We start from the raw sequence: 288,358 nt of genomic DNA, 5'->3' as shown, positions 1-288,358 counted from the left end.
GCAAGGCTAGGTTGCGGACGAGGCAAGGCAAGGCTAAGCTCCGGGCAAGGCGAGGCGAGGCTAGGCTCCGGGCGAGGCAAGGCGAGGCGAGGCAAGGCTAGGCTCCGGCCGAGGTGAGGCAAGGGAAGGCTAGGCTCTGTGCGAGGCGAGGCGAGGCGAGGCAAGGCTAGGCTCCGGGCGAGGCGAGGCGAGGCAAGGCTAGGCGAGGCTAGGCTCCGGGAGAAGCGTGGCAAGGCTAGGGTCCGGGCGAGGCGAGGCGATGCAAGGCTAGGCTCCGGGCAAGGTGAGGCGAGTCTAGGGTCCGGGCGAGGCAAGGCTAGGCTCTGGGCGAGGCTCCGGGCGAGGCGAGGCGAGGCAAGGCTAGTCTCCGGGTGAGGCGAGGCTTGGCTCTGTGCGAGGCGAGGCAAGGCTGGGCTCCGGGCGAGGCGAGGCGAGACAAGGCTAGGGTCCGGGCGAGGCAAGGCTAGGCTCTGGGTGAGGCGAGGCGAGGCGAGGCAAGGCTAGGATCTGGGCGAGGCGAGGCGAGGCAAGGCTAGGCTCCGGGAGAGGTGAGGCGAGGCAAGGCTAGGCTCCAGGAGAGGGGAGGCGAGGCAAGGCTAGGCTCCGGGCAAGGTGAGGCGAGGCTAGGGTCCGGGCGAGGCAAGGCTAGGCTCCGGGTGAGGCGAGGCAAGGCTAGGCTCCGGGAGAGGTGAGGCGAGGCAAGGCTAGGCTCCGCGAGAGGCGAGGCGTGGCAAGGCTAGGCTCCGGGCAAGGTGAGGTGAGGCTAGGGTCCGGGCGAGGCAAGGCTAGGCTCTGGGCGAGGCGAGGCAAGGCTAGGCTCCGGGCGAGGCGAGGCGAGACAAGGCTAGGGTCCGGGCGAGGCAAGGCTAGGCTCTGGGTGAGGCGAGCGAGGCGAGGCAAGGCTAGGATCCGGGCGAGGCGAGGCGAGGCAAGGCTAGGCTCCGGGAGAGGCGAGGCGAGGCAAGGCTAGGCTCCGGGTGAGGCGAGGCAAGGCTAGGCTCCGGGAGAGGTGAGGCGAGGCAAGGCTAGGCTCCGGGAGTGGTGAGGCAAGGCAAGGCTAGGCTCCGGCTGACGCGAGGCGAGGCGACGCTAGGCTCCGGACGAGGCGAGGCAAGGCTAGGCTCCGGCCGAGGTGAGGCAAGGGAAGGCTAGGCTCTGTGCGAGGCGAGGCGAGGCGAGGCAAGGCTAGGCTCCGGGCGAGGCGAGGCGAGGCAAGGCTAGGCGAGGCCAGGCTCCGGGAGAAGCGTGGCAAGGCTAGGGTCCGGGCGAGGCGAGGCGATGCAAGGCTAGGCTCCGGGCAAGGTGAGGCGAGTCTAGGGTCCGGGCGAGGCAAGGCTAGGCTCTGGGCGAGGCTCCGGGCGAGGCGAGGCGAGGCAAGGCTAGGCTCCGGGTGAGGCGAGGCAAGGCTAGGCTCCGGGAGAGGTGAGGCGAGGCAAGGCTAGGCTCCGCGAGAGGCGAGGCGTGGCAAGGCTAGGCTCCGGGCGAGGCGAGGCGAGACAAGGCTAGGGTCCGGGCGAGGCAAGGCTTGGCTCTGGGCGAGGCGAGGCAAGGCTGGGCTCCGGGCGAGGCGAGGCGAGACAAGGCTAGGGTCCGGGCGAGGCAAGGCTAGGCTCTGGGTGAGGCGAGGCGAGGCGAGGCAAGGCTAGGATCTGGGCGAGGCGAGGCGAGGCAAGGCTAGGCTCCGGGTGAGGCGAGGCAAGGCTAGGCTCCAGGAGAGGGGAGGCGAGGCAAGGCTAGGCTCCGGGCAAGGTGAGGCGAGGCTAGGGTCCGGGCGAGGCAAGGCTAGGCTCCGGGTGAGGCGAGGCAAGGCTAGGCTCCGGGAGAGGTGAGGCGAGGCAAGGCTAGGCTCCGCGAGAGGCGAGGCGTGGCAAGGCTAGGCTCCGGGCAAGGTGAGGTGAGGCTAGGGTCCGGGCAAGGCAAGGCTAGGCTCTGGGCGAGGCGAGGCAAGGCTAGGCTCCGGGCGAGGCGAGGCGAGACAAGGCTAGGGTCCGGGCGAGGCAAGGCTAGGCTCTGGGTGAGGCGAGCGAGGCGAGGCAAGGCTAGGATCCGGGCGAGGCGAGGCGAGGCAAGGCTAGGCTCCGGGAGAGGCGAGGCGAGGCAAGGCTAGGCTCCGGGTGAGGCGAGGCAAGGCTAGGCTCCGGGAGAGGTGAGGCGAGGCAAGGCTAGGCTCCGGGAGTGGTGAGGCAAGGCAAGGCTAGGCTCCGGCTGACGCGAGGCGAGGCGACGCTAGGCTCCGGACGAGGCGAGGCAAGGCAAGGCTAGGTTCCGGGCGAGACGAGGCGAGGCAAGGCTAGGCTCCTGGAGAGGCGAGACGAGGCGAGGCTAGGGTCCGGGCGAGGCATGGCTAGGCTCTGGGTGAGGCGAGGCGATGCGAGGCAAGGCTAGGATCCGGGCGAGGCGAGGCGAGGCAAGGCTTGGCACCGGGAGAGGTGAGGCGAGGCAAGGCTAGGTTGCGGACGAGGCAAGGCAAGGCTAAGCTCCGGGCAAGGCGAGGCGAGGCTAGGCTCCGGGCGAGGCAAGGCGAGGCGAGGCAAGGCTAGGCTCCGGCCGAGGTGAGGCAAGGGAAGGCTAGGCTCTGTGCGAGGCGAGGCGAGGCGAGGCAAGGCTAGGCTCCGGGCGAGGCGAGGCGAGGCAAGGCTAGGCTCCGGGTGAGGCGAGGCAAGGCTAGGCTCCGGGAGAGGTGAGGCGAGGCAAGGCTAGGCTCCGCGAGAGGCGAGGCGTGGCAAGGCTAGGCTCCGGGCAAGGTGAGGCGAGGCTAGGGTCCGGGCGAGGCAAGGCTTGGCTCTGGGCGAGGCGAGGCAAGGCTGGGCTCCGGGCGAGGCGAGGCGAGACAAGGCTAGGGTCCGGGCGAGGCAAGGCTAGGCTCTGGGTGAGGCGAGGCGAGGCGAGGCAAGGCTAGGATCTGGGCGAGGCGAGGCGAGGCAAGGCTAGGCTCCGGGAGAGGTGAGGCGAGGCAAGGCTAGGCTCCAGGAGAGGGGAGGCGAGGCAAGGCTAGGCTCCGGGAGAGGCGAGGCAAGGCTAGGCTCCGGGAGAGGTGAGGCGAGGCAAGGCTAGGCTCCGCGAGAGGCGAGGCGTGGCAAGGCTAGGCTCCGGGCAAGGTGAGGTGAGGCTAGGGTCCGGGCGAGGCAAGGCTAGGCTCTGGGCGAGGCGAGGCAAGGCTAGGCTCCGGGCGAGGCGAGGCGAGACAAGGCTAGGGTCCGGGCGAGGCAAGGCTAGGCTCTGGGTGAGGCGAGCGAGGCGAGGCAAGGCTAGGATCCGGGAGAGGTGAGGCGAGGCAAGGCTAGGCTCCGGGAGTGGTGAGGCAAGGCAAGGCTAGGCTCCGGCTGACGCGAGGCGAGGCGACGCAAGGCTCCGGACGAGGCGAGGCAAGGCAAGGCTAGGTTCCGGGCGAGACGAGGCGAGGCAAGGCTAGGCTCCTGGAGAGGCGAGACGAGGCGAGGCTAGGGTCCGGGCGAGGCATGGCTAGGCTCTGGGTGAGGCGAGGCGAGGCGAGGCAAGGCTAGGATCCGGGCGAGGCAAGGCTAGGATCCGGGCGAGGCGAGGCGAGGCAAGGCTTGGCACCGGGAGAGGTGAGGCGAGGCAAGGCTAGGTTGCGGACGAGGCAAGGCAAGGCTAAGCTCCGGGCAAGGCGAGGCGAGGCTAGGCTCCGGGCGAGGCAAGGCGAGGCGAGGCAAGGCTAGGCTCCGGCCGAGGTGAGGCAAGGGAAGGCTAGGCTCTGTGCGAGGCGAGGCGAGGCGAGGCAAGGCTAGGCTCCGGGCGAGGCGAGGCGAGGCAAGGCTAGGCGAGGCTAGGCTCCGGGAGAAGCGTGGCAAGGCTAGGGTCCGGGCGAGGCGAGGCGATGCAAGGCTAGGCTCCGGGCAAGGTGAGGCGAGTCTAGGGTCCGGGCGAGGCAAGGCTAGGCTCTGGGCGAGGCTCCGGGCGAGGCGAGGCGAGGCAAGGCTAGGCTCCGGGTGAGGCAAGGCAAGGCTAGGCTCCGGGAGAGGTGAGGCGAGGCAAGGCTAGGCTCCGCGAGAGGCGAGGCGTGGCAAGGCTAGGCTCCGGGCAAGGTGAGGTGAGGCTAGGGTCCGGGCGAGGCAAGGCTAGGCTCTGGGCGAGGCGAGGCAAGGCTAGGCTCCGGGCGAGGCGAGGCGAGACAAGGCTAGGGTCCGGGCGAGGCAAGGCTAGGCTCTGGGTGAGGCGAGCGAGGCGAGGCAAGGCTAGGATCCGGGAGAGGTGAGGCGAGGCAAGGCTAGGCTCCGGGAGTGGTGAGGCGAGGCAAGGCTAGGCTCCAGGAGAGGGGAGGCGAGGCAAGGCTAGGCTCCGGGCAAGGTGAGGCGAGGCTAGGGTCTGGGCGAGGCAAGGCTAGGGTCCGGGCGAGGCAAGGCTAGGCTCCGGGTGAGGCGAGGCAAGGCTAGGCTCCGGGAGAGGTGAGGCGAGGCAATGCTAGGCTCCGCGAGAGGCGAGGCGTGGCAAGGCTAGGCTCCGGGCAAGGTGAGGTGAGGCTAGGGTCCGGGCGAGGCAAGGCTAGGCTCTGGGCGAGGCGAGGCAAGGCTAGGCTCCGGGCGAGGCGAGGCGAGACAAGGCTAGGGTCCGGGCGAGGCAAGGCTAGGCTCTGGGTGAGGCGAGCGAGGCGAGGCAAGGCTAGGATCCGGGCGAGGCGAGGCGAGGCAAGGCTAGGCTCCGGGAGAGGCGAGGCGAGGCAAGGCTAGGCTCCGGGAGAGGCGAGGCGAGGCAAGGCTAGGCTCCGGGTGAGGCGAGGCAAGGCTAGGCTCCGGGAGTGGTGAGGCAAGGCAAGGCTAGGCTCCGGCTGACGCGAGGCGAGGCGACGCTAGGCTCCGGACGAGGCGAGGCAAGGCAAGGCTAGGTTCCGGGCGAGACGAGGCGAGGCAAGGCTAGGCTCCTGGAGAGGCGAGACGAGGCGAGGCTAGGGTCCGGGCGAGGCATGGCTAGGCTCTGGGTGAGGCGAGGCGAGGCGAGGCAAGGCTAGGATCCGGGCGAGGCGAGGCGAGGCAAGGCTTGGCACCGGGAGAGGTGAGGCGAGGCAAGGCTAGGTTGCGGACGAGGCAAGGCAAGGCTAAGCTCCGGGCAAGGCGAGGCGAGGCTAGGCTCCGGGCGAGGCAAGGCGAGGCGAGGCAAGGCTAGGCTCCGGCCGAGGTGAGGCAAGGGAAGGCTAGGCTCTGTGCGAGGCGAGGCGAGGCGAGGCAAGGCTAGGCTCCGGGCGAGGCGAGGCGAGGCAAGGCTAGGCGAGGCTAGGCTCCGGGAGAAGCGTGGCAAGGCTAGGGTCCGGGCGAGGCGAGGCGATGCAAGGCTAGGCTCCGGGCAAGGTGAGGCGAGTCTAGGGTCCGGGCGAGGCAAGGCTAGGCTCTGGGCGAGGCTCCGGGCGAGGCGAGGCGAGGCAAGGCTAGGCTCCGGGTGAGGCGAGGCTTGGCTCTGGGCGAGGCGAGGCAAGGCTGGGCTCCGGGCGAGGCGAGGCGAGACAAGGCTAGGGTCCGGGCGAGGCAAGGCTAGGCTCTGGGTGAGGCGAGGCGAGGCGAGGCAAGGCTAGGATCTGGGCGAGGCGAGGCGAGGCAAGGCTAGGCTCCGGGAGAGGTGAGGCGAGGCAAGGCTAGGCTCCAGGAGAGGGGAGGCGAGGCAAGGCTAGGCTCCGGGCAAGGTGAGGCGAGGCTAGGGTCCGGGCGAGGCAAGGCTAGGCTCCGGGTGAGGCGAGGCAAGGCTAGGCTCCGGGAGAGGTGAGGCGAGGCAAGGCTAGGCTCCGCGAGAGGCGAGGCGTGGCAAGGCTAGGCTCCGGGCAAGGTGAGGTGAGGCTAGGGTCCGGGCGAGGCAAGGCTAGGCTCTGGGCGAGGCGAGGCAAGGCTAGGCTCCGGGCGAGGCGAGGCGAGACAAGGCTAGGGTCCGGGCGAGGCAAGGCTAGGCTCTGGGTGAGGCGAGCGAGGCGAGGCAAGGCTAGGATCCGGGCGAGGCGAGACGAGGCAAGGCTAGGCTCCGGGAGAGGCGAGGCAAGGCAAGGCTAGGCTCCGGGTGAGGCGAGGCAAGGCTAGGCTCCGGGAGAGGTGAGGCGAGGCAAGGCTAGGCTCCGGGAGTGGTGAGGCAAGGCAAGGCTAGGCTCCGGCTGACGCGAGGCGAGGCGACGCTAGGCTCCGGACGAGGCGAGGCAAGGCTAGGCTCCGGCCGAGGTGAGGCAAGGGAAGGCTAGGCTCTGTGCGAGGCGAGGCGAGGCGAGGCAAGGCTAGGCTCCGGGCGAGGCGAGGCAAGGCAAGGCTAGGTTCCGGGCGAGACGAGGCGAGGCAAGGCTAGGCTCCTGGAGAGGCGAGACGAGGCGAGGCTAGGGTCCGGGCGAGGCATGGCTAGGCTCTGGGTGAGGCGAGGCGAGGCGAGGCAAGGCTAGGATCCGGGCGAGGCGAGGCGAGGCAAGGCTTGGCACCGGGAGAGGTGAGGCGAGGCAAGGCTAGGTTGCGGACGAGGCAAGGCAAGGCTAAGCTCCGGGCAAGGCGAGGCGAGGCAAGGCTAGGCTCCGGGAGAGGCGAGGCGAGGCAAAGCTAGGCTCCTGGCAAGGTGAGGCGAGGCTAGGCTCCGGCCGAGGTGAGGCGATGCAAGGCTAGGCTCCGGGCAAGGTGAGGCGAGGCGAGGTGAAGCGAGGCGAGGCTAGGCTCCGGGCAAGGTGAGGCGAGGCAAGGCTAGGCTCCGGGCAAGGTGAGGCAAGGCTAGTCTCCGGGAGAGGTGAGGCGAGGCAAGGCTAGGCTCCGCGAGAGGCGAGGCGTGGCAAGGCTAGGCTCCGGGCAAGGTGAGGCGAGGCTAGGGTCCGGGCGAGGCAAGGCTAGGCTCTGGGCGAGGCGAGGCAAGACTAGGCTCCGGGCGAGGCGAGGCGAGGCAAGGCTAGTCTCCGGGAGAGGCGAGGTGAGGCAAGGCTAGGCTCCGGGCGAGGCAAGGCTAGGTTCCGGGCGAGACGAGGCGAGGCAAGGCTAGGCTCCGGACGAGGCGAGGCGAGGCAAGGCTAGGTTCCGGGAGAGGCAAGGCGAGGCAAGGCTAGGCTCCGGGAGTGGTGAGGCAAGGCAAGGCTAGGCTCCGGCTGACGCGAGGCGAGGCGACGCTAGGCTCCGGACGAGGCGAGGCAAGGCAAGGCTAGGTTCCGGGCGAGACGAGGCGAGGCAAGGCTAGGCTCCTGGAGAGGCGAGACGAGGCGAGGCTAGGGTCCGGGCGAGGCATGGCTAGGCTCTGGGTGAGGCGAGGCGAGGCGAGGCAAGGCTAGGATCCGGGCGAGGCGAGGCGAGGCAAGGCTTGGCACCGGGAGAGGTGAGGCGAGGCAAGGCTAGGTTGCGGACGAGGCAAGGCAAGGCTAAGCTCCGGGCAAGGCGAGGCGAGGCTAGGCTCCGGGCGAGGCAAGGCGAGGCGAGGCAAGGCTAGGCTCCGGCCGAGGTGAGGCAAGGGAAGGCTAGGCTCTGTGCGAGGCGAGGCGAGGCGAGGCAAGGCTAGGCTCCGGGCGAGGCGAGGCGAGGCAAGGCTAGGCGAGGCTAGGCTCCGGGAGAAGCGTGGCAAGGCTAGGGTCCGGGCGAGGCGAGGCGATGCAAGGCTAGGCTCCGGGCAAGGTGAGGCGAGTCTAGGGTCCGGGCGAGGCAAGGCTAGGCTCTGGGCGAGGCTCCGGGCGAGGCGAGGCGAGGCAAGGCTAGGCTCCGGGTGAGGCGAGGCTTGGCTCTGGGCGAGGCGAGGCAAGGCTGGGCTCCGGGCGAGGCGAGGCGAGACAAGGCTAGGGTCCGGGCGAGGCAAGGCTAGGCTCTGGGTGAGGCGAGGCGAGGCGAGGCAAGGCTAGGATCTGGGCGAGGCGAGGCGAGGCAAGGCTAGGCTCCGGGAGAGGTGAGGCGAGGCAAGGCTAGGCTCCAGGAGAGGGGAGGCGAGGCAAGGCTAGGCTCCGGGCAAGGTGAGGCGAGGCTAGGGTCCGGGCGAGGCAAGGCTAGGCTCCGGGTGAGGCGAGGCAAGGCTAGGCTCCGGGAGAGGTGAGGCGAGGCAAGGCTAGGCTCCGCGAGAGGCGAGGCGTGGCAAGGCTAGGCTCCGGGCAAGGTGAGGTGAGGCTAGGGTCCGGGCGAGGCAAGGCTAGGCTCCGGGCGAGGCGAGGCGAGACAAGGCTAGGGTCCGGGCGAGGCAAGGCTAGGCTCTGGGTGAGGCGAGCGAGGCGAGGCAAGGCTAGGATCCGGGCGAGGCGAGGCGAGGCAAGGCTAGGCTCCGGGAGAGGTGAGGCGAGGCAAGGCTAGGCTCCGGGAGAGGCGAGGCAAGGCAAGGCTAGGCTCCGGGTGAGGCGAGGCAAGGCTAGGCTCCGGGAGAGGTGAGGCGAGGCAAGGCTAGGCTCCGGGAGTGGTGAGGCAAGGCAAGGCTAGGCTCCGGCTGACGCGAGGCGAGGCGACGCTAGGCTCCGGACGAGGCGAGGCAAGGCTAGGCTCCGGCCGAGGTGAGGCAAGGGAAGGCTAGGCTCTGTGCGAGGCGAGGCGAGGCGAGGCAAGGCTAGGCTCCGGGCGAGGCGAGGCAAGGCAAGGCTAGGTTCCGGGCGAGACGAGGCGAGGCAAGGCTAGGCTCCTGGAGAGGCGAGACGAGGCGAGGCTAGGGTCCGGGCGAGGCATGGCTAGGCTCTGGGTGAGGCGAGGCGAGGCGAGGCAAGGCTAGGATCCGGGCGAGGCGAGGCGAGGCAAGGCTTGGCACCGGGAGAGGTGAGGCGAGGCAAGGCTAGGTTGCGGACGAGGCAAGGCAAGGCTAAGCTCCGGGCAAGGCGAGGCGAGGCAAGGCTAGGCTCCGGGAGAGGCGAGGCGAGGCAAAGCTAGGCTCCTGGCAAGGTGAGGCGAGGCTAGGCTCCGGCCGAGGTGAGGCGATGCAAGGCTAGGCTCCGGGCAAGGTGAGGCGAGGCGAGGTGAAGCGAGGCGAGGCTAGGCTCCGGGCAAGGTGAGGCGAGGCAAGGCTAGGCTCCGGGCAAGGTGAGGCAAGGCTAGTCTCCGGGAGAGGTGAGGCGAGGCAAGGCTAGGCTCCGCGAGAGGCGAGGCGTGGCAAGGCTAGGCTCCGGGCAAGGTGAGGCGAGGCTAGGGTCCGGGCGAGGCAAGGCTAGGCTCTGGGCGAGGCGAGGCAAGACTAGGCTCCGGGCGAGGCGAGGCGAGGCAAGGCTAGTCTCCGGGAGAGGCGAGGTGAGGCAAGGCTAGGCTCCGGGCGAGGCAAGGCTAGGTTCCGGGCGAGACGAGGCGAGGCAAGGCTAGGCTCCGGACGAGGCGAGGCGAGGCAAGGCTAGGTTCCGGGAGAGGCAAGGCGAGGCAAGGCTAGGTTGCCGACGAGGCAAGGCAAGGCTAAGCTCCGGGCGAGGCGAGGCGAGGCAAAGCTAGGCTCCGGGCAAGGTGAGGCGAGGCAAGGCTAGGCTCCGGGAGAGGCGAGGCGAGGCGACGCTAGGCTCCGGACGAGGCGAGGCAAGGCAAGGCTAGGTTCCGGGCGAGACGAGGCGAGGCAAGGCTAGGCTCCTGGAGAGGCGAGACGAGGCGAGGCTAGGGTCCGGGCGAGGCATGGCTAGGCTCTGGGTGAGGCGAGGCGAGGCGAGGCAAGGCTAGGATCCGGGCGAGGCGAGGCGAGGCAAGGCTTGGCACCGGGAGAGGTGAGGCGAGGCAAGGCTAGGTTGCGGACGAGGCAAGGCAAGGCTAAGCTCCGGGCAAGGCGAGGCGAGGCAAGGCTAGGCTCCGGGAGAGGCGAGGCGAGGCAAAGCTAGGCTCCTGGCAAGGTGAGGCGAGGCTAGGCTAGGCTACGGGCAAGGTGAGGCGAGGCAAGGGTCCGGGCGAGGCAAGGCTAGGCTCCGGGTGAGGCGAGGCAAGGCAAGGCTAGGTTGCCGACGAGGCAAGGCTAGGCTCCGGGCGAGGCGAGGCAAGGCAAAGCTAGGCTCCGGGCAAGGTGAGGCGAGGCAAGGCTAGGCTCCGGGAGAGGCGAGGCGAGGCGACGCTAGGCTCCGGACGAGGCGAGGCAAGGCAAGGCTAGGTTCCGGGCGAGACGAGGCGAGGCAAGGCTAGGCTCCTGGAGAGGCGAGACGAGGCGAGGCTAGGGTCCGGGCGAGGCATGGCTAGGCTCTGGGTGAGGCGAGGCGAGGCGAGGCAAGGCTAGGATCCGGGCGAGGCAAGGCTAGGATCCGGGCGAGGCGAGGCGAGGCAAGGCTTGGCACCGGGAGAGGTGAGGCGAGGCAAGGCTAGGTTGCGGACGAGGCAAGGCAAGGCTAAGCTCCGGGCAAGGCGAGGCGAGGCTAGGCTCCGGGCGAGGCAAGGCGAGGCGAGGCAAGGCTAGGCTCCGGCCGAGGTGAGGCAAGGGAAGGCTAGGCTCTGTGCGAGGCGAGGCGAGGCGAGGCAAGGCTAGGCTCCGGGCGAGGCGAGGCGAGGCAAGGCTAGGCGAGGCTAGGCTCCGGGAGAAGCGTGGCAAGGCTAGGGTCCGGGCGAGGCGAGGCGATGCAAGGCTAGGCTCCGGGCAAGGTGAGGCGAGTCTAGGGTCCGGGCGAGGCAAGGCTAGGCTCTGGGCGAGGCTCCGGGCGAGGCGAGGCGAGGCAAAGCTAGGCTCCTGGCAAGGTGAGGCGAGGCTAGGCTAGGCTACGGGCAAGGTGAGGCGAGGCAAGGGTCCGGGCGAGGCAAGGCTAGGCTCCGGGTGAGGCGAGGCAAGGCAAGGCTAGGTTGCCGACGAGGCAAGGCTAGGCTCCGGGCGAGGCGAGGCAAGGCAAAGCTAGGCTCCGGGCAAGGTGAGGCGAGGCAAGTCTAGGCTCCGGGCGAGGCGAGGCGAGGCAAGTCTAGGCTCTGGCCGAGGTGAGGCAAGGGTAGGCTCTGGTCGAGACGAGGCGAGGCGAAGCAAGGGTAGGCTCCGGGCGAGGCGAGGCGAGGCAAGGCTAGGCTCCGGGAGAGGCGAGGCAAGGCAAGGCGAGGCTCCGGCTGAGGCGAGGCGAGGCAAGGCTAGGCTCCGGGCGAGGAGAGGTGAGGCTAGGCTCTGGGAGAGGCGAGGCGAGGCGAGGCTAGGGTCCGGGCAAGGTGAGGCGAGGCTAGGCTCCGGCCGAGGTGAGGCGAGGCAAGGCTAGGCTCCGGGAGAGGTGAGGCGAGGCAAGGCTAGGCTCCGGGCAAGGCGAGGCGAGACAAGGCAAGGCTAGGCTCTGGGAGAGGCGAGGCGAGGCGAGGCTAGGGTCCGGGCAAGGCGAGGCGAGACAAGGCAAGGCTAGGCTCTGGGTGAGGTGAGGCGAGGCAAGGCAAGGCTAGGCTCCGGCGAGGCGAGGCTAGGCTCTGGGTGAGGTGAGGCGAGGCGAGGCAAGGCTATGCTCCGCGAGAGGCGAGGCGAGGCAAGGCTAAGCTCCGGGCGAGGCAAGGCTAGGCTCCGGGCGAGGCGAGGCAAGGCAAGGCTAGGCTCCGGGAGAGTCGAGGCGAGGCAAGGCTAAGCTCCGGGCGAGGCTAGGCTAGGCTCCGGGCGAGGCAAGGCTAGGCACTGGTCGATGCGAGGCGAGGCGAGGCAAGGCTAGGCTCTGGCTGAGGCGAGGCGAGGCAAGGCTAGGCTCCGGGAGAGGCGAGGCGAGGCAAGGCTAGGCTCTGGCTGAGACAAGGCGAGGCAAGGGTAGGCTCTGGTCGAGGCGAGGCGAGGCGAGGCAAGGCTAGGCTCCAGCTGAGGCGAGGCGAGGCAAGGCAAGGCTCCGGGCGAGGCAAGGCGAGGCGAGGCAAGTCTTGGCTCCGGGCGAGGCGAGGCGAGGCAAGGCTAGGCTCTGGCCGAGGTGAGGCAAGGGTAGGCTCTGGTCGAGGCGAGGCGAGGCGAGGCAAGGCTAGGCTCCGGGCGAGGAGAGGCGAGGCGAGGCAAGTCTAGGGTCCGGGCAAGGTGAGGCGAGGCTAGGCTCCGGCCGAGGTGAGGCGAGGCAAGGCTAGTCTCCGGGAGAGGTGAGGCAAGGCAAGGCTAGGCTCCGGCTGAGGCGAGGCGAGGCGAGGCGAGGCTAGGCTCCGGGCGAGGCGAGGCAAGGCAAGGCTAGGCTCCGGGAGAAGCGTGGCAAGGCTAGGCTCCGGGCAAGGTGAGGCGAGGCTAGGGTCCGGGCGAGGCAAGGCTAGGCTCTGGGCGAGGCTCCGGGCGAGGCGAGGCGAGGCAAGGCTAGGCTCCGGGAGAGGCGAGGCGAGGCAAGGCTAGGCTCCGGGAGAGGCGAGGCGAGGCAAGGCTAGGCTCCGGGCGAGGCAAGGCGAGGCGAGGCAAGGCTAGGCTCCGGGCGAGGCGAGGCGAGGCGAGGCTAGGCTCCGGGCGAGGCAAGGCGAGGCGAGGCAAGGCTAGGCTCCGGCCGAGGTGAGGCAAGGGAAGGCTAGGCTCTGTGCGAGGCGAGGCGAGGCGAGGCAAGGCTAGGCTCCGGGCGAGGCGAGGCGAGGCAAGTCTAGGCGAGCCTAGGCTCCGGGAGAAGCGTGGCAAGGCTAGGGTCCGGGCGAGGCGAGGCGATGCAAGGCTAGGCTCCGGGCAAGGTGAGGCGAGTCTAGGGTCCGGGCGAGGCAAGGCTAGGCTCTGGGCGAGGCTCCGGGCGAGGCGAGGCGAGGCAAGGCTAGGCTCCGGGTGAGGCGAGGCAAGGCTAGGCTCCGGGAGAGGTGAGGCGAGGCAAGGCTAGGCTCCGCGAGAGGCGAGGCGTGGCAAGGCTAGGCTCCGGGCAAGGTGAGGCGAGGCTAGGGTCCGGGCGAGGCAAGGCTTGGCTCTGGGCGAGGCGAGGCAAGGCTGGGCTCCGGGCGAGGCGAGGCGAGACAAGGCTAGGGTCCGGGCGAGGCAAGGCTAGGCTCTGGGTGAGGCGAGGCGAGGCGAGGCAAGGCTAGGATCTGGGCGAGGCGAGGCGAGGCAAGGCTAGGCTCCGGGAGAGGTGAGGCGAGGCAAGGCTAGGCTCCAGGAGAGGGGAGGCGAGGCAGGGCTAGGCTCCGGGCAAGGTGAGGCGAGGCAAGGGTCCGGGCGAGGCAAGGCTAGGCTCCGGGTGAGGCGAGGCAAGGCTAGGCTCCGGGAGAGGTGAGGCGAGGCAAGGCTAGGCTCCGCGAGAGGCGAGGCGTGGCAAGGCTAGGCTCCGGGCAAGGTGAGGTGAGGCTAGGGTCCGGGCAAGGCAAGGCTAGGCTCTGGGCGAGGCGAGGCAAGGCTAGGCTCCGGGCGAGGCGAGGCGAGACAAGGCTAGGGTCCGGGCGAGGCAAGGCTAGGCTCTGGGTGAGGCGAGCGAGGCGAGGCAAGGCTAGGATCCGGGCGAGGCGAGGCGAGGCAAGGCTAGGCTCCGGGAGAGGCGAGGCGAGGCAAGGCTAGGCTCCGGGTGAGGCAAGGCAAGGCTAGGCTCCGGGAGAGGTGAGGCGAGGCAAGGCTAGGCTCCGGGAGTGGTGAGGCAAGGCAAGGCTAGGCTCCGGCTGACGCGAGGCGAGGCGACGCTAGGCTCCGGACGAGGCGAGGCAAGGCAAGGCTAGGTTCCGGGCGAGACGAGGCGAGGCAAGGCTAGGCTCCTGGAGAGGCGAGACGAGGCGAGGCTAGGGTCCGGGCGAGGCATGGCTAGCCTCTGGGTGAGGCGAGGCGAGGCGAGGCAAGGCTAGGATCCGGGCGAGGCGAGGCGAGGCAAGGCTTGGCACCGGGAGAGGTGAGGCGAGGCAAGGCTAGGTTGCGGACGAGGCAAGGCAAGGCTAAGCTCCGGGCAAGGCGAGGCGAGGCAAGGCTAGGCTCCGGGAGAGGCGAGGCGAGGCAAAGCTAGGCTCCTGGCAAGGTGAGGCGAGGCTAGGCTCCGGCCGAGGTGAGGCGATGCAAGGCTAGGCTCCGGGCAAGGTGAGGCGAGGCGAGGTGAAGCGAGGCGAGGCTAGGCTCCGGGCAAGGTGAGGCGAGGCAAGGCTAGGCTCCGGGCAAGGTGAGGCAAGGCTAGTCTCCGGGAGAGGTGAGGCGAGGCAAGGCTAGACTCCGCGAGAGGCGAGGCGTGGCAAGGCTAGGCTCCGGGCAAGGTGAGGCGAGGCTAGGGTCCGGGCGAGGCAAGGCTAGGCTCTGGGCGAGGCGAGGCAAGGCTAGGCTCCGGGCGAGGCGAGGCGAGGCAAGGCTAGTCTCCGGGCAACACGAGGCGAGGCAAGGCTAGTCTCCGGGCAACACGAGGCGAGGCAAGGCTAGGCTCTGGGTGAGGCGAGGCGAGGCGAGGCAAGGCTAGGCTCCGGGCGAGACGAGGCGAGGCAAGGCTAGGCTCTGGCTGAATGGAGGCGAGGCAAGGCTAGGCACTGGTCGAGGCGAGGCGAGGCGAGGCAAGGCTAGGCTCTGGCTGAGGCGAGGCGAGGCAAGGCTAGGCTCCGGGAGAGGCGAGGCGAGGCAAGGCTAGGCTCTGGCTGAGACAAGGCGAGGCAAGGGTAGGCTCTGGTCGAGGCGAGGCGAGGCGAGGCAAGGCTAGGCTCCAGCTGAGGCGAGGCGAGGCAAGGCAAGGCTCCGGGCGAGGCAAGGCGAGGCGAGGCAAGTCTTGGCTCCGGGCGAGGCGAGGCGAGGCAAGGCTAGGCTCTGGCCGAGGTGAGGCAAGGGTAGGCTCTGGTCGAGGCGAGGCGAGGCGAGGCAAGGCTAGGCTCCGGGCGAGGAGAGGCGAGGCGAGGCAAGTCTAGGGTCCGGGCAAGGTGAGGCGAGGCTAGGCTCCGGCCGAGGTGAGGCGAGGCAAGGCTAGTCTCCGGGAGAGGTGAGGCAAGGCAAGGCTAGGCTCCGGCTGAGGCGAGGCGAGGCGAGGCGAGGCTAGGCTCCGGGCGAGGCGAGGCAAGGCAAGGCTAGGCTCCGGGAGAAGCGTGGCAAGGCTAGGCTCCGGGCAAGGTGAGGCGAGGCTAGGGTCCGGGCGAGGCAAGGCTAGGCTCTGGGCGAGGCTCCGGGCGAGGCGAGGCGAGGCAAGGCTAGGCTCCGGGAGAGGCGAGGCGAGGCAAGGCTAGGCTCCGGGAGAGGCGAGGCGAGGCAAGGCTAGGCTCCGGGCGAGGCTAGGCGAGGCGAGGCAAGGCTAGGCTCCGGGCGAGGCGAGGCGAGGCGAGGCTAGGCTCCGGGCGAGGCAAGGCGAGGCGAGGCAAGGCTAGGCTCCGGCCGAGGTGAGGCAAGGGAAGGCTAGGCTCTGTGCGAGGCGAGGCGAGGCGAGGCAAGGCTAGGCTCCGGGCGAGGCGAGGCGAGGCAAGTCTAGGCGAGGCTAGGCTCCGGGAGAAGCGTGGCAAGGCTAGGGTCCGGGCGAGGCGAGGCGATGCAAGGCTAGGCTCCGGGCAAGGTGAGGCGAGTCTAGGGTCCGGGCGAGGCAAGGCTAGGCTCTGGGCGAGGCTCCGGGCGAGGCGAGGCGAGGCAAGGCTAGGCTCCGGGTGAGGCGAGGCAAGGCTAGGCTCCGGGAGAGGTGAGGCGAGGCAAGGCTAGGCTCCGCGAGAGGCGAGGCGTGGCAAGGCTAGGCTCCGGGCAAGGTGAGGCGAGGCTAGGGTCCGGGCGAGGCAAGGCTTGGCTCTGGGCGAGGCGAGGCAAGGCTGGGCTCCGGGCGAGGCGAGGCGAGACAAGGCTAGGGTCCGGGCGAGGCAAGGCTAGGCTCTGGGTGAGGCGAGGCGAGGCGAGGCAAGGCTAGGATCTGGGCGAGGCGAGGCGAGGCAAGGCTAGGCTCCGGGAGAGGTGAGGCGAGGCAAGGCTAGGCTCCAGGAGAGGGGAGGCGAGGCAAGGCTAGGCTCCGGGCAAGGTGAGGCGAGGCAAGGGTCCGGGCGAGGCAAGGCTAGGCTCCGGGTGAGGCGAGGCAAGGCTAGGCTCCGGGAGAGGTGAGGCGAGGCAAGGCTAGGCTCCGCGAGAGGCGAGGCGTGGCAAGGCTAGGCTCCGGGCAAGGTGAGGTGAGGCTAGGGTCCGGGCGAGGCAAGGCTAGGCTCTGGGCGAGGCGAGGCAAGGCTAGGCTCCGGGCGAGTCGAGGCGAGACAAGGCTAGGGTCCGGGCGAGGCAAGGCTAGGCTCTGGGTGAGGCGAGCGAGGCGAGGCAAGGCTAGGATCCGGGCGAGGCGAGGCGAGGCAAGGCTAGGCTCCGGGAGAGGCGAGGCGAGGCAAGGCTAGGCTCCGGGTGAGGCAAGGCAAGGCTAGGCTCCGGGAGAGGTGAGGCGAGGCAAGGCTAGGCTCCGGGAGTGGTGAGGCAAGGCAAGGCTAGGCTCCGGCTGACGCGAGGCGAGGCGACGCTAGGCTCCGGACGAGGCGAGGCAAGGCAAGGCTAGGTTCCGGGCGAGACGAGGCGAGGCAAGGCTAGGCTCCTGGAGAGGCGAGACGAGGCGAGGCTAGGGTCCGGGCGAGGCATGGCTAGCCTCTGGGTGAGGCGAGGCGAGGCGAGGCAAGGCTAGGATCCGGGCGAGGCGAGGCGAGGCAAGGCTTGGCACCGGGAGAGGTGAGGCGAGGCAAGGCTAGGTTGCGGACGAGGCAAGGCAAGGCTAAGCTCCGGGCAAGGCGAGGCGAGGCAAGGCTAGGCTCCGGGAGAGGCGAGGCGAGGCAAAGCTAGGCTCCTGGCAAGGTGAGGCGAGGCTAGGCTCCGGCCGAGGTGAGGCGATGCAAGGCTAGGCTCCGGGCAAGGTGAGGCGAGGCGAGGTGAAGCGAGGCGAGGCTAGGCTCCGGGCAAGGTGAGGCGAGGCAAGGCTAGGCTCCGGGCAAGGTGAGGCAAGGCTAGTCTCCGGGAGAGGTGAGGCGAGGCAAGGCTAGACTCCGCGAGAGGCGAGGCGTGGCAAGGCTAGGCTCCGGGCAAGGTGAGGCGAGGCTAGGGTCCGGGCGAGGCAAGGCTAGGCTCTGGGCGAGGCGAGGCAAGGCTAGGCTCCGGGCGAGGCGAGGCGAGGCAAGGCTAGTCTCCGGGCAACACGAGGCGAGGCAAGGCTAGTCTCCGGGCAACACGAGGCGAGGCAAGGCTAGGCTCTGGGTGAGGCGAGGCGAGGCGAGGCAAGGCTAGGCTCCGGGCGAGACGAGGCGAGGCAAGGCTAGGCTCCGGGCAAGGCGAGGCAAGGGTAGGCTCTGGTCGAGGCAAGGCGAGGCTAGGCGAGGCTAGGCTCCGGGAGAGGCGAGGCGAGGCTAGGTTCCGGGCGAGGCGAGGCGAGGCGAGGCGAGGCAAGGCTAGGCTCCGGGCGAGGCAAGGCGAGGCGAGGCAAGTCTAGGCTCCGGGTGAGGCGAGGCGAGGCAAGGCTAGGCTCTGGCCGAGGTGAGGCAAGGGTAGGCTCTGGTCGAGACGAGGTGAGGCGAGGCGAGGCAAGGGTAGGCTCCGGGCGAGGCGAGGCGAGGCAAGGCTAGGCTCCGGGTGAGGCGAGGCAAGGCAAGGCGAGGCTCCGGCTGAGGCGAGGCGAGGCAAGGCTAGGCTCCGGGCGAGGAGAGGCGAGGCGAGGCAAGTCTAGGCTCCGGGCAAGGTGAGGCAAGGCAAGGCTAGGCTCCGGCTGAGGCGAGGCGAGGCAAGGCTAGGCTCCGGGCGAGACGAGGCGAGGCAAGGCTAGGCTCCGGGCAAGGCGAGGCAAGGGTAGGCTCTGGTCGAGGCAAGGCGAGGCTAGGCGAGGCTAGGCTCCGGGAGAGGCGAGGCGAGGCTAGGTTCCGGGCGAGGCGAGGCGAGGCAAGGCTAGGCTCCGGCCGAGGCGAGGCGAGGCAAGGCTAGGCTCCGGGCGAGGCAAGGCGAGGCGAGGCAAGTCTAGGCTCCGGGCGAGGCGAGACGAGGCAAGTCTAGGCTCTGGCCGAGGTGAGGCAAGGGTAGGCTCTGGTCGAGACGAGGCGAGGCGAGGCAAGGGTAGGCTCCGGGCGAGGCGAGGCGAGGCAAGGCTAGGCTCCGGGAGAGGCGAGGCAAGGCAAGGCGAGGCTCCGGCTGAGGCGAGGCGAGGCAAGGCTAGGCTCCGGGCGAGGAGAGGCGAGGCGAGGCAAGTCTAGGCTCCGGGCAAGGTGAGGCAAGGCAAGGCTAGGCTCCGGCTGAGGCGAGGTGAGGCTAGGCTCTGGGAGAGGCGAGGCGAGGCGAGGCTAGGGTCCGGGCAAGGTGAGGCGAGGCTAGGCTCCGGCCGAGGTGAGGCGAGGCAAGGCTAGGCTCCGGGAGAGGTGAGGCGAGGCAAGGCTAGGCTCCGGGCAAGGCGAGGCGAGACAAGGCAAGGCTAGGCTCCGGGAGAGGCGAGGCGAGGCGAGGCTAGGGTCCGGGCAAGGCGAGGCGAGACAAGGCAAGGCTAGGCTCTGGGTGAGGTGAGGCGAGGCAAGGCAAGGCTAGGCTCCGGCGAGGCGAGGCTAGGCTCTGGGTGAGGTGAGGCGAGGCGAGGCAATGCTATGCTCCGCGAGAGGCGAGGCGAGGCAAGGCTAAGCTCCGGGCGAGGCAAGGCTAGGCTCCGGGCGAGGCGAGGCAAGGCAAGGCTAGGCTCCGGGAGAGGCGAGGCGAGGCAAGGCTAAGCTCCGGGCGAGGCTAGGCTAGGCTCCGGGCGAGGCAAGGCTAGGCACTGGTCGAGGCGAGGCGAGGCGAGGCAAGGCTAGGCTCTGGCTGAGGCGAGGCGAGGCAAGGCTAGGCTCCTGGAGAGGCGAGGCGAGGCAAGGCTAGGCTCTGGCTGAGACAAGGCGAGGCAAGGGTAGGCTCTGGTCGAGGCGAGGCGAGGCGAGGCAAGGCTAGGCTCCAGCTGAGGCGAGGCGAGGCAAGGCAAGGCTCCGGGCGAGGCAAGGCGAGGCGAGGCAAGTCTTGGCTCCGGGCGAGGCGAGGCGAGGCAAGGCTAGGCTCTGGCCGAGGTGAGGCAAGGGTAGGCTCTGGTCGAGGCGAGGCGAGGCGAGGCAAGGCTAGGCTCCGGGCGAGGAGAGGCGAGGCGAGGCAAGTCTAGGGTCCGGGCAAGGTGAGGCGAGGCTAGGCTCCGGCCGAGGTGAGGCGAGGCAAGGCTAGTCTCCGGGAGAGGTGAGGCAAGGCAAGGCTAGGCTCCGGCTGAGGCGAGGCGAGGCGAGGCGAGGCTAGGCTCCGGGCGAGGCGAGGCAAGGCAAGGCTAGGCTCCGGGAGAAGCGTGGCAAGGCTAGGCTCCGGGCAAGGTGAGGCGAGGCTAGGGTCCGGGCGAGGCAAGGCTAGGCTCTGGGCGAGGCTCCGGGCGAGGCGAGGCGAGGCAAGGCTAGGCTCCGGGAGAGGCGAGGCGAGGCAAGGCTAGGCTCCGGGAGAGGCGAGGCGAGGCAAGGCTAGGCTCCGGGCGAGGCAAGGCGAGGCGAGGCAAGGCTAGGCTCCGGGCGAGGCGAGGCGAGGCGAGGCTAGGCTCCGGGCGAGGCAAGGCGAGGCGAGGCAAGGCTAGGCTCCGGCCGAGGTGAGGCAAGGGAAGGCTAGGCTCTGTGCGAGGCGAGGCGAGGCGAGGCAAGGCTAGGCTCCGGGCGAGGCGAGGCGATGCAAGGCTAGGCTCCGGGCAAGGTGAGGCGAGTCTAGGGTCCGGGCGAGGCAAGGCTAGGCTCTGGGCGAGGCTCCGGGCGAGGCGAGGCGAGGCAAGGCTAGGCTCCGGGTGAGGCGAGGCAAGGCTAGGCTCCGGGAGAGGTGAGGCGAGGCAAGGCTAGGCTCCGCGAGAGGCGAGGCGTGGCAAGGCTAGGCTCCGGGCGAGGCGAGGCGAGACAAGGCTAGGGTCCGGGCGAGGCAAGGCTTGGCTCTGGGCGAGGCGAGGCAAGGCTGGGCTCCGGGCGAGGCGAGGCGAGACAAGGCTAGGGTCCGGGCGAGGCAAGGCTAGGCTCTGGGTGAGGCGAGGCGAGGCGAGGCAAGGCTAGGATCTGGGCGAGGCGAGGCGAGGCAAGGCTAGGCTCCGGGAGAGGTGAGGCGAGGCAAGGCTAGGCTCCAGGAGAGGGGAGGCGAGGCAAGGCTAGGCTCCGGGCAAGGTGAGGCGAGGCTAGGGTCCGGGCGAGGCAAGGCTAGGCTCCGGGTGAGGCGAGGCAAGGCTAGGCTCCGGGAGAGGTGAGGCGAGGCAAGGCTAGGCTCCGCGAGAGGCGAGGCGTGGCAAGGCTAGGCTCCGGGCAAGGTGAGGTGAGGCTAGGGTCCGGGCAAGGCAAGGCTAGGCTCTGGGCGAGGCGAGGCAAGGCTAGGCTCCGGGCGAGGCGAGGCGAGACAAGGCTAGGGTCCGGGCGAGGCAAGGCTAGGCTCTGGGTGAGGCGAGCGAGGCGAGGCAAGGCTAGGATCCGGGCGAGGCGAGGCGAGGCAAGGCTAGGCTCCGGGAGAGGCGAGGCGAGGCAAGGCTAGGCTCCGGGTGAGGCGAGGCAAGGCTAGGCTCCGGGAGAGGTGAGGCGAGGCAAGGCTAGGCTCCGGGAGTGGTGAGGCAAGGCAAGGCTAGGCTCCGGCTGACGCGAGGCGAGGCGACGCTAGGCTCCGGACGAGGCGAGGCAAGGCAAGGCTAGGTTCCGGGCGAGACGAGGCGAGGCAAGGCTAGGCTCCTGGAGAGGCGAGACGAGGCGAGGCTAGGGTCCGGGCGAGGCATGGCTAGGCTCTGGGTGAGGCGAGGCGAGGCGAGGCAAGGCTAGGATCCGGGCGAGGCGAGGCGAGGCAAGGCTTGGCACCGGGAGAGGTGAGGCGAGGCAAGGCTAGGTTGCGGACGAGGCAAGGCAAGGCTAAGCTCCGGGCAAGGCGAGGCGAGGCTAGGCTCCGGGCGAGGCAAGGCGAGGCGAGGCAAGGCTAGGCTCCGGCCGAGGTGAGGCAAGGGAAGGCTAGGCTCTGTGCGAGGCGAGGCGAGGCGAGGCAAGGCTAGGCTCCGGGCGAGGCGAGGCGAGGCAAGGCTAGGCGAGGCTAGGCTCCGGGAGAAGCGTGGCAAGGCTAGGGTCCGGGCGAGGCGAGGCGATGCAAGGCTAGGCTCCGGGCAAGGTGAGGCGAGTCTAGGGTCCGGGCGAGGCAAGGCTAGGCTCTGGGCGAGGCTCCGGGCGAGGCGAGGCGAGGCAAGGCTAGGCTCCGGGTGAGGCGAGGCTTGGCTCTGGGCGAGGCGAGGCAAGGCTGGGCTCCGGGCGAGGCGAGGCGAGACAAGGCTAGGGTCCGGGCGAGGCAAGGCTAGGCTCTGGGTGAGGCGAGGCGAGGCGAGGCAAGGCTAGGATCTGGGCGAGGCGAGGCGAGGCAAGGCTAGGCTCCGGGAGAGGTGAGGCGAGGCAAGGCTAGGCTCCAGGAGAGGGGAGGCGAGGCAAGGCTAGGCTCCGGGCAAGGTGAGGCGAGGCTAGGGTCCGGGCGAGGCAAGGCTAGGCTCCGGGTGAGGCGAGGCAAGGCTAGGCTCCGGGAGAGGTGAGGCGAGGCAATGCTAGGCTCCGCGAGAGGCGAGGCGTGGCAAGGCTAGGCTCCGGGCAAGGTGAGGTGAGGCTAGGGTCCGGGCGAGGCAAGGCTAGGCTCTGGGCGAGGCGAGGCAAGGCTAGGCTCCGGGCGAGGCGAGGCGAGGCAAGGCTAGGCTCCGGGCGAGGCGAGGCGAGGCAAGGCTATGCTCCGCGAGAGGCGAGGCGAGGCAAGGCTAAGCTCCGGGCGAGGCAAGGCTAGGCTCCGGGCGAGGCGAGGCAAGGCAAGGCTAGGCTCCGGGAGAGGCGAGGCGAGGCAAGGCTAAGCTCCGGGCGAGGCTAGGCTAGGCTCCGGGCGAGGCAAGGCTAGGCACTGGTCGAGGCGAGGCGAGGCGAGGCAAGGCTAGGCTCTGGCTGAGGCGAGGCGAGGCAAGGCTAGGCTCCGGGAGAGGCGAGGCGAGGCAAGGCTAGGCTCTGGCTGAGACAAGGCGAGGCAAGGGTAGGCTCTGGTCGAGGCGAGGCGAGGCGAGGCAAGGCTAGGCTCCAGCTGAGGCGAGGCGAGGCAAGGCAAGGCTCCGGGCGAGGCAAGGCGAGGCGAGGCAAGTCTTGGCTCCGGGCGAGGCGAGGCGAGGCAAGGCTAGGCTCTGGCCGAGGTGAGGCAAGGGTAGGCTCTGGTCGAGGCGAGGCGAGGCGAGGCAAGGCTAGGCTCCGGGCGAGGAGAGGCGAGGCGAGGCAAGTCTAGGGTCCGGGCAAGGTGAGGCGAGGCTAGGCTCCGGCCGAGGTGAGGCGAGGCAAGGCTAGTCTCCGGGAGAGGTGAGGCAAGGCAAGGCTAGGCTCCGGCTGAGGCGAGGCGAGGCGAGGCGAGGCTAGGCTCCGGGCGAGGCGAGGCAAGGCAAGGCTAGGCTCCGGGAGAAGCGTGGCAAGGCTAGGCTCCGGGCAAGGTGAGGCGAGGCTAGGGTCCGGGCGAGGCAAGGCTAGGCTCTGTGCGAGGCTCCGGGCGAGGCGAGGCGAGGCAAGGCTAGGCTCCGGGAGAGGCGAGGCGAGGCAAGGCTAGGCTCCGGGAGAGGCGAGGCGAGGCAAGGCTAGGCTCCGGGCGAGGCAAGGCGAGGCGAGGCAAGGCTAGGCTCCGGGCGAGGCGAGGCGAGGCGAGGCTAGGCTCCGGGCGAGGCAAGGCGAGGCGAGGCAAGGCTAGGCTCCGGCCGAGGTGAGGCAAGGGAAGGCTAGGCTCTGTGCGAGGCGAGGCGAGGCTAGGCTCCGGGAGAGGTGAGGCGAGGCAAGGCTAGGCTCCAGGAGAGGGGAGGCGAGGCGAGGCAAGGCTATGCTCCGCGAGAGGCGAGGCGAGGCAAGGCTAAGCTCCGGGCGAGGCAAGGGTAGGCTCCGGGCGAGGCGAGGCGAGGCAAGGCTAGGCTCCGGGTGAGGCGAGGCAAGGCAAGGCGAGGCTCCGGCTGAGGCGAGGCGAGGCAAGGCTAGGCTCCGGGCGAGGAGAGGCGAGGCGAGGCAAGTCTAGGCTCCGGGCAAGGTGAGGCAAGGCAAGGCTAGGCTCCGGCTGAGGCGAGGCGAGGCAAGGCTAGGCTCCGGGCGAGACGAGGCGAGGCAAGGCTAGGCTCCGGGCAAGGCGAGGCAAGGGTAGGCTCTGGTCGAGGCAAGGCGAGGCTAGGCGAGGCTAGGCTCCGGGAGAGGCGAGGCGAGGCTAGGTTCCGGGCGAGGCGAGGCGAGGCAAGGCTAGGCTCCGGCCGAGGCGAGGCGAGGCAAGGCTAGGCTCCGGGCGAGGCAAGGCGAGGCGAGGCAAGTCTAGGCTCCGGGCGAGGCGAGACGAGGCAAGTCTAGGCTCTGGCCGAGGTGAGGCAAGGGTAGGCTCTGGTCGAGACGAGGCGAGGCGAGGCAAGGGTAGGCTCCGGGCGAGGCGAGGCGAGGCAAGGCTAGGCTCCGGGAGAGGCGAGGCAAGGCAAGGCGAGGCTCCGGCTGAGGCGAGGCGAGGCAAGGCTAGGCTCCGGGCGAGGAGAGGCGAGGCGAGGCAAGTCTAGGCTCCGGGCAAGGTGAGGCAAGGCAAGGCTAGGCTCCGGCTGAGGCGAGGTGAGGCTAGGCTCTGGGAGAGGCGAGGCGAGGCGAGGCTAGGGTCCGGGCAAGGTGAGGCGAGGCTAGGCTCCGGCCGAGGTGAGGCGAGGCAAGGCTAGGCTCCGGGAGAGGTGAGGCGAGGCAAGGCTAGGCTCCGGGCAAGGCGAGGCGAGACAAGGCAAGGCTAGGCTCCGGGAGAGGCGAGGCGAGGCGAGGCTAGGGTCCGGGCAAGGCGAGGCGAGACAAGGCAAGGCTAGGCTCTGGGTGAGGTGAGGCGAGGCAAGGCAAGGCTAGGCTCCGGCGAGGCGAGGCTAGGCTCTGGGTGAGGTGAGGCGAGGCGAGGCAATGCTATGCTCCGCGAGAGGCGAGGCGAGGCAAGGCTAAGCTCCGGGCGAGGCAAGGCTAGGCTCCGGGCGAGGCGAGGCAAGGCAAGGCTAGGCTCCGGGAGAGGCGAGGCGAGGCAAGGCTAAGCTCCGGGCGAGGCTAGGCTAGGCTCCGGGCGAGGCAAGGCTAGGCACTGGTCGAGGCGAGGCGAGGCGAGGCAAGGCTAGGCTCTGGCTGAGGCGAGGCGAGGCAAGGCTAGGCTCCTGGAGAGGCGAGGCGAGGCAAGGCTAGGCTCTGGCTGAGACAAGGCGAGGCAAGGGTAGGCTCTGGTCGAGGCGAGGCGAGGCGAGGCAAGGCTAGGCTCCAGCTGAGGCGAGGCGAGGCAAGGCAAGGCTCCGGGCGAGGCAAGGCGAGGCGAGGCAAGTCTTGGCTCCGGGCGAGGCGAGGCGAGGCAAGGCTAGGCTCTGGCCGAGGTGAGGCAAGGGTAGGCTCTGGTCGAGGCGAGGCGAGGCGAGGCAAGGCTAGGCTCCGGGCGAGGAGAGGCGAGGCGAGGCAAGTCTAGGGTCCGGGCAAGGTGAGGCGAGGCTAGGCTCCGGCCGAGGTGAGGCGAGGCAAGGCTAGTCTCCGGGAGAGGTGAGGCAAGGCAAGGCTAGGCTCCGGCTGAGGCGAGGCGAGGCGAGGCGAGGCTAGGCTCCGGGCGAGGCGAGGCAAGGCAAGGCTAGGCTCCGGGAGAAGCGTGGCAAGGCTAGGCTCCGGGCAAGGTGAGGCGAGGCTAGGGTCCGGGCGAGGCAAGGCTAGGCTCTGGGCGAGGCTCCGGGCGAGGCGAGGCGAGGCAAGGCTAGGCTCCGGGAGAGGCGAGGCGAGGCAAGGCTAGGCTCCGGGAGAGGCGAGGCGAGGCAAGGCTAGGCTCCGGGCGAGGCAAGGCGAGGCGAGGCAAGGCTAGGCTCCGGGCGAGGCGAGGCGAGGCGAGGCTAGGCTCCGGGCGAGGCAAGGCGAGGCGAGGCAAGGCTAGGCTCCGGCCGAGGTGAGGCAAGGGAAGGCTAGGCTCTGTGCGAGGCGAGGCGAGGCGAGGCAAGGCTAGGCTCCGGGCGAGGCGAGGCGATGCAAGGCTAGGCTCCGGGCAAGGTGAGGCGAGTCTAGGGTCCGGGCGAGGCAAGGCTAGGCTCTGGGCGAGGCTCCGGGCGAGGCGAGGCGAGGCAAGGCTAGGCTCCGGGTGAGGCGAGGCAAGGCTAGGCTCCGGGAGAGGTGAGGCGAGGCAAGGCTAGGCTCCGCGAGAGGCGAGGCGTGGCAAGGCTAGGCTCCGGGCGAGGCGAGGCGAGACAAGGCTAGGGTCCGGGCGAGGCAAGGCTTGGCTCTGGGCGAGGCGAGGCAAGGCTGGGCTCCGGGCGAGGCGAGGCGAGACAAGGCTAGGGTCCGGGCGAGGCAAGGCTAGGCTCTGGGTGAGGCGAGGCGAGGCGAGGCAAGGCTAGGATCTGGGCGAGGCGAGGCGAGGCAAGGCTAGGCTCCGGGAGAGGTGAGGCGAGGCAAGGCTAGGCTCCAGGAGAGGGGAGGCGAGGCAAGGCTAGGCTCCGGGCAAGGTGAGGCGAGGCTAGGGTCCGGGCGAGGCAAGGCTAGGCTCCGGGTGAGGCGAGGCAAGGCTAGGCTCCGGGAGAGGTGAGGCGAGGCAAGGCTAGGCTCCGCAAGAGGCGAGGCGTGGCAAGGCTAGGCTCCGGGCAAGGTGAGGTGAGGCTAGGGTCCGGGCAAGGCAAGGCTAGGCTCTGGGCGAGGCGAGGCAAGGCTAGGCTCCGGGCGAGGCGAGGCGAGACAAGGCTAGGGTCCGGGCGAGGCAAGGCTAGGCTCTGGGTGAGGCGAGCGAGGCGAGGCAAGGCTAGGATCCGGGCGAGGCGAGGCGAGGCAAGGCTAGGCTCCGGGAGAGGCGAGGCGAGGCAAGGCTAGGCTCCGGGTGAGGCGAGGCAAGGCTAGGCTCCGGGAGAGGTGAGGCGAGGCAAGGCTAGGCTCCGGGAGTGGTGAGGCAAGGCAAGGCTAGGCTCCGGCTGACGCGAGGCGAGGCGACGCTAGGCTCCGGACGAGGCGAGGCAAGGCAAGGCTAGGTTCCGGGCGAGACGAGGCGAGGCAAGGCTAGGCTCCTGGAGAGGCGAGACGAGGCGAGGCTAGGGTCCGGGCGAGGCATGGCTAGGCTCTGGGTGAGGCGAGGCGAGGCGAGGCAAGGCTAGGATCCGGGCGAGGCGAGGCGAGGCAAGGCTTGGCACCGGGAGAGGTGAGGCGAGGCAAGGCTAGGTTGCGGACGAGGCAAGGCAAGGCTAAGCTCCGGGCAAGGCGAGGCGAGGCTAGGCTCCGGGCGAGGCAAGGCGAGGCGAGGCAAGGCTAGGCTCCGGCCGAGGTGAGGCAAGGGAAGGCTAGGCTCTGTGCGAGGCGAGGCGAGGCGAGGCAAGGCTAGGCTCCGGGCGAGGCGAGGCGAGGCAAGGCTAGGCGAGGCTAGGCTCCGGGAGAAGCGTGGCAAGGCTAGGGTCCGGGCGAGGCGAGGCGATGCAAGGCTAGGCTCCGGGCAAGGTGAGGCGAGTCTAGGGTCCGGGCGAGGCAAGGCTAGGCTCTGGGCGAGGCTCCGGGCGAGGCGAGGCGAGGCAAGGCTAGGCTCCGGGTGAGGCGAGGCTTGGCTCTGGGCGAGGCGAGGCAAGGCTGGGCTCCGGGCGAGGCGAGGCGAGACAAGGCTAGGGTCCGGGCGAGGCAAGGCTAGGCTCTGGGTGAGGCGAGGCGAGGCGAGGCAAGGCTAGGATCTGGGCGAGGCGAGGCGAGGCAAGGCTAGGCTCCGGGAGAGGTGAGGCGAGGCAAGGCTAGGCTCCAGGAGAGGGGAGGCGAGGCAAGGCTAGGCTCCAGGAGAGGGGAGGCGAGGCTAGGGTCCGGGCGAGGCAAGGCTAGGCTCCGGGTGAGGCGAGGCAAGGCTAGGCTCCGGGAGAGGTGAGGCGAGGCAAGGCTAGGCTCCGCGAGAGGCGAGGCGTGGCAAGGCTAGGCTCCGGGCAAGGTGAGGTGAGGCTAGGGTCCGGGCGAGGCAAGGCTAGGCTCTGGGCGAGGCGAGGCAAGGCTAGGCTCCGGGCGAGGCGAGGCGAGACAAGGCTAGGGTCCGGGCGAGGCAAGGCTAGGCTCTGGGTGAGGCGAGCGAGGCGAGGCAAGGCTAGGATCCGGGCGAGGCGAGGCGAGGCAAGGCTAGGCTCCGGGAGAGGCGAGGCGAGGCAAGGCTAGGCTCCGGGTGAGGCGAGGCAAGGCTAGGCTCCGGGAGAGGTGAGGCGAGGCAAGGCTAGGCTCCGGGAGTGGTGAGGCGAGGCAAGGCTAGGCTCCGGGAGTGGTGAGGCGAGGCAAGGCTAGGCTCCGGGAGTGGTGAGGCAAGGCAAGGCTAGGCTCCGGCTGACGCGAGGCGAGGCGACGCAAGGCTCCGGACGAGGCGAGGCAAGGCAAGGCTAGGTTCCGGGCGAGACGAGGCGAGGCAAGGCTAGGCTCCTGGAGAGGCGAGACGAGGCGAGGCTAGGGTCCGGGCGAGGCATGGCTAGGCTCTGGGTGAGGCGAGGCGAGGCGAGGCAAGGCTAGGATCCGGGCGAGGCAAGGCTAGGATCCGGGCGAGGCGAGGCGAGGCAAGGCTTGGCACCGGGAGAGGTGAGGCGAGGCAAGGCTAGGTTGCGGACGAGGCAAGGCAAGGCTAAGCTCCGGGCAAGGCGAGGCGAGGCTAGGCTCCGGGCGAGGCAAGGCGAGGCGAGGCAAGGCTAGGCTCCGGCCGAGGTGAGGCAAGGGAAGGCTAGGCTCTGTGCGAGGCAAGGCGAGGCGAGGCAAGGCTAGGCTCCGGGCGAGGCGAGGCGAGGCAAGGCTAGGCGAGGCTAGGCTCCGGGAGAAGCGTGGCAAGGCTAGGGTCCGGGCGAGGCGAGGCGATGCAAGGCTAGGCTCCGGGCAAGGTGAGGCGAGTCTAGGGTCCGGGCGAGGCAAGGCTAGGCTCTGGGCGAGGCTCCGGGCGAGGCGAGGCGAGGCAAGGCTAGGCTCCGGGTGAGGCGAGGCAAGGCTAGGCTCCGGGAGAGGTGAGGCGAGGCAAGGCTAGGCTCCGCGAGAGGCGAGGCGTGGCAAGGCTAGGCTCCGGGCAAGGTGAGGCGAGGCTAGGGTCCGGGCGAGGCAAGGCTTGGCTCTGGGCGAGGCGAGGCAAGGCTGGGCTCCGGGCGAGGCGAGGCGAGACAAGGCTAGGGTCCGGGCGAGGCAAGGCTAGGCTCTGGGTGAGGCGAGGCGAGGCGAGGCAAGGCTAGGATCTGGGCGAAGCGAGGCGAGGCAAGGCTAGGCTCCGGGAGAGGTGAGGCGAGGCAAGGCTAGGCTCCAGGAGAGGGGAGGCGAGGCGAGGCAAGGCTATGCTCCGCGAGAGGCGAGGCGAGGCAAGGCTAAGCTCCGGGCGAGGCAAGGCTAGGCTCCGGGCGAGGCGAGGCAAGGCAAGGCTAGGCTCCGGGAGAGGCGAGGCGAGGCAAGGCTAAGCTCCGGGCGAGGCTAGGCTAGGCTCCGGGCGAGGCAAGGCTAGGCACTGGTCGAGGCGAGGCGAGGCGAGGCAAGGCTAGGCTCTGGCTGAGGCGAGGCGAGGCAAGGCTAGGCTCCGGGAGAGGCGAGGCGAGGCAAGGCTAGGCTCTGGCTGAGACAAGGCGAGGCAAGGGTAGGCTCTGGTCGAGGCGAGGCGAGGCGAGGCAAGGCTAGGCTCCAGCTGAGGCGAGGCGAGGCAAGGCAAGGCTCCGGGCGAGGCAAGGCGAGGCGAGGCAAGTCTTGGCTCCGGGCGAGGCGAGGCGAGGCAAGGCTAGGCTCTGGCCGAGGTGAGGCAAGGGTAGGCTCTGGTCGAGGCGAGGCGAGGCGAGGCAAGGCTAGGCTCCGGGCGAGGAGAGGCGAGGCGAGGCAAGTCTAGGGTCCGGGCAAGGTGAGGCGAGGCTAGGCTCCGGCCGAGGTGAGGCGAGGCAAGGCTAGTCTCCGGGAGAGGTGAGGCAAGGCAAGGCTAGGCTCCGGCTGAGGCGAGGCGAGGCGAGGCGAGGCTAGGCTCCGGGCGAGGCGAGGCAAGGCAAGGCTAGGCTCCGGGAGAAGCGTGGCAAGGCTAGGCTCCGGGCAAGGTGAGGCGAGGCTAGGGTCCGGGCGAGGCAAGGCTAGGCTCTGTGCGAGGCTCCGGGCGAGGCGAGGCGAGGCAAGGCTAGGCTCCGGGAGAGGCGAGGCGAGGCAAGGCTAGGCTCCGGGAGAGGCGAGGCGAGGCAAGGCTAGGCTCCGGGCGAGGCAAGGCGAGGCGAGGCAAGGCTAGGCTCCGGGCGAGGCGAGGCGAGGCGAGGCTAGGCTCCGGGCGAGGCAAGGCGAGGCGAGGCAAGGCTAGGCTCCGGCCGAGGTGAGGCAAGGGAAGGCTAGGCTCTGTGCGAGGCGAGGCGAGGCGAGGCAAGGCTAGGCTCCGGGCGAGGCGAGGCGAGGCAAGGCTAGGCGAGGCTAGGCTCCGGGAGAAGCGTGGCAAGGCTAGGGTCCGGGCGAGGCGAGGCGATGCAAGGCTAGGCTCCGGGCAAGGTGAGGCGAGTCTAGGGTCCGGGCGAGGCAAGGCTAGGCTCTGGGCGAGGCTCCGGGCGAGGCGAGGCGAGGCAAGGCTAGGCTCCGGGTGAGGCGAGGCAAGGCTAGGCTCCGGGAGAGGTGAGGCGAGGCAAGGCTAGGCTCCGCGAGAGGCGAGGCGTGGCAAGGCTAGGCTCCGGGCGAGGCGAGGCGAGGCAAGACTAGGCTCCGGGTGAGGCGAGGCGAGGCAAGGCTCTGGCCGAGGCGAGGCGAGGCAAGGCTAGGCTCCTGGAGAGGCGAGGCGAGGCAAGGCTCTGGCCGAGGCGAGGCGAGGCAAGGCTAGGCTCCGGCGAGGCGAGGCGAGGCTATGCTCCGGCCGAGGCGAGGCGAGTCTATGCTCCGGGAGAGGCAAGGCGAGGCGAGGCTAGGCTCTGGCCAAGGCGAGGTGAGGCAAGGCTAGTCTCCGGGAGAGGCGAGGTGAGGCAAGGCTAGGCTCTGGCCGAGGCAAGGCGAGTCTATGCTCCGGGAGAGGCAAGGCGAGGCGAGGCTAGGCTCTGGCCGAGGCGAGGTGAGGCAAGGCTAGTCTCCGGGAGAGGCGAGGTGAGGCAAGGCTAGGCTCTGGCCGAGGCGAGGCAAGGCTAGGCTCCGGCCGAGACGAGTCAAGGCTAGTCTCCAGGCGAGGAGAGGCAGAACAAGGCGAGGCAAGACGAGGCACGGTGAGGCTCCAGCTGAGGCAAGGATCCAGGAGGAAGGTGAAGGGAAGGGATACAGACAGGGGGTTTGGACAGGAACAATCCAGCAGCCAGAGGCTGAATCCTGAAGCTATTTATGAAGCCAGACTGAACGAGAATCAGCTGCCTCAACAGTAACTGGGGAGAACTGGAAAACCTGGAGTAAGGAACCTGGACCAGACCGTGAACCGGAATGTGGATTTCACAGACGGGACCATGACATGTTCTTCATAATGCAAACCTGAAGACATGGTTTGAACTGGATCCTTGGACAGCAGCGGGCTGAGCACACAGCCGTGGGGAGTTACTTTGCTCAGCGTAACAGGACGAGAGAGGTTGCTGCCCACACGGACTGATTGTGTCCTTTCTGTTAAGAAGTCGAGTATCCAATTGCATAGAGTGGTTTTGAGACCCAGCGAGGACAGTTTACCATCCAGTTTCTGGGGAATAATGGCGTTGAACGCCAAAATGAAGTCCATAAACAGTCTGGCATATGACAGGTGGGACAGGACTGAGTAGAGGGTATAGGCTATAGCATTGTCAGTGGATCGATTTGAGTGATTAGCGCACTGTAAGGGTTCTGGTGCAACCGTGAGAAAGACCTTAATGTGCTACATGACCAGCCACTCAAAGCATGATATGGGATTGTGTGGGATCCGAGATCAGTCATAATGTAATGGTGGAACGGACTCGATGGGCTGAATGGCCTGATTCTGCTCCTATGTCTTTTGGTCTTATGCACAATGGTTGATATTCATACCACTGAGCGATGGTCATTTAGGCAGGGTACTGACAACATCTTTGACATTGGAATGATGGCAGCCGCTTTGAGAAAAGAGGGGACAACGGATTGTTCTCAAGAGATGTTAAATAAATCTGCCAGCACCTCCGTCTGCTGGGCTGCGCAGTCTGTTAGAAACCGACATGATACATTAACGGGCTCCGCAGCCCTAGCCAGGGTCTTCCTCACCTCAGCTTCAGCCAGTCGGAGTGTCTGCTCCCCTGGGGAGAGGGTGCCTTCCTCACCAGCACTTCGTTCTGTGCTTCAAATCGGGCGTAGAAAACAATCAGCGTCTCAGGGAGTGAAACATCCTGGTCACTGACGTGCATGGTAGAGTTGTGGTTTGAATTCCACTGATTTCCCTGCCACATGCGCAATCCACAACTCTCTGCTGTTTTTATGCAGTCATCTGCAGTCTGACTGCATTTTGACACAGTTTGTGAGGTAATCTGCTGGCCCTATATTTAATGTGAACTTATGAATGAAAGTCACCTTCTCCCTAATCGCAAGCTGAAAGCTCAAAGTTTGTGGGGCGGAGCGCATCAATGGAACATATTTGCCATTGGGCCAAAAAACCACTTGATGGCAGTATTTCCGAAAACTCCACCTCATTAAATATCTGAAGATATAAAGAAGCAATTAAGTTTTCATCATTTCTTGTTGCAAAAGTGATATTAATCGCTGATTATTTCACAGTTAACTGTCGATAGATGGAGCTTTCTGCCAGAGAGTGGGGCTTCAATACTCGCTTGTGCAACCGGATCCTGGATTTCCTCACTTGCTGACCCCAGTCAGCTTGGATTGTCAAAAACAAGTCCTTTGTAATCTCCATCAGCACAGGTGCACCACAGGCTGTCTACTTCGCCCCGTTCTACACACTTTACACCTGTGACTGTGTGGCTAAGCACAGATCCTACATCATAGGGCTCCAACAGCATATTCAAGTTTGCTGATGACACCTCAGTTGTGGGCGGTGATGAATCAGCATACAGGAGGGAGTGAACATTTGGCTGAATGGTGTCAAAACAATCTCTCACTTAATGTCAGTGAGAAACCAAGGAACTTGTTGCAGACTTCAGGAGGGGAAAACCAGAGGTCCGTGAGCCAGTGCATCGAAGGATCAGAGGACAAGAGGGTCAGTAACTTTAATTTCCTGGATGTCACTATCTCATAGGACGTGTCCTGGAACCATCATATAAATGTAATTACAAAGAATGCACAACAGTGCCTCTACTTCCTTCGGAGTCTGTGGAGATTCAGCATGATATCAGAAACTTTGACAAATATCCTGCAGAAGGGTCTCGGCCCGAAACGTCGACAGTGCTTTTTTCCATGGATACTGCCTGGCCTGCTGAGTTCCTCCAGCATTTTGTGTGTGTTGTTTGGATTTCCGGCATCTGCAGATTTTTCTTGTTTGTGATTTGACAAACTTCTATAGATGTGTAGTGGAAAGAGTATTGACTGGTTGCCTCACAGGCTGGGGTAGAAACACCATTGCCATTGAACAGAAAAATCCAGCAAATTGTAGTGGATTTGGCCCAGCACATTATGGGTAAAGCCCTCCCAATCATTGAGCACATCTACATGAGACACTTTTGTAGGAAAACAGCATCCATCATTAAAGACCCTCACCACACGGGCCGTGCGGTTTTCTTGCTGCTGCCATCAGGAGAAGGTACGAGAGACTCAGGACTTGCACCACCAGCTTCAAGAACAGTTACTACCCCTCAACCATCAGGCTCTTGAACAAAAGAGGATAACTACACTCATTATTTTTCTGGTATTCCCATAACCAATGGTCTCACTTTAATTACTCTTAATCTTGTTATTTCATGCTCTTGTTATTTATTGCCATTTATATTTGCTTTTGCACAGTTTGTATTCTTCAATGCTCCACTTACTCTTTCATTGATCCTGTTTATCATTATTATTCTAGAGATTCACTGAGTATGCCTGCAGGAAAAAGAATCTCAGGGTTGTATGTGGTGACAGGTATGTACTCTGATAATAAATTTTACTTTGATCTTTAAGATTTACTGTTCAACAGCACAACAATGGTAATACATCATTAGGAGTTTGAGGAGATTTGGTATGCCACGAAAGACTCCAACAAATTTCGACAGATGTACTGTGGGGAATATTCTGAATGGATGCATCACCATCTGGTAAGGAGGAGCACAGGAGTGAAAGAGGGTCAGAGAGTTATAGACAAAGCCTGCTCTGTCACCAAGACATTTCAACACCTGGTGCCTGAGGAAGGTGGTATCCATTGTGAAGACCCCTCGCCATCACAGACAAGTTGGACAGATGATAAAAAGGCAAAGATAGCATGCTGTCACACTGTCAGCAAGGGCAGGCAGATGATAGAACATAATTGTAGACAGCAGGGAGAGTATCTGGGCATTGGGGATGCAGGATCAAAAATGAGAGCAAATACGGTGAACAAAGTGTTATATCTCAAAGTACAGAGTACAAGAAATAAGGTGGATGATCCTGATGCACTATTACAGATTGTCAGGTATGATGTTGTGACCATCACTGAATTGTGGCTGAAGGATGGTTGTAGTTGGGAGCTGAATGTCAAAGATTACACATTGTATCAGAGGGATGGGAAGGTAGGTAGAAGGGTTAGTGTAGCTCTGCTGGTAAAGAATGGCATCAGATCAGTAGAAAGTTGTGATATTGGAATGGAAGATGTTGAATCCTTGTGGGTTGAATTAAGAAACTGCAATGGTAAAAGAACCCTGGCAGCAGTTACATACAGGCATCCTAACAGTAGCTGGGATGTGGACCACAGATTACAACAGGAAATAGAACAGGATTGTCAAAAGAGCAATGTTATGATAATCAAGGGAGATTTCAACATGCAAGTTCATTGGGAAAATGAGGTTGGAAATGGATCTCAGGAGAGTGAGTTTGTTGAGGGCCTACAAAATAACATTTTAGAGCAGTTTGTTGTTGAGCCTACTAGGGGATCATCTATACTGGAATGGGTGTTATGTAATAAACTAGAGGTGATTAGGGAACTTATGGTAAAAGAACCCTTAGGAAGCAGTGATCACAATATGATTAAGTTCAACTTGAGATATGATAGGGAGAAATTAATATTTGACACAGCAGTATTACAGAGGAGTAAAGGAAATTAAAGTGGTATGAGAGAGGAGTTGGCCAAAGTAAATTGGAAGGAGCTGCTGGCAGGGATGACAGCACAGCAGCAATGGCATGAGTTTCAAGAAAAAATGAGAAGGTGCAGGACATGTTATTCCAAAAACAAAGAAATACTCAAATGGCAAAATAGTACAACTGTGGCTGACAAGGGAAATCAAAGCTACTGTAAAAGCAAAAGAGAGGGCAGACAACAAAGAAAAAATTAGTGGGAAGACAGAGGATTGGGAAAGTTGTGAAAATCTACAGAGAAAAACTAAAGGAATCATTAGGAGGGAAAAGATGAAATATGAAAGCAAGCAAGCAAACAACATCAAATTGGATTGAATCTTCAAGGAGGAGGCTTATGTGTGTGCAGGATCAGTGTGAGAAAAGTTTTCTTTCTACACACTAGGAACATCAGAGAAGCAACACCGTAAGTTCATAGATAATCGATATGTTGAATTAAAAATGTTAATGCTGACTCTGTTAAAAGTAATGACAGTTGATAAAGTTTATGTTTTTTGTTATTTAAAGAGTTGCGGATAGTTTGTGTTGATGTAATTAAAGCCAGTCGATGGCGTGGGTAGATTCTGACTGTATGTTGCACTTCAATGTAATATAGTTGTTGTAGTTTTACTTTTGCAAGTATTGATGATGTAAATGTGATGTCAAGAAGGAGACAAATACTGTGTATATTTTGTATTGTTTTATCAACAGTTTTCACCATACGTTAATGTGGAAGAGTGAACAGTAAACGGTTAATCTTACTGGGACCGCCTCATTGACTTGGTGTTTAGTTCAGCGTTTTTACACCTGTGCGAGAACACTACAGTGAAAAGGCGGCATTACCAGGTGTGTCAAGTGCTACGATGGCATCACGATCCAGCATCAGGTCGTTGCCATCCAGTGCCAGGAGTCAGTAGGGCATCAATGAGTAAGGCTGCCCATGCAAGAGCTAAAGCAGAAGCCGCCAAGCTGTGAGCGCTGTATGCCAAACAGGAAACAAAATTGAAAATGGAAAAGGCTGCCAGAGAAAAGGAAGCGGCTGCCTGAGAAGCCGAAAACCAGTTGAAAAGGTAAGGATAGAGTCAGAGTTAGAAGTGCTGACGCTACACTGAGAAGCAGAAGCTGCCAGGGTGGAAGCAGAGATATTAGAAAGTGCTGAAGAAATGCATGTTCTGGATGACGTAAAATCTACTTCAGGAAGGACCAGATTGGAACACTCAAGCGACTATGTCCGATCTCAAATGGACTTGAAGATTCGTTCAAGATTCCCATTCAACCTTAGAACTTGCTCAGGCAGCGTGGAAACTTATGGAAGGAAGGCAGAAGGCTTCCAGCTCGAGTCCCTGGATGGTAAAGTTGTCATCTGTCTCCCTCCACTCTTAGAGTGCAATGAAATTTTGAATAACTGCACTGAGATCCTGACACCAAGTGTAGTGCTACACCAGCCACATCTCCAGCACATTGCCAAGCACATCCCAGAACTGGATCCAAAAGCAGAAATACTCCTGCTATTAGGAAGAGATGTTCTCCAGGTGCACAAGGTTAGGCAGCAGGTCAATGGACCACACAACGCCCCCTTTGCCCAACGCCTGGATCTGGGCTGGGTGGTGATAGAAGAGGTGTGCCTTGGCAATGTACACAAACCGACAGGTAACACACTCAAGACCAATGTGCTACAGAGTGGCCGCCATTCAATTTTTCAACCCTGCACAAGTTTCATGTGTATCAGGGAAGCACGACAAGGCTTTACCAAATGTAAAGTAACCGACAAGACGCTGGGACAGTCAGTCTTCGCTCAAACTGAGCATGACAATAAACTTGTTCCATCAGCACAAGACGCCATTTTCTTAAAAATAATGGACACCAAGGTCTTCAGAGATGAAGCAAATAATTGGGTCGCCCCACTACCTTTCAGAGAACCACGCCAGTGCTTGCCAAACAACAAAGAGCAGGCAATCAAGCGGTTCACGTCCTTGCAAAAAACCCTGAAAAGGAAACCTGAGATGCGGCAACAATACGTAGCATTTATGGAGAAGATCTTCGCTAATGGACATGCTGAAGTAGCACCGCCACTGAGAGAAGGAGAGGATTGCTGGTACCTCCCAACGTTTGGGGTTTACCACCCACAAAAGCCCAATCAGATCAGGGTGGTCTTTGACTCCAGTGCTCAGTGCGCTGGCATCTCCCTTAATGAAGTGCTCCTTACAGGCCTCAACAATACCCTTCTCGAGGTCCTGATGCGCTTCCGGAAGGAAAAGGTCGCAAGCTTAGCGGACATCCAACAGACGTTCCATTGCTTCGTAGCACAGGAGGACCATCGCAATTTCCTCCGTTTCTTATGGCACAAGGACAATGACATTAACAAGGAAGTCATTGAGTACTGGATGAAAGTCCACATTTTCGGCAATAGTCCATCACCGGCTGTGGCCATCTATGGGCTGCGAAGAGCCATTAGAGAGGGTGCACAGGAGCACGGCAATGACACCGTTAAGTTTGTAGAAAGGCAATTCTATGTCGACGACGGCTTGATATCACTACAGAAAGAAGACGAAGCAATCGATCTGCTCGGATGTACACAAGCCTCACTCGCTGAGTCAAACTTCCGCTTGCACAAGTTCGCATCAAACTGTCAGGCAGTAATGGAGGCCTTTCCACACGATGACTGTGCTCCGGCAATCAAAGACCTAGATTTAGATGGAGAAACCATACCCACACAAAGGAGCTTGGGTCTCCTTTGGGAGATTACGACTGACACATTCACGTTCTCCATGATCAAGCCATTTACCCGACGTGGAGTTCTCTCCACTGTTAACAGTGTTTTCGATCCCTTGGGTCTACTGGCACCAGTTACGATCCAGGGAAGAGTCCTTCTCAGAGAACTTACCTCTGAGCTCTCCGACTGGGATACTCCCCTACCAGAAGACAAGCTAAGCAAATGGGAGGCTTGGAGAGATTCACTTCAAGATCTAAAACAGCTTCATATCCGACGTAAATACACTGCGACCTCACCCACCGAGGCAGCGCACACAGAATTGTGTGCTTTTTCAGATGCATCTACCAAGGCCATTGGTGCTGTGGCTTACTTGAAAGTAGTCGGGAAGGATGGTCAAGTCGAAGTAGGATTTGTAACTGGTAAGGCGAAGCTCACTGCTCAGTCTGAGCCGACAATTCCAAGGCTTGAACTGTGCGCAGCTGTCCTGGCTGTGGAAATGGCGGATCTTATCCAGGACAAGCTAGACCTAGAGCTGGACGATATCAAGTTCTACACGGATAGCAAAGTAGTGCTTGGTTATATTTATAACGAATCAAAACGTTTCTATGTGTACATTCATAATAGAGTTGAACGTATCCGCCTGTCATCAAAGCCTGAACAATGGCATTATGTACATACCGAGGATAACCCTGCAGACCATGCATCGAGATCCTTACCTGCATCTCGTCTGGTGCAGACATCCTGGTTCACCGGACCCCCCTTTCTGTATCAGCCACCAACAGAAAAAATTCAAACAAGCAAGACATTTGAGCTGATCGAACCCGAAAGAGACTCGGAAATTTGGCCGCAAATACAAATAGGAGTCACCTACCTCGAAGAATCAATACGTACTGATGAACGCTTTCAGCGGTTCTCCACTTTGAATTCTTTAGTGATAGGACTTGCGTTCCTCATTCACATGGCCAGGATCACTGCCACATTCCCTAGTAGGGATGGACATGTCAGGAAGGTTGAGTTGAAAACTTCTGACCAAGGTGATGTGAAAAGTGACCAAAGGCCAGTTGCAGAAGTCATTCTACTTCTACCTAAGGACTGATTTAGAGACTGAAGTTTTGTATTATGTTCATAGTGACCTTAAGAAGGTCAGGCGGGGAGTGTGTTGCCTTTAAGGCATTTGTTTAGTTTATTATATTTTCGCTTTAGTAATTCATTTGTAGTCGTTTTCTAGTTAAAGTTAAGGTTGTTTAAAGTAAATTCGTTGTCTGTGATATATCGCGGCATGCGATGACGGTTTTGCCGCGAGAAACGGGAAGGAGGGAGTTGTGTGTGCAGGATCAGCGCGAGAAAAGTTTTCTTTCTACGCACTAGAAACATCAGAGAAGCAACGCCGTAAGTTCATAGATAATCGATATGTTGAATTAAAAGTGTTAATGCTGATTCTGTTAAAAGTAATGACGGTTGATAAAGTTTATGTTTTTTGTTATTTAAAGAGTTGCGGATAGTTTGTGTTGATGTATTTAAAGCCAGTCGATGGCGTGGGTAGATTCTGACTGTATGTTGCTCTTTAATGTAATATAGTTGTTGTAGTTTTACTTTTGCAAGTATTTATGATGTAAATGTGATGTCAAGAAGAAAACAAATACTGTATATATTTTGAATTGTTTTATCAACAGTTTTCACCATACGTTAATGTGGAAGAGTGAACAGTAAACAGTTAATCTTACTGGGACCGCCTCATTGACTGGTTTATGCTTGGTGTTTAGTTCAGAGTTCTTTTACTCCTGTGCGAGAACACAACATGGATAGTAAAAAGATAGTAAAAAATAACAGAGAAATGAGAGTGGATATGGGACTGCTAGAAAATGAGGCCGGAGAAATAATAATGGGGGACAAGGAGATGGCAGATGAACTAAGTGAGTATCTTGCATCGACCTTCCCTGTTAAAGACATTAGCAGTGTGCCACATGTTGAAGGTTGTGAGGGAAGAGGATCGAGTGCAGTACTATTACAAGAGAGAAGGTGCTGAGAAAGCTGAATGATGTAAGAGTACATAAGTCACCCAAACCAGACGAACTGCACCGTAGAATTCTGAAAGTTGTAGTGTTTGAGATTGTAGAGGTATTAGTAATGATCTTTCAAAAATCATTGGACTCTGGCATGGTGCCAGAGGACTGGAAAATTGCAAATGTCACTCAGCTCTTTGGAAAAGGAAGAAGGCAGCAGAAAGGAAACTATAGTTCAGTTAGCCTGAACTCAGTGGTTGGGAAGATGTTGGAGTCAATTGTTAAGGATCAGGTTATGGAGTACTTGGTGACACAGGACAGGATAGGACAATGCCAGCATGGTTTCCATAAGGGAAAATCTTTCCTGATGAACCTGTTGGAATTCTTTGAGGAGAGTACAAGTAGGATAGATAAAGGGGATACAGTGGATGCTGTATATTTGGACTTTCAGAAGACGTTTGACCAGGCGTCACACAAGAAGCTACTTACTAAGTTAAGAGCCCATGGTACTACAGGAAGGTTACTGGTATGGTTACAGCATTGGCTAATTGGTAGGAGGCAGTGAGTGGGAATAAAAGGGTCCTTTCGTTGTTGGCTGCCAGTGTCTTGTGGTGTTCTGCAGGGGTCGGTGTTGGGACTGCTTCTTTTTATGCTGTATATCAATGATTTAGATGATGGAATAGATGTTATTGCTGACAAATTTGCAGATGATATGAAGAGTAGTGGAGGGGCAGGTAGTGTTGAGGAAACAGATAGGCTGCAGAAGGACTTGGACAGATCAGGAGAATGGTCAAGAGCGTGACAAATGAAATCCAAAGTTGGAAAATGCATGGTCATGCACTTTGGTAGTAGAAATAAATGTGTGGACTATTTTCTAAATGGGAAGAAAATTTAGAAATCTGAGATGCAAAGGGGCATGGGAGTCTTTGTGCAGAACACCCTAAAGGTTAACTTGCGGGCTGAGTCAGTGGTGATGAAGGCAAATGCAATGTTAGTATTCATTTCAAGAGGTCTAGAGTACAAGAGCAGGGATGTGATGCTGAGGCTTCATAAAGCACTGGTGAGGATCATCTTGTGTATTGTGAACAGTTTTGGGCTCCTTATCTAAGAAAAGGTGTGGTGACAATGGAGAGGGGTCAGAGGAGGTTGACAAGGATGATTCTGGGAATGAAAGTCTCATCTTATGAGGAACACATGATATCTCTGGGTCTGTACTCTCTGGAATTTAGAAAGATGAGTGGGGACGTCAGTGAAACATTTTAAATGCTGAAAAGTCGAGAAGTAGATGTTTCCATGGTGGAGGAGTCTAGGACAAGAGGGCACAGTGTCAGGATAGAGGAGAGTCCGTTTAAAACAGAGATATGGAGAAATTTCTTAATTGAGAGGGAGATGAATTTGTGAAATTTATTACCACAGGCAGCTTTGGAGGCTTCGTCATATGACAGAGCTTAATAGGTTCTTGACTGGACACAGCATCAAAGGTTACAGGGAGAAGGCTGGGGAGTGGGGCTGAGGAGGGGAAAATGGTTGAATGGCAGAGCAGACTTGATGGGCCAAATGGCCCAATTCTGCCTCTATGTCTTAAGGTCTTAAGTCCTCTTCACATTAATGCCATCAGGTAGGAGGTATTGAATTCATATATTTTCCTTCATTTGCATGTTGCTTTTTGTGTCAGTCTTTTTTTCTGTATACAGACTTCCTTTGATTCAATCACACTTATTTGTTCTTCTGTGGATGCCTACAAGAAATTGAATCTCAAGGTATTAAATGGTGACATCATTCCTGATGAAGGTGGCAGAACTTGTCCTAAAAATGGCATTTAAACTCGATTCCTGTACCTTGCTAGAACCCCGAGAAGAGTTTATATGTCATATACAGTGGGAAGGCATTAGATCATTTTTCATATATGTACTTAGAAAATAAATTTAATTCAAATTTAATTTTTTTAGTGTTATCATTTCAGAGCCCAGCACAAGTGAAATTATGAAGAAAGCATGACAGCACATCCACTTCCTCAGAGGTTTGCAAAGGTTCAGCATGACATCTAATACTCTGGCAAACTTCTAGAGATGTGTGGTGGGACATATATTGATTGGTTGCATCATGGCCTGGTACGGAAACACCAATGCCCTTGAATGGAAAATCCTACAAAACTTAGTAGATATAGCCCAATCCATCATGGGTCAAATGTTCCCCACCATTAAGCACTCCCACACAGAAGGCTCTCACAGGAAAACAGTGTCTATCATCAAGGACCTCCTATCATCCAGGTCGCAATCTCTTCTCGCTGATATCATCAGGCAGAAGGTACAGGAGCCTCAGAACTCACACCACCAGGTTCAGGAACAGTTACTACCCCTCAAACTTCAGGCTCTTTAACCAGCAGGGATAGCTTCACTTAATTTCATCCACCCCATCACTGAAACATTCCCACACTATGAAGTCACCTTCAAGGACTCCAACTCATGTTCTCGATATTTATTACATTATTATTATTATTATTATTATTATTATTATTATTATTATTATTATTATTATTATTATTATTATTATCTTTTATATTTATAGTTTGTTGCCTTTTGCACATTGTTTGTTGCCTTTCATTGATTCTAATATGGTTCTTAGATTTGAGTATACCTGCAAGAAAAGGAATCTCGGAGTTTGATAATAATTACCAAAATTCATGGTAATAATAATAAAATTATTACTTTGGTAATAATTTTTTTCAATCTTTTTTATTGATTTTCAGATAAAGAATATACAAATTGAAAGAGGAGTTTAACAAGTAGATAATATAAAAGACATATAAACAACAATAGTAAAAACAAAAAGCATATAATATCAAAATCAAATAGGTAATATATTATGCTGTTACATGTACAATGGTCAGAGAGAAACTACAACTCCTCATAGCAATCGTTAAAAAAAATTGGACATTTTATTGATAGAGAAAGAAAAAACCCCACTAACTCAACTGAAGCAACAAAAAAAAGAGAAAGGAAAAAAAAGAAATAAAGAAAAAGAAAGATTGGGCAGTCCAAATGAGGATAAACTTAAAAAAGAGTGAGAAAAAAAAACATCCTTCCAGTCATTTCTGAACCTTCATGGATAAGGATATTCTCCAAAGAGAATAAAGAAAAATAAATAAATAAAGATAAATTAAATCATGTGAAAATATTGAATAAAGGGTCGCCAGACTTGTTCAAAATCAAAGGGTGTATGAAATGTCCGGCTTCCAATTTTCTCCAAACTTAAACATGACATAATGGAGGAGAGCCAATAGAAAACAGTAGGTGAGTTAGATTCTTTCCAGTGTAGCAAAATAGCTCTCCTCACCAGTAAAGTTGAAAAAGCTATCACATGTTGGGCGGAAGCAGACACTTTGCTTGCTTCTTCTGGAAAAATCCCCAAAATTGCTGTAAGTGGATTAGGATGAACATCCATATCTATAACTTTAGATAATATTCCAAACACATCCCTCCAAAAATTATTTAAACTTACAAATGACCAAAACATATGGGTTACAGTAGCCACTTCTGTGTTACATCTGTCACAAATAGGGCATATATTAGGAAAATATATGCGCCAATTCATCTTTGGACATATGGGCCCTTTGTACTATCTTAAACTGATTTAAAATATGGCATGCACAGATAGATGAATTATTAACTAAATAATAAATTTTACTCCATTGATTATCTGAGAGTGAATGTTGACGTTCTACTTCCCAGGAGCATTGAACCCTATCATTAGGCAATGTGCGAGCATTCATTAACTGTTTATAAATGATAGTTATTAATTGTTTTTGAAAAGGTTTAAACTGAAAAATAACATAAGCCAGATTTAAAGAGCAGGCCAAGGGGTAATTTGGTAAAAAATCACATAAGAAATTCCTAACCTGGAAATACCTGAAAAAATGTGCATCAGAGATATTATATTTATCCATTAACTGTGAAAAATACATTAAACAGTCTTGTAAAAACAATACTACAAAAGTTTTTATTCCCTTAATTTTCCATGTTAGAAAAGCCTTATCCAAAGTTGATGGTTTAAAAAAAATTAGAATAAATATTACTAGAAAGTAAAAAATCATTTAATTAAAAAAAATATGAAATTGAAACCAAATTTTTAAGGTATGTTTAACAATAGGGTTAAGAGCTTGACTACCTATTCTGGAGAGTGAAAACGGAAGGGGAGCTCCTAATAAAGAAGCCTACGAAAACCCCACTACTGAATTTTCCTCCATCTGTAACCATGAAGGGTGATCTTGGTCGTCTATATCATAAATCCAAAAAGTAATATAGTGAATATTAACTGCCCAATAATAAAATCTAAAGTTTGGTAAAGCCAGTCCTCCACCTTTTTTTGATTTCTGCAATAAAAGTTTATGCACTCTAAGGCTTCTATTATTCCAAACATAAGACAGAATCAGAGAGTCTATTTCATCAAAAAATGTTTTCGGGACAAAAGAGGGAACTTCTTGAAATATATATAAAAATTTTGGTAAAATAACCATTTTTATAGCATTTATTCGACCTATCAGTGACATCGACGTAGGTGACCATTTGGAAAACACCTGTTGAGTATATCAATTAAAGGAAGGAAATTATACCTATATAGGTCTTTAAAGTTTTTAGTAATTTTGATACCTAGGTAAGTAAAATGGTTTTTGGCAATATTAATAGGTATTTGATCATAATAATCAAAAGAATTATTAATAGGAAATAATTCACATTTATGTAAATTAAGTTTATATCCAGAAAAAGTACCAAATTCCATAAATACAGATAACATAGAAGGAATAGATTTCTTAGGATTTGAAATGTAAACTAATAAATCATCCACCTATAACAAAACTTTATGTAATTTATCCCCTCTCCTAATACCCTGCACAGAATTGGAATCCCTAAGAGCAATAGCAAGTGGTTCTAAAGCCAAATTAAATAATAAAGGGCTAAGGGGACAGCCCTGACAGGTACCTCTATATAATCTAAAGTAAGGAAACTTTTGATATTAGTTAGAACCGCAGCTACTGGGGCATGATAAGTCAATTTAATCCAGGAGATAAATCCTGGAACAAAATTGAACCTCTTTAAAACCTGAAATAAATAAGGCCACTCCACCCTATCAAAGGTTTTCTCTGCATCCAGAAATACAATACATTCAGATTCTTTGGCTGAGGGGGAATAAATGATATTTAATAATCTTTGAATATTAAAGTGTAAGTACCTATTTTAATAAATCCTGTTTGATCATTTGAGATAACATTAGGCAAGATACTCTCAAGCCTATTTGCTAGAATCTTGGAGAGGATTTTAAAATCTACATTCAGTAAAGAAATAGGCCTAAAGGATACACATTCCAGTGGGTCCTTCCCTTTTTTTGGAATCAATAAAATTAATACTTCATAAAAAGTTTTAGGAACGTTCCCAGAAGATGTAGAATTGGTGAACGTTTGATGAAGATGTGGTATAAGCATTTCATGAAAGGTCTTATAAAATTCTACGTATAACCATCAGGTCCCGGAGCTATACCTAATTGCATAGAGGATATAGCCTTGGCTATCTCCTCTTGTTTAATAGGTGCATCTAACAACTCAGCATCTTCAATCGAGATTTGAGGTATGTTTAATCTTTGCAAAAATCTATTCATGGTAATATTATTATCAGAGAATTCAGATTTATAAAGATTAGAATAAAAGTCCATAAATATCTTATTAATTTCATGAGGATCTAAAGTTTCTGTTCTATCTGGTCAGCGAATTTTTAAAATCTGTCTTCTGACCATCCCAGCCTTTAACTAACCCGCTAGAAGTTTAGCAGATTTTTCCCCATGTATATAAAATAAACTTTTAGATTTAAAAATTTGCTGTTCAATGGGAAAGGTCAGAAGTAAATCATACTGTGATTGAAGTTCGACCCTTTCTTTATATACGTCATCAGTAGGTTTAACTGAATACGCTTTATCTATCTGTTTAACTTTATTAATAAGCACTGACAATTCAGCTTTAGTTTTCTTTCTCAAGGATGCTGAATATGAGATTAGCTGTCCCCTAAGAAAAGATTTCAAGGTGTCCCATAGAACCAAATTTGACATTCCTTCAGTTGCATTAAATTCAAAAAATATAGAAATTTGCTCCTTTATAAAATTGACAAAAGCTGGATCCTGTAACAAAAATGGGGTTCAATCTCCACTGAGATTTTCAAAAAACTATCCGGGAGCTTAAGGGTTAACTTTAAAGGCGCGTGATCTGAAAGCGCAATGATGTCATACGCACATTCAAGAACGGAGTTTAACAGACGTGTATCTAAAAAAAGTAATCAATTCGAGAATATTTGTAATGGACGTGTGAAAAAAAGGAAAAATCTTTATCATTAGGGTGTTTATATCTCCAAATATCAACAAGGCCATATTCTAATAAAAAAAGAGTTAATACAAGCTGCCGCTTTGTTAGGAAGCGACGGATTGGTTGATGACCTGTTAATCGCCGGATTCAAGCAACAATTAAAGTCGCCACCCATGATCAGTTTATATTCATTGAGATTCGGTAACTCTGAAAAAAGTTTCTTAAAAAAATTAGAATTATCTACATTAGGTGCGTATACACACACCAGAGCTACCTTTTGCTCGCATAATAAGCCAGTAACAATTAAATATATTCCAATCAAATCAGTAGTAGTATTAAGGTGTACAAAAGGGATTTTGGGACTAATAAATATAGAAACGCCTCTTGATTTACTATCCGAGTGAGTGAAAAAGAGGATCTTCCCAAAAACGAAAAAATCTATCCCCATCCTGTTTTCGTATATGATTTTCTTGCGCAAAAATAATATCAGCATTAAGTGTTTTTAATTTCTTAAAAATCTTTTTACGCTTAATGGGATGATTGACACCGTTCCAATTCCAAGATATTATATTAATTTTATTAACATCCATGTTCAAAATTGAGCTTAATATTATATAAAAGAAATGTTAAGCAAGTACAGATTAAACCAAAAGGCGCGGGAACAACCAGAAGGAGTAACGCATTTACGAAAGAGCAATCCATCAAAAGAACTGCCCAATCAAGAAAAAAACCTACTCTAATAGACCCCACCTCCTCCCGCCACCCAATAGAATGAAAGAAAGGAACCGATAGGCTGGTCCCATGCTAGCTAATAACCGTTAACCCTGTTCTCATCTTGCCCCTCCATATATATAAAAAAGCAAAAATCCCACGGAATATAGCCATAATAAAAGGCACAAACAGAATTCAACTACTATAATGTTGTGTCTAACATTAATAAAAACATAATCAACAACGGCCATCTTAGAATCAGCTAAAGTAGCTTAAACATATATTCAAAAAAGGAATAAATCCGAGCAAATAATGTTACAAAGGATATTCTTTCTCTCGAGAAAGAAAAATAAATGAATATATATATAACAGAACTAAAACTATAAGTATTGGAACAAATAAAAGAAATAAAAAGTTTAGTACACAACAGATCTTACACGGACCGTTAAAGTACAATACTATAAAGGTTCCCTACAAAACAGATATATATGTATTAATTATTAATAAGGTAAAAAAATTTAAATCGACTACGTCCCATACCAGAGAGTGAAAAGGTATAACATGTACTTAACTCAAGAGCTCCATAAACAACTCATACAGCAGATACTTTAAAATTGCCTATTGAATAATCGGTGTAACTTTAATATTTTATTCCGTAGGCTGAACTTTAAGGTTTTTAATATACTCCCATCCCTCCTGAGGAGAGTAGATTCTCAATGATTGAGAATTTTCGGGAAAAGTTATCAGCTTTGCTGGAAAGCGAAGGGAGGGATTTAAATCTAATTTATACATTTCACTCATAACTTCTCGATATTTCTTTCTTTCGGCAAAGATTTCCGGAGGATAGTCTTGAACTATACGAACTTGTGTTGAATTAAAGAGTAATTTCCGTTTCTTTCTGGCTTCTCGAAGAATAGCTTCTTTAGTCGTCTAATAATGCAAAGAAAGTACAACTGCTCGAGGACGTAATCGGCAGAATGCCGAGAAAATGGAATTCTGTGCGCTTTGTCAATTAAGGGTCTAGTTTCGAGGGTGTCATTGAAAAGTGAATACAGCATATCTGAAAAGAATTTTAACAGATCGCCAGCTTCAGTATTTTCCGGCAGTCCCATAATACGCAGATTCCTCCGACGCCCTCTACTATCTAAATCAACCATTCTTTTCTTTGTTTTAGATAGTTCCGAGGTAATTTCATTGATTTTCTTTTCCATCGAAGATATCTTCATTCCTTGATCTTTAATAGTTTGCTTGAATAAATCATGCTCGCTCTCGATTCGGGTTGTAGTCTGCTGAAGTGTTTGAAGTTGAGAATCCAAGTTTTTCAGCGAGTCTTGAATCGTAGAAATAGCTTTTCCCAACTTCGCGTTTGAACTGGTCAGTTTTTCAATTTTAATATTAAGTGATCCGAATTCCGACTTCATGTCTTGTATTGAAGGACATATTCCCGCTAGTGTAACAGATTCCTCCGTTTTCTTGGTTTGTTCTATTTCATGAAAAGTCTTGCCGCTTCTTAATTCAATACCAGAACGACTTTTTTTCGGCCATTCTAATTAAGTCGTGAAATCCTTCAGTAGAAGTAGTAAGTCATCAGAACTAGAAGGGATCTGTTTGTGGGATACAAAATATATTAAAAGAGAGAGAGCCGCGAGAAACGCGACCTACTCCATATGCTGCAGAGATGGAGACCGGTAATAAATTTACTTTGAACTTTGAACAATATTTTTAAAAGTTTCTGCCCCTTTGCCATCAGATTTCTGAATGGTAACTGAGCTCCCCGCTATTTCTCTTTTGCATTACTTATTATTGTCATCGTAACGTACAGGAATTTGTTTGCACCCTGCTGTCGAAAACAAATGCTGCGATTTATATCAGTGAGAATAAACCTAGTTCTGTTTTATACTGATTTATATGTGAGAATAAACCTAGCCTGCAGAGGGTGTGCTGTCACTGCCATTATAGCAGCGATCAAAACTGATCTTCTTGTAACCTCTTGTGTGCCAGTTTCTTTGTTTAAAAACCATTAAAAATAGATCCTTAATAAATAAGGTGGAACTGAGCATTTGATATAATATCATACCAAGTCAAATCATAAACAAGTTTTTGTTTCTAAAGTTTATCTTCACCTTAGTAATTCATTTTTAGAGAATGAAGATTTTTTACTGCCTGACTTCCCCAGCTGAATACTTAAATCAGACAGTAAACATGCTGTGACAGGTCCAGCGGAAAGCCCCACTCAGCAGCTTGCTTCGGGAAAACTGAGCAAACATATAACACCGACTCCTGACGTCGACAATGGGCTTTTGTGGCATCAGATTTCGGTAAGTAAAAGGGAAACTGTTGTCCTGTCTAACATTCGTACACGGGGAGAAAGAACGACAATGAAACAGTAGGATTCAAGGTGAGGCCACACTCAGGTTGGAGGAACAACACCTGATATTCTGTTTGGGTTGCCTCCAACCTGATGGCATGAACATTGATTTCTCTGACTTCCGTTAATGCCCCTCCCCTTCTTACCCCATCCCTTATTTATTTATTTATTCCCCCCCCCCCCCCCACCTTTTTTCCTTCTCTTTCTGTCCCACTGACAATCAATCCTTGCCTGCTCACCTTCTCCCTCTGGTGCTCCCCTCCCCCTTTCTTTCTCCCTAGGCCTCCCGTCACATGATCATCTCCCTTCTCCAGCTGTGTGTCTCTTTTGCCAATCAACTTTCCAGCTCTTAGCTATATCTCTTCCCCTCCTGTCTTCTCCTATCATTTTAGATCTCCCACTTTCAAATCTCTGACAAAGGGTCTCGACCCAAAACATCAACTGTACTTCTTACTATAGATGCTGACTGGCCTGCTGTGTTCCACCAGTATTTTGTGTGTGATGCTTGAATTTCGCACAGTTGCAGATTTTCTCAAGTTTGTGTTTTTAGAAACAGTAGGATTTAATGTTTTTACTGAGTTAGCCACTGCACACGTTGAGCAATTTACAATGCAGGAGCTACAAACTGGGCCTGCCGAAATGAAAACTGTGTGCAGTCAAAGCCCGCACAAAAGAGCCCTCTGCGAATTGGAGGCCCAATCGATTAATGTGTGATCAGTTGGCTGGCATGCACACTTGCCAGATTCTTGCAATCGATCCGATATGATTGACATGGTATGTCGATTACACTGAGGGTCTGTGGAGGAATGGTCAAGACAGCAGAGGAGCACAGTATATAACGCGGCCGTCACACCGTTCCAGCAACCTTGATTCAGGCCTCCAGTACCCACTGCGAAGACCACATTTTTCAAGTTCAAGTAGAAGTTCAAGTTTATTTCATTCATCGGTACACACATATACAGGTAGACGAAACAACGTTCCTCTGGGACCAAGGTGCAAATCACAGTACGTATATCACGTGCAGCCCAAAAAGATAATATTGATACTATATTAACAGATAATAAAATATTTTGTAGATGTGCACGTTGGCATAAAGTGCATATACGGCATATGGTTAAAAATATAACTGCATAATACCACTGCTGCTGTCACAAATAACATGTACTGGGAGGTAACAGGGTGTTCAGAAATCTCACAGCCTGGGGGAAGAAACTTACCCACTCTAACAGTCCTTGTTCTTATATTGGGGTATCTTCTCGTAGCTCGGTTTTCAGCGAGGTTTACTCGTCTCGCTCTGAACCGAGGATGTGGCCAGCACCTAATGGGCTCCTGGATTGGCTGTGACTGGCTTCGTGGCTGTGGACTCACTTTCGGGAACTTTAGTTCTGAATGTTATTTGCTCACTTTCTATTGTTATTACATCCCACACAAAGTACAAAACACTGCCCCGGAGCCATTCTCACTATACTATGCACTAATAGATGAGCATTGAACAAATACAACAAAGAGAGGTCAACTTACAAGACCACGTACCTCACCAAAGCCCAATTTTGCCTAAGGCACTCTAAAGACTGGGACACTCACAAGAACGGAGGCTCATAGAATTCCCGCTTCGCTTGCACTTTTTGTCCCTGTCTAATGAATCCCTCTTACTGATTGGTCACTCCTCAAATCAGAAAAACTGCCACAAAACTCTGCCTTCAAAACCTCAATCACCAGCCTGATTAAAAAGTAGCTCTTTACACGCACGCTCTCCCCCCCACCAGTGTGAATGGTCGAACAAATCTCAAGGTTGTATATGGTTTATGAACTTATATAGTAAAAGTAATTTGAAATACATAGGATTAGTAAGTATGCAGATGATACTAAGGTAGGTGGCGTTGTGGATAATGAAGTAGGTTTTCAAAGCTTGCAGAGAGGTTTAGGCCAGTTAGAAGAGTGGGCTGAAAGATGGCAGATGGAGTTTAATGCTGATAAGTGTGAGGTGCTACATTTTGGTAGGAATAATCCAAATCGGGCATACATGGTAAATGGTAGGGCATTGAAGAATGCAGTAGAACAGAGTGATCTAGGAATAATGGTGCATAGTTCCCTGAAGGTGGAATCTCATGTGGATAGGGTGGTGAAATAATCTTTTGGTATGCTGGCCTTTATAAATCAGAGCATTGAGTATAGGATTTGGGAAGTAATGTTAAAATTGTACAAGGCATTGGTAAGGCCAAATTTGGAGTACTGTGTACAGTTCTGGTCACTGAATTATAGGAAATATGTCAACAAGGTACAGAGAGTACAAAGAAGATTTACTAGAATGTTACCTGGGTTTCAGCACCTAAGTTACAGGGAAAGGTTGAACAAGTTAGGTCTTTATTCTTTGGAGTGTAGCAGGTTGAGGGGAGACTTGATAGAGGTATTTAAAATTATGAGGGGTATAGATTGAGTTGACGTGGATCGGCTTTTTCCATTGAGAGTAGGGGAGATTCAAACAAGAGGACACGATTTGAGAGTTAGGGGGCAAAAGTTAAAGGGTAATACGAGAGGGAATTTCTTTACTCAGAGAGTGGTGGCTGTGTGGAATGAGCTTCCTGTAGAAGTGGTAGAGGCAGGTTCGGTAGTGTCATTTAAAGTAAAATTGGATAGGTATATGGAGAGGAATGGAATGGAGGGTTATGGACTGAGTGCGGGCCAGTGGGACTAGGTGAGAGTAAGCATTCAGCTCGGACTAGAAGGGCCGATATGGCCTGTTTCCGTGCCGTAATTGTTATATGGTTATATGGAAATAAACTTTGAACTTTAATCCCTAATGGTCGAAGATTAAAGAGATTTTCCTTGCGATTGTGTACATTTTCACTCCATGTTCCACGGTTGTCCCACATTTCACAGATGTGCTTCCTGGGTCATTGCTGAACTGGTAACTTGAAGCGGCTTTCCATATATCTGGCTGGTGGCAAGTTTGTACTTATATAGGAGATAATATTATATCAATGATAAATGGCAAATGATGGGGGTGGTCTATAATGAGAGCTTTGCATCAATATTTATCAAGGAGAAGGACATGGAGGATACGGAGATCAGTGTGAAGGCATTTTGAGATATAGGAGAAGCTAGAGTCCCAGAGGCATGGAGAAGTACAGCCCATCTAGTCCATGACAAAAACGTTTAAGTTGCCTACTCCCATCCACATACAGAGGGACCATTGCCCTCCGTATCCCTATTATCCATGTACTTATCCAAACTTCTCTTAAACATTGGAATCAAGCTCAAATGCACCATTTGTGCCGGCAGCTCATTCCACCTTCTCATGACCCTCTAAGTGAAGAAGTTTCCACTCATGTTCCAGTTAAACTTTTCACCTTTCATCCATAACCCATGACCTCTGACTGTAGTCCCAACCACCTCAGTGGAACAAGCCTGATAGGATTTATCTATACCCCTCATAATGTATAAACCTCTATCAAGTCCCCTCTCAGTCTTCTAGGAATACAGTCCTAACCTATTCAATCTTTCCTTATGTCAGGTCCTCCAGACCTAGCAACATCCTCGTGAATTTTCTCTGTACTCTTTCAGTTGCTAGGTGACCAAAACTGCTCACAATACTCCAATCACAAACAAGAGAAAATCAGCAGATGCTGGAAATCCAAGTAACACACACAAAATGCTGGAGAAACTCAGCAGGCCAGGCAGCATCTATGAAGTACAGTCAAATTTCAGGCCGAAACCCTTCGGCAGGACTGGAGAGAAAAAGCTGAGGAGCAGATTTAAAAGGTGGGGTGTGGGTGAAACACGGGTTGATAGGTGAAACCTGGAGGGGGGGATGAAGTAAAGAGCTGGAAAGTTGATTGATTAAAGTGCTAAAAGGCCATGGAAGTAAGAAAAGAGGGGAGGGTCACCAGAGAGAGGCAATGGGCAGGCAAGGAGATAAACTGGGAGAGAGAAAAAGGGAAGGGAAATGGTGAAGGAGAGGGGGGCTGGGGTGCATGACTGGAAGTTTGAGAAATTGGTGTTCATGCCATTAGGTAGGGGGCTTCCCAGACAGAATATAAAGTGTTGTTCTTCCAGCTTAAGTGTGGCCTCTTCACAGAAGTGGAGGAGGCCATGATAGACATATCAGAATGGGAAGTGGAATTAAAATGGTTGCCACTGGGAGAGGCCACTTTTTCTGGCTGATGGAGCGTAGATGCTCAGCAAAGTGGTCTCCCAATCTACATTGGGTCTCATTGATATACAGGAGGCTACACCTGGAACCGGACACAGTGTATGACCCTAACAGACTCACAGGTGAAGTGTTGCCTCAAGTTGCAGGACTGTTTGGGGCCCTGAAAGGTAGTGAGGGAGGATATGTAGGGGTAGTTGTAGCACTTGTTCCACTTACAAGGGTAAGTGCCTGGAGGGAACTCAATGGGGAGGGATGAATGGACAGGGAAGTTGCAGAGGGAGCAATCCCTGCAAGGAGGGAAAGATTTGTTTGGAGGTGCGATCCCTTTGGAGATGGAGGAAGTTGTGGAGAATTATGTGCTGGATGCAGAGGCTGGTGGGGTGATAGGTGAGGACAAGAAAAACCCTATCCCTGGTTGGGTGGTAGGAGAATGGAGTAAGAGCTGACATGTGTGAAATGGGAGAGATACAGTTGATGGTGGAGGAGGGGAAGTCCCTTTCTTTGAAAAAGGAGACATCTCCTTTGTTCTAGAATGAAAAGCCTCCTCCTGAGAGTTGATACGGCGGAGACTGAGGAATTGAGAGAAGAGGTGGCATTTTTACAAGTAACAGGGTGGGAAGGAGTATAGTCCAGGTAGCTGTGAGGATCAGTGGGTTTATAATAGATATCAGTGGATAAGATGTCTCCAGAGATGGAGACAGTGAGATCAAGAAAGGGGAGGGAGGTGTCCCTCTCCTTCACCATTTCCCATCCGCTTTTCCCTTCCGCTTTTCCCTTCCTCACCTTATCTCCTTGCCTGCAGACCAGTTTTGGATCCAAGAATGCAGGTGCTGCATTCAGCAGACACAGGGTTGAAATTGGTGGATGTTGCTTTTGATGACAGTGGCAATTGACTTTTGTGTGATGTGTCAACCCAGGCCAGCTGTACCACTGAGCTGGCAGCAGTGCATTTTTGACTGGCTTTCTCACCCAGGCCAGAGGGCATTGCAAAAGCTGGTGACAGAAAAGTTTGTGTGCCACGGGCTTAAACAGGATGCCAGGGACTGGGCTAGTGCTGGTCTGGTGTGTTAGCGCACGGAGGTGCATTACTTGCCCTGTCCCAGTCCCTAATAGGAGATCTAGCATCACCCTTGTTGGGAATTCAATGTACTGACTAAGGAAACTTTTCTGAACACATTTAGCAAACTCTTTTCTATCCAGCCCATTTACAGCATGGGATTGCCAGTGATTATGTGGAAAGTTAAAGTCAACTACTATCATTACCTTATGTTAATAAGACAATAACACATAGGAGCAGAATTAGAGCATTTGGCTCATCGTGTCTGCTCCGCCATTCAATCATGGCTGATCCTTACTTTCCTTCTCAGCCTAACTCCCTGGTCTTCTCCCATAACCTTTGATGGCATGTCCAATCAAGAGCCTATCAAGCTCTGCCTTAGACTGCGATCCAGCGAATCCCCTTCCACCACAGCTCGTCTCTCCTCCCCCATTCTTTTTTGAGCCACAGAGCCAGAGATGCAACTGCTGTGACGTTCCTATCCATCAGTATCCCAATCAGTATATGTGTTGTTGAGGAAGAAGGCCACAGGGGAACTCTGCCCAGCTCTGTTCCCCGTCCTGACGGTCACACAGTTACCGTCTAATTTAAAAAGAGTAATTTTAAATGAAAGTTGAGAGACAGGTTTGCTTCTCACAGAGAATGGAATGTGCTGCCTTGGGTGGTGGTAGAGACGGATACATTAGGGACTTCCAAGAAACATTTTGATAGGCACATGTCTGTGAGGAAAATGGAGGGATATGTACATTGTGTAGGCACAAGGGATCAGTTTAGTTGGCCATTTAATTACTGATTAATTTGGTTTGGCATGACATTATGAGTGGAAGGGCCTGTTCCTGTGCTGTACTGTTCTCTGTTCTTTGTTCTATGTATTAGGATGTCTTCTGGAGAACATATTTCCCCTCTCATTCTGCTCAACAGTACAACAACTTTGTATAAGTTTAAATATAAGTAGAACAATAAAAGTGTATTTACAGGTTTAATTGCTATAATTACCCATTTATTTTCAATGTTTAAAGGAAATGCCGAAAACTTTGCATATTGATCATATCCCAACTGCTAGAACCACTGCTTTGAATATTCAAACTCCAATGGGCGCTTCAACTGGTTCTGGGCAAAATACATCAGATAACCTAAATATACGTCAAATGTTGCAGCTCAGTGAATATACAAACATCCAGAAAATTGTGTACCAATCCTGACATATCCTGAACTCTGTATGAAGTGGTAGGAAATAGGCATAATGCACTTCTTGACCTTTTCATGAATGTTTCAATCAGAGCCAATTAACATGAGCAATCACCTACTTTCTTCATCTATTTGATTACTGTGGGATAGAATCAGAATGTGCCATATCCAGTGATTGTTTTCCATGGATTAATATGTCAGTGAAAGTTAAATAGATGTAGAAAATTTTTTTGAAGAGTGGTTCTTGTTTAAATTCAAGGCAGCGATCCTCAAAATTTTATTAATCTACGATAATATCTAATAACGACCTATAGACACTGTCATGTGTTCTTTGTGATTGCATCAATATGTTAGTCACAGGCTAGAACCTCTGAGACTTTAAGATACAGGAACTTGAAAGTAGGAACATAAATACACTGGACTAATCTGTAACATTAATGTAACAGTAGTGTTCACGCGTTGGTTCATTGTCCATTCAGAAATTTCATGATGGAAGGGAAGAAGCTGTGTTTAAAACATTGAGTGTGTAGCTTCAGCCTCCCGTAGCTCCTGCGTGATCGTAGCACACTTAAACCTGCCTCTATTCAGCCCTCCTCACCTAGATCCACCTATCACTTACTGCTTTTGCTCCACCACTTCCCAGCGCTCTTTATAATTGCTACCTCCCCTTCTTCAGTTCAGCTGAAGGGTCTCGATCTGAAACATGGACTGTCCCGCGTTTATGTCATGACACCCCACCTGTACTATTTCCATTCACCTCTTCCCTCCCTCACCTTATCTCTTTGCCCACCCATCGCCTCCCTCTGGTGCTCCTCCCCTCTTTTTTCTTTCTGCCATGGCCTTCTGTCACTTTCACCAATCAACTTCCCAGCTTTTTACTTCATTCCTCCCCCTCCATGTTTCCCCTATCACCTTGTGTTTCTCTCCCCTATCACCTTGTGTTTCTCTCCCCATCCCGCCCCAACCTTTTAAATCTACTCCTCAGCCTTTTCTCTCCAGAAGAGTTTCGGCCCGAAATGTCGCCTGTTCTTCTCTCCATAGATACTGCCTGTCCTGCTGAGTTCCTCCTGCATTTTGTGTGTGTAGTCCCTTTCCCTCCACAGAGCTGCCTGTTCTGCTGAGTTCCTCGAGCAGCTTATTTTCTTTTTTGCTTTGAAACAAAATAATGGCAAGTATACATGACCAGTTCTGATCCTGACAAAAAAGGCAAAATATCTAATGTAGAAGAATTCAGTACTGGGCAGTGAAAAACAAAAGAGATGTTAAATCCAAAACAGTTTTTTATTTACTGATCGAAGATCACAGCTTGTCAAGCAGCATTTCAGATTTAAAGTTCATTTACTTATTACATGTACATCCAAAAATACATTGAAATGCATCATTCGTGTTGACACCCCAAGGATGTGCTGGGGGCAGCCAGCAAGTATTGCCACGCATTACAGCGCCAACATAGCATCCCACAAAGTTCAGCACAACAACAGTAATAACACCGGAGCAGTAACGATAAAAACCAGCCAATATCAATGCAAGCAGTAAAAACCTCCCAGGAAAATCTAGGCTGCCAGCAAAGGTATTTGCTGGGTGTATCACATAGACTCTTACACCAGGCATCAGGGCTAAATTAGAGGATGAATAGATTTCTGACACAAACCCACACCTTAAAGGCTATACTATCCCAAGCTATGAGCCACTGAATAGCAGATCCTTTCATCAGAAAGATCAAATCTACTTTGAAACCAGAGGAAAGATCAAGCACTGTGGAAGGGGCTCCCACAGGGGGAGGGAAAGTACGGTTGTCAGAAAGAAACTTCCCCGGTGTAGCAGCGGCGATAGTGGCAAACAGAGATGGCAACACACACTGGGGAAAACCATTTTAAACAGGGAGACACTGACAAATGAGAATATTAATGGTTGTTTTTTGGATAGCAGATAATTTGCTTTGTTTCAGGTTGGATGAGGGCATTGAAATGCATCTGAGCAACAAGATCGGCCTCTATTCAGACAGGGAGTGCTGCCTGGACACGCAGTCATGACACAACTACTATGAAAAAGAGAGACAAGTTCCAACGCAACAACCTCCAGCGAGCTGTGGAATCTGTGATTATCTATTGAGATACAGTATGGAGTATGCAATTCCAGCCCTTACAGCAATCCGCTATCTTTTAATGCTAACCTAATGACAAGATCTTTTACAGTGACCAATCACCTACTAAATGGTACGTCTTTGACTGTGGGAGGAAACCGGTGAATTCGGAGGAAATGCACGAGGTCACGTACAAACTCCTTACAGCCAGCGACTAGAATTAAATCCAAGCCACCTGTATTGTAAAGTGTTGTGCCCTGCATAAATACAGAACCAAAAAAAATATTTAAGATCGCCCGCATCTCTTTTGGCTCCAAACATCGATCACCACTCTGACCTTCCAGAGGACCAATTTTTTCTCTTGCAATCCTATCACTCTTAGGTAATCCGCTGAATCCCTTCGGACTCTCCTTCACCTTGTCTGCCAGAGCAACCTCTTTCTTTCTGTTAGCCCTCCTGATTTCTTTTGTATGTGTTTTCTTACATTTCTTTTATATTCCATAAGCACCCCATTCATTCCTATTTGCCTATACCTGCTATGCACCTCCTTATTATTAACAAATTCTCTTTGCATTATTCAGAATAAAGCATGGGATTACAGAAGGAACTTTTCCTGGCTTAAGATCCTTCCATAAATTGATAGAATTATTAAATGAATTGTTTTTGTAATGCAATTTGTTTTATCTTTTTGCTTTTGTCTCCTGCGTCATCAGCTTTTTTACCTATGTGTAATCTACTCTCAGTGGCCACTTTATTAGGTACATGCCGTGTCTTCATGTCCTTCTGCAGCTGTAACCCATCCTCTTCCAGCTTTGACATGTTGAGCATTCAGAGATGCTCTTCTGCATGCCACTGTTATAACACATGGCTTTTTGAATTACTGTCACCTTCCTATTAGCTTGAACCAGTCTGGCCATTCTCCTCTGACCTCTCTCATTAACAAGGAAGCTTCGCCTACAGAACTGCTGCTCACTGGATGAATTTTGTTGTTCACAGTACTATCTGTAATGTCTGGAGAATGTTTTGCATAAAAGTCCCAGGATATCAACGGTTTCTGAGATACTCAAACCACCCCGTCTGGTAGCAATAATCATTCCATATTCAAAGTAACTTAGATAACATTTCTTCCCCACACTGATGTTTAGTCTGAACCTCCAGAATATTTCTGTATGCTTTCATACAGTGAGTTGCTGTACATAATTGACTGAATAGATATTTGCATTAATGAGCAGGTCTACAGGTGTGCCTAATAAAATAGCCCCTGAACGTACATCATGATAATCCTACTGTTTAATAATTATATTATAGCTACTATAGCCAATTTGCATTCAGTGTTATCAATTGTTTTTGTATTACGTCCGTTTGAGGAATGGGGCAGGGGGAGTGTAAGGAAAGAGCTAAATTAGCCAGAAGTCATATTTGATTTCACAGGAGATCCAGTGGATGTAGTGTACCTTGATTTTCAGAAGGCATTTGATAAGGTCCCACATAGGAGACTGGTGGGTAAAATCAAAGTTCATGGCATTGGGGGAAGACATTGACATGGATAGAAAACTGGTTGGCAGATAGAAAGCAAAGGGTAGCTGTGAATGGGTGTTTCTCGGAATGGCAGGTGGTGACTAGTGGGGTGCCACAGGGCTCAGTATTGGGACCACAACTGTTTACGATTTACATCAACGATTTAGATGAAGGCATTGAGAATAACATCAGCAAGTTTGCTGATGATACTAAGCTGGGTGGCAGTGTGACATGTGATGAGGATGTTAGGAGAATTCAGGGTGACTTGGATAGGCTGGGTGAGTGGGCAGATACTTGGCAGATGATGTATAATGTGAATAAGTGTGAGGTTAGCCACTTTGGGAGTAAGAACAGGAAGGCAGATTATTATCTGAACAGTGTAGAGTTAGGTAAGGGAGAAATACAAAGAGATCTAGGAGTCCTTGTTCATCAGTCACTGAAGGTGAATGAGCAAGTGCAGCAGGCAGTGAAGAAGGCTAATGGAATGTTGGCCTTTATTACAAAGGAAATTGAGTACAAGAGCAAGGAAATCCTTTTGCATTTGTACAGGGCCCTGGTGAGACCACACCTGGAGTATTGTGTACAGTTTTGGTCTCCAGGGTTAAGGAAGGACATCCTGGCTGTAGAGGAAGTGCAGCGTAGATTCACGAGGTTAATTCCTGGGATGTCCGGACTGCCTTACGCAGAGAGGTTAGAGAGACTGGGCTTGTACATGCTGCAATTAAGGAGATTGAGAGGGGATCTGATTGCAACATATAAGATTATTATATAATCTTATCATATAAGATAGAGGCAGGAAATATGTTCCAGATATGCTGGGAGAGTCCAGTAACAGAGGGCATGGTTTAAGAATAAGGGGTAGGTCATTTAGGACAGAGTTAAGGAAAAACTTCTTCTCCCAGAGAGTTGTGGGGGTCTGGAATTCACTGCCTCGGAAGGTAGTGGAGGCCAATTCTCTGGATGCTTTCAAGAAGGAGCTAGATAGGTATCTTATGGATAGGGGAATCAAGGGATATGGGGACAAGGCAGGAACCGGGTATTGATAGTAGATGATCAGCCATGATCTCAGAATGGCGGTGCAGGCTCGAAGGGCTGAATGGTCTACTTCTGCATCTATTGTCTATTGATTCCTCCCTGGTAAGTGCATTAATTATAACACAAAATACAGAATGCAAAACAAAATGGTGTTAGACCTGAATGTGGGAATGGTTTGAGAAAGCAAAAGGAGACCAGTCCACAATGAATGTTTGGAGCCAGTGAAGGATCAGCAGTTCACAGCATTCAGAGTAATCACAATGAGCAACATATGGAGAGATAAGATGAGGTGCAGCTGCCAGCTGGTGCTTTACCATCCAAAAGTAGCATAGAAACTTAGAAAACCTACAGCACAATGCAGGCCTTTCGGCCCACAAGGTTGTGTCGAACATGTCCCTCCTTAGAAATTACTAGGCTTACCTCTAGCCCTCTATTTTACTAAGCTCCATGTACCTATCTAAAAGTCTCTTAAAAGTCTATATCATATCCGCCTCCACCACCGTTGCCAGCAGCCCATTCCACGCACTCACCACTCTCTGAGTAAAATAACTTAACCCCTAACATCTCCTTCATACCTTCTCCCTAGCACCTTAAACCTATGTCCTCTTGTGGCAACCATTTCAGCCCTGGGAAAAAGCCTCTGACTATCCACAGGATCAATGCCTCTCATCATCTTCTACACCTCTGTCAGGTCACCTCTGATCCTCTATCGCTCCAAGGAGAAAAGGCCAAGTTCACTCAAACTATTCTCGTAAGGCATGCTCCCCAATCCAGGCAACATCCTTGTAAATCTCTGCACCTTTTCTATGGTTTCCACATCCTTCCTGTAGTGAAGCAACCAGAACTTAGCAAAGTACTCATAGTGGGGTCTGACCAGGGTCCTATATAGCTGCAACATTACCTGTCAGCTACTAAATTCAATTCCACGATTGATGAAGGCCAATACACCATATGCCTTCTTAACCACAGAGTCAACTTGCACAGCTGCTTTGAGTGTCCTATGGACTCGAACCCCAGGATCCCTCTGATCCTCCACACTTCCAAGAGTTTCACCATTAATACTATATTCTGCCATCATATTTGACCTACCAAAATGAACCACTTCACACTAATCTGGGTTGAATTCCATCTGCCACTTCTCAGCCCAGTTTTGCATCCTATCAATGTTCCGCTGTAACCTCTGACAGCCCTCCACACTACCCACTACACCCCAACCCTACAATCAGTCCCTGGTGAGACTGCACTTAAAGCAACTCTACAAATCTCTGGTGAGACTGCACTTAGAGTATTCTGTTTAATTCTGGTCACCTTATTATAGGAAGGATGTGGAAGCTATGGAGAGGGTGCAGAGGAGATTTACCAGGATGTTGCTTGGATTGGAGAAAAAGTCATCTGAAGCAAGGTTAGCAGAGCTGGGACTTTTCTCTTTGGAGCATAGAAGAATGAGACGGGACTTGATAGAGATCTACAAGATTATGAGAGGCATAGATAGGGTGGATAGTCAGTACCTCTTTCCCAGGGCACCAATAGCAAACACCAGAGGGCATATGTACAAAATTAGGGAACGGAAGTTTAGGGGAGACATCAGGGGTAAGCTTTTTACACAGAGGGTTGTGAGTGTCTGGAATGACTTGCCAGGGATGGTGGTGGAGGCTAAAACATTAGGGGTATTTAAGAGCCTCTTGGACAGGCACACGGATGAAAGAAAAATAGAGGGTTATGGGGTAGTGTGGGTTTAGTACTTTTTTTTAAGGATTTTATCGGTCGGCACAACATGAAGGGCCTGTACTGTGCTGTAATGTTCTATGGTTCTATGGTTCCACACTATCCACAACACCTCCAACCTTTGTGTCATTAGCAAACTTACTAACCCATCCCTCCACTTCCTCATCCAGGTCAATTATAAAAATCACGAAGAGTAAGGGTCCCAGAACAGATCCCTGAGGCACACCACTGGTGACCGACATCCATGCAGAATATGACCCGTCTACAACCACTCTTTGCCTTCTGTGGGCAAGCCAGTTTGGGATCCACAAAGCTATGTCTCCTTGGATCCCATGCCTCTTTACTTTCTCAATAACCATTGCATGGGGTATCTTATCAAATGCTGAAATCCATATGCACTACATCTACTGCTCTTCCATCATCAATGTGCTTAGCCACATCTTCAGAGCATTCAATCAGGCTCATAAGGCAAGGCCTGCCCTTGACAAAGCCATGCTGACTACTCCTAATCATATGATACCTCTCCAAGCTCACATTCTAAGCTCATCCGCTTTGTTCACAACACTCCTTGCATTAAAACAGACACATCTCAAGCCTTCAGTCTGAGCGCGTCCGTCCTCTATTACCTGCCTATCCTCCCTCTCACACTGTCTCCTGGCTTTCTCCATTTGTCAGCTAACCTCCTCTTCCCCAGTCTTTTCAGTTCAGTTCCCAACCCCCAACAATTCTAGTTTAAACTCTCCCCAGTAGGCTTAGCGAACCCCCCGCCAGAATATTGGCCCCCCTGGGATTCAAGTGCAACCCGTCCTTTTTGTATAGGTCACACCTGCCCTAAAAGAGGGCCCAATGATCCAGAAATCTGAATCCCTGCCCCCTGCTCCAATCCCTCAGTGAAACATTTAACCTCCACCCCATTCTATTCCTATTCTCACTGTCACATGGCACAGGCAGTAATCCTGAGATTACTACCTTTGCTGTCCTGCTTCTCAACTTCCTTCCCAACTTCCTATAGTCTTTTATCAGGACCTCTTCCCTTTTCCTACCTATGTCATTGGTATCAATATGTACCATGACCTCTGGCTGTTCTCCCTCCCACCGCAGGATATCTTGGACGCGATCCGAAACATCCCAGACCCTGGCACCCTGGAGGCAAACTACCATCCAAGTTTATTTCCTGCGTCCACGGAATCATCTGTCTGATCCCCCTAAGTATACAGTCCCCCATCACTATTGCCTTCCTCTTCCTTTCCCTAGCCTTCAGAGCCACAGTCCCAGACTCTGTGCCAGAGGTGTGCCCACTGCCGCTTCCCCCAGGTTGGTTGTCCGCCCACCCCCCCAACAGCACTCATGCAGGAGTACTTATTGTCAAGGGGTACAGCCACAGGGGTACTCTCTAGTACCTGACTCTTCCCCTTTCCCCTCCTGACTGTGACCCACTTGTCTATCTCCCATGGCCTTGGTGTGACCACCTGCTTATAGCGCCTCTCTATCACCTCCTCGCTCTCTCTGACCAGACGAATGTCAACGAGCTGCATCTCCTGTTCCCTAACCTGGTCCTTCAGGATCTGCAGCTCGACACACCTAGTGCAGTATTTGTGAACGGTATAAAAGGGGTAAGTTCTTTCTGCACAAACAAGAGAAAATCTGCAGATGCCGGAAAATTGAGCAACACATACAAAATGCTTTTCTCAGCAGTCCAGCAGCATTTATGGAAAAGAGCACGGTTGACGTTTCTGGACCAAGCCACATCACCAAGCGCCTACGCTCCACTCACCAGGAAGAGCAGGATTTCCTAGTGGCCACCCCCATTTTAATTCCAGTTCTCATCCCAATATGACCATCCGTGGCTTCCTCTATTGTTGAGATGAGACCACCTTAGGTTGGAGGAACACCACCTTATATTCCATTTGGGTAGCCTCCAACCTGATGGCATGAACATTGATTTCTCCAACTTCCAGTAATGCCCCCCACCCACCCCCGTTTCCCATTTCCCATTCCCTTTTCCCTCTCTCACCTTATCTCCTTACTTGCCCATCACCTCCCTCTGGTGAACACACCTCCCCCTTTCTTCCATGGCCTTCTGTGTCTTTCACCAATTAAGTTCCCAGCTCTTTACTTGCTTCCCCCTCCCAGTTTCACCTAATGTTTCTCTCTCTCCTCCCCCCACCTTTTAAATCTAAACCTCAAGCTTTTTTTCTCCAGTCCTGCCAAAGGGTTTTGGCCCAGAATAGTGACAGTACCCTTTTCCATAGATGCCACTTAGCCTGCTGAGGTCCTCCAGCATTTTGTGTGTGAACTTCTTTATTCAAGTAGGAATCTTAGACTGGATCAGGACTACTGATATTACAATGTACAATGAGCCTTAAGCAACCTCATCTAGCATTCACGCACGATGCAGTGTTATGAATTATTTAATTTTAGGCACTTGCTTTTTCTGTCTGTAGCACATTTGGCTGTTTCCATCTGCCATCATTTTGGCTGTTTATTTTTAATTCTATCTTTACAGCTGGATCAGCTGGCCAGCCCCACTGCCTTACCATTATTCTTCCTGCTCTATGTTTTGCTAATGTTTTTGTAGCTAGCCCTATTAATTCATTTGGTCTCATCCCATCAGAGATTTTCCCCGTTTTCTCCATGACACCACATCTTTTTACCATGGAAAACTAACCTTGTGTTTCTCTCTTTCCAAGAATGATCCTTTTCCACATATGATGCCTGAGCGATGGTTTCTGTATGTTCACTTCTAAAAAAACAGATTTCCAGCAACTACGTTAATAAAAGATTTCATCGCTGACCATGCTGATTACCCCTGGCACTCTCAGTAATTATTGTTGAGGTGAGTGAACAAGCCAGAGTTGAGGAGACACTTCACCTGTGTCTCTGCTGGGGTCATTTACTGTATTTTGTGCTCCCAGTGTGGCCTCACTGTAGACTGGGAGACCGCTGTGTCGAGCATCTTCACTCCATCCACCACAAAAAGCGGGATTTCCTGCTGGCCATCTCAAATCTACTTCCTATTCCCATTCTAACTTGTAAGACCACGGCCTCCTCCACTGGCACGATGAGGCCACACTCAGGTTGTAAGAACAACAGCTTATATTCCACTTTGTTAGCCTCCAAACTGATGGCATGAAATCATCTGGAAATTCTGGTAATCATCTTTCCCCTCATCTTCTCTCTCTATCTCCCCCTTTCACTCACATTTTCTCCTTACCTGCCTATCAACTCTCTGGTGCTCCTCCCCCTTCCCTTTCTTCAATGATCTTCTGTCCACTCCAGTCAGATTCCCCCTTCTCCTGCACTTTATCTCATTCACCAATCAATTTCTGGTCTCTTTACTTTATCCCTTCTCGGTCTTACCTATCACCTGTCACTTTGCACTTTTTCCTGACCCCCTCCTTCATATGCGACTCATTCACCCTTATTTTCCAGGGTGTTTACACTTTTCCATAGATGCTGCCAGGCCTGCTGAGTTCCTCCAGCTTTGGATTTCCAACATTGGCACATTTTCTCGGGTTTACGTTGACATTGGCAGAGTTCCGTAACACTACAAAATAACGCGTTGAATGTAATAGACAATAGACAATAGGTGCAGGAGTAGGTCATTTGGCCTTTCGAGCCAGCACTGCCATTCAATGTGATCATGTGATCATACACAATCAGTAACCCATTTCTGCCTTCTCCCCATATCCCTTGAGTCCGCTATCTTTAAGAGCTCTATCTAACTCTTTCTTGAAAGCATCCAGAGAATCGGCCTCCACGGCCTTCTGAGGCAGAGCATTCCATAGATGCACAACTCTCTGGGTGAAAAAGATTTTCCTCAACGCTGTTCTAAATGGTCTATCCCTTACTCTTAAACTGTGTCTTCTGGTTCTGGACTCCCCCTACATCGGGAACACTTTTCCTGCCTCAAGCGTGTCCAATCCCTTAATAACCTTATATGTTTCAATCAGATCCCCTCTCATCCTTCTAAATTCCAGTGTATACAAGCCCAATCACTCCAATCTTTCAACATATGACAGTCCTGCCATCCCGGGAATCAACCTCATGAACCTACGCTGCACTCCCTCAATAGCAAGAATGTCTTTCCTCAAATTTGGAGACCAAAACTGAACACAATACTCCAGGTGTGGTCTCACCAGGGCCCTGTACAACTGCAGAAGGACCTCTTTGCTCCTATACTCAACTCCCCTTGTTATGAAGGCCAACATGCCATTAGCTTTCTTCACTGCCTGCTATACCTGCATGCTTACTTTCAATGACTGATGAACAAGGACACCTAGATCTCGTTGTACTTCCCCTTTTCCTAATGACACCATTCAGATAGTAATCTGCCTTCCTGTTCTTGCCACCAAAGTGGGTAACCTCACATTTATCCACATTAAACTGCATCTGCCATGCATCTCTCCACTCACCCAACCTGTCCAAGTCACCCTGCATTCTCCTAACACCCTGCTCATATTTCACATTGCCATCATTGCCAACATTCACATTGCTTTGTGTCATCTGCAAATTTGCTAATGTTATTTTTAATCCCTTCATCTAAATCATTAATGTACATTGCAAATAGCAGCGGTCCCAGCACCGAGCCTTGTGGTACCCCACTAGTCACTGCCTGCCATTCTGAAAAGGACCCGTTAATCCCTACTCTGTTTCCTGTCTGCCAACCAATTTTCTATCCATGTTAGTACCCTACCCCCGATAACATGTGCTCTAATTTTGCCCACTAATCTCCGATGTGGGAATTTATCACAGGCTTTCTGTAAGTCCAGGTACACTACCTCCACTGGCTCACCCTTGTCCATTTTCATAGTTACATCCTCAAAAATTTCCAGAAGATTAGTCAAGCATTATTTCCCCTTCGTAAATCCATGCTGTCTCAGACTGATCCTGTTACTGCTATCCAGATGTGCTGCTATTTCATCTTTTATAATTGACTCCAGCATCTTCCCCACCACTGATGTCAAGCAAACTGCTCCATAATTCCCTGTTTTCTCTCCCCCTCCTTTCTTAACAAGTGGGATAACATTAGCTATCCTCCAATCCTCAGGAACTGATCCTGAATCTACAGAACATTGGAAAATGATTACCAATGCATCCACAATTTTTGGAGCCACTTCCTTAAGTACCCTGGGATGTAGACCATCAGGCCCTGGGGATTTATCAGCCTTCAGTCCCATCAGTCTATTCCACCCAACACCAGTTTCTGCCTAATGTGAATTTCCTTCAGTTCCTCCGTTACCCTAGGTCCTCTGGCCACTATTACATCTGGGAGATTGTCTGTCTTCCCTAGTGAAGACAGATCCAATGTATCTGTTCAACTCGTCTGCCATTTCCTTGTTCCCCATAATAAATTCAACAGTTTCTGCCTTCAAGGGCCCAACTTTGGTCTTAACTAATTTTTTCCTCTTCACATACCTAAAGAAGCTTTTACTATCTTCCTTTATATTCTTGGCTAGCTTACCTTCGTACCTCATCTTTTCTCCCCGTATTGTCTTTTTTAGTAATCTTCTGTTGCTCTTTAAAAGTTTCCCAATCCTCTGGCTTCCTGCTTATCTTTGCTATGTTATACTTCTCTTTTATTTTTATATTACCCTTGACTTCGCTTGTCAGACACGGTCGCCTCCTACTCCCTTTAGAATCTTTCTTACTCTTTTTAATGTAATGTTTGAAACAACTGAGTAGCTCTATCCCAGCAAGCCCATATTTGCTCAGAGAGCACGGGATTATAACACTGTACTTCCTATTCCTGGGTTTGGCTTCCGAATTTTCCATTTTCCCTTCGCTGATGATCTTCGTAATCTTCTTTCTGCTGCTCCCTCTGCGGTTTCGTCGATTCGATTTCAGGTTAAAATTGTTTCTATTAATTCCTTTCCATTTATACTAGCATTATCCTGGGTCCGTGAGCTGTTTACCCCGGAAATAAGTGACAGTGTAAAACACTCGAAGTCGTTGGTGAATTGAAGCAGTCTTTCTTCTTAGCGGGGATCGATTTACATCGCCGAGGGCACAGCTCCATTGTAGATGAAATTTATCTTGGATCTTTCAGAGAAAAACTTGTACTGGAGCTTATACGTGATGGAATTGAAGTTTAATTTAGTTTGAATTGTTAACTTGTTTTCGAACTGAATGATTAGCGGCTGGCCGCTCCTTTTTTCCTCCTGATGGCCGTCGCAGACGAGGGGTTTATTTACTGCCGCCCTGCTGGACAGCTAACCCTGCGTTGATATGCCTGTCCAAACCCGACACCCTCTGGGTCGCACCGTCGCTCTGCGTTTTCCCTGGTGAAAGCAGCCGGTGTACGTTAACGATACAAGATCATTCAATCTGATAATAGATCGACGTTGAAGAGGAGAGAGAGAGATATCCTTCGATGTTTGGGAGGTCTAAGCCCAAACTTATTTTTGGAAACATAATTCTTCCCCTACGCAGTTTTAACAAAGGCGTTCGTAAACTTTATCCTGTAAATTGCGCCACAATCGCCTAGCGGTTAGAGCGACACTGTCAGAGCTCGGGGTGTGGAAGATAGATCGGTGTTCAATTCCAGCACCGTCTAGTCCGGGTTCCCAACCTACGACGGACTCCTCGGTTATTGATAGTGGTTCATGACATAAAAATGTTGGAAACTCCTGGGAAATCCTCTCGTCAAAGATCTTTGTCTCTACAGAGAATATTGGAAAGCAGCACACGGAAAATTCCGAGGAATTCAGCAGACCAGGCAGAATCTTTGGAAAAGGAAGTATAGGGTACTTGTCGGCCCTGCATTTTGTGGTCGGTTAGTAGGCTAATTGGTCATTTTAAATTGTCCTGTCATTGAACTGGGTGGGTTCCTGCCTGGCGCGGCTCTTTGGGCCTGTTCTGTGTTTTAGCGCTTAATTAATACATAAACAAATTTAACTCAGCTGCTTCACAGATTCTGTTGTCGGCCAAATCTGACCAGCTCCCTGTGTTTATGTGACAAACGAGAGAAAATCTGCAGATGCTCGAAATCCAAGCAACACACAAAAAATACAGACCTGCTTTTGCCGAAGGGTCTCGGCCCATAATGTCGGCTGCACTCTTTTCAATCGGTACTCCAGGCGTGCTGAGATTCTCTAACCGATTGTGTGTATTCCCCGTGTTTCCACTCTCATTATTTTGGATCAGATCTCGAGCTAACGTGCAGCAGACTATTCCCAAGATTTGCAGCCAGTTTCGTGTCCATGTTGCATCAGTTTCAGTCCAGATTACACCTGGAAACAAAACGCCAACTGTCCATTTTCCTCCCCTGTAATTCATTTTCTTGCAGGTATTTACAGGATAAAAGATAGGCACTTGAAAAAATATATTGTGATTGATAACAAGATTTGCAAATAAGTATGTCACTGGTGAAGAGGGTATGTCACTGGTGAAGGAGGGTTTTTAATGAATGATGCACCCTTTTTGAGACAATGCCTTCTGTAGATACAAAACGCTGCATATGCTGTTGCAAATCAACATGTACAAACTAAGTCAGCACTGTGTCCTGACGAAGGGTCTCGGCCCGAAACGTTGACTGCTCCTTTCAACGGATGCTGCCCAACCTTCTGAGTTCATCCAACTTGTTTGTACGTGCCTTTTGTAGATGTTTTTCAATGCTGGGGAGGCTAAAGCCCATGATGGAGCTGGCTGAGATTTTACAATCCTCTGAAGTGGCCCCTTCACACCAGGTGGTGTGCACCCAGTTAAAATGCTATCCAGGGTATTGTAACTCTGCTCTGACCTGCTCAGACCTAGGGAGGTTATGGTCGGTGAGTGGGACTTGAACTTGCAACCTGAGAAAAATCAAGATGTTATTCACTGAGTACAACAGCTTATTTCCACATTTCTTTTTCAGAATGCAGAAGACGGAGCTGAGCTCCTTTCCTGAACCACTGCAGTCTTTCTGGTGAACTCCCACAGAGCTGTTACGGAAGGAAGATTAAGTTTTATTTCCAGCAATGATGAAGGACCAATGGCTACACTTCCAAGACCCAATGGTGTTGACTTGGAGGGCAACCTTCTGGTAATGATCTTTCATGTCTGAAGCCCTTGTTCCTTGTTATACAGTCATGCAGCATAGAAGCAGATCCCTCAGCTCACTGTGTCCTGCTGGCCTACACAGATCCCATTTATCAGCTTTTGGCCTGTGGCCATTTGTGCTTTGGTGACTCCAGTGCTTGTCAAGGTTGTAAGGGTACTTGTATCCGGCACTTTCTCAGGCAGGGCATTCCAGATTGCAGCCATCTTCTCAGTGAAAACAAAATCTTCAGATTTCCTCAAAAGCACTTGGTTCTCACCAAAAATCTATGATCTCTGGTCTCAGTCAACTCTTCTGGAGAAAAGCTTCCTACTGTGTTCCCTACCTATGGCTCACCATAGGTCAGGTACATAGGAGGGAACACTCAGGATTGTTGCCAAGGAAACAACCTTGCAAAATGCTCAGGCCCCTCTCAGTCTCATTTACTCCAAAGAAAGCAGTTCAATCTATCCCGTCTCCTTCTTAACTGAAATGGTCCATCCTGGATCATCCTGAACACCATCCTGGTGATTGTCCTTGGGACCTTCTCCAGTGGAATTGTATTCTTCCTACAGTGTGATGCCAGAACTGCACACAATATCCTAACATTGGCCTGACAATGTTTGAAAAAGTTGTCCCAGGGATTCCCTGATAATTAATATGATTGTTCAGAGAGTGAATGGTGTGTTGGCCTTCATTAATTGGGTGATTGTGTTCAAGAGCCATTGGGTAATGTTACAGCTCAGTCAAACCCTGGTTATACCACACTTGGAATGTTGTGTTTTGTCCTGTCACTTCATTACAGGAAAGATGTGAAAGCTTTAGACAGGGTGCAGAGGATATTTACCAGGATATTGCCATGCATGTCTTACAAAGATGTATTGAGTGAGATAGGTCTTTTCTCTTTGGAGCAAAGGAGGATGAGAGATGGCTTAGTAGAGGTGTACAAGAGGCACAGATAGAGTTGATAGCCAGAGACATTTTCTCAGGGTGGAAGTGGCTAACACATGGGGGCATAATTTTTAGGTGATTGGAGAAAGGTATGGGTGATGTGAGAGCCATGTCAGAAATGAGGAGTAAGTTAGAGAGTGGTGGGTCAGTGGAATTCCCTGCCAGGGGTGGTGGCAGAGGCAGATAGATTACGGGCATTTAATGAACTTAGATTCACACATGGATGATAAGAAATGGAGTTTCAGATTGAACTTACAGAAGGTTAAGAGGTTGGAAGAATATTGTGGCCCATGAACCCTCTGTTCTCTAATGTACTGTGCTTTATGTATTTGATAACATTTATTTGTCCAATCTAGAAAGAAATTTGCAAGCTTCTTCTAAATTTCAATGAGTACAAACCTAGTCAACCTGTTGGTTACACATACAAAATGCTGGTGAATCACAGCAGGCCAGTCAGCATTTATAGGGAGAAGCATTGTCAATATATGTTTGCTAAATACCTTCTCTTGGATTCCTGTGGTTGCCTGAATTGTCACACTCTCCGATTGAATTCCAAAGTATTTTATTGGAGGGCTATCTATAAGTTTATCAACAATATCATGTGCCTGTAATCTCTTGTAACACACGCAAAATGCTGGTGGAACGCAGCAGGTCAGGCAGCATCTATAGGAAGAAGTACAGTCAACGTTTCGGGCTGAGACTCTTTGTCAGGACTAACTGAAAGAAGAGATAGTAAGAGATTTGAAAGTGGGATGGGGAGGGGAGGGGTGGGGGTGATCCAAAATGGTAGGAGAAGACAGGAGGGGGACGGATGAAGCTAAGAGCTGGAAAGGTGATTGGCAAAAGGGATACACAGCTGGAGAATGGAGAGGATCATGGGACGGAGGGCCTACGGAGAAAGAAAGGGGGTGGGGAGCACCAGAGGAAGATGGAGAGCAGGCAAGGTGTGATTGTGAGAGGGACAGAGAGAGAAAAGAGAAAAAAAAGGGGAAAATACATAAATAATTGAGGGATGGGGTAAAATGGGGAGGGGCATTAACAGAAGTTAGAGAAATCAATGTTCATGCCATCAGGTTGGAGGCTACCCAGACGGAATATAAGGTGTTGTTGCTCCAACCTGAGTTCAGGACAGTAGAGGAGGCCAGGAATGGACATATCAGAATGGGAATGGGACGTGGAATTAAAATGTGTGGCCACTGGGAGATCCTGCTTTCTCTGGCGGACAGAGCGTAAGTGTTCAGCGAAATGGTCTCCCAGTATGCGTCGGGTCTCACCAATATATAAAAAGCCACACCTGGAGCACCCGACGCAATATAACACATCAGCTGACTCACAGGTGAAGTATCGCCTCACCTGGAAAGACTGTCTGGGGCCCTGAATGGTGGTAAGGGAGGAAATGTAAGGGCAGGTGTAGCACTTGTTCCGCTTGCAAGGGTAAGTGCAGGAGGGAGATTGGTGGGAAGAGATGGGGAGGGGGAAACGAATGGACAACGGAGTCGCGTAGGGAGCGATCCCTGCGAAAAGCAGAAAAGGGGGGTAGGAACAATGTGCTTGGTGGTGGGATCCCGTTGGAGGTGGCGGAAGATACAGAGAATTATATGTTGGACCCAGAGGCTGGTGGAGTGGTAGATGAGGACAAGGGGAACACTATCCCAAGTGGGGTGGCGGGAGGATGGGGTGAGAGCAGATGTGCGTGAAATGGGAGAGCTGAGCTTGAAAGCATAGTTGATGGTGGAGGAAGGGAAGCCCCTTTCTTTAAAAAAGGAAGACATCTCTGTTGTCCTGGAATGAAAAGCCTCATCCTGCGAGCAGATGCGGCGGAGACAGAGGAATTGCGAGAAGAGGATGGCATCTTTGCAAGAGACAGGATGGGAAGAGCTATAGTCCAGGTAGCTGTGAGAGTCTGTAGGCTTATAGTAGATATCAGTAGATAGGCCGTCTCCAGAGACAGAGACAGAAAGATCAAGACAGGAGAGGGAGGCGTTGGAAATGGACCTGGTAAATTTGAGGGCAGGGTGAAAGTTGGAGGGAAAGTTAATGAAGTCAACAAGCTCAGCACGCATGCAGGAAGCAGCACCAATGCAGTTTGTTGGTGTAACGAAGGAAAAGTGGGGGTCGGATACCCGTATAGACTTGGAACATGGACTGTTCCACAAAGCCAACAAAAAGGTAGGCATAGCTGGGACCCATACGGGTGCCCATGGCTACGCCTTTGCTTTGGAGGAAGTGGGAGGAGCCAAAGGAGAAATTATTAAGTGTAAGGACTAATTCTGCTAGTCGAATGAGAGTGCTGGTAGTGGGGAACTGGTTAGATCTGGAATCCAAAAAGAAGCGGAGAGCTTTGAGACCTTCCTGGTGGGGGATGGAGGTATATAGGAACTGGACATCCATGGTGAAAATAGGCAGTGGGGGCCATGGAACTTAAAATCATTGAAAAAATTCAAAGCGTGAGAAGTATCACAAACATAGGTGGGAAGGGATTGAACAAGGGGGGATAAGACAGTGTCAAGGTATGCAGAAATGAGTTCAGTGGGGCAGGAGCAAGCTGAGACAATGGGTCTACCTGGACAGGCAGGTTTGTGGATCTTGGGTAGGAGGTAGAAACAGGAAGTGCGGGGTGTGGGAACTATGAGGTTGGTGGCAGTGAATGGGAGATTGACAGAGCTGATAAGGTTGGTGATGGTATAGGAGACAGTGGCTGGTTGCTCCTTAGTGGGGTCATGATTGAGGGGTAAATAAGAGGAGGTATCGGCGAGCTGTCACTGTGCCTCAGCAAGGTAGAGGTCAATATGCCAGACTACAACAGCGACCCCCTTATCAGCGGGTTTTATAGTGAGGTTAGGATTGGTGTGGAGGGAGTGGAGAGCAGAGTGTTCGGAAGGAGATGAGGTTGGACTAGCATTTTGTGTGTTGCTGGTATTTCCAGCATCTGCAGATTTCCTTGTGTTTGCACTTGTAATCTCTTCTCTGTTTAGGAAGCAATGATGCTTTTTTAACTATTTCCTCTGCCTGCCCTTCCATTTGCAACATGCATGTACAGTATGCTCCCAGACCAGTTTTGGAATTGTGACCAATAATAGTTTATTATTATATATTTTTGTCCTTTCAATTTCTTCTGCTCTCTCTACATGATGCAGATCTCTCTGGCGTGGAATCTCGCTGTCTACAGCAACCCCTGCCCCCCTGTCATTACTGAATGAGCTTCCAGTGCCGGCACCTCTGCACAGATGAAGACATTGAGCTGCTCTTTGTTCTGCCTCTGGCAGCTTCTCAGCCAGCGGGCTGCAGGTAAAACTATTCTCCAGTCTCTGCAGGCGGACAGTGACTGCAATCTGGCCCAAGAGCTGGTTCAGTGAGAAGAAAAGTGAAAGTACATTGTTTGAAATGTAGTTATCTGTTGAAAGTATGACAACTTGTGTAAGTATGAAAATTAGTAACATGGAGGCTCATGAGGTAGGTGTGTGGGAGGGAGCACAGGCACAATGGGTCAAAAGGCAATTTTTGGATGAATCTGTCAAACTTTCTGAACTCTCAGTTCAGACGGTCTGTCAGTTCCACCTTCACCATCGGGAGCAGGTCTACACACTTACAACATCAGGGCCCTAAGCAGCCGTTCTGAGTGAGGTGGAGATGCATGTGCATGGCATTCAACCTTGTTATTTCATCCGTAGCCCTGGATGAGGCCTCCTCTACATCAGTGAGACCAAGCACGGTCCGGGTGACCAGTTTGACGAGTATCTGCCCTCCGTCCACTGTGAGCTCCCAGTTGCCAGCCATTTTAACTTCCCTCCCCATTCAAACACTGACCGATCTCTGTTTGGCCACCTGCACAGCCAGGTGAGGGCAAACACAACCTAGATGTCCAGCACCTCACCCTCTGCCTGGGTAGTCTGGAACCCCATGGCATGAGCATTGAATTCTCTAATTTCAGGTAAATTCCTCATCTGTCCATTTCTCTCCTTCTGATCTACCAATTTTCTCTACATCAACCACCACAGCCCCCATGTCCCTCTCTCTTTCCCCTCCTCCACCATTCTATCTGCCCACCAGCCCCTCCCTTAGTTGTCCCATGCTTCAGTCAGATCTCATCATCTACAGCGTCCAACAATCAGCTCCCAGCCTCTGTTACACTCTTGCCTCCGCCCCTGGATCTACCGATCACTTGCCAGTTCTTCATCTGCCCCTTCCCTCCACCTCTTCTTACTGGCTCTCTTTATTGCATGCCCAGCTCCCTCCCACAGATATTGACTGAGCAGCTGAGTTGGAGGAACTCAGTTACTCCATTTATCCATTTATTTCACACACTCTTTACCTTGCCTCCCTCATCTGTTTAATGGTGGATTAACCATATAACCATATAACAATCATATAACAATCACAGCACGGAAACAGGCCATCTCGGTCCTCCTAGTCCGTGCCGAACTCTTAATCTCACCTAGTCCCACCTACCCGCACTCAGCCCATAACCCTCCACTCCTTTCCTGTCCATATACCTATCTAACAACATCTTTGATATCTAACAAGTCAATTTTGCATTTTCTGGTAGTGCCTGATGTTTTTCAGAGGTAGTGTTAATTAATCTGAGTCCATATTGACTGGTAAAAGAGAAGGTTTATTTGAAGACACTCAGCCAGACGGAAGTGAAGCTCTGCACTTGTGTGGTGTCTCTCTTTTCTGTTGATGACAGAAGATGTTACCATGGTTCTGTGTTATAAACTGGACTATTGTCTCCACGGACTGTGGACTTTTTCGGGCTTGCTTTTATATTTTTTGTGCTTTACACCCATTGCTTTCTGTGTGAGGAAAGGGGTTTTGGGGGAGATGACAAGCCAGTTGGGTTCTGCTATTTTTTGTGCAGGGAGAGGGGGGAATTGGGGTTTACCCAATTTCCCTCAGGATCAATAAAGTATGTCTGTCTGTCTGTTTGATGTACATTTCCTACTTTGTGCAGGGAGAGGGGGGATTGGGGTTTGATGTACATTTCCTACTTTGTGCAGGGAGAGGGGGGATTGGGGTTTGATGTACATTTCCTACTTTGTGCACGGAGAGGGGGGATTGGGGTTTGATGTACATTTCCTACTTTGTGCAGGGAGAGGGGGGATTGGGGTTTGATGTACATTTTCTGCTTTGTGTAGGGAGAGGGGGGATTGGGGTTTGATGTACATTTCCTACTTTGTGCAGGGAGAGGGGGGATTGGGGTTTGATGTACATTTCCTACTTTGTGTAGGGAGAGGGGGGATTGGGGTTTGATGTACATTTCCTACTTTGTGCAGGGAGAGGGGGGATTGGGGTTTGATGTACATTTCCTACTTTGTGCAGGGAGAGGGGGGATTGGGGTTTGATGTACATTTTCTGCTTTGTGTAGGGAGAGGGGGGATTGGGGTTTGATGTACATTTCCTACTTTGTGCAGAGAGAGGGGGGATTGGGGTTTGATGTATATTTTCTGCTTTGTGCAGGGAGAGGGGTTTTGGGGGCTGATGATCAGGATGCCTTTCGTTTTGTGTTGGGTGGGGGGTGTTGTTTTTTTTCTCAGAACGACTTTCATATTCTTTCTTGGTTCTGTGGCTATATGGAGAAGACAAATCTCAGTCATATTTGGATTCATACTTTGATAATAAATGAACCCTTTGAGCATTTTTTTTGTTGCCAAACTGAAGGGTTGACACTGTACATCTGCTTGTGTTTGTCAGTGAGTGTATCTGAGCCGTGACTCTGAGTGTCTTGCTTTTTAGCTCAGGTGGTGAGTCACAGCATGGTGGCTTCTACAGGTTCCTCCGTTCAATTCCCTGGAACCGACAAGGAATTCGAGATCTTGAACTGGGAGTTTTCAACTCCTACCGTAGTACTTCCCATCACAGAAGTAGGTGGAGGGCCCCCTATCATATTTGAGAAGTACAAGAATCGAATTAAAGTTAACACTTTGGATGGATCCTTTGTGTTGAACATTGTAAAGAAAGCAGACAGTGGCCAATACAAAATGACAGTGGATTTAGACCCCAAGAGGACCAGGATTCTAACTCTTCAAGTCATTGGTAAGTCCCCAGATGATCTGTAATCACTGAATTAAAACAATTCCATGGTGACAGGATGCTGAGGCAACATTTTGTTCTGTATCAGTTGTTTTGCAAGCTCAGTGATTCAAGTTCATGGCCATACACGCCCAGAGTATAAACGCCATGAAAATCAGCATCATGCAGCAGCAGCAGAAACAAGAATATAAATTATATGTAATTTACACGTCATTAGGTTTGTTTATTTTTGTCAAGTCCAGAGAGAGAAGGAAGAGTAGCCCGAGTTTCTGTTTCTTGGGAGTGTTCAAGAACCTGGAGACGGTGGGAAGAACCTGTTGTGGAACTGGGCCTTCAGGCTCCTGTACCTCTGCCTGATGGGAGAATTGAGAGCAGGGTGTGACCTGGATGCTGGAAGTCCCTAAAGGAGCACCAATGATCCAGTATTGTAGGTGATAGGAATTCACACCTCTGCATGTGTAAGCCTTGCTCTCTCCCCACCATTTGCCTCTATTTGATCAGGACATCTGGCACCAGACTGATTTGTTTTTCCTGCTCTGCTTCTTTACAGATAATGACAGCAAGTGTTTGTTTTGAGCTCTTGTCTCTCGGGATCTTATCATACAATGTGGTCTCCATGGTCACTGTTTATAGCGTTTGCCAATGCCTAAATTCATGGACTTCATTAGGCCAATAACAAATTCAACTGACTTTGCTATTTTATACCTCAGAGGTGAACAGAATCACAAAGCGCTACAGCACAGAAACAGGCCCTTCAGCCCATCCAGTCCATGCCAAACGTCATTTTACCTTATACCATTGTCCTCACTTGGAGTATAATACCTCCTACCCTCCCTGTCCAAGTACCGATCCAAGCTTCTCTTAAAGAATGCAGTTGAGCGCACAGCCACTACTTCCACAGACAGCTCATTCCACACTTGCACCACCCTCTGAGTGAAGAAGATCCCCTCAGCTTACCCCTAAATATTTCACCTTTCACCATTAACCTGTGACTAATATTTCTGGTCTCACTCAACCTTAGTGAAAAAGCCTGCCTGCATTTACCCTCATTGTTGTATCTCCAGTGGAACAAAAAACATGTCCAGACTAGCAGACTTTAAGCAGTCAAATCACAGTCACTTCGTTGTAAAGCTGTCTGAAAATCTGAGGTTCCCAAGCTTTGTGGAAAAATCTACAAGCAGTGGCCTCTTTGTCAGCGACACCGTACATCTGCTTGTTAATGTAAATATTTGATCAGCTAATCTTGTGGCACTAATTCAGTGTTTAAAACTGTGAAGACATGGTCGTAATCAACTGGCTGGAGCGTTCACTGAGATTTTCAATGTCTTGCATTGGCAGTGTGTGGTACCCACCTGCTTCAAACAGGCTTCAATTACAGTGGTGCCCCAGACGAGTGTGGTGACCTACCTCTATGTCTATCACCCAGTACCACTTACATCTATAGTGATGGAAGTTTTTGAGAGGTGGGTGATGGAACATATCAATTCCTGCCTCAAATGTGACTTGGATCTGCTCCAATTTGCCTACAGGAGCAACAGGTCCACAGCAAATGCCATCTCATTGGCTCTTCACACAACCCTGGACAGCAACAATGGATAGATCAGGATTGTCTTTATCAACTACTGCTCAACATTCAGTACCACCATCCCTCAAAACTAATCAATAAACTCCAAGACCTTGGCCTTAATAGCTCCTTGTGCTATTTTTAGCTCAAGGATTTTACCCTTGAACGGAAAATCCTACAAAAGTAGTGGATTCGGCCCAGCCCATCACAGGTAAAGCCCTCCCAATCATTGAGTACATCTGCATGAAATGCTGTTGCAGGAACGCAGCATCCCTCATCATCAACTCCCACCACCCACAACGTGCTCTCTTCTCACTGCTGCCATCAGAAAGAAGATTCTTAGATATCGGACTCAGAACTGTTCACAATTCTCCAAATGTAGTCTGAACAATGCCCAGTAAAGCCACAGCATTATATCATTGCTTTTATCAGGCAGATCACAAAGGTTTTCTTCCACATCACATGATTTATCCCAGGAGTGGGTGTGTGGGGGAGAAATGTCTATGAGTATTATTACCTTGTTCACAGGTCACTATGCCTCTAAGATTGGTTATTGGCATAATTGGGAGTTAAATTGTCCCAATCATTGACACTTTTTAAGGAAATGTTTGATCTTAGTGCTGACTTGGATACATCACCATGCACTTCTCTTGTGTTCAGTGATCAATCTTCCTTCTTTCTCTGCTTGTGTTAATTATTCAGATTTATTCTTCTGCTGACATTACTCTTGTGTTTCTATGTTTCATTTCGTTCTGTGTGCATTGTTTACAGGTGTATTATGTGGCACATTTCTATTTAAAAAACCATTTAAACCTCAACTACCTTACCATCATCACCTTTTAGAGTAGAACAGTGGTGCAGCAACGAATACTCCAGTCCTGATGGAAATAGAACATAGAACAAAGCTGTGCCGAACATGTCCTTACATTAGAAATTACCTAAGATCCATGTACCTATCTGAGAGACTCTTAAAAGACTGTATTGTATCTGCCTCCACCACCGTCGCCGGCAGCCCATTCCACGCAATCACCACGTTTTAAAATAAATTACCCCAGACATTTCCTTTGTACCTACTTCCAAGCACCACAAAACTGTGTCCTCTCATGTTAGCCTCATCAGCCCTGGGAAAAAGCTTCTGACTATCCACACGATCAATGCCTCTCATCATCTTATACACCTCTATCAGGTCACCTCTCATCCTCCGTCGCTCTAAGGAGAAAAGGCCGAGTTCACTCAACCTAGTCTCATGAGCCATGCTTCCCAATCCAGGCAACATCCTTGTAAATCTCCTCTATGCCCTTTCTATAGTTTCTATATTTCCTGTAGTGAGGTGAGAACTGAGCACAGTACTCCAAGTGGGATCTGACCAGTGTCCTATATAGCTGCAACATTACCTCTCAGCTCTGAAACTCAATCCCACGATTGATGAAGGCCAATGCACCATATGCCGCCTTAACCACAGAGTCAAACTGCACAGCAGCTTTGAGTGTCCTATAGACTCGGACCCCAAGATACCTCTGATTCTCCACATGCCAAGAGTCTTACCATTAATACTACATTCTACTATCATATTTGACCTACCAAAATGAAGCACCTCACAATTATCTGGGTTGAACTCCATCTGCCACTTCTCAGCCCAGTTTTGCATCGTATCGATATCCCACTGTAACCTCTCACAACCCTCCACACTATCCACAACACCCCCAGCCTTTGTGTCATCAGCAAATTTACAAACCTATCCCTCCACTTCCTCATCCAGGTCAGTTATAAAAATCACGAAGAAAAGGGGTCCTAGAACAGAACCCCCAGGCACAACACTGGTGACCGATCTCCATGCAGAATATGACCTGTCTACAACTACTCTTTGCCTTATGTGGGCAAGCCAATTCTGGATCTACAGACAGACAAACAGACATACTTTATTGATCCCGAGGGAAATTGGGTTTTGTTACAGTCGCACCAACCAGGAATAGTGTAGAAATATATCAATATAAAACCATAAATAATTCAATAATAATAAGTTAATTATGCCAAGTGGAAATAAGTCCAGGACCAGCCTATTGGTTCAGGGTGTCTGACACACCGAGGGCGGAGTTGTAAAGTTTGATGGCCACAGGCAGGAATGACTTCCTATGACGCTCAGTGTTACATCTCGGTGGAATGAGTCTCTGGCTGAATGTACTCCTGTGCCTAACCAGTACATTATGGAGTAAATGGGAGACATTTTCCAAGATGACATGCAACTTGGACAGCATCCTCTTTTCAGACACCACTGTCAGAGAGTCCAGTTCCAGCCCCACAACATCACTGGCCTTACGAATGAGTTTATTGATTCTGTTGGTGTCTGCTATCCTCAGCCTGCTGCCCCAGCACACAACAGCAAACATGATAGCACTGGCCACCACAGACTTGTAGAACATCCTCAGCATCGTCCAGCAGATGTTAAAGGACCTCAGTCTCCTCAGGATGTAGAGACGGCTCTGACCCTTCTTGTAGACAGCCTCAGTGTTCTTTGACCAGTCCAGTTTATTGCCAAGCAATGCCCCCTTGGATACCATGACCCAATGCTTTCTCAATAAGCCTTGCATGGGGTAGCTTATCAAATGCCTTGCTGAAATCCATGTGCACTACATCTGCTGCTCTACCTTCATCAATGTGTTCAGTCACATCCTAAAAAATTCAGTCAGGCTCGTAAGGCACGACCTACCTTTGACAAAGCCATGCTGACTATTCCTAATCATATTATGCCTCTCCAAATATTCATAAATTCTGCCTCTCGGGGTCTTCTCCATCATCTTACCAGCCACTAAAGTAAGACTCACTGGTCCATAATTTCCTGAGCTATCTCTACTCCCTTTCTTGAGTAAGGGAACAACATTCACAACCCTCCAATCCTTTGGAACCTCTCCTATCACCATTGATAATGCAAAGATCATAGCCTGAGGCTCAGCAATCTCCTCTTCCCACAGTAGCCTGGGGTGCATCTTGTCTGGTCCCTGTGACTTATCCAACTTGATTCTTTCCAAAAGCTTCAGCACATCCTCTTTCTTAATGTCTATATGCTGAAGCTTTTCAGTCCACTGTAAGTCATCCCTACAGTCGCCAAGATCCTTTTCTGTAGTGAACACTGAAGCAAAGTATTCATTAAGTACCATTTTCCACTGTCACACTTGATTGGTCCTATTCACTCATGTCTTATCCTCTTGCTCTTCACATACTTGTAGAATTCCTTAATCCTGCCCACCAAGGCCTTCTCCTGCCTCCTTCTGGCTCTCCTAATTTCATTCTTAAGCACCTTCCTGCTAGCGTTATAATCTTCTAGATCTCTGTCATTACCTAATATTTTGAACCTTTCATAATCTTTTCTTTTTGACTCAATTTTCAACAACCTTTGTACATCACGTTTCCTGTACCCTACCATCCTTTCCCTACCTATGCAAAATGCCACACAAATATCCCCTGAACATTTGCCACATTTCTGCTTTTCATTTCCCTGAGAACATCTGCTCCCAATTTATTCTTCCAAGTTCCTGCTTAATAGCTTCATATTTCCCCTTACTCCAATTAAACATTATCTTCAAAATGCTCTTCCACTGAGAGACCTGACACCTGACCAGGTTCATTTCCTAATACCAGATCAAGTGCAACCTCTCCTCTTTTAGCTTTATTTACATATTGTATCAGGAAACCTTACTGAACACACCTAACAAACTCCCCCAACCCCTTCTAAACACCTTGCTCTTGGGAGATGCCAATCTAATTAAAATCTCCCATGATGAGCATCCTGTTTTTATTGCACCACAACCCTGTTATTATTTCCCTGATGAAGGATCTTGGCCCGAAACCTCAACTGTTTACTGTTTTCCATGGATGCTGCCTGGCCTGCTGAGTTCCTCCAGCATTTCGAGTGTGTTGCTTTGAATTTCCAGCTTCTGTTGATTTTTTTCCTGTTTGTAATACTGAAGCCTCTCAGCTCCACACTTTTCCCTGGGTAGTCTGGCTTCCCGTCATATCCCCAAGGGATGCAGCTCATTTAATCGGCTGTAGCAAATTACCTCCTGTGCTGGTAAAAGAGAGGAAGACAGGAATGGAGTTAATGTACATGCACCTTCTTGCTGATGACAGCAGTGAGAAGAGAGCAAGAGCCATGGGTGCCAGACCACCCGGCTCAGGAACAGTTATACATCAGGCTATTGAACCAGCATTGACATTTTCACTCTCCACAACACTGAACTGATCATTGAATATAACACATGGGCTTACTTTCAAGGACTCGACAATTCATGTTCTCACTATTATTTATTTACTTATTTATAATTTATTGTTTTTTTTTGTATTTGCACATCTTTTATTTGCACATTGATTGTCAGACTGTGTTTGTGTGCAGTTTGTCATTGATTCTATTGCACTTTTGATCTACTGTGAATGCCTGCAAGAAAATGAATCTCAGGGTGGTGTATGGTGACATATACGGTGCATACTTTGATAATAAATTTGTTTTGAATCAATAGAATCCTGGGAAATGAGGAAGGAGTGGGAAAGGAAGGATTGTTGCGCTGGGAGCCAGCAGGGATTTGATGGGATGAATAGCTTAACAAATAATAAGTCTCTCAGTTACTTTTTCAAGGGTGGCATGGTAGTATAGAGATGACCATAACACTATAAAGTACCAGTGACCTGTCAGTGTACCTCAATAGTTGGAAAGGTCTGGATAAAAAATAAGCAGCTGCAAAATTAGCACTGACTTGGAGAAGTGTGATGAGTTAGTACAAGCTGTTAAATACAAAGAGCACATAACTAAAAAGATAAGCTTTATTTGTTAAATGTACATAGAAACATTGAAACACAGAGTGAAGTGTGTAGGTTGCATCTACGACCAATAAGGTCTGAGGATGTGTGGGGGCAGCCACAAGTGTTGGCATACTTCAAGCGCCGTCAAATGTGGTGTCCATCATACTGGTCCCCCAGCACCCAGGTCATACCTTGTTATTTTTGCCACCATCAGGTAGGAGGTACAGAAGCCAAAAGGCACACACTCAGCAAATCAGAAACAGCTTCTTCCCCTCTGCCATCAGATTCCTGAATGGACATTGAACTCAGGAACACTACCTCACTACTGTTTTATTTCAATTTTTGTACTACTTGTTTAATATACACTGTAATTCACAGGTCTGTAGCTACTGTTCTCTACACTCTTTCTTCTGATGTGGCATTTGCAATTTTTCAGTCCCGAACCATCATCCTGAGTCTCCAAGCTTGAACCATTTTGGCCAGGGCCCCTGAGATTTCTTCCCTTGCCCCACCAAATGGTTAATCCATCTGAATTACGTACAATGAGACTTTCCAGAAGCCCACCCATGAATTTCGAGTGCATCCAAAATCACAGCTACACCTTCCTTTGCTGAGATCACTGAAATGGAGAGCATGTCTTACAAGGGTAACCTGAGCGAGATTGAGCTATTTTCTTTGGGTGAAGAAAATTGAGAGGTGACTTGATAGAGGTGAACAAGACGAAGAGAAGTATAGATTGAGTGGTAGGCTGGAGTCTTTTTCCTAGGGAACAGATGGTGATATCCGGGGGCATCATTCTGAGATGATTGAAGGAAAATATAGGGAGGTTGTCAGGGGTAAGTTTTTTTTAATGAGGGGTGGTGGTAGAAGGCAAATACATTAGGGGCATTCAAGAAACTCTTAGATAGGCACATGGATGATAGAGAAATGAAGGGCTATGGATCAGGGAAGGGTTAGATTGATCTTAGAGTGGGTTAAAAAGTTGGCACTGCTTTGTGGCCCGAAGGGCCTATACTGTTCTATGTTCTAACTTATTTACTCTGATTGTTGACCGAGTTTCCATTTGCTCCTGGATTGTTGCAATAAATCCTGATTTAATGATTCATTACCTGAAAATTGCTCCGTCTTTCTTCAGATCCTCTCTCCACACCATCCATCTCCAGCAACGTCTCTGAGAATGGCACAGTCGCGCTGAGCTGCACAGTGCAGAGAGGGGTGGCCACTTCCATTCTATGGACGAGAGGTGGTGTTGTACTCCCGGTAGACCAACGGCAGTCCCTGTCCGATGGGAATGTAACGCTCACCATTTGGAAAACTCAGGAATCGGACTCTGGATATTACACCTGCTCTATGGAAAATCAAGTCAGTCGTACTAACAGTACCTACCAGCTGATCATCAAGGGTAAGTCTGTCAGGGTTGCATGAAGTTGCATAGCGTCCATTGCACAGATGCTGGCGTCTGCATTAGCATTAATCCTTCATTAGGGCCTGGTTGATTAAAGGCAAAATGATAAAAATAAAGATAAGCTTTTTTTGTCAATGAGCATTGTTACAAAGTTCGACTCCTTAGTAATAATGATCTGAGAGGCACAGAGAAAATTTATATTTACCAACAAGTAACCTTTTTTGTCAGAACTAAAATGCATGTGGCTTTACAAACTAACTACCTGTATGCACACCCACGAGGATTCACTGACCCTACATGAACAGGCAATGAAGAGTAAAGGTATTACTGGGAAACGAGTCTACGATGCCTAAGCATTCCTCATGGTCCCGATCTCCATATGCCCGTGGAGTCCTCATTGCAATGTTTGGTCTCTGCAGGCTGGAGATTTATTGCTCCCTCGTATTTGAAGCTCCTGATACTTACAGTGTTTATCATCAGTTCAAATGATGCATCTCCATTCTGTTGGCTCAAGGTCATCTAACCTACCTAGGTCACCTTCTTATTGGCTTCCGTCCAGGGCTACAACCAGTATTGTTCTTTTGTTTTTGCCTGCAGCCTCGTGCCTTTGTTCTTTTCAACTCTGGCTGGTTCAAACCAGTCAAACCAAGTGACCCGCACTGAGTGTAATGAGAAATCAAATTGCTTCACTGGCAAGCCTGCTACTTTTATGTAATAAACAGCCATTCCTCTGAGAATGGTCTCAGGTGTAGCAGGTCATTAGCTGAAATTCCTTGTGTCTACATACAATTGTTCTGATTGGATTATCCCGAGCAGGAATCAGTTCAGAGTTCACAAAAGGGGGGGGGGGGGGGGGGGGAGGGGCTGCAAGGACAATCCCACAGAACAGCAGCCTCCATCTCCTTCAAGCGCATAGCAAGAACAAAGACAATTTTTTGTCTACTTCCACTGTTCCTGATTTTTCTGAATTCACTGATTTGTAGTCTTTGGTTCCATCTGGCCAATATCTCCCTCATTGATCCAAAAATATTTATCTTAAGATCATTATCCTCTTCTCCTGTTGACTGCCATGAAAAAACCAGTAGGTGTGCAGAACTTAAATTACAGGTTTCCCCCACTATTCGCAGGTGGAGCGTTCCTATGAAATGGTTCATAAGCTGCAATGTCGGAAAGTGAAGAATTAAGTATATGGGATAAATTTGTGAGCATTCGCAGACCCAAAAAATAACCTACCAAATCATGCCAAATAACATATAAAACCTAAAATAACAGTAACATATAGTAAAAGCAGGAATGATCTGATAAATACACAGCCTATATAAAGTAGGAATACTTTTCTGCAATTATTGCAGCGCTGTCCACCGCAGCGAAAATCTCACGCAAGCGCTCTCGGCAGCACTCACTGCAAAAACACACGGCGAAAGTGCTCCCAGCAGAAACACTCTTTCCAGTAACTTTTAAGCTATGAAGCTACCAAGTAACACATAAAACTACACAGCATATATAAAGTATAAATGATGTATGTACAGTGTAGTTTCACTTACCGCAATCGGTGTGTTAGGGTGAGTCATTGGAGGTTGAGGTTATGGGAGACTGGTGTGTCATCTCATCGTCGTCTGTTTCCATCAGGGCAGGCAGGTCACCTTCTTTATGTCTGCCTGCCTCGATGCCGAAGGTTGAGTTTTGTCGTCTGCTGTGGCTGACGTGAAAGGCTTGAAAAACGACAGTAGGATTGACTGCTTAGCCTCGCCCATTTTCCAATCATACGGTTCTTTGTAAGTACTCAAACCATCCTGCAAATAAGCCCTAAACCTACAGATCTTTTCAAAATTAAAGTCATACTTTTCTGTAATCATTGCAGCGTTGTCAATCCCAGCGAAAATCTCACGCAATTGCTTCACGTTCAGTTCTTGGACGACTTCACTACTGCATTCGGCTTCAATTGTTATCCTTTCCTCTTCATCAGCTCTTCATCTCTCAGTTCTTGGTCACGGGATGCCAAAACCTCTTCAACATCATCTTTGTCAATTTCCACAAACCTTTAGCCAAACTCACTATATCCTTACTTTGTTCACCACGATCGAAACACTTAATTACATCTAGTTTTATGCTAAGTGTAACACACTTACGAGCTCTTTTAGGCTTTCCTGATACCTTAGAGCTCATATTGCTAATGAATGCACAAAATAAATGGACATAAAGCACAGATGCTCACAGGTACATGTTTAAGCAATGTTGGTTATAATGCAATTCCGGGGGAGGAGCTTGGCTGCTCGGGGTGCACTGCCTTTTTTTCTAACCGTGAAAACACCTTCTGTTAACGAAAACAGGTAACTAATATAGGTCTTTTGTAACAGTGAGGTGTCGTAAAGCGAACATTCGAAAAATGGGGGACACTTGTTTATAAATACTGCTAATACTTACTGAATTTAAAACACTTTAGATCAACAATCATCTGCTGTTTTATAAAACATCCCTAATTTCTACATTATTTTAGCCTTCCATCTTCTAAGTTGATAATTATGTACCCAATTATGAGAGTACATAAAAATCATTTGTTCCCCAATTCCAAAAGCCTGGGTTACTCAATGTTTCATTTGCCTTACCAGCATGTGCTTTAATTACTTTAGTGTGTTTAGTCCATTGATGAATTATCTGCTTTGCCTCCTTCACAACACATGTCCAATCTGCAGTCAAGTGAAGAATTGGTGGCAACTTCTACACATATTGATTCGTATGATGTATTGGAACTTGAAGCTCTCCTTCATTACTGTGTCTCCTGCTGACTGAGGCAACATTTGTCCTCCAATGGCCAGATCTAACATCATGTTCCCTGTGATGACATTGTGACTGATGTTGCCTGACCTAAACAGGTGCCTCCTGATGGGTATATCTGGGTATAATCTCTCCCTCCAGTACCTCCACACTAATTCCCACACTTCACAAAACGTAACTGATGGATAAAAAAATCAAACAGTACACACTTAAAGCCAGAGAATGTACTCTGCAGCCTGCCACTCTGTGTGTCTGAACTCATAATGTCTGTTGTATTCCACTGAATTTAAAACGGTTGCACCAAGACTTATTCATAAAACACACAAACACACTTGCAAATGAGTCTGCTACCATATAGTGAGTATGCGTGCACCCCACTGGTGTCCCGACTGCTCAGTGTCCGCCCTTCGTCAACTGGTGTTCCTGTCTCACCAAATTACCCAAAAATTCTTGTCTTCTACATAAGCACACACACACCACACTACTTTCAAATGTACGAGTTCAGCTCACTGCTGTGTTCGTGATGTTTCATGACCCCATGCTCACTGACCTGAACAGATCTAAGTGTGAGTCCTAATCTTAAAGAAATACTTTCCCACCTAATCTGTTTGGATTGTTGGCCACATGATGGGATACAAATGTACCCTGGATAAGCCCGCAAATATTATTGTGGCTGTGAATAAAATCACTGGGAGACACTGAAGCTGGTGGGTATACAAGTCTTTCTTAAGCAAAACAAGCAAGCATCACACTCAACACACTCTTGGAAGAAGAGTCTTGCCTGATGCAATATAATACGATATTTTTATATGCTAAAGATGGCAGGACAATTCTATACTTACAATGTATCCTCAATGCTTTCTGTGAATTACAGATAATTTTCAGACACCTTCATTTTAATGCCGACACCCAAAGCGAGTGCTAATCCACACTGACCACTGACTCTAGGCCGTGTTCATACAAAAACTGGACAGTCCACACTAGGGCTGCGTAGAAAGAGCTACCATTTAATCAGGAGAGTGACTGGGATTTCAAAGGCAGAGTTTCACGGCAGTGTCTCTGAGCTGAGGAATCAGCAAGAGAGATACATTAGAGATGGCCAATAAAATTAATTCAAATGCAAGCGGAGTGGCGATTCTTTTGGAGTGTGCCAGTGTTGGAGTGGTTTTAGCTGATCAGGTTTGGGTGTGGGAAATTGTCTTGGAAGTTTCCCTCCACCTCCCCTCCCCCTCTCTCCCTCCCCCCTCTCTCACTCATCCTCCCCTTCCCCTCTCACTCTCCCTCACCCTCCCCCTTTCTCTCTCTCCCCCTCTCTCTCTCTCACCCTCCCCTCCCCTCTCCCTCCCTCCTCTCCCTCCCTAACTTCCTTCTCTCTCTCCCTAACCCCCTTCTCTCTCTCTCCCTAACCCGCTTTCTCTCCCTCCCCGTCTCTCCCCCTGTTCTCTGCCCCCACTCTGTCCCCCATTCTTTCTGCCCTCCCTCTCCCCCTCCCCTCTCCCTCTCTCCCTCCCCCTTCCTCTCCCCCCTCTCCCCCTGTCCTTATTTGTTCATTCCTCATCTGTTAGGGCAGAGTAGTGTAGTGAGAATGGCTCGGGGGCAGTGTTTTCTACTGAGTGTGGGACGTGGGAAGACTGGTAGAGAGATCTCCAGTTTCCCAGATAAACACATCTGCACCAGGTGCACCGAGTCGCAGCTCCTGAGGGAAAATATTAAGGAACTGGAGCAGCAGTCAGATGACCATCGACTCAGATGAGAGATTGGAGGAGGGGTGACAGACAGGAGCTACAGGATGGTAATTACCCTCGGTAGAAGGAGACAGGTAACTGGGTGACTGTCAGAAGAAGGAAGGGAAATACAGTCGGCCCTCGTTATCCGTGGGGGATTGGTTCCGGGATACCAAAAAACGCAGATGCTCAAGTCCCTTATATAAAATAGCGTAGTATTTGCATATAACCTACGCACATCTTCCTGTATACTTTAAGTCATCTCTAGATTACTTATACTACCTGATACAATGGAAATGCTATGTAAATAGTTGTTATACTGTATTGTTTAGGGAATAACGACAAGAAAAAAAAGTCTGTACCTGTTCAGTACAGACGCAACCATCGTAGCTCTTCTGGGAACTCCGATGCCGCCTCAGCTGATCCCGATTCTCCCGTGATCTTTAAGTTCTTGAGGCTGTAGCACTTTACATAGCCAGCCAGCCATCCCTGTAGACTTAAACTCCTTCCTCTCGCTCACAAAACAAGTAGCGAATGCGCGAGATGCGAGGCGAGCCTCTGGGTTTTCCCGATCTGCGGTTGGTTGAATCCGCGCATGTGGAACCCGCGATTAAGGAGGTGCCGACTGTGCACAGCCAGTTCAGAGTACAGCTGTGGCTGCTCCCCTCAATAATAAGTATATACCTTTAGAGACGGAGGGGGGAACAACCTACCAAGGTGGAACCACAGTGACCGGGTCTCTGGCACTGAGTCTGGTGTTGTGGCTCAGCACAGCTGGGAGGTGAAGGTGACTGCAGTGTTGATAAGAGATTCATTCGTCAGTAGTGAGCAGCCAGAAGCCTTCCCCTCTCTGAAACAGAACATTTTATCCTCAGTAAGACTCTTAGGTCTCATCGCCAGCTCTTGGGCCTTCGGAGACTCCATCTTCCTCTCACCCCGCCATCCCTGAACACTCCAAGCCTCCCTTCTCCTCAGTCACTACCAGTTCACTTCCTCCCTCCGATCCCAGCTCTCATCCATGCCGGGTTTTCACCATTACCTTTGACCTTCCCCTCTCTGAAACAGAACGTTTTATCCTCAGTAAGGGCCTCACCTTTGTCCCCCTGTGCCCACACCTCAGTGAGTTCCACACCTGCCACAACACTGATCTCTTCTTCTGCCGTCTCCATCTCTGAGCCTATTTCTTTGGGAAGAACTCCCCACCCCTCATTGATGACCCCTTCTCCTGTCTTCAACCCTCATCCTCTTCCTGGACACCCCACCCTGGTTTTTTGCTTGCTCTGGACATTTTCATTGCCAACTGCCAACCGTCCTGACTTTAACACTCCTCTCTCCTATTCCAACCTCAGTCCTTCCAAACGCTTGGCTCTCCACTCCCTCCGCACTAATCCTAACCTCACCATCAAACCTGCAGATAAGGGAGGAGCTGTAGTTGTCTGGCAGACTGACCTCTACCTGGCTGAGGCCCGGCAACAACAGTCATACACCTCCTCTTACTTACCCCTTGAACAGGACTCAACTAAGGAACATCAGGCCATTGTCTCCCACACCTTCACCAACCCTATTTACTTTGCGGATATCCCATCCACCACAACCACCCTCATAGTTGCCGCACCCCACACCTCCCATTTCTACCCTCCTGCCCAAAATCTACAAACCCGCTGGTCCAGGTAGACCCATTATTTCAGCTTGTCCCTGCCCCACTGAACTCATATCGGCATACCTCGAATCCGTTTTATCCCCCCAGTTCAGTCCCTTCCCACCTACATCCATGACACTTTACACACTGTTGATCTTTTCAAGGATTTCAGGTTCCCTGGCCTCTACCATCTGATTTTCACTATGGATGCCCAGTCCCTACACACCTCCATCCTTCACCAGGATGGCATCAAGCCCTCAGTTTCTTTCTGGACACCAGACCCAGCCAATTCCTTTCCTCTGCCTAGTGGAACTCGTCCTCACTCTAAATAATTTCTCCTTTGGCTCCTCCCACTTCCTTTAAACAAAAGGGGTAGCCAAGGGCCCAGCTATGTCTACTTGTTTGTTGGCTATGTGGAACAGTCAAGCCTACACTGGTGACCACCCTGCACTTTTCCTACACTACATCGACGACTGCATTGGTGCTGCCTCCTGCACCCGTGCTGAACTTGTCGATTTCATCCACTTTGCCTCCAATTTCCACCCGTCCCTCAAGTTCACCTGGTCCATTTCTGACATTTCCTTCCCCCTTCTCGATCTCACTGTCTCCATCTGCGGAGACATCTTATCTACCAGTGTCTATTATCAGCCAATGGATGCTCACGGCTACCTGGACTATATCTCGTCCCACCCTGCTACTTGTAAAAATGCCATTCTATTCTCTCAGTTCCTCCATCTCCACCACATCTGCTCTCAGGATGAGGCTTTTTATTCCAGAATGAATCAGATGTCCTCCTTTTTCAAAGATAGGGGCTTCTCTTTCTCCACCCTCAATGCTGCCCTCCAGCACATCTCTTCCATTTCGCACACGTCTGCTGTTACCCCATCCTCCTGCCATTCCACCAGAGACAGGGTTCCTCTTGTCCTCACCTACCACCCCACCAGCACATAATTCTCCAAAACTTCTGCCACCTCCAACTGGATCCCCCCCGCCAAGCACATCTTTCCATCCCCCCACTTTCTGCTTTCCGCAGGGATTGCTCCCTGTGCGACTCCCTTGTCCATTAGTCCTTCCCCACTGATTTCCCTCCTGGCACTAGTCCTTGCAAGTGGAACAAGTGCTACATTTGCCCCTACACCTCCTCCCTTGGTACCATTCAGGGCCCCAAACAGTCTTTCCAGGTGAGGTGACAGTTCACCTGTGTGTCTGTTGGGATTATATACTGTGTTCAGTGCTCCTGGTGTAGCCTCCTGTTTATCAGTGAGACCCAACATAGATTGGGAGGCCGCTTTACCGAGCATCTATACTCCGTCCATCAGAACCAGTGGGATCTCCCTGTGGCCTCTCATTATAATTCCACTTCCCATTCCACAATGTCCATCCATGGCCCCCTCCACCATCGTGATAAGGCCACACTCAGGTTGGAGGAACAACACCTTATATTCTGTTTGGGTAGCATCCAACCTGATGGCGTGGACATTAATTTCTCAAACTTCCAGTATTGCTACCCCACTCCCTTCACCATTTCCAATTCCCTTTTCCCTCTCATGTTATCTCCTTGCCTGCTCATTGCCTCCCACTGGTGTTCCTCCCTCCCCCGTCACCCTTTTTCCATCTTCCCTGTCCTTCTGCCTCTTTCACCAATAAACTTCTAGCTCGTTGCTTCATCCCCGAGTTTCACCTGTTACCTGGTGTTTCTCTCTCCCTTCCCCCCCACCTTTCTAATCTACTCCTCAGCTTCTTCCGTCCTGCTGAAGGGTTTTGGCCTGAAACGTCAACAGTGCTTTCTTCCATAGATGCTGCGTGCCCTGCTGAGTTCCCCTAGCATTCTGTGTGTATTCACCAGAAGTCTTGGTACATATTGGCACCAATGACACGGGAAGAAGAGATGATGAGGTCCTGAAGAGAAATTTTAGGAAGCTAGGGAGAGAGCGGAAAAACAGGACCTCCAGCCTGATAATCTCTGGGTTGCTGCCTGTGCCACATGCCAGTGCCAGTAAGAATAGAGTGATTTGGCAAGTGAATGTGTAGCTGAAGAACAGGTTAAGGATTTTACATGTATGCATATTTGTGATCTCTTCTGGGGAAGTGATGACCTGTGCAAAAGGGACTGGTTATAACCGAACAAGAGGAGTCCAATATCCTTGCGGGCAGGTTGACCAGAGTTGTTTGGGTGGGTTTAAACCAATTGGGCAGAGGAATGGGAACTAGGTGATAGTGCTGAAGATGAGGTAGTTGGTTTACAAATAGAGGCAATGTGCAGTGAGACTCCTAGCAGGGAGATGCTGGTGATAGGGCAAAGATGCAGTCAACAGAATGAGCTGCAACATTAAACAAGGACAAAATCGAGAAGGGTGAATACAGGACTGAGGTGTTACATTTGAACGTGCGCGGTACATGGAATAAGGTAGGTGAACTTGTAGCACAGGTATGATGATGTAGGCTTCACTGAATTATGGCTGAAAGAAGAATATGTCTAAGCGTACACTTTGTCTCACACGTACTAGCAGAGAGCCAGAGCAGATGGCATTGCTCTGTTGGTAAAAAATGAAATTAAATCTTTAGCAAGAGGAGACAAAGGGCTGAAAGAGGTTGAATCGTTTTGGAAAGAGCTAAGGAACTGCAAGGGTAAAAGAACCTTGTTGCAAGTTATATACAGACCTCCCCCCAAACAGTAGTAGGGATGTGGTCTACAAATTACAACAAAAGATACAAAATGCATGGCAAAAGGGTAATATGTAGGTAGATTGAGAAAAATCATGTTGGTGCTGGTTTCCAAGAGGGGGATTTTCCAGAATGCCTACAAGACGGTTCTTTATAACAGCTCATTGAGCCCACTTTTGTATCATCATCATCATAGCTTGTCACATCAGACAGCCAGCCACTCTAGTGTTGTTTGGTTGATGTTGAACAGGTCAGTATCAGCTAAATCAGGTGAGAGTGGGCAGTTGCGGAGACCGTGTTCGGTGTTTTGCACCATTTCGCCACTCTCACAGGATTCATTGGTCTTTAAACTCCACTTCACCACATTGTCTCCTGTCCTACAAACTCCCGCTCTCGCTCTATTAAGAGTGAACCACTTCCGTCTATCAAGCAGTCCCCCGTCTGGCAACATTTCTGTGGGTCTTGTTTGGTGGGGTTCTGGCTTCTGTTTGTTGCCAGAGGCCAATCCTGCATGTTTGGGGGGATATTCCGTGCGGTAATTCCTCCATTGTAGCAAAGCTTTTCCTCGATTTTAGGCGGTTGGAAACTGGCACAAGATGATGTAGTGGGTGCCATGGATCCGAGTTCTGTTTACATTTTTCAATTTTTGTTGTAGTGTGTCTTTGGATCACTGGGGGAGCAAGACTGTAAATGATGTTAGTGGGTGTGGGGCGCAGTGTGCCTGCGATTATTCAGCAGGCTTCGTTTAGCAACGGGACTATTTTCTTTGCATGGGCTGATCTGCCCCACTCAGGTGCACGATACTCTGCAGGTGCATAGCAGAGTGCTAGGGCAGTTGATCTTAAGTGTGTGAGAATTAGCTCCCCATTTCGTGCCTGCTAATTTTTTCAAGAGAGAATTGTGAGAGCCAAATCTCCCTTGGAGGTTTTGGATGTGAGTGGCAAATGAGAGCGTCCTATCCAGTGCCACGCCCAGGTAATTTGGAGTTGGATGGTGTTCGAGCTCCTTCCCTCACCAGGAAATCTTGAGTTTCTGAGCTGCTTCTCAATTCCTCGGGTGTGTTTGGGTTTGGGTGTTGTACAATGAACCAGAATTGATTAGAGAGCCTTAAGATAAAAGAATCATTATATGATCGAATTCACCCTGAATTTTGAGAAGGAGAAGCTGAAGTCAGATATATCAGTATTACAGTAGATTAAAGGGAATTACAGAGCAACGAGAGAGGAGTTGGCCAGAATTGATTGGAAAAGAACACTGGCAGGGCTGACGGCAGAGCTTCAATGGCTGGAATTTCTGGAAGAAATTTGGAAGGCACAGGATATATAAGAGGAAGAAGTATTCTGAAGTCAAGAATGTGGCTTGTGAATTTTTAGAGCAGTTTGTGCTTGAGCCTAGTCAGAGAAAGGCAATTGTTGATTGGGTGTTGTGTAACAACTCAGATCTTAATAGGGAGCTTAATGTAAAGGAACACTGAGCAGGCAGTGATCATAATATGATTGAATTCATACTGCAATTTGATAGGGAGAAGCATGAGTCACATCTATCAGAATGCAATGGAACAAAGGGAATTAGAGAGTCCTGAGAGAGGAGCTTGCCCAGGTGGATTGGAGGAGGATACTGGCGAGGATGGTGGCAGAGCAGAGATGGCTGAAATTTCTGGGAATAGTTCACAAGGCACAAGATTGATATGTCCCACTGAAGAAGAAATTCTCAATTGGCAGGAGTAGGCAACTGTGGTTAAAAGGGGAAATAAGGACTGCATAAAAGCCAAGGGGCATATAAGGTAGCAAAAGTGAGTGGGAAGTTGGATGATTGGAAAGCTTTTAAAACCCAACAAAAGGTAACTAAAAAAAGCTATAAGAAAGGAAAGGATGAAATATGAAGGCAAACTAGCCAATAACATAAAGCAGATACTAAAAAGTTTTTTTCAGTTACATAAAAAGTAAAAGGGAGGTAAGAGTTGATATTGGGCCACTGGAAAATGGTGCTGGTGAGGTAGTAATGGGGGCAAAGAAATGGCAGCTGAAGTTAATGGGTACTTTGCATCAGATTTCAATGTGGAAGGCACTAGCAGTGTGCCAGATGTCTGTGAATGTCAGGAAGCAGGAGTGAGTGCCATTGCTATTACTAAAGAAAAAGTGCAAGGCAAACTCGAAGGTCTCAAGGTAGATAAGTCACCTGGACTAGGTGGATTACATCCCAGTCTTCTGAGAGAAGTCACTGAAGAGATAACGGACGCATTGGTCACAATCTTGCAAGGATCAGTTGATTCTGGCATGGGCCTGGAGGACTGGAAGATTAATTATAGGCCAGTTATCCTAAGCTAAGTGGTTGGTAAAGTGTCGGAGTCTATTATTAAGGACGATGTTTTGAGGCACTTGGAGACTAATGGTAACATATTCAAAGTCAGCGTGGTTTCTGTGAAGGAAAGTGACAAGTTGGCTGGACAAATCGACGCAGTGGATGTCATTTACTAGGATTTTCAGAAGGCATTTGTTAAGGTGCTTAACAAATGAGGTTGCTTAACAAGATAAAATCCCATGGTGTTACAGAAAAGATTCTGGCATGGATAGAGGAATGGCTGACAGACAGGTAGCAAGTGGGAATATAAGGGGCCTTTTCTTTATAATGATTTAAATTTTTTATTAAATTCTTTCACTAATTTTTCCCCGAATCCTTGAGTCAGTGTTGAAATTATGTAAATCATAGCTTACAAAACATAACATTATCCATAAAATAAAAAGCAAACATGGCAGAAATAAATATCAATATAATACATGTGTGTCTATTTAAACGTCTAATAACATAAAAGTGCCATTCAGCAATATGCTTCACCACTATTTCCCCTCCAGGAAGCATAAATATTTGCCCCATTTTTGTGTATGGATGTCCAATCTATCAAACTGTTTGTAAGACATGCGTTCAAAAGCTGCCACCTTGGCTATTTCTGTGACCCACTCCTGAAATGAAGGTGTCCCCAAGTTCCTCCAACCTCTAAGTATAATTTTTCTTCCTGCCATTATACTTGTCTGCATCCAATTTTGAGAGTGTTTATCCCCAATTAACCCAAGTGTATCTCCCAAGACAAAAAGTCTGGGACAGAAAGGGAGTTGAATCCCCAAAACATCACCAATATACTTATGTATCATAATCCAAAATTCTTGAATTCTGGGACAGGACCAGAGCGCATGTACTAAGTCCCCTTTGTTCACCTCACAGCACCAGCATTCAGGGGTATTTTTCAACCCTAATCTATGTAACCTTGCTGGAGTCCAATAAAAATGGTGTAGAATCTTAAACTGAATCAGTTCTCTTGTCGTTGTTTTGACATTTTTACAAATTTTCTCCCACTCGCTCGTCTCAAAAGTCATACTGTCTTTTTCCCATGCTCCTTTAAGACCAACTGAAATTTGTCCCCAGAGATTTGTATTAACGCTGAATGATAAGTTGAGGCTTTATGACCTTTACCATACGCAGCCAGTACAAAAGACAGTATATCATAGTAACTCGTGGGGGTTGCTGTGTAGAACCAAAAGCCGTATGTAGCAAATGACACAGTTGATGATATCTCCAAAACTGTGACCTAGAGATATCGTACTGTTGGCTTAATTAATTAAAAGATTTTAAACTATCACAATTATAAAGGTCTCCCAATTTACAAACCCCATTTCCAGAAAAGTTGGAATATTTTCCAAAATGCAATAAAAACAAAAATCTGTGATATGCTAATTCTCGTGAACCTTTATAAAACTGACAAAAGTAGGAAGAAAAGATTTTCAATAGTTTTACTGACCAACTTAATTGTATTTTGTAAATAAACACAAATTTAGAATTTGATGGCTGCAACACACTCAACAAAAGTTGGGAGAGTTAAAATAAGATTGAAAAGTGCACAGAATATTCAAGTAACACCGGTTTGGAAGACTCCACATTAAGCAGGCTAATTGGTAGCAGGTGAGGTATCATGACTGGGTATAAAAGTAGCGTCCATCAAAGGCTCAGTCTTTGCAAGCAACGATGGGCTGTGGCTCACCCCTTTGTGCCAAAATTCATGAGAGAATTGTTAGTCAGTTCAAAAGGAACATTTCCCAATGCAAGATTGCAGTGAATTTAAGTCTTTCAACATCTACAGTACATAATATTGTGAAAAGATTCAGAGAATTCAGAGACATCTCAGTGCGTAAAGGGCAAGGTCAGAAACCACTGTTGAATGCATGTGATCTTCGAGCCCTCAGGTGGCACCGCCTAAGAAACCGTCATGCTACTGTGACAATTATAGCCACCTGGGCTCAGGAATACTTCGGAAAACCATTGTCACTTAACACAGTCCATCGCTGCATCCAGAAATGCAACTTGAAACTGTATTATGCAAGGAGGAAGCCATACATCAACTCTATGCAGAAACAGCGGCGAGTTCTCTGGGCCCGAGCTCATCTCAGATGGGCCGAAAGACTCTGGAACGATGTGCTGTGGTCAGATGAGTCCACATTTTAGCTAGTTTTCAGAAAAAATGGGCGTCGAGTTCTCCGTACCAAAGATCAAAATGACCATCCTGATTGTTATCAGCGAAAGGTGCAAAAGCCAGCATCTGTGATGGTATGGGGGTGCATCAGTGCCCACGGCATGGGTGAGTTGCATGTATGTGAAGGTACCATTGACTCTGAGGCGTATATTAGGATTTTAGAGAGACATATGTTGCCATCAAGGCGACCTCTCTTCCCGCGACGTCCATGCTTATTTCAGCAGGACAATGCCAGACTACATTCTGCACGGGCTACAACAGCGTGGCTTTGTAGACACAGAGTGTGTGTGCTTGACTGGCCTGCTGCCAGTCCAGATCTATCTCCTATTGAAAATGTATGGTACATCATGAAGAGGAGAATCAGACAACGGAGACCACGGACTGTTGAGCAGCTGAAGTCTTATATCAAGCAAGAATGGATAAAATTTCCAATTGCAAATCTTCTACAATTAGTATCCTTAGTTCTAAAATGATTAAAAAGTGTTATTAAAAGGAAAGGTGATGTAACACAATGGTAAACGTGTTCTGTCCCAACTTTTGTTGAGTGTGTTGCAGCCATCAAATTCTAAATTTGCGTATGTTTACAAAATACAATTAAGTTGGTCAGTAAAACTATTGAAAATCTTTTCTTTGTACTTTTGTCAGTTAAATAAAGGTTCATGTGAATTAACATATCACAGAATTTTGTTTTTATTGCATTTTGGAAAATATCCAAATTTTTCTGGAAATGGAGTTTGTAATTATACCTTTCCCTTGCCAATCCCTCCAGAGAAAAAGGGGACTTATCAATACACAAATTTGGATTCATCCAGATACTCGAGGCTTCATTCAAATATGGATTAAATTTAAATCATCTGGCTATCTTATTCCAGAACAAATGCATATGCGATATAATTGGATAAGACCTTGCCTCAGGAGGTTTTTTGTTTTTTAGACAAACATTGTAGTGGAGGAATGGGGGGAAGAGCAGAATACTCAATATGATACCAAGGAGGCACTCTCTCCGGAGGGAGAGACCAATGTGATAAATGCTTAAGAGTAAAGGCACAGTAATAGTATATTAACTTTGGCAAACCTAAACTCCCCCCTTTCAACTGGCAATTGTAATTTGTTAAAGTATAAGCATGGGTGTTTACCATTCCAAATAAAAGCCTTAATTATTTTATCAAATTGCTTAAATATGTTAATGGGATTTGAACTGATAATGATTGGAACAGATTATTAACCTTTGGAATGCTATTCATCTTCAAGGCATTTACTTTTCCTGACATTGACAAATGCAATGATGACTATCTGTCTAAATCACATGAAACTTTCTGTAATAATGGATCAAAATTTACCTTTACTAAATCCTTCAGTTGAGGGGGAAAGTTAATACCTAAATATCGTACACCCTTCTTTGGCCAGGGTAAAAAGCAGATGCAGGGTAATATGCTGTCCATGGTAGTGCTTCCGATTTTGTCCAATTAACCTTATAACCTGAGAATCTAGAGTAAGACTTGATAATGTTAAAAAGAAATGGCACTGACTGACTAGGGTCCAACACAAATAATAAATATCCTCCGCATAAAGCATCAGTTTATGAACCTGTCCTCCCACAGATATCCCTATAAAGTTCTCATTCTCTCTGATAGCTGCTGCCAGGGGCTCCAAAGCCAGACAGAACAGTAGTGGAGCTAGCTCCTCCACATAGCATTTTAAAAATTCCACTCTAAATCCATCTGGGCCAAGAGCTTTCACAGTAGGTAAGGTCTTCATCACTGATATAGTTTCTTCGAATGTTTTAGTGGAATCAAGGTATTGTTGTTGTTTTGTCAACTTAGGTAACCCTAATGGCTTCAGAAAGTTATCAATTTCTTCCTCATTAGAGTTGGAGGTTGATGTACATAGGTCCTTATAAAACTCTTGGAATGTGTCATTAATATCTTAACTGTTGTCAAAGTATCCCCTGTTGCTGACCTAATAGCTGGGATGATAGATATTGATTGTCTCTGCTTTATACACCTTGCCAGCTTCCTCCCCGATTCAAATTGCCTTTGTCTTGCCCTGAAAAGCCAAAATTCTACTTTCTGGGATAATATTAAATTGTAATGATATTCAGCCGTGTTAGTTCTCTCAAATCTTTGGATGACATCCGTTGCTTCAATTTTGTCTCAATCTCTTTGATTTATTTTCTGATTATTCTGTTTTTTAATATAAGAAGTATGTTGAATAGTATATCCCCTCAAAACTGCCTTCAGGGCTTCCCAGTCAGTCCCTGCTGAGGAGGCCGTAGGTGTATTTATCTCTAAATACTCCTTGACTTGTTGTCTCATAGCTTGCCTAATTATTGAATCTTGTAACAAGGATGAGTTAAATCTCCATCTACAAGAATGCATTCTCTTATACTGAGGTATTGTCTCTAGACAAACCCAACCATGATCTGATATTATATTACCAATTGCACATTGAGACACAGACTGAATAAGTGACTTGGATATAAGGAAGAAATAAATCCTCGTGTATGTCTTATGAACTGCAGAAAAAAAATGTGTAATCCCTCCCATTGGGATTCATAAGATGCCAAACATCCACAAGCCCGAGAGCATTACACATTTTTTGCACCATCACAGTGAGTTTTGAGGTTCTATAGATAGATAGATAGATACTTTATTCATCCCCATGGGGAAATTCAACATTTTTTCCAATGTCCCATACACTTGTAGCAAAAACTCATTACATACAATACTTAACTCAGTAATAATATGATATGCATCTAAATCACTAACTCAGAAAGCATTAATAATAGCTTTAAAAAAAGTTCTTAAGTCCTGGCAGTTGAATTGTAAAGCCTAATGGCATTGGGGAGTATTGACCTCTTCATCCTGTCTGAGGAGCATTGCATCGACAGTAACCTGTCGCTGAAACTGCTTCTCTGTCTCTGGATGGTGCTATGTAGAGGATGCTATATGACAACATCTTACTACAGTCGATGATTGGAATCTATTCATTCATTCAGGTGCCTTGCTGTTTGGCATGGGCGATCATGTCTCTCCATCCATCATGATCCCTGACCCTCCAAATTGTAGTTGTTGCCTCCCCTGTTTCTAACCGTGATGTTATTCCATCTCTCATTTTCATTCTGTGTCTGCCTCTGCTTCTTTTTTCTTCCAGCTTTCCCATTGTAACTAAATGTTCTAACTCTCTCTTCATATGATGTGTCCAAAGAATTTTGATTGCTGTTTTCAGATATTTTTAAGTAATGTACGTTTTGTTTTTGTTCTCTTTGGATCCATTACCAAATTAAAATCTCCCCCGAGTATGATATCATAAGCTCCAATAGAATGTAACTTTCCTTGAAGATCAACAAAAAATCCTTCATCTTCTGTATTATGTGCATATATGTTTGCTAAAATAATATGTTGCTTCTGTACTTCTGACAAAATAATAAGAATTCTCCCTGCTTCATTTTTTATCTGTTTCTCACATCTAAACTGCAACTGCCTATTGATAAGTGTTATAACGCTCCTGCTCTTAGTTGACCCTGCACTAAGAAACATGATCTGTAAAACCTCCCCAGTAGCTTTACAGGTTCCTTTGTTGATAAATGTGTTTCCTGTAGAAATACCACATCCCATTTTTGTCTCCTAAGCTTATTCATTACTTTTCTCCTTTTTATAGGATTCTCAGTCCGTTAACATTCCATGTGGTGAAACATATGTTATCTGAATTAAGAGAAGTCATAGTTAGGACAATCAAACAAATAAACTACAATATTTTGACACTGACTCATAAACCTCTTTTTAAACTGAAAAGTAACAAAATGGTGCGTAAAACTCTCCTGCATGCAACAGTGGCCAAAGAACATGGCCAGACGTCCTTTCCACAAAGAATTATGGTCCATGAAATGCCCAGACCAGTTTTAACTGCTCAGAAACAATGCCGGTGCAATTTTACAGTCAACATAGCACACTTAACAGTACGTCAGCCCTAGTGAGATTAAGGTAGCTTCAGTACAATACAATCCGGCAAGATTTAAAAAAAACAAACACAACCCAACTCGCATCTTGCTCAACTTAACTAGCTGTGGTGAACTAGATATACCTGTCTGACTGCTCCTGTGGCTCCTCCCACAGACCCTGCTGACTGCTCCTGTGGCTCCTCCCACAGACCCCTGTATAAAGGCGACTGTGGGCTGTTGCTCTCCCTCATTTTCCCCAGGATGTAGTGCTGTTTATTCTTCCAGTCAATAAAAGCCGATAACTCGCTTCCTAAGTCTCAGCGTGAGTTATTGATGGTGCATCACTAGCGTAGTTAAAGTCCCCCATCTCCTCAATAAATTTTCTTGCTTTACGTGAGCACTCAAGAACCTTGAAACAGTGCTGAGTCTCTATTCTTAGCTTGGCTGGGTAAAGCAGCGCAAAGCTCACCTTCTGCCCCCGAAGCATCTTCTTACATTATTTAAACTTCCCTCATTTTATTTGCGTGGGTCTGGAGAAGTCAGGGAAGATCATAAAATGATTGTTGTCCCAGGAAAATTTGCCCTTGACCCTTGCCGCTTGCAGCACAAAATCTCGATCCTTTGACCTAAGGAACCTTGTGATGATGGGCCGAGGCCTATCTCCGTTACTGGGTCTAGGGCCCAGCACTCTGTGTGCCTGTTCTATTTCAAACTTTTCCTCCCAATCGCCGACAAGCTCCAAGACTAGTTTATCCATGCATGCGATGATATCCTGCCCCTCTTTTCCCTCTGGAATGCCGATGAATTGGAGATTGTTGTGCCGATTACGGTTCTCCATGTCCTCTAGTTTATCTGTTAGCTGGTCAATAACTGCCTTGGTAGCCAATGGGTTGGCTTCTCGTTCCCTCGCTGCCACCTATAGATAGTCAACCCGCTTCTTGACATCTATGAGGCTGGTTATCAGTGATGACAGCTTTGACTCCACTAACAATATGGATGGGCATATATCTTCAAGGCCTACTAGGTCGTCCGAGATTGTTTTCAAAGTCGCATATATGTCAGCGAAGTCATGACTCGCCTCTTGTTGGTCTCCCTCAGACGATGGTCCTCTGCCATTTTGATCAGAGGCCATCTGCCCGGAGCACTGCGACCTCAAATGCCTCTTAATATCTCCAGAAGCCTTTGTTTTATGTTGTTTTGACATCTTACACAGACAGTAACATTTTAGAGCTGCAAAAGTGATAAAATTAAACGTTGATTGTTTACTCCAGCATTTTGTGTGTATTGCTTTGATTTCCAACAGCTGCAGATTTTCTCTCTTGTTTCCAAAGTGATATGGCCACAGGGGTACTCTACACAGGCTGTTTAACCCCTTCCCCCTTCCTGACTGTCACCCTGTTTCCAGTGCCTGCATCTTGGGTGTAACTACCTCTCTATATGTCCTATCTATCAGCCCCTCAGCCTCCCGAATGATCCCGAGTTCATCCAGTTCCAGCTCCAACTCCTTAATGCGGATTGTTAGAAGCTGCCACTGGATGCACTTCTCGCAGGTATGGTTGTCAGGGACACAGGTCCCCCTGCCCTCCTCATCCTGCAAAAGGTGCATTCAATTATCTTGCCTGACATTTCTACTGTTACACTGAAAAAATGTAAAGAAGCGGCAATAAAATACCTCACCCTACAGCTTTTTAAACCTCTGACTGAAGCCTCTCCTCACTGAAGCCTCAAAAAGATAAAGCCTCATAATCTCCACTCTTAACTCTGTCGACTCCAATGATGACTGCATTATTTTAACTTGTTCTTACTAATCGGTCCAGAACGCTGATTGGCCACGGCTCAAAGCTCCAAAACTACTGTGAGTCACATCCTTTTGCACTCGATCAGCAAGCCCGAGTGAATTATGTCTTCTCAGGCTTCTGATCACTCAGATTGTGTACTGTTCAAAGCAAAATTAAGTAAAATAAAATTTATGGAAGTTAATTGAAGACCAAATCTTCTGTTGTAGATCATGAAGCCCATTACAGAGCTCGATATGGGTTGTTTCCAGCTGTTCTCCTGGTCTGTACATCGGTGCTTGTTTTCAATGTGCGATTAGTGTATGGTGAGTATTCGTGTTCTGGTAAACCTCCGTCCTTATCCATCGTGAGTGTGTGATATATGGTTAATTTGTGCACAGTGTGATCTCCGAGTTGGCATTTGGACAATCCAGTTTGGACATTAGTGGCAGATAAATATTAGACAGGAAGAACTTCCATGTTGTTCTCCTGCCCAATGGTATCTTTAACACCACTTAGTGGGGTAGGTGATGGGCCTTGCCCAAATGGCTCATTCATCAGGTCAGGGAGCATTGAGTGAGTACTTCCCTAGATGAGAGGTTTAGATGGGGTGGAGTTTGTTAGGTGTGTTCAGGAAGGTTTCTTGACACAATGTGTAGATAAGTCTACAAGAGGAGAGGCTGGACTTGATCTGATATTGGGAAATGAACCTGGTCAGATGTCAGGTCTCTCAGTGGGAGAGCATTTTGTAGATAGTGATTACAGTGCTATTTCTTTAACCATAGCATTGGAGAGGGTTAGGAGCAGACAAGTTAGGAAAATGTTTAATTGGAGTAAGGGGAAATATGAAGCAATTAGGCAGGAACTTGGAAGTAAATATTGGGAGCAGCTGTTCTCAGGGAAATGAAAAGCAGAAATGTGGCAAATGCTCAGGGGATATTTGTGTGGCATTTTTTATAGATAGCTTTCTATGAGACAGGGAAAGGATGATAGGGTACAGGAACCGTGGTGTACAAAGGCTGTTGAAAATCTAGTCAAGAAGGAAAAAAAAATTATGAAAGGCTCAAAAAACTAGGTAATGATAGGAATCTAGAAGATTATAAGGCTAGCAGGAAGGAGCATAAGAATGAAATTAGGAGAGCCAACAGGGGCCATCTGAAGGCCTTGGCAGACAGGATTAAGGAAAACCACAAGGCATTCTATGAGTATGTGAAGAGCAAGAGAATAAGATGTGAGAGAATAGGAGCAATCAAGTGTGACAGTGGAAAAGTGTGTATGGAACCGGAGGAGATAGCGGAGGTACTTAATGAATACTTTGCTTCAGTATTCCCTGCAGAAAAGGATCTTGGCAATTGTAGGGATGACTAGCAGTGGACTGAAAAGCTTGAGAATGTAGATATTTAGGATGTGCTGGAGCTTTTGGAAAGCATCAAGTTGGATAAGTCACTGGGATCAGATGTGATGTACTCCAGGCTATTTTGGGAAGCGAGGGAGGAGATTGCTGAGCCTCTGGCAATGATCTTTGCATCATCAATGAGGACAGGAGAGGCTCCAGAGGATTGGAGTGTTGCAGATGTTGTTCTCTTATTCAAGAAAGGGAGTAGGGTTAGCCCAGAAATTATAGGCCAATGAGTCTTATTTCAGTGGTTGATAATTTGATAGAGAAGATCCAGGGAGGCAGGATCTATGAATATTTGGAGAAATATAATATGATTAGGAACAGTCAGCATGGCTTTGTCAAAGGCAAGTGATGCCTTATGAGCCTGATTGAAATTTTGAGGATGTGACTAAGCACATTGATGAAGGTAGAGCTGCAGATGTAGTGTATATGGATTTTAGCAAGGATAAGGTACCCCATGCAAGGCTTATTGAGAAAGTAAGGAGGCATGGGATCCAAGGGGACATTGCTTTGTGGATTCAGAACTGGCTTGCCCACAGAAGGCAAAGAGTGGTTGTAGACGGGTCATATCCTGCATGGAGTTCAGTGACCAGTGGTGTGCCTCAGGGATCTGTTCTGGGACCCCTACTCTTTCTGATTTTTATAAATGACCTGGATGAGTAAGTGGAGGGTTGGGTTAGTAAATTTGCTGATGACACAAAGGTTGGAGGAGTTGTGGATAGTATGGAGGGCTGTCAATGGTTACAACGGGACATTGATAGGTTGCAAAACTGAGCTGAGAAGTGGCAGATGGAGTTCAACCCAGATAGGTGTGAGATGGTTCATTTTGGTAGGTCAAATATGATGGCAGAATATAGTATTAATGGCAAGACTCTTGACAGAGTGGAGGTTCAGAGGGATCTTGGGGACCGAGTCCATAGGACACTCACAGCTGTAACACAGGTTGGCTGTGTGGTTAAGAAGGCATACGGTACATTGGACTTTATCAATTGTGGGATTGAGTTTAAAAGCTGAGAGGTAATGTTGCAGCAATATAGGACCCTGCTCAGACCCCACTTGGAGCACTGTGCTCATTTCTGGTTGCCTCACTACAGGAAGAATGTGGAAACCATAGAAAGGGTGCAGAGGGAATTTTCAAGGATTTTGCCTTTATTGGGGAGCATGCCTTATGAGAATAGGTTGAGTGAATTTGGCCTTTTTTCCTTGGAGCGACCGAGGATGAGAGGTGACCTGATAGAGATGTACAAGAGAGGCATAGATCATGTGGATAGTCAGAGGCTTTTCCCCAGGGCTGAAATAGCTAGCACGAGAGGACGTAGTTTTAAGGTGCTTGGAAGTAGGTGCAGAGGAGATGTCAGGGTTAAGTTCTTTACGCAGAGAGTGGTGAGTGTGTGGAATGGGCTGCCGGCGGCGGCAGTGGAGGCGGAAACGATGGGGTCTTTTAAGGGACACCGGGATGGCTACATGGAGCTTAGAAAATAGAGGGCTGTGGGTAAAGCCTAGGTAGTTCTAAGGTAGGGACATGTTCAGCACAGCTTTTTGGACTGAATGGCCTGTAATGTGCTGTAGGTTTTCTGTGTTTCTATATTGTTCTCCTGCCCAATGGTATCTTTAACACCACTTAGTGGGGCAGGTGATGGGCCTTGCCCTGATGGCTCATTCATCAGGTCGGAGAGATTTACTGCCAATTCTCTGATCTCTGTCTCCCTCCAGCTTGTTCCTCTCCACTTCTCATGACACCTTGTTCAATGTACGAGTACAGGCTACCAGCGCAGTGAACATTGCCTCCCTGCTAGGAGGGTCTCATGTTTTAATATGTGTGCTTGTTCATGTTGACATTCTCATGCCCACAGGTTGAAGAGGCTTCTTCAATAGAGACCCCGCCCCCACTCACTAGGACAATGGCAGCAGGTCCACTGGAAGACAACCACCTCCCAATTCCACTCCAGTTCACATTATCCTGGTTGGTGCCATTCCTTCTGCACTGGTGACAAGGTCCAGGAGTTCCCCATCAAGCTTACACTGTGCAAAGCACTTCTCCCTGGGAGCTGCAGCATCTCCAAGACATGAAAGGAATTTCAACAGTTTTTTTCATTGCACTCAGCAGTAATTTATCCCAAATTAAACAAAGGATCCCAGGAAAAGATGGACTGAATTCAGAAGGCACATGGTAACGTGCAAGATTTATGGTGCACATCAGGGAAGAGAGTGAGCAAGAGCTGAAGACAAAGGAGAAAATTGGAATAAACTGGTTTCTTCAGGCTGGAAGACGTAACTGGTGGAATGTCCCGAATCATTTCTTGGCCTTCAAGTATTTATTAATTAGTTGTTTATTGTCATATGTAGAAATACAGAAAAGGACTCAATGCCGTCCATGTATATCATTTCAAAACATTATACTAATGGAGGAGGGGGAGGAATGTAATGTGCCCAGTTTGGCAATGATGCAAAAATAGTTCACTCATGTTTATATATACACATCATATTTATATATACACACTGAGCAATGCATTTACAGTTAACTAAGCGAAGCAGACCATGATCAGGTAACTTTCCACAGAAAAAAATCTTTTCGCAGAGAGATGGCTTTTCACAGGAGCTCAATAGAGCCTTGATAATTAATAGAAATACGAACTGTTGAAAATTAAGGGTAAGGTGGACACCAGAACAGTATTAAATGCAATGTCCAGCACTGGCCAGTACACTTCCCATTCACCCACATCCCAGCACCCAACCTCCAGCTTGCTAGTCTGTTGCTTGTATTTACCCTTTTCAGCTTTGTTGCTCCCAGCATCCCTGAGGCTTTGTTGCAAGAGAATATTGAACTTTTCATTAGAAGTAATGAAGCTTTTGACAGCAAATCTGAATCTGAATCCCCAGAATCTGGACTTTTTCCCTCCGCTGACAATGAAGCGGGAGATGTGCCCGAGAATCATCTAAAACTCATTTCAAGCCCTACCATACGACTTAAGCATACTCTCTCCGAAATTAATGAAAATTTCTGGGCCATGACGAAAACAGTCATTAAAATACATTCCACACCCATGGGATCCTAAGGATTTGCAGCTTAAATATAATGAATTAGGTCATGGTCTATTTGACACTTTCTGGAGCTTGTGGATGTTAGCAGAGCTTGTTCAGTCCTACCAGGAAGGATTTTGTCGGCTCCCAGATGTACCCACCGGGAGAGCTGCTCTGCGTAATTTGGAGGTTCGTGGGAAAGACTGCATAACTTGCTCATTGCTGACTCCAAAATCTTTAGAATTAGAATCCGAATGAGGTTTACTGTCACTGATGTAAGACATGAAATTTGTTGTTTGTCGGTAGTAGTGTAGTCCAGGCATAGCAAATTACTTTAGATATTGAACATGACAGCACAGTGCAGGCCCCTTGGCCTGCAATTTGTGCCAAACTTTTAACCTACTCCAAGATCAATCTAGCACTTCCCTCCTGCAGTTTACTATCATACATGTGCTTATTTAAGAGTTTCTTAAGTGCCCCTTAAACAATAATCAATGATAGAAAGAAGCAGTGCAAAAGAGCATTAATGAGGTATGTTCATTTTCATGGACTGTTCAGAAATCAGATGGCAGAAGGGAGGATGATATTCCTAAAACATTGAATATGGGTCTTCAGGATCTTCTGCCTCCTTCCTGATGGTAGTAATGAGAAGAGGGCATGTCCCGGCTGGTATGGGTCCTTAATGATGGATGATTTTGAATCGTCACTTTTTGAAGATTTTCTCGATGGTGCAGAGGCTGGTACCTGTGATGGAGGTGCTGAGTCTACAGCCCTCTACAACCTCTTCTAATCCTGTGCGTTGCTGTCTCCATACCAGATGGCGATGCAGTCTGAAAGCCCTCCAAACTACATCTGCAGAAACTTGCTAGAGTGTTTGGTTACATACCAGATCTTTACATCCTCTGAATGATGTATTGTGATTGAATTAATATGTTGGATCTTCTCTGAGAAGTTGTTGCCCACCAATTTTGGAGTTTGATCAATCTAATTCTGGTGGCACGGTGGTCCAATGAGTGGAGCTGCTGCCTCCCAGCTCCAATAGCTCTGATTCGATCCTGACTTCAGCTGCTTTCTGTGTGGAGTTTGCAATTTCCCCCTGTGATTGAGTAGGCTTCCCCTCAATCATCCAAATTTCTTCCATGTCCCAAAGATGAGTGAATTGAATTGACTATATTACTTACATCCTTCACATACGAGGAGTAAAAATCTTTACACTGTATTACGTCTCCATCTAAATGTGTAATGTGCAATTTATAGTGATTTGTAAGAAGGAGTATGTAGAACAATACAGTCAATATAACATAGAAATACAATTGTATCACCATGAATTAATCAGTCTGATGGCCTGGCGGAAGAAGTTGTCCCGGAGCCTGTCGGTCGTGGCTTTTATGCTATGGTACCATTTCCCGGATGGTGACCACTGGAACAGTTTGTGTTTGGGGTGACTCGGTCCCCAATGATCCTTCAGGCCCTTTTTACACACTTGTCCCTGTAAATGTCCGGAATAGTAGGAAGTTCACATCTTCAGATGCGCTGGGCTGTCTGCACCACTCTCTGCAGAGTCCTGTGATTGAGGGAGGTACAGTTCCCATACCAGGCAGTGATGCAGCCAGTCAAGATGCTCTCAGTTGTGCCCCTGTGGAAAGTTCTGAGGATTTGGGGACCCAAACCAAACTACTTCAACGGTCTGAGTTGAATGAGGCGCTGTTGTATTTTTTTTCACCACACAGCCTGTATGTACTGAACACTTGAGATCCTCGGTAATGTGTATGCTGAGGAATTTAAAGCTGTTCACCCTCTCAACCCCATGTCCATTGATGTCAATAGGGGTTAGCCTGTCTGCATTCTTCCTGTAGGCCACAACCAGCTCCTTTGATTTTTGCGACATTCAGGGAGAGGTTGTTTTCTTGATATCTCTGGGTCAGAGAGATGACTTCTTCTCTAAGCACATCTTTCCCTCTCTACCCCTCTCCGCTTTTTGCAGGAATCGTTCCCTCTGCGACTGCCTGGTCCACACGTCCCTCCCCACAGATCTCCCACCTGGCACTTATCCCTGCAAGCGGAAGTGCTACACCTGTCCCTACAGCTCCTCTCTTACCACCATTCAGGGACCCAATCAGTCCTTCCAGGTGAGGCAACACTTCACTTGTGAGTCCGTTGGGGCCATCTATTGCATCCGGTGCTCCCGGTGTGGCCTCCTCTACAACGCAGATTGGCAAAATGTTGATTGCTCGTTTCTACGGATGCTACCCGAACTGCTGAGTTCCTCCAGCTTGTTTGTATGTGCTGACTTCTTCTCTGTAGGCTGACTCATTATTCTTTGAGATTAGGCCAATCAATGTAGTGTCATCGGCAAATTTAATTAGCAGATTGGAGCTGTGGGTGGCAACATTGTCAAGGGTACACAGACAGTAAAGAAGGGGGCTTAGGGAACTGTAGACCAAGAAAAGCATTCTCCCATAAGCATCCTTCTTCCCCAGATGTGTAAGGATGGTGTGTAGAGCTTTGGCTATTGCCTCATCTGTCGATCGGCCATGTCATTAGGCGAATTGTAGGGGTCCAGTGTGGGTGGCAGCATGCTGCAGATGTAGTCCTTGACCAGCCTCTCAAAATATTTGCTTATCTTTGAGGTGAGTGTGACAGGACGACAGTCGTTCAGATTGGTAGGATAAGGGGCCACTCAATTTGTCCACATTGTGTATGTGAATACTGGAACTCAGGGGACAATAAAATGGGATGATGTAGGGCTGGTGGAAATGGGCCTCTGACGTTCACAAAACAGACTCAAGGGGATGAGTAGCCCCTCTTTTGTTTGCTCAACAGTACCTGGAGACAGCAGGATTATTAGTTCAGTGGTTGGACAAACAAAAACTCAGCAGCTTTACAGTTAATCCCAAAAGAGAACAAAAACAGAAGTCTCATTTCCTTCTCCGTCAATTCCAATAACACCATTTAACTGTGCTGTTTGAAGAGGAAGCCACAAGTACAAATCTGACAGTTTCTAAAGTTATGACATGCTCCAGAATAAGAGGAAGCTGAGAGAAGGCCAACGGAATTCACTGTGTGTGTGTGTGTGTGTGTGTGTGTGTGTGTGTGTGTGTGTGTGTGTGTGTGTGTGTGTGTGTGTGTGTGTGTGTGTGTGTGTGTGTGTGTGTGTGTGTGTGTGTGTGTGTGTGTGTGTGTGTGTGTGTGTGTGTGTGTGTGTGTGTGTGTGTGTGTGTATGAGTGTGCAATTTGTACACATGAATATAGGTGTGAGTTTGTATGTGTGAATGGGTACATGTCCACATATGTATATGTAAAAACCTCCTTCCAACTCATTTCTCATTTCTTTCTGATTAACTACTTTGATGCTGCTTCAGCTCAACCACTTGATGTGACACTTTGGCTGAAGCCGACTGTTCTCTTACCTTGAAGAATGTCTCAAATTCTTTATTTCTGTTTTAACTTGAAGCAGATGCCATCTCTGTGAACCTTCCAGAATCAGAGTCAGGTTTACTGCCATTATCTTGTATGGTGTGTAATTGTATGGTCCTGACGAAGGGTCTCGGCCCGAAATGTCAACAGTGCTTCTTCCTGCTGCCTGGCCTGCTGCGTTCCACCAACATTTTGTACGTGTTGTTTGAATTTATAGCATCTGCAGATTCTCGTGTCTGGTGTGTAATTTATTGTTTTGTGGCGGCAATAGAGTGCAAAGACTTAAAATTACCTGTGATCCTTTGCATTGGAGCCTCCACACCATGCAGCCAGTCAGAGTGCTCTTTGTGCTCATCTGTAGAGTATCTTTCATTCATTATTTTAATACTGGCAGTGAGGCCCGTTTCTGCTGACCTGCAGGCCAAAGGTGGAGATTTGGCTCATCTAACACTTCATGTTGAACTCTGGCCTGGTATGTAATCTGCATTACCGTAGTGAGTGTTGACCGATACCAGATTTGGGGATGAGAGAGGTGGTCCTCTGGTGTTACCCTATTGGTACCTTTTCCCAACTGGTAACTTTTACACTGAACTTTTAGTCTGTAATGAATCCAGCAGGCTGGGTTTTCAGTGTCTGTGCAACATTATGAGACTATTAAAGGTACAGGTTCCTTTTGTCAGGGACTTGAGCAATGCCAGCATTTACCTAATTAAAGGGGCATTGTTGTTTTTGTGGTGAAGCAGAGACTCCGGAGCCAGAGGGACTTCCTGAGCATAGAACTTCTATGAGGCATAGACAGACATACACACACCACCCCCCCCCCCCCCCCCCCATGGTATGAACATTGAATTCTACAATTTCCGGTAATTCCCTCCCCCTATCCCAGGTCCATCTCTGCCTCTCTCCCCTTTCAACTTTCTGCTTCTTTATCTCTACAGTTCTTTCATGCTTATCCCCTCCCCCTCCCCCTCCCCCTTTAACTTTCCTCTAGGCCCTATCCCCTCCCCTATCTCTATTACTGGGCTTTGGCCCTCTCTTCCCCCCATTCCTGATGAAGGGTCTCGGCCCGAAACGTTGGCTACTCTTTTCTCACGGATGCTGCCTGACCTGCTGAGTTCTTCTAGCGTTGTGTACGTATTATTTGATCCACAGCATCTGCAGTTGTATTTTTGTGTGTGTGTCTCTCTCTCTCTCTCACACACACACACACACACACACACACACACACACACACACACACACACACACACACACACACACACACACACACACACACACACACACACACACACACAGTACTATTTCTGTCTCAACCAGCTCCCCCCTCCTCAAGTCTTACCCGTCTTTTTCTCACCCTCCTTGTTTTATTCTCTCTCTAACTCTTTCTCTAGTTCTATCTCTCTTTGTGTTAAATACATAAGAGGTCGTACCCTTTGCTTGCTATGAAGTTTTTCTGTTGGTACAACAATGCCTGGCATTCATGCAATACAGGCATCAGTAAACACCCTAAGTTACTTCACTGGAATGTTATTTAAGTCATTTGGAGCCAATATTATTTATGTCCAGTGTGACTGGGTTCTGGCCAGAAGGAAACATTGTGAACTCATTGTCTTAAAATAGAAAATAATACGTTTGGCATTTAGTGACTGTCAGAAACGTGCCACGCTCCCGAATAACGGCTTCAAGACAAATTCAAGGAAACAAAGTTTATTAACAGGTCTGCAGAGCTGGGTGCCTTCAGAGAAGGGAACCCTGAACCTTACAGGGCAGCAGGTTTTATCCTTCTTCCTTACCACCCTTCCTCCCTGACTCGGGAGGTACACATTGTTTTCCCATTCCATATTTGGAGTTGTTTTTTTTTGTTTTTTTTTTACACGTTTCTGTAAAACAATAGTCCATATCTCAGGACTTCAATGATTCCACAAACAGTTAATTTTATCAAGGCTTCTGCATTCATGCTTATCAGACATAATTAAATCACATTTGTTTTCTGACTTTAACCCAGACATAATTAAATCACAGTTGTCCCTAAACATAATTAAATCATACTTGTCCCTAGACATAATTAAATCACATTTGTCCCTAGACATAATTAAATCACATTTGTCCTTTGACTTTAACCCGGACCTGTCAGAAACGCACATCTTAGTTTTGAATCTTACAATACCACCCTTTTTCTTTTTAAGATGTGTGTTTCAGCTAGCATTTCTCTCACTCCCAGGGGGCCCACTTTCTTCTTTAATAGCATAAGTTTTAGCTCGTTTGTCCCATGATGGGGTATCGCTACTGCCTGGAGCTGGAATATACTGCGCCTGATCAGTGTTCGTATACAAGGAATCAAACACGGCAAAAGTAAGAGAATCATTAGACTCCCGCCTGCTACTAGGAGAGCGGTGCGCCACCAACTACCTCCCAGTAGCCCGTCTAGCCAACTCATGTTCCCCAGGGATCTCCAGGTTTGTACTGGCACGTGGGCCAGTTTCCGAATTTTGTCGGATATTTTTAACATGGCCTTTCCACTGTTGTCTATCTTAAGGCAACAGTTTGTAAGATTGAACTTCCCACATACCCCGCCTTCAGAGGCCAATAGGTAATCCACAGCCAGCCTGTTCTGGTATATTGCTGTTCGCATCTGACTCTGCTGTTTTGCCAACAGCTCCAATGCCAGTGCCGTTTGATTGGTTATCACTCCCACCACCGCCTGCAGTCTAATAATTCGGTTTAACATGTAGACAGGAGTGCGATACCCCCACGACCCATCCTGGGCCCAGGTCGCTGGCCCATAGTATTCAATGATGCGAGCCGGTGGCCACTCATCACCCCACTCGCCCACCTTTATCTCCCGTGTTTCTCTCCTTAATGAATCAAACAGCTTAATTCCCAGCTTCCGGTCACCCTCCTGATGCAGGAGGAAGAACTCCGGTCTTTCCTGGGACAGCTGAGACTTCTCATGGTCCCCCCCTGTCCCATGTATCCTTTATTATAGACTTGGTAATAAGGTTTACTATTCTCCCAACATGTTTCTCTCTTGCTTAGATCATAGCATCGATCATTCACATGCGAGTGGGACACAAATGATCCTGGGAACACCCTCTGCCTCACTCGTACCACGGTTCTGCACTTGTCACATTTCCCTTCAATTTCCCCGACATATAGAATCAAATATATTACAGTCAATAATGTTACAGTCCACATAGAGTTCATTTTTGCTGCCTTTTTAGCCTCACCACCATCAGTTCTTCACCGGGAACACAGGTCCACTCAGTGCGGCTTTCGGGCTTCACCGGTCCTTTTACCCTGGATGCGTGTGTCCACCCTTTTTCTTTTGTCCGTACAGCCGCCTCTGTTGTTAGCAGGACCTGGAAAGGGCCTTCCCACTGTGGCTGTAACTTCTCCGGCTTCCAGGTCCTTACCAGAACCCAATCTCCAGGCACGATCTGATGTAAAGCAAAATCGAGCAGCGGAGTCTGGGCCAAGAGACCCTTTTTCCGCAGTTCTGCAAAGGAACGGGACAGTGCCAGTAAATAGTCCCTTACAAAGATATCACCCCCTTGTAGCGTGGGGTACCCTTCCACCTTATTCCAATACGGGAGTCCGAACAACATCTCATATGGGGATATTCCTATGTCCTTGCGGGGCGCTGTTTGTATTCTTAAAAGGGCAATAGGGAGACACTTAGTCCATGGTAGTTTGGTTTCTAACAACAACTTGGTCAGTTTTGCCTTTAGGGTGCTGTTCATTCGTTCTACTCTTCCCGAACTCTGGGGATGCCACAGGGTATGGTACTTCCATTCGATATCAAGTGCATCGCAAATTAACTGGTGCGTATCTCCTTCTTGGTACGTGGTAGTGACATTCCCGTTATTCCAGCTATCCTTTCTGGGGTAATGCATCGCTGTCCTTTACTGACCCGGTGTCCCAGATACCTTACTTCCTTTTCTACAAATTGTAACTTTTTCTTTGAGACCCGCAGCCCCTGCTTCCCCAGGAAGTTCAGTAGTCTGATGGTGTCTTCCTGCACCCCTTCCTGTGTTGACCCGGATAGTAATAGATCATCCACATACTGTAGCAGTTGGCTCTCTGGAGCACATTGGAATTCTGCTAGTACTTGCTCCAAGACCTGCCCAAATAGGTTAGGTGATTCGGTGAACCCCTGTGGCAGGACCGTCCACCGGAGTTGTCTTTTCCGCCCCGTCGTAGGATTTTCCCATTCGAACGTAAACATGTCACGACTGCTCTCTTCTAGCAGGCAACTCCAGAAGGCGTCTTTTAGATCTATTCCTCGGCTTTGCCCGTTGCTTGGCGGCCGGTGCCGGGGTCGAAGTGCTCGGCAGAGATGGTGCTCGGTGCTCGGTGTCGGAGGGCTAGTCGGAGGTTCGAAATTTTCAGACGGACTCGGAGTTGGCTGTGGTCAGGTGCTTCCAGAGGCTGCATCGGGAAGTTTTGCGATGCTGGAGGTTCATGGCAGGAAGAGTTTTTCTTCCTTCTATCGTCTGCATGAGATGATGGGCTATTGAGGACTTTGAGGCTTTTTTTTTTACCGTGCCCATGATCTGTCCGTATCAATTACGGTATTCCTTTGCACTGTTGTAACTATATGTTATAATTACGTGGTTTTTGTCAATTAGGCTTGGTCTGTCTTGTGTTTTTGTGATATCATACTGGAGGGACATCGTATCATTTCTTAATGCATGCATTACTAAATGACAATAAATGAGGACTGAGTGTCCTCACAATCTAAAAAAAAATTAACTAAGGTGGCTGGTTACAGGTCTATTTCTTATTTGTTATGTTTTGTGCTACAGTTCCAGTAACAGGTTCTAGGGCTCCTCTGAGATAACTGGTACTGAATTACGTCTTGTGAAGTTGCTGCAGCTTACCTGTCAGGTCCTGCACACATCCCCCTTGTTAATAAGTCCTGTGGTGTGTTGGTCTTCATTAGTAAGATGACTGAGTTCAGGAGCCACTAAGTAATGGTTTTAGCTCTATAAAACCCCGGTCAGACCACATTTGTAATATCATGTTCAGTTCTGGTCGCCACATTTTAAGAAGGACATGGAAGCTTCAGAGTGAGTGGAGAGGAGATTTATCAGGATGTTGCCAGAATTGGAGATGATGTCATATGAAGATAGGTTGAGTGAGAAAGGGCTTTTCTCTTTGGAACAAAGGAGGATGAGAGGTGACCTGATGGATGCTTATGAGATGATAAGAGGCATAGATACAGAGGTTAGCCAGAGATTTTTTTTCCCAGGGCCAGAAATGGCTAATGGCTAATGCAAGGGGATCTAACTTTAAGCAGATTGGAGAAAACTATGGGGGGGTATGCTAGATGTAAATTATTTACACATAGAGGGGAGGTGCCAAGGATGGTGGTAGAGGCAGATTCCTTTAAGGAACTCTTAGATAGGCACATGGATGACAGAAAATGTTTATGTAGGAAGGGAGGGTCAGATTGATACTAGACTAACTTCAGGGGTCAGCACAACATTGTGGGTTGGAAGGCCTGAATTGTGCAACACACACAAAATGCAGAAAGAACTCAGCAGGTCAGGCAGCATCTATGCAAAACCCAGATCAAGCTCTCTTCTCACTACTGCCTTCAGGGTGAAGGTACAGGAGCCGTAGGACACAGATCACCAGGTTTAGGAACAATTATTACCTCACAACCATCAGACTCTGGAAGTAGTGGGTGTAACTTCACTCAAGTTCACCTGTCCCATCACTGGAAAGTGTCCATAACCTGGACGCAATTTCAAGGACTCCTCATCTTGATATTATTTATTTATTATTGTTATTGCTTTTTTTTCTTTTGCTTTTGCAGTTTGTTGTCCTTCGCACACTGATTGTTTGTCCTGTTGGGCGCTGTCTTTCATTGGTGCTATTATGTTTCTTGGATTTTCTGAGTATGCCCACAAGAAAATGAATCTCTGAGTTGTCAATGGTTGCATATACAAACTTCAATAATGTAATTAGTTTGAACTTTGACTTTGAATCCACACTTTCTCTGCCACTATTCTCCCCCTTTTGCCACTGGATTCCTCTCGGTACAAACTTACTAACCCATCCTCCACTTCCTCATCCAGGTCATTTATAAAAATCAGGAAAAATAAGGAAAACCCTAAGGCATTCATCAAGTATGTGAAGAGCAAGAGGATAAGACGTGAGAGAATAGGTCCAATCAAGTGCGACAGTGGAAAAATGTGTACGGAACCAGAAGAGGTAGTGGAAGTTCTTAATGAATACTTCGATTTAGTATTCACCACAGAAAAGGAAGTTAGCAATTGTAGGGAAGACTTATAGTGTACTGAATAGTTTGAGCATATAGACATTAAGAAAGAGGATGTGCTGGAGGGTTTGGAAAGCATCAAGTTGGATAAGTCACTGGGACCAGAAGAGATATACCCCAGGCTAGTGTGCGAGGTGAAGGAGGAGATTGCTGAGCCTCTGGCATCATCAATGGGGATGGGAGAGGTTCTGGATGATTGGAGGGTTGCAGATGTTGTTCCCTTATGCAAGAAAGGGTGTAGAGATAGCCCAGGAAATTATTGACTAGTGAGTCTCACTTCAGTGATTGGTAAGTTGATGGAAAATATCCTGAGAGGCAAGATATATGAACATTTGGAGAGGCATAATATCATTAGGGATAGTCAGCATGGCTTTGTCAAAGGCAGGTGGTGCCTTACGAGCCTGACTGAATTTTTTGAGGATGTGACTAAACACATTGATGAAGGACGAGTAGTAGGTGTTGTGTATATGGATTTTAGCAAGGAATTTGGTTAGGTACCCCATGCAAGGCTTATTGAGAAAGTAGGTCAGCATGGGATCCAAGGGGACCTTGCTTTGTGGATCCAGAAATGGCTTGCCCGCAGAAGGCAAAGGGTGGTGGTAGATGGGTTATATTCTGCATGGAGGTTGATCACCAGTGTGGTGCCTCAGGGATCTGTTCTGGGACCATTACTCTTTGTGATTTTTATAAATGACCTGGATGAGGAAGTGGAGGAATGGGTTCATAAATTTGCTGAAGATTCAAAGGTTGTAGGTGTTGTGGATAGTGTGGAGGGCTGTCAGAGATTACAGCGGGACATTGATAGGATGCAAAACTGGGCTGAGAAGTGGCAGATGGAGTTCAACCCAGATAAGTGTGAGGTGGTTCATTTTGGTAGGTCAAATGATTGCAGGATATAGTATTAATGGTAAGGCATTTGGCATTGTAGAGGTTCAGAGGGATTTTGAGATCCGAGTCCATAGGACACCCAAAGCTGCTGTGCAGGTTGACTCTGTGGTTAAGAAGGCATACGGTACATTGCTCTTTATCAATCGTGTGTCTGAGTTTAAGAGTTGAAAGGTATTGCTGCAACTTTATAGGACCCTGGTCAGACCCCACTTGGAGCACTGTGCTCAGTTCTGGTCGCCTCACTACAGGAAGGATGTGGAAACCATAGAAAGGGTGCAGAGGAGATTTACAAGGATGTTGCCTAGATTGCCTTATGAGAATAGATTGAGTGAACTCGGCCTATTCTCCTTGAAGTGACGGAGGATGAGAGGTGACCTGATAGAGCTGTAAAAGATGATGAGGGGACTCTCAAGATGGCGCTCATGGGGTGAAGAGGTATTAGGCTTTGCTCCAATCATTTTACTTTTCCTTACCTACAATCACCCCCTAACTGACCTATTTATAGCTAATTAAAAGGGGTTGACATGTATGAATTACATATCAGCTTTTTGAATTAAATTTCAATTTGTTAAAATGTCTAAACAACGAGAAACCAGAGAAATGAAATCAAATGAAGAACCGTTAACTTTGGACACAATTGCGAAACTTATGGATGAGAGACTTGAAAGACTGGAGAGTAAACTCACCCCACAGTTTTCTTCACTTGATGAAACTTTAGAAACGGTTGACGGAAGACTCCAATCACTTACATCGGATATTCAGCTTGCCAGAGAGACTGTACAATTGAAACTTTACAATAAAAGTTATTGTTTACTTCCCAACTGATGGAACACTATAAATCCAAACTTACTGATCTTGAAACTCGATCCCGAAGATAGAATTTGCGGATAATTGGCCTCCCGGAAAACTTCGAGAAGGGTGATCCTGTTACTTTTTTCTCCAAATTTCTAATGGAGGTTTTCAGTTCAGACATTCGGGACACCCCTCCATTAATCGACTGCGCACATTGTATCTCTCACTTCCAACCGGCTCCAGGTGGGAAACCACGACCAGTGATTATTCGGCTTCACTACCCTCATGTTAAAGATCGCCTGATTTGTGCCGCTCGACAGAAGGGTATGATTCCTTTCCAAGATTTTAAGTTTCGCATTTTGGAAGACTGTAGCCCCAAAGTTCTGAGGGAAAGAATAGCCTTTAAACCGGTTATGGTGAAATTCCATCGGAATGGTTTCAAACAAGCGTTGTTATTTCCAGCTCAACCGAGAATCACTCTTCGGGATGACTCTCGTCAGCTGTTTAAGTCTCCAGTGGATGCCCAAAGATTCCTTGAGGAACAGCACCTTCCCACTACAAGTTGTATAATGCATTGCATTTTTATTATCTGCTTTCAAAGGCATTTTACTGTTTTTGTTTTTTCTCTAAGATAATAATTAACCTATAGATTTGGACCTTTTATAATTTGATGATTTGTATGCAATGGCCGATAGTGTATTAGTTTGTATACATAAACAAAGGTCTGTTGATTTTTTTCGGTTTACCTTAAGTTTGTTTTAACAATTTTTTTTAGTCTTAAGTAACTAATTAAATGCTCTTAAGTTTATACACACTTTTGCCTTATATCTTTTATGTTTAAGTTTTGAGGTATTCTTTCAAACTTTCCTTTTCCAAGATGTCGATTCTTCTTCCCATAAGTCCTCAGTTCTTAGTTACGTTACATTCGTTTTGGTGTATTTGAACAAGACTGATTACCCTCTTTTGAAACATTAGTATAGTGTTACCCGGTTTTCAGCTTTAACGGCCTAGGGTTTTTTTAGCTTACTTTTTTTAACAATACTAATTTCGTAATTTAATCCTTATTATATTAATCCCCTTTTTTGCCTCCTCTGAACATGGGTGGTTTGTATCCTTTTTTATACTTTTTTTTGAGTTGCCATCTTGAGAGATGGGGGTAATATTAGTGTTAGGTTGCTTGCTTGCCTCTTTCTGGTTTTTTCTTGGGGTTCAGGGGTGGGGGAGGGGGATTTTCTTTTGCTTTTGCTTTCTGCATCGTATCTATTTCATGGGCGGACCTGAAACTATTAAAATGGCTGAGGAGTCGTAACTTCTGTTTCCTTTTTGAAACTGCTTTCCTCCTCCGGTCTCATGAGTTCATTTTCCCCTCAACCTTGTGTATTAACTATGATAAATATTAGCAATATGAATAAGATTATCAACTTTTTTTCTTGGAATACAAATGGTTTAAACCACCCGATTAAATGGAAAAAAATATTTAAAGGTTTGCACAGGATGAATGCTAATATTATTTTAGTTCAGGAGACTCATGTGAGGAAGGAGGATAGTCAACGTTTTTTTAGGTTTTAGAGGGCCAACAATATCATTCGAATTCCCGAGCTAAAGTAAGAGGCATTTCTATTTTTATAGATTCCTTAACTTCCTTTACACATTATGAAACAATTTCGGACCCACAAGGTAGATTTTTGCTCCTTACTGGTTTACTTGTTAATCAAAAAGCTGTCTTAGTTAAAGCTTAAACTCCGAATATTGACTGTCCTGAATTTTTTAAGTGTTTATTTACATCCTTCCCTCATTTGAACGACTCTTTGTTGATAATGGGTGGGGATTTTAATTGTTGTTTGAATTCCTCGATGGGCAGATCTAAGCCCACTCAGACTTTTCCAAATAAATCAGCCTCTCTTATTAACTCTTTTATGGTAGATTCCAGAATTTCTGAAATTTGGCTATTTTTACACCCCAAGGATAAAGAATTTTCATATTTCTCTCATTTTCTTTCATGTTTATCATAATTATTCAAGGATTGATTATTTCTTTATAGATCATCATTTTCTTACAGATGGTACTGATTGTAAATATGACTATTACTATCTCTGATCATGCACCCTTGAAGCTTTCTATTTAGACAATGGATTCATCCTCAAGCGTTAAATCATGGCGGTTCAACTCTACTTCTGGATTCAGACTTTATCAATTTTATTAAGCAACAAATTGATTTGTTTTTTTCAACAAATGTCACAGAAGAGATCGCTAGTGGAACACTATGGGACACTTTCAAAGCATTTATTTGTGGGCAAATTATTTCATATTCTGCCGGAGTAAGGAAACGAATTAATACTAAAATACTCACGTTGGTTGATAAAATTAAAGAAATTGATAAGACCTACTCTCTAATTCCTAGTAAAGAACTTTATAAGAAGAGAGTTGAGCTTCAAATGGAGCACAGTTTGTTATTATTCTCCTCGATTGAAAATCTGCTAATTAGGTCTAGGACCCAGTTTTATGTATATGGGACAAATCTGGTAAACAATTGGCAAACCAACTGAAAGCTGCTTCAGTTAAATGGCAAATTAACTAGGATCCGTAAATGAGATGGCACTCTAACGACTGATTATGAAGAGATAAATAAAGCCTTTCAAGATTCTTATAATTTTCTATACCAATCAGAATTTTCTGATGATTCCTCCACAATGAATGAATTTTTAAGGAAATTGAATATTCTGAAATTAACGGTAGAAGATTGTGCACCATTAGATGCACCCATTATGGAAACTGAAATAAAAGAGGCCATTTCTTCACTGAATTCAGGAAAAGCCCCCAGTCCGGATGGTTATACTGCGGAATTATTTAAATCCTTTTCCTCCATACTCTCTCCTTGGTTATGTAAAATTTTTAAGGATGCATTAACTATAGGCAATTTACCACAATCCTTTTATGACGCCTCTATTTCTCTAATTCTCAAAAATACAAAGATCCTGATGAATGTGCGTCCTATCGGCCCATATCATTGTTGAAAAACGGATTCCAAGATTTTTACCAAAATTCTGGCCGCTAGATTGGAAAACTTTTTACCTCAAATTATTTCTGAGGATCAGACCGCATTTATTAAAAATCGTTACTCATCCTTTAATATTAGAAACTTAATTAATATAACTTATACTCCTTCATCAAAAATTCCAGAATGTGTCATCTCCTTAGATGCTTAAAAAACATTTGATAGGGTAGAATGACCATACTTATTTAATATGCTACATAATTTTAATTTCAGCTCAAAATTTATATCATAGATTAAATTAATATATTATAAGCCATTGGCTTCGGTATTTACTAATGATCAAAAATCTCCCTTTTTTCAGTTCTGTGGCACGAGGCAAGTCTGTCCCTTAAGTCCTCTACTTTTTGATATTGCTCTGGAACCCTTAGCCATTGTTATTCGTGATTCACCCAATATTTTTGGTATCACCCATGGGGAGGGGACGTATAAGCTATCATTATATGCTGATGACTTATTACTATATATCTCCGACCCGGAGAGATCCATTCCTGCTATTCTGTCATTGCTTGCTCATTTCAGCAGTTTTTCTGGTTATAAACTAAATCCTAATAAGAGTGAATTATTCCTATTAAATATGCAAATCCCTATCTATAAACACTTACCATTTAAAGTTGTCACAGATAACTTTACTTATTTGGGTATTTAAATTACTAAGAAACACAAGGACTTTTTAAAAGTTAACTTCTTATCTTTAATTGACCAAATTAAGCAACTTATTAATAGATGGTCCCCATTATCTTTGTCATTGGTTGGTCGAATTAACACTATTAAGTTGATGGTTTTACCTAAATTTTTATACCTATTCCAAGCATTACCAATTTTTATTCCTAAATCCTTTTTTGAAATTATTGATTCCAAAATTTCTTCGTATATATGGCAGAATAAAAATCCCAGATTAAGTAAAAAATATTTACAGAAGCCTAAGAAGGAAGGTGGTTTGGCTTTGCCTAACCTAAGATTTTACCATTGGGCAGCTAATATTCGAAATTTAATATTTTGGACACAAAAATCGACTACATTATTAAGCCCACAATGGATAAACCTGGAGTGCAAATCTGTACAAGACTTCTTGTTGTTTTCTATTTTAGGATCTTTGCTTCCCTTTGTCTTATCTAAATTGAATAAACAAATAACTAATCCTATAGTTAAACATACATTACGAATTTGGTTCAAATAAGTTTATCTTATCCAGCCCTGTTATATCTAACTTTTTTTTCCAGCCCTGTCTTATAGACCAAGCCTTTGTGTGAAAAACAAAAGGTATAACATGTTTTCATGATCTATTTTTAGATAATAGTTTTATGTCCTTTGAACAGTTGTCCAATAAATAGAATCTGCCTAAAACCCATTTTTTTTAGATACTTACAAATTAGAAATTTTTAAAATAATGTGTTATCATCCTTTCCAAATTTATGTCCAATGGACATTACTGAGAAAACTTTAGCTCTGAATCCTTGTCAGAAGAGTTTAGTAGCTGTCATATATAATATGATTATGAAAACACAACCAGAGGTATCAGACAAAATTATGAAAGAATAGGACAAAGAACTTCACTGTCTCTTATCTGCAGAGCAGTGGGAGAAAATTTTACAGTTAGTTAATTCCTCCTCTATTTGTGCCAGATATGCCCTAATGCAATTCAAGGTTGTACATAGGGCTCATATGTCTAAAGACAAACTTGCTTGATTTTACTCTCATGTTAACACTATCTGTGACAGATGTCACCCTGAAATTGCGTCACTGACTCACATGTTCTGGTCTTGCTCCTGCCTGCAAAATTTTTGGAAAGATATTTTTGGCATTATCACAACAGTTTTAAATATAAAGTTACAATATTATTACTACTTATTACTGCTATTTTCGGCTTGCCCATGGTGCACAATGGTCAATTGTCCCCTGTAGCCAGGTGGATGATTGCATTTACTACATTAATGGCTAGAAGATCCATCTTATTGAAATGGAAAGAAATTACTCCTCCAACCACATTTCAGTGGTTTTCTCAAACTATTTCTTGCTTGAGCTTAGAAAAAATTAGAAGTATAATTTTTGATCCTTCAGTTAAATTCGAAGAAACCTGGAGACCATTTATTCAACATTTTCATATGAGTTAGGCTGACCTTTCCCAAACCTGATTCTTGATATCTTATTTGGATAGAGGTGTGGAGTTATTGACACTACTGTGTATATTTGATATATTATATTAGCCCATGATGGTTAAGTTTTTTTTTAGTATTTTGGTTTTTTTCCCCATTTTTTGTAACTTACGATGAGTTTGAGAGGCTACAATATATGAACTATTAATTGTTTGTATTTGTATTTTAATCTATCAATTATGTACTCTCAAGCTCTCTGTATTCAATGCTTTTTTACTATGATTCTTTGAAAATTAATAAAAAGATTTTAAAAGAAAGTAAGAAAGATGATGAGAGGCACTTATTGTGTGGATAATCAGAGGCTTTTTCCTAGGGCTAAAATGGCTAACACGAGAGGGCACAGTTTTAAGGTGCCACTTACTGACCATCACAGCATGCTTTTAGTTGAGCTGACAGCATATTAATAGAGCTAAATGCAGTCAAAGTGCTGGAACAACTCAGCAGGCCAGGCAGCACAAATGGACAGAAGTACGGTAAACAGACAAATTTTTCGGTCTGATGCCCTTCGTGAGGACCTAATGAGGGGTCTGACAAAACATTTCCTCTTCTCCATGGATCCTACTAGACCTGCTGAGGTGCTCCAGAATGTTGTATGTGCTACATTGCATTTCCAGCATCTCTTGTGTTTATAATACAGAGCTAATGCACATAGTATTCAGGTTAGTTTATAGTCACATGCAGCAGTTTCCAATAAAAAATGAGCAACTTTTAAAATGCTATTATTATGAGAATGACAGCAAAACTAATGTACATGATAAACACTTCAAAATAAGCTAACACATAGGAAAATATTACACTTTTCATCTGTCTCTTGCGTCAGGAACCAGCAGACCACAGCAACACACAGGAAATGCAGAAGGAACTCAGCAGGCCAGGCAGCATCTATGGACTTACACCAGTGCTACATTTCCTGACTGTTGTATTGTGGGTTGTTCTGGTTTAAAGTGATCACTGATCATTCTAGTCATTCCACGTGCTACATGATGTCCCAACAAGGACAGTGTCCCTGTCACAGGATCCATTTCACAAGATCCTCAGGTTTTCATAGCTTATAAAACCAAAGTGCTGCAAATATGTGACCATTCTCAAGATCAGGTACTTCCACTTCTCCCTCCACAGGTGCTGCCTGACCAGCTGGGTGTTGGCTTTATTCACCACCTCCTTTGAGAAGGCCTCATTGTCACATTTATCCCCTTCCAATATTCATCCCCTGACTATTCATCTTTTCCTGCAGGTGCAGTGAGCAGATAAAGCTCTGTTACCCACAGCTACGTCAGGCACTCCACTCTCACCGTACTTTGCGTGGAGCAGAGTAAGTAATGCGTGTCTCGTGTCCCTGTGTTGCTTTCGGGCTGTCAGGCAAAGGAAGCTGCAGATGGGAGTATGTGAGGTTACCGTGTGAATTCTGATCTTTGTTCTGTGCAGAAAAGAGAGAAGACAATTTATGACGATCAAGAGTGAGAATGGAGGAACAAAATATGTAGTAACTCAGTGGTGGTTAAAAGATTTCAGGGAAGGTCGGGGAGGTTATCTGACATGAAGGGGAGAATTCATCTCAGGATCAGAAGAATATGTTTTAGCCTGTTTTATTAATCAGCTAAATCTGCATCACAACTGTATACTTCTTTCTTCATTAAGGAACAGACTGTGGACATCAGTGGAAGAGCCATTATTTGTTACAAATTCCCAACTTCCCCCAAGCCGGTAGTGGCAAACAGTTTTCATGAGTGTTTGATATCTGTGTGGTGAACGATGCATCTACAGAGCTTTACAAAACTCAGAATGGATTGCACCACCCAGAGTAAACCCTCTTGTGAACTTCAAAGTTCAAAGTAACTTGATTAACAAAATACATTTATGTCACCATATACAACCCTGAGATTTATTTTCTTGTGGGCATTCAGAGTGGAACAATAGAATCAACAAAATTCTAAAGCAGAGAAGGACAAAAACATCGTGCAAAAGAAAAAACACTGAAAATACAAAATATGCAAATAACAATAAAATACATAAAATAGACACATAAATACATAGATAGACAGAAAGATAGAGTGACAGATAGATACACAAAGAAACAATACTGAGAACATGAGTTCTGGAAGCCTTAAAAAAGAGTTCATTGGTCGTGGAATCAGTTCAGTGCGAAGGTGGTTCAGAAGCCTGCTGGTTGAAATGTAATGACTGTTCCTGAACTTGGGCTTTTGAACCTCCTTTCTGATGGCAACATTGAGAAGACAGTATGGCCTGGATGGTGGGAGTACTTGAAAATGATCTAGAGGTGGAAGTAAGGTTATTAGAAATATTTGGAAGATTCTTCAAAAGTTCTTAATAGTTGGTTGCTGACACTTAAAATAGAGAATTAGGGTTATTTAGTACAAGATGAATGGAGGCTTGAATGCAGATGGCAGAAGGATCCACCCAAGTGAATAAACATACAATAACATGCGACATAAACAGTTGGAATAGGCCACTTGGTCCCTCAAACTCGCTCCACCATTCAATATGATTGTGGCTGATCAATGCTGCCCTCAACTCTTGTGTGAGTTCCCCAAGATGCTTAGTTCCTCAATGTTTACACTATCTATTTATCTGCACAAAATATATCTTATGAGATGACCTCCACCAATTCAGCGGTGAAGAATTCCAGAGGTTCATCACTCTCAGAGAGAAGAAACTTCCATCCACCTAATTTTGAAATCACCAGCTCTTTATTTTGTAGGTGGGTCCTCTTGTCCATTACTCTCCCACCAGTGGAAACAGAGTTACTGATGTGAGGAGACATTTCTTCACTCAGAGGGGAATGAGCCTTTGAAATTCTCCATGTTGGAGTGCTGTGTGGAGACTCAGTTATTGTGTGCATTAAAAACCAAGATCGATAGATTATGGAATTCAAAGTGTATGTGGAGAATGAAAGGAAATGGCACTGAGAGACTGTAGATCATCCAGGCTCCTGATGAATAGTGCAACAGGCTTGAAGGGCAGATAGCCTTTTGCTTTAATATCATTTGTTATTATGATGTGTTCTCCCCACATCCTCATTATAAGACCATAAGCATAAGACATAGGAGCAGAATTAAGCCATTTAACCCACCGAGTCTGTTCCACCATTCAATCATGGCTAATCCTTTTTTATCCTGGCTCAGTGCAACTCCCTGACCTATCAAAGACCCTTGACCACTCAAAATGGAGAAGCAACATTCAGAGCAACATAGAGAAATTCAAGTCCTTTAGTTAGGAGAACACAGTGCATAGAACAAACAGGGAATGGAGTACTCAGTGTCCATTCAGTCAATCACCTCTCATCCCACTATGGATCCCACATTGACTTTTGAGCTATGTCGGTATCTAGGAACCACAGTGGACAGAGTGTACAAAAAGCAGCAACTTCAGCAGGGCTGGACCACTTGCTGTCCAAGCTACAGGAAGTGAAAACAACAATGGCGCAAACTCTGAGCTTTTATTTTGACTCAATCTTTAGTTCATACCGTCATGCCTCATACAGGAATTTTACTTAGTTCACTGTAAACCTCTGCCTCTTTCAAAGCACTATTGAAATATAACCTCTTCTTCCACTTGGGTCCTACAGCCTAGTTCTTCTTTTCCTTTACAACTAGGCATCAAATTCTTTTTTGTGGATGATGATATGATCTGGTTCCACTATTCGAGCAGGTAGTACATTTCTGATCTTAATGATACATAACATTAGAAAAATACTTTGCCTCGCTACAGCTCTTTTAATTTTTTGGAGCCAAATCTTCCAAAACCTGCATGTTTTTGGGTCTCCTTTTGTTTATGCTTTGTCTCGCTCTGACCACAGTTCTTTTATAGTTGCTCCATCGAAGACTTTATAGAATAGTACAGCACAGGAACCAATGTCAAATTTAACTAATCCTCTTCTGCCTGTTTATGATCAATAACTCCCCATATTCATGAGTCCATCTACCAGCCTCTTATACACCCTTAACAACATTTTTATCAGCATAACTCCTGGTGGTCTGTTCCAGGTGTTCAACAAAAGCCTGTCACAAATGCCTCAAATGCCTCCTTCATTAAAGAGGATTGCATAGAGTTGGGATTGATATATTAGCATGGATAATGGACTGTTTAACCAAGGTAGAGAGTTGGGATAAATGCATCTTACTCTGGTTGGCAATCAGTGGAAAGAAACATACCACAAGGATCAGTGCTAAGCCCATAAAAATTCACAATATAAATTAACGATTTTCAAGAGGGGACTGAGTGCAGCAGCATATCTAAGGCTATGTCCACATTACACCGGATAATTCCGTAACTGAAGCTTTTTCTCTTCGTTTTTACCCTCCATCCACACTAAAACGGCGTTTTCATCCCCCGAAACCAGAGCTTTTCAGAAACGCTCTCCAAAGTGTGTAATTTTGAAAACACCAGATTGGCTGGATCAGTGCAGATGGGGTAACTGGAGAAATCTGAAAACACTATCAGACGGCAGCGTGCTATTTCATTGTTTTCTTGAACACAATCTAACAATTTCAGAACAGAAAGCAATGAGACTGAAGCCAGAAGAGTTAGAAATGTACTCACCAAATACTTTGACCCATAACTTACTGAATAAATAAGTATACTGTACTCACTTTGCCCTGTTTTCTGTCCTTGCTTGTATGAAGGTGGTTTACCTATTTATGCAAGTACTTCTCTGACAATAGATACGTAACAGCCTAATGTAACATTGTATGGAAATACAAGATAACACTGATACAGACAGGTTTTATAAATTTAACAAGGTGCTTTATTAATGTAACAGTGTTAGTCAGTTTTTCAAAGTTCGTTGTCAGCCTGGTCAATCTGTCCGTGAACTCCCTGTCGGTTGCCTCCGTACGCTCCAGTATTTCTTTTTAATTATAAGTTCTCTTGCACGAGAGCCAATAGCTGTCAATCGTTTTAAGTTTTTCTAGTCTGTAGCTACACAAACACGCACTTTCACAGTGAAATCAACACCAAACGTCGCTTGTTTTCGGTAGATGTGTCCTACACATGCACAGTAGGAGGAGATTCACCGAAATCTCCGTTTCAATGTGGACAGAGATGTTTTTAAAAATGCATAGTGTGGACGCCTCTCGTTTTTAAGCGAAACCAGCATTTTCAAAATTATTCGGTCCAGTGTGGACGTAGCCTAAGTTTGTTGATGATTCTAAATTAGAACATAGAAATCTACAGCACATTACAGGCCCTTCAGCCCACAATGTTGTGCCGACCATGTAACCTACTCTAGAAACTGCCTAGAATTTTCCTACTGCATAGCCCGATATTTTTCCAGATTGAAGTTGCTTAAAAGTTGCTATTGAATCTGCCCCCACCACCGTTGCTGGTAGTGCATTGCACGCACTGACCACACTCAGACAGAATATAAAGTGTTGTTCTTCCAGCTTAAGTGTGGCCTCTTCACGGAAGTGGAGGAGGCCATGATAGACATATCAGAATAGGAAGTGGAATTAAAATGGTTGCCATTGGGAGAGGCCACTTTTTCTGGCTGATGGAGCGTAGATGCTCAGCAAAGTGGTCTCCCAATCTGCATCGGGTCTCATTGATATACAGGAGGCTACACCTGGAACCGGACACAGTGTATGACCCTAACAGACTCACAGGTGAAGTGTTGCCTCAAGTTGCAGGACTGTTTGGGGCCCTGAAAGGTAGTGAGGGAGGATATGTAGGGGTAGATGTAGCACTTGTTCCACTTACAAGGGTAAGTGCCAGGAGGGAACTCAATGGGGAGGGATGAATGGACAGGGAAGTTGCAGAGGGAGCAATCCCTGCAAGGAGGGAAAGATTTGCTTGGAGGTGCGATCCCTTTGGAGATGGAGGAAGTTGTGGAGAATTATGTGCTGGATGCAGAGGCTGGTGGGGTGATAGGTGAGGACAAGAAAAACCCTATCCCTGGTTGGGTGGTAGGAGAATGGAGTAAGAGCTGACATGTGTGAAATGGGAGAGATACAGTTGATGGTGGAGGAGGGGAATTCCCTTTCTTTGAAAAAGGAGACATCTCCTTCGTTCTAGAATGAAAAGCCTCCTCCTGAGAGTTGATGCGGCGGAGACTGAGGAATTGAGAGAAGGGGTGGCATTTTTACAAGTAACAGGGTGGGAAGGAGTATAGTCCAGGTAGCTGTGAGGATCAGTGGGTTTATAATAGATATCAGTGGATAAGATGTCTCCAGAGATGGAGACAGTGAGATCAAGAAAGGGGAGGGAGGTGTCCCTCTCCTTCACCATTTCCCATCCGCTTTTCCCTTCCTCACCTTATCTCCTTGCCTGCAGACCAGTTTTGGATCCAAGAATGCAGGTGCTGCATTCAGCAGACACAGGGTTGAAATTGGTGGATGTTGCTTTTGATGACAGTGGCAATTGACTTTTGTGTGATGTGTCAACCCAGTCCGGCTGTACCACTGAGCTGGCAGCAGTGCATTTTTGACTGGCTTTCTCACCCAGGCCAGAGGGCATTGCAAAAGCTGGTGACAGAAAAGTTTGTGTGCCACGGGCTTAAACAGGATGCCAGGGACTGGGCTAGTGCTGGTCTGCTGTGTTAGTGCACGGAGGTGCATTACTTGCCCTGTCCCAGTCCCTAATAGGAGATCTAGCATCACCCTTGTTGGGAATTCAATGTACTGACTAAGGAAACTTTTCTGAACACAAATTTGCAAACTCTTTTCTATCCAGCCCATTTACAGCATGGGATTGCCAGTGATTATGTGGAAAGTTAAAGTCAACTACTATCATTACCTTATGTTAATAAGACAATAATACATAGGAGCAGAATTAGAGCATTTGGCTCATCGTGTCTGCTCCGCCATTCAATCATGGCTGATCCTTACTTTCCTTCTCAGCCTAACTCCCTGGTCTTCTCCCATAACCTTTGATGGCATGTCCAATCAAGAGCCTATCAAGCTCTGCCTTAGACTACGATCCAGCGAATCCCCTTCCACCACAGCTCGTCTCTCCTCCCCCATTCTTTTTTGAGCCACAGAGCCAGAGATGCAACTGCTGTGACATTCCTATCCATCAGCATCCCAAGCAGTATATGTGTTGTTGAGGAAGAAGGCCACAGGGGTACTCTGCCCAGCTCTGTTCCCCGTCCTGACAGTCAGACAGTTACCGTCTAATTTAAAAAGAGTAATTTTAAAGGAAAGTTGAGAGACAGGTTTGCTTCTCACAGAGAATGGAATGTGCTGCCTTGGGTGGTGGTAGAGACGGATACATTAGGGACTTTCAAGAAACATTTTGATAGGCACATGTCTGTGAGGAAAATGGAGGGATATGTACATTGTGTAGGCACAAGGGATCAGTTTAGTTGGCCATTTAATTACTGATTAATTTGGTTCAGCATGACATTATGAGTGGAAGGGCCTGTTCCTGTGCTGTACTGTTCTCTGTTCTTTGTTCTATGTATTAGGATGTCTTCTGGAGAACATATTTCCCCTCTCATTCTGCTCAACAGTACAACAACTTTGTATAAGTTTAAACATAAGTAGAACAATAAAAGTGTATTTACAGGTTTAATTGCTATAATTACCCATTTATCTTTAACGTGTAAAGGAAATGCTGAAAACTTTGCATATTGATCATATCCCAACTGTTAGAACCACTGGTTTGAATATTCAAACTCCAATGGGTGCTTCATCTGGTTCTGGGCAAAATACATCAGATAACCTAAATATACGTCAAATGTTACAGCTCAGTGAATATACAAACATCTGGAAAATTGTGTACCAATCCTGACATATCCTGAACTCTGTATGAAGTGGCAGGAAATAGGCATAATGCACTTCTTGACGTTTTCATGAATGTTTCAATCAGAGCCAATTAACATGAGCAATCACCTACTTTCTTCATCTATTTGATTACTGTGGGATAGAATCAGAATGTGCCATATCCAGTGATTGTTTTCCATGGATTAATATGTCAGTGAAAGTTAAATAGAGGTCAAAAATTTTTTTGAAGAGTGGTTCTTGTTTAAATTCAAGGCAGTGATCCACAAAATTTTATTAATCTATGATAATATCTAATAACGACCTATAGACACTGTCATGTGTTCTTTGTGATTGCATCAATATGTTAGTCACAGGCTAGAACCTCCGAGACTTTAAGATACAGGAACTTGAAAGTAGGAACATAAATACACTGGACTAATCTGTAACATTAATCACTGTAACAATTGTTGTTAATACAGATCACAAAGAATGCCGGACCTGACACCAATCCCAGTGACGCACCACCGGTCACAGATCACCAATCTGCTAAACAACCTTCAGTCCCTGCCTATACTCCATTGTTACTGTCCTCTCTGTGTTCCCTGTATTGTCAGCACTACATTTCCCAAAAATATACAGCATTCATCACATACAGTAAATGTGTTTGGTATTTACCATTCTCTACAATTGCTTCACAATCATATCAAACCCTTCTCTTACAATCCATGACTCACATTTTCTCTTTAAACAATAGACTAGGAAGTTTGAGGGGCTGTTGCTTGGATCCTGAGACAAGACTGTAGAAATTCTGTGAAAATCCAGACAAAATCTAAAGCCACAAAATGCTGGAGGAGCTCAGCAGGCCAGGCAGCCTCTATGAAAAAGTGTAAACAGTCAATGATTCAGGCTGAGACCCTTCATCAGGATTGGAAAGGAAGGAGAAAAGTCAGATAAGAAGGTGGAAGAAGAGCAGGAAGCAGTACAGAGTGAAACACTGAGAAGGGAGCAGGTGAAGTAAAGAGCTGGGTAGTTGATTTGTGACAGGGATAAAGGGCTGGAGGGGGGGAATTCAACAGCTGAGGACAGAAGACCATGGAAGAAAGGGAAGGGGGAGGGGCACCAGAGGGAGATGATGGGCAGATTAGAAGAGAAGGTTTGAGGCAGAAACAAGAATGGGAATGGTAAAGGAAAGGAGGGGAGGGGATTACTGGAACTTCAAGAAATCAATGCTCATGCCATCAGCTTGGTGGCTGCCCAAGCAGAATATAAGTTGTTGCTCCTCAAACCTGAGTCTGGTCTTTTCCTGACAACAGAGGAGGCCATGGACTGACACATCAGAATTGAAATGGGAAGTAGAATTGAAATGGGTAGTCACCAGTAAATCCAGCTTTTTTTTGGCAGACAGATTGAAGGTGCTCAATGAAGTGGTCTCCCAATATACATCAGGTGTCACCGATATACAGGAGGTCACACCGGGAGCACCTGATACAGTAGATGATCCCAACAGACTCACGGGTGAAGTGTCGCCTCAGCTGTAAGCACTGTTTGAGGCTCTGAATGGTAGTGAGGGAGGAGGTGTGGGGTCAAGTGTGGCAATTGTTTCACTTGCAAGGATAAGTCAGGAGGGCAATCAGTGCGGAGGGATAAGTGGACAAGGAAGTCACAAATAGTACACAAGGAAAGTGGAGGGTAAGGGAAGACGTGCTTGGTAGTGGGATCCCGTTGGTGATGCAGTGGTTACAGAAAATTATGTGCTAGATATGGAGCCTAGTGGAGTGTTAGGTGAGGACAAGAGGAACCCTTATCCCTGGGCGGAGTGGGAGTTGGAGGCAAAGTTGATGAAATTGGTAAAACGCTCAAGGCTGCAGGAAGCAGCACCAATGCAGTCATCAATGTATCAGAGGAAGAGTTGGGGAGCAATGTTACTGTAGGCTTGGAACATGGACTGTTCCATGTAGCCAATGAAAAGCTGGCATCACTGGAACCCATGTGCGTGCCCAAGGCTACAGCTTGGATTTGAAGGAAGTGGCAGGAGCTGAAGGAGGAATCATTGATGGTAAATTGAAATATGTGGCCACCTCCAAGCTGAGACTTTATGCCCTGCTGCTGAAACCCTAGTCTCTCCATCCCCCACACCATCTCTCTCTAATCCTGTGTCTCTCAGGCTCCCCAGTCGGCTCTTGGTCCTTGGAGCCTACCCCTTCCTCCCTCCCCACCTTACATGATCACACCTCCCCTACTCTCTCCTCAGACTCTATCAAACCTCTTCCCTCCTCTGATCCCAGCTCTCATCAATGACAGGTCTTCACAATTCCATCGGACCTTTCCTTCTCCATGGAAGAATGTTAGTTCTGAATTAGGGGCTCACCTTTGTACCACTATGTCTGCACCTCAGTGAGTTCCATGCCCGCCAGGATGCCGGGCACATCTTCTGTCACTTCCTTCTCCATGCCCTCTTCTTTGTCAAGGACTCCTGTGACCCCTTCTCCTGTCATTGTCCCTCCTCTTCTTCTTGGACATCCCGCTCTGGTCTTCTGTCTGCTCTGGATCTTTTTATAGTTAACTGCTGACAAGACACCAACAGTCTTGACTTTAACAATCCTCTCTCCAATTCTAACCTCACTCCCTCTGAATTTTCCATTCTTTCTTGACTAATCCCAATCTCATCATTGATTACTCTCACACCTTGTCTTCTTGCCTCTTTCTGGTGCTCTTCCCTTTTCCTTTTTCCCATGGTCTCCTGTCCTTTCCTATCAGATTCCTTCTTCTCAAGCCCTTGGAGAGGTTCCAAACTTGTTCTGTCCTGAAGGAGGAGAGGGGATGAAAGAAAAGGCATCATAAATGGATGAGATGTCAGCAGGGACTTTGTTCACAAAATTAAAGGGTCAGCTACATTCTAGGAAGAAGGGATAAATTTCAGAGGCATCTGTTAAGGAAAGTCTAATCATTCGAGCAAATACAGCAGCCTGCACATTTAGTTTTGCTACCAAAGTGCATGACCGTGTATTTTCCAACATTGTATTTCATTTGCCACTTTCTTGCTCATTCTCCTAATCTCCTTCTGCAGTCTTCCTGTTTATTTCCTATTGTCTGTCAGATTGCACTTCTGGCATGTGCAAGCAAATCTGTAGTCCTTCCTCTTTCACATAGGGAAACTGTCACCAGAATATTTAATAGTTAAGACAACAAATGCAAAATGCTGGAGGATATCAGCAGGTCAGGCAACATCTATGGAAAAGAGTAAGCAGTTGATATTTCTGGCTGAAACCCTTCATCAAGACTGGAAGCAAAGATAAGAAGTTAGTCCAAGAAGGTGCGGGGAGGGGAGGAATAAGTAGAAGGTGGTTGGTGATAGGTGAAGCCAGGAGAGGGGGCCGGGTGAAGTAAAGAGCAGGGAAGCAGACAGGGGAACGAGAAAGGAGAAGGGGAATCTGAGAGGAGAGGGTAGAGTACCATGGAAGAAAGGGAGAGGGATGAGCATCAGAGGGAGTTGGTGCACAGGTAAGGAGATAAGGAGAGAGGAAAATGGGAATAGGAATGGTGAAGGGGGATAGGCAATTAACAGATGTTTGAGAAATCTATGTTCATGTCATCAGGTTGGAGGCTACCCAGACAGAATATAAGGAGTGACTTTTCCGACATGAGTGTGGCCTTAACGTGGCAGTAGAGGAGCCATGGACTAACATGTTGCAATGGGCATGGGAAATAGAATTGAAACGGGTGGCCACTGGGAGATCTCGCTTTCTCTGGCAGAGCGTAGGTGCTCGGTGAAGCAGTTTCCCAATCTGCGTCAGGCCTTACCGATATACAGGAGGGCACACCAGGAGAATGGATACATTACCTGACCCCAGCAGACTCTGAGGTGGAGTGTCACCTCAACTGTAAGGACTGCATGGGGCCCTGAATGGCATTGAGAGAGGAGGTGTAGGGGCAGGTATGGAACTTGTTCAGCTTGCCAGGATAAGTACCAGGGATATCAATTGGGAGGGATGAATATTCAATAATGAATGTGAAAACTCATTTCAAGTGAGGGAAGAAACTGTTTTGAACTTCTCATCCTCTGCTTTTTTCTTTGTAAGAATGCCAAACCAATGTAAAGAGCAATCCAACAGCACCTTGAGGTGAATACTTCTAAATTCCTCTGTAATTATTTTAACATTACATGTCAAAGTCACATTGCCAAGACTTGCTAATTCCTTGCTGCCACATATTTCTTCTGTTCCTCACAGTCGACAATCTGCATTCAGAACCCTCTAGAGTTTTGTTCTCTTTAAGCAGGATGGAAAGCTGCTGCTTCAGGGATGCTCTCATTGCATCTTTCTAGCCTCTGATACAGGTGCACTCAGACACTCTTTCTGTAGTTGCTACAAGGTTTCTCAAATGAGAAACGTCTTTTCTTCCTTCTAACCCCACCCTCAGCCCCCTATCAACCAGGTTCCTATCACTTCCCTGCTGATCTCATCTACTCATCTTCCCCCCCCCTTTTCGTTCCATGTGTTTTGTTTTTGCCCCGCTGGGGTGATGAATTGCGAACAAGGCTTGGACCTACTCCGGCTGCTCTGAGAGTGAATCTGTAGACTCAATCTGGTTCAGAATGCTGTCAGCTTCCCTCTATTGTTTGCTTGATTTGTGTTTTTTCTCTCTCTCTTTCTCTTTGCCAGGGAGTTTTGTATTTTTTAAAAATTTGGTTATTTGGGTTTCTTGCGTTGTGGCTGTCTGTAAGCAGACTAATTTCAAGGTGCATAATTTATACATTTTTTGATAAATGCGCTTTGAATCTTTGAAATTTGTTATGGCGCAGGAATACTGTGCAATACGTAAAGAAAAATGAGGTAGTGTTCACGCCTTGGTTCATTGTCCATTCAGAAATTTGATGATGGGAGGGAAGAAGCTGTGTTTAAAACATTGAGTGTGTAGCTTCAGCCTCCCGTAGCTCCTGCGTGATCATAGCACATCTAAACCTGCCTCTATTCAGCCCTCCTCACCTAGATCCACCTATCACTTACTGCTTTTGCTCCACCACTTCCCAGCACTCTTTATAATGGCTACCTCCCCTTCTTCAGTTCAGCTGAAGGGTCTCGATCTGAAACATGGACTGTCCCGTGTTTATGTCATGACACCCCACCTGCACTATTTCCATTCACCTTTTCCTTCCCTCACCTTATCTCTTTGCCCACCCATTGCCTCCCTCTGGTGCTCCTCCCCTCTTTTTTCTTTCTGCCATGGCCTTCTGTTGCTTTCACCAATCAACTTCCCAGCTTTTTACTTCATTCCTCCCCCTCCAGGTTTCCCCTATCACCTTGTGTTTCTCTCCCTATCCCGCCCCAACCTTTTAAATCTGCTCCTCAGCCTTTTCCCTCCAGAAGGGTTTCGACCCGAAATGTCGCCTGTTCTTCTCTCCATAGATACTGCCTGTCCTGCTGAGTTCCTCCTGCATTTTGTGTGTGTAGTCCCTTTCCCTCCACAGAGCTGCCTGTTCTGCTGAGTTCCTCGAGCAGCTTATTTTTTTTTTGCTTTGAAACAAAATAATGGCAAGTATACATGACCAGTTCTGATCCTGACAAAAAAGGCAAAATATCTAATGTAGAAGAATTCAGTACTGGGCAGTGAAAAACAAAAGAGATGTTGAATCCAAAATAGTTTTTTTTTACTGATCGAAGATCACAGCTTGTCAAGCAGCATTTCAGATTTAAAGTTCAGTTACTTATTACATGTACATCCAAAAATACATTGAAATGCATCATTCGTGTTGACACCCCAAGGATGTGCTGGGGCAGCCAGCAAGTATTGCCACGCATTGCAGCACCAACATAGCATCCCACAAAGTTCAGCACAACAACAGTAACAACACCGGAGCCGTAACGATAAAAACAAGCCAATATCAATGCAAACAATAAAAACCTCCCAGGAAAATCTAGGCTGCCAGCAAAGGTATTTGCTGGGTGTATCACATAAACTCTTACACCAGGCATCAGGGCTAAATTAGAGGATGAATAGATTTCTGACTCAAACCCACACCTTAAAGGCTATACTATCCCAAGCTATGAGCCACTGAATAGCAGATCCTTTCATCAGAAAGATCAAATCTACTTTGAAACCGGAGGAAAGATCAAGCACTGTGGAAGGGGCTCCCACAGGGGGAGGGAAAGTACGGTTGCCAGAAAGAAACTTCCCCGGTGTAGCAGCGGCGATAGTGGCAAACAGAGATGGCAACACACACTGGGGAAAAACATTTTAAACAGGGAGACACCGACAGATGAGAATATTAATGGTTGTTTTTTGGATAGCAGATAATTTGCTTTGTTTCAGGTTGGATGAGGGCATTGAAATGAATCTGAGCAACAAGATCGGCCTCTATTCAGACAGGGAGTGCTGCCTGGACACGCAGTCATGACACAACTACTATGAAAAAGAGAGACAAGTTCCAACGCAACAACCTCCAGCGAGCTGTGGAATCTGTGATTATCTATTGAGATACAGTATGGAGTAGGCAATTCCAGCCCTTACAGCAATCCGCTATCTTTTAATGCTAACCTAATGACAAGATCATTTACAGTGACCAATCACCTACTAAATGGTACATCTTTGACTGTGGGAGGAAACTGGAGAATTCGGAGGAAATGCACGAGGTCACGTACAAACTCCTTACAGCCAGCGACTAGAATTAAATCCAAGCCACCTGTATTGTAAAGTGTTGTGCCCTGCATAAATACAGAACCAAAAAAAATATTTAAGATCGCCCGCATCTCTTTTGGCTCCAAACATCGATCACCACTCTGACCTTCCAGAGGACCAATTTTTTCTCTTGCAATCCTATCACTCTTAGGTAATCCGCTGAATCCCTTCGGACTCTCCTTCACCTTGTCTGCCAGAGCAACCTCTTGCTTTCTGTTAGCCCTCCTGATTTCTTTTGTATGTGTTTTCTTACATTTCTTTTATATTCCATAAGCACCCCATTCATTCCTATTTGCCTATACCTGCTATGCACCTCCTTATTATTAACAAATTCTCTTTGCATTATTCAGAATAAAGCATGGGATTACAGAAGGAACTTTTCCTGGCTTAAGATCCTTCCATAAATTGATAGAATTATTATATGAGTTGTTTTTGTAATGCAATTTGTTTTATCTTTTTGCTTTTGTCTCCTGCGTCATCGGCTTTTTTACCTATGTGTAATCTACTCTCAGTGGCCACTTTATTAGGTACATGCCGTGTCTTCATGTCCTTCTGCAGCTGTAACCCATCCTCTTCCAGCTTTGACATGTTGAGCATTCAGAGATGCTCTTCTGCATGCCACTGTTATAACGCATGGCTTTTTGAATTACTGTCACCTTCCTATTAGCTTGAACCAGTCTGGCCATTCTCCTCTGACCTCTCTTATTAACAAGGAAGCTTCGCCCACAGAACTGCTGCTCACTAGATGAATTTTGTTGTTCACAGTATTATCTGTAATGTCTGGAGAATGTTTTGCATAAAAGTCCCAGGATATCAACGGTTTCTGAGATACTCAAACCACCCCGTCTGGTAGCAATAATCATTCCATATTCAAAGTAACTTAGATAACATTTCTTCCTCACACTGATGTTTAGTCTGAACCTCCAGAATATTTCTGTATGCTTTTATACAGTGAGTTGCTGTACATAATTGACTGAATAGATATTTGCATTAATGAGCAGGTCTACAGGTGTGCCTAATAAAATAGCCCCTGAACGTTCATCATGATAATCCCACTGTTTAATAATTATATTATAGCTACTATAGCCAATTTGCATTCAGTGTTATGAATTGTTTTTGTATTACGTCCGTTTGAGGAATGGGGCAGGGGGAGTGTAAGGAAAGAGCTAAATTAGCCAGAAGTCATATTTGATTTCACAGGAGATCCAGTGGATGTAGTGTACCTTGATTTTCAGAAGGCATTTGATAAGGTCCCACATAAGAGATTGGTGGGTAAAATCAAAGCTCATGGCATTGGGGGGAAGACATTGACATGGATAGAAAACTGGTTGGCAGATAGAAAGCAAAGGGTAACGGTGAATGGGTGTTTCTCGGAATGGCAGGTGGTGACTAGTGGGGTGCCACAGGACTCAGTATTGGGACCACAACTGTTTACGATTTACATCAACGATTTAGATGAAGGCATTGAGAATAACATCAGCAAGTTTGCTGATGATACTAAGCTGGGTGGCAGTGTGACATGTGATGAGGATGTTAGGAGAATTCAGGGTGACTTGGATAGGCTGGGTGAGTGGGCAGATACTTGGCAGATGATGTTTAATGTGAATAAGTGTGAGGTTAGCCACTTTGGGAGTAAGAACAGGAAGGCAGATTATTATCTGAACAGTGTAGAGTTAGGTAAGGGAGAAATACAAAGAGATCTAGGAGTCCTTGTTCATCAGTCACTGAAGGTGAATGAGCAAGTGCAGCAGGCAGTGAAGAAGGCTAATGGAATGTTGGCCTTTATTACAAAGGAAATTGAGTACAAGAGCAATGAAATCCTTTTGCATTTGTACAGGGCCCTGGTGAGACCACACCTGGAGTATTGTGTACAGTTTTGGTCTCCAGGGTTAAGGAGGGACATCCTGGCTGTAGAGGAAGTGCAGCGTAGATTCACAAGGTTAATTCCTGGGATGTCCGGACTGCCTTACGCAGAGAGGTTAGAGAGACTGTGCTTGTACACGCTGGAATTAAGGAGATTGAGAGGGGATCTGATTGCAACATATAAGATTATTAGGGGATTGGACAAGATAGAGGCAGGAAATATGTTCCAGATATGCTGGGAGAGTCCAGTACCAGAGGGCATGGTTTAAGAATAAGGGGTAGGGCATTTAGGACAGAGTTAAGGAAAAACTTCTTCTCCCAGAGAGTTGTGGGGGTCTGGAATGCACTGCCTCGGAAGGCAGTGGAGGCCAATTCTCTGGATGCTTTCAAGAAGGAACTAGATAGGTATCTTATGGATAGGGGAATCAAGGGATATGGGGACAAGGCAGGAACCGGGTATTGATAGTAGATGATCAGCCATGATCTCAGAATGGCGGTGCAGGCTCGAAGGGCTGAATGGTCTACTTCTGCATCTATTGTCTATTGATTCCTCCCTGGTAAGTGCATTAATTATAACACAGAATACAGAATGCAAAACAAAATGGTGTTAGACCTGAATGTGGGAATGGTTTGAGAAAGCAAAAGGAGACCGGTCCACAATGAATGTTTGGAGACAGTGAAGGATCAGCAGTTCACAGCATTCAGAGTAATCACAATGAGCAACATATGGAGAGATAAGATGAGGTGCAGCTGCCAGCTGGTGCTTTACCATCCAAAAGTAGCATAGAAACTTAGAAAACCTACAGCACAATGTAGGCCTTTCGGCCCACAAAGTTGTGTCGAACATGTCCCTCCTTAGAAATTACTAGGCTTACCTCTAGCCCTCTATTTTACTAAGCTCCATGTACCTATCTAAAAGTCTCTTAAAAGTCTATATCATATCCGCCTCCACCACCGTTGCCAGCAGCCCATTCCACGTACTCACCACTCTCTGAGTAAAATAACTTAACCCCTAACACCTCCTCCATACCTTCTCCCTAGCACCTTAAACCTATGTCCTCTTGTGGCAACCATTTCAGCCCTGGGAAAAAGCCTCTGACTATCCACAGGATCAATGCCTCTCATCATCTTCTACACCTCTGTCAGGTCACCTCTGATCCTCTATCGCTCCAAGGAGAAAAGGCCAAGTTCACTCAAACTATTCTCGTAAGGCATGCTCCCCAATCCAGGCAACATCCTTGTAAATCTCTGCACCTTTTCTATGGTTTCCACATCCTTCCTGTAGTGAAGCGACCAGAACTTAGCAAAGTACTCATAGTGGGGACTGACCAGGGTCCTATATAGCTGCAACATTACCAGTCAGCTACTAAATTCAATTCCACGATTGATGAAGGCCAATACACCATATGCCTTCTTAACCACAGAGTCAACTTGCACAGCTGCTTTGAGCGTCCTATGGACTCAAACCCCAGGATCCCTCTGATCCTCCACACTTCCAAGAGTTTCACCATTAATACTATATTCTGCCATCATATTTGACCTACCAAAATGAACCACTTCACACTAATCTGGGTTGAATTCCATCTGCCACTTCTCAGCCCAGTTTTGCATCCTATCAATGTTCCGCTGTAACCTCTGACAGCCCTCCACACTACCCACTACACCCCAACCCTACAATCAGTCCCTGGTGAGACTGCACTTAAAGCAACTCTACAAATCTCTGGTGAGACTGCACTTAGAGTATTCTGTTTAATTCTGGTCACCTTATTATAGGAAGGATGTGGAAGCTATGGAGAAGGTGCAGAGGAGATTTACCAGGATGTTGCTTGGATTGGAGAAAAAGTCATCTGAAGCAAGGTTAGCAGAGCTGGGACTTTTCTCTTTGGAGCATAGAAGAATGAGAGGGGACTTGATAGAGATCTACAAGATTATGAGAGGCATAGATAGGGTGGATAGTTAGTACCTCTTTCCCAGGGCACCAATAGCAAACACCAGAGGGCATATGTACAAAATTAGGGAAGGGAAGTTTAGGGGAGACATCGGGGTAAGCTTTTTACACAGAGGGTTGTGAGTGTCTGGAATGACTTGCCAGGGATGGTGGTGGAGGCTAAAACATTAGGGGTATTTAAGAGCCTCTTGGACAGGCACACGGATGAAAGAAAAATAGAGGGTTATGGGGTAGTGTGGGTTTAGTACTTTTTTTTAAGGATTATATCGGTCGGCACAACATGAAGGGCCTGTACTGTGCTGTAATGTTCTATGGTTCTATGGTTCCACACTATCCACAACACCTCCAACCTTTGTGTCATTAGAAAACTTACTAACCCATCCCTCCACTTCCTTATCCAGGTCATTTATAAAAATCACGAAGAGTAAGGGTCCCAGAACAGATCCCTGAGGCACACCACTGGTGACCGACATCCATGCAGAATATGACCCGTCTACAACCACTCTTTGCCTTCTGTGGGCAAGCCAGTTTGGGATCCACAAAGCTATGTCTCCTTGGATCCCATGCCTCTTTACTTTCTCAATAACCATTGCATGGGGTATCTTATCAAATGCTGAAATCCATATACACTACATCTACTGCTCTTCCATCATCAATGTGCTTAGCCACATCTTCAAAGCATTCAATCAGGCTCATAAGGCAAGGCCTGCCCTTGACAAAGCCATGCTGACTACTCCTAGTCATATGATACCTCTCCAAGCTCACATTCTAAGCTCATCCGCTTTGTTCACAACACTCCTTGCATTAAAACAGACACATCTCAAGCCGTCAGTCTGAGCGCGTCCCTCCTCTATTACCTGCCTATCCTCCCTCTCGCACTGTCTCCTGGCTTTCTCCATTTGTCAGCTAACCTCCTCTTCCCCAGTCTTTTCAGTTCAGTTCCCAACCCCCAACAATTCTAGTTTAAACTCTCCCCAGTAGGCTTAGCGAACCTCCCCGCCAGAATATTGGCCCCCCTGGGATTCAAGTGCAAACCGTCCTTTTTGTACAGGTCACACCTGCCCTAAAAGAGGGCCCAATGATCCAGAAATCTGAATCCCTGCCCCCTGCTCCAATCCCTCAGTGAAACATTTAACCTCCACCCCATTCTATTCCTATTCTCACTGTCACGTGGCACAGGCAGTAATCCCGAGATTACTACCTTTGCTGTCCTGCTTCTCAACTTCCTTCCCAACTTCCTATAGTCTTTTTTCAGGACCTCTTCCCTTTTCCTACCTATGTCATTGGTATCAATATGTACCATGACCTCTGGCTGTTCTCCCTCCCACCGCAGGATATCTTGGACGCGATCCGAAACATCCCAGACCCTGGCACCCTGGAGGCAAACTACCATCCAAGTTTCTTTCCTGCGTCCACGGAATCATCTGTCTGATCCCCCTAACTATACAGTCCCCCATCACTATTGCCTTCCTCTTCCTTTCCCTACCCTTCAGAGCCACAGTCCCAGACTCTGTGCCAGAGGTGTGGCCACTGCCGCTTCCCCCAGGTTGGTTGTCCACCCCCTCCCCAACAGCACTCATGCAGGAGTACTTATTGTCAAGGGGTACAGCCACAGGGGTACTCTCTAGTACCTGACTCTTCCCCTTTCCCCTCCTGACTGTGACCCACTTGTCTGTCTCCCATGGCCTTGGTGTGACCACCTGCTTATAGCGCCTCTCTATCACCTCCTCGCTCTCTCTGACCAGACGAATGTCAACGAGCTGCATCTCCTGTTCCCTAACCTGGTCCTTTAGGATCTGCAGCTCGACACACCTAGTGCAGTATTTGTGAACGGTATAAAAGGGGTAAGTTCTTTCTGCACAAACAAGAGAAAATCTGCAGATGCTGGAAAGTTGAGCAATACACACAAAATGCTTTTCTGAGCAGTCCAGCAGCATTTATGGAAAAGAGTACGGTTGACGTTTCTGGACGAAGCCACATCACCAAGCGCCTACGCTCCACTCACCAGGAAGAGCAGGATTTCCTAGTGGCCACCCCCATTTTAATTCCAGTTCTCATTCCAATATGACCATCCGTGGCTTCCTCTATTGTTGAGATGAGACCACCTTAGGTTGGAGGAACAACACCTTATATTCCATTTGGGTAGCCTCCAACCTGATGGCATGAACATTGATTTCTCAAACTTCCGGTAATGCCCCCCACCCATCCCCGTTTCCCATTTCCCATTCCCATTTCCCTCTCTCACCTCATCTCCTTACCTACCCATCGCCTCCCTCTGGTGCACACCCCTCCCCCTTTCTTCCATGGCCTGCTGTGTCTTTCACTAATCAACTTCCCAGCTCTTTACTTGCTTCCCCCCTCCCAGTTTCACCTAAGGTTTATTTTTACTTCTATCTCTATAGCTGGCCAGCCACACATTACCATTATCCTTCCTGCTCTATGTTTTGGTCTCATCCCATCAGAGATTTCCCCCGTTTTCTCCATGACACCACATCTTTTTACCATGGAAAACTAACCTTGTGTTTCTCTCTTTCCAAGAATGATCCTTTTCCACATATGATGCCTGAGCGATGGTTTCTGTATGTTCACTTCCAAAAAAACAGATTTCCAGCAACTACGTTAATAAAAGATTTCATCGCTGACCATGCTGATTACCCCTGGCTCTCTCAGTAACTATTGTTGAGGTGAGCGAACAAGCCAGAGTTGAGGAGACACTTCACCTGTGTCTCTGCTGGGGTCATCTACTGTATTTTGTGCTCCCAGTGTGGCCTCGCTGTAGACTGGGAGACCGCTGTGTCGAGCATCTTCACTCCATCCACCACAAAAAGCGGGATTTCCTGGTGGCCATTTCAAATCTACTTCCTATTCCCATTCTGACTTGTAAGACCACGGCCTCCTCCACTGGCACGATGAGGCCACACTCAGGTTGTAAGAACAACAGCTTATATTCCACTTTGTTAGCCTCCAAACTGATGGCATGAAATCATGTGGAAATTCTGGTAATTGTCTTTCCCCTCATCTTCTCTCTCTCTATCTCCCCCTTTCACTCACATTTTCTCCTTACCTGCCTATCAACTCTCTGGTGCTCCTCCCCCTTCCCTTTCTTCAATGATCTTCTGTCCACTCCAGTCAGATTCCCCCTTCTCCTGCACTTTATCTCATTCACCAATCAATTTCTGGTCTCTTTACTTTACCCCTTCTCGGTCTTACCTATCACCTGTCACTTTGTACTTTTTCCTGACCCCCTCCTTCATATGCGACTCATTCACCCTTATTTTCCAGGGTGTTTACACTTTTCCATAGATGCTGCCAGGCCTGCTGAGTTCCTCCAGCTTTGGATTTCCAACATCGGCAAATTTTCTCGGGTTTACGTTGACATTGGCAGAGTTCCGTAATACTGTGGCGACCCAATTACTAGCACACTCGAACCGGCTGACAATTAGCCAGAGCCAGAGACAAAGATACATAGCCTCAGGGAGTTTCAGTTATGTGCCTCTCCAAGTTTCGAGTGGGGGGAGACAGGCTTTTAAGCAAGACTGTGTTTGTGAAATAAACTTATTCCGTGGTTGCAGTTTACCGACTCCGTGTCGTAATTTCAGCGCTGCGCGTAGCACCCCGCTACAATACTACAAAATAACGCGTTGAATGTAATAGACAATAGACAATAGGTGCAGGAGTAGGCCATTTGGCCTTACGAGCCAGCACCGCCATTCAATGTGATCATGGCTGATCATACACAATCAGTAACCCATTTCTGCCTTCTTCCCATATCCCTTGAGTCTGCTATCTTTAAGAGCTCTATCTAACTCTTTCTTGAAAGCATCCCGAGAATTGGCCTCCACTGCCTTCTGAGGCAAAGCATTCCATAGATGCACAACTCTCTGGGTGAAAAAGATTTTCCTCAACCCTGTTCTAAATGGTCTATCCCTTACTCTTAAACTGTGTCCTCTGGTTCTGGACTCCCCCTACATCGGGAACACTTTTCCTGCCTCAAGCGTGTCCAGTCCCTTAATAATCTTATATGTTTCAATCAGATCCCCTCTCATCCTTCTAAATTCCAGTGTATACAAGCCCAATCGCTCCAATCTTTCAACATATGACAGTCCTGCCATCCCGGGAATCAACCTCATGAACCTACGCTGCACTCCCTCAATAGCAAGAATGTCTTTCCTCAAATTTGGAGACCAAAACTGAACACAATACTCCAGGTGTGGTCTCACCAGGGCCCTGTACAACTGCAGAAGGACCTCTTTGCTCCTATACTCAACTCCCCTTGTTAGGAAGGCCAACATGCCATTAGCTTTCTTCACTGCCTGCTATACCTGCATGCTTACTTTCAATGACTGATGAACAAGGACACCTAGATCTCGTTGTACTTCCCCTTTTCCTAACGACACCATTCAGATAGTAATCTGCCTTCCTGTTCTTGCCACCAAAGTGGGTAACCTCACATTTATCCACATTAAACTGCATCTGCCATGCATCTCTCCACTCACCCAACCTGTCCAAGTCACCCTGCATTCTCCTAACACCCTGCTCATATTTCACATTGCCATCATTGCCAACATTCACATTGCTTTGTGTCATCTGCAAATTTGCTAATGTTACTTTTAATCCCTTCATCTAAATCATTAATGTACATTGCAAATAGCAGCGGTCCCAGCACCGAGCCTTGTGGTACCCCACTAGTCACTGCCTGCCATTCTGAAAAGGACCCGTTAATCCCTACTCTTTGTTTCCTGTCTGCCAACCAATTTTCTATCCATGTTAGTACCCTACCCCCGATACCATGTGCTCTAATTTTGCCCACTAATCTCTAATGTGGGAATTTATCACAGGCTTTCTGTTAAGTCCAGGTACACTACCTCCACTGGCTCACCCTTGTCCATTTTCATGGTTACATCCTCAAAAATTTCCAGAAGATTAGTCAAGCATGATTTCCCCTTCGTAAATCCATGCTGTCTCAGACTGATCCTGTTACTGCTATCCAGATGTGCTGCTATTTCATCTTTTATAATTGACTCCAGCATCTTCCTCACCACTGATGTCAAGCAAACTGCTCCATAATTCCCTGTTTTCTCTCTCCCTCCTTTCTTAACAAGTGGGATAACATTAGCTATCCTCCAATCCTCAGGAACTGATCCTGAATCTACAGAACATTGGAAAATGATTACCAATGCATCCACAATTTTTGGAGCCACTTCCTTAAGTACCCTGGGATGTAGACCATCAGGCCCTGGGGATTTATCAGCCTTCAGTCCCATCAGTCTATTCCACCCAACACCAGTTTCTGCCTAATGTGAATTTCCTTCAGTTCCTCCGTTACCCTAGGTCCTCTGGCCACTATTACATCTGGGAGATTGTCTGTCTTCCCTAGTGAAGACAGATCCAATGTATCTGTTCAACTCGTCTGCCATTTCCTTGTTCCCCATAATAAATTCAACAGTTTCTGCCTTCAAGGGCCCAACTTTGGTCTTAACTAATTTTTTCCTCTTCACATACCTAAAGAAGCTTTTACTATCTTCCTTTATATTCTTGGCTAGCTTACCTTCGTACCTCATCTTTTCTCCCCGTATTGTCTTTTTTAGTAATCTTCTGTTGCTCTTTAAAAGTTTCCCAAACCTCTGGCTTCCTGCTTATCTTTGCTATGTTATACTTCTCTTTTATTTTTATATTACCCTTGACTTCGCTTGTCAGACACGGTCGCCTCCTACTCCCTTTAGAATCTTTCTTACTCTTTTTAATGTAATGTTTGAAACAACTGAGTAGCTCTATCCCAGCAAGCCCATATTTGCTCAGAGAGCACGGGATTATAACACTGTACTTCCCATTCCTGGGTTTGGCTTCCGAATTTTCCATTTTCCCTTCGCTGATGATCTTCGTAATCTTCTTTCTGCTGCTCCCTCTGCGGTTTCGTCGATTCGATTTCAGGTTAAAATTGTTTCTATTAATTCCTTTCCATTTATACTAGCATTATCCTGGGTCCGTGAGCTGTTTACCCCGGAAATAAGTGACAGTGTAAAACACTCGAAGTCGTTGGTGAATTGAAGCAGTCTTTCTTCTTAGCGGGGATCGATCTGCATCGCCGAGGGCACAGCTCCATTGTAGATGAAATTTATCTTGGATCTTTCAGAGAAAAACTTGTACTGGAGCTTATACGTGATGGAATTGAAGTTTAATTTAGTTTGAATTGTTAACTTGTTTTCGAACTGAATGATTAGCGGCTGGCCGCTCCTTTTTTCCTCCTGATGGCCGTCGCAGACGAGGTGCTTATTTACTGCCGCCCTGCTGGACAGCTAACCCTGCGTTGATATGCCTGTCCAAACCCGACACCCTCTGGGTCGCACCGTCGCTCTGCGTTTTCCCTGTTGAAGCAGCCGGTGTACGTTAACGATACAAGATCATTCAATCTGATACTAGATCGACGTTGAAGAGGAGAGAGATATCCTTCGATGTTTGGGAGGTCTAAGCCCAAACTTATTTTTGGAAACATAATTCTTCCCCTACGCAGTTTTAACAAAGGCGTTCGTAAACTTTATCCTGTAAATTGCGCCACAATCGCCTAGCGGTTAGAGCGACACTGTCAGAGCTCGGGGTGTGGAAGATAGATCGGTGTTCAATTCCAGCACCGTCTAGTCCGGGTTCCCAACCTACGACGGACTCCTCGGTTAATGATAGTGGTTCATGACATAAAAATATTGGAAACTCCTGGGAAATCCTCTCGTCAAAGATCTTTGTCTCTACAGAGAATATTGAGACGGAGGAATTCAGCAGACCAGGCAGAATCTTTGGAAAAGGAAGTATAGGTACTTGTCGCCCCTGCATTTTGTGGTCGGTTAGTAGGCTAATTGGTCATTTTAAATTGTCCTGTCATTGAACTGGGTGGGTTCCCGCCTGGCGCGGCTCTTTGCGTCGGATGGGTCTGTTCTGTGTTTTAGCGCTTAATTAATACATAAACAAATTTAACTCAGCTGCTTCACAGATTCTGTTGTCGGCCAAATCTGACCAGCTCCCTGTGTTTATGTGACAAACGAGAGAAAATCTGCAGATGCTCGAAATCCAAGCAACACACAAAAAATACAGACCTGCTTTTGCCGAAGGGTCTCGGCCCATAATGTCGGCTGCACTCTTTTCAATCGGTACTCCAGGCGTGCTGAGATTCTCTAAACGATTGTGTGTATTCCCCGTGTTTCCACTCTCATTATTTTGGAACAGATCTCGAGCTAACGTGCAGCAGACTATTCCCAAGATTTGCAGCCATGTTGCATCAGTTTCAGTCCAGATTAAATCTGGAACCAAAATGCCAACTGTCCTTATCATCAGGTTTTATAGTGAGGTTGGGATTGGTGCGGAGGGAGTGGAGAGCAGAACGTTCGGAAGGAGATGAGGTTGGACTACCATTTTGTGTGTGTTGCTGGAATTTCCAGCATCTGCAGATTTCCTCATGTTTGCGCTTGTAATCTCTTCTCTGTTTAGGAAGCAATGATGCTTTTTTAACTATTTCCTCTGCCTGCCCTTCCATTTGCAACATGCATGTACAGTATGCTCCCAGACCAGTTTTGGAATTGTGACCGCTAGCTTCCTATTATATATTTTTGTCCTTTCAATTTCTTCTGCTCTCTCTACATGATGCAGATCTCTCTGGCGTGGAATCTCGCTGTCTACAGCAACCCCTGCCCCCCTGTCGTTACTGAATGAGCTTCCAGTGCCGGCATCTCTGCACAGATGAAGACATTGAGCTGCTCTTTGTTCTGCCTCTGGCAGCTTCTCAGCCAGCGGGCTGCAGGTAAAACTATTCTCCAGTCTCTGCAGGTGGACGGTGACTGCAGTCTGGCCCAAGAGCTGGTTCAGTGAGAAGAAAAGTGAAAGTACAGTGTTTGAAATGTAGTTATCTGTTGAAAGTATGACAACTTGTGTAAGTATGAAAATTAATAACATGGAGGGTCATGAGGTAGGTGTGTGGGTGGGAGCACAGGCACAATGGGTCAAACAGCAATTTTTTGATGAATCTATCAAACTTTCTGAACCCTCAGTTCAGACGGTCTGTCAGTTCCACATTCCACTATCGGGAGCAGGTCTGCACATTTACAACATCAGGGCCCTAAGCAGCCACTCTGAATGAGATGGAGATGCATGTGCATGGCATTCAACCTTGTTATTTCATCCGTAGCCCTGGATGAGGCCTCCTCTACATCAGTGAGACCAAGCACGGTCCGGGTGACCAGTTTGACGAGTATCTGCCCTCCGTCCACTGTGAGCTCCCAGTTGCCAGCCATTTTAACTTCCCTCCCCATTCCCACACTGACCGATCTCTGTTTGGCCACCTGCACAGCCAGGTGAGGGCAAACACAACCTAGATGTCCAGCACCTCACCCTCTGCCTGGGTAGTCTGGAACCCCATGGCATGAGCATTGAATTCTCTAATTTCAGGTAAATTCCTCATCTGTCCATTTCTCTCCTTCTGATCTACCAATTTTCTCTACACCAACCACCACAGCCCACATGTCCCTCTCTCTTTCCCCTCCTCCACCATTCTATCTGCCCATTACCTGCACACTCCTCACCCCACTGTTCCTATCTGCCCACCAGCCCCTCCCTTAGTTGTCCCATGCTTCAGTCAGATCTCATCATCTACAGCGTCCACCAATCAGCTCCCAGCCTCTGTTACACTCTTGCCTCCGCCCCTGGATCTACCGATCACTTGCCAGTTCTTCATCTGCCCCTTCCCTCCACCTCTTTTACTGGCTCTCTTTATTGCATGCCCAGCTCCCTCCCACAGATATTGACTGAGCAGCTGAGTTGGAGGAACTCAGTTACTCCATTTATCCATTAATTTCACACACTCTTTACCTTGCCTCCCTCATCTGTTTAATGGTGGATTCCTGTTGAATATCTAACAAGAAGTCATTTTTGTATTTTCTGGTAGTGCCTGATCTTTTTCAGAGGTAGTGTTAATTAATCTGAGTCCATATTGACCGGTAAAAGAGAAGGTTTATTTGAAGACACTCAGCCAGACGGAAGTGAAGCTCTGCACTTGTGTGGTGTCTCTGTCTTCTGTTGATGACAGAAGATGTTACCATGGTTCTGTGTTATAAACTGGACTATTGTCTCCACGGACTGTGGACTTTTTCGGGCTTGCTTTATTTTTTTTGTGCTTCACATCCATTGCTTTCCGTGCGAGGAAAGGGGTTTTTTGGGGGGGGGGGTGGAAATGACAAGCCAGTTGTGTTCTGTTATTTTTTTGTGCAGGGAGAGGGGGGATTGGGGTTTGATGTACATTTCCTGCTTTGTGTAGGGAGAGGGGTTTTGGGGGCTGATGATCAGTATGCCATTCGTTTTGTGTTGGGTGGGGGTGTTTGATGTTTTTTTTCACAGAACGACTTTCATATTCTTTCTTGGTTCTGTGGCTATATGGAGAAGACAAATCTCAGTCAGATTTGGATTCATACTTTGATAATAAATGAACCCTTTGAGCATTTTTTTTGTTGCCAAACTGAAGGGTCGACACTGTACATCTGCTTGTGTTTGTCAGTGAGTGTATCTGAGCCGTGACTCTGAGTGTCTTGCTTTTTAGCTCAGGTGGTGAGTCACAGCATGGTGGCTGCTACAGGTTCCTCCGTTCGATTCCCTGGAACCGACAAGGAATTCGAGAACTTGAAATGGGAGTTTTCAAATCCTATCAGAACACTTCCCATCACACTTGTAGTTGGAGAGGTCCCTATCATATTTGAGAAGTACAAGAATCGAATTGAAGTTGACAGTTCAAATGGATCCTTTGTGTTGAACATTGTAAAGAAAGCAGACAGTGGCCAATACAAAATGACAGTGGATTTAGACCCCAAGAGGACCAGGATTCTAACTCTTCAAGTCATTGGTAAGTCCCCAGATGATCTGTAATCACTGAATTAAAACAATTCCATGGTGACAGGATGCTGAGGCAACATTTTGTTCTGTATCAGTTGTTTTGCAAGCTCAGTGATTCAAGTTCAGGGTCAAGTTTATTGTCATGGCCATATATGCTCCGAGTATAAACGCCATGAAAATCAGCATCATGCAGCAGCAGCAGAAACAAGAAGAACATAAATTATATGTATCCGTAGATTCCGGACTACAGAGCGCACCTGATTAAAAGCCGCTGGCTCTAATTTTAGAAATAAAATCAATTTTTTAATTGTAAAGGCCGCACCGGATTTTAGGCCGCACCGGATTTTCGGCCGCAGGTGTCCCACGTTGTAATATGAGATATTTACACAGAAAGATATTACACATGAGGATTTTTTTAACTTTTAATTAAATCCATATGGTAACAAAAACAAATACATATTGCAAATGCTTTTTTTCGAACCGTGCCCGTACGCGGCTACTTTTAAATATACGTTGCGTATACTTCTTTACTGAACAACATTCCAATATCTCCTAACGACTGGTAAAAAATATATATATTGCAGCCTACCAGGAAAAGTTATTGATCACCTTTAACTTAAAAGCAGCGTTTTCGCTCCGCCGCTCGACCCCCTCCTTCCCGTTAGCAGCGTTCGCTCAGATCCAAAGCCGCTCGCGTAATGCGCTCCCTCCCTCCGTCCCGTTTCATCGCAAACCGGGTGTGACGTCATAGCATCCCGCGATGCAGTACAGAAAACAAATATAGTTAAAACTCTTCTAACTTTAACTAGAAAATGAATTACTAAGCGAAAATATTATAAACTAAGTAACTACCATAAGGCAGCACAATGCCTCGAGTGTTTTCCAGGTTGATGAGGGTGAGTACAAATGACTGATTTACAATAATTTAATTGTGAAAGTGCGCTTGATTTGTGAACTACTCATCAATTTTATTGGTCTACTGTTATGAGGCAAAATGTTTACGAGGCGGCATGAAAAAAACCCATGTATTAGCCGCTCTGGATTATAGGCCGCAAAGTTCAAAGCTGTTCAAAATGTGGGAAAAAAGTAGCGGCTTAAAATCCGGAATCTACGGGGGTAATTTACACATCATTAGGTTTGTTTATTTTTGTCAAGTCCAGCGAAAGAAGGAAGTGTAGCCCGAATTTCTGTTTCTCAGAAGTGTTCAAGAACCTGGTGACAGTGGGAAGAAGCTGTTATTGAACTGGGCTCCTGTACCTCTGCCTGATGGGAGAATTGAAAGAGGGTGTGGCCTGGATGCTGGAAGTCCCTAAAGGTGCACCAATGGCACTGTATTGCAAGTGATGGGAAAATCACACCTCTCTGTGTGTAAACAACACACACAAAATGCTGGTGGAACGCAGCAGGCCAGGTAGCATCTGTAGGGAAAAGCACTGTCGACGTTTCGGTCTGAGACCTCGGCCCAAAATGTCGACAGTGCTTCTCCCTATAGATGCTGCCTGGCCTGCTGCGTTCCACCAGCATTTTGTGTGTGTTGTTTGAATTTCCAGCATCTGCAGATTTCCTTGTGTCTGTGTGCGTAAGCCTTGCTCTCTCCCCACCATTTGCCTCTATTTGATCAGGACATCCAGCACCAGACTGTTTGATTTGTTTTTCCTGCTCTGCTTCTTTATAGGTAATGACAGCAAGAGTTGGTTTTGAGCAAACACTGCATTGCTCTTGACTCTCGGGATCTTATCATACATTGTGGTCTCCATGATCACTGTTTATAGCGTTTGCCAATGCCTAAATTCATGGACTTCATTAGGCCAATAACAAATTCAAATGACTTTGCTATTTCATACCTCAGAGGTGAACAGAATCACAAAGCGCTACAGCACAGAAACAGGCCCTTCAGCCCATCCAGTCCATGCCAAACGTCATTTTACCTTATACCATTGACCTCACTTGGAGTATAATTCCTCCTACCCTCCCTGTCCAAGTACCAATCCAAGCTTCTCTTAAAGAATGCAGTTGAGCGCACAGCCACTACTTCCACGGACAGCTCATTCCACACTTGCACCACCCTCTGAGTGAAGAAGATCCCCTCAGCTTACCCCTAAATATTTCACCTTTCACAATTAACCTGTGACTAATATTTCTGGTCTCACTCAACCTTAGTGAAAAAGCCTGCCTGCATTTACCCTCATTGTTGTATCTCCAGTGGAGCAAAAAACATGTCCAGACTAGCAGACTTTAAGCAGTCAAATCACAGTCACTTCGTTGTAAAGCTGTCTGAAAATCTGAGGTTCCCAAGCTTTGTGGAAAAATCTACAAGCAGTGGCCTCTTTGTCAGCTACACCGTACATCTGCTTGTTAATGTAAATATTTAATCAGCCGATCATGTGGCACTGATTCAGTGTTTAAAACTGTGAAGACATGGTCGTAATCAACTGGCTGGAGTGTTCACTGAGATTTTCAATGTCTTGCATTGGCAGTGTGTGGTACCCACCTGCTTCAAACAGGCTTCAATTACAGTGGTGCCCCAGACGAGTGTGGTGATCTACCTCTATGCATATCACCCAGTCCCACTTACATCTATAGTGATGGAAGTTTTTGAGAGGTGGGTGATGGAACATATCAATTTCTGCCTGTATTGTGACTTGGATCTGCTTCAATTTGCCTACAGGAGCAACAGGTCCACAGCAAATGCCATCTCATTGGCTCTTCACACAACCCTGGACAGCAACAATGGATAGATCAGGATTGTCTTTATCAACTACTGCTCAGCATTCAGTACCACCATCCCTCAAAACTAATCAATAAACTCCAAAACCTTGGCCTTAATAGCTCCTTGTGCTATTGGGTCCTAGATTTCTTCATTGGCAGACCCCAGTCAGTTCGTGTTGGCAAAAGCATCTCCTCCATGATTCTCATTAGCACAGGTGCATCACAAGGCTGTGAGCACAGCCCATGGCTCTACTCGCTTTACACCGATGACCGTGTTGCTAAGCACAGCTCCAATGCCATTTTCAAGTTTGCTGAACACACCACTGTCGTAGGCCAAATCAAAGGTGGTGATGAATCAAAATATAGGAGGAAGATTGAAAACCTGGCTGAGTGGTGTCATAACAACAACCTCTTACTTAATGTCAGCAAAGCCAGGGAGCTGATTATTGTCTTCAGGAGAAGGAAACCAAAGGAACATGTCAGAGGATTAGATGTGGAGAAGGTTACCAACTTTAAATTCCTCAGTGTTATTATTTTGGAAGACCCATGTTGGACCCAGATCATAAGTGCAATTATGACAAAAGCATGACAGCACACCTATTTCCTCAGGATTTTGTGGAGATTTGGCATGAGATCTAATAAATCTGATTCTGACTGAAAAATTTGAACTTTGACAAACCTCTATAGATGTGTACCAGAGCATATATTGACTGGCTGCAGCACAGTTTGGCGTGGAAACAACAATACCCTTGAACAGAAAATCCTGCAAAAGTAGTAGATTCGGCCCAGCCCATCACAGGTAAAATCCTCCCAATCATTGAGTACATCTGCATGAAATGCTGTTGCAGGAAAGCAGCATCCCTCATCAGCAACTCCCACCACCCACAACGTGCTCTCTTCTCACTGCTGCCATCAGAAAGAAGATTCTTAGATATCGGGCTCAGAACTGTTCACAATTCTCCAAATGTAGTCTGAACAATGCCCAGTAAAGCCACAGCATTATATCATTGCTTTTATCAGGCAGATCACAAAGGTTTTCTTCCACATCACATGATTTATCCCAGGAGTGGGTGTGTGGGGGAGAAATGTCTATGAGTATTATTACCTTGTTCACAGGTCACTATGCCTCTAAGATTGGTTATTGGCATAATTGGGAATTAAATTGTCCCAATCATTGAAACTTTTTAAGGAGATGTTTGATCTTAGTGCTGACTTGGATACATCACCATGCACTTCTCTTGTGTTCAGTGATCAATCTTCCTTATTTCTCTGCTTGTGTTAATTATTCAGATTTATTCTTCTGCTGACATTACTCTTGTGTTTCTATGTTTCATTTCGTTCTGTGTTCATTGTTTACAGGTGTATTATGTGATACATTTCTATTTAAAAAACTATTTAAACCTCAACTACCCTACAATCATCACCTTTTAGAGTAGAACAGTGGTGCAGCAACGAATACTCCAGTCCTGATGGAAATAGAACATAGAACAAAGCTGTGCCAAACATGTCCTTACATTAGAAATTACCTAAGATCCATGTACCTATCTGAGAGACTCTTAAAAGACTGTATTGTATCCGCCTCCACCACCGTCACCGGCAGCCCATTCCACGCAATCACCACGTTTTAAAATAAATTACCCCAGACATCTCCTTTGTACCTACTTCCAAGCACCACAAAACTGTGTCCTCTCATGTTAGCCATTTCAGCCCTGGGAAAAAGCCTCTGACTATCCACACGATCAATGCCTCTCATCATCTTTACACCTCTATCAGGTCACCTCTCATCCTCCGTCGCTCTAAGGAGAAAAGGCCGAGTTCACTCAACCTAGTCTCATGAGGCATGCTTCCCAATCCAGGCAACATCCTTGTAAATCTCCTCTACGCCCTTTCTATAGTTTCTATATTTCCTGTAGTGAGGTGAGAACTGAGCACAGTACTCCAAGTGGGATCTGACCAGTGTCCTATGTAGCTGCAACATTACCTCTCGGCTCTGAAACTCAATCCCACGATTGATGAAGGCCAATGCACCATATGCCACCTTAACCACAGAGTCAAACTGCACAGCAGCTTTGAGTGTCCTATGGACTCGGACCCCAAGATACCTCTGATTCTCCACACGCCAAGAGTCTTACCATTAATACTACATTCTACTATCATATTTGACCTATCAAAATGAAGCACCTCACAATTATCTGGGTTGAACTCCATCTGCCACTTCTCAGCCCAGTTTTGCATCATATCGATATCCCACTGTAACCTCTCACAACCCTCCACACTATCCACAACACCCCCAGCCTTTGTGTCATCAGCAAATTTACAAACCTATCCCTCCACTTCCTCATCCAGGTCAGTTATAAAAATCACGAAGAAAAGGGGTCCTAGAACAGAACCCCCAGGCACAACACTGGTGACCGATCTCCATGCAGAATATGACCTGTCTACAACTACTCTTTGCCATATGTGGGCAAGCCAATTCTGGATCTACAGACAGACAGACAGACATACTTTATTGATCCCGAGGGAAATTGGGTTTTGTTACAGCCGCACCAACCAAGAATAGTGTAGAAATATAGCAATATAAAACCATAAATAATTAAATAATAAATTATGCCCAGTGGAAATAAGTCCAGGACCAGCCTATTGGCTCAGGGTGTCTGACACTCCGAGGGAGGAGTTGTAAAGTTTGATGGCTACAGGTAGGAATGACTTCCTATGACGCTCAGTGTTACATCTCGGTGGAATGAGTCTCTGGCTAAATGTACTCCTGTGCCTAACCAATACATTATGGAGTGGATGGGAGTCATTGTCCAAGATGGCATGCAACTTGGACAGCATCCTCTTTTCAGACACCACCATCAGAGAGTCCAGTTCCACCCCCACAACATCACTGGCCTTACGAATGAGTTTATTGATTCTGTTGGTGTCTGCTACCCTCAGCCTGCTGCCCCAGCACACAACAGCAAACATGATAGCACTGGCCACCACAGACTTGTAGAACATCCTCAGCATCGTCCGGCAGATGTTAAAGGACCTCAGTCTCCTCGGGATGTAGAGACGGCTCTGACCCTTCTTGTAGACAGCCTCAGTGTTCTTTGACCAGTCCAGTTTATTGCCAAGCAATGCCCCCTTGGATACCATGACCCGATGCTTTCTCAATAAGCCTTGCATGGGGTAGCTTATCAAATGCCTTGCTGAAATCCATATGCACTACATCTGCTGCTCTACCTTCATCAATGTGTTCAGTCACATCCTAAAAAATTCAGTCAGGCTCGTAAGGCACGACCTACCTTTGACAAAGCCATGCTGACTATTCCTAATCATATTATGCCTCTCCAAATATTCATAAATTCTGCCTCTCGGGGTCTTCTCCATCATCTTACCAGCCACTAAAGTAAGATTCACTGGTCCATAATTTCCTGAGCTATCTCTACTCCCTTTCTTGAGTAAGGGAACAACATCCACAACCCTCCAATCCTCTGGAACCTCTCCCATCACCATTGATAATGCCAAGATCATAGCCTGAGGCTCAGCAATCTCCTCTTCCCACAGTAGCCTGGGGTGCATCTTGTCTGGTCCCTGTGACTTATCCAACTTGATTCTTTCCAAAAGCTTCAGCACATCCTCTTTCTTAATGTCTATATGCTGAAGCTTTTCAGTCCACTGTAAGTCATCCCTACAGTCGCCAAGATCCTTTTCTGTAGTGAACACTGAAGCAAAGTATTCATTAAGTACCATTTTCCACTGTCACACTTGATTGGTCCTATTCACTCATGTCTTATCCTCTTGCTCTTCACATACTTGTAGAATTCCTTAATCCTGCCCACCAAGTCCTTCTCCTGCCTCCTTCTGGCTCTCCTAATTTCATTCTTAAGCACCTTCCTGCTAGCCTTATAATCTTCTAGATCTCTGTCATTACCTAATATTTTGAACCTTTCATAATCTTTTCTTTTTGACTCAATTTTCAACAACCTTTGTACATCACGTTTCCTGTACCCTACCATCCTTTCCCTGTCTCGTAGGAACCTACCTATGCAAAACGCCACACAAATATCCCCTGAACATTTGCCACATTTCTGCTTTTCATTTCCCTGAGAACATCTGCTCCCAATTTATACTTCCAAGTTCCTGCTTAATAGCTTCATATTTCCCCTTACTCCAATTAAACATTATCTTCCAAATGCTCTTCCACTGAGAGACCTGACACCTGACCAGGTTCATTTCCTAATACCAGATCAAGTGCAACCTCTCCTCTTTTAGCTTTATTTACATATTGTGTCAGGAAACCTTACTGAACACACCTAACAAACTCCCCCAACCCCTTCTAAACACCTTGCTCTTGGGAGATGCCAATCTAATTAAAATCTCCCATGATGACCATCCTGTTTTTATTGCACCACAACCCTGTTATTATTTCCCTGATGAAGGATCTTGGCCCGAAACATCAACTGTTTACTGTTTTCCATGGATGCTGCCTGGCCTGCTGAGTTCCTCCAGCATTTCGAGTGTGTTGCTTTGAATTTCCAGATTCTGTTGATTTTTTTCCTGTTTGTAATACTGAAGCCTCTCAGCTCCACGCTTTTCCCTGGGTAGTCTGGCTTCCCGTCATATCCCCAAGGGATGCAGCTCATTTAATCGGCTGTAGCAAATTACCTCCTGCACTGGTAAAAGAGAGGAAGACAGGAATGGAGTTAATGTACATGCACCTTCTTGCTGATGACAGCAGTGAGAAGAGAGCAAGAGCCATGGGTGCCAGACCACCCGGCTCAGGAACAGTTATACATCAGGCTATTGAACCAGCATTGACATTTTCACTCTCCACAACACTGAACTGATCATTGAATATAACACATGGGCTTACTTTCAAGGACTCGACAATTCATGTTCTCACTATTATTTATTTACTTATTTATAATATATTGTTTTTTTTTGTATTTGCACATCTTTTATTTGCACATTGATTGTCAGACTGTGTTTGTGTGCAGTTTGTCATTGATTCTATTGCACTTTTGATCTACTGTGAATGCCTGCAAGAAAATGAATCTCAGGGTGGTGTATGGTGACATATACGGTGCATACTTTGATAATAAATTTGTTTTGAATCAATAGAATCCTGGGAAATGAGGAAGGAGTGGGAAAGGAAGGATTGTTGTGCTGGGAGCCAGCAGGGATTTGATGGGATGAATAGCTTAACAAATAATAAGTCTCTCAGTTACTTTTTCAAGGGTGGCATGGTAGTATAGAGATGACCATAACACTATAAAGTACCAGTGACCTGTCAGTGTACCTCAATAGTTGGAAAGGTCTGGATAAAAAATAAGCAGCTGCAAAATTAGCACTGACTTGGAGAAGTGTGATGAGTTAGTACAAGCTGTTAAATACAAAGAGCACATAACTAAAAAGATAGGCTTTATTTGTTAAATGTACATAGAAACATTGAAACACAGAGTGAAGTGTGTGGGTTGCATCTACGACCAATAAGGTCTGAGGATGTGTGGGGGCAGCCACAAGTGTTGGCATACTTCAAGCGCCGTCAAATGTGGTGTCCATCATACTGGTCCCCCAGCACCCAGGTCATACCTTGTTATTTTTGCCACCATCAGGTAGGAGGTACAGAAGCCAAAAGGCACACACTCAGCAAATCAGAAACAGCTTCTTCCCCTCTGCCATCAGATTCCTGAATGGACATTGAACTCAGGAACACTACCTCACTACTGTTTTATTTCAATTTTTGTACTACTTGTTTAATATACACTGTAATTCACAGGTCTGTAGCTACTGTTCTCTACACTCTTTCTTCTGATGTGGCATTTGCAATTTTTCAGTCCCGAACCATCATTCTGAGTCTCCAAGCTTGAACCATTTTGGCCAGGGCCCCTGAGATTTCTTCCCTTGCCCCACCAAATGGTTAATCCATCTGAATTACGTACAATGAGACTTTCCAGAAGCCCACCCATCAATTTCGAGTGCATCCAAAATCACAGCTACACCTTCCTTTGCTGAGATCACTGAAATGGAGAGCATGTCTTACAAGGGTAACCTGAGCGAGATTGAGCTATTTTCTTTGGGTGAAGAAAATTGAGAGGTGACTTGATAGAGGTGAACAAGACGAAGTGAAGTATAGATTGAGTGGTAGGCTGGAGTCTTTTTCCTACGGAACAGATGGTGATATCCGGGGGCATCATTCTGAGATGATTGAAGGAAAATATAGGGAGGTTGTCAGGGGTAAGTTTTTTTTAATGAGGGGTGGTGGTAGAAGGCAAATACATTAGGGGCATTCAAGAAACTCTTAGATAGGCACATGGATGATAGAGAAATGAAGGGCTATGGATCAGGGAAGGGTTAGATTGATCTTGGAGTGGGTTAAAAATTTGGCACTGCTTTGTGGCCTGAAGGGCCTATACTGTTCTATGTTCTAACTTATTTACTCTGATTGTTGACCGAGTTTCCATTTGCTCCTGGATTGTTGCAATAAATCCTGATTTAATGATTCATTACCTGAAAATTGCTCCGTCTTTCTTCAGATCCTCTCTCCACACCATCCATCTCCAGCAACGTCTCTGAGAATGGCACAGTCGCGCTGAGCTGCACAGTGCAGAGAGGGGTGGCCACTTCCATTCTATGGACGAGAGGTGGTGTTGTACTCCTGGTAGACCAACGGCAGTCCCTGTCCGATGGGAATGTAACGCTCACCATTTGGAAAACTCAGGAATCGGACTCTGCATATTACACCTGCTCTATGGAAAATCAAGTCAGTCGTACTAACAGTACCTACCAGCTGATCATCAAGGGTAAGTCTGTCAGGGTTGCATGAAGTTGCATAGCGTCCATTGCACAGATGCTGGCGTCTGCATTAGCATTAATCCTTCATTAGGGCCTGGTTGATTAAAGGCAAAATGATAAAAATAAAGATAAGCTTTTTTTGTCAATGAGCATTGTTACAAAGTTCGACTCCTTAGTAATAATGATCTGAGAGGCACAGAGAAAATTTATATTTACCAACAAGTAACCTTTTTTGTCAGAACTAAAATGCATGTGGCTTTGCAAACTAACTACCTGTATGCACACCCACGAGGATTCACTGACCCTACATGAACAGGCAATGAAGAGTAAAGGTATTACTGGGAAACGAGTCTACGATGCCTAAGCATTCCTCATGGTCCCGATCTCCATATGCCCGTGGAGTCCTCATTGCAATGTTTGGTCTCTGCAGGCTGGAGATTTATTGCTCCCTCGTATTTGAAGCTCCTGATACTTACAGTGTTTATCATCAGTTCAAATGATGCATCTCCATTCTGTTGGCTCAAGGTCATCTAACCTACCTAGGTCACCTTCTTATTGGCTTCCGTCCAGGGCTACAACCAGTATTGTTCTTTTCTTTTTGCCTACAGCCTCGTGCCTTTGTTCTTTTCAACTCTGGCTGGTTCAAACCAGTCAAACCAAGTGACCCGCACTGAGTGTAATGAGAAATCAAATTGCTTCACTGGCAAGCCTGCTACTTTTATGTAATAAATAGCCATTCCTCTGAGAATGGTCTCAGGTTTAGCAGGTCATTAGCTGAAATTCCTTGTGTCTACATACAATTGTTCTGATTGGATTATCCCGAGCAGGAATCAGTTCAGAGTTCACAAAAGGGGGGGGGGGGGGCTGCAAGGACAATCCCACAAAACAGCTGCCTTCATCTCCTTCAAGCGCATAGCAAGAACAAAGACAATTTGTTGTCTACTTCCACTGTTCCTGATTTTTCTGAATTCACTGATTTGTAGTCTTTGGTTCCATCTGGCCAATATCTCCCTCATTGATCCAAAAATATTTATCTTAAGATCATTATCCTCTTCTCCTGTTGACTGCCATGGAACACCAGTAGGTGTGCAGAACTTAAATTACAGGTTTCCCCCACTATTCGCAGGTGGAGCGTTCTTATGAAATGGTTCATAAGCTGCAATGTCGGAAAGTGAAGAATTAAGTATATGGGATAAATTTGTGAGCATTCGGAGACCCAAAAAATAACCTACCAAATCATGCCAAATAACATATAAAACCTAAAATAACAGTAACATATAGTAAAAGCAGGAATGATCTGATAAATACACAGCCTATATAAAGTAGGAATACTTTTCTGCAATTATTGCAGCGCTGTCCACCGCAGTGAAAATCTCACGCAAGCGCTCTCGGCAGCACTCACTGCAAAAACACACGGCGCAAGTGCTCCCGGCAGAAACACTCTTTCCAGTAACCTTTAAGCTATGAAGCTACCAAGTAACACATAAAACTACACAGCCTATATAAAGTAGAAATGATGTATGTACAGTGTAGTTTCACTTACCGCAATCGGTGTGTTAGGGTGAGTCATTGGAGGTTGAGGTTATGGGAGACTGGTGTGTCATCTCATCGTTGTCTGTTTCCATCAGGGCAGGCAGGTCACCTTCTTTATGTCTGCCTGCCTCGATGCCGAAGGTTGAGTTTTGTCGTCTGCTGTGGCTGACGTGAAAGGCTTGAAAAACGACAGTAGGATTGACTGCTTAGCCTCGCCCATTTTTCAATCATACAGTTCTTTGTAAGTACTCAAACCATCCTGCAAATAAGCCCTAAACCTACAGATCTTTTCAAAATTAAAGTCATACTTTTCTGTAATCATTGCAGCGTTGTCAATCCCAGCGAAAATCTCACGCAATTGCTTCACGTTCAGTTCTTGGACGACTTCACTACTGCATTCGGCTTCAATTGTTATCCTTTCCTCTTCATCAGCTCTTCATCTCTCAGTTCTTGGTCACGGGATGCCAAAACCTCTTCAACATCATCTTTGTCAATTTCCACAAACCTTTAGCCAAACTCACTATATCCTTACTTTGTTCACCACGATCGAAACACTTAATTACATCTAGTTTTATGCTAAGTGTAACACACTTACGAGCTCTTTTAGGCTTTCCTGATACCTTAGAACTCATATTGCTAATGAATGCACAAAATAAATGGACATAAAGCACAGATGCTCACAGGTACACGTTTAAGCAATGTCGGTTATAATGCAATTCCTGGGGAGGAGCTTGGTTGCTCGGGGTGCACTGCCTTTTTTTGTAACCGTGAAAACACCTTCTGTTAACGAAAACAGGTAACTAATATAGGTCTTTTGTAACAGTGAGGTGTCGTAAAGCGAACATTCGAAAAATGGGGGACACTTGTTTATAAATACTGCTAATACTTACTGAATTTATAACACTTTAGATCAACAATCATCTGCTGTTTTATAAAACATCCCTAATTTCTACATTATTTTAGCCTTCCATCTTCTAAGTTGATAATTATGTACCCAATTATGAGAGTACATAAAAATCATTTGTTCCCCAATTCCAAAAGCCTGGGTTACTCAATGTTTCATTTGCCTTACCAGCATGTGCTTTAATTACTTTAGTGTGTTTAGTCCATTGATGAATTATCTGCTTTGCCTCCTTCACAACACATGTCCAATCTGCAGTCAAGTGAAGAATTGGTGGCAACTTCTACACATATTGATTTGTATGGTGTATTGGATCTTGAAGCTCTCCTTCATTACTGTGTCTCCTGCTGACTGAGGCAACATTTGTCCTCCAATGGCCAGATCTAACATCATGTTCCCTGTGATGACATTGTGACTGATGTTGCCTGACCTAAACAGGTGCCTCCTGATGGGTATATCTGGGTATAATCTCTCCCTCCAGTACCTCCACACTAATTCCCACACTTCACAAAACGTAACTGATGGATAAAAAAATCAAACAGTACACACTTAAAGCCAGAGAATGTACTCTGCAGCCTGCCACTCTGTGTGTCTGAACTCATAATGTCTGTTGTATTCCACTGAATTTAAAACGGTTGCACCAAGACTTATTCATAAAACACACAAACACACTTGCAAATGAGTCTGCTACCATATAGTGAGTATGCGTGCACCCCACTGGTGTCCCGACTGCTCAGTGTCCGCCCTTCGTCAACTGGTGTTCCTGTCTCACCAAATTACCCAAAAATTCTTGTCTTCTACATAAGCACACACACACCACACTACTTTCAAATGTACAAGTTCAGCTCACTGCTGTGTTCGTGATGTTTCATGACCCCATGCTCACTGACCTGAACAGATCTAAGTGTGAGTCCTAATCTTAAAGAAATACTTTCCCACTTAATCTGTTTGGATTGTTGGCCACATGATGAGATACAAATGTACCCTGGATAAGCCCGCAAATATTATTGTGGCTGTGAATAAAATCACTGGGAGACACTGAAGCTGGTGGGTATACAAGTCTTTCTTAAGCAAAACAAGCAAGCATCACACTCAACACACTCTTGGAAGAAGAGTCTTGCCTGATGCAATATAATACGATATTTTTATATGCTAAAGATGGCAGGACAATTCTATACTTACAATGTATCCTCAATGCTTTCTGTGAATTACAGATAATTTTCAGACACCTTCATTTTAATGCCGACACCCAAAGCGAGTGCTAATCCACACTGACTCTAGGCCGTGTTCATGCAAAAACTGGACAGTCCACACTAGGGCTGCGTAGAAAGAGCTACCATTTAATCAGGAGAGTGACTGGGATTTCAAAGGCAGAGTTTCACGGCAGTGTCTCTGAGCTGAGGAATCAGCAAGAGAGATACATTAGAGATGGCCAATAAAATTAATTCAAATGCAAGCGGAGTGGCGATTCTTTTGGAGTGTGCCAGTGTTGGAGTGGTTTTAGCTGATCAGGTTTGGGTGTGGGAAATTGTCTTGGAAGTTTCCCTCCACCTCCCCTCCCCCTCTCTCCCTCCCCCCTCTCTCACTCATCCTCCCCTTCCCCTCTCGCTCTCCCTCACCCTCCCCCTTTCTCTCTCTCCCCCTCTCTCTCTCTCACCCTCCCCTCCCCTCCCCTCCCCTCCCCTCACTTCCTTCTCTCTCTCCCTAACCCCCTTCTCTCTCTCTCCCTAACCCGCTTTCTCTCCCTCCCCGTCTCTCCCCCTGTTCTCTGCCCCCACTCTCTCTCCCCCCACTCTGTCCCCCATTCTTTCTCCCCTCCCTCTCCCCTCCCTCTCCCCCTCCCCGCTCCCTCTCTCCCTCCCCCTTCCTCTCCCCCCTCTCCCTCTCTCTCCCTGTCCTTATTTGTTCATTCCTCATCAGTTAGGGCAGAGTAGTGTAGTGAGAATGGCTCGGGGGCAGTGTTTTCTACTGAGTGTGGGACGTGGGAAGACTGGTAGAGAGATCTCCAGTTTCCCAGATAAACACATCTGCACCAGGTGCACCGAGTCGCAGCTTCTGAGGGAAAATATTAAGGAACTGGAGCAGCAGTCAGATGACCATCGACTCAGATGAGAGATTGGAGGAGGGGTGACAGACAGGAGCTACAGGATGGTAATTACCCTCGGTAGCAGGAGACAGGTAATTGGGTGACTGTCAGAAGAAGGAAGGGAAATACAGTCGGCCCTCGTTATCCGTGGGGGATTGGTTCCGGGATACCAAAAAACGCGGATGCTCAAGTCCCTTATATAAAATAGCGTAGTATTTGCATATAACCTTCGCACATCTTCCTGTATACTTTAAGTCATCTCTAGATTACTTATACTACCTGATACAATGGAAATGCTATGTAAATAGTTGTTATACTGTATTGTTTAGGGAATAACAACAAGAAAAAAAAGTCTGTACCTGTTCAGTACAGACGCAACCATCGTAGCTCTTCTGGGAACGCTGATGCCGCCTCAGCTGATCCCGATTCTCCCGTGATCTTTAAGTTCTTGAGGCTGTAGCGCTTTACATAGCCAGCCAGCCGTCACTGTAGACTTAAACTCCTTCCTCTCGCTCACAACACAAGTAGCGAATGCGCGAGATGCGAGGCGAGCCTCTGGGTTTTCCCGATCTGCGGTTGGTTGAATCCGCGCATGTGGAACCCGTGATTAAGGAGGGCCGACTGTGCACAGCCAGTTCAGAGTACAGCTGTGGCTGCTCCCCTCACTAATAAGTATATACCTTTAGAGACGGAGGGGGGGAACAACCTACCAAGGTGGAACCATAGTGACCGGGTCTCTGGCACTGAGTCTGGTGTTGTGGCTCAGCACAGCTGGGAGGTGAAGGTGACTGCAGTGTTGATAAGAGATTCATTCGTCAGTAGTGAGCAGCCAGAAGTCTTCCCCTCTCTGAAACAGGACATTTTATCCTCAGTAAGACTCTTAGGTCTCATCGCCAGCTCTTGGGCCTTCGGAGACTCCATCTTCCTCTCACCCCGCCATCCCTGAACACTCCAAGCCTCCCTTCTCCTCAGTCACAACCAGTTCACTTCCTCCCTCCGATCCCAGCTCTCATCCATGCCGGGTTTTCACCATTACCTTTGACCTTCCCCTCTCTGAAACAGAACGTTTTATCCTCAGTAAGGGCCTCACCTTTGTCCCCCTGTGCCCACACCTCAGTGAGTTCCACACCTGCCACAACACTGATCTCTTCTTCTGCCGTCTCCATCTCTGAGCCTATTTCTTTGGGAAGAACTCCCCACCCCTCATTGATGACCCCTTCTCCTGTCTTCAACCCTCATCCTCTTCCTGGACACCCCACCCTGGTTTTTTGCTTGCTCTGGACATTTTCATTGCCAACTGCCAACCGTCTCGACTTTAACACTCCTCTCTCCTATTCCAACCTCAGTCCTTCCAAACGCTTGGCTCTCCACTCCCTCCGCACTAATCCTAACCTCACCATCAAACCTGCAGATAAGGGAGGAGCTGTAGTTGTCTGGCAGACTGACCTCTACCTGGCTGAGGCCCGGCAACAACAGTCATACACCTCCTCTTACTTACCCCTTGAACAGGACTCAACTAAGGAACATCAGGCCATTGTCTCCCACACCTTCACCAACCCTATTTACTCTGCGGATATCCCATCCACCACAACCACCCTCATAGTTGCCGCACCCCACACCTCCCATTTCTACCCTCCTGCCCAAAATCTACAAATCCGCTTGTCCAGGTAGACCCATTATTTCAGCTTGTCCCTGACCCACTGAACTCATATCGGCATACCTCGAATCCGTTTTATCCCCCCAGTTCAGTCCCTTCCCACCTACATCCATGACACTTTACACACTGTTGATCTTTTCAAGGATTTCAGGTTCCCTGGCCTCTACCATCTGATTTTCACTATGGATGCCCAGTCCCTACACACCTCCATCCTTCACCGGGATGGCATCAAGCTCTCAGTTTCTTTCTGGACACCAGACCCAGCCAATTCCTTTCCTCTGCCTAGTGGAACTCGTCCTCACTCTAAATAATTTCTCCTTTGGCTCCTCCCACTTCCTTTAAACAAAAGGGGTAGCCAAGGGCTCAGCTATGTCTACTTGTTTGTTGGCTATGTGGAACAGTCAAGCCTACACTGGTGACCACCCTGCACTTTTCCTACACTACATCGACGACTGCATTGGTGCTGCCTCCTGCACCCGTGCTGAACTTGTCGATTTCATCCACTTTGCCTCCAATTTCCACCCGTCCCTCAAGTTCACCTGGTCCATTTCTGACATTTCCTTCCCCCTTCTCGATCTCACTGTCTCCATCTGCGGAGACATCTTATCTACCAGTGTCTATTATCAGCCAATGGATGCTCACGGCTACCTGGACTATATCTTGTCCCACCCTGCTACTTGTAAAAATGCCATTCTATTCTCTCAGTTCCTCCATCTCCACCACATCTGCTCTCAGGATGAGGCTTTTTATTCCAGAATGAATCAGATGTCCTCCTTTTTCAAAGATAGGGGTTTCTCTTTCTCCACCCTCAATGCTGCCCTCCAGCACATCTCTTCCATTTCGCACACGTCTGCTGTTACCCCATCCTCCTGCCATTCCACCAGAGACAGGGTTCCTCTTGTCCTCACCTACCACCCCACCAGCACATAATTCTCCGAAACTTCTGCCACCTCCAACTGGATCCCCCCCACCAAGCACATCTTTCCATCCCCCCACTTTCTGCTTTCCGCAGGGATTGCTCCCTGTGCGGCTCCCTTGTCCATTAGTCCTTCCCCACTGATTTCCCTCCTGGCACTAGTCCTTGCAAGTGGAACAAGTGCTACATCTGCCCCTTCACCTCCTCCCTCGGTACCATTCAGGGCCCCAAACAGTCTTTCCAGGTGAGGAGACAGTTCACCTGTGAGTCTGTTGGGATTATATACTGTGTTCAGTGCTCCTGGTGTGGCCTCCTGTTTATCAGTGAGACCTAACATAGATTGGGAGGCCGCTTTACCGAGCATCTATACTCCGTCCATCAGAACCAGTGGGATCTCCCTGTGGCCTCTCATTATAATTCCACTTCCCATTCCACAATGCCCATCCATGGCCCCCTCCACCATCGTGATAAGGCCACACTCAGGTTGGAGGAACAACACCTTATATTCTGTTTGGGTAGCATCCAACCTGATGGCGTGGACATTAATTTCTCAAACTTCCAGTATTGCTACCCCACTCCCTTCACCATTTCCAATTCCCTTTTCCCTCTCATGTTATCTCCTTGCCTGCTCATTGCCTCCTACTGGTGTTCCTCCCTCCCCCGTCACCCTTCTTCCATCTTCCCTGTCCTTCTGCCTCTTTCACCAATAAACTTCTAGCTCGTTGCTTCATCCCCAAGTTTCACCTGTTACCTGGTGTTTCTCTCTCCCTTCCCCCCCACCTTTCTAATCTACTCCTCAGCTTCTTCCGTCCTGCTGAAGGGTTTTGGCCTGAAACGTCAACAGTGCTTTCTTCCATAGATGCTGCGTGCTCTGCAGAGTTCCCCTAGCATTCTGTGTGTATTCACCAGAAGTCTTGGTACATATTGGCACCAATGACACGGGAAGAAGAGATGATGAGGTCCTGAAGAGAAATTTTAGGAAGCTAGGGAGAGAGCGGAAAAACAGGACCTCCAGGCTGATAATCTCTGGGTTGCTGCCTGTGCCACATGCCAGTGCCAGTAAGAATAGAGTGATTTGGCAAGTGAATGTGTAGCTGAAGAACAGGTTAAGGATTTCACATGTATGCATATTTGTGATCTCTTCTGGGGAAGTGATGACCTGTGCAAAAGGGACTGGTTATAACCGAACAAGAGGAGTCCAATATCCTTGCGGGCAGGTTGACCAGAGTTGTTTGGGTGGGTTTAAACCAATTGGGCAGAGGAATGGGAACTAGGTGATAGTGCTGAAGATGAGGTAGTTGGTTTACAAATAGAGGCAATGTGCAGTGAGACTCCTAGCAGGGAGATGCTGGTGATAGGGCAAAGATGCAGTCAACAGGATGAGTTGCAACGTAAAATGAGGACAAAATCGAGAAGGGTGAATACAGGACTGAGGTGTTACATTTGAACGTGCGCGGTACATGGAATAAGGTAGGTGAACTTGTAGCACAGGTATGATGATGTAGGCTTCACTGAATTATGGCTGAAAGAAGAATATGTCTAAGCGTACACTTTGTCTCACACGTACTAGCAGGGAGCCAGAGCAGGTGGCATTGCTCTGTTGGTAAAAAATGAAATTAAATCTTTAGCAAGAGGAGACAAAGGGCTGAAAGAGGTTGAATCGTTTTGGAAAGAGCTAAGGAACTGCAAGGGTAAAAGAACCTTGTTGCAAGTTATATACAGACCCCTCCCCCCCCAAACAGTAGTAGGGATGTGGTCTACAAATTACAACAAAAGATACAAAATGCATGGCAAAAGGGTAATATGCAGGGAGATTGAGAAAAATCATGTTGGTGCTGGTTTCCAAGAGGGGGATTTTCCAGAATGCCTACAAGACGGCTCTTTATATCAGCTCATTGAGCCCACCTTTGGATCGTCATCATCATAGCTTGTCACATCAGACAGCCAGCCACTCTAGTGTTGTTTGGTTGATGTTGAACAGGTCAGTATCAGCTAAATCAGGTGAGAGTGGGCAGTTGCGGAGACCGTGTTCGGTGTTTTGCACCATTTTGCCACTCTCACAGGATTCATTGGTCTTTAAACTCCACTTCACCACATTGTCTCCTGTCCTACAAACTCCCACTCTCGCTCTATTAAAAGTGAACCACTTCCGTCTATCAAGCAGTCCCCCGTCTGGCAACATTTCTGTGGGTCTTGTTTGGTGGGGTTCTGGCTTCTGTTTGTTGCCAGAGGCCAATCCTGCATGTTTGGGGGGATATTCCGTGCGGTAATTCCTCCATTGTAGCAAAGCTTTTCCTCGATTTTAGGCGGTTGGAAACTGGCACAAGATGATGTAGTGGGTGCCGTGGATCCGAGTTCTGTTTACATTTTTCAATTTTTGTTGTAGTGTGTCTTTGGATCACTGGGGGAGCAAGACTGTAAATGATGTTAGTGGGTGTGGGGCGCAGTGTGCCTGCAATTATTCAGCAGGCTTCGTTTAGCAACGGGACTATTTTCTTTGCATGGGCTGATCTGCCCCACTCAGGTGCACGATACTCTGCAGGTGCATAGCAGAGTGCTAGGGCAGTTGATCTTAAGTGTGTGAGAATTAGCTCCCCATTTCGTGCCTGCTAATTTTTTCAAGAGAGAATTGCGAGAGCCAAATTTCCCTTGGAGGTTTTGGATGTGAGTGGCAAATGAGAGCGTCCTATCCAGTGCCACGCCCAGGTAATTTGGAGTTGGATGGTGTTCGAGCACCTTCCCTCACCAGGAAATCTTGAGTTTCTGAGCTGCTTCTCAATTCCTCGGGTGTGTTTGGGTTTGGGTGTTGTACAATGAACCAGAATTGATTAGAGAGCCTTAAGATAAAAGAATCATTATATGATCGAATTCACCCTGAATTTTGAGAAGGAGAAGCTGAAGTCAGATATATCAGTATTACAGTAGAGTAAAGGGAATTACAGAGCAACGAGAGAGGAGTTGGCCAGAATTGATTGGAAAAGAACACTGGCAGGGCTGACGGCAGAGCTTCAATGGCTGGAATTTCGGGAAGAAATTTGGAAGGCACAGGATATATAAGAGGAAGAAGTATTCTGAAGTCAAGAATGTGGCTTGTGAATTTTTAGAGCAGTTTGTGCTTGAGCCTAGTCAGAGAAAGGCAATTGTTGATTGGGTGTTGTGTAACAACTCAGATCTTAATAGGGAGCTTAATGTAAAGGAACACTGAGCAGGCAGTGATCATAATATGATTGAATTCATACTGCAATTTGATAGGGAGAAGCATGAGTCACATCTATCAGCATGCAATGGAATAAAGGGAATTAGAGAGGCCTGAGAGAGGAGCTTGCCCAGGTGGATTGGAGGAGGATACTGGCGAGGATGGTGGCAGAGCAGAGATGGCTGAAATTTCTGGGAATAGTTCACAAGGCACAAGATTGATATGTCCCACTGAAGAAGAAATTCTCAATTGGCAGGAGTAGGCAACTGTGGTTAAAAGGGGAAATAAGGACTGCATGAAAGCCAAGGGGCATATAAGGTAGCAAAAGTGAGTGGGAAGTTGGATGATTGGAAAGCTTTTAAAACCCAACAAAAGGTAACTAAAAAAAGCTATAAGAAAGGAAAGGATGAAATATGAAGGCAAACTAGCCAATAACATAAAGCAGATACTAAAAAGTTTTTTTCAGTTATATAAAAAGTAAAAGGGAGGTGAGAGTTGATATTGGGCCACTGGAAAATGGTGCTGGTGAGGTAGTAATGGGGGCAAAGAAATGGCAGCTGAAGTTAATGGGTACTTTGCATCAGATTTCAATGTGGAAGGCACTAGCAGTGTGCCAGATGTCTGTGAATGTCAGGGAGCAGGAGTGAGTGCCATTGCTATTACTAAAGAAAAAGTGCAAGGCAAACTCGAAGGTCTCAAGGTGGATAAGTCACCTGGACTAGGTGGACTACATCCCAGTCTTCTGAGAGAAGTCACTGAAGAGATAACGGACGCATTGGTCACAATCTTGCAAGGATCAGTTGATTCTGGCATGGGCCTGGAGGACTGGAAGATTAATTATAGGCCAGTTATCCTAAGCTAAGTGGTTGGTAAAGTGTCGGAGTCTATTATTAAGGACGATGTTTTGAGGCACTTGGAGACTAATGATAACATATTCAAAGTCAGCGTGGTTTCTGTGAAGGAAAGTGACAAGTTGGCTGGACAAATCGACGCAGTGGATGTCATTTACTAGGATTTTCAGAAGGCATTTGTTAAGGTGCTTAACAAATGAGGTTGCTTAACAAGATAAAATCCCATGGTGTTACAGAAAAGATTCTGGCATGGATAGAGGAATGGCTGACAGACAGGTAGCAAGTGGGAATATAAGGGGCCTTTTCTTTATAATGATTTAAATTTTTTATTAAATTCTTTCACTAATTTTTCCCCGAATCCTTGAGTCAGTGTTGAAATTATGTAAATCATAGCTTACAAAACATAACATTATCCATAAAATAAAAAGCAAACATGGCAGAAATAAGTATCAATATAATACACGTGCGTCTATTTAGACCTCTAATAACATAAAAGTGCCATTCAGCAATATGCTTCACCACTATTTCCCCTCCAGGAAATATAAATATTTGCCCCATTTTTGTGTATGGATGTCCAATCTATCAAACTATTTGTAAGACATGCGTTCAAAAGCTGCCACCTTGGCTATTTCTGTGACCCACTCCTGAAATGAAGGTGTCCCCAAGTTCCTCCAACCTCTAAGTATAATTTTTCTTCCTGCCATTATACTTGTCTGCATCCAATTTTGAGAGTGTTTATCCCCAATTAACCCAAGTGTATCTCCCAAGACAAAAAGTCTGGGGCAGAAAGGGAGTTGAATCCCCAAAACATCACCAATATGCTTATGTATCATAATCCAAAATTCTTGAATTCTGGGACAGGACCAGAGCGCATGTACTAAGTCCCCTTTGTTCACCTCACAGCACCAGCATTCAGGGGTATTTTTCAACCCTAATCTATGTAACCTTGCTGGAGTCCAATAAAAATGGTGTAGAATCTTAAACTGAATCAGTTCTCTTGTCGTTGTTTTGACATTTTTACAAATTTTCTCCCACTCGCTTGTCTCAAAAGTCATACTGTCTTTTTCCCATGCTCTTTTAAGACCAACTGAAATTTGTCCCCAGAGATTTGTAATAACGCTGAATGATAAGTTGAGGCTTTATGACCTTTACCATACGCAGCCAGTACAAAAGACAGTATATCATAGTAACTCGTGGGGGTTGCTGTGTAGAACCAAAAGCCGTATGTAGCAATTGACACAGTTGATGATATCTCCAAAACTGTGACCTAGAGATATCGTACTGTTGGCTTAATTAATTAAAAGTTTTTAAACTATCACCATTATAAAGGTCTCCCAATTTACAAACCCCATTTCCAGAAAAGTTGGAATATTTTCCAAAATGCAATAAAAACAAAAATCTGTGATATGCTAATTCTCGTGAACCTTTATATAACTGACAAAAGTAGGAAGAAAAGATTTTCAATAGTTTTACTGACCAACTTAATTGTATTTTGTAAATAAACACAAATTTAGAATTTGATGGCTGCAACACACTCAACAAAAGTTGGGAGAGTTAAAATAAGATTGAAAAGTGCACAGAATATTCAAGTAACACCGGTTTGGAAGACTCCACATTAAGCAGGCTAATTGGTAGCAGGTGAGGTATCATGACTGGGTATAAAAGTAGCGTCCATCAAAGGCTCAGTCTTTGCAAGCAACGATGGGCTGTGGCTCACCCCTTTGTGCCAAAATTCATGAGAGAATTGTTAGTCAATTCAAAAGGAACATTTCCCAATGCAAGATTGCAGTGAATTTAAGTCTTTCAACATCTACAGTACATAATATTGTGAAAAGATTCAGAGAATTCAGAGACATCTCAGTGCGTAAAGGGCAAGGTCGGAAACCACTGTTGAATGCTCGTGATCTTCGAGCCCTCAGGTGGCACTGCCTAAGAAACCGTCATGCTACTGTGACAATTATAGCCACCTGGGCTCAGGAATACTTCAGAAAACCATTGTCACTTAACACAGTCCATCGCTGCATCCAGAAATGCAACTTGAAACTGTATTATGCAAGGAGGAAGCCATACATCAACTCTATGCAGAAACAGCGGCGAGTTCTCTGGGCCCGAGCTCATCTCAGATGGACCGAAAGACTCTGGAACCATGTGCTGTGGTCAGATGAGTCCACATTTTAGCTAGTTTTCAGAAAAAATGGGCGTCGAGTTCTCCGTACCAAAGATCAAAACAACCATCCTGATTGTTATCAGCGAAAGGTGAAAAAGCCAGCATCTGTGATGGTATGGGGGTGCATCAGTGCCCACGGCATGGGTGAGTTGCATGTATGTGAAGGTACCATTGACTCTGAGGCGTATATTAGGATTTTAGAGAGACGTATGTTGCCATCAAGGCGATGTCTCTTCCCACGACATCCATGCTTATTTCAGCAGGACAATGTCAGACTACATTCTGCACAGGCTACAACAGCGTGGCTTTGTAGACACAGAGTGCGTGTGCTTGACTGGCCTGCTGCCAGTCCAGATCTATCTCCTATTAAAAATGTATGGTACATCATGAAGAGGAGAATCAGACAACGGAGACCACAGACTGTTGAGCAGCTGAAGTCTTATATCAAGCAAGAATGGATAAAATTTCCAATTGCAAATCTTCTACAATTAGTATCCTTAGTTCTAAAATGATTAAAAAGTGTTATTAAAAGGAAAGGTGATGTAACACAATGGTAAACGTGTTCTGTCCCAACTTTTGTTGAGTGTGTTGCAGCCATCAAATTCTAAATTTGCGTATGTTTACAAAATACAATTAAGTTGGGCAGTAAAACTATTGAAAATCTTTTCTTTGTACTTTTGTCAGTTAAATAAAGGTTCATGTGAATTAACATATCACAGAATTTTGTTTTTATTGCATTTTGGAAAATATCCAAATTTTTCTGGAAATGGGGTTGTAATTATACCTTTCCCTTGCCAATCCCTCCAGAGAAAAAGGGGACTTATCAATACACAAATTTGGATTCATCCAGATACTCGAGGCTTCATTCAAATATGGATTAAATTTAAATCATCTGGCTATCTTATTCCAGAACAAATGCATATGCGATATAATTGGATAAGACCTTGCCTCAGGAGGTTTTCTGTTTTTTAGACAAACATTGTAGTGGAGGAATGGGGGGAAGAGCAGAATACTCAATATGATACCAAGGAGGCGCTCTCTCCGGAGGGAGAGACCAATGTGATAAATGCTTAAGAGTAAAGGCACAGTAATAGTATATTAACTTTGGCAAACCTAAACTCCCCGCTTTCAACTGGCAATTGTAATTTGTTAAAGTATAAGCATGGGTGTTTACCATTCCAAATAAAAGCCTTAATTATTTTATCAAATTGCTTAAATATGTTAATGGGATTTGAACTGGTAATGATTGGAACAGATTATTAACCTTTGGAATGCTATTCATCTTCAAGGCATTTACTTTTCCCGACATTGACAAATGCAATGATGACTATCTGTCTAAATCACATGAAACTTTCTGTAATAATGGATCAAAATTTACCTTTACTAAATCCTTCAGTTGAGGGGGAAAGTTAATACCTAAATATCGTATACCCTTCTTTGGCCAGGGTAAAAAGCAGATGCAGGGTAATATGCAGTCCAGGGTAGTGCTTCCGATTTTGTCCAATTAACCTTATAACCTGAGAATCTAGAGTAAGACTTGATAATGTTAAAAAGAAATGGCACCGACTGACTAGGGTCCAACACAAATAATAAATATCCTCCGCATAAAGCATCAGTTTATGAACCTGTCCTCCCACAGATATCCCTATAAAGTTCTCATTCTCTCTGATAGCTGCTGCCAGGGGCTCCAAAGCCAGACAGAACAGTAGTGGAGCTAGCTCCTCCACATAGCATTTTAAAAATTCCACTGTAAATCCATCTGGGCCAAGAGCTTTCACAGTAGGTAAGGTCTTCATCACTGTTATAGTTTCTTCCAATGTTATAGTGGAATCAAGGTATTGTTGTTGTTTTGTCAACTTAGGTAACCCTAATGGCTTCAGAAAGTTATCAATTTCTTCCTCATTAGAGTTGGAGGTTGATGTACATAGGTCCTTATAAAACTCTTGGAATGTGTCATTAATATCTTAACTGTTGTCAAAGTATCCCCTGTTGCTGACCTAATAGCTGGGATGATAGATATTGATTGTCTCTGCTTTATACACCTTGCCAGCTTCCTCCCCGATTCAAATTGCCTTTGTCTTGCCCTGAAAAGCCAAAATTCTACTTTCTGGGATAATATTAAATTGTAATGATATTTCAGCCGTGTTAGTTCTCTCAAATCTTTGGATGACATCCGTTGCTTCAATTTTGTCTCAATCTCTTTGATTTTATTTTCTAACTTTGTAATTTTCTGATTATTCTGTTTTTTAATATAAGAAGTATGTTGAATAGTATATCCCCTCAAAACTGCCTTCAGGGCTTCCCAGTCAGTCCCTGCTGAGGAGGCCGTAGGTGTATTTATCTCTAAATACTCCTTGACTTGTTGTCTCATAGCTTGCCTAACTATTGAATCTTGTAACAAGGATGAGTTAAATCTCCATCTACAAGAATGCATTCTCTTATACTGAGGTATTGTCTCTAGACAAACCCAACCATGATCTGATATTATTACATTCCTTGACTTCTCTAGTGCCTTTAACACAATCCAGCCCAAGATCTTAAGGCACAAACTAACGGAGATGGGAGTAGACTCTCACATGGTGGATTGGATAGTGGACTACTTGACAGATAGACCTCAGTATGTGCGGTTGGGAGACTGTAGGTCTGACACAGTGGTCAGCAGCACAGGGGCGCCGCAGGGAACCGTACTCTCTCCGGTCCTGTTCACCCTGTACACATCAGACTTCCAATATAACTCGGAGTCCTGCCATGTGCAGAAGTTCGCTGATGACACGGCCATAGTGGGGTGTGTCAGGAATGGACAGGAGGAGGAGTATAGGAAACTGATACAGGACTTTGTGATATGGTGCAACTCAAACTACCTGCGTCTCAATATCACCAAGACCAAGGAGATGGTGGTGGACTTTAGGAGATCTAGGCCTCATATGGAGCCAGTGATCATTAATGGAGAATGTGTGGAGCAGGTTAAGACCTACAAGTATCTGGGAGTACAGTTAGATGAGAAGCTAGACTGGACTGCCAACACAGATGCCTTGTGCAGGAAGGCACAGAGTCGACTGTACTTCCTAAGAAGGTTGGCATCATTCAATGTCTGTAGTGAGATGCTGAAGATGTTCTATAGGTCAGTTGTGGAGAGCGCCCTCTTCTTTGTGGTGGCGTGTTGGGGAGGAAGCATTAAGAAGAGGGATGCCTCATGTCTTAATAAGCTGGTAAGGAAGGTGGGCTCTGTCATGGGCAAAGTACTGGAGGGTTTAACATCGGTAGCTGAGCGAAGGGCGCTGAGTAGGCTACAGTCAATTATGGATAACTCTGAACATCCTCTACATAGCACCATCCAGAGACAGAGAAGCAGTTTCAGTGACAGGTTACTATCGATGCAATGCTCCTCAGACAGGATGAAGAGGTCAATACTCCCCAATGCCATTAGGCTTTACAATTCTACCGCCAGGACTTAAGAACTTTTTAAAAGCTATTATTAATGCTTTTTGAGATAGTGATTTAGATGCATATCATATTTTTTACTGAGTTAAGTATTGTATGTAATTAGTTTTGCTACAACAAGTGTATGGGACATTGGAAAAAAAAAAGTTGAATTTCCCCATGGGGATGAATAAAGTATCTATCTATCTATCTATCTATCTATCTATCTATCTATCTATCTATCTATCTATCTATCTATCTATCTATCTATCTATCTATCTATCTATCTATCTATCTATATTACCAATTGCACATTGAGACACAGACTGAATAAGTGACTTGGATATAAGGAAGAAATAAATCCTCGTGTATGTCTTATGAACAGCAGAAAAAAAATGTGTAATCCCTCCCATTGGGATTCATAAGATGCCAAACATCCACAAGCCCGAGGGCATTACACATTTTTTGCACCATCACAGTGAGTTTTGAGGTTCTATATGACAACATCTTACTACAGTCGATGATTGGAATCTATTCATTCATTCAGGTGCCTTGCTGTTTGGCGTGGGCGATCATGTCTCTCCATCCATCATGATCCCTGACCCTCCAAATTATAGTTGTTGCCTCCCCTGTTTCTAACCGTGATGTTATTCCATCTCTCATTTTCATTCTGTGTCTGCCTCTGCTTCTTTTTTCTTCCAGCTTTCCCATTGTAACTAAATGTTCTAACTCTCTCTTCATATGATGTGTCCAAAGAATTTTGATTGCTGTTTTCAGATATTTTTAAGTAATGTACGTTTTGTTTTTGTTCTCTTTGGATCCATTACCAAATTAAAATCTCCCCCGAGTATGATATCATAAGCTCCAATAGAATGTAACTTTCCTTGAAGATCAACAAAAAATCCTTCATCTTCTGTATTATGTGCATATATGTTTGCTAAAATAATATGTTGCTTCTGTACTTCTGACAAAATAATAAGAATTCTCCCTGCTTCATCTTTGATCTGTTTCTCACATCTAAACTGCAACTACCTATTGATAAGTGTTATAACGCTCCTGCTCTTAGTTGACACTGCACTAAGAAACATGATCTGTAAAACCTCCCCAGTAGCTTTACAGGTTCCTTTGTTGATAAATGTGTTTCCTGTAGAAATACCACATCCCATTTTTGTCTCCTAAGCTTATTCATTACTTTTCTCCTTTTTATAGGATTCTCAGTCCGTTAACATTCCATGTGGTGAAACATATGTTATCTGAATTAAGAGAAGTCATAGTTAGGACAATCAAACAAATAAACTACAATATTTTGACACTGACTCATAAACCTCTTTTTAAACTGAAAAGTAACAAAATGGTGCGTAAAACTCTCCTGCATGCAACAGTGGCCAAAGAACATGGCCAGACGTCCTTTCCACAAAGAATTATGGTCCATGAAATGCCCAGACCAGTTTTAACTGCTCAGAAACAATGCCGGTGCAATTTTACAGTCAACATAGCACACTTAACAGTATGTCAGCCCTAGTGAGATTAAGGTAGCTTCAGTACAATACAATCCGGCAAGATTTAAAAAAAACAAACACAACCCAACTCGCATCTTGCTCAACTTAACTAGCGTAGTTAGAGTCCCCCATCTCCTCAATAAATTTTCTTGCTTTACGTGAGCACTCAAGAACCTTGAAACAGTGCTTAGTCTCTATTCTTAGCTTGGCTGGGTAAAGCAGCGCAAAGCTCACATTCTGCCCCCGAAGCATCTTCTTACATTATTTAAACTTCCCTCATTTTATTTGCGTGGGTCTGGAGAAGTCAGGGAAGATCATAAAATGATTGTTGTCCCAGGAAAATTTGCCCTTGACCCTTGCCGCTCGCAGCACAAAATCTCGATCCTTTGACCTAAGGAACCTTGTGATGATGGGCCGAGGCCTATCTCCGTTACTGGGTCTAGGGCCCAGCACTCTGTGTGCCTGTTCTATTTCAAACTTTTCCTCCCAATCGCCGACAAGCTCCAAGACTAGTTTATCCATGCATGCGATGATATCCTGCCCCTCTTTTCCCTCTGGAATGCCGATGAATTGGAGATTGTTGTGCCGATTACGGTTTTCCATGTCCTCTAGTTTATCTGTTAGCTGGTCAATAACCGCTTTGGTAGCCAATGGGTTGGCTTCTCGTTCCCTCGCTGCCACCTATAGATAGTCAACCCGCTTCTCGACATCTATGAGGCTGGTTATCAGTGATGACAGCTTTGACTCTACTAACAATATGGATGGGCATATATCTTCAAGGCCTACTAGGTCGTCCGAGATTGTTTTCAAAGTCGCATATATGTCAGCGAAGTCAAGACTCGCCTCTTGTTGGTCTCCCTCAGACGATGGTCCTCTGCCATTTTGATCAGAGGCCATCTGCCCGGAGCACTGCGACCTCAAATGCCTCTTAATATCTCCAGAAGCCTTTGTTTTATGTTGTTTTGACATCTTACACAGACAGTAACACTTTAGAGCTGCAACAGTGATAAAATTAAACGTCGATTGTTTACTCCAGCATTTTGTGTGTATTGCTTTGATTTCCAACAGCTGCAGATTTTCTCTCTTGTTTCCAAAGTGATATGGCCACAGGGGTACTCTACACAGGCTGTTTAACCCCTTCCCCCTTCCTGACTGTCACCCTGTTTCCAGTGCCTGCATCTTGGGTGTAACTACCTCTTTATATGTCCTATCTATCAGCCCCTCAGCCTCCCGAATGATCCCGAGTTCATCCAGTTCCAGCTCCAACTCCTTAATGCGGATTGTTAGAAGCTGCCATTGGATGCACTTCTCGCAGGTATGGTTGTCAGGGACACAGGTCCCCCTGCCCTCCTCATCCTGCAAAAGGTGCATTCAATTATCTTGCCTGACATTTCTACTGTTACACTGAAAAAATGTAAAGAAGCGGTAATAAAATACCTCACCCTACAGCTTTTTAAACCTCTGACTGAAGCCTCTCCTCACTGAAGCCTCAAAAAGATAAAGCCTCATAATCTCCACTCTTAACTCTGTCGACTCCAATGATGACTGCATTATTTTAACTTGTTCTTGCTAATCGGTCCAGAACGCTGATTGGCCACGGCTCAAAGCTCCAAAACTACTGTGAGTCACATCCTTTTGCACTTGATCAGCAAGCCCGAGTGAATTATGTCTTCTCAGGCTTCTGATCACTCAGATTGTGTACTGTTCAAAGCAAAATTAAGTAAAATAAAATTTATGGAAGTTAATTGAAGACCAAATCTTCTGTTGTAGATCATGAAGCCCATTACAGAGCTCGATATGGGTTGTTTCCAGCTGTTCTCCTGGTCTGTACATCGGTGCTTGTTTTCATTGTGCGATTAGTGTATGGTGAGTATTTGTGTTCTGGTAAACCTCCATCCTTATCCAACGTGAGTGTGTGATATATGGTTAATTTGTGCACAGTGTGATCTCCGAGTTGGCATTTGGACAATCCAGTTTGGACATTAGTGGCAGATAAATATTAGACAGGAAGAACTTCCATGTTGTTCTCCTGCCCAATGGTATCTTTAACACCACTTAGTGGGGTAGGTGATGGGCCTTGCCCAAATGGCTCATTCATCAGGTCAGGGAGCATTGAGTGAGTACTTCCCTAGATGAGAGGTTTAGATGGGGTGGAGTTTGTTAGGTGTGTTCAGGAAGGTTTCTTGACACAATGTGTAGATAAGTCTACAAGAGGAGAGGCTGGACTTGATCTGATATTGGGAAATGAACCTGGTCAGATGTCAGGTCTCTCAGTGGGAGAGCATTTTGCAGATAGTGATTACAGTTCTATTTCTTTAACCATAGCATTGGAGAGGGTTAGGAGCAGACAAGTTAGGAAAATGTTTAATTGGAGTAAGGGGAAATATGAAGCAATTAGGCAGGAACTTGGAAGTAAATATTGGGAGCAGCTGTTCTCAGGGAAATGAAAAGCAGAAATGTGGCAAATGCTCAGGGGATATTTGTGTGGCATTTTTTATAGATAGCTTTCTATGAGACAGGGAAAGGATGATAGGGTACAGGAACCGTGGTGTACAAAGGCTGTTGAAAATCTAGTCAAGAAGGAAAAAAAAAATTATGAAAGGCTCAAAAAACTAGGTAATGATAGGAATCTAGAAGATTATAAGGCTAGCAGGAAGGAGCATAAGAATGAAATTAGGAGAGCCAACAGGGGCCATCTGAAGGCCTTGGCAGACAGGATTAAGGAAAACCACAAGGCATTCTATGAGTATGTGAAGAGCAAGAGAATAAGATGTGAGAGAATAGGAGCAATCAAGTGTGACAGTGGAAAAGTGTGTATGGAACCGGAGGAGATAGCAGAGGTACTTAATGAATACTTTGCTTCAGTATTTCCTGCAGAAAAGGATCTTGGCAATTGTAGGGATGACTAGCAGTGGACTGAAAAGCTTGAGAATGTAGATATTTAGGATGTGCTGGAGCTTTTGGAAAGCATCAAGTTGGATAAGTCACTGGGATCAGATGTGATGTACTCCAGGCTATTTTGGGAAGCGAGGGAGGAGATTGCTGAGCCTCTGGCAATGATCTTTGCATCATCAATGAGGACAGGAGAGGCTCCAGAGGATTGGAGTGTTGCAGATGTTGTTCTCTTATTCAAGAAAGGGAGTAGGGTTAGCCCAGAAATTATAGGCCAATGAGTCTTATTTCAGTGGTTGATAATTTGATAGAAAAGATCCAGGGAGGCAGGATCTATGAATATTTGGAGAAGTATAATATGATTAGGAACAGTCAGCATGGCTTTGTCAAAGGCAAGTGATGCCTTATGAGCCTGATTGAATTTTTGAGGATGTGACTAAACACATTGATGAAGGTAGAGCTGCAGATGTAGTGTATATGGATTTTAGCAAGGATAAGGTACCCCATGCAAGGCTTATTGAGAAAGTAAGGAGGCATGGGATCTAAGGGGACATTGCTTTGTGGATTCAGAACTGGCTTGCCCACAGAAGGCAAAGAGTGGTTGTAGACGGGTCATATCCTGCATGGAGTTCGGTGACCAGTGGTGTGCCTCAGGGATCTGTTCTGGGACCCCTACTCTTTCTGATTTTTATAAATGACCTGGATGAGTAAGTGGAGGGTTGGGTTAGTAAATTTGCTGATGACACAAAGGTTGGGGGAGTTGTGGATAGTATGGAGGGCTGTCAATGGTTACAACGGGACATTGATAGGTTGCAAAACTGAGCTGAGAAGTGGCAGATGGAGTTCAACCCAGATAGATGTGAGATGGTTCATTTTGGTAGGTCAAATATGATGGCAGAATATAGTATTAATGGCAAGACTCTTGACAGAGTGGAGGTTCAGAGGGATCTTGGGGACCGAGTCCATAGGACACTCACAGCTGTAACACAGGTTGGCTGTGTGGTTAAGAAGGCATACAGTACATTGGACTTTATCAATTGTGGGATTGAGTTTAAAAGCTGAGAGGTAATGTTGCAGCAATATAGGACCCTGCTCAGACCCCACTTGGAGCACTGTGCTCATTTCTGGTTGCCTCACTACAGGAAGAATGTGGAAACCATAGAAAGGGTGCAGAGGGAATTTTCAAGGATTTTGCCTTTATTGGGGAGCATGCCTTATGAGAATAGGTTGAGTGAATTTGGCCTTTTTTCCTTGGAGCGACCGAGGATGAGAGGTGACCTGATAGAGATGTACAAGAGAGGCATAGATCATGTGGATAGTCAGAGGCTTTTCCCCAGGGCTGAAATAGCTAGCACGAGAGGACATAGTTTTAAGGTGCTTGGAAGTAGGTGCAGAGGAGATGTCAGGGTTAAGTTCTTTACGCAGAGAGTGGTGAGTGTGTGGAATGGGCTGCCGGCGGCGGCAGTGGAGGCGGAAACGATGGGGTCTTTTAAGGGACACCGGGATGGCTACATGGAGCTTAGAAAATAGAGGGCTGTGGGTAAAGTCTAGGTAGTTCTAAGGTAGGGACATGTTCGGCACAGCTTTTTGGACTGAACGGCCTGTAATGTGCTGTAGGTTTTCTGTGTTTCTATATTGTTCTCCTGCCCAATGGTATTTTTAACACCACTTAGTGGGGCAGGTGATAGGCCTTGCCCTGATGGCTCATTCATCAGGTCGGAGAGATTTACTGCCAATTCTCTGATCTCTGTCTCCCTCCAGCTTGTTCCTCTCCACTTCTCATGACACCTTGTTCAATGTACGAGTACAGGCTACCAGCGCAGTGAACATTGCCTCCCTGCTAGGAGGGTCTCATGTTTTAATATGTGTGCTTGTTCATGTTGACATTCTCATGCCCACAGGTTGAAGAGGCTTCTTCAATAGAGACCCCGCCCCCACTCACTAGGACAATGGCAGCAGGTCCACTGGAAGACAACCACCTCCCAATTCCACTCCAGTTCACATTATCCTGGTTGGTGCCATTCCTTCTGCACTGGTGACAAGGTCCAGGAGTTCCCCATCAAGCTTACACTGTGCAAAGCACTTCTCCCTGGGAGCTGCAGCATCTCCAAGACATGAAAGGAATTTCAACAGTTTTTTTCATTGCACTCAGCAGTAATTTATCCCAAATTAAACAAAGGATCCCAGGAAAAGATGGACTGAATTCAGAAGGCACATGGTAATGTGCAAGATTTATGGTGCACATCAGGGAAGAGAGTGAGCAAGAGCTGAAGACAAAGGAGAAAATTGGAATAAACTGGTTTCTTCAGGCTGGAAGACGTAACTGGTGGAATGTCCCGAATCCTTTCTTGGCCTTCAAGTATTTATTAATTAGTTGTTTATTGTCATATGTAGAGATACAGAAAAGGACTCAATGCCGTCCATGTATATAATTTCAAAACATTATACTAATGGAGGAGGGGGAGGAATGTAATGTGCCCAGTTTGGCAATGATGCAAAAATAGTTCACTCATGTTTATATATACACATCATATTTATATATACACACTGAGCAATGCATTTACAGTTAACTAAGCGAAGCAGACCATGATCAGGTAACTTTCCACAGAAAAAAATCTTTTCGCAGAGAGATGGCTTTTCACAGGAGCTCAATAGAGCCTTGATAATTAATAGAAATACGAACTGTTGAAAATTAAGGGTAAGGTGGACACCAGAACAGTATTAAATGCAATGTCCAGCATTGGCCAGTACACTTCCCATTCACCCACATCCCAGCACCCAACCTCCAGCTTGCTAGTCTGTTGCTTGTATTTACCCTTTTCAGCTTTGTTGCTCCCAGCCTCCCTGAGGCTTTGTTGCAAGAGAATATTGAACTTTTCATTAGAAGTAATAAAACTTTTGACAGCAAATCTGAATCTGAATCCCCAGAATCTGGACTTTTTCCCTCCGCTGACAATGAAGTGGGAGATGTGCCCGAGAATCATCTAAAACTCATTTCAAGCCCTACCATACGACTTAAGCATACTCTCTCTGAAATTAATGAAAATTTCTTGGCCATGACAAAAACAGTCATTAAAATACATACCACACCCATGGGATCCTAAGGATTTGCAGCTTAAATATAATGAATTAGGTCATGGTCTATTTGACACTTTCTGGAGCTTGTGGATGTTAGCAGAGCTTGTTCAGTCCTACAAGGAAGGATTTTGTCGGCTCCCAGATGTACCCACCGGGAGAGCTGCTCTGCGTAATTTGGAGGTTCGTGGGAAAGACTGCGTAACTTGCTCATTGCTGACTCCAAAATCTTTAGAATTAGAATCCGAATGAGGTTTACTGTCACTGATGTAAGACATGAAATTCGTTGTTTGTCGGTAGTAGTGTAGTCCAGGCATAGCAAATTACTTTAGATATTGAACATGACAGCACAGTGCAGGCCCCTTGGCCTGCAATTTGTGCCAAACTTTTAACCTACTCCAAGATCAATCTAGCACTTCCCTCCTGCAGTTTACTATCATACATGTGCTTATTTAAGAGTTTCTTAAGTGCCCCTTAAACAATAATCAATGATAGAAAGAAGCAGTGCAAAAGAGCATTAATGAGGCATGTTCATTTTCATGGACTGTTCAGAAATCAGATGGCAGAAGGGAGGATGATATTCCTAAAACGTTGAATATGGGACTTCAGGATCTTCTGCCTCCTTCCTGATGGTAGTAATGAGAAGAGGGCATGTCCCGGCTGGTATGGGTCCTTAATGATGGATGATTTTGAATTGTCACTTTTTGAAGATTTTCTCGATGGTGCAGAGTCTACAGCCCTCTACAACCTCTTCTAATCCTGTGCATTGCTGTCTCCATACCAGATGGCGATGCAGTCTGAAAGCCCTCCATACTACATCTGCAGAAACTTGCTAGAGTGTTTGGTAACATACCAGATCTTTACATCCTCCGAATGATGTATTGTGATTGAATTAATATGTTGGATCTCCTCTGAGAAGTTGTTGCCCACCAATTTCGGAGTTTGATCAATCTAATTCTGGTTGTACAGTGGTTCAATGAGTGGAGCCGCTGCCTCCCAGCTCCAATAGCTCTGATTCGATCCTGACTTCAGCTGCTGTCTGTGTGGAGTTTGCAATTTCCCCCTGTGACTGCGTAGGCTTCCCCTCAATCATCCAAATTTCTTCCATGTCCCAAAGATGAGTGAATTGAATTGACTTTATTACTTACATCCTTCACATACGAGGAGTAAAAATCTTTACACTGTATTACGTCTCCATCTAAATGTGCAATGTGCAATTTATAGTGATTTGTAAGAAGGAGTATGTAGAACAATACAGTCAATATAACATAGAAATACAATTGTATCACCATGAATTAATCAGTCTGATGGCCTGGCGGAAGAAGTTGTCCCGGAGCCTGTCGGTCGTGGCTTTTATGCTATGGTACCATTTCCCGGATGGTAACCGCTGGAACAGTTTGTGTTTGGGGTGACTCAGTCCCCAATGATCCTTCAGGCCCTTTTTACACACTTGTCCCTGTAAATGTCCGGAATAGTAGGAAGTTCACATCTTCAGATGCGCTGGGCTGTCTGCACCACTCTCTGCAGAGTCCTGTGATTGAGGGAGGTACAGTTCCCATACCAGGCAGTGATGCAGCCAGTCAAGATGCTCTCAGTTGTGCCCCTGTGGAAAGTTCTGAGGATTTGGGGACCCAAACCAAACTACTTCAACGGTCTGAGTTGAATGAGGCGCTGTTGTATTTTTTTTCACCACACAGCCTGTATGTACTGAACACTTGAGATCTTCGGTAATGTGTATGCTGAGGAATTTAAAGCTGTTCACCCTCTCAACCCCATGTCCATTGATGTCAATAGGGGTTAGCCTGTCTGCATTCCGGTTCCGGTTGCTATCGATGCAATGCTCCTCAGACAGGATGAAGAGGTCAATACTCCCCAATGCCATTAGGCTTTACAATTCAACCGCCAGGAGTAAGATATGTTAAAGTGCCGGGGTTGATTGTATTTAATGTATTTAAGTAAACTACTTAAGAACTTTTTAAAAGCTATTATTAATGCTTTTTGAGAGAGTGATTTAGATGCATATCATATTTTTACTGAGTTAAGTATTGTATGTAATTAGTTTTGCTACAACAAGTGTATGGGACATTGGAAAAAATGTTGAAATTCCCCATGGGGATGAATAAAGTATCTATCTATCTATCTATCTATCCATCTTCTTCCTGTAGGCCACAACCAGCTCCTTTGATTTTTGCGACATTCAGGGAGAGGTTGTTTTCTTGATGTCTCTGGGTCAGAGAGATGACTTCTTCTCTAAGCACATCTTTCCCTCTCTACCCCTCTCCGCTTTTCGCAGGGATCGTTCCTTCTGCGACTGCCTGGTCCACACGTCCCTCCCCACAGATCTCCCACCTGACACTTATCCCTGCAAGCTACACCTGTCCCTACACCTCCTCTCTTACCACCATTCAGGGACCCAATCAGTCCTTCCAGGTGAGGCAATACTTCACTTGTGAGTCCGTTGGGGCCATCTATTGCATCCGGTGCTATCGGTGCAGCCTCCTCTACATCGGCGAGACCCAACGCAGATTGGGGGACCGCTTTGTTGAGCACCTCCACTCCATCCGCCACAACAGACGGGATCCCCCAGTTGCCACCCACTTCAACTCTGCTTCACATTCCCATTCGGATATGTCCATACATGGCCTCCTCTACTGCCATGATGAGGCCAAACTCAGGTTGGAGGAGCAACACCTCATATACCGTCTGGGTAGTCTCCAGCCCCTTGGTATGAACATCGAATTCCCCAACTTCCGGTAACTCCCTCCTTCCCCCATGCCACTTTCACTTTGCCTCCTCTTCCAGCTGCCTATCACCTCTCTCATGATTCTGTCTTCTTCTACTACCCATAGTACTTTCCCCTTACATTCCTTCTCCACCTTTCCTGCCTATCCACTCTCTGCTTCCCTTCCCCCACCCAAGTTTTTCACTTGGCACCCACCAGCCTTCTCCTTCCCACCCTCCCCCCACCTTCCTGCCCTCTCCTTCAGTCCAGATGAAGGGTCTCGGCCCGAAATGTTGACTGCTCGTTTCTACGGATGCTACCCGAACTGCTGAGTTCCTCCAGCTTGTTTGTACGTGCTGACTTCTTCTCTGTAGGCAGACTCATTATTCTTTGAGATTAGGCCAATCAATGTAGTATCATCAGCAAATTTAATTAGCAGATTGGAGCTGTGGGTGGCAACATTGTCAAGGGTACACAGACAGTAAAGAAGGGGGCTTAGGACATAGCCTTGAGGGGCATCTGTGTTGAGGGTCAGAGGGGCAGAGGTGAGGGAGCTCACTCTTACCACCTGCCGACAATCTTGACAGGAAGTCCAGGATCCAGCTGTACATAGCAGGGTGAAGGCCGAGGTCTCTGAGCTTCTTGTTCAAACTGGAGGAATTATGGTGTTGAATGCTGAACTGTAGACCAAGAAAAGCATTCTCCCATAAGCATCCTTCTTCCCCAGATGTGTAAGGATGGTGTGTAGAGCTTTGGCTATTGCCTCATCTGTCGATCGGCCATGTCATTAGGCGAATTGTAGGGGTCCAGTGTGGGTGGCAGCATGCTGCAGATGTAGTCCTTGACCAGCCTCTCAAAATATTTGCTTATCTTTGAGGTGAGTGTGACAGGACGACAGTTGTTCAGATTGGTAGGATAAGGGGCCACTCAATTTGCCCACATTGTGTATGTGAGTACTGGAACTCAGGGGACAATAAAATGGGATGATGTAGGGCTGGTGGAAATGGGCCTCTGACGTTCACAAAACAGACTCAAGGGGATGAGTAGCCCCTCTTTTGTTTGCTCAACAGTACCTGGAGACAGCAGGATTATTAGTTCAGTGGTTGGACAAACAAAAACTCAGCTGTTAATCCCAAAAGAGAACAAAAACAGAAGTCTCATTTCCTTCTCCGTCAATTCCAATAAAACCATTTAATTGTGCAGTTTGAAGCGGAAGCCACAAGTATAAATCTGACAGTTTCTAAAGTTATGACATGCTCCAGAACGGAATTTTGTGTGTGTGTGTGTGTGTGTGTGTGTGTGTGTGTGTGTGTGTGTGTGTGTGTGTGTGTGTGTGTGTGTGTGTGTGTGTGTGTGTGTGTGTGTGTGTGTGTGTGTGTGTGTGTGTGTGTGTGTGTGTGTGTGAATGGGTACATGTGCACATATGTATATGTAAAAACCTCCTTCCAACTCATTTCTCATTTCTTTCTGATTAACTACTTTGATGCTGTTTCAGCTCAACCACTTGATGTGACACTGGCTGAAAGTGGGCTGAAGCCGACTGTTCTCTTACCTTGAAGAATGTCTCAAATTCTTTCTTTCTGTTTTAACTTGAAGCAGATGCCATCTCTGTGAATCTTCCAGAATCAGAGTCAGGTTTACTGCCATTATCTTGTATGGTGTGTAATTGTATGGTCATGACGAAGGGTCTCGGCCCGAAACGTCAACAGTGCTTCTTCCTGCTGCCTGGCCTGCTGCGTTCCACCAACATTTTGTACGTGTTGATTGAATTTATAGCATCTGCAGATTCTCGTGTCTGGTGTGTAATTTATTGTTTTGTGGCGGCAATAGAGTGCAAAGACTTAAAATTACCTGTGATCCTTTGCATTGGAGCCTCCACACCATGCAGCCAGCCAGAGTGCTCTTTGTGCTCATCTGTAGAGTATCTTTCATCCATTATTTTAATACTGGCAGTGAGGCCTGTTTCTGCTGACCTGCAGGCCAAAGGTGGAGATTTGGCTCATCTAACACTTCATGTTGAACTCTGGCCTGGTATGTAATCTGCATTACCGTAGTGAGTGTTGACCGATACCAGATTTGGGGATGAGAGAGGTGGTCCTTTGGTGTTACCCTATTGGTACCTTTTCCCAACTGGTAACTTTTACACTGAACTTTTAGACTGTAATGAATCCAGCAGGCTGGGTTTTCAGTGTCTGTGCAACATTATGAGACTATTAAAGGTACAGGTTCCTTTTGTCAGGGACTTGAGCAATGCCAGCATTTACCTAATTAAAGGGGCATTGTTGCTTTTGTGGTGAAGCAGAGACTCCGGAGCCAGAGGGACTTCCTGAGCAAGGCCTTAAACCAGTGACAGGGAGCTCCATTGTTACTAAGCGGAGGATGTGTCTATGAGGCATAGACAGACATACACACACCACCCCCCCCCCCCCCCCCCCCATGGTATGAACATTGAATTCTACAATTTCCGGTAATTCCCTCCCCCTATCCCAGGTCCGTCTCTGCCTCTCTCCCCTTTCAACTTTCTGCTTCTTTATCTCTACAGTTCTTTCATGCTTATCCCCTCCCCCTCCCCCTCCCCCTTTAACTTTCCTCTGATTGGTTTTCTACCTGGCACCTCTAGGCCCTATCCCCTCCCCTATCTCTATTACTGGGCTTTGGCCCTCTCTTCCCCCCATTCCTGATGAAGGGTCTCGGCCCGAAACGTTGGCTACTCTTTTCTCACGGATGCTGCCTGTCCTGCTGAGTTCTTCCAGCGTTGTGTACGTATTATTTGATCCACAGCATCTGCAGTTGTATTTTTGTGTGTGTGTGTCTCTCTCTCTCTCTCTCTCTCTCACACACACACACACACACACACACACACACACACACACACACACACACACACACACACACACACACACACACACACACACACACACACACACTACTATTTCTGTCTCAACCAGCTCCCCCCTCCTCAAGTCTTACCCGTCTTTTTCTCACCCTCCTTGTTTTATTCTCTCTCTAACTCTTTCTCTAGTTCTATCTCTCTTTGTGTTAAATACATAAGAGGTCGTACCCTTTGCTTGCTATGAAGTTTTTCTGTTGGTACAACAATGCCTGGCATTCATGCAATACAGGCATCAGTAAACACCTTAAGTTACTTCACTGGAATGTTATTTAAGTCATTTGGAGCCAATATTATTAATGTCCAGTGTGACTGGGTTCTGGCCAGAAGGAAACATTGTGAACTCATTGTCTTAAAATAGAAAATAATACGTTTGGCATTTAGTGACTGTCAGAAACGTGCCACGCTCCCGAATAACGGCTTCAAGACAAATTCAAGGAAACAAAGTTTATTAACAGTTCTGCAGAGCTGGGTGCCTTCAGAGAAGGGAACCCTGAACCTTACAGGGCAGCAGGTTTTATCCTTCTTCCTTACCCCTCCCCTCCCTGACTCGGGAGGTACACAGTGTTTTCCCATTCCATATTTGGAGTTGTTTTTTTACACATTTCTGTAAAACAATAGTCCATATCTCAGGACTTCAATGATTCCACAAACAGTTAATTTTGTCAAGGCTTCTGCATTCATAATTAGATCACACTTGTTTACAGACTTTAACCCAGACATAATTAAATCACATTTGTCCCTAAACATAATTAAATCATACTTGTCCCTAGACATAATTAAATCACATTTGTCCTTTGACTTTAACCCGGACCTGTCAGAAACGCACATCTTAATTTTGAATCTTACAATACCACCCTTTTTCTTTTTAAGATGTGCGTTTCAGCTAGCATTTCTCTCACTCCCAGGGGGCCCACTTTCTTCTTTAATAGCATAAGTTTTAGCTCGTTTGTCCCATGATGGGGTATCGCTACTGCCTGGAGCTGGAATATACTGCGCCTGATCAGTGTTCGTATACAAGGAATCAAACACGGCAAAAGTAAGAGAATCATTAGACCCCCGCCTGCTACTAGGAGAGCGGTGCGCCACCAACTACCTCCCAGTAGCCCGTCTAGCCAATTCATGTTCCCCAGGGATCTCCAGGTTTGTACTGGCACGTGGGCCAGTTTCCGAATTTTGTCGGATATTTTTAACACGGCCTTTCCACTGTCGTCTATCTTAAGGCAACAGTTTGTAAGATTGAACTTCCCACATACCCCGCCTTCAGAGGCCAATAGGTAATCCACAGCCAGCCTGTTCTGGTATATTGCTGTTCGCATCTGACTCTGCTGTTTTGCCAACAGCTCCAATGCCAGTGCCGTTTGATTGGTTATCACTCCCACCACCGCCTGCAGTCTAATAATTCGATTTAACATGTAGACAGGAGTGCGATACCCCCACGACCCATCCTGGGCCCAGGTCGCTGGCCCATAGTATTCAATGATGCGAGCCGGTGGCCACTCATCACCCCACTCGCCCACCTTTATCTCCCGTGTTTCTCTCCTTAATGAATCAAACAGCTTAATTCCCAGCTTCCGGTCACCTTCCTGATGCAGGAGGAAGAACTCCGGTCTTTCCTGGGACAGCTGAGACTTCTCATGGTCCCCCCCTGTCCCATGTATCCTTTATTATAGACTTGGTAATAAGGTTTACTATTCTCCCAACATGTTTCTCTCTTGCTTAGATCATAGCATCGATCATTCACATGCGAGTGGGACACAAATGATCCTGGGAACACCCTCTGCCCCACTCGTACCACGGTTCTGCACTTGTCACATTTCCCTTCAATTTCCCCGACATATAGAATCAAATATATTACAGTCAATAATGTTACAGTCCACATAGAGTTCATTTTTGCTGCCTTTTTAGCCTCACCACCATCGCTTCTTCACCGGGAACACAGGTCCACTCAGTGCGGCTTTCGGGCTTCACCGGTCCTTTTACCCTGGATGCGTGTGTCCACCCTTTTTCTTTTGTCCGTACAGCCGCCTCTGTTGTTAGCAGGACCTGGAAAGGGCCTTCCCACTGTGGCTGTAACTTCTCCGGCTTCCAGGTCCTTACCAGAACCCAATCTCCAGGCACGATCTGATGTAAAGCAAAATCGAGCAGCGGAGTCTGGGCCAAGAGACCCTTTTTCCGCAGTTCTGCAAAGGAACGGGACAGTGCCAGTAAATAGTCCCTTACAAAGATATCACCCCCTTGTAGCGTGGGGTACCCTTCCACCTTATTCCAATACGGGAGTCCGAACAACATCTCATATGGGGATATTCCTATGTCCTTGCGGGGCGCTGTTCGTATTCTTAAAAGGGCAATAGGGAGACACTTGGTCCATGGTAGTTTGGTTTCTAACATCAACTTGGTCAGTTGTGCCTTTAGGGTGCTGTTCATTCGTTCTACTCTTCCCGAACTCTGGGGATGCCACGGGGTATGGTACTTCCATTCGATATCAAGTGCATCGCAAATTAACTGGTGCGTATCTCCTTCTTGGTACATGGTAGTGACATTCCCGTTATTCCAGCTATCCTTTCTGGGGTAATGCATCGCTGTCCTTTACTGACCCGGTGTCCCAGATACCTTACTTCCTTTTCTACAAATTGTAACTTTTTCTTTGAGACCCGCAGCCCCTGCTTCCCCAGGAAGTTCAGTAGTCTGATGGTGTCTTCCTGCACCCCTTCCTGTGTTGGCCTGGATAGTAATAGATCATCCACATACTGTAGCAGTTGGCTCTCTGGAGCACATTGGAATTCTGCTAGTACTTGCTCCAAGACCTGCCCAAATAGGTTAGGTGATTTGGTGAACCCCTGTGGCAGGACCGTCCACCGGAGTTGTCTTTTCCGCCCCATCGTAGGACTTTCCCATTCGAACGCAAACATGTCACGACTGCTCTCTTCTAGCAGGCAACTCCAGAAGGCATCTTTTAGATCTATTACACTGAACCATTCATGGTCAGGGGAGATCTTACTCATCAGTGTGTAAGGGTTGGGCACTACTGGGTATCGGGTTTGGACTACTGCATTTAGGCCCCGCAGGTCTTGTACCATCAGATAAGTCCCATCTGGCTTTCGCACCGGGAGTATTGGGGTATTATACGGTGACATACATTCCTCCAGTAGTCCGTCAGCGATCAATCCCTCAATCACCGGCTGCAGCCCTTTTCTTCCTTCCATTGAAATAGGGTACTGTTTTCTCCGTACTGGCGAACTGTTAGGTAATAGTGAGATTTGCAAGGGGGGGACGTTCAAACCCCCCCCGGTTCCCTTCCTGGTACCATACCTCCGGGCTTATTTTCCTATCGTCTTCTTCCCTGAGGGCAAACAGCTGTACCATTATCTTCCCGTTCCTGGGCACAGTCCCGATGCCTAGCCTGACTTGCAGATCCCGCCCGAGCAGGTTGAATCTCGCAGAGGGTAACAAAAGTAGGTCCTGTCCCGTTACCCTATCCTCATGTTCAATTTTCACATTTTCTATAACAGGTACTTGTATTATTTTGCCTCCAATACCGGATACTCCCATTACCTTTGTTCCGGTTCGGGCGCCGGGAGGTATCTGGATTATGCTAGATCTTTCGGCACCCGAATCTACCATAAAGGTTGTATCTGACCCTTGAGGACCTACTTTTAAATTTACCAGGGGTTCCTGCTGATAATTCATCCCCAAGGGGTGGAACCCCCGACCTCCCTAGTCTTCATCTTCCATCATAGCGTACGAGCGCACTTCCCGTCAGTATCTGGGGCACTTGCGCCTGAAGTGTCCCTCTTCGTTGCAGTGAAAACATCTTAAAGCCTTCCTTAGCCCTCCTCCTTGCTCCGGGCTACTACCTCGATCCAACCATGGTCCCCGTCTCTCTCTCTACTATCTGCGGTTACTTGTCGCACTGTCTGGACCATTATCCTTGCCGTCTTCTGCTTCTCTTCATCCCTTCTTACAAACACTTTCTGTGCCTCCCTAAGTAGGTCACTTAAGGGTTTAGTATTCCAATCTTCTAGTTTTTCCAGTTTTTTTTCTTATATCTGGCCATGCTTTCGATACAAATTCAACACGAATCAGCTGTTGGCCAACCTCCGTCTCAGGGTCTTCAATTTGCGGAGCGGTAGGGGGCACATATGGGGCAGCAGGTGGTCGAGCACCTCCCATGTATTCTTTTTCTGTCCCCCTTCATTTATCGTTTTCAATTTATAACTATTTGTCATTGGTAACCAGCATAGGGCATAATCACTTTCTTCGGGTTTAACGTTAGGTTTTGAATTCACGTACAGATTAAGGGCTTGTTGTACCCAATCCTCGCTAGACCCGAACTTAGGCCATCACACAGCCGACCCTTGGATCGGCTGGCGGGACCAGAATTCACAGTACTGTATCATTTTTTCTTTGACTTCCCTTTTCGCCTCCCATAATCCCAATTTTCTAACATCCGTCCCAACGGACTATCAGGGGGTATCCCGGGGTATTTTTCATCATTGGCGCCTGGATTTCCTTTACTCTTTTCTCTCTTAGACCCCTTATTCCCCATCTCGAGGACTTGCCCGGTTCCAATCCACCCGCAGGCACCCCGTAATTCCACAATTCTCGTGCACTACGTCTCTGCAGGAATTTAATTTGAATGTGACCCACCTAGCTCGGTCACTCCTGTCCAATTCCGGAAACTGTATTACCGCGATCGCCCAGGAATTCACCTGCAGGCACCCCGCAGTTCCACGATTCTCGTGTACTATGTCTCTACAGGAGAAATCACCTGCAGGAACCCCGCAGTTCCACGATTCTCGTGCACTACGTCTCTACAGGAGAAATCACCTGCAGGAACCCCGCAGTTCCACGATTCTCGTGCACTACGTCTCTACAGGAGAAATCACCTGCAGGAACCCCGCAGTTCCACAATTCTCGTGCACTACGTCTCTGCAGGAATTTAATTTCTTACCTGGGTCCTGTGCACAGAAATTACTCGATCGCTCACTGTCTCAACTGCCTCGACAACCCCTCTTTGTTTCCTTGAGTCCGCCGGATATCACTCGCTCAAGCCGCGCGGGGCGACGAGCAAGGAATCAGGGACTGCCGAACTCAGCAGGGTGCACCTTCTCCGATGTCCTTCCTTTCCCCCCTCACGGCTGGAGTGTGGATCCCGGACGAGCGCCCCAAGTTGTCAGAAATGTGCCACGCTCCCGAATAACGGCTTCAAGACAAATTCAAGGAAACAAAGTTTATTAACAGGTCTGCAGAGCTGGGTGCCTTCAGAGAAGGGAACCCTGAACCTTACAGGGCAGCAGGTTTTATCCTTCTTCCTTACCACCCTTCCTCCCTGACTCGGGAGGTACACATTGCTTTCCCATTCCATATTTGGAGTTGTTTTTTTACACGTTTCTGTAAAACAATAGTCCATATCTCAGGACTTCAATGATTCCACAAACAGTTAATTTTGTCAAGGCTTCTGCATTCATAATTAGATCACACTTGTTTACAGACTTTAACCCAGACATAATTAAATCACATTTGTCCCTAAACATAATTAAATCATACTTGTCCCTAGACATAATTAAATCACATTTGTCCTTTGACTTTAACCCGGACCTGTCAGAAACGCACATCTTAATTTTGAATCTTACAGTGACAGTGAAAAACATTCAGGTCAGTGAACTATTCAATCAGTGCCGAGCTCTGGCTGGGAAAGAGGTGGTCCATTTCCTCAGATATAGACAGTACAGGACAGGAACAGGCCATACTGTGTCTGTGATGACTGTTGGCACAAGTTAAACAAATCCTTTCTGCCTGCACATGACCCATGTCTCTCCATTCCCAGCACATTCCTGTGCCTGCCTAAATGCCTCAAGTCCCATTATCAGGTCTTCATCCACCATGACTCCTGGCAGTACGTTTATTTATTTATTGAGATGCAGCGTAGAACAGGCCCTTCGAGCAGTGCTGCCCATCAGTCCCCTGATGTTAATCTGAGCCTAATCATGGGACAATTTAGAGTGACCAATTAACCTAATAATCGTGTGTCTGAGTTTGAGAGTTGAAAGGTCATGCTGCAGCTATATAGGACCCTGATCAGACCCCACTTGGAGTACTGTACTCAATTCTGGTCGCCTCCCTACAGGAAGGACGTGAAAACCATAGAAAAGGTGCAGAGGAGATTTACAAGGATGTTGCCTGGATTGGGGAGCATGCCTTATTGAGAATAGGTGGAGTGAACTCGGCCTTTTCTCCTTGGAGCAACGATGAAAGGTGACTTGATAGAGGTGTTTAAGATGATGAGAGGCACTTATTGTGTGGATAGTCAGAGGCTTTTTCCCAGGGCTAAAATAGCTAACACGAGAGGGCACAGTTTTAAGGTGCCTGGAAGTAGGTACAGAGGAGATGTCAAGGGTAAATTTTTTATGCAGAGAGTGGTAAGTGTGTGAAATGGTCTACTGGCGACTGTGGTGGAGACGGATACAATTGGGTCTTTTAAGAGACTCCTGGAGGTACATGAAGCTTAGAAAAATACAGGGCTATGTTAACCCCAGGTAATTTCTAAGGTAGGACACGTTCAGCATAGCATTGTAGGCTGAAGTGCGTGTATTGTGCTGTAGGTTTTCTATGTCTCTATGATGGCTGCTTTACTGGGGCAGTGAGCAGTGTGGACGGTCCATGAAGGGGAGGGCTGATGTCCATAATGTGCAGAGCTGTGCCCGTAACCGTGCTGTTTCTTGCCGCCACGTGCAGAGCAGTTGCCTGTCCAAGGAGTCTTACTGAAATGTAAAAGAAACAGACAGAGTGGATTTGGAGCGGATGTTTTCTCTGGCTGAAAACAGTTTAAAATTACCTTCAAAGTAACTGGCTGGTCATTCTGGATAGAATAGAAATCTTTCTGTTGCCAGGCAGTGAATCTGGAGTTCTCTACCCAAAGTAACCATGGAGTTGGTTGCTCAGAAACACAAAGCAAAGTCAATGGGTTTTAAATTGAGCTGTTTGGAGAAAGAGGGGCATAGACTTAAGATCACCTCACACTAAATGACCACCTCAGCTTTTCATCTCTCATGCTTTTACGTATATTCTATGGCTCTAAGTAATGTGACACCTGCCACTAAAACCAAAATGTTTCCAGAAAAATACAGAGGCAACTGTAACCTCGAGAAAACTCACTGAACACTGACATGGACTGTATGTAGGTGATTGTACAAAAATACAGATAAAGTTAAACTTTAAGAAAAATGACAGTTCCACACCATAACCTAGCACCTCTAACCCCAGGCAATGACTTTTCCTGAAGACAATTGCCTTCCTCACAGTGACCTCATCTCTAGACATGGCCCAGCTCCCACCAGTGGCAGAGCTCCTGACTGAACACTTTGCACCCTGTAACGATTCCACATGACCCGTTTGTTCATTCATTTTCTTGACAGAACAGACAACATATTGACAGCAGCTGTGTAAATAAAAGTCATATCACAGGAAACAACTAGCAGTCTGGTCTCTTAATTGCTGCTGTTATTAAGCCAAGGGTATAGTGCATTCTCAAGAGCATTTAGAAATGGGGAATAAATGTTGTTTTTATCAGCAATGTCAGAACATATGTACCGATAGAAAATATATTTTTAAATTTCTAAATGGAGAGAAAATACAAAACGCTGAGGGGCAAAGGGACTTGCGAGCCCTTCTGCAGGATTCCCTAAAGATTAATTTGCAGGTCGGGTCAGTGGTGAGGAAGGTAAATGCAATGTTAGCATTCATTTCAAGAGGACTAGAATATTAAAGCAAGGATGAGATGCTGAAACTTCAGAAAGCACTGGCGAGGCCTCACTTGGAGTATTTTGAGCAGGTTTGTGTGCCTTATCTTAGAAAGGATGTGCTGAAACTGGAGAGGGTTCAAAGGAAATGCATGAAAATGATTCCAGGATTGAATGGCTTGTCATATGAAGAGCATTTGTTGGTTCTGGGCCTGTATTCACTGTAATTCAAAAGAATGAGGGGTGACCTCATTGAAATCCATCGAATGGTGAAAGGCCTTGACACAGGCGAGGAGGTTTCCTATGGACCAGAGGACACAACCTCAGAATAGAGGGGTGTCCTTTAGAATGGTGATGAGGAATTTTGTTAGCTGAAGAGTGGTGAATCTGTTGAATTGTTTACCACAAGCGGCTATGTAGACCAAGTCTTTATGTATATACAAGGCAGAGATTGATAGGTTCTTGATAGGTCAGGTCATGAAAGGATACGGGAAGGAGGCAGGAACCTTAGAAGGTTGGCGTCATTCAATGTTTGTAGTGAGATGCTGAAGATGTTCTATAGGTCAGTTGTGGAGAGCGCCCTCTTCTTTGTGGTGGCGTGTTGGGGAGGCAGCATTAAGAAGAGGGACGCCTCATGTCTTAATAAGCTGGTAAGGAAGGCGGGCTCTGTCGTGGGCAAAGTACTGGAGAGTATAACATCGGTAGCAGAGCGAAGGGCACTGAGTAGGCTACGGTCAATTATGGAAAACCCTGAACATCCTCTACATAGCACCATCCAGAGACAGAGAAGCAGTTTCAGCGACAGGTTGCTATCGATGCAATGCTCCTCAGACAGGATGAAGAGATCAATACTCCTCAATGCCATTAGGCTTTACAATTCAACCGCCAGGAGTAAGATATGTTAAAGTGCCGGGGTTAGGACTCAATGTATTTAAGTAAACTACTTAAGAACTTTTTAAAAGCTATTATTAATGCTTTTTGAGAGGGTGATTTTAGATGCATATCATATTTTTACTGAGTTAAGTATTGTATGTAATTAGTTTTGCTACAATAAGTGTATGGGACATTGGAAAAAATGTTGAATTTCCCCATGGGGATGAATAAAGTATCTATCTATCTATCTATTGGGGCTGAGAGAAAAATTTCATTAGCTATGATGAAATGGCAGAACTGACCCAATGGGCCAAATGGTTGAATTTTCCTCCTATATCTCATGGTCTTATCATCTTATAAAAGAGCAATAATATACAAATACCATTCAGCGGACACTTTACAAGGTACGCCTGTACACCTGCTCGTTAATGCAAATAATTAATCAGCCTTTAATGGCACAGAGATGGTCAAAGGGTTCAGTTGTTGTTGAGACCAAACATTAGAATGTGGAAGAGATTTCATCTCAGTGACTTTGACCATGGAATGACTGTTGGTGGCAAATGTGGTGCTTTGACTATCTTAGAAATTGTTGATCTCCTGGGATTTTCACACACTACAGTTTCTAGGGGTTTACAGAGAATGACACAAAAATAAAAGCATCTGGCGAGCAGCTATTCTGTGGGCAAAAATGCCTTGTTAATGGAAGCGGTCTGAGAAGAATGCCACATTGGTTCAAGATGATAGAAAGGTGACAGTAACTCACATTACTATTGTGGTGTGCAGAAGATCATCTCTGGATGCACAACATGTCAAACCTTAAAGTGGATGGGCTTACAGGAGCAGAAGTCCGTGAAAATACAGAAACAGTCTCAATGGCAGGTCATTACTTCCTGTACCTCCCCGCTGTTTCTTTCCCCAGAGATGCCGTCTGTCCTGCAGAGTGTTCCCAACATTTTCTATACTTACTTGTGGCACTGAACCAGGTGATTATTCTGCATTTTCCCCCGCTGCTGTCACATTGTCATTTGACTTTAACGACTGTTCAGAACAGAGATCTGACCATAGGATTTTGAAGGACTTCACTAATGGGGTTTACCAGTACGTTGCTTTACTTTTACTACTTAGACTAACTTGAGAGTCGTTCAACAAATCACAGTTAGTCCTGGGATGTTGATTATATAACATATAACAATTACAGCACGGAAACAGGCCATCTTGGCCTTTCTAGTCCGTGCCAAAACGTTTACTGTCATTTAGTCCCACCGACCTGCACTCAGCCCATAACCCTCCATTCCTTTCCTGTCCATATACCTGTCCAATTTTTTTAAATGACAAATGACAATATTAAAACAACAGATGTATTTATTGTTACAACCTATACAAATAAAAAGTCCTTGACAAGGTCAACAGCTTGGTGAAGGCTCAGCGTCCCCGACTGGCTGAGTCTGGTGTCATCGTCGTCGGTAGGTCACATCTGGAATTTCCAGTTGGTGGACGCTTTCTCTCCATGCCGATCTGACATATTGGGAAATCATGTATGTGGCAAGTTACAACAGTGGTTTGCCTTTGCCTTCTGCTGGGTGAGGGTTTTTTAAGGCTCCTCATTCTGTTATATCCCATTGACTTCGAATTCCTTTCTTTCTGGTTTCTCTCTTTCTCTGTCTCTCTCTCTTTCCCCCCCTCCCCCTCCCTCTCCCCCCCTCTCTCGCTCTCCCTCTCCCCCTCTCTCTCTCCCTCTCCCCCCCTCTCTCTCCCTCTCCCTCTCTCCCTTTCCTTTTCCCTCTCTCATCTCTTCTTCTCTTTCTCAAACTCTCCTTCCTTCTCTATATCTCTCTTGTGTCTCTCTGTCTCTCCCACTCTTTCTATCTCCTCTCTCTTTCACCCCATATCTTGACCTCACTTTGTTTACATTCCTGCTGTCAAACTGATAGCTTTAACCCTGCTGCTTTGGAAGTACATTTGCTGCCCGAGTCATCATGAGGTCCATTTCTTCTTTTGAAGTTCCTCATTTCTCTCATTTACTTTCTTGCAAGGCTGAGCTACTTTTTAAGTAGCACCCTCAGCTATTTATCTAGAATTCAGTCACAGACAACACTTGCTTCAGAGGATGTGTCAGCTTCTCCTTCTGTTCCTATCTCTGTTAAGCCATATCTGGCACTGTTTCCTTTCCCACGCTTCTGTCAGCAGATTCTCAGAATAGTAAGTGTTCAATCTGTTCCAGCCTGAGTGTCTCCATCCAACACCACAACGTATATTCACTCAGTTTGTTCATTTAAGTTTATTTAATCTATGTCTGCCATGTTTGTAATATACTGCTACATAAAGCATGGCGGTTATACACAAGTATGCCCATTAATGATTAACATGAACATGACCTCACATTTTAAGCATAATTTTGTTCTGACAGTGAACATTCCACTTACTGACCATCTCAGCATGCTTTTAGTTGAGCTGACAGGATATTGATAGAGCTAAATGCAGTCAAAGTGCTGGAACAACTCAGCAGGCCAGGCAGCACAAATGGACAGAAGTACGGTAAACAGACAAATTTTTCGGTCTGATGCCCTTCGTGAGGACCTAATGAGGGGTCTGACAAAACATTTCCTCCTCTCCATGGATCCTACTAGACCTGCTGAGGTCCTCCAGAATGTTGTATGTGCTACATTGCATTTCCAGCATCTCTTGTGTTTATAATACAGAGCTAATGCACATAGTATTCAGGTTAGTTTATAGTCACATGCAGCAGCTTCCAATAAAAAATGAACAACTTTTAAAACACTATTATTATGAGAATGACAGCAAAACTAATGTACATGATAAACACTTCAAAATAAGCTAACAAATAGGAAAATATTACACTTTTCATCTGTCTGTTGCGTCAGGAACCAGCAGACCACAGCAACACACAGGAAATGCAGAAGGAACTCAGCAGGCCAGGCAGCATCTATGGACTTACACCAGTGCTACATTTCCTGACTGTTGTATTGTGGGTTGTTCTGGTTTAAAGTGATCACTGATCATTCTAGTCATTCCACGTGCTACATGATGTCCCAACAAGGACAGTGTCCCTGTCACAGGATCCATTTCACAAGATCCTCAGGTTTTCATAGCTTATAAAACCAAAGTGCTGCAAATATGTGACCATTCTCAAGATCAGGTACTTCCACTTCTCCCTCCACAGGTGCTGCCTGACCAGCTGGCTGTTGTCTTTATTCAGCACCAACCTTTGAGAAGGCCTCATTGTCACATTTATCCCCTTCCAATATTCATCCCCTGACTATTCATCTTTTCCTGCAGGTGCAGTGAGCAGATATAGTTCTGTTACCCACAGCTACGTCAGGCACTCCACTCTCACCGTACTTTGCATGGAGCAGAGTAAATAATGCGTGTCTCGTGTCCCTGTGTTGCTTTCGGGCTGTCAGGAAAAGGAAGCTGCAGATGGGAGTATGTGAGGTCACCGTGTGAATTCTGATCTTTGTTCTGTGCAGAAAAGAGAGAAGACAATTTATGACGATCAAGAGTGAGAAAGGAGGAACAAAATATGTAGTAACTCAGTGGTGGTTAAAAGATTTCAGGGAAAGTCGGGGAGGTTATCTGACATGAAGGGGAGAATTCATCTCAGGATCAGAAGAATATGTTTTAGCCTGTTTTATTAATCAGCTAAATCTGCATCACAGCTGTATCCTTCTTTCTTCATTCAGGAAAAGACTGTGGACATCAGTGGAAGAGCCATTATTTATTACAAATTCCCAACTTCCCCCCAAGCTAGTAGTGGCAACCCTTCCTCATGAGTGTTTGATATCTGTGTGGTGAACGATGCATCTACAGAGCTTTACAAAACTCAGAATGGATTGCACCACCCAGAGTAAACCCACTCGTGAACTTCAAAGTTCAAAGTAACTTTATTAACAAAATACATTTATGTCACCATATACAACCCTGAGATTTATTTTCTTGTGGGCATTCAAGGTGGAACAATAGAATCAATGAAATTCTAAAGCAAAGAAGGACAAAAACATCGTGCAAAAGAAAAAAACACTGAAAATACCAAATAAGCAAATAACAATAAAATACATAAAATAGACACATAAATACATAGATAGACAGAAAGATAGAGTGACAGATGGATACACAAAGAAAGAATACTGAGAACATGAGTTCTGGAAGCCTTGAAAGAGAGTCCATGGTCGTGGAATCAGTTCAGTGCTAAGGTGAGTGAAGTTATCCACAGTGGTTCACAAGCCTGCTGGTTGAAATGTAATAACTGTTCCTGAACTTCCTTTCTGATGGCAACATTGAGAAGACAGTATGGCCTGGATGGTGGGGGTTCTTGAAAATGATCTTGAGGTGGAAGTAAGGTTATTGGAGTGAAACTTTTGGAAGATTCTTCAAAAGTTCTTAACAGTTGGTTGCTGACTTTCAAAATAGAGAATTAGGGTTATTTAGTACAAGATGAATGGAGGCTTGAATGCAGTTGGCAGAAGCATCCACCCACGTAAATAAACATACAATAACATGTGTCAAAAACAGTTGGAATAGGCTACTTGGTCCCTCAAACCCACTCCACCATTCAATATGATTGTGGCTGATCACGGCTGCCCTCATGTTCCCCATAATGCTCACTTCCTCAATGTTTACACTATCTATTTATCTGCACAAAATATATTTTATGATATGACCCTCACCACTTCAGGAGTGAAGAATTCCACGGGTTCATCACTCTCAGAGAGAAGAAATTTCCATCCACCTAAATTTGAAATGACCAAATCTTTATTTTGTAGGTGGGTCCTCTTGTCCATTACTCTCCCACCAGTGGAAACAGAGTTACTGGTGTGGAGGAGACATTTCTTCACTCAGTGGGGAATGAGCCTTTGAAATTCTCTATGCTGGAGTGTTGTGTGGAGACTCAGTTATTGTGTGTATTAAAAATTAAGATCGATAGATTATGGAATTCAAAGTATATGTGAAGAATGAAAGGAAATGGCACTGAGAGACTGTAGATCATCCAGGCTCCTGATGAATAGTGCAACAGGCTTGAAGGGCGGATAGCCTTTTGCTTTAATATCATTTGTTATTATGACGTGTTCTCCCCACATCCTCATTATAAGACCATAAGCATAAGACATAGGAGCAGAATTAAGCCATTTAACCCACCGAGTCTGTTCCACCATTCAATCATGGCTAATCCTTTTTTACCCCGGCTCAGTGCAACTCCTTGACCTATCAAAGACCCTTGACCACTCAAAATGGAGAAGCAACGTTCAGAGCAACATTGAGAACCTCAAGTCCTTTAGCTAGGAGAACACAGTGTATAGAACAAACAGGGAATGGAGTACTCAGTGTCCAGTCAGTCAATCACCTCTCACCCCACTATGGACCCCACATTGACTTTTTGAGCTACCTTGGAATCTAGGAACCACAATGGACAGAGTGTACAAAAAGCAGCAACTTCAGCAGGGCTGGACCACTTGCTGTCCAAGCTACAGGAAGTGAAAACAACAATGGCGCAAACTCTGAGCTTTTATTTTGACACAAACTTCCTCTTTATTTCATACCGTCATGCGTCATACAGGAATTCTACTTGGTTCACTGTAAACCTCTGCCTCTTTCAAAGCACTATTGAAATATAACATTTTCTTCCTCTTGGGTCCTACAGCCTAGTTCTTCTTTTCCTTTTTAACTAGGCATCAAATTCCTTTTTGTGGGTGATGTTACGATCTGGTTCCACTATTCGAGCAGGTAGTACATTTTTGATCTTAATGACACATAACATTAGAAAAAAAACTTTGCCTCTCTACAGCTCTTTTAATTTTTGGAGCCAAATTTTCCAAAGCCTGCATTTTTTTGGGTCTCCTTTTGTCTATGCTTTATCTCGCTCTGATCACAGTCCTTTTATAGTTGCTCCATCGAAGACTTTATAGAATAGTACAGCACAGGAACCAATGCTAAATTTAACTAATCCTCTTCTGCCTGTTTATGATCAATAACTCCCCATATTCATGAGTCCATCTAACAGCCTCTTATACACCCTTAACAACATTTTTATCAGCATAACTCCTGGTGGTCTGTTCCAGGTGTTCAACAAAAGCCTGCCACAAACACCCAAGTTACACGTTCTCCCGCTCACTTTAAATGCATGCTGTCTAATGTTTGACATTCTCAATCTGAGAGAAAGACTCTGACTGTCTACCTGATCTAGCCTCCCATAATTTTATAAGCTTCTATCAGCCTCTGACGTTCCAGGGTAAACAACCCAAGCTGTTCAAACTCTCTTTATAGCACATGCCTTCTAATTCAGGGAGCATCCTGGTAAACCCTCTCCAATGCCCCCACAGCCTTCCTATAATGGGGTGACCAGAATTGCAAGTGCAGCCTAACCAGAGTTCAGATCCATATCTCCTCTCCCCTGACACAACGACAACAATCCCAGCTTCTCTGGTGCACCAGTACTGAATTTTCCAGAGTTAACACATATTAGGAAGAAGGGCTTTGGGATTTGGTTTATGGTGGCACAGTGATGCAGCTCGTAGAGGTTCAATCCGCCCGGTCCCCACTCACCCACCACTCTGTTATGTCTTTATGGAGTTTGCATGCTCTATCTGTGATTGTCTTTGTGTTCATCTTCACAGTGAAGTATGCATCTAACTTACCAAAGAGAGATGTTATGGATATGATCGGATGTGAGGACATCAGTACAATCACTGTCACTAAAAGCTAGTGATGAGCAAACTGGTGGGCCAAAAGGTTTAGAGGTCCTGATGCATCCCAGACTACAGAAAGCAGTGACAGAAGAGCAGACACTTGGAATAATTTACCAAAATTCTCTAGACTCTGAGCAGGTCCTAGAGGATTAGAAGTCAGTGAATGTCATGCAGCTGGGTTTTTTTAAATGGACGTAGTCAAAAGGCAGGTAACTATAGGCCATTTAGCTTAATGTCTGTCATCATGAAAATGCTTGAAACCATTTTTAGGGAAGAAAATTGAGTTAAGCCAATAGAAGTGGTTCCATCAGGTTGACACAGCATATTTTCATGAAGGGAAGGTCCTGTTTGACAAACTTACTGGAGTTTTCTTGAGGATGGAAGGTAACAGGTGGATGTTGTAAACTTGGATTTTCAGAAAGCATTCTGTAAGCTGCCACATAAAAGACTTCTCCATTAGAGAAGGTTGCATGGAGTTGGGATTGATATATTAGCATGGATAATGGACTGTTTAACCAAGGTAGAGAGCTGGGATAAATGCATCCTACTCTGGTTGGCAATCAGTGGAAAGAAACATGCCACAGGGATCAGTGCTAAGCCCACAAAAATTCACAATATAAATTAACAATTTTGAAGAGGGGACTGAGTGCTGCAGCATATCTAAGTTTGCTGATGATTCTAAATTAGAACATAGAAACCTACAGCACATTACAGGCCCTTCAGCCCACCATGTAACCTACTCTAGAAATTGCCTAGAATTTCCCTACTGCATAGCCCGATATTTTTCCAGATTGTTGCTTAAAAGATGTTATTGAATCTGCCCCCACCACCGTTGCCAGTAGTGCATTGCACGCACTGACCACACGCTGTGTAAAAAACCTACTCCTGACATCGCCGCTGTACTTACGTCCAAGGACCTTAAAGCTTTGCGCCCTTGTGTGAGCCATTTCAGCCCTGGGTACAAACTCCTAGCTACGCACATGATCAGTGCCACCTCTATCAGGTCACCCCTCATCCTCCGTCGCTTCAAGAAGAAAAGGCCAAGTACACTCAACCTACTCTCATAAGGTACGCCCTCCAATCCAGGCAACATCCTTGTAAATCTCCTCTGAACTCTCCCTATAATATCCACGTCCTTCCTGTAGAGAGGTGACCAGAATTGAACTCAGCACTCCAAGTGTGATCTAACCAAGGTCTTATATAACTGGGAACAAATAAGAGAATATCTGCCGATGCTGGGAATCCAAGCAACACACACAAAATGCTGGAGAAACTCAGCAGACCAGACATTATCTGTGGTCTATATGACACAGAGATCTGAGGCAGAATGGTAGGGCTTTGGCGATATCGGGTCGCGGTAAGGTAAGGTAAATTACCAGTGAGGAATAGAAACAGGAAGTATGTCTGTGAGGCCGGTGTTCTGTACTGGGTGTCAGATGTGGGAATTCTGGAAGCCTCCCAGCCTCCCGGAGAGCCACATCTGCACCAGGTGCATGAGCTGCAGCTCCTTAGGGATCGGGTTAGGAAACTGGAGATACAGCTTGATGACCTTTGCCTGGTCAGGGAGAATGAGGAGGTGATAGAGAAGAGCTATAGGCAGGTGGTCTCACCAGGGAGATAAATGGGTAACAGTCAGGAGAGGGAAAGGCAGGAGTCAGATACCAGAAAGTACCACTGTGGCTGTCTCCCGTAACAATAAGTACTGTTGAGTACTGCTGGGGGAACGACCTATGGGGGGTAAGCAACAGTGACCTTGCCTCTGGAACAGAGCCTGGCCCTGTGGCTCAGATGGGCAGGGAAAGGAAGAGGATGGTAGCAGTGATAGGGGACTCTATAATTAGGGGGTTAGACAGGTGATTCTGTGGATGCAGGAAAGAAACACGGATGGTAGTTTGCCTCCCAGTTGCTAGGGTCCGGGATATTTCTGATCGCGTCCACGATACCTAGTCTAATGTGGGAGGTGAGGCAGGAGATTGCTGACCCTCTGGCAATGTTCCTTGCATCATCACTGGGGACGGGAGAGGTTCTGGAGGATTGGAGAGTTGCGGATGTTGTTCCTTTATTCAAGAAAGTGAGTAGAGATAGCCCAGGAAATTATAGACATGTGAGTCTTACTTCATTGGTTGGTAAGTTGATGGAAAAGATCCTGAGAGGCAGGATTTATGAACATTTGGAGAGGCATAATATGACTAGGAATAGTCAGCATGGCTTTGTCAAAGGCAGGCCATGCCTTACAAGCCTGATTGAATCTTTTGAAGATATGACTAAACACGTTGATGAAGGTAGAGCAGTAGGTGTCATGTATATGGATTTCAGCAAAGCATTTGATAAGGTACCCCATGCAATGCTTATTGAGAAAGTAAGGAAGCATGGGATCCAATGGGACCTTGCTTTGTGGATCCGGAATTGGCTTGAAGACAAAGACTGGTTTTAGACAGGTCATATTCTGCATGGAGGTTGATGAGCAGTGGTGTGCATCAGGGATCCGTTCTGGGGCCCCTTCCTTTTGTGATTTTTATAAATGACCTGGATGAGGAAGTGGAGGGATGGGTTAGTAAATTTGCTGATGACACAAAGGTTGGGGGTGTTGCAGACAGTGTGGAGGGCTGTCAGAGGTTACAGCAGGACATCAATAGGATGCAAAATTGTGCTGAGAAGTGGCAGATAGAGTTCAACCCAGATAAGTGTGAAGTGGTTCATTTTGGTAGGTCAAATATGATGGCAGAATATAGTATTAATGGTAAGACTTGGCAAAGTGGTGGATCAGAGGGATCTTGGGTTCCGAGTCTATAGGACACTCAAAGCTGCTGCGTAGGTTGACTCTGACTTTTAAGAAGGCATATGGTGTATTGGCCTTCCTCAAACTTGGGATTAAATTTAAGAGCCGAGAGATAATATTACAGCTATATAGGTCTCTAGTCAGACCCTATTTGCAGTACTGTGCTCAGTTCTGGTCACCTCACTACAGGAAGCATAGGAACCATAGAAACGGTGCAGATTAGATTTACAAGGATGTTGCCTGGATTGGGGAGCATGCCTGACAAGAATAGGTTGAGTGAACTAGTCCTTTTCCCCTTAGAGTGACAGAGGATGAGAGGTGACCTCATAGAGGTGTATATGAGAGGTATTGATCGTGTGGATAGTCAGAGGCCTTTTCCCAGGGCTGAAATGGCTATCACGAGAGGGCACAGGTTTAAAGTGCTTGGAAGCAGGTACAGAGTAAGTGTAAGGTACAGGGAGTACCTTTTTTATGCAGAGAGTGGTGAGTGCGTGGAATGGGCTGCCAGCGATGGTTGTGGAGGTGGATACGATAGGGTCTTTTAAGAGACTCCTGGATAGGTACGTGGAGCTTAGAAAAACAGGGCGATGGGTAACTCTAGATAATTTCTAAAGTAAGTACATGTTCAACACTGACGAAGGGTCCTGATGAAGGGTATCGGCCCGAAATGTCGACAGTGCTTCTCCCTATAGATACTGCCTGGCCTGCTGCATTCCACCAACATTTTGTGTGTGTTTCTTCTCCCTGTAACCTTTGATGCAATGTGCAATCAATCTCTGCCTTAAGTACACCCAACGACCTGGCCTCCACAGCAGCATGTGGCAACAATTCCATAATTCACCACCCTTCGGCTGAAGAAATTAGCCCCTCTATCCTGAGGCTGTGGCCTTTTGTCCCAGACTCTCCCACCATGGGAAACATCCTTTCCACATTTACTCTGTCTAAACCTTTCAACATTCAAAAGGTTTCAATGAGATCACCCCTCATCTTTCTGAGTTCCAGCGAGTACAGACCCAGAGCCATCAAGCATTCCTCATATGATAACCCTTTCATTCCTGGAATTATCCTTGTGAACCTCCCCTGGACACTCTCAAATACCAGCACATTTTTCTAAGATGAGGGGCCCAAAACTGTTCACAATACTCAAGGTGAGGCCTCACCAGTGCCTTATAAAGCCTCAGCATCACATCCTTGCTCTTGTATTCTAGACCTTTTGAAATGAATGCTAACATGGCACTTACCTTCCTCACCACCGACTCAACCTGAAAGTTAACCTTTAGAGTGTTCTGCACAAGATCTTTTGTCCCTTTGCGTCTCAGATTTTTGGATTTTCTCTGCGTTTAGAATATAGTCCGCACATTTATTTTTACCAGCAAAGTGCATGACCATGCATTTTCCAACTTTGTATTTCATTTGCCACTTTTCTTGCCCATTCTCCTAATCTGTGTTTCTGCATCTTACCTGTTTTCTCAACACTACCTGCCCCTCCACCAATCTTCGTATCATGTACAAACTTGGCAATAAAGCCACCTATTCCATCATCCAAATCTTTTATGTAGAGCATGAAAAGAATTGGTCCTAACACTGACCCTTGCAGAACACCAGTAGTTACTGGCAGCCACCCAGAAAAGGATCCTTTTATTCCCACTCATTGCCTCCTACCATGAGTGATCAATGCTCTAACCATGTTAGTAACTTCCCTGTAATACCATGGGCCCCTACCTTGCTCAGCAGCCTCGTGTGTGGCACCTTGTCAAAGGCCTTCTGAAAGTCCAAAATACAAAAACTACTGCATACGCCTCATCTATCCTACTTGTAATCTCCTCAAAGAATTGCAACAGGTTCATCAGGCAGAATTTTTGCTGAAGGAAACCATGCTGACCTTGTCCTATCTTGTCCTGTCTCACCAAGTACTCCATAACCTCATCCTTAACAATTGACTCTAACATCTTCCTAACCACTGAGGTCAGGCTAACTGGTCTATAATTTCCTTTCTGCTGCCTTCCTCCTTTCTTAAAGAGTAGAGTGACATTTGTAATTTTCCAGTCCTCTGGCACCATGCCAGAGTCAAATGATTTTTGAAAGATCATTTCTAATGCCACTACAATCTCTAATGCTACTTCTTTCAGAAACCTAGAGTGCAATTCATCTGGTCCGGGTGACATGTACCATTAGATCTTTCAACTTTTTGAGCACCTTCGCTCTTGTAATAGAAACTGCACTCACTTCTCTTCCTTCACACACTACAACATTTGGCACACAAGTCATGTCTTCCACAGTGAAGACTGATGCAAAATACTCATTTAGTTCATCTGCCATCTCCTTATCTCCTGTTATTATTTCTCTTGCCTCCTTTTCAAGTGGTCCTATATCCACTCTCATTTCTCTTTTATTTTTAATGTACTTGAAGAAACTTTTACTATCCACTTTGCTATTATTTGCTGGCTTGCTTTCATATTTCATCTTTTCCCTTCTAATGATTTCTTTATTTGCACTTTGTAGGTTTTTAAATCCTATATCTTCCCACTAATTTTTGCTTTGTTGTATGCCCTTTCTTTTGTTTTTACAATAGCTTTGACTTACCTTGCCAGCCACGGTTGTCCTATTTTAACATTCAGCATTTCTTCATTTTTGATACATTTGTCCTGCATCTGTCTAATTTTTCCCAGAAATGCACACCGTTCCTGCCCTGCTAACATCCCTGCTAGCAGCTCCTTCCAGTTTACTCTGGCCAGTTCCTCTCTCATTCCACTATAATTTCCCTTAATCCTCTGAAATACCGCTACATCAGACTTTACTTTCTCCCTATCAACTTTCACATTGGACAAAGCCTACTTACACCAGAGTTACATTTCCGGAAGCTTACCAAAAAGGCCGCCTCAGCTTTCCTGGTTGCTGACTGTTGTATTGCGGGGGTTGTTCTGGTTTAAAGTAATCACTGACCATTCTAGTCATTCCATGTGCTACATGATGCCCCAACAAGGACAGTGTCCCTGTCACAGGATCCATTTCACAAGATCCTTAGGTTTTCATAGCTTATAAAACCAAAATGCTGCAAATATGTGACCATTTTCAAGATCAGGTACTTCCATTTCTCCCCCCACAGGTGCTGCCTGACCAGCTGGGTGTTGGCTTTATTCACCACCTCCTTTGAGAAGGCCTGATTGTCACATTTCTCCCCTTCCAATAATTCTTCCTGATCATTCATCTTTTCCTGCAGGTGCAGGGAGCAGATATACTTCTGTTAACCACGGCTAACTCACGCATTCCTCTCTCACCAAACCTTTCGTGGAGCAGAGTAAATGACGCCTGTCTCGTAACCCTGTGTTGTTGTTGGGCTGTCAGGCAAAGGAAGCTGCAGAAGGGTGTACGTGATGTCAACTTGTGAATTCTGATCCTTGTTCTGTGGAGAAGAGAGAGAAGACAGTTTATGGAAGAAATATGTAGCAAGGGGGAAGAAAATATGTAGCAACTCACTGGTGTTTAAAAGAGGAGGAAAAGATTTCAGGGGAAGTCCAGAATGTTGTCTGACATGCAGGGGAGAATTCATCTCAGGAGCTGAAGAATGTCTTTTAGCCTGTTCCATTACTCAGCTAAATCTGTATCATAGTTGTGTATTTCTTCCTTCTATCAGGAACAGATTGTGAACATCAATGAAAGAGGTATAATTTATTACAAATTCCCAACTTGCCCCGAGCCAGTAGTGGCAAACAGTTTTCATGAGTGTTTGATATCTGTGTGGTGAACGATGCATCTACAGTGCTTTACAAAACTCAGAATGGACTGCACCACCCAGAGTAAACCCACTCGTGAACTTCAAAGTTCAAAGTAACTTTATGAACAAAATACACGTATGTCACCATATACAACCCTGAGATTTATTTTCTTGGGGCACTCCGGGCGAAACAAAGAAATACAATAGAATCAAGGAAGATCTAAAACTGAGAAGGACATAAACAGTGTAGAAAAGAAAAAGAAACAGTAAATACAAAAAATGCAAATAACAATAAAAATACATTAAAATAGAAACAATAATAAATAAATAGATAGATAGATAGAGTGACAGGTAGATAGACTCATAGATACATAAACAAACTATATTGAGAACATGAGTTCTGGAATCCTTGAAAGAGGGTCTATAGGTTGTGGCATCAGTTTAATGCTGAGAAGAGTGAAGTTATCCACAGGGGTTCAGGAGCCTGTTGGTTGAAGGGTGGTGGTGTGGGAACTTAGGCTCTTGAACCTCCTTTGTGATAGCAGCATTGAGAAGACAGTATGGCCTGGATGGTGGGGGGTCCTTGGAAATGATCCTGAGGTAGAAGTAGCATTCAATAGAGGGAAATATATGGAAGATTCTTCAAAGGTTCTTAATAGTTGGTTGCTGACTCTAAAAATAGCTAATTAGGGTTATTTTCCAAAATTTTCCCTTCCTCAGTGCCACTCCCTGACCTACCAATGATCCCTTGGCCACTCAAAATGGAGAAGGAAGATTCAGGGCAGCATTGTGAACCTCAAGTCTGTTAGTTAAATGGATGATTATCTGGTTGGCAACCAGAGGCCTGCCACAGGGATCGGTGCAACTATCACAATATACATTAATAATGTGGAAGAGGAGACAAGTACAGCATATTTAAGTTTGCTGATGGCATTAAATTAGGTAGAAAACTACATTGAGCAAAGAATGTGGAGAGTCTGCAATAAGATATGGATAGTAAATGAATGGGCAATGGATTAGCAGATGGAGTATAACATTGATAATGGTGAGGACATCCACTTTGGAAGGAAAAATAAAAAATCAAATTATTATGTAAATAGTGAAAGACTGCAGCATCCTATTGTGCAGAGGGACTTGGGAGTGCTTGAAATGCCAGTGTTGGTTTGCAGATGCAACAGGTTATCCAGAAGACAAATGGAATGTTGGACTTCATTGTGAGAAGGATTGAATTTAAGAATGGGGTGGTTATGCTGCAACTGTACAGGGTAGTAAGGTGGTACCTGGAGTACTGCATGCAGTTCTAGTCTCCTTGCTTAAGGAAAGACGTACTGGCTTTGGGGGCAGAGCAGAGGAGGTTGATTCAGGAGATGGGGGGTGTGGGTGGTGTTAGCCTATGAGGACAGATTGAGTCACCTGTGACTATATGCCTGGAATTCAGAAGAAAGAAAAAGGATAAAATAGAAATATAGAACTATGAAAGGGATAAATAAGATTGTTTCCACTGGTAGTTTACCAGCAGATATAACAGGGAAATAGACTTAGGATGGATTTGAGGAGCAACTACTTTTCCAAGTGAATCTGTGGAAATCTCTACTCGAGGAACAAGTAAAGTCTACCTAATTCCTAATACATGTAAATGCATATGATAGACAATGTTGATCATTGATTAAATCTATTTATGACACAATTAGTTAGATTTCTGCATGGCTGTTAATTATGGGTCATGGGGAAAAGGCAGGTAGGTGAAGCTGATTCCGTGGTCAGATCAGCAATTTCTTATGTTCTTAAGATTGCATAGGTTTCCCCCAGACCTCCTGGTTTCACTTAATCCTCCCACATCCTGGAAATGTGTAGGTTGTTAAATGGCCTTTGATGAGTACAGGAGTGACTGTGGGTAGGAAGTTAATAGACTGTGAAGAGAAAAAAAAAACTGGGATGAATATAGGATTAGCATAAATGGGTGGTACATAGTCAACATAGATTAGGTGGGCCTAAAGGCCTGTTTTCATGCTGTACCACTAAGATTTTATGACACCATGCATTTCCAAATTAGATCATCTCTGGAGTGGTTTTAACTTGATATGTAAGATGGGAATGCCTTGGGATAAGGCAGGATACAATTACTGTAACCGTCACCATCGCAACATGACCTCAATGGAGAATAGATTAAGATAAGTTGTAAAACCAGAATTGCATTCAAAACCTCGGACATTCTGGAATTGTATTAATCCCTTTGGCCAACTGGGGCCAAGAATGAAGACCTGATTCATTGAATTACGGCCAAGATATTGTATACAACTGACAAAGCAGATGGCATTTTTTTGTCAGTGATCTGAGCATCCTCAGTTCACTGTCTGCTTACCTCATTCAGCTCGTCCCATGAAACTGCATTAGACTGGGCAATCTTTTCTGTTGTGTCCGACTTACAACCACAACCTGTTGTAAAACAGTTAGTCAGCAGCGGAATTTCTGACATTGTACATTATTTCAGTTCAAAACTAAGTGTATCATAAACAAGCCCTACAGAAACCGACGATGCAGACAAATGCAGACACTGGAAATCTGAAGCAACACACACAAAATGCTGGAGGATCACAAAGAGTTAGGCAACATTTATGAGGGGAGATAAACAGTCAATATTTTCTGCATTATCCTCCACAGATGCTGCCTGACCCACTGAGCTGCTCCTACATTTTGTGTTTACAGAAAGTCATGTTGCAACGAACAGACATATAAGAAACACACACAAAATGCTGGCATCAATTCACAAAGTATAGCAAATGCAAGACTCTTGCACAGCCACTATCCTTCCACAAGGTGGCCGGAGAGCTTTGCAGATTTTATCTGTGCACTTCCCCCAACACCATCACCCCCCCTCCCCCCCACTCCGCCACTCCACCACTGCACTGCCTCCCTTTCGGGGATGAACTTGATCTCTTCTTCTTCTTCTTCTTTTTATAATAATGTTAAATGGTCGTTGGCAGACCAACGTAAGGTGCATTACTGCCACCTACTGAGCATAATTCAAGCTCACCAGATCTTGTTCTTGAAATTTTCCTCCACCATCTCTTTCATATTTTTTGTCACTACAACCCCACAGAGTGCTATAAGCATTAAAACTCTTGTCCATTAGCTAACAAACTTCTAACATTCCTCTGTAATAAAAAAGAGAAAAAAATAAAAATAAAAGGAGAAAAACATTAATATCTCTTACTTAAAGTCTGAATGTTATTTAACCCTCCTTGTAAAGCATCATTAATAGATTCTAGAGTTAAGTCCCTTTTCTCTGGATGTATTTCTGCAGCTTTAAAAATAATTTTTTTTCTGCTCTACTTTTAGCTTGTGCTGTACAATTTACCACATCTGCCATGAAATTAGCAAATTTTAGTTTATCAACAATCAATGAATCCTTTGTTTTAAAGTCATGCACTTCACACACCAACAGAAATCTATCCATTTTCTGGATATTAATAGGTCCCATCGGTAGTGTTTTCTGTACTTTCTGAAGAGTCTCGGCATATAATATGCCCATTTCTCCCAAACACGCTGTACTTACACAGCTTTCTTATATACAGGTCAGCCTGCATAAGCAGAGCTATGTCCCTCTACATTTGCTACATTTTGCCAAATGCCTTCTCCACAATTACCATAATCATGTACTCCACCATATCTACTACATATCTTCAGCCTTACACACAGCTGCAACCTGAACAAATGTCTAACACTGTAAGCAAATAAGGGGAGAGGAGCACATAGACTCCACAAGACCAGAAGACATAGAAGCAGATTTATGCCATTTGGCCCATTCAGTCTGTTCCCCCATTTAATCATGGCTGATCCATTTCCTTCTCATCCACATTCTCCTACCTTCTCTCTGTAACCTTTCACATGCTGAATAATCAGAAACCTATCAACTGCTGCCTTAAGTACACCCAATGACCTGGCCTCTACAGCCACCTGTGGAAATTAATTCCACAGATTCACCACCACCTTGCTAAAGAAATTTCTCCTTATCTCCATTCTAATGGATGTTCCTCAATTCTGAGTCTGTGTTCTCTAGTCCTAGACTTCCCTGCCATCGGAAACATCCTCAAATCCACTCAAACTAGGCCTTTCAACAATCAGATAACCCCTCATCCTTCTAAATTCCAGTCCAGGGTCATCAATCACATACAATAAGCCTTTCATTCCTGGAATCATTCTTGTGAATATCCTATGAACCCTTTCCAATATCAGCAGATCCTTTCTCAAATAAGGGGCTCAAAACTGCTCACAGTACTACAATTGAGGCTTCACCATTACCTTAAAAAGTCTCAGCGTTTCATCCACGCTTTTATATTCTAGTCCTCTTGAAATAAATGATAACATTGCATTTGCTTTCCTCACCACCAACTCAAACAGTGAGTTACCCTTTAGGGAATCTTGCAATAGGACCCCAAGTCCCTTGTACGTTTGAATTTTCTCCCCTTTTAGAAAATAGACTTAGCTTTTATTCCTTCTACCAAAGCGCATGACCATGCAACTCTGAACATGCTATTCCATTTGCCAGTTCTTTGCCCATTTTCCTTACTGTCCAAGTTCTTTTATAGCCCTCATACTTCCTCAACACTACCTGCCACTCCAACTATTTTGGTATTATCCACAAACCTGGCCAAAAAGCCATCCATTCCATTATCCAAAGCATTGATATATAATGTAAAAAGAAGTGGTTCCCAACAACTACCCCTGTGGAACATCACTGGTTACTGGCAGCCAATCACAGAAGGCTTCCTTTATTCCCACTCTTGGCCTCCTGCCAATCAGCTAATTCTTTATCCATGCTATTATTGTTCCTGTAATAACATGAGCTCTTGTTACACAGCCTCGTGTGTCGCATCTTGTCAAAGGCCTTCTGAAAATCCAAGTTCACAACATACACTGATTCTCCCGTGTATATGCTGCTATTTTTGGCCTATTTTATCATGTGCCTCCAGTAGCCTGAAATCTCAACATTAATAATCGACTCCAGCATCTTCCCAACCACTTACAGTGGACTAATTGCCCTATAATTTATTTTCTTCTTCCTCCCTCCCTTCTTGAAGGGTGAGTGACATTTGTAATTTTTGAAGTCCTCTGGAATGATTCTAGAATATAGTGATTCTTGGAAGATCATTACTAATGTCTCCACAATGTCTTCAGCTATCTCCTTCCAAGCCTTTGGGTGTAGTCCATCTGGTCCAGGTGACTAATTTAACTTCAGACCTTTCAGTTCCCCAGGTACCTTCTCTGTAGTAAAAACAACTATGCCCACTTCTGTCCCTGACACTCTTGAGTTTCTAGTATATGCTGATGTTTTCTACGATGAAGATTGATACAAAATACTGATTCTGCTAACCCACCCTTTCCTTATCCTCATTTTACTACCACTCCAGCATAATTTTACAGTAGCCCAATATCTACTCTCTCCTCTATTTGTAGAGGCAGGTTGTTTTGAATAAGTAGAGAGGCTAATGAAGGATTTAGACATATTAGGAGAATGGACAAAGAAGTGGCAGATGGAATACCGTGTCGGGTAGAGTAGGTCATGCAGTTTGATAGAAGAATGAAAGGGTTCACCTTTTTCCAAATGGAGAGAAAATACAAAATAACTGAAGCACAAAGGGACTTGAGAGTCCTTGTGCAGGATTTCCTGAAGGTTAATTTGCAGGTTGAGTCTGTGGTGAGGGAGGTAAATGTGATGTTAGCATTCATTTCAAGAGGACTAGAATATAAAATAAAGGATGTAACGTTGAAATTTTATAAAACACTGGTAGAGTATTGTGAGCAGTTTTGAACCCCTTATCTTTGAAACAATGTGCTCAAACTGGAGAGGGTTCAAAGGAAATTCATGAAAATGATTCCAGGATTGAACAGCTTGTGATATGAAGAACATTTGATGGCTCTGGGCCTATATTGGTTAGAATTCGGAAGAATGAGGGGTGACCTCATTGAAACTTATCAAATGGAGAAAGGCCTTGATAGAGTGGATATGGAGAAGATGTTTCTGTCATGGTCCTGTCCGAAGTCCGCATTCCAGTTTACGGTACGGTCCGCGGATTCCGGAATCCGGGTCCTCTGACTGTCCCTCGCTTCGGCTTGGTCTCAAGCAGTTGCACCTCAGGCTCATCTTGGTTCATTTGGACTCAAGCATCTGCATTTGATGCTCATCAGTTGGCTGTGAATATAAGGGGCTCTGGGATTAAATATAGTTGGGGGGTTGTTCTGTCAGTTTCTGCTTGGAGTGCCTGATGTTGAAAGTTGAGTTTGTTGAGTGAGGCATGGATTTGGCTGTTCTGTAGCCTGCCCAAGTCTTCTGGCCACCTTGAGTCTTGGAACCACCCCAGACCAAGATGCCTTCCTATTCCTTGCCTCTGTTGGGTAAGCCAGGCCAGATTGCTGTTGCCCTGTGGTGGGTTCTGTCCTTGCCTTGCCTCTGTTGGGTTGTGCCCTGCATCCTGCCCAGGATCCCTGTGACCTGCTGAGGCCTCTGTGTCCTGCCTGGGAGTTCTGTGCCCTGCCCAGGAGACTAGCTCCTTGTACCTAGCATCTATCTGGTTTGGTCCCTTCCCTTGCCTCTGTCAGGTTGTGCCCTGTGTCCTGCCCAGGATCCCTGCGACCTGCCCAGGCCACTGTGTCCTGCCTGGGTGTTCTGTGCCCTGCCCAGATGTTCCGTGGCCTGCCCAGAAGGCTAGCATCCTAGAACTCCAAGACCCCAGCTCGTCTGTACACAGTGTACATTCAAATATAACACCTTCAGTCCTATATGCATTACTGTTTTTGATGTTGTCCCCCTTTGCACTGCAACACATCCCACTGACTGCAATTTTGCCCAGTCATATGCCTGCCTTTCCTGACTGTCTCACTACACATTGCCTCTGCTTGCAAACCAGCAATGCTGTCCTCAGCCCTTTCACTCCAGTTCCCAGCCCCCTCCTGCCAAAATAGTTTAAATCCTTTCCAACAGCTCTAGCAAACTAGTAGATTTGCAAGGATATTGGTCCCCCTCAGGCTGAAGTGTAACCTGTCCATTTTGTACAGGTTCTACCTTCCCCAGAAGAGATTCCAATGATCTAGAAATCTGAAACCCTTCCCCCGTATCAGTTTCCCAGCCACACATTCCTCTACCAAATCATCCTATTCTTAATCTCACTGATGTGAGGCACAGGCAGCAACCCAGAGATTGCCACACAAGGTCCTACTTTTCAGCTGTCTATCCCGTGCACTAAAACCTCCCTTCAGAACCTCTTTGATTTTCCTACCTATGTCATTGATGCCAATATGTTGCAAGGATTCTGGCTACTCACCCTTCCCCGTTAGGATATCATCGACCTGATCTGAGATGGTTCTGACCTTGCACCTGCACTGTATCATACCAATCGAGTTTCTCTATTGTGTCCACAGAATCTTGTGTCTACTCCTCTAACTATGGAATCCTTTATCCCACTAGTACAGTCCTGTTCTCCTTCCCTTATGTGACACAGTGCCAGAAGCCCTGTTGCTCTGGATCCCCCCACTCCCGGTAGGTCATTCCCCCTCAACTTATTATTGAGGGGGAATTACCTAATACTTACTACTGTGGGGAATGGCCAGAGTGGTACTCTGTGCTGGCTGCTCATTTCCCTTCCCTCGCATGATGGTCATCCATTTACCTGCCTCCTGCAACTTATGGGTGATTACCTCCCTATAGCAACCTATGTATCATCTCCTCAGCAACACACACAAAATGCTGGTGGAACACAGCAGGCCAGGCAGCATCTATAGGGAGAAGCGCTGTCAACGTTTCGTCCTGATGAAGGGTCTCGGCCCAAAACGTCGACAGTACTTCTCCCTATAGATGCTGCCTGGCCTGCTGTGTTCCACCAGCATTGTGTGTGTGTTGTTGTTTGAATTTCCAGCATCTGCAGATTTCCTCCCATCATCTCCTCAGTCTCCCTTGTGAGCTGAAGGTAATCAACCTGCAGTTTCAGTCCTTAACTCTTTGCCTGAGGAGTTGCAGCTCAGTACCAATGTTGTTATCTGGGAGGCTGGAGGTCTCCTGCAGTTCCCACATCTTACACAAAGAACACAACGCAGCCTCTGGAGTCATCCTCACTGCTCTAACTATGAAGAATGATGGTAAAGAAGCCAGATACATACCTCACCAAGGCTGTTCTCTTCTAAACCTGATGAGCCAAGGTCTCTCTAGTCTAATACTGGTCCACTCACACAATAGCCATGTCGCTTTGCCCTTACTAATGACTTGCGACTGCACCAACATTTAACTATAGCAGGCAATTTTTTTCCCATCAAGTTTAATCCATACTGAGAAGCTGTCTGTTCTAATTCCACCACGAAACTCTTTTAAACGTTTAGTGTCTACAACTTCTCCCCGACTAAGTCATTTTTAACTTGGTCCATGGATACATCTGGAGGCACTCCAGAGATTACTCCCCAAACCAAAGAAACACACAGAATGCTGGAGTAACTCAGCAGCTCAGGGAGGATCTATGGAAAGAGTAAATAGTGGACGTTTTGAGCCGAGACCCTTCCTCCAGCATTTTGTGTGTGTGTTGCTTTGGATTTCTAGCATCTGCAGATTTTCTCGTGTTTGTAACTCCTCAAATCACTATCATTCCAAATAATTCATTGGGTTACTTTCCTTCCTCTCATAGTTTTTAACTTTAATGTTTTCTCACGTTGCTTCCCATCTTCACAAAACACTGACCGTCCTATTTCTCAAAGGTCTTGCGCCCACAGTATCTCCTAACGCCCCCTTCCAAACATTAATTTATCTAATCGGATTGCTCTCAGAAACAGATCCATATTCAAAAACTCAGCCACACATTAAACTCCTCCTTCCTTTTCTTTCAGTTAATCCGATCTGCTGCCTCCACCACGAGACGACCAACTACTACAATCCTCAATTCCTCAATTCACCGCTTATTTTTCCGTATCCCGGAAGCCTGTCGTTCACCTTCCTCTATACAACTGCTTATCACCCAATACCATCTGTCCGGTTCGCTACTTCATCACCACTTTGTGACATCTCTACCGTACCATCCTTCACTTACCCCTGTGCATCCTGCTCATCATCAGGGACAAGCAGATGGCGACGACAACGATCACGCCGAGGCAAATGGACCACAGAGTTGTGGAAGACGTCTCGTCCAGTGAAGATGGCGTAGTTGGGGAAGTAGAGTTCGCCTTTTCTAAGAATAAAATTATCCTGATAAACACGACCCAAAGGCCCACTAACGGGGAATTACTTTAATAATTTATGTTCGATTTCGCGACGATAATGCATTAGTAACGGGAAATTAACCAATTTCGTAATGTGTTCGCGGACACATTTACCAGATAAACTCCATCAATTATCAAACATTCTCGTTAATTCGGTCAATAGCCTCGACGGGGTGAAAATGGACGGGGTAAAACTCGCGCTTTCTCATCTATCGCCCCTTTACCTCTTGATATTCAGCGCCCCGATTTCGACATCAGGCTTATGATAGAATCGACACCAAAGGGGATTCCGATTGTTTTACCCTCCATTTAATAATCTCTTTTCATTAGCCCGATTATACTTTGGAATTGCTACTTCATTCGCCCTGCTCAGTGGTTTCTTACCTGTCCCGTTGTGGACCGTTAACAACACGTTGTCTTTGACGGTGTCGTTCCCATCGCAGTAAACGGACATCACGTACACTCCGCTGTCACTGGACCGTAAATCCCCCAACAACAAGGATCCATTGTCGGGGTAGAGTTGGGCTCGTCCTCTGTGTGATTGAGCGATAAACGGGCGGCGATCTGAACAGTTATAACCGGGTCTGTCGGGATATGAAGAGCACTGTGATCGGGTCAGTTGCACAAACGGGGTTTTGTCGGGGTACAAATGCCACGCCACCTTTAGCACGGAGCAGTGAGTGGGTGTGCCGTAGGAAACGGAGAGAAGGGCAGACTGTCCAACGGTGCCGTTCACTTCTCGCTCACGGACGCTCACGGTGACAAGGCTTCCATAAACTGCAATATAATAACAACCCATAAATGAGTCTCACTCACACGAAACGAGGTCACCCCAGCTCCAGCACCCATCCTTCCCAAAGGGGTAAGTCTGATCGAGAAGTCAGACAGCATCTGTGATCAACACATAACGCGCAAAGCTTACTGAGAAATTCAACAAGTCAGGCAGCATTTATAGAGAAATAAACAGTCGACTTTTCCAACCAAGATCCTTCATCCGAACAGATGAAGAGCAGAACGCCTTCATGCTGACCCCCGAAGAATAAGATAATAAATACAGCCCGTGGAAAGGGTAGTGGGGAGGTTTGTGTAGGGAGAAGGGTTGGGCAGGTGCATTCTGTGCATTCAGTTACTCTGTGAGTAATTTGTAAATCTACAAAACCAGGACCGTCCTGGGCACTCCAGTGCATCTTCGGCTGTGAAATGTTCCCGAGGTCACAAAGTAACGGTACCGTCCGGAGCGTTTCCCATACAATAAACCAAGGGGGGGGGGTGGAAATGGTGACTGGGAAACTCTGGCCTTCTCGGGTACATAGGAGTAGACCCCAGCTTTGTAGAATGCAGACACTTGCCCGGTTTAAATTTCCACCTGTTTTGATTTCTAGCCTATACGAAAACCAGCTTCCCGTCTATCGACGTTATATTTTCTGCAGCCGCGAGAAAGCGGCCAACACAATAAAGGACTCCTCCTACCCTGGCCGTTCTCACTTCTCTCCGCTTACGTTGTTCAGAACATACAAAAGCCTGAGAACACGTACCAACCACCAAACTCAAGTACAGCTTCTTCCCCGCCGTTATTCAGACCCTGGAGTGGAAATCTTCCGGCTAAAAATGAACTCTACGTCTCTCAGTCCACCTCTTCATGGCGTTTCCAACTTAATGTATTAATCAGCACCACACTTTCTCTGTAACCGTAACTTTATACTTTTCAGTATGTTATTTTCCTTTTGTATTACCTTGAAGTACTTGTTTATGGAATGATCTGTCTGCGTCGATGGCAAACGAAACAAAGGCTTTTCACTGTTTATCTTTACATGTGACAATAACGAACCAATTGCCGATTACCGGGGAAATCCCACAAACATTGAAGAAAAACTGCTGTACATTTCAAATACCGGCAATATTTTTCATATTCACAGTTAACGCGTAGATGCGCTGCACTGGTCTCTTTTATCTCTGGAGAAATCATTGTGAGGCGAAGGGGCTGTTTCCGTGCTGTACTGATCTATGTTAGCGGCATACTTGCTCTATCCTCCCAGGCTGGGGAGGCTTGATGGCATGGCATTGCACAGCAATCTTTCTTCAGAGAACCTTTTTACACAAACGGATCCGGCTCCGAATACCCACACCACTAGCGCCCAGACTTGGAGCGAGTGTGGCCAAAGGCAGACACCCCTCCTGCTGGAAGTTCACCATTTACGGCTGAAGCCCAGCGTCGCACTTCTCGAATGTACAGGCCTACAACATCAGTAGACCCTCCATAAAAATCCGTTCTCCTCCTCACCTGATTGACCATTTTGCTGATGTCCCAGAAACATTCTCTTAAAATGTGGCGAACCTGAACCATAAACCCGTTTCTATTTCCACAAATGCTGACCGATCTGCTGTGATGTTCAATGTTTGACCTGAGACATTGTCTGTTTCTGTCTGCTCACTTGACTCCTGTATGTTTTCATTCTCGATCTGAAAGATTAACTGTTTCCCTACAACACATATCCCTATCGAAAAGTCGCTTAAAAGACCCTATCGTATCCGTGTCCACCATCATTGCTGGCAGCTCTTTCCACACACTCACCACTCTCTGAGTAAAATCCTTACCCCTGACATCTTCTCTGTAACTGCTCCCCAGCACCTTAAACCTGTGTCCTCATGTGGCAACTATTTCAGCCCGAAGTAAAAGTCTCTGACTAGCCACATGTTCAATGCCTCTCATCATTTTATGCACCTCTAATCCTTTGTTGCTCCAAGGAGAAAAGGCCGAGTTCACTCAAACTATTCTAATAAGGCATGCTCACCAATCTAGGCAACATCCTTGTAAATCTCCTCTGCACCCTTTCTATGGCTTCCATATCCTTCCTGTAGTGAGTCAACCGGAACTGAGCACATTACTCAAAGTGGGGTCTAACCAGGGTCCTATGTTGCTGCAACATTACCTCCGGGCTCCTAATTTCAATTCCACAATTGCTGAAACCCAATACACCATACGTCTTCTTAACCACAGAGTCAACCTGTACAGCAGCTTTCAGCATCCTATGGACTCGGACCCCATGATCCCACTGATCCTCCAGACTGTCAAGAGTCTTATTATATTCTGCCAACATATTTGAGCTACCAAAATGAACTACATCACACTTACACACACAAGTCGACGTTTCGGCCTGAGACCCTTTGACCCGAGACCAGTCCTGACGAAGGGTCTCAGCCCGAAACGTCGACAGTGCTTCTCCCTATAGATGCTGCCTGGCCTGCTGTGTTCCACCAGCATTTTTTGTGTGTTGTTGTTTGAATTTCCAGCATCTGCAGATTTCCTCGTGTTTACATCACACTTATCTGGGTTGGACTCTATCTGCTACTTCTCAGCCTAGTTTTGCATCCTATCAATCCCATTGTAACCTCTGACAGCCCTCTACACTATCCACAACACCTCCAATCTTTGTGTCATTAGCAAACTTACTAACCCATCCCACCACTTCCTCATCCAGGTCATTCATAAAAATCACGAAGAGTAAGGGTCCCAGAACAGATCCCTGAGGCACACCACTGGTGCCCGACCTCCATGCAGAATATGACCCCTCTACAACCACTCTTTGCCTTCTGTGGGCAAGCCAGTTCTCGATCCACAAAGTAATGTCCCCTTGGATCCCATTCCTCTTTGCTTTCTCAAATTCCTTGCTGAAATCCATATATACCACATCTACTGCTGTTCCTTCATCAATGTGTTTAGTCACATTCTCAAAAAATTCAATCAGGCTCGTAAGGCATGACCTGCCCTTGACAAAGCCATGCTGACTATTCCCAATCATATTATACCACTCCAAATGTTCATAAACCCTGCCTCTCAGGATCTTCTCCATCAACTTACCAACCACTGAGGTAAGACTCACTGCTCTATAATTTCCTGGGCTTTCTCTACTCCCTTTCTTGAATGAAGGAACAATATCCGCAACCTTCCAATCCTCCGGAACCACTCCCGTCCCTGTTGATGTTTCAAGGATCATCGCCAGGGGCTCAGCAATCACCTCTCTCGCCTCCCACAGTAGCCTTTGATACATCTTACCCAGTCTCGGCAACTTACCCAACTTGATGCTTTCCAAAAGTTCCAGCACATCGTCTTTCTTAATATCTACATGCTCAAGCTTTTCAGTCTGCTGCAAATCATCACTACATAGTGAATACTGGTGAAGTATTCATTAAGTACTTTTGCTATTTCCTCCAGTTCCATTTATACTTTCCCACTTTTTATTTACCACTCTCATTTCTGGATCTGTACAGACACATAGTTCTTTATCTATGTTGGTTCTGAGGAAGGGTATTTCCTCATTCCTGATGTTAGCTGGCAATCTTAATTTGTCTGAATGAAACTGCAGCATTTGGAGATCAGACACAATGAGTAGCTTTTTTTTTGGACAGTTGGGAATAATTCAGGTAGTCTTTAAGGATCAGCCTGTGTTAGCATACTGTATGGGTCAGATGGGATAGACCGTAAAACCATAAGACATAGGAGCAGAATTAGGCCATCCAGCCCATCGAGTCTGCTCTGCAATTCCATCATGGCTAATCCCAGATCACACTCAACCTCATACACTTGCCTTCTTGCCATATCCTTTGATGCTCTGACTCATCAGGAAACTATCAACTTCTACCATAAATATACCCATGGACTTGGCCTCCATCACACTCTGTGGCCGAGAATTCCATTAAAATTAAAGCCTCCTTACCTCTGTTGTAAAAAATCACTCTTCAATGTTGAGGCTGTGCCCTCTAGGTTTGGGTACTCCCAGCATAGAACACTTTCTCTCCACTCTCACCCTGTCTAGTCTTTCAACATTCAGTAGGTTCTAATGAGATCCTCCCACAATCTTCTAAATTCCAGTTAATACAGGCCCAAATCTGCCAAACGCTCCTTATATGTTAACCTCTTCATTCCCAGAATCATCCTCGTGGACCTCCTTTGGACTCTGTCCAATGACAACACACCCTTTCTGTAATATGGGGCCCAAAACTCTTGACAACAGTCCAAGCGTAGCGTGACTAGTGTCTTATAAAGCCTCAGGATTATCTCCTTGCTTTTATATTGTGTTTTCCTTGAAATGATTGCCAACATTGCATTTGCCTTCTTTACTACAAACTCAAACTGTAAATTAACCTTCTGAGGTGTTGGACGAGGACTACTAAGTCCCTCTGCACCTCTGATGTTTGAAACTTCTCCCCATTTAAATAAAAGACCATACTATTATTCTTTTTACCAAAATGCATTCTCATGCATTTCCTAACACTATGTTCTATCTGCCTCTTTTTTGCACATTCTTCAAGTTTGTCTGAGTCCTGCTGCAATTGTGTTGCTTCTTCAGCACTACCTACCCCTCCGCCTATCTTTGCATAGTTAAAATTCAGATTATTAAAGACAATCTGACAGCCTTGTTATTACTGTTCCTGAAGTATTTCTAATTTCCAATTCAATCTCTCCAATAGCCATGGTGAAATTTGACTTGTAATCTGGATGATCATGATACATCACTACATCACCAACTATCACCCACCCCCTGCCCATAGGATTGGAGTGACCCTGAGTCTCTCCAATCATTGTCTAAATGCGCCCAGAGTTTGGCTGCAGTGTTTTGATACTTTTTCGTTACCCGAATCTCCAAATTTAGTTTACTGCCCTAGTTTACTAGATTTACAATGAATCCTCAAAATATTGTTATTGTCAACTTCAGACAGGAAGAGATTTTGCAGATGCTGAAGATTTCTCCTGGGCTCAACATAGTGCAGTTGTTATTAAATAGGAAAGCCAATTGCTATATTTTAATAGCAGCTTGAAGAGACTATAGGCTCAAGCAAATTTATACGGATTGTGCCATGGACAACATTCTAACTGTTTGCATTACCATGTGGTACAGAGGTATCAATACACAGTATCGGGAAAAAACTGCAGAGGCTTGTAAACTCAGCTAGCCCTATCATGGGCTCTAGCCTCTCCACCATCGATGACATCTTCAGATAGATAGATAGATAGATAGATAGATACTTTATTCATCCCCATGGGGAAATTCAACTTTTTTTCCAATGTCCCATACACTTGTTGTAGCTAAACTAATTACATACAATTCTTAACTCAGTAAAAAATATGATATGCATCTAAATCACTATCTCAAAAAGCATTAATAATAGCTTTTAAAAAGTTCTTAAGTCCTGGCGGTTGAATTGTAAAGCCTAATGGCATTGGGGAGTTTTGACCTCTTCATCCTGTCTGAGGAGCATTGCATCGATAGTAACCTGTCGCTGAAACTGCTTCTCTTCATAAGGCAATGTCTCAAAAAGGCGGCATCCATCATTAATGACCATGTGCTCATTACAACCATCAGAGAGAAGGTACAAGAACCTGAAGATACCCAATCACCATGTTAGGAACAGCTCCTTCCCCTCCACCGTCTGATTTTTGAATGGCCTATGAACCCTAACTCTGTTGCTCTCTTTTCTGCACTACTTATATTTTATATATATCCTACCTCAAAACAGCTAGTTTCACAACATATGTCACTGATAATAGACCTGATTCTGAACACGCACAGTTTGTTTGAGGAACTCAGCAAATTAGGGGGCATCTCGGGAGGGTGGAAACGCTTTTAAACGTCAACGGTTTATTTCACTCCATAGATGCAATCTGACCTCCTGAGCTCTGCCAGTATTTTGTGTGTTGTTATATTATGGTCTTGTATTTGTGCTATGGAGAAGGAGAAAGAGAATGATCATGACGCTCACACTAAAATCCCTTCAATCTTTTGTGTTTTTAAATTCATTACTACGGCAGTTACAGGGTAGAAATGACGAATGACTGTGTAAGCTATAATCGTGCTAGCGCCCGGAGGACCCAATTGCTCACATGTTGCTCTTGCCCCATAAAGTTTTCAAGCTCTTTCCCTTCCAGATTCAACTCTCTCTTGAAACCCCTGAATTGTTTTGCTCCTGTACATTTATCATGTGTTAGTGAACCAAATTAAAGGGTTCAGCGGTTGGTTAAACATCGTTGAAATACAGAAATCTCTGTTAATGTAAAAAAAAGTACTTCTAATCTTCCCTTCATCTGATTTGGACTATTACTGGTTTACCTCAACCTCTCTAACTGCTGTAGGAACTCAATGAGTCAGTCAGCATCTGCGGAAGAAACGGGATGAGAAATGTCAACCATCCTTCTGCCTCCATAGATGCCACCTGGACCGCTGCATTCCTCCCGCAGATTTGTTTTCTGCTTCAGATCCCAGCATCTGCAGTCTCCTGTGCCCCTCTCTTTCTGTACCCGCTATCGTTCCAGATTGTTTGAGATTCATACTTAATTTATGAAGAGAAGTTAATCTTAGGACGTTCAGCTAACAGAGAAGGAAGGTCTGTGTGCACGGGTATGCTCGTGTGTGTATCTACATGGGTGCACGTGCGCGTGTGAACTACGTGCTGTGTGTGGGGCTCGGGCGAGTGTGAGGGCAGAGGGGTGGCGGGAAGGTGGAAGAATGGTATTGATCTAGATTTTCAAGGACTTTGTGGCAAAAAGTGCTTTGGATTAAAACTGGAGATATGGAATCCGAAGAGCGGGCCGAGCAGTCTCTGTGGAGGCAAAGAAATGTCGACCATCTCTCTGCTTCCACAGACGCTGGTCGGGCCGCTGAGTCGCTCCAGCAGTTTTTAACCCTTGAAGAGCCCGGCTTCAACCATGAACTCACGTCCTCTGTCCTGTTTCATTCCTGCACCAGAAAAAAACTGTTACTGTCCATCCACCTCATCTAATGACAATAAATGTGCCCATTGGACCATCGTACTCTGCACACGGGAAGAGATAAAAGGATATTTATGCGAGTTTTGTACCGTCTTCTTATGCTTATACTGGAACTTATTAATGTGCATACAGGAAAACAAAGCCTTTCACACATCATCTAGGCCGGGGTATTTCATAAACAATTAACAAACCCTGCATTCATACACCTTCCTGCACATCCTAAATCCTGGCACTAATTTCATACGATTTCAGAAAAATGTCATATTAGTTCCTTGCATGTCCTCGGATATATTTACCGCCTAAAGTGACCATAGGTCAAAAGTAACATTAGTCGTCCAATTCATTATAAGTCAAAGAAAAATCGGAGCGCATTTCACAGCCTGAAAGTGAGCTATGAAGCATAGTTCAGACTAAAGACACAACAGATGCTGGAAGCCGGAGCAATGTCCTCATGCAGTGTATCGACCTGGAACTTCGACAGTTCCTTTCCCTCAACGGATGTTGTACGGTATTTTTTGAAGATTAACTCTCCTATTACACGGGAGTCAAAGAACATTAACAGACATTCACCACATCGTTTCTCTGCCATCCCTTTACCGGAGAAACTCAGTAGTTCACCCGCACCTCTCCGCAGTCTTGGAACTATTTCTTCAGAATCAGAATCAGGTTTACTGTCACCGAACTGTAAAGTGGCATTTACTGTTTTTCAGCAGCTGCACCACGTAAAGATATAACATTGCTACAAATGACAAAATAAATACACAGTACCAGAAAGAAATAAGGATGTAGTGTTTCAATCACAAACAAGAGAAAATCTGTAAATGCTGGAAATACAAGCAACACACATTGAGTGCTGTTGAAGTGTCTCGGCATGAAATGTCGACTGTACACTTTTCCATAGTTGCTGCCTGGTCTGTTGCGTTCCTCAAGTATCTTGTGTGTGTAACGATGTAGTGCTGATGGGCCATAAGAGGTAAGAATTCGACAATTCTGCCCAACGAATCCCCTCCGCCTTCGATCATGGCTGATTTATTTTCCCTCTCAATCTTCTCCCTGTAACTTTTGTCTCCCTGACTAATCAAGGGTCCACCAACCTTCGCTTTAAATGTCCCCAATGACTTGGCCTCCGCAGGCGCCTGTGGCAATGAATTCCAAAGATTCACCAAGCTCAGGCTAAAGAAATTCATCCTCGTCTCTGATGGCCAAGGGGTAGAGGTTATTCTTAAAACGTTGAGTGTGGGTCTTCAGAATTGTGTACCTCCTCCTTCGAAGGCAGTAACGAAATGAGTACATGTCCCGTATGGTAAGGGTCTTTAACGATGGATTCCCCCTCCATGACGCACTGCCGTCGATGGTGGGGAGGCTTAGGCTTGTGCCTGTGATGGAGCGAGCTGAGTCCAGAACCCCCTGTAGCCTCTTGCGATCCAGGACTGGATTGCTTTTCTTCGTGTTGCTCTTAATTCTCGTCCTCCACTGCTCCTTCAAGAACCAAGCCTTCACTACCACATGCCCACTCCTCATTAATTTATAAAATCTCCTCTCAACCTTCTCTTGTACAAAAGAAGCAGCCACAGTCTCTCCAATCGACATTTAGAACAGTCCTCTCATCTTAGTAATCACCCTCTTCCATCCTTTTGTGTGCTCTCTAAAGCCTTCAAGTGGGTCCTCTCATGGGCCACCAGGTCTGAATAAATCGCACATGGGCCTGTATTTTACAACATATTACGAATTCCCTGCTTCTAAACTTTATACCGCATTTCCATTAATAAACCCCCAAAATTGTTGGTGCTTTCTTAACTATCTTCTCAACTCGCCCCGCCACTTGTATTGACCCGTGCACACATGAGGACATCAGCTTCCAATTCGCACGGATCAGGGTTGTTTGGGATGAATTTTGGATTATCCTTTATCTCCAGCTGAAGAGGAAGAAGCATTGCAGCACTCCTTCGGTAGAACCAATCCCTGACTCGAGTTTGAAAATCCACCGCTGCCTTCCCAAAGTTGCTGGCTGTTGGTTAATACACAGAGATGGTCGGATACCCGAAGCTGCGCGAGTGAACTCCCAGGCAGCGCAGAGCCGGGGTAGCGGGAAGGCGGGTTACTCTGCGCCCTGGTCATCCACCTAAAGGAGATGGGGAGAATTCGGGGCTTGGGTGAGTGATCCCAACGTTAAACAGGCACTATCGCTCTAAAAGTCTGGGGGAAACATAGAGAAACAGCAAACACAGCTGAAAAAGACTTTACCAACTTACCGGAGAGACAGGTGCAATAAGCGAGGAAGGTAATAACACTGTGCAGCCCACGTTCCCCGCGCGACCCCCGAGGTGGAATTCGCCCGCGGGACATCGCCATGGGGAACTTTTCACAGAGTAACTGAAGAGGGCGAATTGTGTCCTGCCGAGAGAGAGAGAGAGAGAGAGAGAGAGAGAGAGAGAGAGAGAGAGAGAGAGAGAGAGAGAGAGAGAGAGAGAGAGAGAGAGAGAGAGAGAGAGAGAAGTACGATCTCCTCGCTAGACGAAACAGAATTTTTGTGGCTGCAGGGGGAGGCGACGTTTCTCGCTAAAAAGAATGCCAGTTGGAGGCTGCTTCTCCTTTTTCGCAGTTTCGCCCCCTTCCTGAACCCCTGTCCGCCACCTCTTCACCATCACCCCACCCCCACCTATTCCATCCCTTCCCAGAGAAAACCCACACACCGTTTCCTTCGTGCTGAATCCGCGATGGCTGGTCAGGAGCAACTGAAGGACGAAATTCACAGTTTGACGCGGTAAACGGAGTTGCTCTTCGGCAGGACAGACCGAGACTTGCAGCTCAGGTACCCGCCTGATAGAAAGAGGCGCTCAGTGTGTTCAATACTGTAGACAGGAGACTCTAAGGGAGATGATATTTCAATCGCTCCCAACTATGTTCTATGTTGTGGACCTGTCTCTGATTTTCCCCACTGATCACTTTTTGTACAGTCATTTCCATCCACTCTCGTACATATTTAGGTTCTGTGTATTGTGGTTTGAGTCTACGTGCCGGTGCTGCTGCTGCACGATTTTCATTGACCTCGTGTTCCAACCTGCATGTGCATATGGTATTTAGAAAAAGCTCGGCTTTACGACAAGAGACTGTAGATGATGGAATCTGGAGCAAAAACAAATTGCTTGAAGAACTCAGCGGTCAGGCACCATCTGCGGAAGGAAATGTACAGTCCATGTTTTTGGTGGAAACCTTTAATCTGGACTGGAATGAAGCCTGCCCCCCGAAGTATTGACCATCCATCTCGCTCCGCAGATGCTGCCTGACTTGCTGAGTCCCTCACCCAGTTTTTAATGCTGTTTGTGTATGTGGTAAATGTAACAATTGGAACAGACGAGCAGCCATGCTCACCTTGAATAGTGGAACAACCTTGAGGGGCTGAATGGCCTTCTGTTCCTGTTTTCAGTACTGAGGGAGAGATCACTGCGGACAGTGAGAAAATGAAGGACTCATCCACTAGCTAGCTCCGTGACCAGAGACAGAAATAGAAACCATTATTGTCCCATCCCTCCCCACACAACCAAAGTGCACTGGTTAATCATCTATCTTCAACGTGTTCATTTGTGCACTTTAGTTTACAGACTAAGATAGAGTAAAAAAAAAACCTTTATACAGATCATTCCATGTATAAACACATGGGATAGTACAAAAAATTCGAAACTGAATGCAGAATATAGGGTTACAAATACAGATAAAGTGTAGTGCAGGTCCATAAATAAAGTGTAAGGACCAAGGTAAATTGGGAGATCAAGAATTCAACTTTATCACGTAAAATGTCCATGCAAGAATCGTATAATAGTGGAACAGAAGAGGTCCCTGAATCTGCTGGTACACGTTCTTAAGCTTTTCTATCTTTGGCATAATTTGTTGCCAAGTTCACAGATGATAGATTGGTTGAGGAGCAGGTTGTGCTGAGGAAACTAGCAGGCTGCAAAGCGACTTAGACAGATTATACAAATGGGCAAGAAAGTGGCAAATGAGATACAAACAAGAGAAAATCTGCAGATGCTGGAAATCCAAGCAACACACACAACGTTGGAAAATGCATGGTCATGCACTTTGGTAGAAGAAATAAATGTGCAGGCTATTTTCTAAATGGGAAGAAAATCTGAGGTGCAAAGGGACTTGGGAGTCCTTGTGCAGAACACCCTAAAGGTAAACTTGCAGGTGGAGTCAGGGGTGAGGAAGGCAAATGTCATGTTAGCATTCATTTAACGCAGTCTAGAATACAAGATCAGGAATGTGATGCTGAGGCTTTATAAGGCACTGGTGAGGCCTCACCTTGAGTATTGTGAACAGTTTTGGGCCCCTCATCTAGAACAGATGTGCTGGCCTTGGAGAGGGTTCAGAGGAGATTTACAAGGATAATTCTGGGAATAAAAGGGTTATCATATGAGGAATGTTTGATAGCTTTGGGTTTGTACTCAGAATTTAGAAGGATGAGGGGGGATCTCATTGAAACCTTTCAAATGTTGAAAGGCCTAGACAGACTAGATCTGGAAAGGTTGTTTTCCATGGTGGGAGAGAATAGGATAAGAGGGCACAGCCTCAGGATAGAGGAACATCTGTTTAAAACAGATGCAGAGAAATTTCTTTTGCCAGAGGGTGGTGAGTTTGTGGAATTTATTACCACAGGCAGCTGTGGAGGCTAGGTGTTTGGGTGTATGTAAGGCTGAGATTGATAGGTTCTTGGTTGCACACAGCATCAAGCTTTCCAGGGAAAAGGCTTGGGGGTGGGGCTGATGGAATGGCAGTGCTGACTTGATGGGCCAAATGGCCTAATTCTGCTCCTACATCTTATGGTCTTATGAGGGGGGAGGGGGGTGTGACATAGAATGGGCAGGTTTTGCCTGACTGTGAATCAGTAACTTTGATATCTACAATCCACTATCATTTACAGCTTCCTTTCCAAGTCACACACCATCATAGGGAAATATACTCAATGGCCACTTTATTATGAACACCCGTACATCTGCATGTTAATGCAGATATCTAATCAGCCAATCTTATGGCAGCAGCTCAATACATAAAAGCATGTAGACATGGTCAAGATGTGTTCACTTCACACCAAACACCAGAATGGGGAAAAAAGTGTTCTGTGGCTTTGACTGTGGAATGATTGTTGGTGCCAGGTGACTTGAGGATCTCAGAAACTGCTGATCTCCTGGGATTTTCATGAGTTTATAGAGTTTACAGAGTACAGTGGGAAAAACAAAAAAAAAAAAATTCAATGCATGACAGGATGCAAATGCTTTATTAGTGATAGAGGTCAGAGGAGAATGACATTCTGGTTCAAACTGACAAGAAAGCAACAGTAACTCAAATATGCACACATTCAAACAGTGGTGTGCAGAAGAGCATGTCTAAGCACAGAACACATGAAACATTGAAGCAGAAGACCACAAACTTTCACTCAGCAGTCACTCTATTAGGTACAGGAGGTAGCAAATAAAGTGATTATTAAGTGTAACCCACCACTCCTTCATAGTCTTCTGGTGTAATTCCTGGAACTCCCTTCCCTTGGGAATATCTTCACCAAACAGATCGCAGAAGTTCAAGACAGCACACTCCAATATTCTCAAGGGCAATAATGTCCTGTTCCCAAATGTACCTCACACGAAGAATATAGAAGTTTTAGAGAAGGTGCAGAGGAGATTTACTAGAATGTTGCCTGGCATAAAGAACATGTTTATGGGGACTGTTTGAGTGATTTATGTCTTTTCTCTTTGGAGCTGAGGAAGGGAAGCAACTTGATAGAAGTGTACAACATGATGAGAGTCATAGTTTGAATGGATCGACAGAGGCTTTTTTTTCCAGGAAGGAAATGGTTAATACTAAGAGGCATAATTATAAGGTGTTTGGAGGAAAGTATAGAGAAAGGGTTTTTTTCACATAGAGTTTGCTTGATGTATGAAATGACTGCCAGGGACTGTAGTAGATGAAAATATATTGGGGGAAATTAAAAAAAACTCAGATAGGCACACAGATGATAGAAAAGTGGATAGCTTTGTAGGAGGGAATGGTTGGATTGATCTTAGAGTTGGTTAAAATGTTAACATAACATTGTAGGCAAAAGAGTCTGCACTATGCTGTAGTGCTTCATGTTCTATGTTCATACCGCTGCCTGTGACTTCACACCCACATCCTTCCCCTAACAAGGTCCCACTGCAGATGCTGGTCCTCCTGCTTTAATCTCTTCACCTTCACTTTCTGAAATATATTTCTTTAAAAAGCTACAACTGTGGTTATCCATACTGACACATTTTACGGTGTCTCGATATCTTTTTCATCATTCCTGTAGAAGTACCTCGGGACATGTTGCTATGTTTGAGGTAGTATATAAATTGCATTCTTTCTTTAAAGAATTGATTGTGGACTTCAGGAAGGGTAAGTCGAGGGAACATACATCAGTGCTCATCAAAGAATCAGAAGTAGAAAGGGTGAACAGTTTCACGTTCCTAGTGTCAACATCTGTAAGGATCTATCCTGGCCTTAACATATTGATGCAATTACAAAGAACAGATGACAGCAGCTGTATTACATTAGGAGTTTGGGGAAAATTAGTATTTCACCAAAGGCACACACAGATTTCTACAGGTGAGCCTTGGAGAGCATTCTGACAGGTTGCATTACCCTCTGATTTGGAAGGGCCACTGCACAGAACTGGAAAAAGACACAGAATGTTGTAAACTCATCCAGCAGCATCATGGCCACTACCCTCCCCAGCATCCGGGATATCAAATGGCAATGCCTCCTAAAGTTGGCATCAATCACTAAGGATCCCCATCACCCAGAACATTGCTACCATCAAGGAGGGCTGTAGGTGATTGAAGACACATACTTAATGTTTCAGGTACTTCCTCTTCCCCTCCGCCATCAGATTTATTGATTATATATTTATTGTAATTATTATTACTATGTATTGTAATATACTGCTGCTGCAAAAATAACATACTTCATGGCATATGCTGGCGATATTAAACCTGATTCTGATTTGATTGTAAATAATCTTAAATCAGCTTCATGGTCTTGGATTGAGCAACTGAAATTGCAAAGGCCATTTCCTTCAGATTTAAGAACTGCAACGTTTTCTTTCCTCCCCCTTCACTCGGTATATGCCAATTCAGTTTAGTTGATGGTCATATACACCAGGCAGCAATGGAATTCCTTGTTTCCATGAAGATAAGTGTAAACACTTGGTAATAAATACAATGATATAAAATAAGTTCATATTTGCCTTCCTACTCCATTGCTTTCCTGTACATTTCACAATGTCATTGCCTAGGAAGTGGACTATTGGGTAAATGCATTTAATTGAGTCAATCAGACAAATATATCCGGTGATAGCTTGGTCCGGACTGTAGTCATATTCTGCACTGGGGTCCCACAGGCCCCACATTCCCACCTGCCCTAGTGACGTTTCACTTCTCTGTCAGTGAAAGACTCTACCCACCTCTGTCCTAAATACATTCAAAATCTAAGCTATGAAGAAGAAGAGTTTCAAAGACTCAGCACCATCTGAGAGAAACAAAAATGTTTCCTCTGTAGTCTGACATAGGGGAAACCCTGCTTTTCAACAGCAACCCTGATTTTCTTGATTCTGTCATGGAAGGAAACGCCCTCTCCAAGTGCATCCTGTAAAGACCCATTTATGGTGACAATTGCGGCTCGCCTCAGCACATCCCTTAGCGTGTGTTGTTTTTTTTAGCACAAATGATGTATTTCACACTAGGTTTCAAAATGACATATTTTTGCGTTAATATTAAACTGATTCTGATTCTGATAGTGTAACAATAATTGGGCAGTTAAACTGGGGTTTGATTTGTCTGTGCTGGCAGTAACACAGCAGACTGGGGGAAAATTTCATGTGGATGTGGAAATCTGTAGCTTTGGTGGGTTTCAGCCATTAGGTAGTACCGTGCACCCACAGTCCTGAATAGTGCCAAACTGCTTGAGAGTTTCTGGAGCTGCACCCATGCAGGTAAATGCTGAATGATTTTTATCATTCTCCTGACTTGTGCCTTCTAGATGGGGAATGTCCTTAGGTTTTCAGGGAACAAGTCATTGACTCCATCCTGAACTTGTAGCCACGATTTATATGATTGGTGCATTAAAGTTTCTGGTCAGTGATGACACAAATACATTGATGGTGATGGATCTGGTGATTGTAACATCCTCAAAGGCCACCAGTCTGAACTCTTCTTGATGGAGATGGGCATTGGTTGGCGTGATTGTCACTCACCATTCTCAAGCCATATCTGAACCGTGGAGGTCTTTCTGTCAACAGTGTTGCATCATTTGGTTCTATTCTTAACATCATCCTTATGGAATGAACTGTCAGAGGAAGTGTATCAAACAGGTACATTATCCACATTTAAAAGACACTAGGACTCGTGCATGAGCAACACATGCAAGATGCTGGAGGAACTCAACGGGAACAGCAACATTTTAGGTCAGGACCCTTCCTTCATCAGAACTGAAAAAGAAGGAAAGAAGCCAGAATAAGAAGGTGGGTGAATAGGAAGGAGTACAAACTGGCAGATGATAGGAGTAACCACATCAGTGGGTACGCGATGGGGGATGAAGTGAGAAGTTGGGAGGTGATAGGTGGACGAGATAACAGGCTGAACATATGGATAGCAGGGGTTTAAAGAGATAAGGGACAAATGCAGACAAATGGAATGAACCAGTCAGCATGGATCATTTGGAATGAGGTGCCTATTTCCATGCTGCATGAATCTATAAATTGCGACTTTATTATTTTTTAAATGTCATCCTCAATCATTCATATTTGAGAATTTCTGAGGTTTGGAAAAACAGGTGAGTGTATTTTTCATCTTTGTAGTTTTGAAGCAATGACCCAACAAGAAGAGACACAAAAGTCTGCAGATGCTAGAATGTGGATCATCAAGCAATATACTGGAGGTATTCAGGGAGTTGAGCACCATCTGTGGAGAGAAATGAATTGCCCATGCTTTGTGTCAAAACCCCAGATTGGACTGAAGTGGTCTGCAAGATTGTGGGATCCAACAAGAGGTGGTCCATATTGTTGTGAGATTTGTCTGCTCTGTCCTACTGGTAATTGTTAGCACCAGTAATTATCCCAAAGGATAATCAAGAGCAGAATATGTGAACCAAGAAACTCTGGTGGAGCTTGGATTGCTACCAGTGAGTGGTCAGCAAAGACTCTTGACCTCACATTCTACCTTCTTAAGAACTTGCTCTTTATTGTTTACAGGCTCTGCATGGTTTCTATAGCATCTATAATCTATTCTGCATTGTTATTATTTTACATTTTTCAACCTCAATGCACCATGTAATGATCTTGATCTGCCCCTTAAGGCAAGCTGTACACTGTATCTTGGGACATATGACAATAATAAACTAACAGTACTAACATCAAATACCGGAGATCTGTTGTCCCAGACAGAATGGAAGAGACTACTGTCTAGGGTCTCAGCCTGAAACATTGACTGCTTAATCCTCTCCATAGATGCTGCCTGACCTGCTGAGATCCTCCAGCATTTAGTGGTAATCTGCATTTCCAGCAGAATCTCCTGTGCTCATTATCAGTAGGACATTTGCCAGTCCATGAATAAGTCTGTATCAGCTCCCTTTGAACCACATGCAGACTGGGAAGACAGATGTTCCAACACAACTGGCGGGACACAGGTAGCTCCCTGTGACAGAACAGCTGCTGCGCAGCACACTGTGACTCGAATAGCTCAACAAAATGCCGTGACTGTGCAGTACCATGATGCTTCAGAGTTCTATTGAGGCCACTCTCTCTGCTGTGTCACTAACCACTGGCAGTTTCCTATCTGCTGTGGCTTTGTACAGCCTTGGCTGAACAGGAGAAAACTCCACTCACCTCACTGCCCTTCCTATCCTAATCATTAGCCTTGGAATGGTTTCTCTGAGTCCAAGTTCCCTTCAGTGCTCTCTGTTGGTAATGTGTTATGATATTGACTGGAGAAGGAGCCAGAGAACATTTTCTCCCCACCCACACAGTAATGTCATCAAAGTAGCTTAGTTAGTCATTCATCCAATTGATGTTTGGGAGGATGTTATATGAACTGCATGTTTCCTGTATTATGAAACAGCTACAGGTACAGCTAACTATGAGACATGTTCGGATTTCCCACACAGATAAAGATATTGCCTTAATGTTCCACCACTGTTTAAGTTAACCGTACATCATCCAATTAAACACAAGAGATTCTGAAGATGCTAGAAATCCAGAGCAATAAACACAAAATATTGGAGGAACTTAGCAGATCAGGCAGCAGCTGTGGAAATGATTAAATAATCAATGTTTTGGGTTGAGACCTATATCAGGACCCACCATCAACTATTTACAGATAAGAGGTATTAGTATTTTGTTGGTTACTTTTGCTGAAGGCACTAATTGGGCTGGCTATAGTAATCTACCTAAAAGTGGTTCTGAATGAACCATGTGAGTGCCCTGTCTGGGATACAGCACTACACTCCACATACAGAACGGTGTAAGTCACATCCAAGGAAACTTAGGCTAAAGCCATCACCCACCAATTCTCACCATTGCAAGGGAAGTGCTCATTGTAAGGACAGGTGGGCAGTATGGTGGTGCTGCAGGTAGAGCCATTGCCTCACAGCTCCAGTGACCCAGGTTAATCCCACTGTATCACATGCCAGAGTCCAATGATTTTTGAAAGATCATTACTAGTGCTTCCACAGTCTCTACTGTTACCTCTTACAGAAATCTAGGGTGCAGGTCATCTGGTCTAGGTGAAAGCAGGGGAGTGGGGATGACTGGAAGAATTGGATCAGCCCATGATTGAATGGCGGAGCAGACTTGATGGGCCAAATGGCCTACTTCTGCTCCTATATCTTATGGTCTTATTTACCCTTTGGTCTTCTAGCATTTGGATCACCTTCTTCCTTGTATAGTAACTGCACTCACTTCTCTTACCTCCCACCCTTCAACATCAGGCACACTGCTAGTCTCTTCCACAGTGAAGACTGATGCAAAATTCTAATTTAATTCGTATGCTATCTTCTTGTCCCCTGTCATTATTTCTCTGGCCTCATTTTCTAGAGGTCCTATATTTACTCTCATCTCGCTTTTATTTTTTACATACCTGAAAAATCTTTCACTATCCAATTTTAATATTGCTTGCTGGCTTACTTTCATATTTCATCTTTTCCTTCCTAAAAAATTTTTTTGTTGCTTTCAGTCAGTTTTTGAAAGCTTAGGATTCTCCTTCACCATGTCTACTAGGACAATGTCTTGCCTTCTTTTAACCCTTCTAATTTCTTTCTCTTTCATTTCTTATACTCCATAAGCACCTCATTTATTCCTCCTTCCCTATACCTGCATAAGAAAGATTTAGTTCAAATGTTTATCTTGGTCTCTATGGGCTGGTTAGACCAAAGGGCCTGTTTCTGTGCTGTACGACTTTATTACTCTTATACTTGATATTGCTATCAGGACTTGAGAGACTGGTTTATTGGAAAATATTGGACAGGCTAAGACATTCATTCATGAGTTGAGGAAACTGAGAGATGATTTTATATAGCACAGGTACAGTGAATGCACTCAGATTTTCTCCCAAAGTTGGGGAATCAAGATCTAGGCAGCACAGGCTTAAGCTGAGAGGGGAGAGATTTAATTGGCATTTGAGGGAGAACATTTTTACCCAGATGCTGGACTGTAAATGGAATAGCTGAGGCAGGTGCATTAAAGTTTACAGGGATATGAGAGGCACCAGCATCACCCAAGACTGTCTCATCTCTTAGTTTGTCCTGGGACCTCCAATGATGTGTTGGGAAGGAGTCAATCATCATGGTGGGGAAAGGCATGGGGCTCCCACTTGTTATGTATTTTTTGTGAGTTTCAGTGATTGATACTTAGGGTGAGCATGCTTTTGGTTTCAGAAGTGGTATTTTCATTTTCATTTTTCTTGCATGAGGCTTTTTTAAAATGTGTCATAACCTTTTAAACATGTCATCAAAACTTAGCAAAATGAATAACTACTCTCTCCTCCATCTGATAGCCAATTTCTTTCCCGGCACTTCATAAGGGGTCCCAGCAAGACCCCAAGACCTGGGACACCTTCAGGAGATAGTCATGCATCTACCTGAGCCACTCAGAGACAACTATGTAACTCCTGGCACTAGATTTGTCCAATCATTGTACTATAACGTCATTGCCCTATAGCAGGGAAACAGACCCAACTAGTCCATGCCAACCAAAATTCACATCTAAATAGGTCCTATTTGCCTGCATATGGTCCATATCCTTCCAGTACATGTACGTATCCAAATGTTCTAATGAATCTGAGTCAAGTATGAATGTGTAATGTGTTCAGGTCCCATGACTATATTAACAGTTTTTCCACTGTTCCAATGATCTCAAGAGTGGAGGGCAGAGAAGGGGTTTGTGAGATCAGCCCACTGACTGTATCTGGTGAGGCTGGACTGTCAAGATGTGGCAGAATCCAGAACCATTTTGTAAAACCCAGGCCTAGAGCAATTGGCTATCAAGTCTAAGGCAATGCGTGATTTTCTCGCCTACTTCAGAATCTTAAGTGGATAGGTGTGAATCTTGACAGAAGTCACCTCACTTCCCAGCAGAACATCACTAGAGGCAAGCAACATACAAGAATTTCTATCCCACACTGTCATTGGGAGTCATTAGCCTTAATGATATCTTAATGGGGAATATAACAAAAACCTTTTTCCACTTCAACACACAACATGCTGGAGGAACTCAAGGGGCCAGACAGCATCTATGGAAGGAAATGGACATTTGACCTTTTGGGTTGAGACCCTTCATCTGGACTGAACGAAAAAGGGGTGATTTCAACTTTCTTTCTTCCAATCCAGCTGAAAGGTCTCAAATCATTGAGTTCCTCTACTGCTTTATGTGCAGCTCAGGATTCCAGCTTCTGCAGTCTGTTCTGTCTCGTCCTATACAATATGCCTATCAGAAAATCTTCCAACAACATCACCAATCGGTCTTGACTTTCAGCCTATATCCTAACCTAGATACCCACAGAACAATACCCACCAGAAGACTGATAATTGCTCCATTATGATTAGAACACGTAACATTACAGGCCTTTGGGTTTATGTTTTGCCGAACTTTTAATCTATTCCAAGATCAATCTAACTCTTCCTTCCAACATACCCCTCCAGTTTTCATTCATATATGTGCCTAAGGTTCTCTTAAAGGTCCCTAATGTACCTGCCTCTACCACCACACTTGGAAGCATGTTCCATGGACCTACCACTCTCTGTATAATAAACCTGAAAAAATATTGTATTAATATATATCCATTCATAAACTCAAATCCTGTAGCAATAATTGTTAATATACCTTTTGCCTCATAACTACTTCTGCTCCTACCTGTTAACTTCCAGTGATTAATATTGTAATTCCATGTACTAAAGCACAATATTCTGCTTAAACTTCAATTATGCATAACTGTGAGATGTTGCATTTCTTCTAAATGTGAAAGAAGAAATGCTAAACAGAAGATAAGGACTCAAATATTTATAGCTCCATTAGGACTTCTAACGTTCCAAAGTGCTTCACATGCAAAATGGAATTTTCTGCATGTTCACACGATCATAGTTCTGAAAACACTAGTTCACACAGTAAGGTCCTACAAACTGCATTGTGCCTGCAGTAAAAAAGCCTACTTTATAGTGTCATTGGTCAAACTGACTTTTGGAAGATACTGATCTAAAGTTTGAGAGAAATGAGGCAGGTCTGTGTGGTGGAAAATTCAAGCAATAGCAGAGGAACTTCCTGAGTTTAAACCAGAGTATCTATTTCTTGTATTTTGTATAATAGAGACACTGGCCATTCTACCCATAGAGTCTACATCAGCTTAAAAGGGCATGTCAATCAAAAATTCAAAGTTCAATGTAACTTTATTATCAAAGCACATATATGTCACCAAACAGAGCCCTGAGATTAATTTTCTTGTGGGCATTCTCAATAAGCCCATAATAGAACCAATGAAAGACTGCAGCAGCTTGGGCAGTCAACCAACCAGCGTGCAAAAGAGAACAAACTATGCGGGTAGAAAAAGAAATCAATAATAATGATAAATAAAGAAGCAATAAATGTCAAAAGCATGAGATGAAGGGTGTTGAAAATGAGTCCCTTGTTTGTGGGAACATTTTAGTGATGGAGACAGGTAAAATCGAGTGAAATTATCCCCTTTGGTTCAAGAGCTTGATGGGTGAGGGGTAATAACTGTTACTGAATCTGATGGTGTGAGTCCTGAGGCTCCTGATGGTAGCAGCGAGAACTGAGCATGACCTGGATGGTGGGAGACCCTGATGATGGATGCTGCTGTCTTGCAACAGGTCTTTGTGCAGATATGCTCAATGATGGGGAGGGTTTTATCTGAGATAGACTGGGCCATATCCAGAACATTTTATTGGAATTTCCATTCAAGGGCATTGGTATTTCCATGCCAGGTTGTGATGCAGCAAGTCAAATGGCTCTCCACTACACATCTATGGAAGTTTGTCAAAGTTTTAGATATCATGCCAAATCCTCACAAACTCCTGAGGAAGAGAGGCACTGTCATTCTTTCTTTATAATTGCAGTTATGTGATGGGTGCAGTCCAGGTCCTCAGAGTTGATAACACTGAGGAATTTATAGTTGCTGACCCTCTCAACCTCTAACCCTCCACTGAAGACTGGTTCATGGATCTCTGATTTCGCCTCCTGAATTCAATAATCAGCTCCTTGGTCTTGCTGAGATTGAGTAAGTGGTTGTTATCAATTGGTCCTAGTCAATCTTACAGCATATCCCTCAAATCTGCTCTATGTCGCATGCCCATCATCTCTACCCTGAGTTACTGACCACACATCTGTAATGCAGTTAACTTACAGTAGCCAATCAACTTATCAGATGGTGCATGGATTACACCATCGTTAAGAGGAAGAGATGGTGTGGAAACGCATGCTGAGTTCCCACCACTATTGTAAGGACGATAGAGTCATAGAACTGAACAGCACAGACATGGGCTGAAGAGTCACAAGGTAGAGTTGCAGCTCTATAAAACACTTGGTTAGACCACACTTGGAATACTGGGTTCAGTTTTGGTCATTATAGGGAGGATGTAGAAGCATTGGGGGGGGGGAGGGGTTGCAGAGGAATTTCACCAGGATGCTGTCTGTACTGGAGATCTGTATTATGGAGATAAATTGAGCAAACCAGGGCTTTTCAAGTCAAGTCAAGTCAAGTCAACTTTTATTGTCATTTCGACCATAACTGCTGGTACAGTGCATAGTAAAAATGAGACAACATTTTTCAGGACCATGGTTTACATGACACAGTACAAAAAACTAGATTGAACTACATAATAAAAAAAAAATCACAGAGAAAGCTATACTAGACTACGTACCTACACTGGAATGCATAAAGTGCACAAAAACAGCATTACAATAAATAATAAACAGGACAGTAGGGCAAGGTGTCAGTCCAGGCTTCGGGTATTGAGGAGTCTGATAGCTTGGGGGAAGAAACTGTTACATAGACTGGTCGTGAGAACCCGAATGCTTCGGAACCTTTTCCCAGACAGCAGGAGGGATAGAGATTGTATGAGGGGTGCATGGGGTCCTCATTGGTTTCTCATTGGAGTGAGGAAGGGTTAGAGGTGACTTGACAAAGGTGTATCAGGCCAAAGATGACAGGCATATGTAGAGTGGACAGCTGGAGATTTTTTTCCCAGGGCGTAAATGAACAACACAAAGGAGCATAACTTTAAGTTGACTGGAGGAGAGGAGAGCCGAAGGTCAGATGTACGTTCTTTACAGAGAGTGTGGTAGGTACAGGGAAGGCCCTGCCAGAAGCAGATACATTAGAGGCATTTAAAAACTTCTTAGACAGACAAATTCATGCTAGAAAAATGGAGGGGTTATATAGGAAGGAAAGGTTACATACAAAATAGAACATAGAATAGTACAGCACATCACAGGCCCTTCAGCCCACAATGTTGTGCTGACCCTCAAACCCTGCCTCCCATATAACCCCCCACCTTAAGTTCCTCCATATACCTGTCTAATAGTCTCTTAAACTTCACGAGTGTATCTGCCTCCACCACTGACTCAGGCAGTGCATTCCACGCACCAACCACTCTCTGAGTGAAAAACCTTCCTCTAATATCCGCCTTGAACTTCCCTCCCCTTACCTTAAAGCCATGTCCTCTTGTACTGAGCAGTGGTGCCTTGAGGAAGAGGTGCTGGCTGTCCACTCTGTCTATTCCTCTTACTATCTTGTACATCTCTATCATGTCTCCTCTCATCCTCCTTCTCTCCAAAGAGTAAAGCCCTAGCTCCCTTAATCTCTGATCATAATTCATACTCTCTAAACCAGGCAGCATCCTGGTAAATCTCCTCTGTACCCTTTCCAATGCTTCCACATCCTTCCTATAGTGAGGCGACCAGAACCGGACACAGTACTCCAAGTGTGGCCTAACTGGAGTTTTATAGAACTGCATCATTATATCGCGTCTCTTAAACTCTATCCCTCGACTTATGAAAGCTAACACCACATAAGCTTTCTTAACTACCCTATCTACCTGTGAGGCAACTTTCAGGGACCTGTGGACATGCACCCCCAGATCCCTCTGCTCCTCCACACTACCAAGTATCCTGCCATTTGCTTTGTACTCTGCCTTGGAGTTTGTCCTTCCAAAGTGTACCACCTCACACTTCTCCGGGTTGAACTCCATCTGCCCACTTCTGCATCCTAACAATGTCTCTCTGCAATCTTCGACAATCCTCAACACTATCCACAATTATCCACAGGTTAGATTAAACAAAGTAGGTTAAAAGATCAGCACAACATTATGGGCCAAAGTGTCAGTACTTTGCTGTAACGTTCTATCTTCCGGATTTTATGTTCTCATCAACACGGTTTTTAATAACATTAAATTTACATGAGAAGATGTTGAGAACAATAGACTGGCCTTCTTAGCCTGTACACTACTTATCAAAGAAAATTAACATCTAGATATTGAAGTTTCCAGGAAACCAACCCACACAGGTCAGGTCCTATGATTTGACTCTTATCACCCATTAGAACATAAGTTGGCAGTTATCAGAACACTAGATCACCACACCAAGACTGTGCCCACCAACATTACAGCTAAAGAAAAGCAGTACAAGTATTTGAACGAAGCGTTGAAAGCCTGTGGCTACCCTGACTGGGCCTTCATCAAGACAGCAGCAAAAACCAGCAGGGACATCAGCTCAACAGACAGAGGCAAGGAGCTAAGCAGACGGAAAAACTTAGTCATCCCATATGTAGCTGGAGTTGCAGAGAAACTCGGAAAGATTTAAAAAAAAACATCTAATCCCTGTGGTTTTAAACCTACAGCACAGTCAGACAGAAACTCGTCCACCCCAGGGATCCTACAGCCAAACATATACAGAGCAATATTGTATATGCTGTCCAATGGAATGAGAACTACACAAATCTGTATATCAGAGAGCCAAAATAAACACTTCACAAATAGATGGCTCAACATAGGAGGGCCCACCTCAGGCCAAGACTCAGCTGTATATCTACACCTAAAGGACAAAAGACAATGTGCACATTTTGGACAGGGAGGTCAGGTGGTTTGAAAGAGGGGTTAAGGAAGCCACTTTTGCCAAACTGGAAAGCCCATCCCTGAAAACAGAGGGGGTGGGCTATGACACTACCGATCAGCTACTTAAAATGCAATCCCAACATCTCTACCTCATTGTCTCCACAATAGTTCACACCTCCATTCATGTAAGAATAAAACAAATGACCCTCTCATTACCTCTATGGCTCTTAACGACCCTCGTGTGATTGCTATGTCTTTCAACAACTCACAAAGTTTATAAGCCGGAAAACTACTTACCATGGATCAGAACTGAAGAAGCCTCTCGGATGAGTGGCAAAGCGTCTTCTAGACAACACAGAAAGTCCAGTTGCCTTGATTACTACCCTTTAATATGCTATGGGCTGTTTGCAGGAAAACTTGGGTCAGCAGGACAGTGTGAGCCAAAGGCCTGTTTCCACGCTTCATAATATAATTAAATTTGCCTATTGCCACAACAGATTCCAGGGTATGCAATCTCACTGGCTCTCCATTCAGCCTTGGATCACCAGGGCAATAATGATATTGATGTCAGGCTGCTCTTTATTGACTCAGTGTTTAACACAACCATACCCTCAGTTCTAAACAACAAGCTCCAAAACCTGGGCCTCTGTACCTTCCTCCGCAACTAGATCCTTGACTTCCTCACTGGGAGACTACAGTCTGTGCAGATCAGAAGTAACAATGTCCTCCTCACTGACAACTAACATGGGTGCTCCTCAAGGACATATGCTTAGCCCACTGTTCCAAACTCTCTGTACCCACAATGGTGTGGCTAGGCGCAGCTCAGAAGTCATCTAAAAATTTGATGACAACGCAATTATTGTTGACAGAATTTCAGATGGTGATGAGGAAGGGTCCAAGAGTGAGATAGATCAACTGGTTGTGTGGCATCACTTCAACAACCATGCAGTCAGAGCAAGGAATTGATTGTGAACTTCAGGAAGGAGAAATCAAGGGAACACACACCAGTCCTTATCAAAGGATCAGCTGTGGAACGAGTGAGCAGTTTAAAGCTCCTGGGTATCAACATCTCTTCGATCTATCATGGATGCAACATATTGATGCATTTACAAAGAAGGCATGACAGTAGCTATACTTCATTAGGAGTTTGAGGAGAATTGGTATGTCACCAAAGACACTCGAATATTTCTACAGTTGAACTGTGGAGAGCATTCTAACTGGGTTGAATCATCGTCTGGTATGGAGAGGCCTCTGCACAGGATCGGAAAAAGCTGCAGAAAGTTGTAAACTCAATCATCTCCATCATGGGCACCAGCATGCAAGGACATTTTCAAGGAACAATCCATCATTAAGGACTCCCTCCACCCACGGGAGGAGGTACAGGATCCTGAGGTCACACAGTCAATGATTCAGGATGATCTTCCTCCCCTTTGTATTAGATTTCTGAATGCACAATGAACCAATGAACACTTCCTCAGTACTTTTCCCTCTGCTCGCATTACTAATATAATTTATTTTTATATATACTTCTTAATTTAATTCATAGTTTTATGACTAATTATTGCAATGTACTGTTTCCGCAAAATAAAAAATATTAAACCTGATTCTGAAGAGCATAATAAATCATCCCAAGGTGCTATCAAGCAGAATTCACCACACACCACATGGAGAGATATTTGAGTTGGCACAGTTGCACAGAGGATAGAGATATGCCTCACGGGTCCAGAGACCTCAGCTTGATCCTTGATCTGTGCTATCTGTGTATGGAGTTTTCACATGCTCCCATGTGTTTTCCCTCACACTGCAAAGGCAAGCTGATTGGTCAAGGAGCTACTGTTAATTACTAGTACTCTTTAGGAGAGTGGTCGAATCTGGAGACAACTGATGGAATTGGGTCAACAATTCAGATGATGTGTCTCAACCTGAATCATTGACTGACTATTTCCCTCCTCAGATATTGCTGGACCTGCTGAGTCTCTCCAGCAGGTGTTTTTTTGGCTTCAGATTCCAGCATGTATTTAAAGAGTCTGTTTTGCACGGTCCCATCAGGTCCCACAATGCCTCATGACCAGTGATAGACCAATTGCACAGGAGTGAGGTCCCATTGTTTAGAAGGGAATTCAAGAGCAGCATCTACAGACAGTGAATGTGGGTGGTGTGATGAACCAGAAAAAATAAGTAACGGAGGCACACAGAAAATCAATTACACAAGAGAGTAAAGAGAGAGAGAAAAAAAAGACAGTGCAAAAAAACCAAAGATCTAACCATGGACTAATTCCATGGTAGTGCGACAGGTGCTCTTTAGTGATATATTGCCGTGGCAGGTTCAGGGTTGTGCAGGTAGGTTCAAGAAGTTGATAAATCCTGAATTCATGAAGGCATGATATGTCTGAGATTCAGAAGCCTTCAAGTTGCTGAGCAGTATTATTAAGCTCCTGCAGCACTATAGGAAGCAACAGAATTGTTACTGGTCAGAAGGCCTGGCAAGTGTTCACCCTAGCATGTATAAACTTATTGTTTTGCATCGCTTACACAACAGTTACTTTGTTTGGTGTGCAAGCATTGCTCTGTTTATCCACCTTGCAGCTTCCTGTTCTACAGAGCTGGACTAACTGCACTACCTTTTGGAGTGGTTATGTAATCAGGAAGCCACATTAGAAACAAATAGATTTTTCTGCAGACAAGGCCTTGAAATTCAGATTTGCAAGTGGGACAGAGCTATTTTGTAGAAAGCACCTAATCAGTAGATCTTCCCGTTGGTTCAAAGTTAAACTAGAAGAAGCATAACAAGGTGACACGATGACAGGATCTGTCCTGGATCCAACACTCAGATGCAATGATGATTTAGGCACAACAGTGGCTCTAGTTCATTAGGAGTTTGTGGAGGTGTAATTTGTCACCAAAGATTCTTGCAAATTTCAATAGATGTTGGCAAGAGAATGTGCAGTGGTCTCTTGCTGACTGCCCCAGCACATCCTTAAATTTGTATGGTTGCTAATGCAAACAAACATATTCATGGTATGTTTTGATGTACTATACATGTGATAAATAAATAAATGAACCCAAAAAGAAGATATAACGTGGCTTAGGAGGTTTGTTTTTCCTCAATATGAGGTAATCAAAGAGCTTAATTAGTGGTCTGCCCCAACATTTCCTGATTCCTCTCAACCTACCAAGTGCATTGCAAGAATATTGGTCCAGGTGTGCAGTTTTTATCTTCTTATTGAAAAAAGAGTGAATACTGAGTTGTTTCCACTCAAGGGGAGCGGGAGTCTCAGTTGAGAGGGAATCATTATAGTGGCAGGGGCAATTATTTAAAGCAGCCTAACATTTATGTGTATTGCTCTGGATTTTCAGCATCTGCAGAATTTCTTTTGTTTAGTGTTTTAGAATGGGGTGTATACTATTTATTTTGTGCAGAGGATTTTGACTCACAGGTATTCTCGATGCCACAGTGTTATGGAGGCAGGATGACTGGTTTTTAAAGAGGAAGTCGATATATTTTTGAATGTTCGGGGAAGTAAGTGCACTTGGGGAATTGGCAATCAAGAGGAGGCCTGTGAGCTGATCAGCCATGATCAAACTGAATGTCAATATCACCAAGCCTCCATCATTAAACTTTGCTTCAGTGATGTGACATCCATTGGAAGTATTTTGTGTTAAATATTCAGAGTTCTACTTCACAGAAACAGGACCTTCAACCTAACTTGGTCCATGTTGACCAAAATGCCTACTTTTCCTCATCCCATTTCCTGGTGTTTGAATCATATTATAACCAATAACATCAAGAGGCCAACCATAAACAAAAGAGATTCTGCAGATGCTGGAAATCCAGTGTAACACCCATAAAATGCTGGAGAAACTGCAGGTCAGGCAGAGGATTAAACAGTCGACATTTTGAGACCCTTTAACAGGACTGGAAAGGAAGGGGAAGATTCTGGAATAAGTAAGTGGGGGAGGGGAAGGAGTACAATCTGCTAGGTACATGTGGCTGTGGTAGCGAGTTTGGGTGAGCATATGGTCGAAGTGCTGTAGGGTAGCAGAGATCACAGAGAATATCTCACAGAGCTCCAGATGAAGGGAAGATTTAAACTTTTTCAGGGTAGGCATACCTTGAAGAGACTTTGCTGTGGAGCAGCAAATCATAAACAAGAGGTTCTGCAGATGCTGGAAATCCAGAGCGACACACACAGAACTTCATCTGCTCAATAAAGACATGCATCCATACCAAGTACAATGTCTCTCTTTAATAATGGTTTCCTACTTTGCTTAAAGACGGCAAACACTGCTTTCGCATTTTATTATCCTTGTTTTATCTTAGGAAATATTTCACTTTTGTTCTCCGATGGATGGAAAGAGGTGACAGCAAACTGTGGCTTTCTACTTTTATGTGATTTGTATTCTGCCCTTGCTTCACACTGTGATTCAGATTCATTTATTCATCCCATGTACATTGAAATGTGTTGTTTGCATTATCAACAAACATAACCACACACACAGGCAGACCTCCAACCCCGGGACAGCCCTCCAGCCTCCACTCTCCAGGCTCCCTTCAACTTTCAGGCTTCAACCTTCATTATCAATCACCAGAACAACCCTTCAAAAATTCAAAGTTCAAAGTAAAATCTATTATCCGAGTGCATACATGTCACTACAAACAACCCTGAGATTCTTTTTCTGTTGATATACTTAACAAGCCTATAGAACAGTAACTGTAAACAAACTGCAAATGTGGATAATAAATAAATAGCATTGAAAAACAAGTCTTTAATAGCAAGATCAAAGTGTCCTTAAATGAATGTAGTTACTCCCATTTGTTCAAGAGCCTGATGGCTAAGGGGTACTAACTGTTCTTGAACCTGGTGGTGTGATTTCAGAGTCACCTTCTACCTAATGGCAGCAGTGAGAAAAGAGCACGGCCTGGGTGGTGAGGATCTCCCACAATGGATGCTGCTTTTCTGCAAAAGTGTTTCATGTAAGTGCTGCGACAGTTTTACCCATGATGTACTGGGCCAAATCCATTAACTTTTGTACGATTTTCGGCTCAGAGTCATTGGCGTTCACATAGCAGGTTGTAAGGCAGCCAGCCAATACTTTCTGGAAGCAACTAAGTCTCAGATTCAGACTAAGTGTCAGTCTGAATCTGAGGGGAAGAGAGCAAACATGACAGGAACACTTCCTGTTGGTGCTACACTGTTCTGCAGAATTCATTCACCTATTCCCTGATATATAGAAGATTCTGCAATATCTTCTCACTACCTTCACAATGCCAGTGCTGCCTACCAGTCTGTACAATTAATAAATGCCTGGGGCCAGGGTATTGTGACTGTAATGACCCCTCTGCCTTTTGCCTCACCAAGACTTACTGAATTGCTGTTATTTGTATCTGACACCATTGTTAGTGTGAAACATCTCACTTTCTGAGATGTAGCTCTGCTTGTTATTTCACACTTTATTTTCAAAGTCACCTTATGATGTGATGAAGATTCTTTATTGACTCTTCTACTAAAGTAATTATGATCAGACCATGAACCCCTGAACTCCCAGTTCACTTTTAGCTCTCTTTTTGCGCTAATTATTTATTTTTTAAACAGTTCTTATTGCAGTTTATAGCGGCTTTTATGTCTTGCACTGTGCTGCTGCCCAAAAACATGTGTCAGTGATAATAAACCTGATTCTGAGATACTGACAATGAGAAGTTCCTCTCTGTTCTGTTAGGTCGCACTGTAACAGTGCAGGCTGTCATAGGTAGATGGGTAAGAGGGAGAATTGATTGAAAGGACTAGAGGTTTAAGGAGGTCCAGTGAAAGGTGCAGGGGAGAGTACCATTTTAGGTATTGAATGAGAGTGGATAGAATAGGCAAGACAAGCATGGGATGCAAAGGTTTGACAGGTGAAATGTGAGCTCAGAACACTCTGTGTCGCATCGAGAGATTGTACGGTGCATTCAGTAGGAAGCCGACAGGCATGTGGAAAATTGATGGCCGCAGAGCCTTGCATGACGTGCGAACAGCAAGATGCGGATTCACACCATGTTCCAATACCGTACCTATTGGTGCGATGTTAAGTTTCAAGTTGCTCGTATGGCTTCACACAGCAGAACATGAAAATCACAACCACACTCGACTATGACCTGTGAATAACACTGAACAAGATTTGCTCACTCGCTTTGGGTGGCTGGGTCAAAACGACTTAAAGACTTAACGGATGGGGAGGGGGACAAACAGAAAGATCCGACAAAGGGAGTGTTCTGGAACAAGTAGAGCAGCTTGAATTAACATGCCTGCATCAACACTCATGCTCCAAACCCCTGGATACAGCAGAATGCACTGTGCTGGAAACATCAAGCTAATACTCTCCCTTCAGATTACTTTCTAGTTTACAGTTTCAGTTGGATTGTGAACAACGCAAAGAAACCAACTACCCAAGAGATATGCTCAAAACATATTCTAATATTTCTCTACTTGTACAGTGACATTGTCCGTTAAACTGGAAATCATTTTATGTACTGCAGCCTGCTGGTGCTCTGAAAAAAATCCTGTTGAAATTACTGAGGTGCTGGGTGGGCGGGGGCGTGGGAGGTGTGTGTAGAATTTTCTTGCTTCCATTCAAAATGGCTGAATTTCATCTGGTCTCAGATACTCTTGTAGCAGGAGAGGCCTCTCCAGCCCACTTCAATGATGGAAAATTTGCATTTTCTCCAGGCAAATAGAAAGGAAGTAAATAATTGGAATATTGTAATAGAGAAGAGAGCAAAATCCCATTGTTGGCCAAGAAGTATCTGTAGATCACTGCTTGCGAGCTCCAAGTTCTTTAATTGCAATATTGGGGTTGTTCAGTGAATGAGTTGGATAGTTCATTGCTGTATACACCAGGATGGAATGAAATTCCTTGTTTGCAGGAAGTTTACAGACAAAGAATATACATGGTAACAATAAAAACAACAATAAATATCAGCAAAGAAGTCAAAGCCACAGAATGGTGTAAAAACTGTAGCACCATCGGAAGTAGTTAAAAAAGAAATACTGAATTTCAAAGTTCACAGTAGATTTATAATTAAAGTACACATAAATGACCACAAGACATTGGAGCAGAATTAGGCCATTTAGCCCATCAAATCCACTCTGCCACTTCATCATAGCTGTTCTTGGATCCCATTCAACCCCATACACCTGGAATCTATCAACTTTTGCTTTAAACATACCCACACACAGACTTGACATGCACCGCAGTCTGCAGCACAGCATTCCACAGATTCATGCTCTTCGGCTAAAAAAATTCTTGTTTACTTCTTTTCTAAAAGGTTGCCCCTGAACTTGAGGCTGTGTCCTCTAGTTTCGGATACCCCCACCAGAGGAAACAGCCTTCTCACATCCTCCTTATCTTGTCCTTTCAATGAGATCCCTAGACATCCTTCTAAATTCCAGTGAGCACGGGTTCAAAGCTGCCAGATGTTCCTCATATGTTAACCCCTTAATTCCCGGAATCATCCTTGTGAATCTCCTCTGGACTCTCTCCAATCAAAATAAATCCTTTCTGGGCTAAGGGGCCCAAAACTGTTGACAATTCTCCAAGTGCGGCCTGACTAGTGTCTTATGAAGCTTCAGTATGATCTCCTTGTTTTAATATTCTATTCTCCTTGAAATAAATGCCAACATTGCATTTGACTTCTTTACCACAGACTCAACCTCTGAATTAACCTTAAGGGAGTCTTCCACGAGGACTCCTAAGTCCCTTTGCATTTCTGATGTTTAAATTTCTCGCATTTAGATAGTAGTCTGTACTACTTTTCCTTTTACCAAAATGCATTATCATACATTTCCCAACACTGTATTTCAGCTGCCCCATTTTGTTCATTCTTCGAATTTGTTGAAGTCCTACTGCAATCGCATTGCTTCCTCAGTGCTACCAACCCTGCAATACTGCCTGATATGGGAACTGTAATTCCCACAATCGCAGGACTCTGCAGAGAGTGGTGCCGACAGCCCAGCACATCTGGAGATGTGAACTTCTCACTATTCGGGACTTACTAAGACAGGTGTGTAAAAAGGGCCAAAGGATCATTGGGGACCCGAGTCACCCAAATCACAAACTGTTCTAGCTGCTACGATCCTAGAAACGTTGCTGCAGCACAAAAGCCAGGACCAACAGGCTCCGGGTCAGCTTCTTCCACCAGGCCATCAGACTTCTAAATTCATGCTCACACAACTGTAATTCTATGTCATATTGGCTATCCAGTTGTACATAATACATATTTATTGTAAATTAATATAATTGCACATTGCACACTTAGACAGAGATATAATGAGTATATGAAGGACGCAAGTAATAAAGACAATTCAATTCAATTCACCAGTGCCTTCCACAGTAAAGACTGAAGCAAAGTACTTATTAATTTCATCTGCCATTTCTTGGTTCCTTTTTACTGCCTGACCAGCATCATTTTCCAGTGGTCCAATATCCATTCTCACCTCCCTTTTATCCTTTTTAAAAATGAAAAACTTTTAGTATCCTGCTTTATATTAGTTGGTTTGCCCTCATATTTCAGCTTTTCCCTTCTTATAACTTTTTAGTTGCCTTTTGTTGGATTTTAAAAGCTTCTGAATAATCTAACTTCCCACTTACGTTTCCTACCTAAAATGCTCTTTCCTTGGCTTTTATGCAGTCCTTAACTTCCCTTGTCAGCAACGGTTGCTAAGCCCTGCCATTTGAGAACTTCTTCCTCTGTGGGATATGTCAATCCTGCACCTTGTGACCTAATCCCAGAAACTTCAGTCATCTCTGTTCTGCCGTCATCCCCGCCAGTATCCTCCTCCAATCCACCTGGGCAAGCTCCTCTCTCGTGTCTCTATAATTCTCTTTATTCTGTTGCAGTACTGATACCTGAGACTTATGCTCCTCCCTCCGAAGTTGCAGTATGAATTCAATCATATTATGATCACTGCCTGCTAAGGATTCCTTTACATTAAGCTGACTAATAAAATCTGGGTTATTATGCAACACCCTATCCAAGATAGCCTTTCTCCATGGAGGCTCCAGTACAAGCTGCTCTAAAAAGCCCTCGTAGACATTCAACCAAATTCTCTCTCTTGTGATCCAAAACCAACCTGATTTTCCCAATCCCTTTGCATAGCAATGTCCCCATTACAATTGTGCCATTACTCTTATTACAAGTCTTTCCAGCTCCCTTAGCAATTTCAAACACACATCCTGGCTACCACTTGGAGGCCAATATATGATTCTCATAATGTTTCTTTTTTACCCTTGCAGTTTCTTAACTCCACACACAAAAATTCAAAATTCACTGACCCCCATGTCACCTCTTTCAAAAGATGTAATTCCATCTCTTACCAACAGTGCCACACAACTGCCTAGGCCTTCCCGCCTATCCGTTCGATACAAAGTATGTCCTTTGATTTTAAACCCCCAACTATGACTTTCTTTCATTGATGACTCAGTGATGCCCACAACGTCATACCAACCAATCCCGAACTGAGCCACGTGTTGATCTTCCTTATTCCGAATGCTATGTGCATCTAAATACAGCACCTTCATTCTTTGCCCTTATGAATTTTGCTTCAGTAGTACAACTTAACTCTTTGCTCTGTCTACAGTTGTACCCAATCATTGGCTTCTCCTTCTTTACATTCATATTGCATAATTTCCTTGTAAACATGCTGGCTGATCCTCAGCTCTATCTTACTGGTTCCTATCCCCCTGCCACATTAATTTAAACTACTCCAAACAGCCCTAGCAATCATGCCTGCAAAGATATTGGTCCCCCTCAGGTTCAAGTAGAATCTTTCTCTTTCGTACAGGTCACACCTGCCCTGAAGAGGTCCCAGTGATCCAGAAATCTGAATCCCTGCCCCTCGATCCAATTCTTCAGCCACGCATTTATCCACCAACTCATTCTATTCCTGTCATCGCTGTTGTGTGGCACAGGCAACAATCCTAAGATTACTACCCCTGAGGTCCTACTTCTCAACTTCCTTCCTAACTCCCTGTATTCTGCTTTCAGGACCTCCTTCCTTTTTCTACCTATGTCATTGGTACCAATATGTACCACAACCTCTGAGTGTTCATCCTCCCATTTCAAGATATTGTGGGCACATTCAGAAATATTGCCGTCCCTGGCACCTGGGAGGCAAATTACCATTCATGTTTCCTTCTCGCATCCACAGAATGGCCTATCTGTCCCCTTGACTATACAGTCCCCGTTTACTGCTGCCATCCTCTTCAGTTTCCTACCCTTCTGAGCCACAGGGCCAGACTCAGTGCCTGAAGCACGGCCACTGTTGATTCCCCAGGTAGGTACCTCCCACCCCCAGCCCGCCAACAACTAGTACTCAAAATGGAGTAACTATTGTTGAGGGGAATGGCCACAAGGGTGCTCTCTCGTGTCTGACATTATCGCTTCCCTCTCCTGAGAGTCACCCATTTACCTGTCTCCTATAGCCATGGGGTGACTAGCCCCTGTAGCTCATGCTATCACCACTTCACTTTCCCTGACAAGCCGAAGGTCATCGAGCTGCAGCATTTAACACCATATACTACCCTGACATTCATCTTTTTACAGGGATTCACAATAAATACAAATAAATACAATAGAATAAATGAAAAAGTACACACATTGACAAACAACCAATGTACAAAAGAAGACAAACTACAAATGGATAAGTAAATAAATAATCAATAATATTGAGATTAAAAGTTGAAGAGTTCTTGAAAATGTGTCCACAGGTTGTGGAATCAATTTAGTGTGGAGGTGAGTGAAGTTATTCAGACTGGTTCAGGAGCCTAATGATTGAAGGATAATAACTGTGACAATTGTGATACCAGATTTCCTATTAGGTAGGAGACAGGGCAGGTGACAGAAGTTGGCTTTGCATCTACTGTTCATCATGCTATTAATTTCAAGATTATTATGAAGAAGGATAGGTCTCATCCTTGGGTCAGATTCTACATTGGAGAAAGGCCAATTTTGATGGTATTGAAAAGAAATCAGATAAGTGTGGATTGGAGCAGGTTGTTTGCTGGCAATGGTGTGCTCAGTAAAGTGGGAGGTGAAATTTTGAGAGTACAGATTCTATGTTCCTGTCAGAACAAAATGTAAGGATAACAGTTTTACGGAACCTTGGTTTTAGAAGTACTGATTTGAATTGACTTTATTAATTGCATCCTTCACATACATGAGGAGTAAAAATCTTTATATTAGATCTCTGTCTAAATGTGCAATGTGCAATTTATAGTAAATAATATGTACAACAGGACAGTCAATATAACACAGAAATACAATTGAATCTGCGTGAATGAATCAGTCTGATAGCCTGGTGAAGAAGCTGTACCGGAGCATATTGGTCCTGGCATTTATGCTGTGGCACTGTTTCCCAGATGGTAGCAGCTGGAGCAGTTTGTGTTTGGGGTGTCTCAGATCCCCAATAATCCCTGGGGCCCTTGTTACACACTTGTCCCTGTAAATGTCCTGAATAGTGAGAAGTTCACATCTACAGATGAATTGGGCTGTCGGCATCACTCTCTGCAGAGTCCTGTGATTGAGGGAAGTACAGTCCCATACCAGGCAGTGATACAGCCAGTCAGGATGCTCTCTATTCTGCCCCTGTAAAATCTTTGTAGTATTTGGGGACCCATACCAAACTTTTTCAACCGTCTGAGGTGAAAGAGGCGCTGTTGTACTTTATTTACCTACAGCTGGTATGTACAGACCACGTGAGATCCTTGGTGATGTGTATGTCGAGGAACTTAAAGCTGTTCATCCTCTTAACTCCAGAGTCATTGATGTCAATAGGGGTTAGCCTGTCTCCATTCCTGCTGTAGTCCACAACCAGCTCCTCTGTTGAGTGAGAGGCTGTTTTCTTGGCACCACTGTGTCAGTGTGATAACTTCTTCTCTGTAGGCTGCCTCAGTATTATTTGATATTAGGCCAATCAGTGTAGTATCATCAGTAAATTCAATTAACAGATTGGAACTGAGGGTAGCAACACAGTCATGAGTATACAGAGAGTAAAGCAGGGGGCTTAGGACACAGTCTGAGGGGCACCTTTGTTGAGGGTCAGAGGGGCAGAGGTGAGGAAGCCCACTCTTACCACCTGCTGATGATATAACAGGAAGTCCAGGATCCAGCTGCACAAGGCAAGGTGAAGGCTAAGGTCTCTGAGCTTCTTGTCAAGCCCGGAAGGAACTATGGTGTTGAATGCTGAACTGTAGTCCAAGAACAGCATTCTCACATAAGCATCCTTCTTCTTCAGTGTGTAGGGCAGTGGCTATTGCCTCATCTGTCGATTGGTTGTGTCAGTAGCCGAATTTCAGGGTGTCCCGTGTGGGTGGCAGCATGCTGCAGATGTCGTTCTTGACCAGCCTTTCAAAGCATTTGCTTATCTTTGAGGTGAGTGCAATAAGATGCCAATCGTTCAGATTGGTAGGATAAGTGGCCACTCAATTTGCCCACATTGTGTGTGTGAGTACTGGAACTCAGGGGAGAATAAAATGGGATGAGTGTCGGGCTGGTGGAAATGGGATTTTGATGTTGACAAAACAGACTCAAGGGAATGAGTTGCCCCTCTTTTGTTTGCTCAACAGTACCTGGAGACAGCAGGATTATTTTCTGCTGATGCTCAGTGACTGGACAAACATAAAACAAAAACTCAGCAGTTTTACAGCTAATTCCAAAAAAAGAACAAAAACGTAAGTCTCATTTCCTTCCCCGTCAATTCCAATAATACCATTTAGCTGTGTTCCAAGTGGAAGCCACAAGTCTAAACCAGACAGAGTTTTTAAAGTTATGACATGCTCCAGGATAAGAGGAAGTTGAGAGAAGTCTCATGGACTTCCCCAGGTGGGAGTGTGCGCGTGCATGCATAAGTGAATGTGTGCTTATGTGTACGTTATGTCTGTGTATGGGTGTGCAATGTTTGTATGCACATGAGTGTAGGTGTGATTAAGATTATTTGTGATTCTGTGCAATCTGACAAGAAGTCCAGGATCCAGCTGCACAAGGCCCTGGTTAAGAAGAATAAGGAAGTTCATGGGTGTTATAGGCAGGAAGCAACAATTGAGGAACTTGAGGAGCACAAGAAAGCAAGAGAACACTTAAGAAGGAAATCAGGAGGACTAAAAGAAGGCACGAGGCTGCTCTAGCAGACAGAGTGAAGGAGAATCCCAAAGGCTCTGCAGACATATTAAGAAGGGACAAAATTTTTCCTCTGGAAAATCAGTGTGGTCATCTATACATGGAGTCGAAAGGGATGGGGGAGATCTTAAACAAAATATTTTGCATCTATATTTACTCAGGAGATGGACACAGGGTCTGTAGGTTATGGACAATATACAGATTACAGGGGAAGAGGTGCTTACTGTCTTGAGGCAATTTAGGGTGTATAAATCCCCAAAGCCTGACAAGGTAGTCCCGTAGACCTTGTGAAAGGCTGGTGCAGAAATTGCAGGGGTCCTAGCAGACATATTAAAAATGTCCTTAGGAACAGGTCAGATGCCAGAGGATTGGAGGATAGCTAATGTTCTTCCATTGTCTAAAAATAAGCCAGGAAATTAAAGTCTGGTGAGCCCAGCATTAGTAGTAGATAAAGTATTGTAAAGTATTCTAATGGACAGGCTACCTAAGTATTTGGATAGACAGGAACTGATTACGAATAGTCACTATGCCTTTGCGCGAGGTAGGTCATGTCTAACCAACCTTATAGAATTTCTCAAGAAAGTTACCAACAAAGTTGTTGAAATCAAGGTAATGGATGTTGTCAACATGTACTTTAGCAAGGCCTTTGACAAGGGAGGGTTGACAAAGAAGTTTGCTTGAGATGTTGGTGAAGTGGTTTCATTTGTTTGCCATTCAGGATGAGGTAGTAAACTGGATTGGACATTGGCTTGTGGTATAAATCAGTGAGTGGTAGTAGTGGTTGACTCTCTGACTGGAGGCCTATGATGAGTGGTTTAATGCAGGAATCTAAGCTGGGTCCATTGCTGTTTGTCATCTATATCAACCATCAGGAGGATAATGTAGTAAACTGGAACAGCAAATTTGCCAATGACACCAAGTTTGAGGGCACAGTGGACAATGACCAATGCTATCAAAGCTTGAAGCAGGATTTGAACAAGCTGGAACAATGGTAGATCAAATTAATGCAGACAAATATAAAGTGTTGTACTTTGGGTGGACAAGTTATGGTAGGACTTACCCAGTGAGAGGCAGGGCATTGAGGAATGCGGTAGAACAAAGGGATCTGAGAATAAAGATCGATAATTCCTTGTAAGTGGCCTTACAGGTAGATAGGCCCATGAAGAGAGCATTTGGCACATTGGCCTTCATAAATCAAAGTACTGAGTTCAGGAGTTGGGATGTTACGTTGTACTTGTATAAGAAGTTGGTGAGACTTAGTCAGCTACCCACACGAAAGATATGAGATTGAAAAAAGTGCAGGGAAAATTTTCAATGCTGTTGCCGGGATTTGAGGTTCTGAGTTATAGGGAAAGGTTCAAGAGTTGATAACTTTATTTCTTGGAGCACAGGAAAATGAGGGAAGTTTTGATAGAGGTATACAAAAGTATGAAAGATATAAAGAGGGTGAATTAAGCAGGCTTTTTCCATTGAGGTTTTGTGAAACTAGAACCAGATATTCAAGGTTTACAGGTTTGATTTCAACATTTAAGAACTTGAATCGGTACAAGGATGGTATTTGTATGGAGGACACTGGTCCAGATGCAGTCTGATGGGATTAGGCATGTTAATAGTTTGGTATGGACTGGATGGACAGAATGGCCTTTTTCTTTGCTTTAGTATCCTATGACTCTATAACTCAAATTGAGATTCAGATTCAAATTCACTTATTCATAACATGCACATCCAATAAGTTGAGTCATTTGTGTTAACAAACAGCACTACCTGAGGATGTGCTGTGGGCAGCCCAAAGTGTCACCACACGTTCTGGCACCAATATTCAGCAGAAGAACACAGAAAACAACAAGCAACAAAACAATAATAGCAGAACAATCCCTTTCCTACCCACACATATGGACAGTCCTCCAACTCCAGGATCCTCCATTCTCCAGGCTTCACCATCAGGCTTTGACTTCCAGACTTTTGATTTACCTTTGAGCTTCAATTTTCAGTATTGACAATTGCTCTAGCCAGTGATGGGAACTCACACTCCTGGACTGAATTTCTGGCTTGCTGACTCACCGGCCTTTGTGAATATTTGTGCCTCCTGCTCATGTAGACATCCAATCCCAGGGCCTGCTGACCTGGGACAACCTGATGTCTATGGATGTCCTTCGTTGGACATTCACACGCTGGCCTTTGAAAATTGGGTGCTGAACAGAGGCCTAGACTAAGGCCTAACTTGTAACTCCACTACATCCCTGAATCTAAAACACAACATGACCCATAATTTCTTTCTTTGTCCTCAAAACCATCTCTATGAACTTAAAATAAATAACTGAGGCTGAGCTGCAGCCTCAATGGAGACCGCAACTCTGCACCACGGATGGAATTACAGATAAAGATAGGGTTGAGAGTGTGAGAAACTTAGCAGTACCTCCAGAAAGAGGATATTGGAAGAGGTGATTGCAGTGGGGAAGGAGCAGTGTGGTTGGCCTCTATTCCAGTGATTGTACCTGAAGAAGGTTGATGAGAAAGTAAGATAAAAAGAAATTAGTGCAGGGTTCATGTTAGTAGACGCCTGATGGTCAACACAAACAATGGCAAGACACTATGAGGTCCAATCTTATGTTCCTGAGGCCCTGTCGCTTTTGTAGCCATGCATGCAAAGATCCCATAAATAATAGAGAAAGAATGATCCAATGTAGTCGTATTTATTCCCAATTGGAATTCCCTTCATTCCCAACTCTGCCTCCTTCTTCTTCCGTGAACTCAAGTTTATAAGTACCGTGAAGCTTCTACTCTTTGTTTGAGCCACCATTCTAGTCCAGCTGCACCCATTCACTCTACTGGTGCTGCCACTGACTGTGTTGCATTGGCAACAGTGATGTCCCCTTCACAGTTATAGTGTATGCTAATGCACTCACTGCTGAAGAAATACCAAGAGCCAAAAGGGACTGTAGATGCTGCAATCAATGGACCAATCAGCATCTGTGGAGGAGAAGGGGGCGTCAAGAGTTTGAGTCGACCTGCAGCAGGATGACTGAGAAGTAAAGAGTATTTGGCAGTGATTTGCAGTAATTAGCAGGGAAAATTGATGAGGTGATTTCCAGTTTCTCATCTCCTACCTACCTCTTACCCATACATAATTGACTACATTTCCTCTTCCCTCTCAGCCCTGATGCAGGACCTTGACTTAAACCATCATCTTACAGCATTTGGATCCACAGTTGCTGCTTGATTTGCTGTGTTGAAGAAACAGCTCACCCACCATTCAAAAGGTAACCAACCGTTTTCACAAAGCAAATAAAAGTGCAAGGTATAAACACAAATTGTCACAGTTGCTATTCTTTGATGGTCATGTACAGCAACCCAGACAGAGATAAAGGTCTCGGTTTCTCACATTCAAAAGCCTTAAAAGACAGGAACTTTATCACTTCATCTAAAGGTCATGGTGTGAAGCCATAAACTGAATATAGTGTAGCCCTGCAGAGAGGTTAACCTCACATACAGAGTATTGGTCCAATATAATGTTGAATCTGTACTCAAAGTTTCCATCTGAGGACTATTTCAATGTCTAATACAAAAGCAACCTGTACCTTATGAATGTTTGTAATCTCTTGAAACAGGTCAAGGACTGTCCCCTATTCAATATCTCTCTTTCTGCATGCACATCAATCGTGCTGATACATTCCTGCGCGGACATCTCTAATGGGGAAAGAAAGAGGGTGAAGAGGGTGATGGGGCTCTGGTGGGTATAGGAGGACCTGGGTAGACCAGGAGGAGAAAAGATACAGAGGGTGAGCAGGTTACCTGAAATTGGAGAATTCAATGTTTATACTGTCAGTTTGTAGACACCTAGCGTTAATATGTGCTGGTCCTTTGGATTTGCTTTGTTCTTCCTACACCCACAACAGCCTGACATGATCTTGTCTCCTTCACCTCCTCCATCAACTCCATCTGTCCATTATGCACACAAAGCTCCCAATTCCCTCCTCACCTCCCTTATTTAGTTCCATGGTTCATCTACCAATCCTGTCAGTTACCATCATCTACTGCCCATTGTTGCCTCCAACTCTGTCCTCCCAGCTCTGTCGCCATTCCCAATCTCCTCTCCTCTATCTGCCTATCACTCCAGCTCACCTGGATCCATCTCTACCTTCCAGCTTTTGCTTCAGCCCTTTCCACCAAATGTTTGTAATGGATATATCCCCTCTACTCTTTCAGGACTCAAACCAAAACATCGACTCTCTATTTCCTTCTACAGATGCCGCCTGACCCACTGAGCTTCCCCCTTACTTCCATTTATTTCATCGTTCACTCTCCTTTGCTATCAGATTCCTTCTTCACTACCCCTTACCTCTTCAACCTGTCAGTTCTCAGCTTCTTACTTCTTTCCCCTCGCCCGGTCTCACATTCCATCTGCCTGTCTGTAGTCCTCCCACTTCATGCACCTCTTTATTCTGACATTTGCCCCATTCCTTTCCAGTCCCGATTAAGAATCTTGCACTGAAACGTTGACTGTTTATTCTTCTCCGTGCATGCTGCCTGATAAATTCCCCATAGATCTGCTGAGTTCCCCAAAAATTTGTCAATGTCTGAGGTAGGTGAGGTTGGAGTGGCAAAGAAACATACCGTGTTTCAAAGAGCAGGTGTGATGTGCCCACAGAATCCATAACATTGGCTCATATTTCCAGCACTTTTGATTCTCACAGCCAGTGCAGATTTGCCCTGTGGCCATACACCTCAATAATAAGTATACTGCTTTGGATACAGTTGGGGAGGGGGTGACTTAAAGGGGGAAACACAGTGACCTGGTCTCCGGCAATGAGTCTGGCTCTGTGGCTCAGAATGGAAGTTGGGAGGTTGGGAGGGGTAACAGGAGGGCAGTAGTGAGAGGGGATTCCATAGTTAGAGAGGTAGACTGGAGATTCTATGGACGTGAAAGGGTCACCCGGATGGTATGTTGCTCCGGGTGTCAGGCTCAGGTCCATAGTATTCTGAAGGGGGAGGGTGAACAGCTGGAAGTCGTTGTGCACATTGGTACCAAAAACATAGCTAGCAAAAGGTATGAGGTCCTGAACAGGGAATATCGGGAGGTATGTATTGGATAATTTTGCAGATGAATATGTGGCTCAAAGTTGGTCCAGGAAGGATGGTCTCAAAATTCTGGATTATTGGGACTCTCTGGGGAATGTGTGTGGCATCCGTTAGTCTGGTGAGTCCATGGATCTGTGCCCTCTCCAGGACGCAGGCCTGGACAAGGATGTATGGAAGTCTGGCAGTTGCCTATGCAGCGAGTCTCCCCTCTCCATGCCTGTTGTCCAAGGGAAGGGCACCAGTGTCGTCACAGGAGTTGTCAGAAGGAGGTTGAAGGCAACGTTGGGCTACCTTACGGACTCCAGCTCCGGATCTGTCCTCAGGGTTTACTCCCGAAGCATTTCCTATGAGAGGGTATGGCCGCAAGGCAATGGAGGTTTGAAATCAAAGTTTTCCCTCTCTTTGATGGACTCTGACGAGCTCCACTTACCTGAAGCACTGGTTTTAAGGCGCCTGTGCCCGTCTTTGCCTCTTCTCCAGTCAGTAGGTTCCCAGGTTCCACTGGGTTTAGAGGCTAAGCCACACAAGAAGGCCAGGAGTTGAAATTGGTTGTCAGAGGCTATTCGAGGCGCATGCTGTGAGGAGCACTTTTAGGTAGTGGGAGCTTGTGCCCACTACCATTCCTCAGCTTGATAACCTTGGAACCTGGGGAATGTTTGAGTATACAAAATAGTACGGGTTACACCTGAATAATAACCTTGAGAGCGTTGTTGTGGAGGGTTTAACCTACTTTAACAGGGGGATGGGAACTAGAGAGATAGAGCTGAGGATGGGGCCCCTGGTAAACAAGAAGATGCAGCGTGTAGTGAGATGGTGCAGAAGGACAGGCAGATAAAATGTCAGAATTGCAGTCAGTGGGAGGAGCTGAAGTGTAACAGAGAGGTGAAATCGATAAGAGAAATTAACACAGGACTGAAGGTTTATATCTGCATGCAGACAATAAGGTAGATGATCTTGTAGCACAGTGAGAGATCAACAGGTATTTCGTTATTGGCATCTCTGAGTGATGGCAGAAAGAAGATCAAAGTTGAGGGTTCAGCATACAAGAATACACATCATATCGAAAACACAGGCAGGTTGGAGGACTCTTTTGGGGGCAAAAATGAAATCAAATTCTTAGAAAGAGGTAATGTAGATGAGAAACTCTTGTGGGTACAGTTAAGGAACTGTAAGGGTAAACAAAACCTCTTGTGAGTTATATATGGGACTCGAAATAGTGGCCAGGATGTGGGGCACAAATTACAATGGGAGATAGGAAAATTAAGTAAAAAGGTCAATGAATGATATTCATGGGGGGTTTCAGTGAGCAGGTAGATTGGAAAAATCAGGTTGGCGCTGGATCTGAAGGGAATTTGTAAAATGCTTACAAGATGGCTTTTAGAGGTTGTGCTTGGGCCCACCAGGAAAAAGGGAATTTTGCATTTGGTGTTGTGTAATGAACCAGGTTTGGTTTGAGATCATAACAAAAAAGGACACTTAGGCGGCAGTGATCATGATAGAATTCACCCTGCAGCTTGAGAAGGCGAAGCTAGTCAGATGTATCTGTATTCCAGTGGAGGCATGAAGGAGGAGTTGGCCGAAGTTAATTGGAAAGGGGTAGTGGGGGCGGGGTGTATACCTCTGAACAAGTGTATGTAAATATGAAGTAACAGAGGGCCACCTGGGTGGCAAAAGTGTGGGAATGTAAAGACTGTAATGGAAACATTTGTAAAGGACTGAGAGTCATTGAATGGTTTATTGTACATAATTTTATTTCTGAATAAAGTATATCTTGTTTAAAACACACACACACACACACACACAAAATGCTGGTGAAATGCAGCAGGCCAGGCAGCATCTATAGGAAGAAGCACAGTCGAGGTTTTGGGCCCAGACCCTTGGTCAGGACTGGAGGTAATTAAGGCAGAGGTTGATAGGTTCTTGATTGGTCACGGCGTGAAAGGTTACGGGGTGGGAGGGGGGGTTGTTGGTGAAGGCAGGAAAATGGTATTGAGAGGGAAATGGACAAGCCATGATCAAATGGTGAGGCAGATTTGACGGCCCGATTGGCCTTAGTTCTGCTCCCATATATTATTGTCTTTCTCCGCACATACATATACACCGATTTACCCATTACCCCGAGGTCTACACTGTTTCCCCCTCTCCCACACACGTACTCTAACATAACTCCCTCCACTGCCACCGCCCCTCCCGGGGCCAGCTCGCTTCTCGGAACACAGTTGCAGTCATGTGGTTTCGGCAGACGCAGCCTCGGGCTCTGGGGCTGGGCGCTAGCAGGAAGCGCTGCCTCACAGAGCAGCAACCGCTGCGAGTCTGCGGGGCGCGTTTTCTGTTTCGGGGGGGAAATGGCTGAGCAAAGCCGGCTGCGATTCACTGGCCCCGCTGCTCGGAGGCCATGGGTAGATTACTCGGTCGCTCTAAACCGCTGGCAGCCTCCGGTGGAGATGCGGTCATTGACTGCTGGCAGGAAACCTGGGTGATGGCTCTGCCCTGCCCTGTCCCGGTCACGTTGCACACCCGCACTGACCCGGGGTGATCCTGAAAAGGCTTTTGCATTACAGGCCCTTATTTGTCGGGAACCACATAGGTGAGAGTCCCTTCGTTCACCCCGTTGATTCCATGTTAACTGGTGAATAGTTATGCAGCACCTAAAACAGCCCCTTGACCACAGTGCCGAGAAGTTGTCCCCGGAATGTGTTTTGTTTAACTGATGTCATTCTAAGCTTTCCATGAGACATGGAACAGAATCAGGCTATTCGGCCAATCGGCTCTGCTCTGCCAGTCCAGCATGGCTGATCCACTTCCCTCTCAAACCCACTCTCTTAGCTTTTTTTCTCCATATCCTCACACACCCTGACAAATTAAGAACCTATCAACCTTTGTCCTAACTACACCCAAGGGCCAGGGCTCCACAGCCGCCTGTCGCAACAACCACGGATTCAACTCCTCATCTCTGTTCTAAATGGGCATTCTTCTATTTTGAGACTGTGCCCCTGGTCCTAGACTCCCCAACCAAAGGAAACATCCTCTTTACATCCAGCCTATCTAGGTCTTTCAACATTCGATAAGTTTCAATGATTTCCCACCCTCAATCTTCTAAAATCCAAAGAGTAGAGGCCCAGAGCCTTAAATTGCTGCTCGTGTGATAACCCTTTCATTCCCTGAGTCATTCTCATAAACCTCCCCTGATCCCTCTCCAATGTCAGCATATCCTTTCTTAAATAAGGGGTCCAAGTCTGAGCACAATGCTCCAAGTGAGGCCTTACCAGTGCCTTCTCAAGCCTCAGCATTACATCCTTGCTCTTATATTCTAATCCTCTTGAAATGAATGCTAACATTGCATTTGCTTTCGTCACCACCAATTCAACCTGCAAATTAACCTTCAGGGAATCTTGCACGAGGGCTCCCAAATCCATATGCACTTTGGAGTTTTGAATTTTCTCTGCATTTATAAAGTAGTCTACGTTTTTCTTCTACCAAAACGTATGGCCATACACCTCCCAATACTGTGTTCCATCTGCCACACCCAAATCTGTCTAAGTCCTTCTGCACCCTCTCTGTTTCCTCAACACTACCTGCCCCTCCACCTATATCTATATTCTCTGCAAACTTGGCCACAAAGTGATCAAATTAATCATCCAAATAGCTGACAGACAATGTAAAGAAGGTGGAGCCGAGTGATGTCGGTGCTAAACGGCGCGTCCTTTGCTTGCATCTTTAGAAACAGCTCTATTCCCATCTTTAATATTTTTATTTTTCCCTTTCAGGGTTCTTTTGAAGACTCTCACCTGGAGTTACACGCTGAGTTCGGGTCTTTGCAGGATTGGGACCCGCTCTCAGGGTTTCATAACTGGCCGTTGTTGTTCAGCACACCAAAAGCTTGGCCTAAGTATTTGGCTGGGCTGTGGAGGCCTAGAATCTTGGGACTCTGAAGACAGGTGGACTGAGGGTCACTCTCAGGAGATCCGTGTGTCATCGGGGGAGTTGGAATATCTGTGGCTGTGTGTCCAGAGACTTGTGATCTTTGGTCACAGGGCTCGAAAAAAATAACACGGCGGACTTTTGACATCATAAACCAGCGAGTTGTTTATTACATCTCCCTGCTCACTGTGAAAATGGAGATACCTCTTTCTCCCTTATTAGGGAGAGAGAGAGAGAGAGAGAGAGAGAGAGAGAGACATTTCAGGGAAAATGTATACATTTCTCTGACATTAAATGTACCTTTGAAACCTTAAAAGGAAGTGGTCCCAGCTCAGACCCCTGTGGAACACCACTAGTTACCAGCAGCCTATCCAAAGAGTATCTCTTTATTTCCATTCCTTGCCTCCTGTTAATCAGCCAATTCTCTGTCCATGCTAGAAACTTTCCTGTGATATCTTGGTCTCTTATATAAAAACACAAAATGCTGGCAGAACTCAGCAGGCCAGATAGCATCTATGGGAGGAGGTAGTGACGAAGTTTCGGGCCAAAACCCTTAATCAGGAGTGAAGTAACATGGGATGGTCGAGGGGGGATAAGAAGTTGGGGGGAGGGACGAAGTAGAGAGCTGGGAAGTGGTAGGCTGGAGGGAAATGGGCTAGGGGAAAGGTGGAGAATTATGAGAAATAAAAGAGAAAGAAAGGTAGGGCTGGGGAGAGATTGTAGTGGGGGGGGGGAAGAGAGAGAAAGAGAACCAGACTAAAATTATAGATAGGGATGGGGTAAAGGGGGGGGGGCAGGGGTATCAACGGAGGTCTGTGAGTTGAATGTTCATGCCGGCAGGTAGGAGGCTACCTAGGCGGGAGATAAGGTATTGCTCCATCGACCTGCGTGTGGCCTCATCTTGACGGTAGAGGAGGTCATAGACAGACATATCGGAGTGGGAGTGGTCTGTGGAATTGAAGTGTGTGGCCACAGGGAGATCCTGCCACTGCTGGAGGACTGAGTGCCGGTGTTTGGCAAAACGGTCTCCCAGTCTGCGGCGGGTCTCCCCAATGTATAAATGGCCACATCGGGAGCACCGGATACAGTATATCACCCCAGTTGACTCGGAGGTGAAGTGGTGCCTCATCTGAAAGGACTGAATGGGGCCTAGGATGGTGGTGAAGCAAGAAGTGTGGGGGCAGGTGTAGCACTTCTTTTTGTTTAGTGGCATGTGTGACACCTTGTCAAAGGCTTTCTGGAAACACAAGTACACAATACCCACTGATTCTCTTTTGGCTTATTATTTCTTCTAAGAATTGCAACAGATTTGTCAGTGTTAGGGTCCGGTCCGGAGCCCGCCTTCCGGGTCTTGCTCCGGTCCGCAGACTCCGGACTCCGGGCCTTGCTGCCAGCCCTCCTGTCACACGGAGCCATTGGATCATCTTGGCTTTAGGAGGTACACCTGTTGCCAAATAGGGGGCAGGTGTTGATAAGGGGCTCGGGGACTGAGCCTAGTGGAGGGGTCGTCCTGCTCCGAAGCCGGTTTAACCCACTCTGAATCTTGTCTGTATTCTGTTCTGCCCTGGTTGCCGCCCTGCTTGGAATCCTGTTCAACCCTGGTTGCTGGTCTGTTCTGTATATGCTCTATCTGGTTGGTCTTGTTCCCCTGCTTCTCTCCTGTACGCTGGACCCGCTGTTCCACCTTATTCTCCTTGCTCGCGCTGCCACGCTGTCGGTTGCCTTTCCAAAATTACCTGTGTATCACGGTAGTCCTGCTGCTCACCCTGGACCCAACTTCCTTCTGATCCCTTGCCTCCGACTGCCGCTGCCCGGCAGGGGTTCTCCCCTTCCTACCCGTTGCCTCCGTCGGGCAGGTCTGGCTGGACTGCCACTGCCCGGCGGGGGTTCTGCCCTTTCCACCCATCTGCCTTTTCCTACCCGTTGCCTCCGTCAGGGAGGTCCGGCTGGATTGCCGCTGGCCGGTGGGGGTTTCTGCCCTTTCCACCAATTGCTCTCTAAGGGTTGTGCCCCGCACCTGCCCAGGTGTCCGCAACTGGCTCAGGCCTCTGTGTTTCTGCCTGGGAGGCAGCCCTGCCCGGGATCCATGCGGCCCACTATGAGGAATCCTCCTGCCTGCCTGCCTCGTCTGAACTCTGGGATCCTCCTGCCTGCCTCGTCTGAACTCTGGGATCCTCCTGCCTGCCTGCCTCGTCTGAACTCTGGGATCCTCCCACCTCGCCTGATCTCCGGGATCCAGCCCCACCTGCCTTACCCCTCACATGCCATGGCATCCCCATCCTGTCCTACCCCTCGTACTTCAGTGCCTGCATCCTGCATTTGGGTCCAATCCTGTCCCCGTTCGTGACAGTCAGGCAGGATTTCCCAATAAGGAAACAGGCTGACTTTTGCTTACTTTATCATGCGCCTCCAAGTACCCTGAAACCTCACCCTTAATTACGAACTCCAACATCTTCCAAACCACTGAGGTCAGGCTAATTGGCTATAATTTCTTTTCTTTTGCCTCTCTCCCTTCCTGAAGGGTGGAGTGACGTTTAAAATTTTCCAGTCCTCCAGAACCAGAGATTCTTCAAGTCAAGTCACTTTTATCATCATTTCGACCATAACTGCTGGTACAGTACATAGTAAAAATAAGACAACGTTTTTGAGGAAAATGGTGTTACATGACACAGTACAAAAACTAGACTGAACTACATAAAAAAAACAACACAGAGAAAGCTACACTAGACTACAGACCTACAGAGGACTGCATAAAGTGCACAAAAACAGTGCAGGCATTTACAATAAATAATAAACAGGACAATAGGGCAATAGGAATTGGATAGCAGAGGGGAATCACTGAGTGTATGCCTTCAGGCTTCTGTGCCTCCTGCCTGAAGGTAACAGTGAAAAAGGGTATGCACCGGATGCTGGAGGTCCTTAATAATGGACACTGCCTTTCTGAGACACCGCTCCCTAAAGGTGTCCTGGGTACTTTGTGTGGCTTACCTCCCAATATGGAGCTGATTAGATTTACAACTTCCTGTAGCTTCTTATGGTCCTGTGCAGTAGCCCCTCCAAACCAGACAGTGATGCAGCCTGTCCGAATGCTCTCCAATGTATAACTATACAAGTTCATAAGTGTATTTGTTGGCATGCCAAATCTCTTCGAACTCCTTTTAAAGTACAACTGCTGTCTTGCATTCTTTATAAATACATCGATATATTGGGACCAAGTTATATCCTCAGCGATCCTGACACCCAGCAACTTGAAGCTGCTCACTCTCTCCACTTCTGATCCCTCTATGAGGATTGGTATGTGTTCCTTCATCTTACCCTTCCTGAAGTCCACAATCAGCTTTTTCCTCTTACTGATGTTGAGTGCCAGGTGGTTGCTGCAGCACCGTTCCACTAGTTGGCAAATCTCACTCTTGTATGCCTCTCGTCACCACCTGAGATACTGCTAATAACAATTGTGTCGTCAGCAAACTTATAGATGGTGTTTGAGCTACGCCCGGCAACAAAGTCATGTGTATATAGAGAGTAGAGCATGAGCTAAGCACACACCCCTGAGGTGTGCCCCTATTGATCGCCAGTGAGGAGGATATGTTTACCACCAGTCTGCACAGATTGTGGTCTTCTGGCTAGGAAGTCTAGGATTCAATTGCAGAAGGAGGTACAGAGGCCCAGGTTTTGCAACTTCTCAATCAGGATTGTGGGAATTATGGTATTTAATACTGAGCTACAGTTGATGAACAATGACGTAGGTGTTTGTGTTGTCTAGGTGGTCTAAAGCTGTGTGGAGAGCCATAGAGACTGCATCTGCCATTGACCTATTGTGGTGATCGCCGAATTGAAATAGGTCCAGGTCTTTGCTGAGGCAGCAGTTCAATCTGGTCATCACCAACCTCTCAAAGCATTTCATCATTGTCGATGTGAGTGCTACTGGGCGATAGTCATTAAGGCAGCCTACATTATTCTTCTTGGGCACTGGTATAACTGTTGCCTTTTTGAAGCAAGTGGGAACTTCTACCCTTAGAAGTGAGAGGTTGCAAATGTCCTTGAATACTCCCATTAGTTGGTTGGCACAGATTTTCAGAGCCTTACCAGATAGTCCATTGAGACCTTCTGCCTTATGAGGGTTCATTCTCTTTAAAGACAGTCTAACATTGGCCTCTGAGACGGAGATCACAGGGTCATCAGGTGCAGCAGGGATCTTCACAGCTGTAGTTGTGTTTTCCCTTTCAAAGTGTGCATAGGAGGCATTGAGTTCATCTGGTAGTGAAGTGTCCATTCATACTTTTGGGTTTTGCTTTGTAGGAAGTAATGTTTTGCAAACCCTGCCAGAGTTGTCGTACATTTGATATCGCCTCCAACCATGTTCAAAACTGTCTCTTCATCCTTGAACTGGTCCTTCGCAAATCATACCTTTTTTTCTGGTACAAGCCTGGCTTGCCAGAATTAAAAGCCACAGATCTAGCCTTTAGCAGACAGCATGCCTCCTGCTTCAGTACAGTACAGTAAGCCTTTGTAGGCACACACTCATCCACACAGGTTTTAATGAAGTCAGTAACAACTGCAGCATGCTCACCCAGATTCAAAAATGAATCCCTGAATACAGTCCAGTCCACTGATTCAAAGCAGTCCTGCAGGCGCTCCTATGCTTCCCTTGACCAGATCTTCTGGAGGCGTAATATGATTAGGAATAGCCAGCATGGCTCTGTGAAAGGCTGGTCGTACCTTATGAGCCTGATTGAATCTTTTGAGGATGTGACTAAACGCACTGATGAAGATAGTGCAGTAAATGTAGCATATGTGGATTTCAACAAGGCATTTGATAAGTTACGCCATGCAAGGCTTATTGAGAAAGTCAGGAGGAATGGGATCCATAACTGGCTTGCCCACAGAAGGCAAAGAGTGGTTGTAGATGGGTGATATTCTGCATGGAGGTTGGTGACCAGTTGTGTGCTTTAGGTATTTGTTCTGAGATCCCTACTCTTTGTGATTTTTATAAATGACCTGGATGAAGTGGAGGGATGGGTTAGGAAATTTGCTGATGACACAAAGGTTGGGGGTGTTGTGGATAGTGAAGCGGGCTGTCAGAGGTTACAGCAGAACAAAAAATAGGATGCAAAACTAGGCTGAGAACTGGCAGATGGTGTTCAAACCCAATAGTGTGAGGTGGTTCTTTTTGGTAGATCAAGTATGATGGCAGAATATAGTATTAATGGTAAGACTCTTGGCAGTGTGGAGGATCAGAGGGATCTTGAGGTCCGAGTCCATGGGATGCTTAAAGCTGCTGCATGGGTTGACTGTGTGGTTAAGAAAGCATATGGTGCATTGGCCTTCATCAATCATGGAATTGAGTTAGGAGCCGGGAGGTAATGTTGCAGCTATATAGGGCCCTGTTCAGACCCCACTTGGAGTATTGTGCTCAGTTCTGGTCGCCTCATTACAGGAATGATGTGGAAGCCATAGAAAGGGTGCAGAAGAGATTTACAAGGATGTTGCCTGGATTGGGGAGCATGCCTTATTAGAATAGGTTGAGTGAACTCGGCCTGTTTTCCTTGCAGCTGTGGAGGAGCAGAGGTGACCTGATAGAGGTGTTTAAGATGATGAGAAGCATTGATCATGTGGATAGTCAGAGGCTTTTTCCCAGGACTGGAATGGCTATCATGAGAGGGCACAGTTTTAAGGTGCTTGGAAGTAGGTACAGAGGAGATGTCAGAAGTAAGTTTTCTTTGCAGGGAGTGGTGAGTGTGTGGAATGGGCTGTTGGCGATGGTGGTAGAGGCAGTTATGATAGGGTCTTTTAAGAACTCCTGGAAAGCTACAAGGAGCTCTGAAAAAATAGAGGGCTATGTGTGACCCTAGGTAATTTCTAAGCCAAGAACATTTTCGGCACAGCTTTGGGTTGAAGGACCTGTGTTGTGCTGTAGGTTTTCTATGTTGTTTGGTCCTCACTACTGGTGCTGCAGTCTTCAGTCTCTGTCTATACTCAGGGAGTAGAAGTACAGCAAGGTGATTAGAACATCCTGAAATGTCGATGTGGATATTTTTTTCTCTCTCTATCTCTCTTTATTTCTCTCTATCTATTTCTTTATCGATCTCTGTATCCCTCTTTCTCTATCTCTCTCTTTCTCCATCTGTCTCTTTCTATACAGGTGTATAAATATACACTCCATTTTTAAATAGTCTTGGCTTACCTTCATACTTAATCGTCATATTTTTTAGTTTCCTTCCATTAGTTTTTCAAATTTTCTCAATCCTTGAGTTCATACTCATTTCTTCTCTTTTGCTGCTTTTTCTTTTATGTAGGTTTTGACTTCTCTTGTTAAGCACAGTTGCATCATCCTGCCTTTAGAATACTTATTCTACTTTGGGATGTATTTATCCTGCACCTTCCAAATTGTCCCAGAAAGTACAGCCATCGCTGATCTGCATTCATCCCCGCTAGTGTCCCCTTCCAATCAACTCTGGCCAGATCCTCTCTCATGCCTCTCTAATTCTCTTCACTCCACTGTAGTACTGATACATCTGACATTAGCTTCTCCCTCTCAAAATGCAGTGTGAATTCCATCATATTATTATCAGTTTCCTAAAGGTACCATTACCTAATCATATCTGGTTCATTACACAACTCTAATACAGAATTGCTGATCTCCTACTGGGCTCAAACAAAGGGTGCTCCAAAGCCATTCTTTATCTTGGGATTCAGCATTAAGTTGATTTTCCCAATCTATCTGTATATCCTCTACATAGCACCATCCAGAGACAGAGAAGCAGTTTCAGCGACAGGTTACTGTCGATGCAATGCTCCTCAGACAGGATGAAGAGGTCAATACTCCCCAATGCCATTAGGCTTTACAATTCAACTGCCAGGACTTAAGAACTTTTTTTAAAGCTATTATTAATGCTTTTTGAGTTAGTGATTTAGATGCATATCATATTATTACTGAGTTAAGTATTGTATGTAATGAGTTTTTGCTACAACAAGTGTATGGGACATTGGAAAAAATGTTGAATTTCCCCATGGGGATGAATAAAGTATCTATCTATCTATCTATCTATCTATTAAAATCCCCCATGCTACAATATTGCTTTCTTGATGTGCTTTTTCTGTCTCCCACTGTAATTTGTAGACCACATCCTGGCTACTGTTTGGAGGCCTGTAAATAACTCAAATCAGGGTCTTACACTTGTAGTTTCTTAACCCTACACTCAAGGATTCTACACCTTCCGATCCTATGTCATCTCTTTTAAATATTTGATTACAGTTTTTTTTACCACAGAGCCATTCCCCCTCCTCTGCCTACCTGATTGCCCTTTTGATAGATTGTGTATCCTTGAATACTAAGCTCCCAACTACAATTATCTTTCAGCCATGACTCTGTGATACCAATTTCATACCTGCTAATCTCTAACTATGCAACAAGATCATCTACCTTATTTCATATACTGCATGATTTCAAATATAAAACTTGCAGTATTTACTTGTCACCTTTTCCAATTTTACCCCCTTTTACACTGCAACTGATCCCAGGGACTGCAATTTTGCCCTATCATTTTCCTGTCTATATATGTATCTGTCTGAATGTCTTTTAATTATTACAATTGTACCTGCCTCTAACACTTACTCTGGCATTTCATTCCATATACCCTGTAGGCACCACATGCTCTGTTAAAATTTGCCCATTACTAGACATTGTAAGTTGTTGAGGGCTAGGGAAGGGAATATGGAGCAAACATAGGAAAATGGAACTATCTTGGGTGGACATCTTGGTCAGCATGAACAAGTTGGGCCGAAGGGTCTGTTTCTGTGCTTTATTGCTGTTTGACTCAGATCCCTTTTAAATATATGCGACCCAAGAGAACGGATGCAGGATTCTGGTGCAACAGCCAATTTGTTGGAGGAACTCAGCTGGTCCTAAAGCAGAGTTTTGAAATGATGACACATGCTGCTCGAGCTGCTGAGATTCTCCAGCCGCTTTTTTTTGGCAGAGAGACTACTAAACACCCTAGGTGACATCAGTTATGAAGTACCTGTAGCATTATACTGTTTACTTTTTTTACCCTGTGCCATAAATGTACCTTATGTTGAATACCCTGGAATATATTTCATTATTTGGGATAATATTACATTGTGTTGTGTGTGAGTTATATGTAATGTATTGCGCACCTTAGTCAGAAGGACCTTTGTTGATCTGGTGATGTAGACATATATGGTTGACGGACAATGCACTTGAACTTAAAATCTTTCCCATATCACTTTAAACCTATGCCCTGTAGTTTTGGATGACTCTTCCTGGAGAAAGGATTGTGATCTGTGCTTCACATGATTTTATAAACCTCTATAAGTTTAATTTCCGATGCTCCAGGGAAAGTAAGTTTCAGTCTCTCCTTACAGCTCAAACCCTCCACTCCCATGGTCATCCATCCATGGGATGACATTAACAATGTCTGGTACAGCTGTTTCATAAGAATCAAAATCAGCTTTATTATCACACGTGTGTTGTTTTGCTGCAGCAGTACACATAAAAGGACTACAAATGACCAAATAAATAAACAGGGCATCACAACGTCTGTAGTCAATACTCTAACTGATGAAGGCAAGCATGCCAAGTGACTTCTTCATCACCACTTTCAAGGAACCAATACGTCAACATCGCTCTCTTCTACAACACTTCCCAGGGCCTCACCTCCACTTCCTCCCATATGGTAAGTGATCAGATGGGAGCCTGTCCTGATCCATGTGGTACCTCGCCTCCCAGCCAAATAATAAGTTCTTTATTTCCACTGTCTATTTCCTGTCCATTGACCGGTCTGAAAAGCATGTAAGTATGCACTCACTGGTCACTTTAGTAGGTACAGCTGCATTCCAGTTCATAATGCAAATAACTAATCAGCCAATCACAGTGCTTAAAACCAAGCAGACATGGTCGAGAGGTTTAGTTGTTGTTCACACCAAACATCAGAAGGGAGAAGAAATGAGATCTAAGTGACTTTGACCATGGAATGACTGCTGGTGCCAGATGGATTGCTTTGAGTATCTCAGAAACTGCTGATCCCCTGGGATTTGCACACACAATAGTGTACAGAGTTTACACAGAATCATGTGAAAAACAATACAAAACAACGAGTGACTAGCTGTTCTGTCGGCAAAAATACCTTGTTAATGAGAATGGTCAGAAGAATGGCCAGACTGGTTCAGGCTGAGGGGAAGGCAACAGCAGCTCAAATAATCACGCATTTCAACAGTAGTGTGCAGAGTAGTAACTCTGAATGCACTACATGTCAGCCTTTGAAGTAGATGGGCTACAGCAGCAGAAGACTATGAACATATACTTAGTGGTTAATTGATTAGGTACAGGAAATGTGCAATCATTTCTTTAAACGCTGTTTGCTGTTCACCTATTGCTGTAGTTACCCCATCTATCAGTACTAATTTGTGCCTTTTTGCTTTGAGTTTTATTGAGACTCTAGTTTCACATTGAGATGAGTCGGTGTTGTCTGATTGATCAAACTGCTTGCTGCTTTATGGCTCCAATACACAGGGTTCAGTCCTGACCTCCATTGCTGTCTGTGTGGAGATTGCACATTTTCCCAGTGAGCACATGGATTTTCCCATCTACCACATTTTTCTGGCTGCTTCAGTGTCCACCCACAGGTCGATGGCTTAACTAGCCGATGTAAATTTGCCCTGGTGTGTTGGTGAGTGGTAACATTTGGGGTGAGTTGATGGAAGTGGGGAAAGAATAAATTGGATTAGTTTCAATGGTATGGTGATGGTTGGTGTTTTAGTATCCATGCACTGTGACCACAATGTTCATATAAAATTGTACCATCTGAATACAAACCATATTTAACTATTCCAACTTCAATTGGTTCCAATGTCCACAGCCATTCTGGATGAGTGGGGTTCAAATGGGATTTCTACAAATCATTTAGTTCCATGTAAAAGAAGCCATCAAAATCCAGAGACCCAAGGCAGTGATGGTGCTGGGATCTGGAGCGGAATACAAGTAGGTTGGGACTCAGCAGGTTAAACCTCATTGAAGTTCCAGGTGGTGACTGTGCACCTGGTGAAGTGATGCAGGGTAATGATCCGAAATATAGCCCTGAACCAGTGTCAATAACCTCACTCATCTCAACACTGAACTAATTCAACAGTGCATGGACTCACTGTCGAGGGGTCTGCAACTCATGTTCTTAGTATTATTGATTCTTTTTTAGTCTTTTTCTTTTTCGTCTACTTTTACACATTAGTTGTTTGTCAGTCTTTGTGTGTAGGTTTTCATTGATTCTATTGTATGTTCAATTGTGAATGATTGAAAGAAAATGAATCTCAGAGTAATATATGGTGACATATACTTTGATGACAATAAGTTTAATTTGAACTTAAATCTTTGAAGATAGAGGGGGAATCATCTTCAAGTATGAAACTGGAGAGAAGTAAAAGAAAAGTCTTTGTAGAGCTCAGATGAGACCCTTCCCCAGCTTGATTCTCTCTTCACAAACAACTGGATATTTAATGAGTAAATAGTTTTTGTTTACACTACATAGAGAAACTGAATGTGATCCAGCACTGCCACTATTTGATGCTAAAGCAAGTTAGAGTGTTGACTCAGTGTGTCACCTGGGAATGATAAGGCCTTGGGTCAGAATTTTAATAGGGTTCAAAGGTGGCAAACATTCCTTTCAATTCACTTTGTTCAAGATTTGAAAAAAAGATAGGTCTGGTCTGTGGGTTGGGATTCTAAATTGGAGAGAGGCTAATTTTGATAGTAGCAGAGAGGATCTGGCAAGTGTGAATTGGGATAGACAGTTTTCTCACAAAGGTGTACTTGGTAAGTGGGAGGCCTTCAAAAGTGAAAAGTACAAATCTTGCACGTGCCTATCAGAATAAAATGGAATTATAACAGGTTTCAGGAACCTTGTATTTCAAGGGATATTCAGACCCTGGTTATGGAAATAAAGGAAGTGCATAGCAAGTGCAGGCAAGAAGGAATAAATAAGGTGCTTATGGAGTATATGGATTGAAGAGAACACTTAATAAAGAAATTAGGCAGGCTAAAAGAAGGCAAGAAGTTATCCTAGTAGAAGGGGTGAAGAAGAAGTATGAAGGGATTCTACAGGTATCTTAAGTGCAAACGGATTGCATGGGACAAAATTTAAATCGCAGCAAGAGGCGGAGAGGGAAGAGGTAAAAGAAGCTAGGAGAGAAGCTGTTTTTTTTAACAGATCGTGCCAAAGAGGCTAGACTGTGCAGGCGCGTGATGTAGCTCACCAAAGGTTTAAAAAGAAAAGGAAGTTTTCAACGGTTATTTCAATGGTTTCCAACATAGCGCGTCAAAGGTTTAAAGAGAAAAGGAAGTTTTAGAACATAGAACATAGAATAGTACAGCACATTACAGGCCCTTCGGTCCATAATGTTGTGCCGACCCTCAAACCCGGCCTCCCATATAACCCCCCACCTTAAATTCCTCCATATACCTGTCTAGTAGTCTCTTAAACTTCACTAGTGTATCTGCCTCCACCACTGACTCAGGCAGTGCATTCCACGCACCAACCATTCTCTGAGTGAAAAACCTTCCTCTAATATCCCCCTTGAACTTCCCTCCCCTTACCTTAAAGCCATGTCCTCTTGTACTGAGCAGTGGTGCCCCAGGGAAGAGGCACTGGCTGTCCACTCTGTCTATTCCTCTTAATATCTTGTACACCTCTATCATGTCTCCTCTCATCCTCCTCTCCAAACAGTAAAGCCCTAGCTCCCTTAATCTCTGATCATAATTTGTACTCTCTAAACCAGGCAGCATCCTGGTAAATCTCCTCTGTACCCTTTCCAATGCTTCCACATCCTTCCTATACTGAGGCAACCAGAACTGGACACATTACTCCAAGTGTGGTGTAACTAGAGTTTTATGCAGCTGCATTATTACATTGTGACTCTTAAACTCTATCCCTCGACTTATGAAAGCTAACACCCCATAAGCTTTTTTAACTACCCTATCTACCTGTGAGGCAACTTTCAGGGATCTGTGGACATGTACCCCCAGATCCCTCTGCTCCTCCACACTACCAAGTAACCTGCCATTTACTTTGTACTCTGCCTTGGAGTTTGTCCTTCCAAAGTGTACCACCTTACACTTCTCCGGGTTGAACTCCATCTGCCACTTCTCAGCCCACTTCTGCATCCTATCAATGTCTCTCTGCAATCTTCAACAATCCTCTATACTATCTACAACACCACCAACCTTTGTGTCGTCTGCAAACTTGCCAACCCACCCTTCTACCCCCACATCCAGGTCGTTAATAAAAATCACAAAAAGTAGAGGTCCCAGAACAGATCCTTGTGGGACACCACTAGTCACAACCCTCCAATCTGAATGTACTCCCTCCACTACGACCCTCTGCCTTCTGCAGGCAAGCCAATTCTGAATCCACTGGGCCAAACGTCCCTGGATCCCATTCCTCCTGACTTTCTGAATAAGCCTACCATGTGGAACCTTGTCAAATGCCTTACTAAAATCCATGTAGATCACATCCACTGCACTACCCTCATCTATATGCCTGGCCACCTCCTCAAAGAACTCTATCAGGCTTGTTAGGCACGATCTGCCCTTCGCAAAGTCATGCTGACTGTCCCTGATCAGACCATGATTCTCTAAATGCCCATAGATCCTATCTCTAAGAATCTTTTCCAACAGCTTTCCCACCATAGGCATAAGGCTCACTGGTCTATAATTACCCGGACTATCCCTACTAACTTTTGTGAACAAGGGGACAACATTTGCCTCCCTCCAATCCTCCGGTACCATTCCCGTGGACAACGAGGACATAAAGATCCTAGCCAGTGGATCAACGGTTATTTCAACGGTTTTCTATGGTTTCCATCCAAGGGGTCAGTGTGGACATGGAGGAGGATTACAAATACCTGGGGAGATGAATTGACAATAAACTGGACTGGTCAAGGAACACTGAGGCTGTCTACAAGAAGGGGCAGAGTTGTCTCTATTTCCTGAGGAGACTCAAGTACTTTGACATCTGCCGGACGATGCTGAGGATGTTCTACGAGTCTGTGGTGGCCAGTGCTATCATGTTTGCTGTTGTGTGCTGGTGCAGCAGGCTGAGGGTAACAGACACCATCAGAATCAACAAACTCATTCGTAAGGCCAGTGATGTTGTGGGGGTGGAACTGTACTCTCTGACGGTGGTGTCTGAAAAGAGGATGCTGTCCAAGTTGCATGCCATCTTGGACAATGACTCCCATCCACTCCATAATGTACTGGTTAGGCACAGGATTACATTCAGCCAGAGACTCATTCCACCGAGATGTAACACTGAGCGTCATAGGAAGTCATTCCTGCCTGTGGCCATCAAACTTTGCAACTCCTCCCCCAGAGTGTCAGACACTCTGAGCCAATAGGCTGGTCCTGGACTTATATCCACTTGGCATGAGTAACTTATTATTATTTAATTATTTATGGTTTTACATTGCTATATTTCTTCACTATTCTTGGTGCGGCTGTAATGAAACCCAATTTCCCTTGGGATCAATAAAGTATGTATGTCTGTCTGTAAATTGCAGCAAGAGGCAGAGATGGAAGAGGTAAAAGAAACTCGGAGAGGAGTTTTTTTTTAAACTGATCGTGGCAAAGAGGCTAGACTGCGCAGGCCCGTGATGTAGCGCGCCAAAGGTTTAAAAAGAAAGACCGCCATATACAGCGGCCATCGTCGAAGTGGACTGAGGCAGAGTGGGACGGCTCTGCCTCAATCAGGCTTCGGCAAGAACAGGCAGAGGTGAGGTTTGAATGCGGCACAACTGCGTAAGCGTGTGAAAGTTGGCCCGTGAGGCAGCGGGAGAATTTAAATAGTGAGCAGAGGCTGAGTACGAGCTTCACTCCAGATGAGGTAAGGCCGAGTAAGCTCCTTTAATTAATCTAATTAGCTTAGGAGTAGGTAACGGAGGCAGCAGTTAGGGCAATTGGGTGCTCTGTTTGCAGTATGTGGGAAGTCAGGGCGAGCACAGCTGTCCCTGATGACTACACCTGCGAAAGGTGCATCCAGCTGCAGCTCCTGACAAACCGTGTTAGGGAACTGGAGCTGGAGCTGGATGAACTTAGGATAATTTGGGAGGCAGAAGCAGAAATAGACAGGAGTTTCAGGGAGATAGTCACCCCTAGGAGTCAGGAGACAGGTAGTTGGGTGACTGTCAGGAGAGAGAAGGGGAAGAATAGACAGGAAGAGCAGAGCACCCCTGTGGCCGTTCCCATCAATAATAAGTATATCATTTTGGATACTGTTGGTGGGGACGACCTACCAGGGACAAGTTGCAGTGGTTGCGTCTCTGGCACCGAGACTGGACCCTCAGCTCAGAAGGGAAGGAGGGAAAAGAGGAGAGCAGTAGTGATAGGGGATTCGATAGTTAAGAGGACAGATAGGAGGTCCTGTGGAAGAGATCGAGAATCCCGGATGGTCTGTTGCCTCCCTGGTGCCAGGGTCCGCGATATCTCGGATAGAGTTCTCAGTATTCTCAAGTGGGAGGGTGAGCAGCCGGATGCCATGGTCCATGTAGGGACCAATGACGTGGGTAGGAAAAGTGAGGAGGTCCTAAAAGGTGAGTTTAATGAGCTAGGTACCAAGTTAAAGGACAGGACCTCCAGGAGAGTAATCTCAGGATTGCTACCAGTGCCACGTGCAGGTGGGTTTAGAAATGTTATGATAGCACAGATCAACACATGGCTGAAGACATGGTGCAGGAGGGAGGGCTTCAGATTTATAGATAATTGGGCAGTTTTCCAGGGAAGGCGGGACTTGTTCTGGTGGGACAGTTTATATCTGAACTGGAGGAGGACAAATATTCTTGTAGGTAGGTTTGCTAGAGAGGCTCCAGTGGATTTAAACTAGATATGAGGGGGGAAGGGAACCAGAGTGTAGGAACAGATGTATGGGAGAAGGAAGAAAAAGAAGACAGTAAAGTTCTTTGTACTGTTAGAGATAAACAGAGAGGAAAAGGTGGAGAATTTCTTAAATGCATTTATTTTAATGCTAGGAGCATTGTAAGAAAGGTGGATGAGCTTAGAGCATGGATTGATACCTGGAAATATGATGTTGTAGCTATTAGTGAAACATGGTTGCAGGAGGGGTGTTATTGGCAACTGAATATTCCTGGATTTTGTTGCTTCAGGTGTGTTAGAATTGGAGGGACAAGAGGGGGAGGTGTTGTGTTGCTCGTCAGAGAAAATATTACAGCAGTGCTCTGGCAGGATAGATTAGAGGGTTTGTCTAGGGAGACTATTTGGGTGGAATTGAGGAATGGGAAAGGTGTAGTAACACTTATAGGGGGGGGGATTATAGATCACCTAATGGGGTGCAATACATAGAGGTACCAACTAGAGAAGGGGCAGTGTTGGATCTTCTGTTAGGGAATGAAATAGGTCAGTTATGTGTTGGGGAGCACTTCGGGTCCAGTGATCACAATGCCATTAGTTTCAATATAATTATGGAGAAGGATAGGACTGGACCCAGGGTTGAGATTTTTGATTGGAGAAAGGCTAACTTTGAGGAGATGTGAAAGGATTTAGAAGGAGTGGATTAGCACAATTTGTTTTATGGGAAGGATGTAATAGAGAAATCGTTGTCATTTAAAGGTGAAATTTTGAGGGTAGAGAATCTTTATGTTCCTGTTAGGTTGAAAGGAAAGGTTCAAAGTTTGAGAGAGCCATGGTTTTCAAGGGATTTTGGAAACTTGGTTAGGAAAAAGTGAGATATCTACAATAAATATAGGCCGCATGGAGTAAATGAGGTGCTCGAGGAATATAAAGAATGTAAGAAGAATCTTAAGAAAGAAATTAGAAAAGCTAAAAGAAGATATGAGGTTGCTTGGCAAGTAAGGTGAAAATAAATCCAAAGGGTTTCTACAGTTATATTAATAGCAAACGGATAGTAAGGGATAAAATTGGTCCCTTAGAGAATCAGAGTGGACAGCTATGTGTGGAGCTGAAAGAGATCGGGGAGATTTTGAAGAATTTCTTTTCTTCGGTATACATTAAGAAGGATATTGAATTGTGTAAGGTAAGGGAAACAAGTAGGGAAGTTATGGAACTATGACGATTAATGAGGAGGAAGTACTGGCGCTTTTAAGGAATATAAAAGTGGATAAATCAATGGATCCTGACAGAATGTTCCATAGGACCTTGAGGGAGGTTAGTGTAGAAATAGCAGGGGCTCTGACAGAAATATTTCAAATGTCATTAGAAACGGGGATGGTGCTGGAGGATTGGCGCATTGCTTATGTGATTCCATTGTTTAAAAAGGGTTCTAAGAATAAACCTAGCAATTATAGGCCAGTCAGTTTGACGTCAGTGGTGGATAAATTAATGGAAAGTATTCTTAGAGATGGTATATATAATTATCTGGATAGACAGGGTTTGATTAGGAACAGTCAACATGGATATGTGCGTGTAATGTCACGTTTGACAAATCTTATTGAATTTTTTGAAGAGGTTATGAGGAAAGTCAACGAGGGTAAAGCAGTGGATCTTGTCTGTATGGATTTCAGTAAGGCCTTTTACGAGGTTCCGCATGGAAGGTTATTTAGGAAGGTTCAATTGTTAGATATTAATAGTGATGTAGTAAAATGGATTCAACAGTGGCTGGATGGGAGATACCAGAGAGTAGTGGTGGATAACCTGTTTGTTAGGTTGAGGTTGGAGGCCGGTGACTAGTGGTGTGCCTCAGGGATCTGTACTGGGTCCAATGTTGTCTATCATATACATTAATGATCTGGATGATGGGGTGGTAAATTGGATTAGTAAGTATGCAGATGATACTAGGGTAGGTAGCGTTGTGGATAATGAAGTAGGTTTTCAAAGTTTGCAGAGAGATTTAGGCCAGTTAGAAGAGTGGGCTGAACGATGGCAAATGGAGTTTAATGCTGATAAGTGTGAGGTGCTATATTTTGGTAGGAATAATCAAAATAGGACATGCATGGTAAATGGTAGGGCATTGAGGAATGTAGTAAAACAAAGTGATCTAGGAATAATGGTGCATTGTTCGCTGAAGGTGGAATCTCATGTGGATAGGATGGTGAAGAAAGCTTTTGGTATGCTGGCCTTTATAAATCAGAGCATTGAGTATAAGCGTTGGGATGTAATGTTAAAATTGTACAAGGCATTGGTAAGGCCAAATTTGGAGTATTGTGTACAGTTCTGTTCACTGAATTATAGGAAAGATGTCAACAAAATAGAGTACAGAGAATATTTACTAGAATGTTGCCTGGGTTTCAGCACCTGAGTCACAGGGAAAGATTGAACAAGTTAGGTCTTTATTCTTTGGAGCGTAGAAGGTTGAGGGGGGTACTTGATAGAGGTATTTAAAATTTTGAGGGGGATAGATAGAGTTGACGTGGATAGGCTTTTTCCATTGAGAGTAGGAGAGATTCAAACAAGAGGACATGAATTGAGACTCAGTGGGCAAAAGTTTAAGGGTAACATGAGGGGGAATTACTTTACTCAGAGACTGGTAGCTGTGTGGAATGAGCTTCTAGTAGAAGTGGTAGAGGCAGGTTCAGTATTGTCATTTAAAGCAAAATTGGATAAGTATATGGACCAGAAAGGAATGGAGGGTTATGGGCTGAGTGCGGGTCAGTGGGATTAGGTGAGAGTAAGCGTTCGGCACCGTGCTGTAATGGTTATATGGTTATAAAATATACAGTTAGTACTGACGAAGGGTCTCGGCCCGAAACGTCGACAGTGCTACTCCCTATAGATGCTGCCTGGCCTGCTGTGTTCCACCAGCATTTTGTGTGTGTTGTTCTAATAAGGAGAGAACTGATTTAGCTAATCAGCTGAAACATTTAGATCAAAAATATGCTTCCAATCTGGATCCCATCTTATATAAAAGACATGTTGAAGTTAAAACTGAATATGATTTGCTCTTAACTCACCCTGTTGAAACTCAACTTTTAAAAGATAAAAGTCAATTTTATGTTAATGGTGATAAAACGGGCAAACTTTAGGCTAATCAACTTAAAACTTTAAGAGTTAAACATCAAATTAAGGAAATCTCCAAAGCAAGTGGTGATATAAATTCTGATCATTTAGAAACAAACAATACTTTTAGAGAATTTTACTCTAAACTGTATTGCTCAGATTCCCCTAAAGCCAATTTTGCTATGCATAATTGTCTAGATTGTTTAAATATTCCCTCATTTTCTGAGGTTCATCGAAAATGGTTAGATCAACCTTTTTCTTCTGAGGAAATTGCCTGGGTTGTTCATTCCCTGAATTCGGGGAAGTCTCACGGTTCTGTTGGATTTTCTGGAGAGCTCTATAAGGCTTTTGTTCCATTGCTTATTCCTCACTTACTTTCTGTTCGTTCTGACTCTTTAAAATTAGGCAGGTTGCCATAATCCTTTTATGACACCTCTATTTCGCTTATTCTCAAAAAGAATAAAGATCCAACCAATTGCCCTTCCTACAGACCTATTTCTTTACTTAATGTTGATGCTAAAATGTTATCTAAAGTTTTGGCCCATAGGATGGAAAACATTCTGCCTTCTGTTATCTCTGATGACCAAACCGGATTTATCAAAAATCGTTCTTCTCATTTTAACAGTCATCGTTTATTGAATGTTATTTATTCTTCTTCTAAAGAAACTCCAGAATGCATGATTTCTTTAGATGCTGAGAAAGCCTTTGACCAGGTTGAATGGAATTATTTATTTAAAATATTAGAAAAACTTAACTTTTGGGTCCAATTTTATTCAATGGATTAAATTACTTTATTTAGCTCCCACTGCACAGGTTCTTACTAACTCTCAGAGTTCTGAACTATTTAGTTTCCAACGTGGAACCAGACAAGGACGTCCTTTGTGTCCTTTGCTTTCTGATTTGGCTTTAGAGCCTTTAGCCAATGCATTTTGTGAATCTGTTGACTTCTTGGGTATTTTAAAGAGGGGTATCACTCATAAGTTGTCGCCTTATTCTGATGACCTTTTGCTCTACATCTCTAATGTGGAGTCCTCTCTACCCTCAGTACTTCCTTAACTTTCT

General features: G+C 46.0%; 1 protein-coding gene across 1 annotated transcript; it reads left to right on the top strand.

The window, feature by feature from the left end:
- The first annotated feature begins 66,174 nt into the window (after nucleotides 1-66,174).
- On the top strand, nucleotides 66,175-186,409 carry LOC140718953 (hepatic and glial cell adhesion molecule-like). Its single transcript, XM_073033248.1, has 8 exons — nucleotides 66,175-66,418; nucleotides 68,427-68,594; nucleotides 72,677-72,827; nucleotides 75,273-75,572; nucleotides 151,158-151,457; nucleotides 160,678-160,944; nucleotides 180,933-181,028; nucleotides 183,956-186,409. Exons 3-8 carry the CDS (start codon nucleotides 72,767-72,769, stop codon nucleotides 183,958-183,960), a joined length of 1,029 nt encoding a protein of 342 aa, XP_072889349.1. The 5' UTR covers nucleotides 66,175-66,418; nucleotides 68,427-68,594; nucleotides 72,677-72,766; the 3' UTR covers nucleotides 183,961-186,409.
- Nucleotides 186,410-288,358: the final 101,949 nt, after the last annotated feature.

This window comes from Hemitrygon akajei, chromosome 2 (assembly GCF_048418815.1).
Source record: "Hemitrygon akajei chromosome 2, sHemAka1.3, whole genome shotgun sequence".
Taxonomy (NCBI): Eukaryota; Metazoa; Chordata; class Chondrichthyes; order Myliobatiformes; family Dasyatidae; genus Hemitrygon; species Hemitrygon akajei.
Note: the sequence above shows the minus strand (reverse complement) of the source record. Positions and strands in the feature narration are given on the sequence as shown.

Excerpts from the sequence above, each read along its gene's own strand:
- LOC140718953 (XM_073033248.1), top strand. The coding sequence starts at position 72,767 with ATGAAGACATTGAGCTGCTCTTTGTTCTGCCTCTGGCAGCTTCTCAGC. Across the intron at positions 75,573-151,157 it reads TCTAACTCTTCAAGTCATTG|CTCAGGTGGTGAGTCACAGC; the intron begins GTAAGTCCCCAG and ends CTTGCTTTTTAG. Across the intron at positions 151,458-160,677 it reads TCTAACTCTTCAAGTCATTG|ATCCTCTCTCCACACCATCC; the intron begins GTAAGTCCCCAG and ends GTCTTTCTTCAG.